General features: G+C 41.8%; 8 protein-coding genes across 16 annotated transcripts; 4 read left to right on the top strand and 4 right to left on the bottom strand.

Annotated features, from left to right (window-relative positions):
* Positions 1-1820: 1820 nt before the first annotated feature.
* On the bottom strand, positions 1821-15976 carry stimate (STIM activating enhance). 2 transcript variants are annotated; one of them, XM_084349571.1, is made up of 9 exons: positions 14965-15976; positions 12806-12854; positions 12607-12702; positions 12365-12486; positions 11986-12098; positions 8877-8954; positions 8445-8588; positions 3660-3809; positions 1821-2826 (listed from the first exon to the last, which is right to left on the bottom strand). In XM_084349571.1, exons 1-8 carry the CDS (start codon positions 15188-15190, stop codon positions 3696-3698), a joined length of 942 nt encoding a protein of 313 aa, XP_084205697.1. In that variant the 5' UTR covers positions 15191-15976; the 3' UTR covers positions 1821-2826; positions 3660-3695. The 2 variants fall into 2 exon arrangements, with proteins under 2 accessions (XP_084205697.1, XP_084205696.1); XM_084349570.1 differs by having other exon boundaries at positions 1821-3809.
* A 106-nt stretch (positions 15977-16082) lies between these two features.
* On the bottom strand, positions 16083-35041 carry sfmbt1 (Scm like with four mbt domains 1). The gene is made up of 21 exons (XM_084349569.1): positions 34892-35041; positions 29202-29259; positions 29006-29100; positions 28366-28609; positions 27280-27368; positions 26217-26469; positions 24978-25075; positions 24735-24836; positions 24258-24411; positions 24029-24111; positions 23105-23231; positions 22419-22532; positions 22225-22267; positions 22069-22130; positions 21807-21946; positions 21023-21132; positions 20446-20621; positions 19555-19733; positions 19205-19429; positions 17979-18107; positions 16083-17825 (listed from the first exon to the last, which is right to left on the bottom strand). Exons 2-21 carry the CDS (start codon positions 29224-29226, stop codon positions 17685-17687), a joined length of 2589 nt encoding a protein of 862 aa, XP_084205695.1. The 5' UTR covers positions 29227-29259; positions 34892-35041; the 3' UTR covers positions 16083-17684.
* Positions 35042-36939: 1898 nt separating this feature from the next.
* Positions 36940-57179, bottom strand: LOC311254496 (protein kinase C delta type-like). Of its 2 annotated transcripts, none has more exons than XM_084348282.1 (17): positions 56840-57179; positions 46253-46383; positions 45712-45984; positions 43532-43712; positions 42058-42089; positions 41863-41948; positions 41388-41517; positions 41157-41257; positions 40988-41069; positions 40630-40757; positions 40114-40287; positions 39803-39894; positions 39601-39663; positions 39308-39446; positions 38822-39010; positions 38516-38644; positions 36940-38396 (listed from the first exon to the last, which is right to left on the bottom strand). In XM_084348282.1, exons 2-17 carry the CDS (start codon positions 46359-46361, stop codon positions 38238-38240), a joined length of 2067 nt encoding a protein of 688 aa, XP_084204408.1. In that variant the 5' UTR covers positions 46362-46383; positions 56840-57179; the 3' UTR covers positions 36940-38237. The 2 variants fall into 2 exon arrangements, with proteins under 2 accessions (XP_084204408.1, XP_084204407.1); XM_084348281.1 differs by having other exon boundaries at positions 43532-43715; positions 56840-57178.
* A 6931-nt stretch (positions 57180-64110) lies between these two features.
* fgd5a (FYVE, RhoGEF and PH domain containing 5a) lies at positions 64111-98765 on the bottom strand. Of its 2 annotated transcripts, none has more exons than XM_084346594.1 (21): positions 98511-98765; positions 93947-96665; positions 86637-86754; positions 85264-85322; positions 84855-84885; positions 82013-82164; positions 81078-81234; positions 75817-75907; positions 75277-75327; positions 75007-75065; positions 74201-74272; positions 73952-74020; positions 71058-71141; positions 70858-70937; positions 70615-70711; positions 69672-69809; positions 69257-69359; positions 68878-69014; positions 67723-67851; positions 67212-67366; positions 64111-65694 (listed from the first exon to the last, which is right to left on the bottom strand). In XM_084346594.1, the coding sequence occupies exons 1-21, from the start codon at positions 98518-98520 to the stop codon at positions 65658-65660; spliced, it is 4548 nt and encodes a 1515-aa protein (XP_084202720.1). In that variant the 5' UTR covers positions 98521-98765; the 3' UTR covers positions 64111-65657. The 2 variants fall into 2 exon arrangements, with proteins under 2 accessions (XP_084202720.1, XP_084202721.1); XM_084346595.1 differs by having other exon boundaries at positions 67750-67851.
* A 24464-nt stretch (positions 98766-123229) lies between these two features.
* Positions 123230-128768, top strand: uba3 (ubiquitin-like modifier activating enzyme 3). 4 transcript variants are annotated; one of them, XM_084346852.1, is made up of 18 exons: positions 123252-123334; positions 123457-123495; positions 124170-124290; positions 124393-124473; positions 124575-124657; positions 124759-124839; positions 125040-125083; positions 125905-125969; positions 126134-126289; positions 126403-126505; positions 126625-126738; positions 127058-127111; positions 127286-127322; positions 127416-127497; positions 127588-127688; positions 127836-127899; positions 128051-128105; positions 128203-128768. In XM_084346852.1, exons 1-18 carry the CDS (start codon positions 123315-123317, stop codon positions 128289-128291), a joined length of 1389 nt encoding a protein of 462 aa, XP_084202978.1. In that variant the 5' UTR covers positions 123252-123314; the 3' UTR covers positions 128292-128768. The 4 variants fall into 4 exon arrangements, with proteins under 4 accessions (XP_084202979.1, XP_084202978.1, XP_084202977.1 ...); XM_084346853.1 differs by lacking the exon at positions 123457-123495 and having other exon boundaries at positions 123230-123334; XM_084346851.1 differs by lacking the exon at positions 123252-123334 and having other exon boundaries at positions 123358-123495.
* Positions 128769-129655: 887 nt separating this feature from the next.
* tmf1 (TATA element modulatory factor 1) lies at positions 129656-140964 on the top strand. Its single transcript, XM_084348174.1, has 17 exons — positions 129656-130270; positions 130363-131786; positions 132856-132959; positions 133365-133491; positions 133636-133741; positions 134358-134500; positions 135660-135826; positions 136321-136477; positions 137260-137352; positions 137452-137608; positions 137726-137918; positions 138872-138941; positions 139022-139114; positions 139255-139377; positions 139472-139630; positions 139867-139992; positions 140097-140964. Exons 1-17 carry the CDS (start codon positions 130135-130137, stop codon positions 140235-140237), a joined length of 3519 nt encoding a protein of 1172 aa, XP_084204300.1. The 5' UTR covers positions 129656-130134; the 3' UTR covers positions 140238-140964.
* Positions 140965-141266: 302 nt separating this feature from the next.
* Positions 141267-167263, top strand: eogt (EGF domain-specific O-linked N-acetylglucosamine (GlcNAc) transferase). 3 transcript variants are annotated; one of them, XM_084349281.1, is made up of 16 exons: positions 141267-141351; positions 142642-142894; positions 144002-144102; positions 144406-144514; positions 144759-144853; positions 144947-145051; positions 150541-150647; positions 150872-150975; positions 151971-152063; positions 152811-152882; positions 153654-153740; positions 164433-164501; positions 164851-164912; positions 165095-165214; positions 165580-165682; positions 165868-167263. In XM_084349281.1, the coding sequence occupies exons 2-16, from the start codon at positions 142691-142693 to the stop codon at positions 166012-166014; spliced, it is 1578 nt and encodes a 525-aa protein (XP_084205407.1). In that variant the 5' UTR covers positions 141267-141351; positions 142642-142690; the 3' UTR covers positions 166015-167263. The 3 variants fall into 3 exon arrangements, 2 of the variants coding, with proteins under 2 accessions (XP_084205407.1, XP_084205408.1); XR_014622318.1 differs by lacking the exon at positions 165868-167263 and having other exon boundaries at positions 164823-164912; positions 165580-165672; XM_084349282.1 differs by lacking the exons at positions 164433-164501; positions 164851-164912; positions 165095-165214; positions 165580-165682; positions 165868-167263 and adding an exon at positions 156834-157330.
* Positions 167264-170863: 3600 nt separating this feature from the next.
* On the top strand, positions 170864-215053 carry tafa4b (TAFA chemokine like family member 4b). The gene is made up of 6 exons (XM_084347313.1): positions 170864-171348; positions 187501-187658; positions 188805-188920; positions 197558-197713; positions 211944-212068; positions 214054-215053. Exons 3-6 carry the CDS (start codon positions 188806-188808, stop codon positions 214063-214065), a joined length of 408 nt encoding a protein of 135 aa, XP_084203439.1. The 5' UTR covers positions 170864-171348; positions 187501-187658; position 188805; the 3' UTR covers positions 214066-215053.
* Positions 215054-229414: the final 14361 nt, after the last annotated feature.

Raw genomic sequence — 229414 nt, 5'->3', positions numbered from 1 at the left:
GAGCCATGGGCAACAAGGAGTCAAGTTGGGTCAAATCTGGTCCTACACAACATGAGCCCCATTAGATTGTTGTTAACTGGGTAGCTATAATAAATAATGAACCTAAATCTACAGCTTCAGTAGCAGTACTTAGTTGCTTGGCAAATACAAATAAATAACAAAACTGGTACTGGAAACCATCTGAAATCAATAAAAATTGGCCAATTTCCTAGTGTGTTTAATTTCATTTTTGATACATGTATAAATTAATATTGTCTTATTTGTTTATTTGAAACAGACATATTATGCTAATTTTCAGGTTCATAATTTTATATCGGGTTAGTACTTAAACAGTTTTACATGCCTTACTCCTCAAACACAACCCCCCCCCCCCCCTTCTGAATACCCAGTCTCCCCTGATTGGTCAGCTCACACATGCCTGTGTCAGCACCGCTTACCATGTCTCATGTGTCATGTTTTTAGCTTCCAGTTAGCTTCACTTCTGCCGTGAATATAGACATCAATCATGCAAATGTGTGACATTGTGAGATAGTGTGATGTCAAGAAGTCACAGAATTTAAGGTGGGAAGGCTTCAGGAGCAGTGTTTTCTGTGGTAGAGAGGAGCTTGGGCTTTTTAACTTTCAAGACCTTTTACATGCACAAGAACCTCCATAACATACTGAAGTAAAGGAAAAAATGGAAAAGCATAAAGGTCTTCTTTAATGTAGGATGTGATGTGACACTCAATTTCAGATTGTCTTTTACTTAAATGGGCTTTTTGTCTCTTTCATTTAGGCTGGAACAAGTCAGCACACAGTTAAGGAAATAGTGATGAGTCTTGGCATCATACTCTGAATCTGAGGAGTTAACTGTGGGATGATGGACAAACTGACTCACTATTTTAAAATGACAAACTCAGAGAACCTTTGAACTGGCTTCAGTCACATCATAGTACGAGTATAATCTTACAATCTGAGAGAATAGCCTCTGTCCTGGTTTACAGGTTTATTTATAAAGGAATGACAAATGCAAAGATCCACAATCTGACTCCTCACGTACATGATTGGTCCCACTGAGTCTTGTCAGTGTCAACGTTGGTATATTAGCCACCTGCTTAAAATAAAAACACGTGTGTACAGCTGCTTATTAGGCCCTTCCAAGGGCTTGACTGAAGTTAATGAGCATCTCTTTGTGCATGTGTGCATGTTTACCTACTCTGACCAGTTAATCATCCCTCCTCACCTCCTCAACAACTTCATGGTATCACAAACTGTACTTGGGGCTCCACCAGTGGCTTTTAAAATCTAATTGGTGTGCGTGGGGATGGAGGAGAAAAACAACAAGGCGAAGAAATGAGATGCTTGTGTCAGGGTGAAATCACGGCAAACAGTCAAGGTAATAGATGGAAAATTTGCGTTTGTGTGTTAATTAAAGCTGATGAGACAGTATGTAATGTATTTTTTCAAGAGCTACTGGAGGGTGACCATGAATCTAGAGCTTCATGTGTGTCTTCCCTGGGGGTATTTGTGGTGCTGGATCTATTTTAGGACACACAATCATGAGTCTACCTCGGGTGGCGTTAATGGCGACGTCACCTCTCCCCAAATCTGCGTCTTGTGGTAAACATTTCATGTCAACAATTCACTCTACTCACAAGATATTTAGGGAAAGTGTGCTTCAACCATGTTGTGTCTGGTCACGAATGACGACGACGTCACAGTCCCTGGTGGTCTAGTGGTTAGGATTCGGCGCTCTCACCGCCGCGGCCCGGGTTCGATTCCCGGTCAGGGAACACTGTTTTGACATTCGGTCACAATCTATAATAGAAATGAGGCGGCTATCAAGATAGTATATCACATCCTTTATTGGAAAAGCATTTGTAATGATAATTTACCGCCATCTTCGCCTTTGTGACCATCTAGTAGTTTTACTTTGCAAAATACTAAAAGCCCTCTTTGTCCTGGTTGAGCTGAGAGTTCCCATAACTGCTGCGAGATGCTGAACTTTATTCCTTTAAAATGCACAGTCATTTATTCCTTGCCAACATGCCAAAAACATCATAATGAGATCATCAACTTTACCATAATCATCACAGTCACAGTTTATGTCACTCTCCATTTACTTTAAAGAGGACCAGCAGTCACACCAATGATGCGTACTTGACACATGCAACACGCCAGTACATACGTTAATATTGTGTATATACACTGGCGCACACACACAAACACACTCACACACACACACACACACACACACACCCTTTCTCCCGACTGTCTGGTCCACAGTCACTTAACAGTTTAGAGGTCTATGCATGTCACATTCTTAACATCAGAGCCCGCTGAATGCTGCTTCTTGCCTGAAGATCTAGAGCTCTGGATAAAACCGTCAAAGGAAAAAAAAAAAAAAAAAAGAATGAATCAAACTGACAAAAAACAAAAACACCTGCTGGTAATTTCACTCAGGCACATTATAGTAACAAAAACATAATGAATCACACAAACGGAAAAATGAAAATTGTGATAAATGGGAAATTGTGCAAGAAATGGTTCCCATATCTACTCTCCCCACTGGATCGAAGGAATAAAGAACACTTTTGGAACAAGCATAGTCACCTTTTTGGCCCGAAAACAACACTCAAAACTCATAAAAAACCCCATAACTTAAAATTAGACAAAAGACATTCAAAGACAAAGAACACACAGTCAGTATCACATCAGTAAAACAGTCACAAACAAACTGAGACTGCAGTCTTGTGTCTACAGACAGACAACAATGGCTGAGCTGATATTAGAGGGATGTTGCAGTGTGCTGCTTGCAGTCCTGTAGGTTCAACGGTTGAGAGGACTCTGTCAAAAGATAAAAATGGAAGGTTGCTGCAAGCATTAATGTGCTCCTTTTGACACGAGTAACACTACATACAAGATATGCAGTAGTAAAGTGGGTAACTGTGCTGGAAAGTGTTAAGAGTTGCATCGATACAGTGATCCAAACACTCTCACATAATGTTCCCCTCAGTGTGTCCAGTTTGTACACACCCTCACATACACACACATACACACACATCACAGGCCATGGTGGTACGGCTACATAAGAAAACAAAGGACAAAGTTTACATGGAATCTACATCAGGAATACAATCACTTTAGAGGACATGTTAGACTAACAAAGGAAACCAACTCCTTGAACAGTTTTGCTTGCATGACTTTTGGTCTGCTGAGGCTGTTTAGATTTGTCCAACAAACCTGATCCTGAACAACTGCCCCCATACACACTGCCACTAAAGTCCAAACTGTATAAAACCAGTGTTACTGTTTTCCTGTTATACGTGCATAAAGGATTTAATATGTCCATTCATGGTGAGGACTCTTTTTTTCCCAAAGCGTGTCTTTGTCTTTGAACACTCACCCCAAGAGTGCCATATTGAAATGCAACAGTGATCCGCAGCACCTGGTTAACTGCACAAATGTCTCCCAGTGTGTTTCATTGAATCCCAGGTTAGACACAGTTTACAAAAAAGTCCTCCAGGAGTTGACAGTAAAGGGAATTAAATTTACAGTATATTCTTCTGTCATCAGAGGGCATCCTATGTTTGAAAAGATCGTGTCAACTCCTAAGGCTGATACAGAGTCTGTGGAGGCATGGGGGAATGTATTTGTGGGCCTGTGAGGTGAACAGCTACCAGAGGAAGTTGTAGCAGTTAAGCTAGGCACGCAGGTCAAACAGGGATCCCCATGCGAAGCTTCTTCTTTTTCACCGTCTTCATCCCAGTGAGTCGACGAACATCATCCTCATCAGACTCATCCATTTCATCATCTGCTGAGAAAAGGATCTAAAAATGTAGGACAGAGAGGCAGACAGACAACTATTAGGCCGAATCGCAGGTATGTACATCCTAAATTCTCAGATACTGGATTAGAGTACAGTCCAAAGCAAAACCACAGAAAATGTCCTATTTCTAGAGGTGCAGAGAAGCTGCACAGAGGAGTTCCTGTTCTTCTGCTAATTTTCTGAAAGACTTTACATCATCTGATTTCATTCACTTCCATCGAGGGTACGATGTAGAACTCCAGGAATTTGCTGTGACTAATAAAAGGGTCAAGCTCTTTGAACCTCTTTGAAGCTGCAGGTCTCAAGAGACAGATTTGATAAATACATGGAAAATGCCCAGATATCCCAACATTTAGTCTGCCTACCTGGAAAATGCCCATGTCTTTCAAACCCATTCCCTTTAGTTCATAAGGCATTGGCAAGTCTCAACCTAAGCCAAAATAACCCTGATGACATCATCAAGGTTATTTCCAGGCTTCAGAAAGCTCCCTCCAGAGACACAGTATACGTAACACAGCTATTACATGTTACACTGAATGAAATTTCTCAGAAATTAAAAGCCACAATTCTTCTTGCATACACTTAACTAATCCTTACAAGTCAATTGAAGTTTATTTTAATTTTGTAGTATTACTCAGCTGTCTTGCTTCTTGACAGCCCTTACCTCACCCTGCTGAAGGAGAAAACCATTAAATGTAAAAGTCTTTGACACACAAATTCCTACATTTTTGGCTTCAAATACTCAATAATAATTCAGTAATACTCCATTACTAATCCCCAAACAAATAACAAATATGTATTAAAACATATAGATTAATGGTGATAGTATGTCTTGTGTTGTGTCTTTGTATATAAAGTAATGCTGTGCCTTCATCAAGGAAGTCTGTAAGTGAAACTTCTATTGCCTGTAAGACTCCTCTCAACAAAGCCTGACAGAGTGAATGAAACCGCTGTATTTCATTTTGATAATCTGCTGTATTTCAGATCTGATGAAAACAGGATCACATGGAAAAGAATCACGAGCCAGCCAGGAGTCGAACCTAGAATCTTCTGATCCGTAGTCAGACGCGTTATCCATTGCGCCACTGGCCCGCTGTGCATATTTGATGCAGCTGAAAGCATTACATGTTTCAGTACGGCTCAGCCCATCCCCCACAGTTCAGTGCTCTGCTGAAAGCATGCTCTGTGAGGCCAGCTGCAGCTCGCACAGAAGTAGTGAAACAAACCGTGGCGCTGGCTTTTGTCTGCACTGCTTTGAACATTCAGATGTTAAAATGGCTTTAGAAGTAGCTTTACATTTCTGTTAGTGAAAACATTGACAAGAAATGCAAATTATACTTGTAACAGAATCAAGACCTGATCTGAGAAAGAAATAGAGTCAAAATGGCCGTTATATTTTTGTTATCTGTTAGCAAAATGAAAATGAAACATGGGTTTCATGGGTAAAGGCCACGTCCTGCTTTACTTTTGTTCCCTCTAAGCCGGAGAGTCACTGTACTTCCTCAGACACAAAGTGGTCTTGATGCAGTTTGACCTTCAAGCTGAATGTGCCCAAAATAGGATTATTGTAAATCCACTATTTTTGGAAAGACTGCAGGAACATGTCCAAAGAATATAATCTGGCTTTGATTGTGGCAATCATTGAGTAATCTCAACAAAGCCAAGATCAACAATTTTGCTAAATCTCATCATGGATGGTGTTTTGCTTCTGTCTGCTTCACCCACTTTAGACCAACTCAGTAATTCGGGTCAGCAGATGGACAAAAAAAGTTATTCACGATCCAGCCAGGTGGCACAGCCAGGATCTTCTGATTCAGTCAGATGTTTTATCCATTGCACCACTGGCCCACTGTGTTGTACCACCGTCTGAAACCAGAGATCAGTAGCCAAAACCCAAAACTGCATACCTGATTACTTCCTCTTGACTTCTGTCTCACCTTTACTTCTCATCTATGCCTCATTATCCGACAACAGGAAGAAAGATATCACATGTCGAACAGCTTGTTCAACAGCAGTTAAAAGGGAAGTGAAGCCTGTTTGAGTTACAAATCAACATCACTGGTAACACATCTATTACCAGCTGCCGCCAACTCCAGCAACTACAGTAGGTGATGACTGGCTCTTTTTATATCTGTATTTTTAACCTTTCTTTAAACTACAAAACTTTTTCCCACCTTAAGGACTATCTTTTTATTATTTACAGTTATGTTGTACTTCCCCCTAACAGTTTTTGGGGGTTTCCTCATTGCTTTGATATTTAAAAAATTTCACCACATCCTAGTGCAGAAAATAAAAGACAGTAATTAATTTTATCACCACATCTCCTCAATGCATACAATCTTCACTTGAAGCACTCCAATATAAACTCTAGGGCATTCTGAGAGTTGGCAGCCTGAGATCTGATTTCATTAAACTTGCCAGCTCTTCCCCCAGACATAAACATGTTTAAACTGATATGAGAAAAGGCCTGGCTGGAACTGACTGCCTTGGCGATTAATCTTGGAATCAATTGTTTTTCATTCACAGAACATTTCACAGTAAAAGTACTCTGTGTGTTGGTGAGACACATCAGACTGCTTCACTGTTGCTAATTATAAACATGCTTTTATGCGTACTACTTAAGCCAGTGTCACACATAAAGCTGCAAATCCCACCTTCTTTCTCAAATGAATTACATCTGATTCAGTTGGTGGACCTGCTCCAACTGATTTCTTTGATTTGCCAAGTGGTGAAAATCGTGGTAAATTTTCTCCTCATGCAAGTATTTCCAGAGGATCATTTATGTCTTTTCGCCCCAAACAGCCCTAACCCTATACTACTAGGACAAATCAGTGGCCTGCTTTATACTGGCTTTTTTGTCTGATAAAAACAACAAAAAACAAACCCATGACAATGATGATGACAAGTTTACGACTGAAACATCGACTGAAAACATGAGAAAATGTTTAATTCAATCAGTGTGATGGTGCCCTTCTACCTATGCCTTTCATTTCTGATTCCAGAGAAAATCCCTTCACAACACAGACAGATGTGACTAAGACATTCAAAACTTTGTTGTGTCCTTTGCCTGTTGTTGATTCAATTGGAAAGTATTTCTGCAAGTTGCTGAACTCCTCTGTAACAACAATGATCTTTTGTGACAACTGTGATATCACAGTTTCAGAGATCAGAGAGTCACAGGGACACAACAAGTGTGTCTGTGCACCACCACTAGAGGCAGTATGTGGAAAACATCGCCACTGTCTTGTTCTAAGGACATAAATTCGAGACTACATGCGTTTACCCCACTGACAGTGGTCCCTGGTGGTCTAGTGGTTAGGATTCGGCGCTCTCACCGCCGCGGCCCGGGTTCGATTCCCGGTCAGGGAACGTGTTCTTATGCGCCAAGAAATGGATCCTAAGTAGCGGTGGTTCAAGCACACACAGTGGCAGTCAAAAGTTTACATACATTTGTAAAGAGCATGTATTCTAAGTGCTGTATTGTAGACAACTGGGCTTGTTTCAGTTTCTTGAAGACGTTTCACATCTTGTCCGAGAGGCTTCTTCAGTTCTAACTACCTGGAGGGGAGTTGCAGGTTTTTAAACCCTGTGTGGGAGTGTCCTTACAGAGTCGTTAAGGACACGTGACCATCCTGGCCAATTTTCTCAGCAGCAGGTGATAGTTCACATTTTCTTCCTGATTGTGGCAGTGACACAACTGTGCCATGCACTTACAAACAGTTGTTTGTACAATTGATTTTGGGACCTGTAACTGCTTTGAAATGGCTAGACTTCAAATCAATGATGGGCTGTTCCAGATCAATGCTGAGCTCTTTAGACTTTCGCATTGTAGTGTTTGTGACTGAGTCTAGTGGGTGTATCAAACAAACCTATTAAAATGGATCCAGAAAAGTCACCAGCTGTTATCAATTGGAATCACTCAGAAGAAGTTAAGAGGCCAACATTTGATTTTGATTTTCAACTTTCCAAATCACCAAAATTGATTGTTCAACTGACTGTATATATTTTGGAGCCAGTAGATTTGGTCACATTTTCAGAAGACCTATTATAAATTCAGATTTGAAGCAAACTTCATGAATGTTTTTTGTGATAAAGTAGTTTGTGTGCCTCAAATTCCATCACAGAAAAATGAGAGCTGTAGATATCATTTCACATATCATCATGTAGATATACATTTTCTTCACAAGTGTATGTAAACTTTTGACCGAGACTGTATGTGAACAAAACTAATCAAATTATGGAGAGAAATCAAGGGCCTCTTAAGATGATTGTGCTGTCAAACATTTGTGAAAATGCATCTATACCAGACTGGAGTTATGACTTTGTGCGTTGTGGGCGTGTGAATTGTGTTTGTGTGTAGCAGAGCTGCATTAGGCTCATCTGCTTTACAAGCTTATAAAAGAAACTCGGAACAATGATCTAGGCAACTATAACAGCTCTTGGACATGTTCCTCCTCAGACTGAGGGTATGCTGAATTAGTACCAAGTCAGTTTGTCCATACCAGGGTGCCAATTATTGCTGGATACCAGGAACGGATGACAGTCAGAGCATGTCATACAGAGACAAAGTTTCAGAAGCGCAGAAGAGGTGTTTTGAGGTAAAGAAAGAGAGGCTGAGTGCAATGACTTGACTTACCTCTGACTCCGAGTCATCATGGGACAGAGCTCGTCTGTAGCGCACTTTGCTGTTCCCCCGTGAGTCCTCCTCTCTTTCTTCCAGCTTTGCTTTTGTCCTGTGCTTTTTCATTAGGAAGTTATCTACCACCCAGAACATGAGGGCCTAAAGGGGAAACAGAAAAAACTGTTGTGAATGATGTTTCCACATGAGGAAGAGGAGGTGATTTTTATTTATATATATATATATATATATATATATATATATATATATTTTTTTTTTTTTTTTTCACACACACACACACACACACACACACACACACGAGTCAAGTGAAAATGGCCATGGTATGAACATACAGAACCAGAAACCAATGACAGAATGTCACTAAACACATGTAGTATTAGTGGTGTAGGACCTGTAAAGTAAGTGTACAAAGAAAAACAGAAGACTTACGTTGACGAAGAATGGAACGATGAGCATGACGATGGCCAGTTCCAGGTCAGGGTTCTCTATGGGGTTGAGGAGGGCCAGCTGTGATACACACAAACACATACGATACACACGTAAACATACACAGCAACACAGACAGCACACCTAGCCTTAGGCTAGAACGTAGTAGTAGTAAGATCAGTAGGGGCAATAATAAATGGTCTTCATCTATCAAGGATCATCCCCTGGAGCACCACAACTTGAAATCTGCCAGAAGCTAGGAAACATTATTAGAAAGGGTTAGCGTTAGGGTATACCTGCTTTGTAAATCTAAACAAATTTGTTGAAGGGAATTTGAAGGTTTAAAACCAAAATGAGCTGGTTCATTCCTACTGAGATTCTAATTGCTGTATTGTAGGCAACTCGACCTGTTTCAGTTTCTTTAAGAGGTTTCACCTCTCATCCAAGAGGCTTCTTCAGTTCTAACTAACTGGAGGGGAGTTGCAGGTTTTTAAACCATGTGTGGGAGTGTCCTTACAGAGTCGTTAAGGACACCTGTGAGCTCTGACTTCAGAGTCGTTAGGGCCACTTGTGGGTCGTTGACCCAAATGGCCTTCATGGGGGTTGCTAGGGCTAGGTGAGCCCAGGTGTGAATGGTTGTTAAGCTGTCTGGGGAGGGACCTCAGTACTGCATTGTAGGTGGGTGATAAGTAATGTCTGCAACTCCCCTCCAGTTAGTTAGAACTGAAAAAGCCTCTTGGATGAGAAGTGAAACCTCTTCAAGAAACTATACCGGTCCAGTTGCCTACAATACAGCACTTAGAATTACCATGACCTGGATGACTGAGTTTATATTCTGATCACAAGAAGGAACAAGATGAAACGTAAAAGCATTAACTGAAAACAAAAAAAATGGTTGGTTAATGAAGAAAGATAATGAATGAATGATAAAACATGCATACCTAGACATGCACTTGAAAACAGGAAGGACTCACTGATTATGTTAGCCTCAAATATGCAAACCGATTAATCTCTTGACAGCTTGTGTTAACAATTCTTACAATTTTGACTCTCATGAACATAAAATAGCTCTTAAACCATTTGATAAAATTTAAATGATAAAAGATGAAGATGTATCAGTGTGATAATGTCCTTCCACCTTTATAAAAGAAAATCTGAACACGTAACAGGCTACATAACTTGTGAATCAAAAAGCAACTTAATAACTCTGAAGAATGCTGCAGCACCTTTTTAATATTGAGAATTTGTCAAGAAAAAAAATCAGTATGGCATTAAATGGTACTAATTTCACCTGCTGTCCCTCAAATATTTTTTTCTGACCTTCTTCCACTGACCTTATATTTTATATATATAATATACTAGTTTTTCAGAATTCCTGATGTGTGTGGTTTGTCTGAATTAACTACAGTAATATCAAATCTATAGCTAGTGGTACTGTGTCTTGTAGGGTTTCTTTGGACCACTACTAGGCTGGTTGTGAACAGAGATAACCCTGACACAAGTGTCCCTGGTGGTCTAGTGGTTAGGATTCGGCGCTCTCACCGCCGCGGCCCGGGTTCGATTCCCGGTCAGGGAACACCTTTTCATGTCACTTTCTGTACCTTTGACAGCAAACACTCACCTCTCATCCAAGAAGCTATCTAATGAACTGTAGGGGAGTTGCAGGTATTTAAACCATGTGTGGGAGTGTCCTTACAGAGTTGTTAAGAACCCGTGTGAGCTCTGAGTTTCAGAGTCGTTAGGGCCAGTCTCACACTTGCATGCCTGTGCGCACAAGTGTCCGCTTGCCACCATCCTGCCAGTCGAGAATAGTCAATCCCCGAGTACTCTCCTCCATGTTACGTCGCACTCGGCGATTGACTCTTCTCGACTGGCAGGACAGCTAGTGCTATTGCTAACGTGAGTTGTTCAAAAACCTTCTTTTTAGTTAACTCTGTGTACACAAACAATGTTCTCAATGCTCGTGTTCATGTGTAGAGACCATGGTGATACTATGAGCAAAGTTTCATGTTGTGTCGAGTCTTCTTAGTGTTTTAAAAATAGCGATTTTGATGCTACTGTAATGTTGCCCCTAGCACGCAATTGAAAATGATTTTGACCCGAAAACGAATCTTAAATCTTAAAAGTGGCTTTTTCTTTGTAATTATGCTTTTACATGAAGGTTGGACTCGGGTTCCTTCACAAAAAAAGGCTAGGTTACATTTTGGCGAGAGTTTCACTTTAACATTGATGTAAACAATGCTGGGTTTAAAATACTACTTTAAAAAAATTCAAAAAATATCTCTGTTTGTGGGATTAATAAAGGAATTCTGATATACTGTACATAACTTTTGTACATTTACATAAAAACTCCCATGGGCAGTTTGAAAGGAATGCATTTGTACTTGAACAATCAAGGGCCTGTCTTGTAAAGATTGATAAGTGGGTTTGCTTTGCTGGCTAGTGTTGTGTTTAATCCTGCCTGTACCATCACATAAAAGTGAATTGCATTTTAGTGATCCCCTGTCATAGTGATTAGACTGTAAACAAAATATACTTCCCTGTTTTTTATTTAGTGTGGTGGATAAAAACCTGCACAATATTCGGAAAAAAGTACAACAGGAGGACTCTCAAGCCCGGTTTTTTACTTGAAAACTTCTAGGATTTCTGAATGATACTGCCACCACTAGAGGCAATTTGTGGGACTGCAACCACTGTCCTTTTTAAAGTCCACAGATTCCAGAAGACATGCTATTTGTGACCTGACAGCTGTCCCTGGTGGTCTAGTGGTTAGGATTCGGCGCTCTCACCGCCGCGGCCCGGGTTCGATTCCCGGTCAGGGAACATATTTTTATGCGTCTCTAATATGTTGTATTGTACACAGTGTAGAAGTACTTCCGGTGTTTTAGGCTTTAAGGACTACCCATGAAACCAGCTTACTGTGTGAAATCAGGCATCAAAACACAAAGGTATTTTTCCTTGACTAATCCTGATGTGGTCAAAAAGCAACTTTATAACTCTGAAAAATGCTGCAGCACCTTTTTAATATTGAGAATTTGTCTAGGAAAAAAAATCAGTATGGCATCAAATGGTACTTATTTCACCTGCTATCACTCAAATAATTGATTCTGACCTTCTTCCACTGGGGGATGAGGAGAACCAACATGATAAGGACTTTCTCAAACATCATGATGAGGATGTAGAGGATACACTGGCCCAACCAGGCTGTGCACTGCACTGGCTCTCCTAAACACACACACACACACGGAAAGAGAGACAGATTACAGTGAGAAAAATCTGCTTTGGTTTTCAGATACAGCTCGGATCATTATTAGATTTCACTGCTTCAGAGGTACAGGAGCGGTCATTGGGACAAAAGAAGGCATTGGCAAGGTTAGAAATGACATTGCAGCGCTGCAGTACTGATGGCAGCTACTGCCCTCCATTGGGCATTGCAGGCATTTTAGGGATGTGCTACAGCTCCCACCTTATCACTCACACACGGTCCTCACCATATTCTCCAAAACGCAGAGACTCCCACTGCCTCCACTCCACAATAGCACTGACGGCTCTCACCCCAGCATAGATCAGCAACATGCCCAGAGAAGCATCCAACAGGAAGTTAATGAGGTATCTGGGAGAGACAGAAAATAAATGTTAACTAAACTGCAGGGAGAGCTTTCCAACATTTTAACACAGTTTCTTGGAAATTAGGAAGCTCTCTGGAGGAAGGTCAAATGCAGGATTGACTCACAGTGAGCAGGGATCCTCCTCTGTGAGGTCTGACAAGTACACATTAGCGAAGTGAATAAAGAGCATCCCGATGGCCTGTTTAGAGGTGTCCAGGAACCTGCAGAGAGACAGGATAGTTGATATCCTTCTGAGGCTCTCCCAGCGGGATTCATTTGATGCCGTTGCAGAGAAATGAATTTAAGCTGGCTCAGCTGCCTTACCAGATCCTCCAGGGCCTCCTCTCATGTTTTGGCTCCCTGAAGCGTTTCACTGTGGAGCAGAGAGTGTGTCATAAAGATAGTGGGATTTTACAACATATCATTCATACATACACAAATTAACACAGATTCAATTTAACAGAATCTTCTTTGTTTCATTTAACCAAGTTACAACCCTGATGTGAGCTGTCAAAGGTCCAATAAGCATTTTAATGGTTTGATTCATGAGTCAAACTAAAAATCATGTCTTGTACTGACATATTTATGATTTGGAAAACGAGAGCTGACATCCATTTTTGTGCAGTTAAACCATTGCACGAGCGAGACTTCAAACAGTTTGTTGTTGAAGAACCGGAACTGAACAAGGGCGACATGCTGTTGGTCACAGAGGAAGCAGAACTAATGGTCAAGAACATGACCTAAAATCTCCTAATTCCACATGCAGCAGCTGTAAAATTATTAATGTGATACCCTTATTTTCAGCTCACTGCTAAATTAACAGGAAACAGAGAAATGTTTCTCTTAAGATGGCAAACGTGGGAGAAGTAGACCAGATGCTATATTCCTCAGTGTTTGGTAATTCTGCCAGACCAAGTCAAGAAACATAGCAGTAATAAAGTGATAAGATTAGGCTATTTATATCGAATCAAACTGATCTTCAGTGTGTGCAAAACAAACACTATAACTCCTGTATGTGTCTATATGATTGCTACTCTGGGTCCTCACTTTAATTATTCACTCGGTGTAATACAGTCATGGGGTTTTGTGCAAGACGGCTGGACATTGAAAGCAGTGACATGTCCAACACAAATAAAGCTCTTGCTGTTCTTCACAATAGTGACTTGTTTTCCAGGACACCCCCACGACCCTCTTCTTTTAACTGCTGTGATACAGAGCTGCATAAGAGGAGAGCCTCCACATGTTATATCACCAATTTACTTTCCTAACATCAAACAAGGCTTCTAAATGTATTGTTCAAAGCTATGATGCCTCAGCTGGGCTATTATCTTCAACACAAGCCCCTCAATTCATTCAAAGAGAAAACACATCAAACACTTCTCAAAACTTGCACTAAGTACTTAAGTGCTGCCTGAGCATCTACTCGAGGCTTCTTGTGTTTTCATGCAGGAAAGTTATACTGTGAGCAGTGACCTCAGTTTCTGCTCTATGCACAAGTGTGACTTCAGACCTAACACACCCTGCGTGCAGCTGGGCGAGATGTCAACATAGGCGGAGGCCTACTCTTTCTGCCTCCAGCACAAAAGTAAAACAGCACAAAAAAAAAAAAAAAAGAAGCACTAAAACGCTGATGATTCCAAGCTGCTGCAAAGCTGCTGGGACGCACAAAAGTGAGACTGCTCTCATTAGGTCATGCAGCCGTCAGTGCTGTGCCAGACACTGACTGAATGGAACCATGGCCAAACCCTAAGTGTGAATATTCTTTCCATGCCATGTGTCCCTGCTATCTAAATATAAGCTTTTGAAATACACACATACTAGCTCCTACAAAATACTGTCAGTAAAGAGAAATTAGCATGAATATTACCAGGAAGCAGCTGCAGGTTTATATTGAAGAACAGTCCCTTTAACTAGTCTACCTAACTGAGCAGAAGTTGTCTGTTGTTTTGTTGCCTGCAAAGCAGTTGAGAATCTCCAACACACATATTGAAGGTAAGAAATAGTCTATCGCCCTGTCGTTGCTCCCTTTACTTGATGATTTTTTAAAATAAAGAACAGAAGACTCCTGCAAAGCAAAAACATTTTGTGAAAACCTCAGCAGTTTCCTGTTAGGACTTTTCATGATTAAGTTTTAAGCTGAGAGGGGCAGAATAGCAGGAAAGATCAAACATGTGCCAGCAAGTGTAGAGTGTAGGCAGCTTTTATCATAACCACAGCCAACAAGTTCAACAAGAGAAGAAGTCACCAACAGTAGTGTTGTAGAGAAGAGAAACCTCTGCATTTATTCTTTACAAGATACACAAAGCCTCTCTATCTTATTATTGGTCGCCTTTTGCTGTTACAGACTTGGGCATAAGCCTCCCAGCTGAGATCAATAGCGCATCTGATTAACTGAGGGAGGCTATTGGATAATTGTCCAGTTCAATCAGCAGCTGGAGTCAGATATCTGACACACAACACGGCAGACCTCGGGTCATACTCACACATCAGCGTGCTGAAAGCCACCATAGCGAGGAGTCCTTGCAGGAAAATCCCAAACGAGTCCATCAGGGCGCCATTCTCGCACCCCCGGTTATCTGTACCTGGCGTCGGGCTGGAGGACACCGACGTGTTTGTAAAGGACACAGCGGGCAGCCCTTCTCGTCCTGGAGCCGCCAGTGCCACGTCTCCGAGCTGGGGCAGCATATTGACACCACTAACAACATCCATGGGACAGAGGAGCTGGACGAAACAATTTTTTAAAAAGTCGACAGAGGAGCTTCTCACACAGACTCCTTGTGCTTCCCGGTCCTCTCCAGTAGTTGTTGGTCAGCTAATCGATATGTTAAGCTGGACAGTCTTCCGTGAAAGATGGTGGCATCGTCTCCCTTCCAAGCGCACACTCATTCTCCTTCAGGCATCCATACAGCCATTGCTGTTGGTGTCATGAGAGAAGTAAAGCCGTCGCTCAAAAAGGTTACTAGAAGTTGCAGTAGCGTCCTACGCAGCTGTGTCTGGCTCCTCTGCACTCTTTAGAAGCCGAACTGCAACATTATAAATCAATATCTGGTTTGGGGGGTCGGTGCAGCGGTGAAAACCTTTTCTGACTTGACCTGGACTCTGCGAGCTAACATTACTAACAAACACCACAGCTAACTAAACCTGTGTCATGTAGCTCGAATAGTCAAAACCACTGTTATAATTGATTTTAAAATGTGTTGTATAGCGTCAGTCAGTCGGTGAGAAGTGAAATTTTACCGACGGTCAAACGTCCATAGCAAACAAGAGATGCAGCGGTTGAGATGCTATCACCCACCTAGCTAGCACCCAAGCTAACTACTTACTTGCATTAAGCTAACGCTAAGCTAGCAAACTTGTATTTCCTCTCGGACGTTAAAAACAGCGCGTATACCGTCTACTCATAACTTCAACGCCAGTAAAAACGGCTTGTCTGTATATTAAAAACTGAATATGAATAATTGCAGGTCACGGTTAGCGTTCATCCAGCTGCTTCCCTGCCCGGCAGTGCCCACTCATGTTGACAGACGTAAGGTCATGTGACCTGCGTAGCCACGAAATGCACGCTGGGAAATGTAGTACAAAGACCAAGGGCCGTCTAGAATCATTGTTTACCGTTTTAATTGCAGTCTCCTCATTAAATAACAGTTATATCTTGAAACATGAGAAAAAGCTGTTCCATTGCTTCGAATACAGCGAAAAATACAAGCAAGTGAGGGAACAAAGAACCCACAGAGGTTTTACTCGCACAAAATGAAGCACATTACAGTAAATCACACTACAGGACCAAGTAAAAGAGGAAAAATGATTTACAAAAGCCTTTTAAGAATTTCTTAATTCAAAACTGCCCATTTATCAAGTTAGTTGTTAAAAATAATTACTATTCAATGATATGACATGGCTCAAATAATCATGTGAATTTGTTTAAACCATACACCTTGAGAAATTGTAGGCCTATTCTGTGCAAATATACTGTATATTTAGGGCATTTTCACAAGTCAGTTGATCAATAGATTTTTTTTTCACCCTGTTGCACTAGAAGGTATTTGACTATATACACTATATACAAACATGCACTGTCATATTTTCTTACCACAATACAGTACAGTTTTGCTTGTGCTTGCATTACAGAATCCTTGCACTGTAAACTGAACAATGAAAAGAGATGAGATGAAACCCCCCCCCCCTTTACATATGACGTTGAATAGATTGTATCGTAATTCAGCTGGATAGCGTTAGCACAGTATCTGGTGTGTACACTAAAATAAAATTCCTTGTCTTTCAAACAATTGTTTATATCTTTACTGAACCAATGTGCCAAGTTATCTCTCTGAGAATTTGAAGAAACCATAAGACAAAGGTTCCAGGTCTAAATCAGTCTCTACTCCAAGAAACAGCTGTATTGTGAAAACCAATGTTTGTTTTTAAGTGCTTCAGTTTAAGTGGGCAGTCATGTGTACCCTCATCCACACCAAAAATGTTGGACATCTTTTCAGTGAAATCTGACTTCAGTGTGAAATCACCAGATCAGGACGCAAGGCCACCTCATTTCTTAACTCCAGCAAGCTGACAACAGATGTAGACTAGTAGACTCCAAATATTCTCATATGAAAAGCGAAAGCTATGATTCAGTGGTGCTCCCTTTTAGGGACAGCAAGAGAGGCTGGAAATCATGAATGTACACAACAGACCAATGGAGTTATAACACAGGTGCTCATTCACTCTGCCTCATGAAGAAAGAGGAAATAAGAGTCTGCGGCACTCTGAAGACACAACTAAGTTAAAAGCCTTTATTAAAGCATGGCTAGAACCCCAACTGTTTCAATGTAAAAGCAAGACCTTGATGATGGCTTGCATTTTTATATTTTTTCTCCCCTGCAAAACATGCTGGAATTAATAAAGGCTTTTACGCTTATTTTTGGGATTAAAGTGCCTTGAAACCTTTCGTTTTTCAGTCCTCGTCTGTGCCTTCCTTAAAAGCACCTGAACTATTTTGGACCTTTTGTAGCTCTTCTTTGTCCTTTTTTCAATTTTCAGAAAATGTTTCTTATGTCCATCTTATGTCCATGCTCGTCTTACACAACATGGTATATGCAGGATTCTAAAGGATATCCAGTGTAAGAAAAGTCAGAATGGGAAAATACAGTGTTTTTCACAGGATTAATACACAGAACAGGATGTAGTCATGTCCATCGTTCCCCGTCAACTACGTGGCAAACTGTTGGTAAAACGCCAGCTTGACCCTCTCAATGTGGTGGCATAACTTAATGGCTGGTCCCAGCTTCAGGTCCATACACTCTTGCACTGTTGGGAGGTTCAGCAGCAGCAGCGCCTGTCCGTCAATCTCCTATAAAAACATAACATTCATATGAGATGCATTTTCTAAAATTGGTTTTGGCTGAACTATCTGTGAAAGTGATGTTTTGTATTTGTGACCGTGGATACAAGACAAGCTTATAATGCACTTATTGCAGTAGAGTTAAGCCTGAGCTTTTCTTACCTGATCCAGGAAAATCCTTGCAAGAGGTGCACAGTCAGTGGTCCTGATGAATCGAACCACATCCGTAACGCTCCACTCCAGCGGGCTGGTGTCCAAACACAACTTCTGAGGAGGCTCAGTCTTTGAGGTCTGTAAACACACAGACAGAACGAGTCAGACAGAGATCTCCTGGCTGAAGTGGAAAGTCTCACGGCTCATTTTAACCCTTATGATTGATGCTGAGAATAAAGACTATCAGACCTGAACATTTTGTAAAAGAAACACTCATTTCTCATGAGCTGCTAAGAGCAAGTTTGGGTCACAGTGAAAACATTATTCAAAGTGCTACTGAGAAGGAGGAGGTACACGAAGAAAGGATGGAAGGGGCAGAAAGGTGGGATTGTGCAAAAGGAGATTTTTTTTTCTTACAGATATCAGACACTTAAATCGAATGCTTTTTAAGACCTTTCTAAGATCGATTTTTAACTAAATTTAAGACAGGTTTTTGTGGTTATTGGAGTGAGTTGGGTAATGTTTACTACATTTTGCAAGTGCAAGTATAAAGCAAAAAGACTAAAAAAAGTATTAGGTTCAAGGTAGGTTTAAAGATTTGTACCACCAGAATTGTGGATTAAGTAGTTTGACTCATTTTGACAAAAAGAAATTAAAAGATGGAAAATTAAAACATAAAATGACCCCATAAATTACAAATTAAGAGTACTGACTTTTATAAACTTATAAAATTGAATTTAAGACATTTTATTTGAATAGGGCCAATTCACAACAAAAGTCATCTCATGATACTTTCCAAATTGAGCAGGGCTTAACCATACTCCTTGATCAATTAATTTACAGAGACCCAACATTTCCCCCATGAGCAAGCACTTGGTGACAGTGGCAATAAAAAACTGCCTTTTAACAGGCAGAAACTTCGGAGCAGAACTGGACTTCACCGAAAAGTGGGTGGTCATCTGCCTCAACCATGTATGTATGTTGTGAGAGCATACAGTATGTTTTCTATAATTTCATAATGTTCGTAAAATTACATGTTCGGCGTGACACAATTTGATTGGGCCCTGGCTACTATCTGAGTTTCTCATGTGCCCCTTAGGAAAAATAATCGTCCACCCCTGCATGAGAGTATTCATTAAAAATACACTGTCTGGATATATATAATATAAATACCATAAGATAAATACTTTCAAAATGCTTCAGTATTCATTGGTCCTTTTTTTGACCTTTATTACCTTTGGTGAGGGAGGGCGGTTCTCATCATCAGAGAATGAGGGGGAGCGGGGCTTCCGGCGCCGGCGTGTGGGCCTGGGTGTCGCTGGCGGGGAGGGGGATGGCGTGGTGGGCTGAGACTTCCCAAACGATTGTTCTGAATCATCCTGGAGATCGTCCTGCAGCTCTGAGCCGGAGTCTTCACTAAGGGAGTCATCTTCATCCAGATCTTCTTCCTCTCCGCTGCCCTGTGAGCCAAAGATGAGGACAACAGTCCATTAGCACAGATTCACATGAAGTGCGAGGAGGAATAAAAGCTAACACAGTGATAAATCCTTTCATAAAATGCATAATGAAGACAACGTGTGGGTACCTGTGGAGACCCAGCAGGGGTGTTGTCCACTGAAGCTGACGAGCGTCTCTTCTTATGGACAAAGAGCTGCTTCCTCCTCTTCCTCCTTCTTCCTCTTCTCTTCACTCCACCCTCCAGGTTGGTGTGGCCGCCGGGTGGACGGCCAACACGTTTGCTCTTCTTCTTTCCATAGTAATATGCTGTTGATAAGACAGCAGGCTTATTGTGTAATGTCGCATTTGACACATCGGAAAGATTTTATTACATCATAGAGAGGGAAATAAATCAATCAGAAATACTTGTATTTCCTAATGATATTTATTCTCCACAGAAATAGCATGTCTGTGATAGATATGTACTGTCTGGAGTGATATGAAAGCAGAAGAGACCAAAGAGAATGTGTAATCATCTGTCTGTTGCTATCAAATTGCATCAGTTTCTTTACCAACACTGCAGTGCAGCAGCAAGTAAACATATCAACAAATCAGTGACTTTGGTTCATTCAGCTGCAGATGAAAGAAGCCAATTCTGACACATACTTTCAGCAAACTGCACCTGCTCATTCAGTGCCTGTAGAAGGTTATTGCAATTTCTAAAATCACAAACTCTATCCATCTGCTTCACAGAAAGTCTGTATTCATCTGGGTTGGCATTTATGTATTCAATGATGATCTCTATTCACAAGGAACACAAATGAAAAGTGAAGGTTTCTGAAAAAGGTGAAGTGAATGACTTTGCATTGAATTAAAGTAGGTTTGAATGACAAGCGAGTAAACTGTTTTCTGAGCTCTAATAAATCAATCACAGCAATCAGAGATTATGTTCATTGTCTTTTTTGATAAGAAAGCAGCTGACCCAGATCAGCCAATAAGTCTCGACAGTCAGCGGTCTCTACTTCTGCAAATCACCTACTGTATTTGGTCTTTGTGAGGACAGAGCAGTTCTCAGAGCAGTGGTCCAGAACCATGCGAGGTCCAAACAGGTTCGGGCAGCACTCTAGCTTGATGCAGGTTTTCCTGCAGAAGTCTGCCACACGGTCCGCAGTGCGGACTATTTCAACCGTGGCACGGTAACTCTTTCCCTTGTACCTAACATTTAAAGAAGAAGAGAAAATAAATTGTAAAAAAACAGACATATTTAGGTTGAAAAAACTACAGGCAAACACAAGTCAAAACATATCCAACTCCTCTCGATCACTAAAGCTTATTATTTCATGTTTGATTTCACAAAGTGGTTACAACTAGCAAGGTATCTCTTAAAAGCAACCCAGAAGCCGATGGCTAACCGCTGCTTTAATGAAGTATCTCGGCCTGGAGCTTGTACTGTGATTCCAGTGTGCAGATATTTATTTCCACTGGTGCATTCAAGTACACGGTTAATCCAGCATGTGTCCTAAAATAGGCCAGCTGTGAACACTTGTACTACTCCTGCAGGTTTTCTACAGAGCGTAGAATGTCGAGCGGAGGATTTAAACAGCGTTTCCCCTCACTTGGCTTTGAGTGTCTCTCCATGGCCTTGCCAGCGGCTCTCCTGGTCCAGCTGCAGCTCTCTCAGCACACGGCTAGGCTTGTATGCCGAGTTTATCAGCAGAGTCAATACCTGGGTACAAGACAAGCATAGAATTGCAACACTTACATGTTATCCGAAGGTTGGAGAGTTGGACAGCATTTTAACATCAAACAGTCACCATACTCATTTTGGGACAAGGCTTTCAATACCATTAATGTGCAGTTGTTGATTGGCAGTAGATTATTGATTACATAATTCGTAAGGTTGCTTTATGGTAAAATGAGACTGCCTTACCACACAAAGTAGAGGCAGTGCTCTTCTTTTAATGCAAATGACACGTCACATGACAGAATGAGCGAAACACTGATAGACAATGAAGTTACTGAGAAGGATGAAGGAGCACAAGTAACCTTCCTGTTTCTCTTTCTATCCATGCAACAGGACTTAAATGTTTCATTTGCTTCAAGTAAATATTCAAAGGACTTGCAACTTGTGGAACAATTAAAGGTGCAATATGCAAGAACTTTATTTTAAATAATTTGTTTTGTATATTTGTGTTCATAAAGGAAGAGTGAAATAGTAAAAGTAGTGCATTTTAATAATAATTAAATGTTACAACCAAAGTTTAGCCTCATTAATTCTGCACATCAAATAAATAGCTGAACATATCACCAGCAACCTTCATGTATGTGTTTAAGGCTTGAGGTATGCCAGTTGTTTTTTTGGTTACTCACACAGTAAACAGTTGGAATAGCCCCTCTCACCTCTTTAAGCACAAGGACACAGTTTCCAGGGCCAATGAACTGAGGCAACTCTGCAATGCGTCCCTTGTTAAGGTAAGGCCCAGAGAAGCAACGGTGGTTGAAGTAGATCTTGGGACAGCAGTATTTCCCATTCCCCTGTCCTGCACATCACACAAAATGAGACAGAAGTGATGAAACAGCCACATCCTACACAGACAGTCAGGTGATGGGACATATATCACAGTGTGGAATCCTTTAATGAGCCCTGAGACACACCACTCACCTGTCTCTGACTGGCTGCCCATCTGCTGCTTGATAGTGTCAGGTGACTTAGGTGGAGTTCGGCTGTAAAGTGATGAAAATCGAGTCAAATGTTGAATGCAAACCGACCTGATCCATTCAAACCAGTCAACCCCCCCACCCTTCCTCTTATACTCACTGTTTCTCAGGCTGCACCACAGCAATCTTTCTCTCCTTTTCAACTGAAAAACAAAGGAAAGACTAATGTGTTCCCAGTCACACTATTACATTATGCCGCTAATGCTGAAACCGACTGCATTATTGTTTGTTATAGCATTAGTAACAGTCTTGTTAAGGCAGATGAGAGTCTACTGTGGTGACTCATGCTCATACCTGAGGGTTTGATGGGATAGACGAGTGGATAGCCATTTGTCTCACACCAGCTGACAGGGAAAATGTCTAGCGAGTCCACATGAACAATCAGCTCTGGCATGGGCTGCTTCAGTCCTACACACACATACACACACACACACATACACACACAGAGGCTATTAGCTATTAGAAAATCACTTAGAATTGTGGATTGTGGATGCCAAATTTAGCTACAGCAAATGGAAGTCACAGATTCCCCTCATTATACCATCATATTATGTTGTATTTTAAAAAAATTTAACTTTGGTTAGAGCTATAACTCAAATCCAACACATTTCACACAACCGTAAATCTTACCTAATTCATCTACTTGTTTTAACTGCACACATTTTGTGCATACTCTTACTTTTTATAATAAATGAAAACATTGTGTCTGCAGAATACAGACATCCAAATGTACATAAAGGCCCCCGAAAACGTATTGTTTAAACAGCTTCTTACTAGCAACACTAGTTTCTGCCTCCGTATAATCTCCAGAGCAGTGATCTTGTGTAAAAAACTGATGTAAAGTAAACATTACCACGTCCTCTCGAAAAAACAGAAGCTCTACATGACATGGCTGTTAATGGGCTGCGGGACTGCACAGAAGTTATAATTGTTTTAATTTACCTCTCAAATAAATACATTCTTTCAGTAGCCTATCTCACCTTCCAGGCTGAGCCAAACGTACTGCCCTTTGACCCTGGTGACAGTCGCCACGTGAATGTTCTCAGGTGACAGGGGGTTGACGGCCTCCAGTTTCATGGCTTCTTTGAAGCTGTGGTCACTCTGCTCCTGGCAGGTAAACAAAGAGGGAAAAAACTCATGTGAGAGCTATTTCAAAGGAAAAGGATGGTTGTTTTTCTTTTGTATATATACACATTATAAATAAATATAGGCATGAAAAGTCACAGTGAGCCACCTCATCAAACTGGTTTCATCACTGGCACTCAATTATGCTGTCTGTCAAATGGGTAAAATCTCATTTCCCACATTCTGTCACATGACATGTTACAATAAAAACATTTCTGATTGTATGGGTGGCAGAATATAAAATCCACAAAATTATTTTAAAATAACAGCTACAAGAGTGCAAACAGAATTAACCTTTGCTCACATGCATGTTGTGGAGAAACTATGTGTTGATGCGTTTAACCTCTCTTAGCATTGAACCGTTTAACCTCTCTTCCTGCATCAAACCCATCCATGTGACAAGCCATTTACACAAGAGATGGCCATGAGATACAGAAGGTATCACACTTTACAGGCTGCTATAGTACAAATCTTTCAGAGGAATACTGTCTTATTTATCTCCTGTCTATGCCATGAAATTAAACATAAACTGAACCTCTATACAGTTAAGGGTTTTATTTTACCTCAGTAAAAAAAACCTCTTTAGTAGCCTCAATTGCTTCTTGGTTAATGCAACCCAAGTAATAGGAAAGAAGGCTTTAGATCTGACCGCTTGCTAATTGTAATTTCACTGAACGACCATGTATTTTTATCAAGTCACTGGACATGAGACAGCCCTTTACACTGAAGCCTGACCAGTGTGAACTTGGTGTGAAAGGGTAAAACAGAGGTCGACTTACAGTCGGGAAGGAATGCTGAGGAGCTGCCTCGGCCTCGCACTGTTTCAGGTAATCTGCCCAATCAAAATCTGGACCCTGGTATCCTGTATGTGATTAAACGAAGACATAGTGGACAGAAAGAGAGAAGCAAAGCATGATTGATCAAATGACGGCCATTCCTTAAGTTCTGATATCACTGATAGCTGATAAAGTAAGTAGCTATGAAGAGACAAGGTTTGACAGAACAGACCTGGTGGGGGGCTGAGAGCGAGCCCATTTTTGAGGCTCCACTGAGTAGGGAAGATCCCTGGACTGTCTCTGTGACACAGAAAGGACCTTCCAGCACCCTCCGACTCCTCGATGAGGTTGTCCATCGTCACCAGGAAGTACTGCTCACTGAACACCTGAAGACAAGAGGAGGTCAATTTAGGAAACTAACAGACGGTCTAAGTTGACAGCTGTACAGTTTTAACCATCCATTTTGTTTCACCAAGTCACACTAATGTAAAGATGATCAATTAGACTGTGCCATTAAACAGCAAAGATAAGAGCTGAAAAGGATATAGTTTCAGCTATGTTTGTGTCCTTTCAAGAGGAGATATTTTTTTCACTAAAGAATGATCTAAATAAAGACAGCGTGGTAATGAACATAAACAAGTCCAATAAACAGCAAAGGAGAGAAATACTGCAGCACAGGAGAGATAGATTTGATAGGAAAGTCTGTTACCTTGGTGACAGTTGCAGGCCTGATGGAAATAGGAGCAGCAGGGTCAACAGCCTCCAGTTTCATTCCTTCCTTGAAACAATGAGCAGCGATGGCAGGCTGATCCTGAGACACACAGCAAACACACCGAGTCATTTCAAAGGCTCAGCTCTTAGAATTTTTTTGAATGTAACAAGTCTGTCTCCATTACAGAATGATCAAATAGAGCGGATAAACTGTGAGAAGTAAGAGCACGGCTGGCAGTACCTTACTGAACTCTGCAGTCAGAGCTTCATCCTGAGGCAGGTCGCTGATGCGCTGTCTCACCTCCTCCCACTCTTCCTCTGTCCGCAGGGCCAACAGGTCTGCAACAAACACACGCAAATCAGAAGAGCCAAACCTGACTTACTGATGACTGCCGTACAATCTGATTACCAAGACATTGTAATGAAAATAACAAATGTACATGTGATTTAATTTTACTCTTTGCGCTCTCTTATTGGAATAACTAAACCTAGACGCCTGGACTTGGCAAACCACAGTGTGTGTGTGTCAGTTTATTTTTTGGTCTGCACCTCAGAATAGGTCACCACAATTAATTAAACAAGCAAATAAAAAAAAAAGTTCTCCTAATCAATTCTGTAACCACAAAACACATTAACTACTACTTATCAGAGGGCGCTAGGTTCCAGACTGCCTTAAAAACAAGATGATGTGCAGAATTAATGAGGCTGAACTTTGGTTGTTACCTTTCATTACTTGCAAAAAAACCCCATTACTTTTATTACTTCCCCCTTGCAAAAATACAAGTAACATAAAAGGCTGTGATAATGATCATTTAAATGCTACAACACCGCTCACTTTGTTTGGTTATTAACTTGCAAAAGCACAGTATCAAGGTACATAACCCCCTGACATACACACGCACAATTTTTACAGATATAAGCCTGGCATTAAATATCAATAAGCCTTTTCCCTCTAGCACTACCACAAGGTAGATCGGTTTTGTCAGGAGAGAGATTTAGCCTCCAGTGCTTCTTACATCTTGCATATTAACAAACTTTATTCACTTGAAGGGCATCAGCAAATGGCCCTGAAAAAAACAATGATCCGTCTAATCCTGCATGGAAATCAATTTCGAGGCTGAGTGGGATACCATCACACTTTGAATATTGGTTGCTTGTGTTCCATCACTAAGAACATGTCAAAGTAGTGGAAAATGCTAATATAACTCACACATTGTGTCAAAAATGAAGAAAAATGGCAGCTCCCATTGAGCAAATAGGAGCGAGCATTAGATATGATTTATACTATTATATATTGGAATAACTATTAATAAAATATAAAGTTGGAAATGCATCTATGAATGTTAATTCTTCATGTGTCCTCCCATCAGAAACTATTACTCATGCATGCTTTGGCAGTAAACCTCAAGATCTAGACATCATCTTCCCTTTCTTCCTTGTTTCTAAATATAAAAACCTGACCCTTGCCAGTAGCACTGACCTGACGGAGGCCTGAGGGTGCAGCCATGCTCTTTGGCCCAGCCGGGTGGGTGGAGGCGTGGGTGGAGGTAAAAGAGCCAGAGGATTGTGGGTGTGTCTGGCAGGCCCTCAGTGCCTACCAGGCGCAGCTTCAGCCTTCCTCCGACATTCTCCTCCACCTCGGCGGCCCAGGCCAGCCCCGGGTCATTATTGTCCTGGAGCTCCACGTAGCAGCCCGCACACAGGAGCTCCACAGGGTCTCTTCCACGCTGGGGCTGCGGGGGAAGGTGGGTGAGGGGTGGTGAGTTGTGAAGCTAATAGCACACACACTTACACAAACACAAACGAACACACGCCTAGGCAAGGAGAGGAATTTGTAACTGGGAGAGAATGCAGTGCATGACTAAGTGGCAGAACTGAAGCACAGTCACTGAAAGCTAACTGATGGCTCCAAAGAATTTCACAGGCTGCTCCTACAGCCAATTTGCTTTCAGCCGCGCAGCCTCGGAGCCGTTAAGAACAGCTCAGAGCCTTGTGTATGGTAGACTCGGGACTTCACGCTGGGTACGCATGCACTCCTTAATAGATATAAAAATCATATTTAGTTCAAGTTCATGTTTATTCCAACGGACATTTTAGGCGAGTCTTTTTGCCATTTCAAAACATACACACCAAGCATTTGGAGATTTTAATCTTCACTAAGACAATATATACACGTAGAAAACAGTAGAACAAAACATGACAGATGTACAGCATGTGTGTGTGTGATTGTGTCAACACTGCAGAGTTACTGTTGACAATTCTGATCACCTGAGGGTGAAAACTGTCAACTTGTTGCCGACAATGTGAGTTGTATTTACCGAATATGCCTCACTACCTGAGCAGTAGCAGGGGAGGTCTGACTTTTATCATGACAACCTCAACAGTTTTATTTACTGCATTATATGTCTTTGAAGTTGTCAAATGAATCAAATCAGGAATGATAGAGTAGACTGTTCTTGGCACAGACAGACAGAGAGAAAGCTTACGCCCCTCCCTGGGTGTGAGAAGTTTCTAAGGACAGCTGCTCTGTTCTCCTGCCTTACCAATTCCAGCAGATTGGCAGGCGCGCTGCACTCCTCAGCCAAGGCCTTTTCCAGCAGAGCCTCCCAGTCCTGGTGCTTCTCACGCACACCTGAGTTGAATCATACACACACACATACAGTGTTTATTTTATTAACTGAACAACCAGGTGGGCCTCAGGATCACACACGCACTGCTCTGCCTGGCCTCTGTTCATCACCCTTAATCACAGTGAAAAAATAAGAATAACTACTGGAATTTGTAGAAAGCTAACAGATTATTACATCTAATGACTTTCATGCTTCATTTCAATTTCCCTAGTATTTGATTTCACAATATTTCTTTGTTTTAACACATATACTGTACATATTTAGGTGTCAAGTGCTAATTAAGCAAAAATAAACAGAATAAAACCAGAGAAATTGCTCCCGGACTTTGAGTCAAAAACTGTGAGGCTCTTGTCTATTTCCAAGAACTATTTCTAATACAACTACAACATCAGAAGGGTAACACAAGTGTTTTATCTGAGACTACAGTGGCACCAGTGTATCAAGAGAACAGAAATATTCATTACTCCTTGCTACGCTGAACAAAAGTGCAATTACTTAGTTGAGTTCCACTTTTGAATAGAATTTTGAGAACAAGTACACGATACAAAAAACTGAGCCATCTCCACTGCACAGCCTGTCAGTCCATGGGTGCACAGAGAGAAGGTAAAAAAGAAATCCTCAAGTGGAAGAAACATCTGCAATTCTTCATCAAAACTGGGTGGCAATTTCATTTGCAAAATAAAATTATTCATATTTGGCATCAGGTCAATATGGCTGAAGTTTGTTGACTCTCTGCACATCAGCCATGTTTTATATAATAACTATCCAGGAAAAACAGGCACCATGCAACTTTTCTAGCACGCACAGGTGAATTACAACATTCACTACACCTCTCACAGCTTAACAAAACAAAAAACAAAACAAAAACCCAAACAAACAAAAATGAAGAAACAACATCAAAAAACCCAAAACATACAACCCCAAACAAACAATAAACAAAAGACAAAAAACCCCAAACAAACAAAAAACAACAACATTCCAGCACCAGCCACTCCTCACCCTCAGGGGCCCTCATGGTCTTCCCATGCTGCCGGCTCCAGCCCAGCGGGTGGAGATCCGCCGTCATGATGTCACACCAGAAGTCGGCACGGCGGTCGTCCTGGTATCCCTCGTAGCGTAGCAGCAGCAGCTGGCCACATGTGGTGATGATATTGGCCACCCAGTAAGGACTGTCAGCCTCTGAGCGCACGCACACCTCCAGCTTCATGCCTGGGGAGAGTCCTGTCTGCAGGCCCTGGTCCACCTGAGACAAAGACAGAAGAACGGAGACTTGATTGGCACAAAGAAAATACGACTTACAAAACTGCACAGTGAAATTATTATTCTATGCCATTATTGGCTCTTACTCAAGTTAAATCCACCTGGCAGTTCCCAGCTGAATATCATGTAAAACTAAATCTATAGACGTTTTATAACTGGGGATGTTACAGTGACGTCTGTGTTTATACTTTATGACTGGATGCTTTCATAGCTGTACCCATTACTCGCGGCTTTACTAGCTGACTCATTCCATAAATTTGAGTCATGCTTTCAGATTTAATACATGGCTTGAAAGGACTTTAAACAGATGTTTAGTAATTGATAGAAATGGATTATAAACAGCTGCTGTGTGTAAGCTGTGCAGGTTGTCAGCACCCACATGTTTGAATGCGTGATGGGGCACAGACAGCGCCCCAGTCTCCTCCAGGTAGTCGTCCCAGTTGAAGTCGGAGACATCCTGAGCAGAGTCTCCATCTGGAACACACACACACAAAATACATTTGTCCTTTCCAACCTGCTTTCCAAAACATTTGATCTTATTCATTTCATGCAGCTGTCCACAGAGTAGCTCTTACCAGACTCCAGTGACTCCTGACTCATGCTGGTGCCCCCTCAAGGCCGACACTAGGAGCTCTGAGGAGGAACAGAGGAGGAGGATTATTATCCAGCCAGAGTAAATTAACGAATGAGCGCTGGTCCAAAACACAGACGTGTCTCGCTGAGCTGCCCTCCTCAGGATGCTGTGACCATCACCCTCCCTAGATCTCATCATGAATCAATAATCTCTGAACTCGCTGTTTTCAACAACTGCTAGATGAATAAGACAGGCGATTCCTCTGTTTTGCAACAGCCCACTCAGCAGTTCACAAGCCAAACCATACCAGCCAAAAGTGACAAAAAGAGTGGGACACAGCAATCTAGACTTCCTCTAACTGCAGTATGCCAAACATGACATCTGACAGCCAACAGCTATGCAGCTGGTTAAGTAACCCAAGCAGCCACCTTTAGATCAAGCTGCAGAGTCCAGAAAAACAAATTCAACAGCCTTAATTTACAAACTCCGCATCAAGGCCAAAATGAAGCTAGTTTGCATTTATTTGGATGTTTTTTACAGCCAGTCTAAAATCAAGGACTCCTCAGCCTTGATAAAAGTGTTGTTCAGAAAATCCTTGGTGCTGCTATCCAAGTGCTCCTACATGGCCCTGGACTCGATCAATTACCAAACACGACAAGTGGTGAATGAAATAACAAATTAAATGCTGCATTTTTTGCCATTCATTTGGGGTGGCACAGGCTACCACCTACGTTACACACCAGATGGTACGCAATTGGTGGGAAAGATATTAAACTATGCAAATGTCATCCAGCTCCATCTCGACTTGCGAAAGTAATTTGGGCTTGTCTCTTTTTTTAAAGCGTGATACCTTTTCTTGCCCTGATGTTAAGATTTCAAACAGCGCCTTGACATGAATGTGGACACGCACATCAAGCTCTGACACATCAAACTGACCTTCAGCATCGTGACGAGCAGATGAAATAAGTTAATACAACAAGAGAGAAGGCATGAATGAGAAAGAAGGGAGCGCCGGGCGTGACGACAGTGGAGAGATCGCTATATGGGATGCTGCGGATAGCTGCTCTGTCACCGCAGCTGCATTCAGCCGGCCTGTCAGGCCCGTCTTTGTCACGTCTGACGTCTCTATTAAAACCAGGGCCACCACCAGAAACCACCCCCTCCCGACGACCGGACTGCCACCGCGACCCCAGTGCTCCGCTGGGATCAGCGCTACCTTTCACCCGCGACCCTGCCCCAGACTCCTTCTGTCTTTCTCCCCCTCCCCTCGGACACATTACATACACACCAGAAGGCCGTATTGTCTGCGGGGGTCACACTCCAAACATAAGAGTGGAAAAAAAGAGAGCAGTGGAGCTGCTAGATGCTGAACTTAGATATTAGATTATAAATTAATTCATGAAGGGATTTGAAGTTGATTCTGTTTTGATGTGCCTGAGTACAAACTCTTGGGAGCCTCTTTCTGATTTGATTCATTCTTTAATCTTTAAAAGGATTAAGTGCTGCAACTAATGATCATGCCATTTCTACTGTTGATTAATCTGTTGATTATTTTCTTGATTAATTCATTCAAATGTTCGGTCATGTCAGAAAATTGCGAAAATTGTTGTTAGTGTTTCCCAAATCCCAAGATGATGATCTCGAATGACTTGTTTTGCCACAACCCAAAGATATTCAGTTTACTGTCATAGAGGAGGAAAGAAACTGAAAATATTCACATTTAAGAAGCTCGAAACAGAGAATTTGGACTTTTTTCTTTAAAATTACACAAACCTATAAATCAATTATTACAAAACAAATAATTGTGGAGCTCTAATAGGATACTCCTTAGTTTCCACTGAATAGTTGCTAATATTCCTGTTGTTCTAAACACTAGGGATAGACTGATTATGGCCCTGGCCGATTATCGGGGACGCTATTCTGCATTTTTCTGATTACCGGTGTTTATTGTGTCCAGTTGCCGATAAAATAAATTAATTCAGAAATGCGCTACTTCGGCTCTGATGCAGCATCCTTTCACCAACTGTACTCACTGCTTAATATCCTGCTCACAACACTATCTGACTGGTTTCAAGTCATAAGTGAAAGCCTAGCAACATTGAATAATAGAAATCTGTAAAGTAACTTGTAACTCAAATTAACGTCGCGGAGAGGAAGTATAAAGTAGCAGAAAATGGAAATACTGACGTAAAGTACCTCAAAATTGTACTTAAGTACATTACTTGAGTATATTGTAGTTAGCAACATTTCTTCACTGGTTCTTCTAAATTATGACAACAAGATTTTTTACTTTCACTGCAAATATATATCGGTTCCAAATAACAGTTATAGGTCTCCTCGATTACTAATAATTGGTATGGGCCCTGAAAACATCAAATTGGTCGATCTCTACTTAACACATTAACCACAACAAATACGACTTAAAATCACACAGTACCAATGAGACAGGACAATGGAATAATAGCCAAACGACTCTATACGTGAAACAACAAAATACAGACTCTATAATATAAAAAACATTTCTGATGCAATTTACCCAGAATGACCCTGAATCAGTCTTCAACAAAAGAACGTCTGTACGCCACCGCTAAAAGGTATATTGATCTCTTCTGGGAGCTATCATTCACAATTTCTACAGACGAGTTTTTATTCTACGACTTGTTCGACTGCCTGTATGTTTGTACAACACCTTACTTCATTGAACAGCATGGCCTCTGCTCGTACAGCCAGACAGGAAGAAATGCAACTTCCCCTGTTTCACACACAGCCAGTGGTCTGTGTGGACCACAGCTAGCAGCAGTCTGCCTGAATCTTTCTGCACCACCCGAGACTCTGACTGAACCTGAAAGAGAAAGAGCACGCACACACATCCACGCGCACACACACACACACAGCCATGCAAACACACACACACACACACACACACACACAAACAAACAAGCACTCACACACAACCGAGAACCACCCTACATCCTCTTTACAAACGCTTACTGAATCATATTCTGATCAGCACTTAGCACAAGATTGAGTATTTCTAAACAGGCCTTCCTGAACCTCTGGTCCCTGGGCGGGAAATGAAATCTGACAAAGTCCACATTCACACAAAGTACAGCTTCTCCAGGAAATAAAATCAAATCCAACTTTCAATAAAACGCAACTGAAACACTTCCCCAAACACTATTTAATGGTGTCTGCCGATTACCAGTAGATGACATTTCATTATAAGCCTTAATGTAGCAGAAAATAAGGCAATTAGTATGTCTTCCTGTTAGTGTCCATTTTCCAACATAAAGAAACACGTTTTCAAAAGAGCAATTATTTGCTTTTTTAAAAACTATTACTTGGATTGATTTCACACCATGTGTTACAAATCTGTGTCAAGAAAAACTTAAAGGTTCATTTCAACCAATGTACAGAGACATTTGTTCTCACTTAGTTTTGGTTTCAAAGCATCAAAAAAAAATTACATTTATAAATCCGACAACTATGTGCAATGTCCACCGAACTCCTGTTAATCAGCAGCTGTTGGTTTTTTTAGTTTTCATAGAAACTATTTCTTTGGTAGAAAGCAGTTCCAATAAAACTGGGTCGCAGTGAAGTCACTGAACATCTTGTTTGACAGGAACATAATTTCTGGAGAGAGATGCTGCTCTCAAATATTTCTTTCTTTGTAATCAATCCTGTGAGCACCACAAATATAATCCCATTCACCTCTTCTGTATTGTGGATTTTGCCGAAACCTCATTGACTGATGTCTGAAGACTCGGCACCATAAAACCAAAACCATTTGGCTGATGTGTCAATAATGCAACAATTACTCAATTAATTGATTAGTCCATCGAAGAAAATGAATCACCAATTTTTTTGTAGAGCCCGACCAATACTCATATTAGGAAGTCAAAAACGGGATTGAGAAATTCTGATGTCAATATGCCGGCCGATATACACACATCTTTTGCAATGATGCCTCAAATGTGGTTATCAAACACTTGCGACAAAGATATGTTACAGACGCGGTATTAGCAGTTGAACAATAAACTTTATTGACTAAAATGACATCAAGAGTAAACTTACTGGGAATCTAATCATTAGAAATCTGATATATCTGTGACAGGCGAGTGTCTGCAGATTACATCAGCCAACCAATAAATCGGTTTGGGCTCTACTGTTCTGATAATCGATTCATCATTTCAGTCTTTTTCAAGCAGAAATGTCAAAATATTTGCTGGTTCCAGCTTCTTAAATATAAGTATGTGCTGCTTTTCTTTGTCACTGATGACAGTAAATGAAGAGTCTTTGGGTTTTGGACAGTCGGTTGAACAGAAGAACCAAAGTGAAGATGTCACTTGGAAATTGTAACGCGTATGTTTCATATTTTCTTTGACATTTTACCGTCACTAAATGATTAAAAGTGAAAATAGGGTTAAAATCATTAGTAGCAGCCATAGTCAATGGCACTAAAGGTAAGTGAGAAAATAAAAGGGATTGTTTTTCCTTTCAAAGAGGCTGGTAAACAAAGTGGAGCTAGGTTTTCACTCCATTGGCAGCCCTTGACAATATTATGATACATTTGAGAACCAAATTACTGTGCAGCCCTGTGGAGGATCCTATCAGGTTTCTATGATGCCGTACGCTTACCAAAGCTATTTAAATAACTTTAAATCCCCAAATGTCATTTATATGGACATTATGGTCACCAACAAAGGGCTGCACCGAAGACCAAACAATGAGTTGGCCTGCTCTGTGGATGTCAAACTAGTTCTGTCTGCTGGCCGACCTGCCATATAACTTAAGTCCAAACAGGGTGCTGAAAACAACAAATCCACCTTTCCTCCACACAGCACTCGTAAATAACAACACCGTGTCATCCAGTTGCATTTTTGCTGCTCGTTTCATTGCATAGCGGCACGTCAGCCGGAGCAGCGCTGCCTGCCAGCGGGTCACTCAAGTTGCACAATGGGGAAGTTAAGAGCCAGGAGGAAAATAAGATACAATAACTCAACGTGGAATGTGACACAAAATGACAAGCTCCTGAGCATCCCCCCGTTCACCAGCTGGTGAAAGCAGCAGACTAAAGCGAGTATAAGCCAAAACGCTTTAGCTGTTTGTGGAGAGCTACACAGAAACACACATCGGCTGAGGTCGTGCAACCTTCATTATGTAAGACTTCGACATTATAAATATACGGAGTTATTCAAGGGCATATCACTGGAAATTTCCACACAATCCTTGAACTGAAACTAGCTTAAGGGTTGCACTGCTTGTACGGACTAACCGCAGCATTCAAGAAACAGAGATGGGCCATTAACGCAACGGCTTTGCAGAGAGAGACTACGGCGCCGACGGTCTAACTTTCACTGTGAGGGGAACAGGGCAAATACCGATTGAGAAAATTATCAAATTGCTATCTTATTAATAAACATGCGGTCCTAAATGGATAACGACCGTGTGGGACTCATTGGACACATGGTAAAATCGTCTGTGTCCGAGTCAAGTTACTGAACGTCACAGCTTGAGCAATAAGAGCAGGCTGACGAGCAATAAGGGCGCTTACACTCGACCGAACCCGACTCATCTTTTTGAGAGACGGGAAAAAAGACGAATGCGCCACCATAATGCAAAACACCGCTAGCAATTTGTAACTAACAACACAGAGTATGTGAATATTTAGTCCTAAAATTCGCCCCTTACCGCTAAGTAGTTTTTCCAAGTCGGTTTTTAGATGCCGTTCCTCTCCGCCTGCTCGCTCGCAGCAACGTGAAGCTAACGCGAGTGAAAACCGGGAGTCCCGGTTGAACGTTTCAAAATAAAAGGCTCGACACAAGCGCGGGAGTTACGCCCGTCGCCCGAGCAACGGCGAGACTTTCTGCGTTGAGGAGTAAATCGCGAGACTTCCGGTGTCGCCCCGGCAGCGCTGCGCTAACTTGACGCAGTTCTCGTTCACGACCTCATTCCAATATGGCACAAACGGCCACTGCGCATGTTCTGCCGCCTATATGCCTCTGAGCCCGGCTACATCACGCTGACTTCCATCTTCACACACACAATAAAATATCACACAACCCTGAATCGAGAGCAAAATCTACAACGCGTAGAAAATAAAAGGGAAAAAAGCGAAAGAGTTTTCGTTTGCGTTCATTCCTCACAAGGACACGAGGCTTAGCGTGAGCAGTCCTTCAAGGGTTTTTATCCCCAGCGGAATCAACACTTAGTTATTGGCTGAGCTGGAATTAATTGCACATATGATCGACCCACTTTTGATAAGTGGGCTGTTTTTCTTGCCACAAAAAAGCAATTCGTTCTATAAAGAAGTAGCCTGTGAATTGTGTTATTGAAGATGACCTCGAGTTGCTTTATTTCCTTTCAATATAATATCTGTTAAGTAAATAAAAATGCACAATTAAAAAGGCTGAATGGGCAACTACTTTTTAATTCAATTACAGTAACGCCCTATCATACATGCTGAATGTAATTCTATATGTCACTGCTGGTACAGTACTTCTGCTGCACAAGTCGGGTTTTTGGAGGAGAGGGTGGGGGAAACTGCTGGAAATATGCCTTGATACTGTGAGTGCAATGCTCAAAGTCCATATATATCGTATTAAAAATGCGCTTTCTTTATCAAATAAGCGTATTTATCGTTTGCGAATGCGTCTCTAGGAGCCTCCAAGCCTGCCTAAAAAAGGTTTTGCCGCTCATTTGGACCATATATAGGCTACTGCCTCACTTAATCCCCCACAAAAGACCAACCCTTCACATGCCTATTACAACAAAAGAAAAAAATATCCGCGTTTTGCATGCGTTGAGGTGGAAACAGCGCAAGAACTGCGGGCTTTTTCCACAGAAAAGCGATCGGATCTTGTCTGAACAGTCGAAACATTCGTAGAGCCATCAATAAATGAAAAGGGAGCAGGCATTTACTACCAAATTCATTTTATTTAAGAGTGGAGCTGCTCTCTCTAAAAGCCTTCCAATAGAGGACTGCAGCCTACAACTCATATAAGGAAATTAGGTATGGAGGGGAAACAAACCATGCATTTGTTATTTTGGGATTTTTATTTTTAATCTGACGATTGTGAGGGGTCATTTTATTTTTTTAAAGGTCTACAACTTTAATGCTGCATTGCTTTAATGCTGTTTGCATAAAGGCAAATTTCCCATCAACTTGAATAGGTTTATTTGCTCAGTGGATGTCACTGTGTTCATGTTCATATCTGGTATTTGTTCACTGTCCACACACTGCAGCAGGCAGCGGATTACTGCTGGGGACAGAGGACGAGGACAGGTCATGAGCCGTGCGCACTGCAGGAATGTGTCCTCGTCTTTCCTGCACACAACGAAACACGGGGAGGTGCAATTATAACACCTGACCGGTAGATGGCAGCAAACCCTGACAGGTCTCTCTCTCTCTCATACTGAAAAACCTCTGTGGTACTTGGACATGTTTTGGTCCCCTGACAAAAGATTTTTTCTGAGGTGAGGTACTGCAGAAGCTATGCCATAGTGTCCAATATACAGGATCCCTAAAATATAGCAACATAATCAATGTGAAGCAGCAGCGACCAGAGGACCAGACCACAACAGCAGGAATGCAATGATTAGTAGTGGAATTTCTATGGTATGCAAGTCTTTACAAAAGGATTTCTGTTTTTCTAAGAGCTTCTACATATGAAGCCTTGTGACATTCAAGTCTACAACAAGTGTACTTGAATTTAAAAATGAATCCAAGTGACACTGGCTGAGTTTACAATGTATTTATTCATAATCAGATGTAAAAGATGAGGAGAGTAAAAAAAGTACACCCATTGCTCACAGACAGCTCACGTTTCCATACATAATCTTTTTCCATATACAACACTATTATTTTATGTTAAAATTCCTACATTCAAGTAATATAACACATAATACCCTATGTTTACAGTAAAATGCCCATCCCTCCCACACAAAATGACACATCCTTCAACACATGTACAGAGATGTACCATTGTTGCAACTTTACAGTAAATCTGATGGCTGCCCAGAAAATGAATATTACGTATGAAATAACTGTTTGTGCATTATGCTTCAGTTTGATGTACAACAAGAGGTTGGCAAACAAAAGACTCGAAGACTGCCATTTTGTGCTAATCTTAAAAAAAGAAAAAGAAAAAAAGATTCATTCTTTAGGAGGTATTTGAGACTCTGGGGTGTCCTGAGAGCCCCTCCAGTTTCTCAAGACAGTGCAGTCAGTGAGGGAGGACACTACTCAGTTCTGCAACAACATCATTTCAATTCAGAGGGATTCAACAACTTTGTAGCACAATTCTTTCTACGATGCTTATATCTGTCTGCAAGATACAGGCATCACACAATCAGAGATCAACTGCAGAGTTATTCAACAACAATGTTACTGACTAAAATTGCATCAATTGCTTGTAAAAAATACCATCACAAACCCACACACTTGTATGCATGTGGTAATGCAGAAACATAGCTGGAGTGTAATAGGAGGCAAATACAGTAGGCAAAGCACACAGGATGAGAAAGAATATGGTATGTACCACTCAATTTTCCTGACTTGCATATGCAATGCCGATGTATACATTTGTACAACGGATTAAGGGTGTCGGGCCTTTTCCTGTGATGAATTTAATTATTAAATTTTTAGATACAGTACATTAAATGAATTGTATTGATTTAAATTCAGATCACAAAAAATAATAACAGAAATATAGGAATAGACATCATTGACTTTCTCCCACTGCATTGATTAGTTTCTAAAAATCTCCCTTAATTTCCTGGAGCTTTATACTATTTTATACACCTCTATAGTTTGATAGTTGAAACAGTATTATTGCTTTCAATGCCAGCATCCATCTGTGTTTCATCTTCTCTGATCCTCTGACAGAAAAACTAAAAAAGTCATAGTCCAGCCCAAATCTTTTTCCTGTTCTTGTTATCCATCCAGTGGAGCTTAGACCATATGAAGACAAAGGGAGGAGCCTATTTTATAAGTGCTGGGCCAAGGTCGTGTTTACAGGATAGCCATTTTGCTTTTTTATTTGCTGATCATGTTTTCCAGTCTGGGGTTGACGAAAGAAAAGCCAGCAAAAGCTGCCTGGTCCATGGAGTCGATGAGGTTCTTGTCTGCGTGGGAGAGCCGCGGCTTCTCGCTCAGGAACTCTCGGTCAAAGTTGCTGCAGTCACTGGGGGATTTCTGTGGGTGGCAGGTCAGGGTTAATGAAACAAAGCTTACACTGGAATAAATGGTATCCTAGATGCATGCAATCATATTTATACAAATGGATTTCAGATACCAAAAGCACAGGCTCATACCACTTTGGGCTTAAAAGGAGGGTCCACTTCTCTCTTCTCCAGTGCCGGCCAGTTAATGGTTTTAAAGAACGCGTGTGTACGTATGTCTCCCACCACACCCAACCTGCGACTGGGATCACGCTCGAACAACTGGAATAATGAAGAAAGACATTTTGATTACAGAAACAACACAAAACAACGCCCTGTAATACTATGTCGTGATAGGGAGGAATGTATTCAAAGCCATTCGTGTGGATGATGTAAACGCTGTCTCTGCCTATGTGGAACAAAGTGTGCCTAATAACACATATGTATCCTGATAGTTACCAGCTCAAGCAGGCTCTTCGCCTCCTTGGTGATCCACCGAGGGTAGTGAGGGGTGTCTGACCTGATGGACTCAAACAGCTCGTCCTCATCATCACCTTGGAAAGGTGACTGACCGATCAGCATCTCATACACCAGCACACCGAAAGACCACCAATCTACTGAGAAGGTGTACTTCTGTCCTAGCAGGATCTGAGATAAGAGATCAGAAGTTAGCAATGAGAAGGACACACACTGTCTAAATGGAAGCACTCTGCTGTTGTTCACCAGTACTGCAGAGGCCAAGTGAAAAACTCTAATTTAGTGACGTGCAGACACAGCCAAGCCTCCTGATGACCACTAGGGGGCATATAGACTGAATAAATGTAGGGATGCATGGTAAGGTGAGAATGGGGCTTCACATTTAAAAAATAATATTCTTGACAAAATTGCTGAATAAATATGTTCTCAGAATTTTCATGGAAATATAGTCAGGTCCCTGAAGCTAACCTCTGGTGCGATGTAGTCTGGCGTCCCACAAAATGTAGTGGCTCTGGCCTCTCCAAACACTTTCTCTTTGCACATGCCAAAGTCTGCTATCTTTATGTGTCCGTCCTTGTCCAGCATTACATTGTCCAGCTTCAGATCTCTGAGGGAAGACACAGGAAGAGATATCAAACAATGTACAACCAGGTCCACTAGGTTATAGTTGGTTTGAAGTGAAATCAAAAAAGGGATTCAGTTCCAGTAATGGGTTGAATATAGTCTGCAGACACCAGTACAGAGTGGCTGTTGGGTCTTACCTGTAGATAATGCCTTTTGAGTGGAGGAACTGCAGTCCCACTATTATCTCAGCAGCATAGAACCTGAGGGTTGAAATGTGCAAAACAACCATTAAACACAGTTTTACTGTGATTAAGAGCTAAAGTCACAGGCCCTCCACTGTGGAAAGTGACAGTTGCTGTATTACTCATAGTTCTCTACACAGTCTCCCAGTGTACTTACGTGGCTCTGTTGAGATCGAAGCGGCCTTTGTCTTGGATGTGGAACATCAAGTCGCCTCCATTCAGGTACTCCATTACAAAGAAGAGGTGCTCCTGTGCAAACAACACATTATTGTCATCTCACTGACGCAGACAAATGAGACATGAAGAGTGTGTCAGAGAGAAGGGATTCAGATAAGGGGGCTGGGAGAGCGGGTCTTTATCAATTGGGAGTTGTCGCTCTTACCGCTGTAGCCCACGTTGATTCTCTATCAGGGAACATGCTTTTAAATGTTTTACGAGTAGATATGTTCAGTAAGTGTGAGTGCTTACTTTAGACTGGAATGTGGAGTAGAGGTGTGTGAGGAAGGGGTTCTCCCAGGCGAGGGCCAGGACTCTCTTCTCCACCATGGTGCACTCCACATCATCATCCATGAGGACGACATCCTTCTTCAGAACCTTCACAGCAAAGAACTGTCCCTTCCCCTTCAGCTCTGCCAGCAGCACCTGAGGTGTCAAAGCCACTTAGTGAGGACTCCATCAGTGTGATCACTCCAGTTTCATGGAGCACAATCATGGCATATTACAATCAAAATGAGGAGGGTATTTATATCTCTTCCTCTTTTTGGTGTTCTTTAATGCCACTTTAATGGCTATATTTGGTAAGCGCTGTTAATCTACAAAGCATCGTTCACATGTGGACAATGTCAGCATTTGTTTGCCATATACAGTATTTGCCACATCCATGACATAACAAGTTAGCAAAAAGTTAAATTTTACAGTGTCTTCCATTCTGTGTCGCATAATCATTTCAGGAAAGGTTTGAAAGATGGGGACTACGGTTCCTACCTTGCCAAAGCTGCCTTTTCCCAGCACCTTGTGGAATACCATGTGGTTGAGGGTGAGGCGTGCACGGGAAACTGTAGGTGCGGCTGGGGCTGGGCTCAAGCCTTCATGTGCCTTTCCATTGCCATCTGCTATAAATACACATTTGCAACGATGGAGTTAATACATATGCAAACCTGAATGCAAAGATGCATGCAAACTCAACAAACATACAACAAAGAATAAAGATTTGAGAATGTAAATAAAGGTAAACAGATTATCAGTGACAATATGACATCTATTTTAGCTCTAAAGATAAAACTTGATTTTGAACAAACCGTTTTGTATTACTATGGTTTGTGCTACAATGAACACATCTTACCACTAGGGTCTGTTACATTACGGATGTCCTGGTAGACCCCAATATCTGCTGCATTGGAGTCATCAGACTTCTTCATAGATTTCTATAGATGAAAAATGTTGGGTGAAACATTATTGACATTTTACACCAACAATTAATCATTTGCTCTATTTAAAAAAACTATGCAAACCTGGGAGACTTGGGACAGAGCCTCTGCCAGTAGTTTCTGGTTGATTCCACAAAGATTGGCCACTTTCTTCTGACAGTAACTATGTACATTCATGCCACAGTCTGGTCAGAAGTGTGAAAAATGGATCGGCCACGTAGAGAAGAGGAATACAATGAAAGAGAAAAATGTTAAAATGAGCAAGGCAGATATAACATTGGAGATAAAGTGAAAGAAAGAACACATTAGACTAACCTTCACATTTAAGGCCCTGCTTGTATAGACCCCACAGCAGACTACCACAATGGTCGCAGAATGTGGGGCTCTTGTAGTTATAGCACTTGAAGCGATGAGGCATATCGATCTTGAAGCGCTCTTTCTGGAACTACAAACACACAAATCCATTAAACCCACAGAAAACTGATATCTGATTATTACAAACAGCTACAAATGGGATTATGTGTGTTGCCAGTTTTAATTGCATTTAAGTGGCAGGTAAAAGTCAAAGCCATGTCTTTATCAATTTACATATTAAATCTAACATTGATGACTTAAGGATGAATTAAATGCTTCAAACAGTAAATAGGTCATAAGTCATAAAGCAGGAGATTATTGAAATATAGCTGGGAAAAGTGATTAAAGCTAATGATGTGAAAGAAAATGCAGTTCATAGTCTGTTCCAGATCTAAAAGCTTTTGCATTGATGTAGGAGAACATTAACTTTGCTCACCACAGTGTCGCGACTGTTGGCCGCTGTTCCAGTGCACCTGGCAATGATTATTTCGATGCATTTCTTGTGGATTGCCGCATTGCATTCTGGATGAAATAAAAGACCAAATATTGTGTTCAAGTGTTGTTGTTGAGTGTTCAAGATTTTGGAAAGATAACGTGAAAAATTAAAGATAGCAGTCAATGAAACACTCACGTCTGCACTTGTAACCTTGCTTGTTGAGCCCCCTGTATGGAAGAAAGGAATATGATGAACTATATTATATGATTCCTGCTGGTAATATATTCAGAATGGCTTTCATAACTAGGATTGTGTTTATGACATTGATGTACTGTATTTAGCATGCAGATAATTAGCAGCATTACATCCAAGTTTACCGTTTCCTTCATGCAACAGCTACCAAACTACATCTGTATTGTCTGCAAATCTTTCTCCAAGGTAATAAGCAAGCACAAAAAGCATAGGAAAAGCATGAGACCTGCTATTACAGTTAGCACATCAATGACTTGTTTGTTAACAGCATAACTGAAAGATATGCAGTATGTTTCACATATTAGACCATGAGATTGAACATAAGGCTGCCCAATAATTCAAAATATTATTGAAATTGCAATATGGCCAAGTGCAATGTCCAAATTGCAAAAGTCACTATTTCTTGAAAGAGGTTAAATGTGACAAAACAGCATTATAATGCAGTACTGTAGTGCTGCAGAGATGCCCTGGCTTACAAATCTTGTTTGTCAGACGTAAGAAACATGTTTGTTGGGTACAGACCCCTATAAATGTCACATCATCATGATTTCAATGTTTTTCAGTAAAAATGATCATTCTCACTAATTGAAAATCACATCACAAATGTAATATTTTTTTTTTAAAATTTGCCACATCGCGCAGCCCTTATATATACAGAAAAAGAGAATTTCCCCATTGTGGGATTAGAAGGGAATTAAAAAAAAAATAAAAAAATTATGTCAAATGCTCAGATGAATGGCGCCAGTGTCCCACACATGCACACAGACTTCAGCAAATGTTACATTTCCTCCATCCTGCCTCTAAAGGGTATGGATAGTACCGTAGTTTGGGAGACAGGGGAAGAGCTTGGCTCACAGGTTATTGCTGCTGACATAGTTGGAACACAACATGACGGCCATGTGGGATTTCCCAAGACAGTGACTCATTCTCACAATAGCAGCCCTGCTGTTGTTTCTACCATTACGAACCCCCCACAGACTGCTCCATTTAGGAAATAGAACCGCTACTAATTGGTCTTTTGAGAAACACCCTTGGGGGGATGGACTTTTCTTATTGGACAACGGTTATTTTTTTCTCATTTTGTATCCAGAAAACATACAGTAGGTGACAGCACAAATGGTCTGGCATTATAAAAGCTATGCCAGTAGCATCTTAATAAAAACAACGGTGATAGTAATAATAATGCAGAGAAAAACAAGTTGACAGGCAAATTGGCAGGCAAATTGGCTGCTTCTGGATAATTCCTGCCCAGACAGAGCAGTACTTGAAATTACTACAATAGTCTCTGTCTGGAATTCAAAAGATAGTCAAAACATACTAAAGGTCAAATTGAAATAAGTATTTGATATGCTGATCAGCTACAGCACACAAACATAATATTCACATCACTTAACAAAGTCAGAACATGGCATCTCACCATAGGAATTCTCTGCAGACAGAGCAGAAGGTGGGCTGGCCGAAGAAGGTGGCTGTGAACTCATGGTTCTTGATGCAGTGAACCTTGGGCTGCTTGAAAGCTCCTCTCCTCCTGTTGAGGGTTGTGACTCCATCCTCCGGCATAACCTTCACTGTTGTCTTAGACACCGATGGCTTAGACGCTGCTGTGAGGAGCGATCAATTTACAAATCAGTTTATTATCTATTCAAAACATGCGCTGTTTGTCAAATAGCTTTAAAGTGAAAAATACACCTTTCATTAATTTGACAAATAAAAATGATATCAGAAATGCAGTGTGGTGGGAGTCTTGTTAATTATTTATTTAACTGACCAACTGGGTCTTACAATCTCACTGATGAGGTTTACTGATGTTCCTTAAATGACGTCACAGTGGGCATTCTCATTAAGTAGTCATCAGCTATAATGGCCATGGGGTATTTAGTCAGAAAGTCCTATTAGCTAAAGAAGGCGGACACAGTCACTGCTGCTAGATGGAGGGTAAACACAGAAGAATGCCATTTTGGATAAGTGGCTCCAACTGATGCAAGCCAGCGGGGTGAGGTCAAAAGTCACCGAGAGAAGACGGCGAAAGAAGCGTGAGAGAGGTAAACAAAGCAGGCAGAAACAGTGGAGGAGATAGAGAGGGTAAGTGGGTGGATGGGAGAGAGGGACGGGCAATTCAAAAAAGGAGTAGCCCCTAAAGAGACAATTGATAGACAAGGAAGAGTGGGAAGAGTGATGAGGTGAGGGAGATAAACTAATTTCCTCTCTGCCATTCTAGTGACAGATGTTTATGTTTGGACAGCGCCTCAGTGAGCTGTGCCAAGAAAGTGGGAGTGAGAGAGAGGGCAAGAGAAATAAGACAGACAGCGTTGAGGGCTGTTCACACATGCCTAAAAATACCCCAGGCTGCTTTTCAGGAAACCTGTGGAGTGTGTAGGAGGGAGCCGATGGAGTAATGGAGCTCTTTCATAACAGTAGACACACTCCCCTCTCATGACCCTCTCCAACACTGAGCCCCCGACTGTGCAACTCCTACGCAGAAACTCCCCCTGAATGGATCCGGTTTGTAAATCTCACAGTCGTAGACTGGGTTCCCCGTCTGGGGAGCCGAGCTGGAAGCTGAATACAGCACTGTCAGCCACTACTGCTCTCCCTCACTTGACTGACTCTTCAAACAGCTGAAGTGAAACTAAAACAGGTTTTTGAAAGCAGATGATGAAAGCAATATGATTTTGAACTCAAGCTGCTAATGCTGTTTTGTGTGTTTAAGTGGCTTTATCATGTCAGAATAAACCAACGATTCAAAATTTCCCCTTCATTCTTGACAGGATAGTCCACAATGATATAAAATAATTGTAATACATATTAAAAAAAAGCATGAAATAAATAAATTAAAACAAGTACAATGTATTAAGAGAAATAGGCATTAACACGTCTCCTTACATATGTTGAGCCATGTAGAGTACATACATGTTTATTATTGTGGTCAGTATCTTGGCTACTTATTCAAAGTACAGCGAGTCCTGGGGCCAGATTTCTGTGCGACCTTGACAGATTGTAACACTGCATTTGCTACACGGCCACACCTGTAGTCAGCTGACGCGCTCAGTGACAGATATTTCCCTGGCATGATACTTTATTGCTGGGCAGTTGGCCCAGAAAACTGCACTGTAATTAACATGTTAAGCTGTGGTTCTTTGTAGGTGAAGGGAAATCAACATCCTTCTTGCCAGCAGAGGGCCTTATTATCAACACTGACAGAACATGAATTTCTGTTATATGAGACCAGCGGGTAAAGGGAGGGGGGCGAGGTTATCCATGACACTAAGGCATTGCACCACTCCCTGGTAGTCTAGTGGTTAGGATTCGGCGCTCTCACCGCCGCGGCCCGGGTTCGATTCCCGGTCAGGGAACGCTGTTTTAAAGGCTGTGTATACATAACTGATGGGTCCAACAACACACAATTGTCTGCCAAAGTTGGAATGGTTTGAGTTATATGACATGACAGAATTCTGTGTTTACCTCTAAACAGATATCTTGAGAATGAAAAGAATGTTTTTTCCCTGAACTCTTTAGTCATGCACATCTAATGTTATAGAAAAAATAGTAAACATTTGAAACCAGGTTTTCAGGAGCTTTAGGACGCAGCAGTTTTACCTGCATCACTGTCCTCCAGGAAGAACTGTACAGCCATGTGGACCCTTCCTGAAGGATGAAGGTCCACCCAGAACTCGGCGCAACCATTAGTCTTGGACTTCTTACAGCGTTCTGCCAGTACAGATACACCCACGGTGGCCTTGGCCAGTGGTTCCTCAGTGCTCTGCATGAGGACCACTTCGAGGACACGGCCCTCATAGATGTGAGCATCAAAAGTGGACTTCCAGGCTGGATACATGGTGGGCTTCCTCTGGACCAAGGTCTTTCCTCGCTCTGAGAAAGAAGATTGCGATAATTATTGACAACAACAGCTTCTTTTACTTTTCATTTCTTGGTAAAGTCACAGCAAAGTAATGGCTACAGCACAAAGCGCCTGGAGTGAGTACAAAGTCAGTTGGATCCTCATGGATTTTTGAGCTCACCAGATGGTGGCTGTTTAGGCAATTCAATTCTGGAAAGTCTGGTCTCCCCACTTATTGTGCCACTCCACTGTCTAGATAAAATGACGACCGCATACATGTTTGTGTGCGTCTGTACATACCTGTGCTGACAGACTCCTTCATCTTGATGGCACAGATGAGAGAGTCAGACTGAGGAGCCAGTGCGCCCACGTCATAAGCAGTGAAGGCGATACGCAGGAAGGGTGCCATGGTTACTGCTCACCTCAGCCTCCTGAAGACAGACTCACAGTTAGAACATCTCACACAAACATACATACATCTTGTACTTGGATTGCTTAAGACTTAAAACAAGAAGGAAGAGAGTTGGTGGCTAATAGTGTCCTCAGATGGGAGCTACAGAGGAAGAAGGAAGTTTCCAACTCAAGTCAACTTTGGAAACTACCTGCCAGTAATGAGGAAAGAAGACACAGAGTCTGTGCACACGAGAGGGAATGACAGAAAATCCATAGGTTCATGTTTCCAAGACAAATAGAGAGTCCCAGTGTTAGGTGGAACGACAAAGTTGAAAGATGAGTCCCTTTGCTACGTAACTGTTATTGCATTGGTTTGGTGGAAGTTTTGTCAAAACCAATTATACTGTTTAATCCTGGATGTTTATTGCCAGCCGTCTCTACTTAGTTGGCTGTATATATCTGTGTCTGTGGCCATTCTTTAAAAGACTTGTGAAGCACCAATTCATAGAGAACTGCTGACGTCATATCAGTTTTGCTGATTTTCTATCTAGTACTGTTAGACGTGCCAGAGTCAGTCTATCTGAAGGCCACATTTAAAATTAGCAGTGTTTGATCTATAATGCAGACAAGAGATAAATGTCCTACTTATTACTAAGGAGAATAAGAATTCTACCCACATCATTTTGAAAGTACAAAACTGAAACAGAAAATACAGCTTGCAGAAGTGTCCACCGGCTTGCTTCATTCAAGCTGAATTGCTCCACTGACTGATTTGTTCATCACTATATTGCATGTGTTTCATACACTTCCTCTTAAAAGTGTATGAACGCAGTCTTTCCAGAGTCATTCCTAATCAGCCCACTAGACCTGGTCTCTTCTATACGTCATGTGGGGTAGAGTTTTAATGAATGTTTCCTCAAAGATACAATTATCTAAATGTATTGTTTGATAACATGACAGCAGGCAACATTGCTGCCTTATGTATCCTGAAAATATTTTTCTTGGAAAGGGAGTCATTTTTATTTATCTGCTCTTTTATAAGTTATATGTGTGTGCGTACTTTAAATTACAATATTTATAAATTTAATCTACTGCTAGCATGACTAATTCCTTAAGACCATTTGAAAGGAAAATATTTATTCTGAGGGAGCAGTCAGTATCAGTATGACACAACAAAGCCAAAAATAATGTGTCAGGAGGACAAACAGTTTTCCTGTGTTTTCAGCTTTAGGACACAGCTCACTAGGACCAGTGTTCCCTAATGCTTAACTTTCCTGCCGTAAAAACATTAGCTGAAGGGGACTTGTTATAACAGATTATAAAGGGTGACATTTTCTAAATTAAGGGGGCAGCCAGTTGAAACTAAACTAACAAATACTTGAAGCTTCCATGTTATCAAGGCTGCTGAGTCACACACGCTATGTCACAAACTAGCAGGACCCAGAGGGCATATTAGTCCACATCCTAATTCCTAAAGCGGCAATAAAATCCCACAGAATTCGCCCACACAGCACTTTTTGTGAGCTCTGAAATTCCTTTATTTGATCTCTTGTAGCTTTAGTCTCTTGGCCCTTTAACACAATCTTGACTTAATAGTTATGCATGGCATGCATGTTTCGATTTGAGGCAAACAGAATCTAATTCTAACTACACAATGATGTTTAGCTGTATAGTAATGTCTCAGCAAAATGCACAGAGACTTGCCCCTCTCTTAAGTGAGTATGAATATATACATTAAAGTACTGGACAGAAACATACTGTAACCCCTCTGTTTGTGTTCATGTTTCTTTTCACATTGCTGATTGTCATACATTATGCTTGCTGTGATAGATGTACAGGTATGCTTCACAGCTTACAAAAGGTAGAGCAGATGCTATTTTGAGCTCTGGCTGCATCCGGATCAGTTTTAACTAGTCTGCTGAGTGACACCCTGAATACAGAATTTTGGAAAGACGAGATGAGATGTTTCTAACGAATTCTGACTGCAGCTTTTTCTAATCATCATGTGGAGCTGCTTAGCAGTACAAGATGCTACTGTTCCTGCACTGAACAGGTTTCAGGTGTAACTACACACAATTCTTGATAATCTGGCTCCCTCAGGATCTATAGTGTATAGTAGACAGTGGCGACCCGACAGAGGCAGGCTTGTTATCTGGAGGTAGCTGGTTTGATATCTCTGAGAAGCAAGAAACATCTGGATGGGGAAGTTAATGACCAACACTGACATCTCAGTAGCCATCACAAAGTTGCCCTTTGAGCAAACCTCTTAAAGGATAACTACCGTTTTTTACAACCTGGACCTTATTTCTAGCAAAATATATTATCATTTACTCACCCAGATAACTTTGGTGTCATTTGGCGTCGTTCGAAAAAAATGAGCGCCGCGTATATCCATATAATGCCAGTGATCCGGGCACCGAAGCGCAGCCTCTATGAGCATTATCTGCCACGAAACTAGTTCATTTCACCAATATTTTGTTACGATACGCTAGTGCTATTCCCCTCTGAGTCCGGACTCGTCTGTTGTCAACATCCGGGGTCTGTAGGTTGACCTACTACCTCTGACCTGGAAGATGTCATCTCTGAGCTGCGCACGCACCCGTGACAGCCCGGCTTGTTTACCTGTAGCTGCTACTGCTAGTTTGACCAGGATGTGTTTCAGTGCCCCGTCACTCGCATTATATGGATATACCGGCGCTACACTGGATCTAATTTCGTCCGAACAACTTCAAATGACACCAAAGTTATCTGGGTGAGTAAATGATCATATATTTTGCTAGAAATAAGGTCCAGGTTGTAAAAAACGGTAGTTATCCTTTAAAGCCCAATGGCTGCAAAAGTCAGAAGTAACTTAATGGCAAGCACACACCCAAAATGTCACTTTAACCTTTGACTTACTTTTTGGGACAAAGTATTAGTAACTGCTGTTTTCAGCTTAGAAGTACAGCAGGCATTTTCAAACGTCAGTGAATAAAATCAAAAGCCAATTTCAGAATGAGACTTAACATGTGCCATAGAGTTACATGTGCATTCTGTAGTCCATCGATTTCTTTCTTTTCTACACCTTAGACAGGTCTCCACACAGCCCAGGCACCAACATCCTCACACAAAAAGTCCTTCACATAAAAACAGTATAAAAACAAAACAACAAAAAATTAAGTAGCAAAGAATTAAAAAATGATAAATATACACAAAATAAATGCATATAACGATAATGTATTATAACGATAATGTATATATCTAAGATACAAGTCTAGACCCAAATGTATTCATTGACACTAGACAGTGTCTCGACATGTGAATGTGTTTACACCGTTTGGCTTATTATATTTTGTAAGTTGTGCTTTTCCAGCTGTCCTACACATCTCTGTTGTTGCTGCTGAAGGCTTTGACTGACTCTGCAAGCTTGTTTGGGATCAAAAGACTCCTAAACAAGCAACTGTCTCTGAGCAAGGTCAGCTGGGTCGAGCAACTTTTAGAGCTCTAATGAAACTGCCCACGCATGTACACACAAAAACAATATTTATCAAAGTTATGCTCTTAGTCACATGTAAAATACAAACAAAGACATACTTTTTGAGTCCAATTCCAATTTTCTCCCCACTTCACACACACACACACACACACACACACACACACACACACACACACACACACACACACACACACACACACACACACATTCTCTTATGTACACATACACAGGCTTTGGTACATAGAAAAGACTGCCTTGTTTCCCCAGAGAGAGTGGAAAAAATGAGTACATGTAATTGGGGAAGGGGTGGGTAGAGGAAAAGACCAAAAGAGAGAGAGAGAAAAAAGACAGATGAAACACTGGAAGGCAGGCCAGTGGACAGAAGTCCGACTCAATGATAGTACCAGATTTGCCTTCCTAGCTCCAGCCACAATGAGGTTGACTTCCACTGAGATGAATATGTTTCATTTTTGTGTTCATGTGTGTTTAAATCTTTAGCTTTTGTCCTAGACCAAATTGAATGCACAGACTATCTGTCTGTGGTGCTCATGTTAACTTTGCATAAAATAATTTATCAATTATAGACTAACTGGAAGAAGGCACAGTATGTGGAAACATGACAACGAGATTTAAGTAACTGAGAAAAGCCATTAAATGTCACTTGACAAGGAAAATATTGTCACCTGACATATAAGCTCTGAGGAAGTGCTCCTATTCCCATAACTACAGTACACGTTTGAGTGTAATTAATTTTAGAATCAGCATCTGCAACTACAAAAGCTCATAAATGTAGCAGGTAATCCTGTGACGAAAAGAACAAGCAGAACAAGCAGAACCACACATTTCAGGTGGCAGCCAACAAAATAAGTAGATTAGTATTAGGCCTGCAACTAACAATTATTTTCATTATCAATTAATCTGCAGATTATTTTCATGATTAGTTTTTAGACTATAAAATGCTAAGAAAATGACTGAAATTATTAGTCAATACTCAAAATCGATCAACTAATTGATTGATCGACCAATTGTTGCAGCTCTGATTAGAACATCAAAAGAAAAATAATCTTTAATTATAATGACATCAAACCTTGATCTTCCATTACGGTGCATGCTTTTAACAAAACACAATAATGGCGCCTGAGATGCGTGTGTCTGCAATAGATAAGACTGTCATCAGATTCAAGCTCAGTGATGTGCCACAAACTAGTCAAAGGTTTGGTATGTGCTGAATTAGTTGAGATGTTAATGACTGGAAGAAGTGATCAAGCAGGTCTAGCAGGTCGGGGAGGTTGTGTGTGTTAATGTTTCATCTGCGGGGCTGAACAAAGACAGGTATTATTACACAAGGAGAAACAACAGAGTTTCCTCCACACAATACACAAGAATTGTTCCATTACGTTAGCCTTTTGTGTTATGAATAACAGCACTCTGAATTTGGCTACCAGCAAAATCCACAAATCAATGATAGCGACATATCATTAACATAGATTATTTTTTCTCTTCAGGGAAATTCTTCTTATATTTCTGCCATAAAGCCACCTGCAGAACAGCTAAAAGGAATTCAGAGTCTTGTTCAAACATACATTAATTCTACATTGTGAATGTTTGACAGCGCAGCAGCATTTATAAACGGTTAACCCTTACCCAAACTAGGCCACCCTTTTGCTACAAGGAAGGTTTGTTTACACCAAAAGAAGCATGGGTGTTTACATCCTGCAGTTTAGAGCTTGTAGCCTTTTTTAAACTAGACATAGCCCCTCAATTTCAGGACATTCCAGCAGGACAACAACTTTGAACATGTTGACAGGCAACCAAATAGTTTTTTGGGGGCAGAAAGTGGAATGTTCTTGTCCTCCGAACAGTGAAGTCAGTTACCTGACCTTGATCCAACTAAGTATGTGTTTCACTTGACAGTCTCAAGGCATGACACCCCTGAAACAAGCAAAAAGTGAATATGACCGCAGTACAGACCTGCTAGACAATCACGAGGAGGGGTGATTCTGGTCAGTCAAAATTGGCAGGGGAATCTGTTTAGATGATGCATGTTTAATGAAAATATTGATATTTGCAGTGTAGCATATCTCAAGAGGAGGAAGTAATATGCTATTTTGTCATATTGATATTTTGTCCTACTGTGTGCCATGTAGAAGTATTAAGTCAAAGGCAATGGTGCTTGTTACTCTTTCTATAAAAGACATTCAGGACTAAAGACACTTTCCAAAGCAGACATTTCTACATGTCATAGAAGGAAATGCATAACCGCAAACGATAATCATAGCTCAGATCCAGTAAGTGTCAGTATATCGCCCAGTAAGTCATTCCACCTGCAGAACACCAGGACCTTGAAACTGTCTCACCTAAATGAAATGCAGCCATTATTAATGTTGTAAATGACACCTGTGCTTTCCCTACTGTGACATGTCCAAGTGTAGCGAAACAATTCTATTTAAACCTAGGTCTAAATGTCCAGGTTTAAATTCTGCTGACTCAAAACCTGCAGGTCTTTTCCACAAAAGACAATTGAACATGTCACAGCAAGAAAAATAGATGAAGCTGAATTCCATTTGGCTGCTTTGGTTTCAATGTCCTAGTATTATGCATGCTTTCTCGCTGTCATGCTGATTTACGATGACAGTTGAATAGAACATAGTAACATTTGTGATCTTCCTACAGTAGAACTGATTGAACCCAATGATCCAGTACTTTGATATATTTTGACCTGATTGAATATCCTCACAGAATAGCTCATATATCCTAATATCTTCTTTTCAATCCAGGTATGTCAGCTGGTGTTTTCCTACTAAGACAGAGCGCAAAATGAGGCAGTGAGAGAGTTCTGTATAAGTTGGAAATTATGTCTCCTCCTTATGTAGATCTGAACTAAATACAAGTCATAGCAATGACAGAGTTAAACTACTGTGAGAATATGTCAGGTTTTGTGCTCTCAGGCAAAACCAGGAAGTCTTTTGACACATTCCCATAGTGTATGGTTTAATGTTATCGGTAATCATTACCAGGACCTTTGGAGAAATGTGAGGGAAGAAAATGAAGAAAATGCACAGTGTGCCTGCAGCCTTCATGATCATCAGAAAATGACAAAATGACAGAGTAAGAGAGGGGGCGTACAAGGCTGAGTGACCGACACAAAGTTCCACAACAGACCCAGAACAGCCCAGGTCGCAGGATGTAGCTGGGATGGTCAAGGGCTGAACAAACACTGACAAACACGCTGCACACGGTTAAAATGAACATGAACACGCGTGATCAGACTCAGCAAAGCAACACTCACGACTACAGCCAATAGCCTGTGTAGTTGTATGTCTAAACATCTATTTAATTATGATACTAGTCCTTATGATAGCTTACAGAAAAACAATCAATCCACATTGGAAATTAAGCATTGATAAAAGTTAAGTTTTTTTTCCAATGATTGCACTGTTGATTGTAGGCATATGCTGAAATATTGCTTTCCAAGCTTCCACATACATAAACTAAAAAGCACTGAGAGTACATACTGTACTCTGTCAATTGTTTACATTTACCATTTAAAATGATTTTCACAGCTTTATCTAGATTCAGATCTGCATTAAAATACACATGATGTTTTCATGCCCAGTTTGACAGAAAATTCATGCAAGCAAAACAACACCATTCTCACAAAACTTTCCTTAATCCACAAGTCTTTCACTGAGGAAACGTGGCATGTATTATTATTACCGCATTAACGCAGTCCCCAAAGCACATAAGTGTATTTGTGCGCTCACACACACTAATAACCTTGAACAAAGCAGCCTTTAATGAATTTCAGTGGAGACTGGCTTGAAATAATCAACGCCTTCCTTTCTTTCACTAACCAAGGTTAATGTCTAACACCCCCTCCCCTCCACATACACACAGACACACAGGTTATGTCAACAGCCAGTATATTACAGATGCTGTCTAGGGAAGACAAAAACGCCTACAGGCTAAAAAAAATGCATGAAAATATGCTTTTACTGCCTTTCTGTGATGTTGAATTCTCTCCCACGTGTGAACCCACACAGACACACACCCAGCGATCAGGTCAAAGGAGGACAGGAAAGGAAAGTGAGCAAAGAAGAATGAGACCAGAGCTGAGATTGCTGGTTCAAGGTCACAGTCAGATGAATAGTGGCTGTTGTGATACATTTATTCCAGTGATCTCAACTGCTAAAATTTCACGTTTTGCCTTAAATTGGGCTAAGACCGGATTAAAGCTAACTGCCTATTGGATGTTTAAACTGACAGTACACATTGACACAAACTTCAGTGTAACTATTGTGGAGTGATAACCTTTTCTGAGTTTCTCTCCCTTCGTCCTGAGTATCACTGAAGTCTTTGGCAAGGTGTCAAACCTGCTATACCACCATGGAATGAATCCTGCCACTGTGGGTGTGTGTGGTTGTGTGTGTGTGGTTGTATGAGAAAGAGAGAAAGAGAGAGAGAGAAAGAAAGAGAGAGACTTCTCTCCACATGCATTAAGAGCGGTGTCCATTTCTGCCACGCTGACAGTTCACAAAGCCTTGGTTAAGACAGACAAAATAGCATTCGAGCAAGAAGCATGGGATAGAATGATGTAGAGTGTGTGTGTGTGTGTGTGTGTCGGGGGGGGTGCACAGAGAGAGAGAGAGAGAGAGAGAGAGAGAGAGAGAGAGAAAGACAAGAAGCCAAGGGCAAGTAATGAGCCAGACTATCATCACCCAGTGCTGATTTAGCAAGTCAGGTAAATCACTGGTGTTTGTGTGTCCGCCTGTTTGTGGAGTTATGCTCTTTTAACTAGACTCACGTACGTCATGACTTAAGTGTTGCAGTGGAGAGACTGTACCTTTCATATTTTATGGCACATCAAACAAATTGTACCCTCAGTTTTGGTTATACTGTGGTGAAATATTGATGTAGATTTTTTGATAGTATTGGCAAAATAATGCCTGAGTTTCACTTAGATACCAAAATGAGATCACTTTGTTGAGTATAAACAAGCCCTTTCCAGTTCATAAAATTAATCAAATTTCTCAACTGCATTAGTGTTTAATGTTGCCTCACCACAAACAGACGTTCAACCTTGCCTAATAAAGTACAAAATCAACTAAATGATGACTTTAATCTGTAAATATTTCAATAAAATAATAAACCTGACTAATTGCTGATGTGATTGTTCTTGACTTTTCATTCCCTGTACTTATTGAAGCTTACCCAACTCTGCCGGCTCAAATTAAATCATCAATTATTCATACAGTCCAATATCCATCCAAACATTGTCTAAATTATATGAGTCAGTGATGTGTTTATGTGTATGTTGTACTATCGAGGGATCAGTGCTGCATGGGCAAATCCTCACTGAGCAGATGTCCCAACCGTGTCCTCCGAGCAGCATATGAAGCCACAAGCCAATATTGACACACCGGTACCTGCAGGCAGACGCAGGCATATTGTGTTACCTGCGCTCACAAAGCTGCATTCCCTCCAGAAGATAAAAGCAGGATACAGGGTCTTGCTACAAACCCAACAATTGTGTTGTAGTGTGTGACACAAGACTTTCGCAAGTGATGGAAGGAATATTTCAAAATAAGATAATGTGTGGGGGAGCCGACAAGTCATGCCAGCTGCTGTGGATTCAGAGGGCTGAGTTATTTACAGCCACAATAATGCAGGCTAATCTTCACACAGATACTTCTTTTTGCCACCATAGATACACTGTTCTCATGTGGCCTGTTTACTCAATCGCTGACTTCACCCAGAAAAGTCAATGAAGGATGGTATGGGAGTTGCGTGATGGTAATTCTTCTTACTTAATGAGGGACGGACCTTTGACATTTGAAGGCTCATGGACTTTAGTCTCAGCTGAACTACGCAAACCGGCTCCAGTACGAGTTAGACCACATGTGCCAAGTGCTTTGTTTTGTCTTTGTAATGACCGTGACACCGGCAGCTTTCTGTCAAACCTTACCAGAAGCCAAAGCATGAAACCTGGAAAGTACGATGTACATTTGAACTTAAAGTAATTAGAGTTGTATATACATTTTGTGAATGCACACATAGTTAATCATTATAATATGAATTAGATAGTCAGTATTGTATCAATCCGTGGGACTCAATAGTAGGTCATTATTAATAAAGCATATCTTCTCCTTCTTCTATTGTCAGTGCCCCCCTTGTTTTGACAGTGTAACTGTAGTAGGATCACTAAGAGGACCCCTTTTCCGTATACCTTAAAACACCATGGATTACATTTATTTATGGATTGAATTTGAGCATAGATAAACAATAATTCAATAATTAATAATTCATTTGTCTGCTGTCTCAAATTAACTATTAAGTGGTTTAACTACTTTGAGGCATAAAATGTAGGTGTTTCAATGGGTAGCTTATCCCATAATATACGATGAGGGCAGAACGACTGTAAATGGGATAAATGGCTTAAGTTAAAGGTTTTGTTTGTCGGCTTTGGGTTCATCTTTTCATCTTGGTGGTTGTTAGCATAATGAACGCTACCGTTTACCCCTCACTTTTATTTAAGTTAGCTAACTTAACGCTAGCTACATCACAGGGGCAGACTCCTCTGTTACCATAGGATACAACACTTGGCCCGAGGAATTCATGAAGCACACAGACTGACTTCCCGGTGCTGTATTGAATGTTGTTGCCGCAGTATTTGTCGGTTTTGCAACATTAACCAGACCTGCAAGCACTGAAACATGGCTTAACTAGACTTATGTAACTTCAACTGTAACACGGCGAGAGAGGGAGACATTCCGCGACAGCAACTCCAGAGAAGTCCCACCACCACTGCTCCTACTACTACTGATGTCAACCGAGGTTTGCTCCTCTGTGACACAAAACATCAACCAGAGCCAGGTCGAAGCAAAGACAGGCGACTCTTGACACCATTAATCATGCAAGAAAGCCGGGAGACAAGTGCTGTTGTCCCGACTGTCAAACACCGAGCTCAAGTTTTCCAACCGCTAACAAGTTTAACCGCCTCACAACATACTGTGACTTACCTCCTCCGCCGAGCTGGAAAGTGTTTTTGCTCGAGACTTTGTACCGGGTTTGGTTGTTGAAGCACACTTCTCCCGGAGGTTTCGACTTCAGACTCTTCTATGCTGTTTTTGAGGAAGTGTTCAAGTGGGGGCTGCCGTTGGTTGTGGCTCTGTTCCTCTGTGTCTGGCTCCGTACGACTGCTGCTCTGTGGCAGCGCGCGGTGCAGAGGAGTGACCGTGTGACGTCAACCAGGTGAATTCCCAAAGACACACACATGCAGAGAGGTGAGACCAGGCCTGGACAGCTTCAGATGCTTTGCAATGAAGATTTTGCACCAGAAACATCAAAATATGTACAAGTGAAGCTGAAACATTTAATAAAATGATAAACTGACAGGAAATGTCTTGGCATTTTGAATATGGTTTAAGTTATTTTTCATGCAAAAATATGGATTCCGTCTATTTTCCAATCAATTAATCCATAATGGAAAATAATCAGCAGTTGTAGTCCCATGCAACATAGCTCATAATCAGCACCAGCTACAACAGTAGATCCTGCTTTTACATTAATACATGAATAAGAATAATCAATTTATTTAATATGTAATAGTTTAACACTCACAGGGGACATTTCCCTTGATTTTTCTGATTATACCTATGTAAGTAAGTAAGTAACTTAAGTCAGGGCTTTTACTTTTACTTTTAAAAGATTCATTTTACAGTATGTAATTAGTACTCTTAAGAAAAGGATTTAAATACTTCCTCCACCACTGTGAAAACAAAATAAAAGAGGATTATTTTTTTAATACTCTGCATTTACTTAATCATTTTTGATGTCCTACACTGGCAGGACTGGACTGACAACAGTGGAAACCCAATGACGTGTCATCCTAGTAGTCAGTTTGTCTTGTAACACCTTGCCCTGAACCTGACATTGTTTCGCACATCAACCCAGTTTTGAAAACTGTGAAGCTCTGCAGTTGCATGTTGAGTGAAACACTTTTTTCCCTTGAGTAAAAAATGTGAATTTGGCAGGGGGACCAGCAAACCAGGAAATCAATGCAATGTGTATGCTGGTGACACAAAACACAGGTTTAGAGTGAGTACAGTTTGTGGGCTGATCCATACTGGCCCTGCCCATAGCACCTCCACATTCCCACTTGTCCTCTCCGTCACAAAGCACAGAGATCCACGTGGTGCTGAGTCATCAGCCCCCACCCACCAAAACTGTATAAGAGAGAATGGAGCGGTAAATTTAGACTGTCTGTCTCAGCTCCTAAAGGGCTATTTATAGCTCAAAAAACGATATAACAATGACGTATAGAATAGGTGACCAGGGTTGAATGCTGATAGAGATCACTGAGTAAGACTGTAGAGTGACTCATCATGCCCACAAACTTTTGGAACATGCAACAACAACTCAAGGACGAGAGATTTTACCACAAAAATCTGTCCACACACAGAAAGCTGTGGCAACATGACCACAAATTTGCAGTCAAGCATATAATTTAATTTGTTAGCCAGGTATCCAGTATTTTAAAGGGCACTATGTAGTTTTGGAGAAGAAATTCAAACTCAGAATTTTTATTTTTGCAATACTAATGAGGTAATGATATTATATTTTTTTCCATAACTGAATTAACAAGCTGCTCTCAGAGGAAAACAAGGTCCCCAGAACACTGTTTGAAGCTAGAGATGTGGCAGGGTCCGCCAAATATAAACAAAGTTAAACAGTATAAAATTGCGTTGCCCTTTAAGGTCAGTTTGTTTATTCAGTTCATTCAGTCGTGAAAAACAAAGTTGTTTATTTAGTCTGTTTAGGCATAAAAAAACAGTCACAATGAAGATCTAATCTAATCATTTCTTCCCCAAAACCACATATTGCACCTTTAACACAGGCAAGCATAAAAGACTTTCAGTCATATGGCAGGAAAGACATTACTTTTTCCATTACTTCCACTTCCTGGAAAACTGTCACTGTTCTTGAATGATGACCTCATGTGACACGAGTGGTTGTAAATAAAATTCAACCCAATAAAACTATTATGGACTTTTGATCTTTCCTGCCCCTCCCATCAAATAAACCAGCATCTTGGTTTGTCAACTGATAGCCGGTGGAATTGCACTTGAGTAACCCCTTCCTGTGCTTCTTTGTCCCGCCCCGAGCATTCTGGTTTGACAGGAACTTCATCGAATTGGGGAAGCAAGATTTTCTCCTCAACACGAGAAAGCAAACAAGACTTCCTCACCATCACCACCATCTCAAGGAAGAAAAGTAGGACAGAGGGCTGCATGGTTATGTTACGTGATGACATTCAGGTTCATTTCTCGTTAGCACTTAGTAAGAGGAATCGTTATCTGCTGTAAAAATTCCAGCTTGAGATAGTTCACACACTGACACAACATAATTTTATATAAAACCACTGGCTTCATATTTTCTGTGTGAATTCCATTTGTATCTGGGCAGGGGACCGAGACGGTTCCTGTTGTGATGGCCATTTCTGCCATCCCAGCAGTGCCAGGGCAAACATCACAGTGAGTAATGAGAGGAACAGGCAGACGGAGAGAGGGAGGGAAGGGAGGGAGAGATGAAAAAACAATCCCTAAATAAGGAGAGAAATGGTCCTTTCATCAAGAGACATGCCACAGACTAAATCTGCCTTTCTCTATCTGTCCTCATTTCCCGCTCCCACTCTCTTTCACATATTTGCCTTTCTTCCACCATCTCTCGGCCCTTCTTCTTTCCTCTGCGCCATTTCCTCGTTTGCAGACAAAGAGAAATGTGCAACAGGTTCTCCATTCAAATGACCATGAGGTAAACCAGACCAGTTTGCAAGACAGACTTGGTGGCTACATGACGTCGGTAATAGATTTCGCTGGAGTGTGGGTTATCTCTAAAGGCAGCTTAACCTCACTTTCCTCTTTTAGACTCTGTCAAAGTGGTGATAAAGCTGCCAAGAAACACATCTACAAGTGTTCGTCTCTGGTTTAAAATGTTTAGCAGATAACACACGACTGGAATATCAGCAGGCTTTTTGTGCTCAGCTGCTGTCTTTCATGCTTATCCTTTATTGTGCGACATATTCCACATTAATGCTCTGTTGAAAAGGAGCAGTAGACAAGAACAAAGATCTGATGGAACACTTGCCGTTCAAAAAAGCCTCAGCTTAAAGTTAGGCCAGGTGCGTGTTCAATGCGCTGTAAACCAACAGCATTGCATTGGAGAAGTATTTTGTGATTACGGCACGGAAAGTTGCTCACCTGTTTACACCGGTGTTATGCAGAGGGAAAATCCCCAGCACACATTGGTTATGACTGTCTGATCGTGAAGCTCATTTAAAATGTTCTCTCTGTTCTATTCTGAACCGGTTTTCCTGCATAGGTTGGTGTTTTGACAGTGAAATGAAGGCCAGGTATTACATTTCTGACTTATTATTGGCCTCCTGGATGTGGATTTGGAACTTTTCAAGTGTGTGCAAGGAGAAAACTATCCTTTTTCTATCTTTAGAGGTCCTTTTCTTATGATTTGCAGAGACTGCAGAAATAAAAGGCTATTGATTCAAACATGCAGGTGGTTATCTAATCACTCCTGCAGCTCTGGTTCCCTGGCTACTGATGTTCACGCTCGGTGGAACAAGGTGTCTTTAACTTTCAGGTGCTTGGAGGAAATGAATAACTTTCCCATGCTTTCGATGCCTTTCTCACTTCTCTTTCTCTCTCTCCTTTGTTACTTCAAGTAAGTATTGGGTCATTGACACTCCTGGGATCATGTATCTAGAGCAACCCCAATCTTCCTATTTTCTGTTCTGCCTACTTTCTGACTGACATGCAATCACTTCATCTTCACTTGTCTAATTGGAAATGATCTGCTGGTCTTGATCTCTGTATCCAGTGACAGTGTCCTCACCAACACTCTCCCCTGCTCTCTTCCTTCCTTATTATCTGTATAGACGGGCCTTTAAAATTATTCATGAGCAAATTAAATCCTTGTTTTCAATTATCAAAGGATCTGTACTGGCCGATAAATTAAAGCCACATCCTTTTTCTTCTCTTTAGCTCGCTCTCAAATCAGGCTTGCTCTCGTTAACTCGCGGTCATTAATATTGCAGACGTTGAAAAAGAAATAGGCCAAAATGTTTTGTGCTGTTTCTTTGTCTTTAAATATTTATGGAAGCCACTGCTTTCCTGGTCGTGGTCCACCGCTGTCTGACTTGGTTGTCTTGGCTGTGTGAAAGTCTTTGGTATGACTAATTAACTTATCTGAGATGGCTAGTGTTACCCAGCAGTGTGGCTGAGCTGGGAAGTGAAAAGCCTGAAGAAAAGAAGGGCTGATTATGGTCTTTTTTATTTGGCTGAATTAAATCTGCAACAAGGCAATGCTTAATAGTAATTATTTATAATCTCTCTGGTGATACAAATATGTGACCTTAATTTGACCTTAAATTGCAGTGCCTCTCTTGGTTCAATCATTGTAGTTACAATTAATGGAATGCAGTGTTGTTAAATTCTGAATATCCAGTTAATTTCAGGCTTTATCTCGATACACAATATATGTCTTGATATTTTGAAATCTCCTCAACAGCACTTCAAAAGTGGTAGGACTGGGCGACAGAATCAGATATTAGGATATTTTTTACCAAATACCTCGATATTGATATGCAAACGATATTGTAGGGATGACTATTGGTACAACAAAATATTAACAGTGAGACGTTTTATAAATAACCATCAGTAATGCGGATATAATGAATGAAGTAGATAAAGGCAAGAGAACAAGTCTGGTTAGTTCAGAAAATGACATCACTTTACTGTAATGCAGCTTTTAAAACCGGGAAATGACAACACTTATGCTGTTTTGTGATATAAAGATATCCAAAATCTAAGATGATTATATAGTTTCACATTGTTATAACGATATAATAATTCATATGTTGCCCAGCCAGACATCATAGTCCTTTAAAATAGTATATGTTTAAGTGCAGACAAAAGACCCTAACCCTAACCCTAAACCTCAGGACATCACAGTAGGACACATGACTGTTAATGGACACAACACACTGATTGTTGTCGGATGTAAATCAGGGCTTTCTAATTGAATGTGGAGTCACGCTCTCCTCCCTAATTTTTCCATTACATAACACCATAGCAACAAGATACTAAAGATAATAAAAAAAAAAAACCAAAACAACACATGATGTCCAGAATGAAGTTAATTTATATCAGTTGTAATTTTTGATTATAACTCCAGAAGTTATGCCAGGACAGTTAGTTTACTGTCGCTCATTGAATTAGAGCTGTAAAGCTTTCTGTTTCCCCTCTCCGTGCCACTCTTTTCATGAATTGATTCAAAAAACTATTTTGAATACACACGTTATTGATTGGATATTAAACGGTGCCATTATTTTATTTACCAATTTTATTCCCAGGCAAAGTTATAGCAGTATGAGGAGAAAATTAACTTAAATTTCTAAAATATCTCATACACCTTTGTTTGTGTAGAGAGATTTGGTGTACCTGCAGCATAAAGGGGGGTGCCCAGCTGAGAAGACATGTTTGATTACTTCACATATAATAATACTCTTTCTCTTCCTTCCACCCTCTTGTTTTCTGCAACAAAGATTTATACTTCAAGTTTCTATTAATTCACTCTTTACACTGACAAAACAACTGCTTGAACTTTAAGTTAATGGCACCAAGACCAAGTGTATACTCTTGGACAAATAGATTCTTAAAGGAGGAACTCTTCCAGTCATCAGCATGTCTGATACGGTTCAGTTGAGATCTGTTTGGCATTGTTTACTGCTGCCCTCTGCTGGATGAAAGATACATTTAACTAGACTGTGACTGTGTTAGCCAATAACACAAACAATGGAAACACACCGGTACAGTACAGTATGTACTTATTTCAGCATCAGCCCAGTATTTATCTCGAACAGGGGCTGAACATTACATGAACACCTGTACAAACAAATTCAATGCATAGCAACAACCCTTCAAAGAGTACAGCTTTTGCGAGGCTCATAATTATAGCTGCTAGGATTGTGTCACAATAGATTGAACCGCTGTGTATGGCCAGTTTGAGTGTGTAGTGTTTTTGTACTAAATTGTATGATTTTCTAATATTCTTAGGTCTTTCTCTCTCCTCATATAATCATAGATATAGAGGCAGATTAGAAAGATTATATGAATTAAATTTTTAAGGCTATTTTTTCCATGATGTGTCTTCTGTCAGACTTGGTGAAAGAAAATGTTCAAAATACACATTCATGTATTTAATTGAGTTTTTCTGTCCTGGATGTAAATGTAAATAAGCTCATTTTAATCAGATAATCTCACTTGCAAACATAAAACATAAAATATCAGAAAACTTGTAATGTGAAGTTTTATGGTGATCTATTAGTTATTTTACCCTATTCACCATTTTTATCTAAAAATATCTTGTGTTTATCTAAGTGTTTTTCTTAAAATGAGTTTTTTTCTCATACTCTGAGCCAAAAATCTCCACTTTCCAGTGTTACTGCTGTCCATTTCATGAAGGCTTATGCTCAGGGGTTTGTTTATATATCAGTAATAGCCTGATTAAATAATGTTTTGTTCCTAAACATTGGCAAAAGTAGAGTTCTTCATTCTTTCATTTTTGTTGACAGTATTTCCTGATTTATGGATTGATAAAATGAAAAGAAACCCCCCTCCGGAAAAATCTTTGAACATGTGTTATCCAGTGTACAGATATTTGCTCTGGAAATGTATGCAAATTAGTACATTTTAACCAGATAATGTCCCGTATGCACATTCAAAGCAACCCTATGTAACTTTGTTACTCTAAAATATCAGCTTCAAAATCATGTTGATGGTACAGTGTCTTATAACAGGGTGGATGGTGTCTCAGCCACTCTGCTCCCCCATCACTTGTTTCTGCACTATGTAACTTCAGTGGGAGGGTAGGATCACAGCGTTACATACATGTTTACTTCAACATACATTACATCTGGCAAATTGTTACAGACCTGGGATTTTTATTTACGACTGTGGTGTTGCACTCAGAAACTGTGGGGGGAGGGCAGATTGCACAAATGCCAATTTGTACATGTTTCTTTAAACACAAAATTTCAGAAAATGTGTAATACTTGTCAATTGTCTTAATGTGAGTAGTCAACTGTGGAAGTTCGACAGTGATGTCTATTATTTTAGAAAATGATCCTATTCACCTGTAGTGTCTCCCCTAGCGGTAAAGAAACACATTCACATGCAAGAACTGGCAGCACTGCACTACATTGCGAAAGGACATTAAGTGCACTTTTTAAAGGAGTTTATTTTAATATGTATCTATATACATAAACATTTACAATGCACTATATGCAAGAAGTACAATCCATAATAACACTATAGGTATGGCACGTAGGAAAAGCTGAACAGCACTGAACAAATGTGTGCTTTAGAAACAATGTAGTGTGATGGAAAGATGAAAGATCACATGTGGTACGTCTACATTCTGACTGGAGTGGATAATGCCTTTAGGTAAGTTAGTTAAAACTATGCATGTGTGAGTAGAGAAGAGTGAAACTCCAGCGAAGACATGAGCGGCTCAGATGACACTAACACTGACAGTTTTCAGGTAGTATGACAATGGCTTTTTTCAGCAGTTTCCATTAAAGTCCAAGTGGTTGCAGTGTGATTTTATCCAGCAGTGTATATACAGCATGACAGATGTATTAATAAAAGTGGCACAATAGTATATTCTTATGTTACTGGACTGTAACCGAGCTTGTCAAAATACTATAAGATTAAAGTATATAAGAGTAGATAAAAAGCAAATGTTATCAAGGTCTCTTCTGGAGACATGACAGTGGTACAGTACTGTGATAACAAAACAAGGAGTACAATTCCATTTCAGGCACATTCATCATCAGTTGCAAATTGCACTGCATTCAACTGGAAGAAATCAATTGGCACTTAAGAACTGTATGACAAACCTACAGAATCAAATACAAAGGGAAAGTTGTAGAAATGCTGTTGAGTGGTTATCATGCCCAAGGTCATTCCATAGCTTTGCAGCTTCAATACAAGACTCCACGAGAAATATAACGTACACACACCATGATGCTTAAAATGACCTCTTAATCAGAACATTGTGTCACAACATTTCTACAAACAAGCCATATAATTCACTTAAATTTCTGCAGTGTATACTTCACAATATATATTCAGAATACCAGATATCTCTCTAAAACGGTGACCAATATTTTCCCCTTTTTTCTAGCTGCGAATACTACTGTGGAGCAAAGTTTGTTTTGGATATTCTTTGCAAAGTGATGTTTCATCCATCACAGAACACAGGCTGTCACTGTGTCACATGTATAAAAAAAATGAAGGATGTGACGTTCGCCTGCAGAACCGAAAGAGTGGTTTAATAATCCAGTGGAACCTCATAAAAAAGACATCAAAATACAGCAACGTTAAAAAAGTTGACGCAGTGAAGACTCTTTTGTGGGGTGGTCCTTGTAAAAAGTAAAAAACAGAGGGAATTAAATGTTTCTTAAAGGGTTCCTGTGAACTCGGCTGGATCAGCCGAAAACCTGAGGAACCTTCAATCATTCTCCATCAAGAGGTTTCCACATCTCCTCTCCACGTAGCAGCACCCCTCCCACTTTTTACTCCCCACCATTGGGTGGCAGGCTTGTCTAAGATTCCACCCGGGGATTAAATTGTGACATGATGTTCCACAACAGGTCAGACGTGATGAATCCTTACTGATAGTGTGAGTTCAGATGCAGCAGGTAGCTATGTTGTGCTCCACAGAGGAGTTCTAGCAGGGCGTGTTCGTTGAACTGAGCAGGTGCTATAAAACAGTAGCCTCCTCCATGGCATTGACCCATCTGAAACACAAGAAGAGGAAACATGAGACCTTTTAAGTGTTTGCTTAAAAACACACTCCACTGATTTTACACAGCATTGTCACTTTGCGAGTCACGGACAGTACTGTTAAGCCAAAGAAAGCCGTGACATTATGTCCTCTTTGTTCAACCAGATCATGGGGACTATATACTTGTAGCAAGGGGTAAGTTTGAACCATGTTTGCTTTTATCATGCAGCGACAGTCTCACAAAAAGATACTACTGGCTGCATTACTGTAATTGAAGGATCCAGTGTTTTGGGGATTTTGACAGAGGTGGATTGTTACTAAGTACTGTACTTAAGTACAAATTTGAAGTATATGTTTTGTGGTTTATAATGTGTCTCCTCTGTCCCTTTTACATCCTGTAAAGAACTCTTTCTGCTTTGGAAACAGCTACGTATATACATTATTTACTGAAAATCATAGTCTGACTGACACTGGGCTTTGAGTACTAATGGTGATATTTGGTTTCAGAATTAAAATGATATGTTGATCGATTATAAACAAACAGCCTTGATATGGACCCCTTCAATTAAAAACTAAACATAAAATATTGAAAACTATCTACTTTTCAGTGGTGAAGAAACTGTTTCTACATACCATTAAGCCTAGTTTGTGATTTCTCTTCTGCAATTTCTTGTTGCTTATTGGCCGACATGCCACTACTAATATATCTGCAATAAGCCAAAACTGGCTGATATATCAACCAGGCTGAATTCTCAGTCTACTGCTCTACTGTCAATAACATTTTCTTGTTACTGTGCATATGTATAAGAATATGCACTTAACACTCTGAACCCCTTTTCCAAGGAAAACCTTGAGACATTATGTTAATTGGTGCCTTTTGTGCAGGTCAGATTAAGCTGGAAGAGATAAACAAAGCTAATGCCCTTTAATAAACACGTTCTGTCAACTTGAATTGTAAACCGCAGCATAACAATGCCACATATTAATCCAAACAGTTGTAATGCCTAAGCCAGTTGTCGTCTTTCAGAGATACTGACTTTAAACTTTTTTTTTATCAAAGTATCTGAAGAACACATTTATGGATAAAATCAGCAAGTGAAAATAAGCAAATACAAGAGCAGACATGAGATCACCTAAATAAATCATAACAGCATTTTAGGTTGAGATGAACCAAAACGCCAAGTTGGATAATAAACCTCCATATGGAGGCCCTATCACTGTCACTTAGGACAGCAATTCTCCATAAGATAAACAGGTCATATAAGGGTGTTAATATAGTGCACTATGGAGGCACAGTGCTGAATACCCCATATACAGTTCTGACAGTTCACCAACCGACTATCCAGAAATGTCAGCCATGATACAGTTTATATCTCCCTGGTGGTCTAGTGGTTAGGATTCGGCGCTCTCACCGCCGCGGCCCGGGTTCGATTCCCGGTCAGGGAACATACTTTTCAAAGACACCTCAACTCAGTTACAAAGATAAAACACAGCTGCATCTCGTCTTATATAAACAGCTCCAGTGCTGACCTGCGTGCCATGTGTTGATCATCGGCCCTGAAGGTGTAGTACAGGGTTTTCTTGTGGTAGAGATGGAACACGTTGCTGCTTTCCTCTCCCTCCGGCCTCTCAGTCAGCTTGACAGTGAAGCCCTGCAGAGGTAGACTCTCTGAAGCCACTTTGTCCTGAGGAAACCAGAACGAAGACATCAAGCACAGGCACACAAGTTAAAACATCAATCTTGCTGTCAGCAGTATAACAAGAATTTCATGCTTCGAGAAGAACAAAGTGAAACTCAGATGTGTACTTGTCAAAAGAAACAGAGAGAGCACAGAGAATCCCTTCATTAGTCACGTAAAGTGTTGTGCCCAGGAGGAAAGGTTGAGCAGTGAGAAATGTGAGTGTTAAACAGCTCTTTGCTGCACTGGCCCGACATGAAGAAGAAAAGGGATAGGCAAAGGCTGTGGGGAAATGCCTTTGAGTGATCATGACAGTGTGTGAGAGTTTCGGGGCTGGTGTGGGAGACTCTGTGCCCCCTCACCTCACGGGCTGTGAAGGTGTAGAGCACCTTGTCTTTGAGGAGGAACCACAGCCGCTTCCACTTCCTCTTGCTCTTCTTTCTGCGCTGCAGGCTGCCACTCATGGTGGAGCCCTCCACGGCAAGCGCCACCTGATGAAATGCGAGCCACGTTAGATGCACATACACCTACAGTAATACATGTACACACAGAGCGGGGGGCTGGATAGTATAGCTGGAGTTTTTTGCAACATAATGTAACCCAGAAAACTAAAAACTAAACTAACAAATGACCATCTCCACCTTTTGTGACAGTTTCGACAAGAATTGATAAAATGGGAAACAATTCTGGGTTCTGGGGTTATTTCAGGAATATGTTCCTGTTATTTTGTCCAAGAAGGGTCAAAAGTCAATAGTGAACCCTGCTGGCAGCTGTTTTGCACTACACATGAGTCTGCAGCTGATCAGCTTTAACAAATGCCAGACATTCCAAAACACATGGTTGCAACCAGTGTGAACATCTCCCTGGTGGTCTAGTGGTTAGGATTCGGCGCTCTCACCGCCGCGGCCCGGGTTCGATTCCCGGTCAGGGAACTGACTTTTGATTGCTGGATAATAAATAACCATAGATTTAAATGCTACATATGGATATGTAGTATTGCAGTAAGCAATTATGTGCTAAAAGTGAGTGTGTTTTCATTCGAACAAAATACTGAACTCAAATCAAACGTCACTGGCTAATCATGTCCATATTTACAAGCTATTTTCTCAACTGATCGATTAGTTATTCGGCCTATAAAATGTCAGAAAATGGTAAAAAATGTTGATCAGTGCCTCCTAAAGCCCAAGATGATGCCCTTAAATGTCTTGTTTTGTCTGCGACCCACAGATATTTAGTTTATTGTCATAGAGGAGGAAAGACACCATAAAATATTCACATTTAAGAAGCTGGAATCAGATAACTTTGACTTGTTTCAGCAAACAAACTGATTAAAAGATTATAAGTAATCAATCAAAACAGTTGAGGTTTCATTTAATAGTTGACAACTGATTGGTTTATAGATTCATTGTTGCAGCTCTGATAATTTCAATAAAAAGGTGAACTGTGTGATGTATTGAGATAAAAAATTGGGCCTGTTAGATGTAGAGGTACAGATGGCAAACAAAGGTGTAGTCCACCTGGTTGAGAGGGGAGGTGCTCTTCCTGCTCTTCCACAAACTTGGAGGCTGCAGGCTCTGGAAGACAGCAGAGAGGGGACGGCTGGCCCGGTGAGTCCGAGGGCTGGAGTTACCGCACGCCCCCGACACGCTGCCACCTACACACACACAGACAGTACAGTTACTACCATATCAAAGAGGAAGAAACAGGAGGGGTACTGAAAAAAACGGGATGGAATAGAGTAGTTCCCGTGATACCATTCACACATTTTTTATAATGGAAATGCAAAATGTTCTGATGTGTAACAAACTGAAGTGGAAATGAGGCTTAACATATTTTTTATTTCCCTTGTTCTCCACCACAGTTAGACAATTTTACATACAGAAAGCTGAGATTCACCTCTTTTCCTGAGCTCGGCATAGCAGTGGTCACACACTTTGGCCACCCTGTCTTTGAGGTACTTCAGTGGGTATCTGTTCCTGGAACAAGCACGGCACACCACCTGCTCAGAGAGACGGAGTGCAAAGATTTACAAACAGCAGAGAGAAACCATACAGTTTTAGCTTTTCAATTTATGGTGACAGACATTAAAGCTCTTTAATTCAATACTTCATGGAGATTAAAGGAATAACATGAACTGAATAACTCGATTGAATACTGGTTTTACTGGATACATGGCAATTTTCTTTTCAGTAAGTACTCCTAGTGCAGGTCAGTAATCTAAAACTTTGTATCCAGTACAGTGAAACAAAACTGGAGTAAAGACTGATCACAAACAAGCCAAAACAAGTTTGTGTAGGTCTGTGTATCTGACCTTGCCACAGGCGTTGCAGTGGTGTCGTCTCAGCGTGAGGCTGAAGTCAGACGTACAGTTCATGCACATCATCACATGAGAAACTGGCACCAGTACAGGAGCAGCCTCTCCCAGGGCCATCCACAGCTTCTCTCTGGCCTGGGAACACATACAACACATCAGACAAGGTGAGAAGGATGAAATTTTAGACAGCAGATGTAACTGTATGTAAGCATCTGGGAAAATTACAACGCACATCTAATTTTTAGTCTTAAATATAGGAATATAACTGATTATTGCAACAATCATTTCAGCAGTAAATTATTATTTTAACTAATCGTACAAGAACTATTGCTAGCTGTCTTTCCAGTTATGCTTCAAGTGAACTTGTAGCAAGCATTTGAAATGCTGCCAAAAAATATGAAAATAAATGTGAATCAAGCTTCTTTTAATCAACTGGTTTAAATTGGAGCAAAAAAACGTATATAGTTTCATCAGAAGTTGGTAGTACAGGCTATGCTATGCATTGCTGCGATAAAAAGATTAGAAGAAGTAAAGACCTGGAAACAAATCCAGGTGTTTGTCAAGCAACAATCGACCCCAAAGAGGAAAAAGAAGAAAAGGAAAGTGAGTCGTCTTGGTCTTGTATGGGAGACAAATTTAGAGAAGTCTTCAGGATTTCTTTTCAATTGGGCAAACTGTAATTATTATTTCATGTCTGCAAGTATCAGACATGTTTCATGCTGTCTGGAGGCAAAGGAGTGGAAACAGTTGATCAGTCATGTGAATTAAATGATCACCAGGTCAGAACTTGTTTGGGAAAGGTGCATTATCTGGCAAAAACCACCTCAAGCAAGCTCAATTCTTTTTTCTTCTTCCTAATTTTGCCGTTCCCATCAACGTTTTGTGCATGAAAATACATTGATGGACACGCAGCTACTGTTACTCTTTTAACTTTTCCTACCTCACTGCAGGGTCCACCAAACGTACAGAGTCCTGCTGCATGGTCTGCTATGGCTCGACTCAACGTGTGGAACCAGTCCTCCCTCTCTCCGACTGAACTGAAGACAGAAGCAGACAAACAATCACACCTGGTTCTAAAGCTTTAGACCAAAAGTCTAGAGTCAGATAAGAGGAAGTGAGTCTTGTGCCAGTCATCATCAAATTCACACGGTTCATTTCAAGGTTTTGGCCGTCAGAAGCTCACCTGGCTGAGAGCGTAATAGTGATGTCAGACACCTCGATCCTCAGACAGTTCAGCACATTGTCCAAGACAGGTTTGCTCACCTGTGTGTGTGTGTGTGTGTGTGTGTTTGTGAGGGGCAAAAACACATCAGAGTTCAGCCAAAAAACATTCAAGTTGAAGATAAGCTAAGATTTTGTCAGAGATGGGTAGAGTTTATGTACCTTCATCCCAGACAGAGAAAGTGTGTTCTTCAGCCTGTATTTTCCATCCTGCTGAGGGTAGGTGTACAGCATAATATCGTTCATCTGATAAAGAGAAAAATTAGAAGTTATTAGGTTGAATTTATTTGTTTATCATGCTCCTCAAAATATAAACATTAGATAAATGAGAATCTTAGTTGTGGGTTGCAAAACTCAGCTTCAATCCCCAGCTATTCACAATACAATGCCACCTAATGACCACAAGGTGGGGATGTTGCAATGAGAGAAATATCTAAAATTGCAGCACACACCTCTTTGTTTATTCTTTCTTTCTTGAAAGCAACTCAACTCAGAGCTCAACTACTTACATTATGTTTCCTTTCTCAGCATTCACACATGTCTGTGCAACAAATTCCCATGTATGCACAAAACAAAATAAGGCATTAAAAGTGTTTATTTGCTTGTTCGACCTAAAGTATTGTGATCCCCAGACCACACTGAGAGCCCATTGTGTTATGAGAGGTATTTCATTTTTTCCCAGACAAAAGAGGTGACATCATTGGTCACACCTAATGTGTGCTCTAAACATCCGCTGTGGCCGTAAAGGCAGCATCCAGGAATTCTCCACCCTGCTCCGGGGCTCCAGGCCTCCCCTCGCCCTCCCGACCTTCTCAGGCTACGCTGAGAACCAGGACTGGGTGGAACCGGCCACCTTCACCACAACAACAATAACAACACAAACAGTCGCAGTTACGGGTTCGCTGGCTGGAGACAAAACAGTGCATGATAGCCAAGCCTGAGGCCTGCCTCCGACCTCTGGGCTGCAGCCACCGCAGTTCGTCTGCTCCACCCTGCGCTGCTCGTTTACTCAAAGATTCCTTCCACAGAAACCAGAGCAAGTTCCAAGTTAACGACTTTCCCAGATGAGACACAACATGCACCTACTTGACCCCTTTGGCACATAAGACATTTTACTTTTTCAACAGTTGCATTTCATCTCATCTCATCAGCTGCCTCTTTTCACTCACACTTTCTTCCCTCTGGCAGCTCTTCGATCTCCATCCTCCTCCTAATCCCTTCTCTCACTCATTCACCCCATCTCTCTTTCTTCTCTGAGCTAGGCTTGTGACACGGTTGTAGCTTCTCTGTGTCGCTGAGGTGAGTGATGGCTTTCATCTTCACTGTTGTTTGGTTTCTCTTTCCTTAAAAGCCCATAAATAAGAGCTGACCCACTGAAGCTGTCCACTTCAAGGGAGCGAATGGCTATATAACCCTAAGAATCACCTCTCTCCTGTTTGGAAAGATGGGCAGAATGATGGAATAGAGCAAAATAAATGATAAAGGACAAATAAATCCACACCGCTACGTTATCTTTAATGCGGATCAACTAGAATGAGCCAAAATCATAAATGCTGCTCCTGCGGATATGCAGCTCGAGCATAACTCACAACATGAGACAGCACTGATTGCTCATGGAACAATAGAGTGGGCTTCACTATTTCACGTTATGTGTTTGTGCAGCACCGCCACCCCCTCCTCCTCCACCACCTCCTCCTCCACCACCTCCTCCTCCTCCCCGCATTCTACAGGGTGTCTGGCCTTCACTTTGCTGTCAGTCCCCTCCCAATACACAGGAAGCCAGCATCCAGTGACCCACACCAAACATCCTGTGAGGAAGTGGGGCCCTGGAAAACAAGTCCTGAGAGGGGAGGAGAGGAGAAGAGCGGAGAGGGAGGCCCTTTCTTGATGGGTGTGGTGCCAAGTGGAGGTCTTGGAGCCTTGGCCTCGCGCCCTCCCCTTCTAACCTCACCTACCTTGCAGACCGACCTCCGCCCAACATTCCCCCATATTTTCACTGCTAACTTCGTTTTCACCACTGCTTTAATAATATGGCAGGTGTTTTCTACTAAAGTGCATGACGTTGAATCACTGATGTGGCAGTGATTTAATCTCATTGTCATTACAAGATAATGTTAAACATCCAATAATTCTTCAAACCCACAGAACTTCCAAAGATACCAAATATGTGAGGGCGTAAAATGAAACGTAATTGGAACCTTGTTTTTGAATATGTCACTCTGTAAATATCAAATAGCTTCAAGTTGAATAGTCCAGAGTTCATCTCTGGAGCTTCACAGCAAAACAGTGTTGCAGCGTTCTCCTAAACAACTGAAGCAGATGGAGACTTGTTTGAATACGCAAAATCATACCTTTTCACATCATTTTGAGATCTCTGGTCTTCCAGAGACATGGATTACACCGTACAAGCTGTGTGGAGCCGCTTCATGTTTTCTTTCAGTTGTTCTTTTATGTTTTAAAACAAGTCCCCATCTACTTCAGATGTTTAGGAGAAGGCTGCAACGCTGTTTTGCTGTGAAGCTCCAGAGATGTTCTGAAACTTCACCTGACTTTCCATCAGCATGTGGGAGAGTAGATAATGACTGAATTTTCATTTTTAGGTAAACTTTTCCTTTAAGGAGCTTATCTTTGCAGAGAGGCTGGAAACAGGGAGAACCAGCCAGTCTGGCTTTTTTCAAAAAGTTATATCTCCCAACACCTCTGACTCTCATTAACACATTATACTTCATTTGATTATGATGTGAGGTTGCCAAGAAAACTACAGACTCCAGGAAGTAACTGAGACCTGCCAAGAAATGGCCTGCGTACAACTTGTGAAACCAAATTTTACACAGATGAAATATAAGGTGTTAATGAGTGAACTTGCTAGTGGCTGAATTTTTTAAAGTTAATTATCAGACAGAGCCAGGCTTGCTGTTTCCCTCTGCTTTATATCCAACTAGTATGGATCTTCTTATCAAAGTCTCACCAAGGGCGATAACAAGCATTTTTCACTAGCTTCACAGCCTAAATATGTGTCTGAAAGTTAGAGTTATGGGAAAAAAATGAAATATTACCAGAAACAAGTGTCTGGGCTGCCTGCTTTTCTTCGAGACCTTCATGAGTGTGCCTTCTTTGACAAACATCTGCCAACGGAAAGAAGAAAGAAGAAAAACACAGAGAAACGGCATGAGAAAGACATGTTAGGCCATCAAATTGCTGCTCACATTAACTGTGTTTTAGACCCTGCTAAAGCCTTCAAATCTAAAGACTGTCATTAAAGAGCGATGTGTTGCTGTGTTTTGATAGTGGAACATGCTGCTCACCCTTCCAGGCTTCAGGAGGTCCCTCTTTCCCTTCACGCTGTACTCTATGTGGACCAGACGCAGCAGGTTCTCCTGAAGGAGGCAGAGAGATGGAGGGAGATTATCCAGTGATGGACGGAAGAGAAGACAGAGAATGAAACTGTCCCTGTTTGTTTGTGAATGAAAGGGAGGGAAAGCGGAAAAGGATGCGATACTGAAAACTGAATCGGGGAGGGGGGCAGAGATAGAGGGACCCTGTGTTTCCACTGTCTGTCAGCCTGTGTGTGTGTGTGTGTGTGTGTGTGTGTGTGTGTGTCAGTCAGTGCATGTGCTGTGAGAAAGAGAAAAGAAAGCGAGTGTGATAAACTGAGGAGGCAAGCCAGAGTGGGGCTTGACAGTGAGAGGCGAGAGAGACAGTGGGGGGAGGGTGAATTATCTCCATGTACTGCTCATGTTGGAGGGGGAGTGTAAGTAATGTCCACCCTCACACTGTTCCCTTTGTGATGATACACCTGGGACTTTCTGATGACATCATCTTTCCTCGCCCCTTGCGTTAATCAACAAGCTGCGGAGGCTGGCGCCAAAGAGGGATAGACCTCTCCTTCACTACAGCATTTGATTTAGAAGAGGGGTGTACACACAGGAAAACCTCAGCTGTCTGACTTCTTCACGCTTCATCTCCATCAGAAAATTGCTCTTTCATTGCCAGGCGGAATATAAAGACGTGTCTCAATGACGGCACGCTGGGCTGTGAATATGTCCGACTCAACAGGAGCGAAGCGGTCTGAATGGCATAAACACGTGGAGTGTATGCAGAGTAAACTCACCCCCTGTTTCAGATTGTCATTGGCCTGGTCTGCCACCTCAGACACGATCACCAAGGCAGCTGCAACACAAACAGAGACAGAAAGAGAGAAAGAGAGAGATTTATGCACAAGTGGATTCAATAAAGACACTCAGTGACTGTTGCTCAACAACTATGGCCTGATACAAGTCGAGCAGCTGCACCGTGTATGTGTCAGTATGTGTCTTTGACTACTGAAAAGACATCATTGTCGTGGTTATGAATATCACAGAGCTCCATTCTGCAAGTTTACCTTGTGTGTCCTCGTATTCTTTAGAATCAGGAGAGAGGTTGTTCAGGTAATCTGGAGAAGACGCGAAAAATGAGTCAAAACATGACAATAAAGACATGGCACTCAAACTGATGCTCAGTAAGAAAAATGGGGCCAATCTTTTAACTGGCTGTAAAGTGCAGCTTGTTCAATACACAAGTCCAATCTTCTTTAGCATTTGTGAATTTAAAAGTGAGTGTATGTCACTATAATGAGAGAAAATAACATATTCTACCTCATACATCTGAAAACACATGTTTGTTAGCAATGAAACACATTCTTGCTCACCTGAATACATTTGCTGCCACAGCTTTACTTGGTTAGGTAGGCTACGTGAGCAGTAGGCTGTATGGAAAGTAGCTAACGGTGGCTACTGTTAGTCAGTGCGCTGACTTCTCTCTATCTTTTATACTGTTTCACTGTGCTTTAGCAGCTATTATTATCCTATAATTGTTACTACTGGCCGCTATGGCTGCTATTCAGCAAAAATGACTAGCCTACGTATGTGTGTTTGAGTGTTACCTGTGAGCAGCATTCGATATTGAAGCACTCTCACTATAACCTGCAGCAGCTGGTGCTTCAGTGGGACTTCAGCTTCCTCGGGGCTTCTTTTCTGCACACACACACACACACACACACACACACACACACACACACACAAAGCCACATGAATTAGATTTTTATGAGGTAAATATACAGATGTTATAATCAAAAAATGTTTGACATGTCAATTCAGATTCACTCAAAGTCAAAAGCTTGAACTATGAAACATTTTTTTATTGAATTGTTTGAGTGTATTAAGAGGCAAAGTCCCTCATCGGACCTTATTTCAGAAAAAGTAAGTATGCTCTTTAATGGCAAGAGACAAATTATATTTTGATCTTGTTCCTTGATGCATGTATGATGTTATCCAATTTAAAAAGTTATTTTGGAAGGCATGAAAGTTGCAGAACTACATCGTCTCGCACAATACGCGTCACCAACACCAACGTGGCCGTCACTTCGGCAAAGAAATAACATGAAAAAAGGTGAAAATCACAAGTCTGGCTAAGTAAGATTATGGCTATATTGACAGCTGTCATTATTTGAAAGGACAGTCAGTCAGTTTGTGAGCTAGCTGATATGTAGAACAGGCTCTAAGAGGTTTGGGTCGTGAGTTTTGGAGCGTTAAACGAGAAGGCGTCATGTATGCAACTGTTTCATGTGTAGTCTTTCTAATGACATATTTTCATTGTCTTATTCTTCAACTGTTTAATGACAAATTGAAACTGTCTCGAGTTGAAAATGTATCTTTTGAATTGACAAACATCATATGTGAAATTTATGGAACAATTTTAAACATTCTGTATCTCTCGCCATTCACTACTGTACAATGGTGGGACTTTGCCTCTCTGTACACCACTAGACCACCTTGGTAGCAAAATGGTTATAATGCCGCAATCGTCAGCAATTCAGCTCTAGCCGCAAATCATTTTTTGCATTTTATACCCCTCTTTTATTCCTGTTTCCTGTCTATCTCATCACAGTCACTTTACATTAAAGGCAAAAATGTCCCCCCAAATGACTCATCTAAAAACTGAATACACTACTGCTACCTGATCTGAGTGAAATCAAAACCTCCCCCGAAGTGTTATCCCACCAACGGACCCCACAGTTTCCCTGAACTGCCCCCGCAAACCACAACTCTATGTGTTCCAATGAAGGTAACCTCTTTCATACGATGCTGCAAGTCAAGGTCACAAGTGACCAAGGCAACAGTGTCGAACCAGCTGACCTTCACACGACTTTCCAGCACACAAAAAACCTGAACAACTCCCATTCTTCTTCTCAGGCGAGTCATTTGCAGGTGAAAGGGGACAGAAATTGGCACAATCAAAGAGAGCTTTGGAAAATCAATCAGGATCTAATTGTCTCTGACAGGTATTTATGCCCTGAGCGGGAGAGGAGCAACGGGGGACTGGGTGCACGCACACACACACACACACACACACACACACACACACACACACACACACACGCGAGCAGTCTTTTCTAATCCAATGAAGTCCTATCCTACATTAGAGAGGCACAGATAGCACCCTGCGGGAAGCAGCATCTTCATCTTATTTACACTGCACACACATACACACACGAACGCACACTCAAGGACCCACGCAGACACACACTTTACTCATCTCAGATTCATTCACAAACACGAGCGATGTATTATTGATGCCGCCCTCCACACACAGGCACAGACAGACCTTGGGCTGGTGATGAGATAGCGGCGATTAGGCCTGTAAAGGGGAGGGATGGGATGTGGGTTAAACACACCACTCTTTGTCTTCATTACCACAGTCTGGAGTGCAGGAGTCAAGAAGTAAAAGAGAGAGTTTGTGCCTCTTTTAATGAGGAGGCCTTCACGAATACTCACTTTCTCTTTTTGTTTCTTTTTCTGTTTTTCTCTCCTTAACTTCAGTCCCCAGCAACTCACTTTTCTGTCCTCCTCCTCTCCCCTGATCTGATCTCATGATGCATAGAGTACAATAATAACCCGCTCTCCATTATTAAACCCACTTGGCTTCCAAACATCCGCTTCTCCTCGAGTGTGGCTTGCAAATTGTCATCCAATTCACACTTGTTCGGAAGAAGTGGCTTTTCCAGAGATGGTAATTAGCGTGTGGTTTGTTTGGGTGAGCGAGCCAAATGGAGGAGGAGAGAAGAGGGAGCATGCGACGCCTCGTGCTGGGAGATAAACACATACACACACACGCGCGGATAAAAAAAACCACACCTTTCACACTTTGTCACGGCCAGCTGATTTGCTGCCTGCACACACACAACTGATCTAATTGGGGAGTTGTAAAGGAGGCTGCTTCTCTAATTAGCTTCTGTCTGCCTCATTGCCCAGCTGCCTTTACAAGGAATTCACTCCATCGCTCTCTTCCTCTATCGCTCTCTGTCCACCTGCTGCACAGCCTCCTCCACTCCCCTCCTGGGCTTCTCGCACATGAGAAAACGCACACAGGCTGTACACAAACACAGGCTATGACATGAATATAAATCCAAGCTGGAGTGCTTTGGAAACAGATTTCATAACCAGTTTCGCAAGATCCACTCAATTTGTGTATGCACATGCCCCTGCAAAATCACACACAAATACGCAGAGGCCAAAACGCTACCCAGAAAAAGAGGGGACGCACACATGTACACACACACACACTCATACACACCTCACTGTGTCGGCCAATGTTTATAGATGGTGTGGTAAACAGGCAACGGGCTGTGGAGAGGAGGCTTTAATCCTGTAAGGGTCTAGCTCTGATCTGATCAGGGTCTGAGGCTACTTCATCACTGTCACCACCACATCCACAATGAAATTACTACCACTTAAACTGCTGGACTTTGGCTTGTAGCAATAAAGAAGGAGGAGCAGGAAGGTTGAGGAGAAAGAGGTGTTGAGGGAGGTAAAAATGGCAGCTATTCTTGGAGATTAAACTGTTTTAAAGGAGACGTATAATGCAAATTTTCAGGTACATGATTTCATTTTGTGTTACTACTAGAATAGATTTACACGCTTTAGTGCTCAAAAACACACCAGTTATCTCATACACACAGCACTGTATCCTCCCTCTGTCTGAAATGCTCTGTTTTAGCCCCTGTCTCTTTAAGGCCCTCTGATTGGTCAGCTCACACATGCCTGACCCAGCACCTGTGCTAAATCAATTCTTACATGCCAAACTAGCAACTAGACATAAATCATGCAAACGAGTAACACTGTGATGTAGAATTAAAGGTGAGACTACTGACAAGGTGTTTCAGGGGCAGTGTTTTCTGTGGGAGATAGGAACTTCTGTTGGTGCAGACTTTGACCTTTTTAAACTATTAAGATCTTTTACATACACACAAACCTATAAAACACTGATGGAAAGGAAAAAAACCAAAAAGCAAATACGTGTCACACCAGTATGCAGTCCTGTGAAGTATAATGACTTGTGAAGTGTCACACAGCCAACAGATAAATGACCTCAGTAGTAGGTACAGTGCATCCCCTGACCCGCATGATCCTCCTTGCGCTCCCTCGGCCCTCCTTCTCCCTCATTACAGCAGGGTCTCACACACCGTGCAATTCCCATGGCAGTCCTCTGATTCAACACAGCATCCATCATACACACACAATGCCCCTGACGTGAGAGGGTGAGTTGGACAGGCCCCATATTACAGCCTTATATGCAATATGGGAAACATAGATACATTATGGAGTGTGTATAAGCAGTGGCAGGTGGGGTGAATCTGCCAGTGGACTGAGAAAAGGTTACTGAATATGCCTCTGGGTGTTAATTTGAGAGGTGTAAGATGAATCACACGGACACAACAAGCTGAGTTTTACTCTGACCAACCTCTCTATGGAGAAAGCGATATGTGTCCTTTCATATAATTATCCTTCTTTGCAGATTAATCCATTTATGGCTACTTCAGATAGCAATTAGTGGTTTATGATGTGAGAAAGGTGTCTAATATCTACTTCATGATGTTAAAATGAAGTGGCAAATTATTGACTTTGATCAAGGTTATCAGGGGCTAAATTATTAGCTGGCATCGACCGAGTGTGAAAACACGCTGTAATATACTAGAGGTCAGTGTTTGCTGAACACGGTGACGGTTTACGGTCCTCGTCTCTCACCTCCACTCCCTTCTGTTTACATTAACTCCAGTGGAGTCTGGCAGAGCCAAAGTTTTTCTGGAAAGGGGCAGCTGCTGTTGAATATTCATGAGCGGAGACAGTTGGTGCCTTGTCCGTTCGCTTTTCTTATCAAACGAGAAACGCCTGGAACCACTCACGGTCAACCAGAGTACAGCATGGAACTAGTAAGGTGTACATGTGGGGAGAAAGCTGAGCTGAATAGGTAACTTTGTGAAATCCAAACTTGGACATAAACTCTTTTTAATAACTCAACAAAGTCTAAATTAGAATGAATCATTGCAATATTTTATTTATGGTGACCTATGTGCTGCTACACAGCAGTTTTAATTTTGTAAAATGTGAATCAATTTTATAGATCAGGACACAGCTGCACGAAAAAGACAAATCATTTTCTGTATCTCAGTGGTCTTATATATAGGCTCCTTAATACCCCTTCTTTTTGTTTAAAATAACTAATTGTACTGTTGCCAGCTGGGACTATACCCTCCCCTATTCAACATAAGGATATGGTGTTGATTAAGTGGACTTAAAGGGCACAATCTGTGAACCACTATGGCGGATTTAGAATGGGCTTTTGCTGAATCCTGATCCCGTCACCCAAATCCCAGTTCTCTGACCTCCAGGGAGGATAAAGGATGAAGAGATCAACGCTGGACAAAGAATGAGTATTTGGTGTTGAGTGGGAATAAAATATGCGAGCATGACAGTGGAAAGGTCAGTCCTAGCGAGAGGAGCGGGATAGAGAGGGTTTAGAAAGGCCATTATCTCCCTGTGGAAGCTGGGTGACAAAATCTAAGTCGAGAGCCGCTGAGTGGGTGCCGAGGGAAATACACAGTTCGATCTCTGCTCCCTGCAAACACCCACAAGGCTTCACTTTCACTCCGCAAACATGGAACCTGAGATTTGAATATGTGACTGTCAAAATACTTCTACCAGTTCCGCTTTGAAGGGGATCTTTTGGTACTGGACAGTGCAGTCATTGGAATAATAAACACATACAGACAAATGGGAACAGACAATGAGACTACTGTTGGCAGGGGACGCAATTAAGAGCTGCCTTCATCTGCTCAGGTTCACGTCTGTCAGTTCAGTGGTTTACCTCAAACTTCTTGACGATGCTGGCGAAGGCTGGGTTGTTCCTGCAGCTCTCCTCCAGTAAGGACATACTGCGATCATACTCTGAGATATATGTGTCAAACACCCTGAAGTCCTCCCGACGTGACAGGATCACATCCACCACCCTTTGGCTCTCCTCCCTACACACACACACACAAAAATCAGAGATTAAGACATCTACAGAAAACGTGACATTATTATGATCTCTGAGAGATGATCATTTGTTCCTTTTATGATAGTGAAACATCTTAAAATCTTGAGTCTAGAAATAAGTCATTGCCGAGGGTCTCTACAACTACAACTGTTTTGGTTTAAAGACAATAGTTTGACATTTCCATCTATTATGTGACGCAGGCAGAAATGCTCAGGGACGACGTGTTGTTTTAAGGTTTTATTCATGTGATGTTTAGTCTTGTTCGCTGACTTCCTTCTTTCTCACTCTAACTCTCTTTCAGTTATGGCGACAGGTGACCTTTAACCAAATTACGGATTTCTCCGGGTTTAATGTAAGCACACAACAACACATATAAACAAAGGTCTAGCCGTTTCTTAAAAAGTTGCATATCCTTAAGAATGAGAAAAGTACACCAACCGCTTTAAAGGACAGAGGAGTTTATTAATATTACAAACTCCTGGAAAAGCACGTCTGTGCAGCGGGGCTACTGTAGCTGCCACGCGAGGCCTCTTGGTTGAAGAATGACCTCTCAAATTATTATATGCATTTTAAAGCAGGGCTAGGACAGTGTGGAATAATTATTTTGACCTCAGCAGAGAATGAATTATGACCATGGTGCAAGTCACTTTACTCTACATCCATACTGCATTAGTCTGTTTCAGCTCTGTGCGTGGCTACATTTGTGAGACACACCAAAATGAAAGCTGAGCATCAACAGCAGTAATCTCTGTCATGTTTCTTACCACTGACTGATGCGTTCCTCCAGCTCAGTAAGGATGCTGCTGTGGAGGGTGTAGACCTGTGGGAGTACGCCCAATATCTCTCCTAACCTCTGCTCCTCCAGCACAGGCTCCCCTTCCTCACCCTCCGCCTCTGTCACTGCCGACCTAAAGTCCTGCACGAGAGAGAGGGGAAACAGGAGAGGAGAGATTTTCAGTAAGACAAAAGAGTGGGGTAGAAAAAGAACGTAAAAGAGAGAGGAATGTGAGAGGAAGGGAGGGTGAGCAGGAGAAATGAAAGGCATGGAGGAATGAGGAATGAAGAGGGGGGGGGAGAAAAATGGAAGGAAGGAAGGTCAGATCCTCCTAAACATCCTTCCTGCCACCCTCCCTTCAAATCACCTCAGCGCCTTCCCACCACTTTGGGCTCTGTCCAGGCATTCAGGAAAGGCGGCGTTGCTTGCACAAGAGTTACACACCAGGTGTTGTTGCATAATGACCTTGGTGCTCAATGACACAATGCTGTTTGTATAGTCCCCACTTTTCATGTCTACACTCAAAATTCCCTGATATACAATGAATTCCAGTCCATTCAGCGCACATAAAACATAAGCAACAGGCATTAATAGCTGTAGTCCCAGAGACTAAGAGGACTACCATGAGGAGTTATGGCACATGGGAGCGAAAAAGCAGGAGAGAGGTTATTTATCTACTCAGCAAACGAAGACGAAAAATAGAGGAAAGTGGGTGAATCGATAGGAGGTGTCATCGCGCTTTAAAAAAGAAAACCTCAGCTTTCTCTGCCCGGCAGAATAACGTCATATATATATACTGTATAAAGCCTTGGTGTGTGTGTAAGGGATAAGTGTCGGGCACCCATCTATTCCAGTTCTGTGTAAAGCACAGACATAAAACAAATAGAGTTGTCCCAGTCGGCTGTGAGATAATGTGGTGACACCGGGCGCTCCAGAACATGCCGTTGATCATGCACAATCGATTGCGTACGAGTTAACATTCATCACATCTGCCGGGCAGAAGAACAGCTACTTTAACAGCTCTGGTTGACTTGGCCGGACACACGCACACACGCACAATCACACACACTCAGATCCATGAATGAGAGGAGCTTTGCTCTCCATTTCGCCGCTCCACTCTCCACCTTATCCCTGCTTTCCTCACGTAAGGCAGGTCAAGAAGCAACGTTAAGCAGTTGGCTGAGCGGCCAGTCATGCTCGGTCATAACTCAGCACAGAGAATCTGCTCAGAGGTCGCGTGTTACCGCCAACAAGAAAAAAATAATAAGCCTGAGCCTCATATGTTAGAGGGAAAGTCCTTTAGAAGAGGAGCAGGGCCTCCCTTCCTATGTGGAGACAGGCTCTGGAAATTCTTTGTATTCTTGTTATTCCTTATCAAACAATGGAACAATAGCTCATGTGCGCCTCTCACTTAACGCTGCTCCTGTTTTTTCCCCCCAAAACTGTGTGTTTGTGTTGCTGGAGTGTTCCCCAGCTGAATTACTTGGTTTCATGCTAATTATGTCATCATTCTGCATCAAACGCTAACTAACATCTCGACGCATCGCTGTTAGAAAGTTTAAGGAACAATAAGACACCTTAGCGCTTATGCATTATGCAACAGCGTGATGAAAAAGCCCTCAATGTCACCTCTGAAAGGTGGCAAAAAGATTCAATTAAATGGTGTGGTAACACAGAAGAGGAGTGCAAGCCAAGGTTACTCCGTATGCATGAAGAAGGATCATTTACGTAGAATAATAGATTGGATAGTTCAGGCTATATAAGTGACAAAATGTCACGTCTGACGCACTGATGCTCATATTGACTTGCAGCATATGTTTCTGTCTGTACTTTGGCATGCAGCAGCTAATTAGTATAATTGAGCATCATGATGAGATTGCAGATTTATGATTATTAGAGGGCTCCATTGCATAATATTTGCATTAGTTGCAGTTTAATGGCATCAGATTATACATTACACAAATCTGCTGCTTTTGTACTCACGGCAGGCTTTCATAAATCACGCTGAGGGGACGCACGTCACAAATCCAGGTTATGACCTTACTCAAGGTTATAAGGTACGGTCTGACTGATGGGCTTCTCTGGGTTCAATGAGTCTAGCTGTCAGATTTGTACAGGCAACCATCAACTTAATAGCAACCGTTCTTTAAGAGGTGCGACCTCTCCTGTGTCAATTGAATTGTTTTAGCTGTTTCAGTATCAGTTCTGTGGTATTTTTTGGTAAACATTTTTCTTTGTTCCTCGTTCTGCAGGGATGTGCTCTTATTTTGACAGGCAGTGAGTGAGAAGTGATGGAAACAGATGACAACAGTTGGCTGTGATGCATGGCTGACCTCGAGAGGCTTACCACAGCTCACCTTTCAATCCTCTGCCCTGCATTAACAACACCCGTAACTATTGAGAGGCGAATTCTCAATTACATGTTCAACCTGGTCATACGGAGCTCATACGTTACATCCAACAAAGCCAGTATGAAAGCCCTCTTTGTGACCTTTAGGTGGCAGATTGCCAGCTGAATTGCTTGCGTATCAGTGGAGTAACGGTACAAGGACAGCACCAGCGAGAGCGCCTGGCGGACGCACGCTGCGTCATCTTGCAACTGACCACACCAGAGGACAACACGTCAACTTTGTTAAGACCAGGAAGTAGATCTTGCTGCAACAACACTGATAAACCTGAGCAGAGCATTGCAACGGGGGGGGAGGGGGAGGAGGAGAGGAGGGAGACAGAGACTGGGGAGCAGACACACAAGATGTGATGTTATCAGTGGGTTTTCAAGAACGTTTCATCGGAATTGAAGCCACTCACAGCTGACGTGACAGCTTTCTTACCTCTTGAAGGTGCTTGAGGGCGCTGACATGTCTGGAACAACAAGAAGAGAGAAACATATGATTGAATTAAACCGTGGACATGACAACCTTCTTCACAACTGTGTTCATCTTTCTACAACACCTATTAAATTACTTATATTATGCATGATGAGAAAAGTACATCAGAAGAATGGCTGAGTGTGTAGCAGGGCAAGGGCAAGGCTGAAGTATTTATAAGCTACACAGGACACGTGTAATTGGGTGTCAGCTTCTCTGCATGCAGCTCGATGAATCAGTGTACAAGCAGGAGAGATACAGTTGGAAGGAATAGGAGAGTAGGGCCACAAGAAGACAAAATTTGGATGTCTCAGTGTGATGACAAGCGGGAGAAGTGTGCAAATGGGGGAAATCCACGAGCGCAGATGCTCACATTCTCTCGGAGTCGACGAGCTCTTTGGCGACGTAGAAGGCTCGGGATCGTCCATCAATCTGTGTGACAGGGAGGGAGATGAATGAGCACAGCTAATGTTGAAAGGCTCTCTGTAGGCACTTATTCCTCTCAAACATTAATAGGAACAGCAAGGAGAGTGGCGAAAAAAGAAAATTTTCTCTTTTGGTCAAATTTCTGCTGTCAAAATAAGACTGATTATTTCATTACAGTGCAGCGTCGGCGCGAAGGCTTTCTCAGACTTTTAAATTTGGATGCATTATGTATGAGAGGCTGCGTGTGGTGACAACAATGCTGCCCATTGATTTAAAGGCTAATCACTGGGTCTCAAAACATCCGAGCCAAAACATAACATTGAAGCCATTTAGGGGGTTTACCGGCAGAGCTCCTGCGCTTTATCAGTGTTATTTTTTCCTATGTGGGGCATTTCACAAATACTACATTAAAGGCACACTGATCCTCATTTCCTAGAAATAAAACCAAAACACGCTTCCATTAGATGAAACTGTTCCCAAGTCTCTCTGGTCCCCTTCCTCTTTGTTTTTCCTTTAATTCATTGTATTTTCTTTTTTTGAAGAAGAAGAAAACAAGGAAATGTGTGCCACATGATGGGAGCAGGGACCTGAAATTATTGTCATAGCAGCAGGAAGGGCGTGGTCCATCTCTGAGCTACTGTAAAATGGCTGCCTTTTACTGTACGGAAGTTTGGGTGATACATTTTAACTGCTATGCCACAGCAGTGAATCTGTAATATGTAAGCCCCACAATCAAGTGGATCATTCTGTCCCACACAACATCTGATTCTGTCCTATTTTTATGCTAGGATGTCATTTCTTTTATCCAAATCGTCCATTAGTTAATAAAGAACTATTAATACGATAAAGCAGACTCAGAATCAAGTCAAGACATGAAGTGACAAGGTATTATTCCTGTCAAAATAATATTACTTTCTAATAATAGTACTTTTTTACAAAACTGTTTATTTCTTTTCAATCAAAAATAGAAATCCCTACCTTTCACTTTTAAATGTAACAAGCTGACAAAACCTTAAAAAAAAAAACCTCAACTGAAAACCTAAAATTAAGTCATGACTCTTAAACTTCCAAGTCCAAGTTAAGCCTCAAGTCATGTATTTCCTGCCAAGTTAAGTTGCAAGTTATCAAAACAGTGACTTCGACTCGAGTCCAAGTCACAATGACTGACATGAGTCCACATCTCTGCAATAAAGCATTCAGTGGGCCCCTTGCAGCATTATTTACTCATCTAGTTGATTTGCTGGCCTGGTCGATAGCTCAAAGCATTGAATTAACCACTTTCTTCCCTGCCTCCATTTGTCTCAGTATCCTATATCTCACCTGTCGGTCATAACTTTGCTCCGCCACCCCCTCTTCCTCCTCTGAGGTACGCCCGTGGTCCTCATCTGCTGACAGCCCAGCAGAGACAGGGTTCATGGGGAAAGGCTCCGTGTAGGCACTGTCAGGGGGAAGAAAAGACAGAATGAATACAGCAAATATGAATATCAAAACTATTATAGCATCTACACTGCATGATAAGTGGATCAGCATCGTTTAAACCGTAAATACACGCCAAATATTTTCAACTGGGAATGCAATGAGGCATTAAGGATGCACTTTCACAGTCAAAAGCTGCTGTTTTATCTTTGCACCAGCATATTCTCAGAACACTGAGCAATACTCCATTTCCCCTGTAAATACATGTTTTTCCTTTCCTGTGTGTGTCTCTGAACATTTCCACTCCTCATATAGAGTCCTCCAGTGGCACGCTGTAATCCCCTTTCATGATTCATTCTTCTCACAGATGGCGCGGCTGTGTCCGTACACTGGTAATCCTTTTGTGTGCCGCTGTGCCTGAGGGGGCCACGCTTTAGGTCATTTCACATGTAATCCTTTTAAATGCTACCTGTGGTAATTATTAATGTCCTCTGGCCCATTAAGACCCATAAACTGTAGGATATTTGACCAAATTGACATCGCCAGGATGATAACGGGATAACAGGCACTCTCAAAGCAGCTATGTGACCACTACAGGACAGCTTGTTCTACTGGAACATGCTTGTATTGTACATGTTGGATACAAAGTTCACCAGCAGTTCAATCTTAGGAGATGAACCTTCGTGCAGCATGTCACATAACATGGAACAGACTTACAGCGAGATGCAGAGTGAAGCAGATAGAAAATGAATAGAAATGTGCCTCTACAAGGACACTCAGACTTCTTATCCAGACTTCATAGAAAAAATCTTGCTCTTTCCTTCTAACGGACTGATTGATATAATTGATGACAACAAAAAAAAGATTTTGCTGTCACAGGTTGTCTCATTTCTTACGTTTTTGCCTGATTATCCACAGGAATATGAGGAAAACACAACAATTGTATCAGAAATGGAAAGGATTTTAGAAGGATTTTCCCTTATTGTGGTGGAACACAACCTGAAATGATTAGTTGACTAATTGATTAGTTGACAGAAAAAATGTCAACTATTTTAATAAGCAATTAATCATTTCACTTTCAATCAAAAATGACAAACATTCTCTGCTGCCAGCTCCTCAATTTTAAGCTTTTGCTCCTTTTCTTTATTTTATATGATAGTAGACTGAATATATTTCGCCTTTGTACCTGTTGGACAACAAGACAGACGTTTGGGCTTTAGGAAATTGTGAAAAATTGTGATTTTTTTCTTTTTTGTCTAGCATTTTATAAATTATAATGAATGTTGGTCCTGATGTCTTTAACAGCCCCCTGTGTGTGCAGAGAGTAGACGGCTATTAGAAGACCAAAGGTTAACAGAGTTACCCGCTGGACTTCATCTCCATTCAGACATACTCACACTTCATGAGGTTCACACTAAACCACACACACACACACACACACACACACACACACACACACACACACACACACACACACACACACACACACACACACACACACACACGTCAGCCCTATTGGGTGGGCTGAAGAGAGCACCTACAGGCCATTACTCATGGTTGACCTCCGAGTAGACAGGTCAGCCTGGTGTGGGCTCCTGGGTGATGTTGGAGAGGAAAGGGAACAGGAGTGATGGGTTTTCTTTTAACTTGTTCTTAAGCTCTGATTTATTCTACGAGTGAGGGGAATACCTTTATTCCAGTATGAATGCACCGCAGGCTCTCACCTTCACCTTTTCACCCTCCACGATCAACAGCACATTGCCTGAAAAAACACTGTCTGCGCTGTAATTTAATATTTTGTCCAATTTATAATAATGTCTCCCAGAAAAGCCCAACAGACAACTGAAAAAACATGACTATAAGTAGTTACATTTGAGTAATTTCTTCTTTTTAAATTGCCACTCAATTTTCTTGGACAGAAAACATTTACATAGATATTCTAATTTCTTCTATACCAGCACATTTCTTCAACATAAAATCCCCAAAATGGCTTAGTTTGGCTCCAGTCAGCTCATATTAGGCTTCAATATTTAAACATGCCGATATGTGATATTGTAATATGGTAATGCATGAAGCTCTTTAACAAGACCATTAAGGCGATGCTATTATGCCAGCAGAATGCAATGTCTCTTATAACACGGCAAAGTTAAATCTACTGTGTCAAATTCAGGACACAATGACTCTGAGAAAAAAAACCTGTATTTCGCCAATCTCCTGTGGATTTGATGATGCTTGTAATATGTAATTCAATTGAGCTAAACACTGAGTATTAAGATATATATTGGCCACAATCCGACAGGCTTTTTATCCATTTCTAATGGCACTATTATAGGAAACAGGAGCAGCTGAAGAGGTTCATTAGCCTGCTAACAATAGCAGATTGGGATACTGATGGAGGTGGATTAAGAGAATGGGAGAAGTTTGAAGTTGATTGCTGCTTTAACTGATGATGATGCCATGTAGCCTGTGGCTGTTGTGCTGCTGCTGTTGTGACATGTGTGATGAAGTGATTTAGGAAGATTTGGGCACTCTGACTGCTGCTGCCTCACCTGTGATGCTGTGATGCTTGAATGCTAGGATAATGTCATGCTGCTGTTTTCAAACAACATATTTGATGACCCATTAGCTAACATTAGCATTCAACCACTTCCGAGCTAACATTACCATTGGATTACGTCCAGTGCGTTTTACTTCCAGGCTTAAATAGATGTGTCCAAGACGTGTGTTGATTTTATAGTTAATTTAAGCCTTTCCTATCATAGCGTAGCAATTTCCATCTGTTTTTTGTCTTTTTAGTTGCTGATCAATCAGGAAATGTGAAATGACGACAATTTGTCTTATTCCCAACGTTTATAGGACTTGCAACCTGAAACAAAGCCGTACGACATTTGAGCTTCCCACCCTGAGCATCATGTCAGGGGAAAATGGCCGCCATGTGAATATGGTCTATGAACACGTACTGCCTGTCTACACAGACATCCACTGCCTAGTTTGCTGCAAGCTCTCTTAACTTGGTAAGTCTAATAAACACATGAATAAATAACTGTAAAAATGCCACAATCATGTAAACACAAGCAAACTAGCCATAATGGACGCACCTCAGTCTGAAAAGGCTACCCGATGTGACAGTTACTCATTACTGCTGAAGGTGTGTGTTTTGTGCTAACTGGGTTAGCTTTGCTCGGGGACTAATGTTAGCCACTGAAGGAGGCAATTGCTGTCACCGCGGCTGTGTTCTTCGGCTTCGGGGCTGTGTGCTTAGTGCTACTGAGTTAGCTAGCTGATGAACAACAGGCTCACAGGCTATGTACTGTGAGCGCAGCACATCGTTGTCATAGCTAATCTAATGCTTGCTCACATGTAAGAAAACACCTACCATTTTCATCATGAACGTAAACAACGAACATGGCTATTGTAAGTACTCACTGATGTCAACTAGCATGTTAGCACTGGGAAACTTTGGCTGCACTTTCTCTGCCATTCTTGTACCACTAGCTCGCTTATAGCTTTAGCAATACATCTGCCTTGCCTTGTGGAATAATGTGAATAACCTACCAACCCAAGCTTTGATTCTGGACCACATATGCAAGTGTTATAATCCCTGCCCACTTGTTTTCCGTTGATTTATCCTCTGTGTCACAAGAGTACTTTGGGGTGTATCCATTGAAAGACTGGAGGCATTCCTGAAAAACTGGAGCAACAATAACAGCAGACCTGGCATTCCTGAAGGGACCACACCTCATCTTGTTGTTCAAGGGAGAGTCTGGGAACCTCCACCCCACCACGGTGACCCCCTTCTCCTCCTCCTCCCATCAACCTATCTGTCCTCTCCTGCCTCCGACGCCCTGCCTCCCGCCAGAGCCCCGCCCTTGTCCTGCATTTCCTGTAAACAGGCGGGTGGGAAGCTCCTAGGCTGGGCGCTTCCTCCCCGGGGATGACCTGGCAATGACCTCAGAGCGCCTGGCACCAGACCTGGCGGGCCAACGACACACCCTGTCCACCACCTCGCCACACAGCACACAGCCACCACCCAGTACAACAATGCACTTAAGATGGCTCCCTCATCACTACTAACACTAACATAACAGTGGGTGGAGGAGCTGTTTTAGAGGCCATGGCAGAGCTTTGTCATCACTCTGAGGAGGTTCATGTCGAACTGCTTGGAGTGAAAATGATGCCAAAGGGTGAGCTAGAGATGTGCAATTTTGCATACATTAGCAAGATCTTACGAACCATATCACTATAGCTCACTTTAGTTAACTATGTGCAAAGGGACTGAAACATATCTGCATCACTGCTTAAAGTTGACATAAGGAACACTTAATGGGCACTAAGTTGAGCACAATCACAAATCCTGGGCTTTTTTCTTTTTGCTAAAAATGCCTTTTTCAACACTCATTTGTTGCAACACAGCTACTTGGCAAGGACAATTCTGCTGAGACGACATTCTCAGCTGGAACCTCATCTTTGATAAAGCAGCACTGAGTTGTAACTTAGTGTGCATGCACAAACACCTACAAACAAACACCTTGGTAAGCATTGCGATGAATCATTAGCATGCATTTTCTTTTTCCATTGTACATTACACGATCGTGCTAATGAACATGTCTCTCTGCTTAGCCTGGACGCTTTTGCTGAAGTAGTGTCTGAATGGTGCTATACATTAATCACACAAGTGGAAACGAGCCAAGCCTGTGGCACAGCAGCTTTGTGAGCACCCCTTAAAATGCGTGTCTGCTACTGTAGGCACGGTCCTTTTGTGTGCAGTGCTCTGGGGCCATTCGGTCATTTTCCTCACCACAAAAATCCACTTTTTCCACTGTGGGTCTGAAACCACGTTGACTGTTGAATGTGTTCTCAATAAATCACTGCCATCGTCGGCTAGGCAGCCCGGGACGGCGGCAATGTCAGGCTTTGAACAGAGTTTAGAGTAAGATGTACACACAAAGGCAGGGACAAACATCTACACTGACTACACATGACTTATATTGTGGGCACACTTGTATATACACTCACACTCAAATAAACATAGGTCTGTATAGTGTCCCCAGCAACTGAAGCATCTCTAAGGGGAATGCGGCGAAGGCTGGGTGACAGGACAGATAGGTTATTTGCATCATTGTGAGTGGTGTGAGACCTCCAACACACAATGAGCCACATCGATAGTATCACTGGGAGAAAAAGAGCCCTCACTGAGGGACCATTGTATGGGAGATGGACGCGTTTCAAATGTTGAGATATCTTTAGAGTGTAAGTTCACTGGAAATCATGGTATAGTGTCTGCTGCTGCACAGAATGTCTGGAGGAAAAGAAAAACTCTAAATAGGGAAAATAGTTATGAAAGACAGTAGCTGCACATCATGAATAATAAAACATAGCGCACTAAAAGAAGCATCCCCAAGATTATTCAATGCCTTAAGCTCTTGGTCATGGCCTGTCTCTTTGACTACACGCAGGTCATCAAACACAACTATTTTATTAAGACTGGGGAAAGACTGTGGCCCACAGTGGCTGAAGCTGTGGCACAGGCCTGGGTAATTTGGTACAGTCTGACCACGGTGATTCCTCACTCTATCACATGCTGCAGTAAATCCTGTGGCCCCTCAAGGGTCCAATGAAAGAGAAGCACTCGGGAGAGAGCTACTTTAATAAAAGCCCTCCTAAACTTAACCGTAAGTGTCAGGTACAGGAGAGCAATTACACCAGAGCTGCTCTGGCTCCCTTTCTCCTGTTCTTACTCCTCCTCCTCCTCCTCCTCCTCCTCTCTATCACGTTATCGCTATATACTCTTTGTTTCTTGTCTCTTCTACACCCTCTATTAACACATCCCCTCCCCTCGTTGTCACCTTTTTCCTCATCCATCTCAACTTCCTTGTGTGAAAAGAACTCCCCCACACTTTTTACCACTTTTAATTGCAGCCCATAATGACTATCTCTAATGTGAATAACCTGAGCTCAGTGAGCTACCCAATTGCCATTACCTGTTCTATCACCTCAGACTGCAGAGGAAGCAGCGGCGCCAGATGTGACCTCTAAATCCACCAAATGAAAAACAGGAGTAAGCTCTCCCACAAGCATTGTCCATCTTCCCAAAGCCAGCGATGCCTGACAGAGCAGGCTGCTCATCTCTCACTGAACACTTCCCGACAAGAGGGAGATCCCATTCTACTCATCCAGGTGCCCTCTGCTCATCTGAGATACAGTGTAAGAATATTTGTTAGGTGTTCAGGGGCCAAGATTGTCTTTCAGTGCAGATATGTCCGGGTCTCACAACTCAGCTGACTATTTTAAGAGTGGTGACAGAGATGAACAGTCTTATATGTTCTAAAGACTGCAAAATGAACATAGAGGATATGCATAGTTTCTAGACTTTAATATTAAGAAGATTAGCAAAAACACCTGTGATCATACATAAACACATTTTGGTTTGTTGTTGAAGACATCTAATCTAAGGCTACACAAACTACTGTGCATATCGGACAACATATATGCCGATACTAATATATCTGTGATCAGTCATATCCACTATCAGTGTATTGGTCAGGCTTTAATCCCAATTTCCACTCAAAGGTGATGTCTTCAGATAGCTCGTTTTGTCTGTCCAGTCCAAACCCCAAATATGTTCAAATTTCCATCATCAACAACTAAGAAAACACGCAAATATTCACATTTGAGGAGTCGGAACCAGGAAACATGCAACATTTTTGCTGAAAACTTTGTTTAAATAATGAAACCAATATCAAAAATAGTTACTGATTTTTCTATCAACCAACCTATTCAACCAATCTATCATTTGATGAATTATGTAAGTTGTAACCGCAGTCATGGATGATGTTGGTGGATAATACTTAATACACTAATGGATGAGTAGACATCCAAGTCTGTGCCGTCTAGCCATGCTGAAAACCATCTGCATGGCTAGACGGTTTTATCTGCCCAGATTTTGTGATATCTGCTTCAAAAATTTCTACTTCAACCACAATACTGTGGAGGTGAATCAGTCTTTTGGGTTCACTGAAGTTATTTGGCAACAGAAATTTCATCTCAAAATCTGGGCCTATAAAAACAAAAGTATCTGTACAGCTAAATATCACTAGAGGTAAGGTACATGTCAAGCAAGGTAAGATATGTTTTTTATAACTGTGCTGAATCACCCCGTTGAAGTGTGCTTGAGATGATATGAATCAATTTGACTTTATTGAACTTTACTGTACCTTTCAGTGTCCTCTTTTGATGTCTGGGGTTTGCTGTCAATCCCAGGGAAACTGTTCATATCCACATAACCGTCATTGTCATTGCAGGTAACTGTATTGCGGTTTCGGTCCTCAAAAAACTCAGTCACAGTGTGGGACCTGGTGGGTCTGCCTGGGATCTGGATATTCTCATAGTCTGAGCTCATGGCTGGGATGTTTTCATAGTCTGAGGTGTCCGCACTCGGAAAGGAGATGGAGCGGGGTTTGGTCAAAGGCAGCGGCATGGGGGAGCGCCGAGAACACTCCTCGAAGGACTCCACTCTTGAAACGCCTCTGCCGTAAGATTTCCTCCTCTGTTGGTGGATAAAGGAGGATGGCAGGTCTAAAGGACGCTGCTGGGGGTTCACTATGTGGGACTGAAGCTGAGGAGAACTGCCGGTGCTTCTGCGATCAAGCTCTATGACTCTTACTGGGCCGTGGTGGCTGGACTCGGAGGAAGAACGTGAAGAGCGGACACTTCCATCACTGAAACCCTTTGAGTCTGTCTTCTTTTTGAACTTGAGGGCCAGAAAGCGCTTAAAGGAGGACGTCTTCTTCTTAGGTATGTCATTGGGTTCATGGTGGATCAGTAGGGATGGGGAACTCTTGGTGACTGGTCTTTTAGTTATGTACGCCAGCTCAAAGGGTGGTGGGATGTCTACAAGAGAGGTTGGCGTGGAGACACCACTGGATGATTGATGGCTACGCTGAGAGAAGCTTCCAGAAGAGGTTATGACACATGGGAGTGAAAGGTTATCATCTTTCCTCCTAATCCTGAAGTCATCCTTTAGAGATTGGCTGATCTCTGTGGGCGAGGTCAAGGACAATTCTGGACCCTCTACAGATCGGGAATATAACATGAAGCGACGGGACTTCATAGACGGGACCAAACAGTTGATCGCAGGCTGTTGTGAATGGCTAAGAGGTTCATTGGTTTTATCCAAGCCCACCGTGCAGTAGTCATGAGTCTGGTACTCCGTCCCTGTCTCCTCTGGTACAGTTTCTGGGACGTAACCTGGAACTTTCCCAGAATAAGAGCGTGATCGCGTGACAATGGTCTTCCGATCAAGTGTCAAAAAGTTTTCCCCTTCTGAGTCAAACCCTGCCTCTTCGTATATATGTTCTTCACTGTCCGAGTCTGTGTCTTCATAATAAGGCACGATATGGCAGTCCAGTTCTTCAATGTCTTCCTCAAAGGCCTCAGTGGTGTGGGCAAACACCACCCTGTTGGTGAGCTCTGGGGTGCGGCCCAAGTCTAGGTCTGTTGGCACTGTGATGTTGCACAACCTAAGGCGAGGCTGGCAGCTTGCTCGCTGACTGTTGAAAGCCTGCTCACGTTTGGCTGTTCTCTCTTTTGCACTTTTTCCTTTGATATGCTTCTTTTCCGTTTCCTCCTCTTCATCGTCATCGCCTATCTCGACATAATCCTCGGATGAGACACACTGATCAAAGTCATCTGCTTTAGTGCAGAGCGAGTCGTCAATGTCTGCATACTCATCTGCTGACTCACTGTCCTTTGCTTTGTTATTGTGCTGATTCGACTGATCTGTGCCCTCCTCGGTCTCACCCTGTTCCAAGAGGGCTTGCTTATTCTCTAGCTTGTCCACATCATCTGATGACACATAGTAAGGTTCCTGGTTGGAAGCACCTGCTGTTTGCATTTCATTTGAAGGTTTGTCATCAGTATCATCCTGACTCCACTCTGGGTCAGCAGTGTCAGACATATCTCCTGGAAGAGCTTCAATGACTGAATAAGGCCCAAACACATCCTCAGTGCTGGAGGTAAATCGGAAACAACCAGAGGGGTCCTTGGTGGCCCGTTCTGGTTGCCATACCTCTGTTTCAGCTTGGTCACATGACTCACATGTATCACTAGCATCATCTGTGGGACCAATCACATCGTAGGGATACTCCTCAGTCACTGTTGGAAGCACGCTGAATCCAAATGCAAATCCTCCAGCTTCCAGCTCATCAGGACAGTGCACACAGTCCTCACTTTGTCCACCGTCCTCTTCAATAATTCCAGTATCATTGTCCTTATCACCCTGACTGAGTGATTGTGTTTGATCAAGGTTTTCATCCTCTACATGTTCATCTGAATGTCCTGTAGAGGCACAAAGCATTTCAATCTTTTCACTACAGTTCTGTTCCTCTTCTTCTGCCTCCTCTCCTGCTTCATCCTCCATGTCAGCAGGAGGTGAGGGTGTTGATGTATTCTCATCATCAGTGTGATTGCCACCTTCGGGCTGGTTCAAGTCATTATCAGTGTCCTCAGTAGTGTCAACAGTCAAATCATCATCTGCTTTGACTGTGTCCTCAGAGCAAATGCTGTCGCCATCATTATCTAATATGTCCACTTCTTTTTCTGTTTCCTCCTCAGTTTTTCCTTCTGCTACGTCTTCTTTGTCATTAACCGCATCCTCTGGCTCACTTTCCTCCTCTTTGTCCTGATTCTCCTCAGCCATTTCATGGAGATCTTCTGTCTCTCCATCTGAGTGAGCCAGGTCTCCGTTACTCAGGCTCTGTGGGGGGCAGGGCTCCCCCTGTTTGTGAAGCTTATAAAGGGGTCTGGGCTTGGGGGCGACAGGAGGTTTTGGACCGTGGACAGGGGGACCAGGCCTCGACATCAGTTTGGACTGCACTTTGATCGTCAGATGACTTCGGACCTTTGGTCGAGGCACTTGCAGTGGATTTTGAAAATCTGTACAAAGAGAGTAAAAGTTAATAAAAACTGCTTAATAACACATTTATTTCTTTTCTTTTTACTGCTAATATCTAAGCTTACATAATGATAAATATGGTGGTACAGAATGCTAAGAGGAAGTTGAGTCACATACAATAGTCAGTGACATGCAGAAGGCTGCAGGGGACATTATCAGCAGGAAAAACAACAGAGCCACAGGGTACTTAGAGGAGGAACAATAACATCTCCCTGTCTGGGAAATGACACATGCAGGTTGGATGCTTATAGCCGAATCAGATTTAACAAATTATTGGCTCATTTTCATTAAAAACTTTGAAGATGATTTTAAATGGCAACATGAGGGATGATCAGGCAGCTTAAATCTGAAATCACAACATCCTTATTTGGATTCAGATCTTGACTTTACTTGTAGTAAAGTGTTAAAATTGTAAAGTCATTAAAGAGGACTGCTTGTGAATTGTCATGAAACACACCCGTACCTAACAAAGTGTGTACACCCCTTGTCTCTTCCTGTTATTTAGTACCTGCCCTGACGCACATCCTATTAAACCCTGTGTGCACTTTTGGTATCTCTGAGTGCTTTCTCTCTCTCTGACTGTCATTGTCTCCCTCTCTATATGTCAGTCCAACATGTTTTTTTTTGTTGAAGAAAGTACCCTTCATTGCCATATTTCGCTTTCTGTCCCCACTTATACATATTTTTTCTCGATAAATGTCACCACGCTCTATCTTTTAAGAATTCCAGGTTCATTAGCTTTTCAGCAGAGCCTCCTTGAAGGTCTCCACACAGGATGTCCATGGGGGGAAAGGCATTAACAGCACGGCCCCCCATCACTCCTCCATGAGCCTCTCTAGGAGTACAGATTTTCACAACATAAATGGACTTCCTTCTCGTCATTCTTCCCCGATTCTCACGAAACTTACTCACACTGAAATGTGCACACACACAACCACACACTTTTTTTTTTTTTGCCTAAAAGGTCCTTTGAGTGCGTCAAAGAACAATAAAACAGGGAGAGAAAACAAGGGTCCCAGTCTGACAAAGCACCCGACTGCAAACAACAGGATATGAATTATGCAACAAGAATTCAATTACAACAAATGTTTGAAAAACAAAGGAAGAGATAGACACTGGGACCTTGGTTGTGCCAACTCACAGGATATGATTTCAGTCTGTGTTCTCATCATGAAATGAAGTCTAAACTCCAAAGAGTGAAGTCTATAGAAGATAGGCATCATTTTTAAATGAAAGATTTCCTTTAACAGATTTACAAAAATACTATACAACTTCTTGTGTGTAATAAATTCACAGGACACTGCACTTACACGACAGATGACCTGACCACAGAACAATAGGCTAGCTTTGTCTATTTTCACAACCATGGATTATAATCTAATCTTATTTTATTACTAATCCCGGAACAGAGCGTTTTTCTGAGTGGAGACTTTCATCGAAAGCAAATTTATCCATGGCTATTGATTTAAACTCAACATTTCTGTATACAGAATTGACCCCACTTGTATTGTTCATTTATGGGGAACAAATCAGTTGCTGTATGATTAATCTATAACTCTGATGATATCTCATTTAACCTATAGATGATATCTCATTTCATGCACTAAAGCTGTAAAAATCACTTTGCAGATCAATTTGTAGGTCAAATATATGAAAATGTTTTCTGATAGAATAAACCAATTGCATCAATTAACACTGCCTCCATCCTTCACACATAAACACACTCACGCTGCCATCACTTTTTTTTTTTTTTTTTTTTTTTTTTTGCTGTAAAACATTTAAACTTTGGTCTCTGGACTCTTGAACAGAAAACACGAAGAACCAACCTGCGTTCATTGTGGGACATCATCATCCACGGCGCCCGACAGTTATCCTCATGTTTCCCCGCGCACCGACCGCGTCCCTCGAAATGACGTGGAAACTTAATCCAAATGCAAACACGTTGCGGGAAAATCAAGTTGCAGAGGGAGAGCTGCAGAACATGTTGTCTCGTTTCTTTTTCTCCAGTGGAAGATCAACTTGTGGAAGACGCCTGTGCTCGCAGAGTCGCAGCTGAGCTTTCAGCCGGCGTGCATCTCCAGTGCTGCTGCCACAGTGAAGTGGTGCGCTCTGGTGTGGAGACGGGAGGTGCTGCTCGGCGCTTCCTGAGGCAGGACTACAGCAGCGCGCGGACACAGTGCGCGAACCAAACCCACTCTCTGTATGTTTCATGTATGCAATGCACATCATTATACCTGTGCTACTTTAGTTTTTGGAGCATCATGGGGCTATTATACTCACATCTGGTCATGTTTTGTTGCAGGGCTGCTCCACAGATGTGTGGACTGGTGCCATGAACCAAAGGCAGCAGGCTAGACTGGAGTTGGGAACGACCAAATCCACTCAGAATGAGAGATTTGAACTATAGAGATGTAAGCCACGTTTCATCTCCAATCTTTCATTGTGCTGACAGACAGCTTTAAAGCTACAGCTACTGTTTTTGCACGGAGAATATTCAAAATCAAATCAAATCTGCACACATCACACGTCCTTTGACTTTAGACAGCTGATAACAGTTGGAAAGACAAGACCCTCAGTTTCATGAGCTGCTCAAATATGACACACTGTTCACTTTTTGAATGATGAAAATCAGAGAGGATTAAATAGTGTAGGTCTATGAGATACTCCAGCATCGACTCTTCCTTGTGTTTTCTCCAGCATGTTTGCTCATGTATTGTTTCCTGAACCAGAGCAGCACATAGAGAGGTTCCTAAAAGCAGTTTCCAAATACAGTTTCTCTAGGACACCAAAGCTTTTGCTTTTGGCCAGGCTTCCTGGCCCGGCATCTGTTGCATGATTGAATGAATGCAACCCCTTTAAAAACCTCTCTTCATAACAGGAAACGGCTCTCCCTGTTTCCTGCACAACAGGCAACACTTCCTTAGCAACAGATGGGAAAGGTTGGCGATGTTAACCCCTTAGGTAACCTCTCACAGAGCTGATTGAGTGGTGCTGTGTGGAGCCTGATGGTTCGAGGAACAGACAAACTTTGAGCAGCTTCAGTGAGGGACTCGTGGCGGGCTTTCAAGGACGGAGGCACCTTGTGCAACACAGGGGGAGGCTGGGATCGTCGCCCACTTGGGGTCTTTGATTTGACAGCTCCCAATGCTGGTTTAACACCCACACATTGAAGGTCAAACAATGGAGAATACTTGTGGGATTTTTTACTGCAGAGTTGAAGCAGATAATGAAAGAACAATAAAAGAATTAGCAGTGCTGTCTCACCGCAGGGCTCCGGTCCTGACTGCTGCAGCGGCATACAGACCCATATATTATACACACAGCAAAATTCCCATTCCAGATGGTTTGGTGCAGGAAGGATTAAGCTCTGCTGCAGGTGCAAAGCTCTATCAGACTCACAGAGCGTGTTCATGTCATGATCACCACATGTTATCTCTGCACTTGCATGAGGGTCATCTCATGAAACAATAAATATTTTGGTGTGTGCAAAGAGACAATTTCTAAATTATTAAGCAAGTCACTAAAGAGGATATTAAATATGAAGTTATTTCTGCTGAATATGCGACTATTGTCTTTGCTGCAGTAATTAAGCTGCTTATTTGTGTTAAAAGGATGCTGAGTAATGTATTTTGCAGTACGCTACAACATCACCAAAACAATTAAATCACTCTGACTCAGTTGTTTTCTATCCCCTTGTTACAATGTGATACTGTAATAACTATTATGGAGTGCTGAAGCCAAGACAGTTTTTAATGTGTTAGTAGTAGCACATTTATAGCCGCCATAAAGTAACCTTTTGTTTTTGAATTGGATGGCTAAAGATAGCTCCCCTCCGGTCGTTTGGCAGTGCCAAATTGCCTCTCTCGAGAGCATTCCGCTTACAATCGCTTCATATGACCTTTTTTTTCCTGGTTTCATTTGTGCAAAATATGTTTTGCTTTTGCATGGTGTGCAAATAGAACCTGTCAAGAGTATTGTGTCATGTGGCCGCGGAGAAGAATGGCTTTAGGAGTAAATATCCCTCCAGATGTGGCACAGACGGTCAAAACATGTTTTTGGACGGAGGACACAAATTTCCTGGACCGCCTGTAGCTGCGTGCTGTGCTCTGTCACCCCACCTGGAACATGACTTGACTGGAAGAGTAGAGGGGAATGGAGATTATTAGGAAAAACATGCCGTACTAGCGGGGAACAAACCAACTCTATCTCCCCTCACCTCGCCTGCACACACAACGCCAAACAGGAAAGGGATCAGGGAAAGGGGTCAGCAACTTGTTCCCAGAGCTGAGACAAACCATAACACCTGCTTTGCCAGCGACTGGACGCTGGACTGAATGGATATGCTGATTGTTTTTACTCCCCTCTGAGACTACAGCTCTGTGACATCACACTTTAAAGCAGCTGATTACTGCAAAGCATGTGTTTTAATTTTTGCCTCATTATGGCACAGTGTTCTTTAATGTATGACAGTGGCAGCTTTGCTACAGAATTCATTTATAAGAAAAAAGAAGGCACTTAATCATGCCGTTATGCAAACTAGCTGTAATGTATGAAGTTCAATTATTGATTTATGTGGTAATCAAGTACAATCAGGACTTACGTCTTTCACCCCTTAAAGTGACCTAAACGCCTTTGTAATTGGATGGCAAAGCGGTTGACTGCTGTAATGGATCGAGTCATTATTGACATGTTTTATTGATTCCCAGCTGTGCACAACCACAGCGCTCTTCAGAGATTTGTGTATTTGCCCTGAGCTTTAGATTCTGATTAAGGGACTTCAGAGCAGAGGATATGTATATAAAACAGGACAACAGACTTTATTAAAATGTCAGAAAACTGAAGCGTGCAGACATTATTTTAGGATTAATAGAGTTTAGTTGTTTTTGACAAAGAACTGTGGCAAGAGAGATAATGCATTATTAATAAACAGAACCACATAAACTGCAGAATGCATACAATTACTTTTGTGTAACCCGAGTGAAATAAGAAAACCCTGTTGTCAGCAGTGTGTGCTCCACTCTCCCAACAATATGAAGCCAGGACCCTCTCCCTCCAGCCCCCAGTGACTGCCTTTACATTCACACACATACACGCAAACACAGCATGTAAACAGGTGGACCATGGAAGTCAGCACTTCATCAAAAAGCAGCAAATACAGGTTTAATTCCCCACAGGGCCTTCAGAACTCCACAGCAGATCAATGAATCTGGCCTGTATCATTGTTGTCATTTAAATAACAAAGACAAAACAATACAGAAAAAAACGTTATAATCCTGCAGTAAGCACTTTTTCTAAAAATTATACACAACTTATTCAAACAGTGATTGAGCGGTGTCATTAGGTCACATTAAAATGTAATTTCAGAGGTTCTGTTTGTTTTAAGTCTAGCCTACTCTGAGATGATGTGTCAGCACTGCTCCCTTCGCAAAAACAAAGTATTATTGCCCTGTAGGCCTGGCTCTGAAGGCCACGGCTACGGCACAATAGCTGTCACATTGCCGTTAATTAGCCTGAAGCCAAGAGAGTAGGTCAGACTCTGATAACAGATGAATTTGTTATTCTTTTTCTCTATTGCTGCACAGACAATCCTCCGAGCTGCACTGTAAAAACAATGATTTACTGGTCCCAAATTAAATTCTCAGGGAGCCCTATATAAAAAGAAGCATTTATGTCCTCTCCGAATAAAGCACAATAGCACAGTCAAAACAGTAAACACTGGCTTTTTGCGTCACAGATTAACGAACACTGTCGAGGCCTGTCATTGTAAGAGATTGTTGAGTTTGTCTCTGTAGGTTTCATTGCGTTATATATTTCCTCAATCTCTGCTGCAGGTTTTTGTTTGTCATTTTAATAGCCTTGAACACTCAGCTCCCATGTAGTAATATAACATGAATTCCCTGCTCTGAGCATGTAAGGTGTTTGTGTTTATGCAGGTGTGTAGTGTGCATGCCTAAATGTGAGTTTACATAAAGCGAGTGTGTGTGCTGTCCTGTACTACCGCCGTTCTGTTTGTGCACAGCACTACAGGATCTGGAGGGAAAACAATAGGATCATGAGGAAAAAGCCCCGCAGCCAGAGTCGACTGTGAGTGTTTTCACATTTCTCAGCCAAAGGAGAGCGGGAGGATGCAGATACTCTGCTAGTGAAACACACGTCTTTGGCAGAGCTTTTGTATAGTCTCACGCAAGTCTAGCTGAGTAGGTGTAGGCACAAGTTATGACTTATGTAACAACATGCAAGAGAAGAAACATTGTCATACAAACCTATATACAAGGCTTAAAGGGACACTTCACCCCAAAATCCAAAATACATATTTTCATTCTTGCCTGTAGTGCTATTTATTCATCTAGGTTGTTTTTGTGTGGGTTGCAGAATTTTGGAGAAATTGGCAGTGGAGATGTTTGTTCTCTCCAAAATAATGGAACTAGATGGCATTCGGCTCGTGCTGCTCAAAGAGCCAAAAATATCGTGATATCGAAAAAACTCAACAGCAATGTCTCTTTCCAGAAATCATGACCCGGTTACTCAAGATAGTGTGTAGACTTTGTTGTGAGCAGCTTCAGAGTAACTATTTTCTTTCCAACAATCTACACCTACCAACCATACAACCCAATTGCAAGAAAAAATTGTTTGCAATGTAAACCAAACCATGGATGTTGCACCTTTTCTTTATGTTGCAACTTTACATTTTTTTTTAGGTAAAATGTTCTATTTTATGTTGTGATGATGCTTGTGCTTATGGTCTTGTTAGGTTTAGGCACCAAAATCACATGGTTAGGGTTGGGAAAAGTTCCCACCTCCCCAAAAAAATGTGTTTTTTGTTACCACAAACATGGCTGGAAATATTTCCAAGGTCGTCGTAAAACATCCAGTGCTGTCAGATTTACAAATGTCACAACGCAGTCTGGATCTGTAGTCATTGGCTAGGCAGCCTTGTTGCCTATCCTGTGGTTGTGATATGACAGAGTTGTAAAATAAATATCGCTCTTGAAGGTTTGTCACATGAATAAAAAAACATTCTGCACAATGCCAGCACAAACCATCAGTCAAGCCTCTGATAAATCAGTACTATTCATTCTGGAATAGCATGTACATAAATTGTGTACGTTACAAAAACAATGATACTCCTACACACACATTACAACAAGGAAAACATATCTGGGGGCTTTCCAACTTCTTCTGACAATGCATCTTTCATCATACGGCCCGCGTGCGTAGATATGAGTGAGCAATGTGATGCCCGTGTGCATGTGTGTGTTCGCTCAGCCAGGCTCTCGGTGGTCGAGATAGCTGCACCAGAGTGTGGAAAACACAGATGGTTGTTGCTTTTGCTTCTTCCGCCAGACCTATGTGACCTTTTACACAAAGATAACAGGGCGGTCTCTTATCCCCAGGACCCCCCCGCCCAAAAAACAGCCAGGCCTGGCAGCTCAGACAGAGCACTTCCTCCCTTCGAGCTGTCTGATAGAACAATATCAACAGCCAGCATTACGACCTCCCCTTTGTGTCTCCACCAGGCTTTTGTTTTGGAATAATTAAGTCCTTTATAATCAAGACGTTGTCCCTGACAGACAGGAAATGAGAGATGTGCATTCGAATAAGAAGAGGTTTTTGGTGGTCTTTGAAACAACGTGACCCCGTCTAACTCACTGGTCATGTATATTTAGCTCTCAGATGAGACACATTGCAAAACACACGAGACAGTCGAATCATAAGTCTGAGCCTCTTTTGAAATTGAAATCAGAAAAATTCAATTTGTGTTTATGAAAAATCGTTCAGTCAAGTTTTTAAAATGACACAAAGTTTTCAAGGCTTCCACTTCGGATCATTGTGTTGTTTTGTGCACTGTTATATTTAAATGTTTATTTACACAGTGCATGTCTGTACCCGGTAGCGATTGTGGATAATGTAGATACGTTTCTTGAGTTTTCAAACTCTGAAGATAAAACCGTTCAATTACATTTCTTAGAGGATAAGGAGAGGATTAGACTGGCATTATTGTATATTTATGTTACCATCAACAAATCAGACGAAAAGACCAAAACCAACAGTGTGTTAGTCTTTTAACATGGGTCTCCACTGTTCACATTCATTTTCTAAAATTTCTAAATACATTTTTATAACAGCTGGGCACTGTAGTTTTTTGCAAATGTTATACAGCAGCAGTACATAAGGGATTTGTTGGGGACTATTTTCAGCTGTGGATGTATACACATTTTCAGCATCATGACAGTATGAGTTGATCTGACTCTTAATAAACTACAGTGTCCATATTGATGGCAGAGGAAATGTCGCCCAGTGCAACAGAGTGGCTCACTGCTGTGTTTTTAACAGGTTTTGGACCACAACAGAGTTCTGAAAAAAAAAGGTGATACATGTCATTAATCATTAACAGTATGAAGTCATTGTTGTTGGGTTTTTTTTTTTGAGGGATTTTCTGAAAAACAAGAAAAATATACAACATCACCAGACATACATACTCTTTGTTAATTTAAAGGTCAGGTCCACGCATCTTTAACTTCACTCCTGTCAAGTGATTTTGGTCTCCATATCCAATGCATGTCTGTTATGTATGCACTGTATGTCGTGCCAACTGATGATGCTCAGGTTTGCTTCAGGTCATTGTGAATTTTCCTTTGGCAGGTCAATTTTTCCCCGGACATTGATGTCTGTTCTGTAAACACAAGGTGACCCTATCGAAGGCTGTTGGTGCAGGAATTACAGGCTTATTTGAATTTAATTGACTGCAAACATCTATGTCTTCTCTCTCTTTCATTCTTAGTAACATCCTCATTCACGTTATGGTTTTCCTTTCTTTTATTTCTCTTTATCTCTCTTTAGCACACACCCAGAGTGAAACACACTCAAGAGACATGAGCGGTCCAGCTGTCCTGTCTCTGGTCAGATATTTTGCTGAGGTGGTTTAAGCCTGGCTCTGGTGTATTCTCACGCGCAGTGAGCCTCGGGGGATGACGGTTGTGGCGGTGGGGGGCAGATGCTTCATGTACAAACTGGGGGGCTTTTCTACCAACATCAGCAGAAACAGCACGGTCAATTTTCATTTATGGAAGCAGCAAAACCACTAAAGTGTGGAATACGCTGCAGTATGTATATTCGATCATACGATGTAGCAGGACAACAATGCATAGGTCACAACATTGCTACAGCCTGAAGTTGTGATAATGAAAAAGACGTTGACCTGTGAAGACCTTCAGCGTGCGTGCTCGTCTGTCTCTCAAGAGGCAGAGGACACTTATAATTACATTATCTATAAGCAATATCTGCCCCGGGTGATGGGTGTCCATCTCAACACCCCGTCAGCTGATGCCAATAGACAGCTATCACTCCGACAGAGATGAAGCGTTTCCATGGCAACCTAGAGGTCAAAAGGGTCAGCTTTGATACAATGAACCACAATCGATCGTTACTGTCGTCGCCACACATCGGCAGGGCAATATTGCCTGAGTTGTCATTATTTGGCGCAGTGAAAATCCCTCTCGCTGCGTCTCCTGGGACTCACTTTCTCTACTCACCCCTCATTGACCCAGTGGCCATTGTCTGTAATACCCGCACTTGTTATCGCGAGCCGGGTCCTGGCTCTGCTGTGTCGCGTTGGTTTATGAATCCAGCACTGTGGCGCCAGTGCAATAACCAAGATTTAAATGTCAGGTGATGGAGCCACTTGGAGCTTAAGTAGGTAATAAAGACATATTGCTGTAGAGAAAGTGTCTTTTTAAGTGTTAAGTGCGTAAAGGTTGAAATATTTGTTTATATTTCATGTGTGCAAGGGTAGACGACTTTTGTGTGTTTTTTTCATTTTCCTCTAATGAGGTTAAGCTGCACCTGGAGGTCATAGCTGGACCACCAGACAAAATAATTTGGAGCATTCATTTTTGTTATGTTTTATTCAATTGGGTTTGGTTCCTCTGTAGTGAAGCCAAATTCAACCTGTAGTACTGAGTCATAGCAAAACATATCTGACTGTTATTGAGAAATAAATGTTGCAATAGAAGCAACAATTCAGACTAAGCTAATGAAATGTGGCTGATTAGATTAACTAGATGTATTCAAATGGCATCGCTGTCAGTGAACTCAGCCGACTGTCATGAAACACAACCGTCATTATGGTCGTTATAGTCTCGCCGGCTCTCTCTGCATCCCACGCTAAACCGATTTAACCTTGGAACAAGTCGTGTAGGATGTCAACGTTATGAGGCCAGAATGGTTTCAATGCTTTTATTGTCTCATTTCAAAATGTAGCTGTGAAAGCCTCACTTTCAAAAATAATTCTATTTTGCGACTGTGTTGCAGACTATATGAAGATGAAAGAGATAAAAATAACATTCAGAGAGCACGAGCACCAGCGCTCTTGCCAGTGTAGCAGCAATAGGTCCCCACTGTGACAAAATCTGTACCTTCAAGCAGTATGCACATTTTATGAGCTCCATTACAAAGTTTGTGCTAACACCGACATAAACAGGCAATAAAACAGGAGATATCATCCTTGGGGCAAACCTAGCTATTGGATTCCTGTTCTCCTCAGGATGGACACATGCTTATTGTGCTAAACAAATCCCCGCTCTCTTCTGCAACATCACCTTTCAGCAGTTTCCCTTTCAGCCTTTGGGATGTGTGAATGTATGTGTGCACACATGGAGCTGGTCTAAATAAATCCACAGCCGCACTTTTCATTACTCTCATAAGGTGAGGTCAAGGGGTAAGGTCTGCTTGGGTCTCACAGCTATAGGTGCACAACTAGTGTCAGTGAAATGAGATGTAATATGAGGCGGAGAGGTTTTTATCAAACGGTGCGTCCTCGCGGCAGACAGTGAGCCGGGCAGGCGGTGACAGGCAGGGAAATGAAGCTTTAGGTGGCCGTTGAGATGGAACAGGAGATGTCTCAGTCAGATAGATAGCAGCGAGCTAACAGCGGAGACACTGAGCTCCCTGCAGAGACTGTCAGCCGAGCACAATGTAAATGATAAGACGGACACATTTGCACTCGTCTACAACTTTACACTAAAGGCGTGCCCATAAACAAACATTTTCATCAGCAACATGCATGTTTTGTATCAAATTTGATGAGATTAAAGCACATTTATTTATTTCAAATTTTGTTTTATGCTTCTGTGACCAGTGTCCTCACCTGCAGAGGACAAGGCTGTCACAATCTCATCTCCGGTGTGCATCCATTACTGTGTGGAATGATAATGGGACAGAGCCACTACAAGGGCAGAGCCAAACACTAACATGATTATGGTAATGACTGCCAACAGCTACTCCTCTAAGCGCCGGGGAGATGTGCACCGAAAAGGCAATTCCTAACAATTAATCAAAACACATAAATAGACATAATGTCATTGACTTTCACTTCTGGCAGACAAGCGATTGGTGAATGTTGTTGATACCTCCAAAGCTATTCAATCACTGTGATGCACGGGGTTGGGGGTGGGGGGATTTGGCAGGCTATAATACATCATGCCAACATTCAGTTTACACTTTGTCAGCAAATGTAATTAGCCAGAATCACAGTTTTATATGTGAGAGACCTGTGGCAGAGATTTCTAGCATCCATCTCTGTAATTGGGCTATGGAAATTGTGAAGAGGCTGTATTTCATATTAAACAGGCCCAAAGGGTTCCTATTTTGATGACAACCCGCACGGAGCAAAACTACGATCTTTCCTCTGGCTTGATATGAAAAATATATTGAAAATAGTAATAATGCTTTTAATTATGTAAGGTGGTGATAAGTCTGAGCATGAATTGTAATTAAACAAGACAAAGACTTGACAGTCATGCTAGTAGCTGTGTGAGGATTCACTTAAAGGGGCTCTATGTGACAACTCTATGTAGCAATTTACATGCATGAGTCACTTTTTTATTGGCCATATGTGAGGGGTTTGTAAGGTGATGTGAAAAACGAGACCTTCCCCATCTCTGTGGTTTTTTTAAAGTCGTTTTTAGCTTCCAGCACAAGTTCCACAGAGCCCCTTTAAGCAAAGCGCAAGCATACATTGACAATGCTAACATGCATATGCTAAGCGCGCATAATGTTCACCATGTTCATCATCTTTGTGTAGATTGTTAGCATTCTAACATTTGCTACTTAGCACTAGCACATAGGCCTAGTACATCTGAAGTTGATTTGAATTGAAATATTTTTTTTACAAGTTTTGGTCTTTTGGTCTGTTTATTTCGGGGGACCTTGCAACTGGCATTAAAATGGCAAAGTCCCAGATAAAAAGAGAAAAGGCAATAGCTGCTAGCTTGTTCATGTTCTTACGGAGCAGGTAAGGGTTAGGGTAACTTACTGTTTTCAGCACGTAGGTTGCTAGATGGAGGTTGTTGTTGTGTCCCATAGAGACAGGGATTTAACGCTAACATGTAGATAACGGAAGGGAGGAGAATGCCGACTGAAATAGTCAGGCAATGGCAGGCTCATATCCACAGTCTACACTCTGTGAGTAAGACTAAAGGATTACCAATATATTCCAAGAGAAAGAGAGCAACATCGATATCTCTCCTCAGTCCCCTTTCTTCTTTTAGTGCTCTCCACTTTGGCAAGGCAATACCAATACAAACTCTGGTTCTTCCTCGCTGAGGGTCGCTTTCCTTTAAAGACCGTTTGCCTTCTTCTGAACAACTAGTTGCTTTCTCTTTCTATGGAGTTGCACCTTTTTTAAAGTTTCATCATCCGTTGTAATCGGTCTTTTCTTTCGTTTGTTCGGCCATGACCGTTCAACGCTAGCAGAGACCAGGACAAACAATTTGTTATGTCGCGTGCTAACCATCTCTTCTCTCTGGTCGATCAACCACTGCTCACTGCTGGATGAACGCGTCACTAAATGTGCGCTGCTTGTGATTTTTTCTGGGAAAGTCGCCACCGTGATCAGTGTGCATCTTTGCTATCCAAGGGCTTTCATCAGTGGGCCATAGGCTCAATCATCATTGTGTTACCTCATTTGGTGATAGTGACTTAACAGATATTTATTTTCATGAAAATCTTCGAGATTATTACCCTAAGGACTGAGCAGATGGCATCCATAGAGTCATTGTGCTACTCAAGATAAGTAATTGACATTCTGTTTTTATCTAGAAAGATGAAGAGGAAGAAAATTCCCTCATCTATACATTTGATCACATTAATATCATATGAACACATGCACTGATCACAGGATGAGCTGTATTTTAATCAGATAACATTAGATGGATTGGAATTACATGTGCAACACAGCAAGTCTATGCTAATTTCCGTGGCTAATCAGAGTCAGTGTGAGTTTTTAAAGCGCATTATAACAATGCTCTATCTGCTTGACATCCTACTGATTGGATCTTCCAATCTTCTGCTGAGGGGAGCAGCAGTCACCCACACCGTGTAAATCCTGTGAGCCACCAGCATTTCACAGGAACATCCCACCTCAGCACATTCGCTTCGTGATCTCATGTATGTGTGATCAGTCGAGCATGTGCTTTAATGCAAGTTGAGTCCTACTTTGTCCACAGACAGATGGTTACCCCCCTCTTCCAACACCACCTTTCATTGCCTCCTTTTTCAAAAATGCATGCGTTTGATTCACGTTGGCGACTTTCTCTTTTGCTCCTCCTGTCTTCTTTTAATTGCTACACTTTCTTCCGTCTCTCACCTTCTCCTCTCTACACACAAAGGCTTTTGCTGAGGATAAGAGAAGGTGCTGCTTCTTTGTGGGGTTGGAGTAGAAATGTAGTATATGGCTGTCGGCTTTGAATCAAGAGACAAAGCCAATCTTGTGCTGATCAACCTGAGGCTGGCCCAACAGGCAGCTCTGGCCTCCCACCTGAGAGGACTTTGTTGTTTCATCTAAACTACCCTGCAATCTCCGGGGGCTATCTCTGTTTATGTTCCCGGTTTCAGGCAATATGAAAATTTCAAAACCACAATAAACAATGATCTTTTCCTTTTTACCCCATTTATGTTTTTATTGCTTTCCCTGTAACACATGGGGGGATTTTTCAACCTCAGTATCACCATGGGAAGAATATAACCAAGACAAATATATGGCTCTTATCTAACAGTAGCTTAAGGGTCCCCGTATTTCAGCAAGGGCCTGCACTCAAAAGATATACACCTTGCATTATCACGTTACGAAAAATATGCCACTCGAGCACCTGCTCTTATTTGATTTCTCACCATCCATATCAAGGCATGTACAGTATTGTTCTTCTCATATGGCAGCAGAGGATGCATCAGTTCAACACTCACTGAATTCATGGCAGTGATATGGAGCTGATAATAGCTGCAGGCAAGGCATCAAATATTGGAGATATTTTAAGGCAGACAAAAAACACAAGATGAGCAACTGTGAAGTGTGTGATCACATACCAAGTGTACAAAACAGAAGCACCCCTCTGAGTTGGATCCACGTGTTGTATTTAGTCTGTCTGCGAACATCACAAAGTGGTGAATGGTTTGTGTTTATTAGCAGTGAGAGGATGGCTCAGCCATGATGGAGCTGTATTGATCCTCCATCAACATCTCACATGCTAAATCCTCATCTTGGCACAGTGATTGAACACTTCACAGATATTTGCCTGTGGGTTGTGTGTGATAAAGAGCAAATTGTCAGCAGTGGGATTGGCTTTAAAATAAAAAGGCCACTTTCTTCAAAAATGCCACATGCATGAGCAAAAACTGTCAACGTGCTTGAATAATGCAAATTTAGAATTACAATATGTATTTATTAAGTTCAGCTGCAGCAGCGTGGGTACTGAAGCACAGATGTGGACCAGTTAATATGAAGAAGCAGTGCATCAGTTTGTTGACAAGGCAATTAGCTGAAATTTGCAGATGGGTTGTTTTAGACCAGAAGCTTTCCATTTTTGACAGCTGTTGCCTTTACTGTAGTCATATGTTTAAAGGACACATATAATGCTCATTTTCAGATGCATAATTTTATTTAGGATTATCACTAGAATAGGTGTACATGCTTTAGTGCTCAAAAAACACATCAGTTTTCTCATACTGCCCAGTGCAGCAGCACTGTATTCCCCATCTGTCTGAACGCTCTGTTTTAGCTTCTGTCTCTTTAAGGCCCCTCCTCCCGAATACCCAGTCTCTGCTGATTGGTCAGCTCACAAATGCCTGATCCAGCACTGCTAATGACAACACAGCAGCTGTGCTAAATCAATTCTCAGGTGCCAAACTAGCTGATAGGCATTAATTATCCAAATATGTGCTCTGTGACGTAGTGTGATGTCACAAAGTCACAGAAATAAAGGTGGGACTACTGACAAGGCTTTTCCGGAGCAGTGTTTTCTGTGGGAGAGAGGAGCTTCTGTTGATTCAGACTTTTACCTTTTTAACTTTTAAGATCTTTTTCATGCACAAGAACATATATAAAACACACAAAGAAGAATAATAGGTCTCCTTTAAAAAGAAAGTACAGTTCCCAAAGTTAAGACCAAGAGTGAATTTCCATCTTCTCAGGTAAATTCATTTGTTCAAAATATAGCTTGATGCTAATGACAACCATTTGTCCCCTGCTGTGCCAATAGATTACTTCACTCTGAAATCAGCCAGGTTGATCGACTGTAGGAGGACAATGTGTAAAAACGCAAATTTACTAAGTGTTATGTGTTTGCAGGGACATTAAAGCAGTTGTGTGTGTAAGAAGTGCCAATTCTATTTAACATATCTGTGCGCACACACACTTTGTTGTGGAAATGGGGTGGGTAGACACCTGGCAGGAGACCTTTACAGTCTTTGAGTGTCAGTCAGTGGGCTGAGCTGCATTTCGTGGGGTGGTGATGTTACGAAGCACATGAACTGCACATACAGACACAAAGAAGAAAGCCATTTACATCCTTTCAAATATAATTATTAGGAGTTATCTACTATTTATGTATTCTTGTCATATCTTAGTGGCAGATTTATCGAATTATGCCTTTAACTTTTGAGAAGATCTTGTTTACTATTTCCCCTTTAAGAGACAAACATCTGTTGGTGACAAACTGACTTTACACTTCAATAAAACAAAGTTTTCCAGCCCCAGTGGCGTAAGATTTCAAGGACTTCATTTATAATCAAACATTCTGGTGACTTTGTGGCAACATTATGATCACTGGCAGAATCATTATCTACTTCTACGGAGAGTTATAAACTTAATGACTCAGCATAATCTCATTTTCTACTTCATTATTAATCTGTTCCTCGGCAGCTGTTATCAGGAGGGAAAATCTGTTCAAAATGAACAGTTTTATCATGTTCGTTGCAGTAGCCGTGCAAGCTGTTCATACTGCCTCACTAGTACTAATACTAATACTTAACCGACAGTGATATGATGACTATGTGAAAATTATATAACTATTCCGAAACCGGACACAAAAAATCCATACCTGCATTTTTCAAGCTTGGTACACTATTATAGGAGAAAGACACATTTTAGACATCACATATGATTCAAATGAGCATTAATGCTGTGAACAGGCTGCTCCTTCTCATATCCACAGAACCCACTCACAGATAAAGCCAACATGCCTTTTGAGTGTTGCAATGTAGCAGGGCTTTAACCAAATCTTTAACAATTTGCAATAAAATGTATGAAACCATCTCCAGAAATTATGACTCTGAATATCTGTGCTCAAATGACACACGACCCACACACAGCAGAGGCTAAAACGACAGCTGTAGGCAAGCTGTTTTTGGAAAAGCAGTAAATCCCCACTAGATGAGGTGTAATGAGGGAGTGCTGGGCTGTGATCCCGTCTGCCCCGGGCTTAATATGGTAATACCTGGCCCCCACAACACCCCGGCCATCAGCACAGAACACAACCAGGATTTACTCTCTTTATTACCTCGGTGGAGCATTTAATTTCCCGGGCATTCGGGTGGGTTAGCGGTACAAGCAGGTGGGTGTCAGGACTGGCAATCACTCAGGGTGATGCTGGGAGACAGTGACATACGACGGAGTCATCACTTCAGGCAGGGGGGAGAGAGAGAGGTGGAAAAACAAAGGGAGAGTGAGAGAGAGCGTAAGCCTTTGTGGATAAAGAGGATGTGTGGATATGAATTTGTTGGTTTCTATGTGTATAATACATACAGTGTACTGAGTCATGTGACGGCCATTACTTCGCTGAGTGGCCCACAGGAGCAGATAAACACCACTTGGCCAGCACCTTAATAAATAAGTAAGCACCCAAATTGTTTTTAATCAAGATCTCATTTTAGTTGCGCTCTAATGAATTCATTATGGTGGTTTGGGGAGAACACTGAGCCCAGCGCTGGCTCACAAGCTGCTTGCATCCGCTTAAGGGAACGCACTGTAGCGTCACCAAACACAGCTTAATCTGTGATCATCACAAATTGCACTTTTGTAATAAATTTTCCTGATGGTTCAATGATAATATATATTTTTCTTTTCAAAAATTTCAATTACTTTCTATGGTATTTAGCATTTTTCTACTACTTATGATATCATTGCACCATCAGTCAGAGCATGAAAAATAAGCAGCCAGATTTCCAGATAGGATTTATACAGACTTAGCCATATTATCTCCAACAGTAGTAGCCAGCAGTATTGGCAATAAGTTATTAACAACTAGCAAACAGTTGACCGATATCAGCCTTCATTTGGAGTTGTGTCCACCTGTCTTAGACTCACTGTCCTTTCAACTCTGTTTTAGTTTGTCACTAACTTTTTCTTTGCGCCATTTAATGCTGGCCAGGGTGCATCAAGAGTGGAGTATGCGTTATGCATGTTGCTTCATCAGATTTGCTCGATGTTTAATTGCGAACACGTGTTTCTTTAAATAATCAGATGATGATTAGTGGAGAATCCAACAAGGTCACATTCCCCACTACAAATAAGTTAAATAAGTCAACAACAAAAGGTCAATAGCCACTGAAATTCCACTTTACATACAATTCCATTTAACATGTGATAATGAGATACAAAAAATATATGTCAGACTACAAAGTCTGCCTAATCCATCTACAATACTACAGAGGACGACCAGATACCGAATACATACAGTTCCATAGGACACCATGAAAAATATCAGGGTACAAAGTACATAAATATCCTCATAATAGATACAATTTAATTCAATGTTCTTCAACCCTGGTTCTCAGGCACCCCTGCCCTCCATGTTTTAGATGTCTCCCTGCACACCTCATCCAAAGGGAAACATCTCAAACATGCTTGACAGGAGTCCCGGAGGACCAGGATTGAAGAACCCTGACCGTGATAAGCAGAGAAAAGTAGCAAAATATACTTGGAGCAAGAGGTTACGATACAAAAGTGATAATACATTCCAATACATTGCTAAACTTTACCTACATATGTCACCTGTAGGCACAAAGAGACAATATGAGTAAGGCATACAGGTATACATACTTGATACATTACAAAAATGGACTTAAGTCTAATGTCTCATTAAGCCCATTTGGCTACAAGGAGTTGACAGCGTATATCCAATATGCTTCTTGCCACCACTGGGGTTAGGAGTGAATCTCCCTATGAATTTAGGGAAGCAGCATAATTTTCTTTCCTTGTGCCTCGCAATCCTCCGCTGATCAGCTCCTGATCATTTAAAGAAACACCTGTTGGCAATTAAAGCGAATTTGATGTAGCAACACGCGGAACACGTAGTTTGCTCCTTGTTGTTTTCAATGTAATTGTTACTTAAATAGTGTCAATCATATCCTTGTGTGCGCTGGAATATTGATATTTTTGGTCCACTGGGGTTTACCATGTAGCAGCACACATGAGAGAAGCACTGCTGTGCATGGGGTATCTTCAGTTTTTTGCATAGAGAGTGGATTTGATGAGAGCGTCAACAGTGAACCAAAACAGTAAAGCTGTGGCCGTAAATCCAAAACAATGAGCAAAAAGACGCTAAAACAGTGTTCTTCAATCCTCTTCCTAGGGGACTCCTGTCAAGCATGTTTGAGATGTTTCCCTGCCCCAACACGCCTCAAACGGGTGATACTCAGAGTATCACCTTTCACATCAATGTCATTTGATCCTTTTTTTAATATACGAATATTGATTACAGCTCTCAACACTAATGGATGTTTGTGAATAGTTTTCTGACATTATTTGCCTAACTTGGGGGTTTCTTTAAAAGCTGTATGATTGTCAGACTACTCATATTTTTGGCCCTATCATACATCTCTATGCTCCCACGTCGTAACAGGAATTAACAGGAATGATTACTAAAACAGCAAAAATAAGATCCAAGTTATAATAAACTAGGAATCATCTTTTAAACTGCACTACTCTTGTCGTGGTATTCATTTGTGAGAGGAATTAAAATTAAAACAGCCTTGAGCGTCCCCGACACTCAGAAATGTTAACAAGCAAACGGTCACATCATATTGTCATTACGGTTGTTTAATGTGGTGCAAGTGTATTCATGAATTAAATGACGACTCGTAATGCAGACTGCATGCAGCTCTACAGCCAGCATAAAGATTAAAAGTCAACAATAAAACACAGATGAATAGTCTTATGATTCATTAATGTACGTGATATGTCAACATGAGTGATATTGTGCAGATTGTTCTTACAGCCAACTGTCTGTGCAGTTACAATTATGGTTGGACTATGTATAAGTCAAAGTGAAATATGAATAAAAATGTTGCTCTTTTCATTATGTCATATAGTTGATCTTAAATACCACATGTGCATATAAAAATGACTTATGGTTTGAGTGGTTTGGACATTTAAATCTTGCCAGAGAGAATTGCAATAACACAAGGCTGTAACAGATTTCGAAACATATTGCTGCAATGAAGTCGCTGTGACAGAGGAGCCTGTTTTCTTTTAGTTGTCACTTTTTACAATACAAATCTCACAGGCAATTTAACTCTGAGGGCTGCCGAGCTGTCAGGTGCACTGCTGTTTATTACTTGAGTGGGGATAGTGAAAGACATCAGGATGCTTTATCTCCTGTGACTGTTTCATATGCATATTACTTGTAAACATCTGAGTCCGCTGACACAGGAGATAAACTGTAAGTTTCTAGTGGTATCTGTAGTCCTATCACAGGTTCGGAGACAGAGCCATCCTGGCCTGTAGCCTCTCTCCTCAGTCATGTTCTCGGTGGAGAGGAAGGATATACCCCACTTCCTAAAGCTCCACCCTGCCCCATGCTCTGCAGAGGAAAGAGGAGAACATAAAATGCAGGGCGAAGGAACTCCCTGGGGGTTAAACCTGAGGGTGGGAACGACATAGACAGCTTCTCTATCGTAAATCAAGGCAGTTTATATGGTATGGTATGATGTGGGGCTTGTCTTAACGTGAGCTTGAGTTTGATTTTGTTGCTTCGACTTAACTGCGACAAATTAAAAAATCAGAGGAAAATTCTGAAGCAATGTTCAATGTGTGCACAGTGTTGACCAAATGAGATCAGCAGTGAGTCATTGCTCTACTTTGTCACGCCAAAATTTACTGGATCAATGGGAGGTTTGAAATTTTGATGGGAAAGGAAAATCACAGGCTATCATGTGCAGGGACAGGAATGATAATTGGACAGCTGGGTTATGGTTTAGGTCATTTTTGCACGAAGCTGACATGACAGTGGCACTTGAGGTGGCTGTAGGGGTATTCAGGCTGACAAAGTGCTGCTGGCCAAGCAGGCCTGCCACAGAAATGGCTGGGCCCCAAGAAAAGGTCCAGTGAATGGGCCCCTTCCTAAAATCTGCTTGTCTCATATCAAAGAATGTATGTGCTCTCTTCTCCTACATAAACCGATGCAGAGCGTCTTCCCTTTCATCAACATGATGCTCTTTCTCACAGGTGGTGGTGGTTGCCTCACTGACCTCTTGGCCAGGAACTTTAGCCTCCTATTTTAACGTTTGCCTAATGACACACCTAATTACATTATAATTAGAGGCTAAAGCTCTTGCCAGCTCCATCTTTTTCTTCTCCTTTGTTTTCTGACATCCGGCTTTATTTGCAGACACTGGCATAACAAGGGAATTCACTGCATTAACATTAGCACCCAAGATTGCCTAGTAGTTCGTTAGTTAGCAATTTTGACCAGGCATGTGCGATAATATTGGCATGTCATCTGTATCGGTGGATAAAGACTTTAAAATGACATATCAGCATAGGCCTTAAATGAACATCTCTGATGACATGACAGCCTGATAATATGATGCTTTGTTATGCAAACTGTCGACAAGGTAGTTTTTTTTATTTCAAAACATTGTATGACTGCATCTGCCAGTGGGCCATCATGATAGGAGAAGGTATAATGACTCAAAAACAGACTCAAACTGACTGCATTTTCTGGACAGAAGGTTTTCATTTTGAAGCAGGCTGCATTTTATTAAAGCAACAATAAATTTAAGAAATTATATAGTGAGTCATTTGGTTTCAAAACAAAATTTGGTTGTGCGGTTGAACTTGATTCTTGCGAGCCTCCATTGGCCCCCTAGTGGCTGGGCCTCAGAAAGCTTTCCCCTTCTCACCCTGTTGGGGACGCAAGTGCACTTCTGCATTGTACTTGCATTGTGCTTTAATCAACTGATGTGACTGGATAAAAACTCACTACACCAACTTTAGGAAAAAGGGAATGTACCTTCTCTGTCAGGTTTGGCATCCTGCTTAGGTGGAAAATCTGAACCTACTCTTATCTGTTGTTTGCCATTTCACTACTAGGTGTTTTTCACTCCTGTGAGGAAATTCTTGGGTGCTTGCTGACGGACTGGATGTTGTCTCCATAATGCACAATGTCTCTTTTTAGCAAGAAGGGGACAATAGTGATGGAGGAACAGTAGGAATGGCAGAGCAGGAAGCGTGCTGAGGAGGACAGGAAATAGGAAGCGCAAGCAGGAATAAACGCTGTTGAAATAGCCAGAGGGAAATTTCCGTTGCGCTGTCTTAAGGCTCTCCTGCAAGTAACTCCCCTGCTGTCCTTGAAAGACACAGAGAGCGAGCCTCTCCCAAAGATGATAGGTCTGAAAGGAGGAGCATATACCAAAGCTGATATTCCCACTGATACGTATCAGCATAATGGAGACATGCGTCCGTGCACTTGTTTTTCCTGTGACATTTGACACATCTGAGCAATATATGTAATCAACAGGCCCACTTGTTGTGATGTTCAGACTGTACAAGCTGCTACAAGAACAAATCCAGTGGTGTGTCTTTCAGAACTTAAAGGTATAGATTGACATTTTATTTTTTCTTGCCTATAGTTAGAAGGATGGCAATGTCATGTCAATGTCATGTACTAAGACTGGAAAAAAGGGGGAAACAGGTAGCTTGGGTCTGTTCAGAGGTAAAAAATATCTGCCTACCAACACCTAAAAGCTCACTAATTCACATATTGTCTCTTGTTTGATAGCTGTTTCCCCCTGTTGCCAGCCTTTTATGCTAAGCTAATTACCTGCTGGCTGTTGCTTCATAGGCTTTTTACCATGGAGACACGAGAGTGGTAACAATTTTCTCATCCAACTTCCCGCAAGAAAGCAAATGAGCCTTCTTCCCCCAAAAGAATGAATTATAGCTTCAATCTTGACAACAGATGATGGAAATTAAAATCAGATGTGTATTTTTATGAGTCTTTGTTGGCACTGTGTTTTGGCATCTTACTGTAGTTTATTGTTTTTCTCTTACTCAGCTTTTTGCCCTGCGTGCATCCATGTGTATCTCTCCGTCTCCTGACAGCAAGTCCCGCCTGAGAACCTAACAAACGTTTGCTGGAAGATATTAGTTTTGTCACTGTAATTGTTTGCAAGGTTTGCGTTCTAAGTTGTAATCTGTAACTAATATGAGTTCACATATAAACAGAAAATGTGGCAAGTGTACGTTTTTGTTACTTCATACAGAACTATAGTGACAGTGAGAACTATCTGTTTAAAGCTATATTGCCTTTAAAGGTCCAGTTTGTAGGATTTAGCTAGAGGGGACTATGGGCAGAAATGTAATATAATATTAAGAATTATGCTTTCATTTGTGTATAATTACACAAAAATAAGAATCATTATTTTTTTGTTACCTTGTAAGCCTTTATATCCACAGAGGGAGTGGGTCCTCATTCAATGGAGTCTGCCATGTTGTGCTGCCATGTTTCTACAGTAGCCCAGCACAGACAAGCTAAACACTGGCTCAAGAGAGGGCCTTTCACATTAGTAGTTTCTCCTACAAGGTTGGAAGGGGATAGTGAGACGAGGGGTAATCAGTTGGTCACAATCTTAAACCTCACCAAATCCTCCACACCAGACCTTTAAAGTTTAATCAAACTATAGTCAGAAAGTAATGAAAATGTATTCATGTGAAATATAACTGCAGGGTGAGGATCAACCTTGAAGCTATAAGACACACTTATCAATGCAGTGTCTGCATTTAATAACCTGACTACTTTGGGTCACATATCACTCAGTGTACTGGGACCAGTTGCTTCAAAGTCAACACGTGATCAAAACTCTCTGGTCCAATTCTTCAGCTTTAACTTCATTGTAGAAATAACTCTTAGGAACCAATCAGTGGGGAAAAAAAAACTATGTGTAGCAAGATCATGAAGTCCTCCACCCCTGTAGGCAGGAAGTGCTGCGCACAAATCGTCTGTGGGGCTCTGCCCATCAGAAACAGGAAGAACAAAGTGCAAACCAGCAATGACGGCACACCCGATCATGCTTGGAAGATGGATTGTGTTGTTGAGCACCTTGGTGATATTGCAACGACCCCATGAAAGATCTGGTCCAGCCCAAAAAAAAAAAAGCCTGGTTTTCCGCAAATTTCAGTGGTTGTTTTTGACTTGAAATAAACACACTTTAGATTGACACGCTGGCCCTCATCTGCTACTTTTTCCTCTTCTTCAGTCAAACTAAAGAGACCAAAACCAAAACCCAGGGCCATGAACCTTTAAACAAAGCATGGGCTCATTTTTACTGCAAATAAGATCTATTCATAGAGCTTCTTGGCAATAGTGAAGTGAATACACTCCGGGCAATTTCAGCTAAAGGTAAACACATCCATCACATGTTATATAATTTAAAAAATACCTCACGTGCAATGCGTTTCCTGCTTTAATACACAAAAAGTGAACAGAGGGGTGTGTTTTTTTTCCTTGGAATCTACTCAGACAGACTTGGGAAGCATTTAGTTGAGCACCATCACAATATAATGTAATAATATATGAAGATAACCCAGGAGTGTGAGCACAAACACACACACACTCACACATATTGGGATCATATAGCAAGACAACGCTGTTTTGTTGAGTGTATATAGAGAGTCTAATTACATTGTGAGCAATGGCGATAAATCACTGGAGTCTTAATCAAAGCACTACAACAGAGAGAGTCATCAATCACTTACTACAGCACAGCACAGCACAACACAACATCAGCCTGTAGCTTCTGCTTGTCTCCTGGCTGGCAGCCCCGCTCCGTGCCTAACATGGGACATATTGCTGTGACACATTATCATTAGCACAATCAACACCACTTTGGACGTCCTGACGGAAAGCCATCAGATGGCAAATGGATATGAAGATGTATGGGGCCGTAAAGCTGACAATCCCTGATTGTCATGTCAATGCACGTAAAGGAAATCTGAGAAGGAAAAAAAAACTTTCCTCCTCTGCTTTCTGGAGAGCTGGATGAGGAGAGACATGAAACATCAGCAGCACCTCTTGAGGTTTTTCTTCCGAGCAAAGTGTCACGTTACTGACGGGCTGCTATGATCAAGTACTTCAAGTAACATTCTATTCAACTCTTCAATCTCTGCGTGGATGTGTTAACTGTAGTTGGCTGTGATGGATGGCAGAGAGCTGGGTCACCTCAAAGGCACAGCGGTGACATTCAGAACGTCCCTGCTTAAGGTGGGGGAATGACAGATGGCATTTCAATGGAATCCATAAAAATGTGTCACCACTGGAAGATGTTTTGACTTGTGGTCCTCGGCTGCCCTACTTTAGATCCAGTGCGCCTTCAACATCACTCAATGCTTTAAAGACCTTCACAATAACGCTGGAGGTAAAACCAATGGAGGAGACATGCTTCAACCTGAAGGGCACAATTAACTCAAGTGCCCATGAGCAATACTCCCACAGCAATGGTCCTCATTCATAATATGACCAATTTTTAAGTGTCTTCTGGGCTTCCATCTTTCATTGTTTTCGTGGAAATTCCATCACATTTCCCTGCTGTTTAACGCAAAGAGCATCGCCGAGGTTAAATGAAAGAGGACAGAACAAATAGAAAAAGAGAGAGAGGAGGGCTGAGATGGCAGGCAGTCAGCTATGAAGGACATGGCCGCAGCAGTTATTTTTAGTTATCAGTTTTCGGAGGCTGTCATTCGGAACATCTCATTAAAAATCAGAAAAAAAATAAAAATCTTGATGCTCCATCAAACCATTCAAATCACTGAAAGTCAGAGGAAAAAAAACCCTCTACGTCCTGCTGTGCATGCTCCCTCTCCCTCTCACACACACAAGCATACACACAAAACAGTATCCTATATCAGCTTTGAGTGCCAGGCTTTCAGTGTATACATTAGGCGGATCTTCGGTGACCTCTGCAAAAGGTATCTACACCACATTTCCTTCAGGGGCTTGCGGACAGATGGATTAATTATGTTTCTGTGCCCACAGGCATGTCTCTTAACATGCAAAGAAGTCCATCCAAGGTTTATTAATCATTCTATAATGAGAGATTAAACACCAGGATTCATTAGTACAATGTGGACACAGTAAATCAGATACGTGAGGGAAATGTCCTCACTATTAAAGTCGTTAAGCTTAATAACAGGATCTCAGTTTAATGTCTTATTCATGCTAAGTGCCTCATGCAGCAATTCACAATAAAAGCAAGTCAAATCAATAAATCTGTAACATATTTTCATGCTGTTTCAGCACAGTTGTTTTGTTGTGATTTTTGTTGCAAGGACGTAATAATAGCATGAGAGGAAATGCTGCAAATAAATTTAGATATTGAATTATAGATCCAGCTACAGATCAGGCCAATCAGCACAATTTGACCAATTTCAACTCTGGAAACAGGTTTATTTAACTCAAATGGGCAATTTCTCTCTTCCTGTCTCTCTTTGACTGTTAACTGTTTTTTATAGATCATTGCAAAAGTTATAGGGCTGTACCACACAGAGCAAAGCAATTACCGAGTAATTACTAGTGGAGTCAATTATTTAACTCTCTTTGCCATTGTTAAAGCTATTGCTCCAGTTCCCTACATTTTTTGAGAGAGCCCAAACTCATGTTGCATGAAAAAGCGCCAACACTTGGACAACTGTGCTAAATACACCCTTTGATCATTAACAGTTGTGACAGAAACACAGTTTGACATTATCTGCAGTGAGTTTTCACAGTGGTGGATGCACTGTAGGACATTTGAGCCTTACAAATGTGTAAATGCTGCCACCTGTTGGATGTGTGGTGCGTAGTGACCAAGCTGCCTTCAAAACTATCGGAAATACGACGAGTCAACTAAAACTACATCGCTAATGCTACGTTCTTTTAATCTTCTTCAGACCCTCGCTGCACGGCACAATAGCACTGTTGTTCTCGAATTAAACAGTTTGTAGATCTTTTTTCATAAGGGGCATTTTGATATTATCGCCGGAGAGTTTTTGTATTTACTACCGCAGACTTGGGCATTTGAAGGCAAATAAGTGGCCAAACATGGCGGACGCGGATGAGCCGTAAGTAGCTGCCGAAGAAAACAAGCAAGAAACAGTCATTAACTGCTCGAAAGATGCTTTCAAATCTCATTAACCTACGGAAGCACAGCATGAATGAACCTTCTTTTATTCTCTCTTTTTAGGGAGAAGAAAAGAAGGAGAGTAGTGGAGCTGACTGAGAAGTTAGTGATGAATTGGTAGAACTGGCGGAAGGTTTGAGGTTACAGGAGGAAGGTTAACGTTAGCTAGCTGAAGGAGCTAACCTAATATTGATAATCAACGAATTACACTGACAGCTAGGCTACAGACAGAAATAATGACTCGTTGGTCGTCAGTAGCTTACACGTCTGTACAGTAAAAGTGATGTAGTATCATTCACCTCTGTAAAGTTAGAGGTCTTTACTGTACCTTCTCACTGATGACATGCTAGCTGATCACTTAGCCTAGCTGCCGGTGGCTGTTAAGGCAAGGGAGTGAGACGAGAGGGTCAGAAACGCCCACCTGTCAGAAATATGCAGTTTTACTCTATTTTGATGGAGTGGCTGAACAACAAGACGTTACACATGTTAGAGCAGCCGCAGACACAGGGCAGACATCAGAACACAAGTGAATCTGAATACACTAATCCTAGTTAGTTTCTTAGACCTCTGAGATTGTTGCATGAGCTGCTGTGAATTGTAAATAGCACCTTCACTATGTGACAGTTAATCGCAGTTGGAGTTGAGGTCTGAATTGTTTTGTTTTTTAGTTTTGTTGCATGGTCTTTTCTTGTATAATATCAAACCATCCAGTTATGTTTGCCAGCTATATTGTCAGATATGCTGCTGATTATAAATGTGTATGTTGTTGCTTTCAGGATGGTGGTTGATGGAGGACATGGACATAATTGTGAGTGGGAGGGTCGATGGAACCACGTCAAAAAGTTCCTGGAAAGATCGGGACCCTTCACGCATCCTGACTTTGAACCCAGCACAGAGGTAACACTTACCAGCAGTGAAATGATGCAAGCTTTTTTGTTGCATCTGTCGTCTGCCATCTTGTATTGCTGTAATGTATAATATCTTTATCACTTCTCACAGTCATTGCAGTTTATGTTAGATACCTGCAAAATCCTGGTCATTGGTGCTGGTGGCCTGGGATGTGAGCTTCTGAAAGACCTGGTATGATTATTAACTACTATTAAGAATATTTGTAAGGTCTATTTTGTGCTTCAGTGAATGGCCAACACTTTGTTTGTTTTTGTTGTTTGTTTGTGGCTCAGGCTTTATCTGGCTTTCGCAACATACATGTTGTTGACATGGACACCATTGACATTTCAAACCTGAATCGACAGTTCCTCTTTAGGTCAGTAGAACATTGTGATGAATTTGGACCTGTTTTATCGGTTAATGTTATGTTTGAAGCAAGGAGATGTGTTCTTCTGATGTGTGTGTAATGTTGAACAGGGGAAAAGATGTAGGTCGGCCCAAGGCAGACGTTGCAGCTGATTTCATCAACAGCCGCATACCTGGATGCTGTGTAGTCCCGTATCCTTTGGATTGAACTACTATTGCAAGATTTCAGATGCTTGATATAAATGCAGTTGTTTAAAGCACCCACACCACAATTTGCATGATTTAAACACGAAGAATATTATTTTAGGAATATAGACAGACACCATACAGTTTGTGAATGTACACAGTCAACATTCTGTCCAAACATAACTTTTCCTAAATGCCTTGTGCAGACATTTTAAGAAAATTCAAGACTTAGATGAAACATTCTACAGACGTAAGTATCATAAGGACTATTCTTTCAACTTTCTTGATGTCTGGTTTTTAAGGGGTATAACATTTCAGTCAGTCAGTAAAATTCAGTCAGATTATGTTGTGGCAGACATAAAACCTGTTGCATCTAGTTAGGGTGAGATGAAGAGCAATTAAAGATACTGAAGAAAAAAAAGAGACTGCCCATGAGACTGAAGAGAAACTGTTTTCTTTACAGCTCATACGTGATAATTTGAACATCACTCTTGTCACAAACAAGTGCATTGAAAATGTCAGAACACAGGCTATCTGTACTTTACTTCTCCTCCTTGCTCTGTGTGAGCAAGGCCACTCTCTTCCTCCCCGCCATGGTCGCAGTCCTTACCTGGCAACATTTGTCATGCACTTGATATACAAATTGGGTACTTTTACATAAACACACAGAGGAGTTGTCTAATTCTCATATACACACAGAGACACAGAGAGAAGCCTGATGTATCTCAAGGCTTTGATCTTTATATAATATCACTAGTCGGTCACTCTCAGATGTACTTCATTATGCATAGACTTCATAATGTTTTGGCAACCCATAACAGGTACACTCACAATACTTGAACTACTTGTGACCAGAAGACACAAATTAAAATGCTGTTAACAGCAGTTAACAAGAGCCAAAAATTCTTTACGGCGCTCCATTCCCACTCTGTACCCTTTTCCATTTTTCTGCTCTATAAGGCATATCAGCAGGTTTTCGCGTCATGGCATTTTATAACACCTCCACTGCTTGAACTGTGTCATTATCAGACATTAGATTTAAATTCATTCATCTTTTCTGTTTTCATGTAGAGTTCCATATAATTGTGTGTGGACTAGACTCTGTAGTTGCCAGGAGGTGGATGAATGGTATGCTGGTAAGTTATTCTTCTTCACTGCGATCTTTGTCACAGTCCTTTTATCTCACTACTATGGCCAACTGTTTTTGCTCAATTTTATGTGTATTGCATAAAAAAAAGGTGAAGCTGCGAGATTGTTGTACTAAAAGGAACATGTTTCCCTTTTCTGTCTTTCTGTGCAGCTGTCTTTGCTGGTGTATGAGGATGGTGTGTTGGACCCAGGTTCCATCATTCCTCTGATTGATGGTGGGACCGAAGGCTTTAAAGGCAACGCCAGAGTCATTCTCCCTGGTATGACCGCCTGCATCGACTGTACCCTTGAGCTTTATCCTCCTCAGGTGAGATTGCATTTTTAAATTTTATAAAATAATTCCTGCAACCATTACTTTGTGGTTTTACAGTAAGAGTATCTGGTCAGTTTGTTGTTGCTAAAATACAACTGTCTCTGTAGGTCAACTTCCCCATGTGCACAATCGCCTCCATGCCTCGTTTGCCGGAACATTGCATTGAGTATGTCCGGATGCTGCTGTGGCCCAAGGAGAAACCCTTTGGAGGTATGAAATCACACTGCAGTTACTATTGTTTCTGTAGAATGGTCTTTGTGTGACTTGAGGCCTGCAGACTGACTTAAACCCTGCAGATGTAAACTTAAGCCCTTGTGTGTGTGGATTAGATGGTGTTGTCCTGGATGGAGATGACCCAGAGCACATCCAGTGGGTGTACCAGAGATCTCTGGAGAGGGCAGCAGAGTTCAACATAACAGGAGTCACATACAGACTAACCCAGGGTGAGCACACACAGCACATCTATCTGTCAACGCCAGAACGCAGCTACTTTTCTCGCAGCTCTGCTGGGAGATGAGCCAAAGTACATAAAACGCAGCAAGCTGTTACTGTCCGGATCATGATGATAGAAGCTTGTTACTAAGCCAGAGTCTGTGAAACACTTTCTCTTTGTGTAAGACAGATGGTAAAACAGCACTGCAAGCATATCTTATTGATGTTCCTTCTGATCCGCAGACTTTTATAGCTTTTATGTCTTTGATTGTCTAATTTTAGAAGTAAGCATTAAACATTTACTTTTTGGATCCTCTGTAAACGTTGCAGGTGTCGTTAAGAGGATAATTCCAGCCGTAGCGTCTACGAATGCTGTCATAGCTGGTGAGTGGCTAAGACTAAATAAGTGTACCATCAGATCCATGTTTTTTATGAGAGATTGCATGCCCTGCAATATAAGTGTTAATCATTTCCAAACAGTACTCAGTATATTGACTTTATGTAAACAGTAATGTGTTCCTGGACATCAACAGTTTTTTTTCTGATTTATTGACCCAGCTGCTTGCGCAACCGAGGTCTTCAAAATAGCATCAAGGTGAGTCAGTGTGCTTGGCAGCCATATGCTCAAAGTGAAGCTCTATCTAAACAACACAGGCCTTTCTCATGACATTATCTTTTGCATCTGCAGTGCCTTCATACCTCTTAATAACTACATGGTCTTTAATGACGTTGAAGGCCTGTACACCTACACTTTTGAAGCAGAACGGAAGGTTTGTCCCTGAATTTCATCCATCAGTTTGTTTGCTACAGTGATAAAATTGCCTTTTTGTTAAATTTGTTTTTATTCACTTGTGATGCAGGAAAACTGTTCAGCCTGCAGCCAAGTACCTCTGGACTTGCACTTTTCTCCATCTTCCAAACTCCAGGAGCTGTTGGACTACCTGACTGAGAGTGCCTCTCTGTAGGTTTACTATGATATATGGTTAATTACTACACTCTGCCATCCTACTCAAGTTCTGCTCATGGTTATATATTATTTACTAAATGTTTGATTTTTAGTAGTGCATTACGCATCAACTTTAACAACCAACTATAATGTATTTTTCAGACAAATGAAATCACCGGCTATAACAGCAACAGTGGAAGGAAAGAACAAAACATTATATTTACAGGTGATCAACCTCTGGTTTCCCACGTTTTTTGTGTTTGCAGTTCAGTCTCTTAGTAATGCAAGTCTGAGGCGTGTCCCTATAAAACTGGGACATTGTGTAATTGTGCAAGTTTTGGTTTGAACTGAGGTTTACTTGGTATTTTGTTTTACAGTCTGTTGCATCAATTGAGCAGAGGACGCGGCCAAATCTGTCAAAAACGCTGAAGGGTGAGACGCTTTATCATCTGAATATGTCTCCTAGAAATGGCAATGTCTACACAGTTAATATACTGACTCACTTATGTTATTAATGCGTTTTTTCCAGAGCTGGGGCTGGCTGACGGGCAAGAGCTGGCTGTAGCTGATGTCACCACACCCCAGACCATGTTGTTCAGACTCTGCTTTACCTCATAGGATGAACTCAAGCACTCCCACAACCAGTCGATGTCATTCTTGTTTCTTGGCCAACCCTGACTTGATGCAGATACAGAATATTTAAAATGGCCTACAAACTAGAACAGTTTACAGTGTATTTAGTCACAGTGTAAATTTCATTGTTTTAATGTACTTTCTGACGAAAGTTAATGTTTTGCACTGAAAAGCCAAATCATAGTTCAAAACCTGTCATGTTTTGGTGATACATTGTCTGCTAACATGAAAGATTTCTGCATTAATGTGTTATCTGCACTACAACCTTATGTGTGCTCTGTGCAAAAAAAGACAAGCATTTGTTACTTTGGAAAAGATTATTCTGTACTTGTTGCGGTTTTGAATATTTTGAATATTTATTTATTCCGACACAGTTTTTTAGTTGCATTAACCACTGAAGTGGTAATCAGCAGACACTGATAATGATGAGTGAACTGGAATAAAACATTTTTTTCTTACAAAGTTTCTGTTTTCTCAATGTACCTTCATGCAATATGTTCAAGCAAAATAATATTTACTCACAAGTCTAGAACCTGGGATTGAGAGGCCTTGTTGAGTAAGACTCACTTTGCTTTAGAGGCTGTCTGTATACAGACAACAGGGCAGTTAGGGTTAGGGTAACTTTAAAACACATTAAGGTGTGTTTACAGGTCTTGGGGAGTTCTACTGCATATGTGAAGAAAGTAATATAAAGCTTTTTGTGGCACCAGAGGAAGCTGGATGTAATTTGAAAGTCTACTGATGGTCCGAGTTGCATTGTGGGTAAGGCTGATACCAGTTTTGAAAAGCAGTCCACTGGTCTAACATCGCACTCCTATAGGACTCATTATGGACAGTCTCAGAACAAAAGATCAAAATAAATACAGCAGAACCAAAGATATTGCCTTTTTTATTCCACACATGCTTCCTTTTCAAAACCTGGCACCTACATTAGCCAAAATGCAACATGGCACTGAGTGACATCACTGGAGGCAATATCAGATATAATATTATTGTTATATATTTTATTTTTTTATTTATTAAATAACATACTGCTTCCTCTGAAGCCACAAAAGGCTTCATACTACTTTTTTGACAAGTTTTCCCCGAGACCTATAAAAACACTTTAATGTGTAAAATTGGTGGAGTTACCCTTTAATGAAATGAAGGTATCAGTGTGCCCAAACATCATGTGGCTAATGGTATATAATTATTGCAATTCCATATAAATCCATACTCTTATAATCAGGACGTTAAATACTTAAAGGATTAAAAGTGCAGGTTTGTGTATTTTGGAGGTCCTCCCTCTGCTGACTGGACTGGCAGCACAGCAACCCAGTCAGACCGGATCATGACGTCATGGTGCTACGTGGAAAGGAAGTAGCGAGCGGGCTAATGCTAGTCGGGCTGCAAGTTGAGAGCGACCAAAACAAACGATGACGGCCGAGCAAAGGAGCCTCAAACAGCTTGGATTAACCATGGGAACGCGTTTGCTTTGATGGTTGTAGAGTTGTAGATACAGTATTAGATATGCCTGTATGTCTACATGACTGACTCAGCCGAAATTATGTGATTTTTCTAGTGCTAGCCAGGTTGAGCTGTAACTGTATCTGGATGCTGTATGTGTACACTAACGTTATGCTTTGCTAACTAGCTAAGCGGTCGCTAGCCGTCCAGAAAGCTCTCATGGACAGAAGGATATTTGACATTGCGGGGTGTTGTTTCGTTGATAACTAAACATGCATGGACGGTCAAAGTAACTGAGCTTTGTGTGGTAACGCCGAATTCCCTTTAACATCCGCGTAACAGTCTATGAACTTGATGATAGCTAGCTAGCATAATAGTCAAAATGAGTTGGTTCAACGCATCTCACCTGTCCAGCTTCGCTAAACAAGCTTTAACATCAGCTCAGAAGTCAATCGACCGAGTTCTGGACATCAAAGATGAGGACCAATGGAGTGACACAGTTGTAATGCCCTATGATGGTGAGTAATGTCACGTACTGAACAGTTAGCTAATGTTGTCATGTGCAAACATCGGATAGCTGCTACAGTTTGTTCTATTCCTTCTCTCCCAGATGTCACCTTACCTGGAAAGCTGTCATTAAGTGGAGGTTGGGGTTTGACACAGTGGGAAGCACCACCTGAAGAAAAGACCACCACTCCTCCTCCTTCCTCTGAGGCCATTACTACTCCTGTCACCCGCACAGTTGTGGATGAATCAGAAAACTTTTTCAGTGCCTTTCTGTCACCTGGAGACGTACAAGGTGTCACCAAATCCCAGGTAGTGTCTGTGCCCCCTGCTAAGTCTCAAAGGCGGCCTCAGGAGAAGGAAAATATAAACAATGAGGACGTGGTCCTAAATGAAGTGGAGACTCTGAAGTCAGCACCTGCTGATACAAGTCATGAGAGTCAGACGGTTGCTGAGAGCCAGCCAGCTGAGCTGGAGTCCTCACCGGCAGCACCTTATGCAGACACTATCCTCCTGGAGCCAGTTTCTCCTGTCGATTCTCCTTCCAGTGATCTTCCTAGTAACTCTGACAGCAAAATAAGCATTGTAAAACCAGATGTTGGTTCCACAGATGCTGTGGACTCAAAAACAGAGGAGTCACAGACTCCATCTGAGAACCAGGCTGAGCAGGATACTACAGATTCCTCTGAACGTTCTGCCGTCACTTCTGAACCCAAGAGCTCCACCCCTTCTGATCCTTCACCCTCCCCATCCTCTAAGGAAGCACTCACAGAGCATAAAGACTCAAAGGTAGAGGACCGTCAAAGTGATACCCCCTCTCCTCCAGTCAGCGCTTTCTCCTCAGGAACCTCCACTACCAGTGACATTGAAGTGCTGGACCATGAGTCTGTTTTAAGTGAGAGCTCAGCTAGCTCCAGACAAGAAACAGGTGAGGGCAAGGCTGGCCTTCACCTGATGCAGGGCTCCTTCCAGCTCCTCACAGCCTCCACCTGTGGAGATTTCCCACGTCTGGAGGACTATTCTAAACTCACAGAGAGCTGCGGCTCCTCCTCGGACGCATTTGAGCGCATAGATTCATTCAGTGTGCAGTCACTGGACAGCCGGAGTGTCAGCGAGGTTAACTCAGATGATGAGATCCCCGGCAGTCGGACGCTTGCATCTGTCACTGCAGGCCCTGCTCCTTTAACAGTGTCATCAGTGTGTCAGAAGCAGGAAGATGGAGTGGTGGGGAAGGTTGGAGAAGAGGAGGAGGAGGAAGAGGAGGAGGAGGAGGAGGAGGAGGAGGAGGAGGAGGAAGAGGGCTTTACTGAAACAATGAGGGAGCAGTCGATGGATGAGATGGAGGAGAGTGGACGGAGTGCAACGCCTGTTAATAGCGAGCAGCCTGAAGAGTTGTCAGAGCAGGAACAGGGTTCTGAGGCTAACATCACACTGTGTGATCCCACCTCCACAGCTGAAGAACGCATCACTCCACCAATCACAGAAGAGATGAAAGGTTTCTCAACAGTTCAGATTTTGGAGCTTCAAAAGGTAGCAATTATATTTCTGTTAGGGCTCCATGGTATTGTAAAAACATCACATTGAGATTATTTTGACAGATATTGCGATATGATTCACAGTTACTGGGAATGATCATTTTTGCATCACAATTGTAATTTTTAGTGAAAAAACTTACTAAACTTGTTTTCTTACATCTGGAGAACAAGATTTGTAGGCAAGGGCATCTCTGCAGCACAATATATAATTTACCTTTACAGAAGATATTGTAGCTTCTGTGATTTGGATATTGCACTTTGCCCATATTGCGATTTCGATAATATTTAGATTAACTGTGCAGTCCTTATTGCTATGGAGCTGGTAGTATCAATTGCAAAGATTTGTTTTATGTACATATTGAGTTTGGTGTTCAACTTTAAAACACCCTCCCTCCAGTATTTACTGAACGTCTTTGCCAGAACACTTTGCTAAACAAATATGAGGGATACTTGTTGTGAATTAGTTGTGAATGTAGTGCCATGCAAAAGTCTTACACTCCTCTGAAAAGTAGATAAAAGCTGCATATCTGAGCAAGTAAGTAATTGAAAAATAACTTTTATAGCTCTGCAGAAATCACAAAGTAACATTTGTACATTTAAAAAGGAAAAACAAATACGTTTAAATAAACTTAGTACTTTGCATAGCCTTCCTTGGTAGGCAAAATTGAACTAGATAGCTTTGTGAGACTGTCACGTCATATTTTCATATTGTCATGTAAATCCTTCCAAGGTTGTAGTCCAGAGAAACCATTTGTGTTCTTCTTGTCTAATAGCTTTAGTCCCAGCTCTGCTATGCTTTTGAAGACCATTGGACACTAGTGTATTTTAAAATATCTGCCAATATTTGGTAAGAAGTTTCATTCAAAAATGAATGAAATGAAGAGTTTGGTCAAATATCAGTATTTCCCCCATGACTCCCAGAATTTGTTATACTAATGTTATATGAGGGAGGAAACCAGTATCTGTAAACACTCCCACACTGTTTTCCGTATGAGTAACTTTCTTATTTTTAGGCTTTTTGCAACAGGTCTTATTAACACTTAAATGTTGTGGGCTCCTTGTAGGTCATTGATGAGCTGTCAGGCCGCCTTGAGAAGAGAGAGTCTCAGCTGCTAACAGTCAGCAAAGACAAGGCCAGGCTGGAGGAGGAGTGTGACAATCTCAAAGAGTGAGTATATGGTGCACACACACCTTTCTCACAGTCGCACTGTCAATAATCTTGATAAGAAACTTGTGTTGACCAAGAGACTGATTGTCTCTTGTTGTTTTCCTGATCAGACAAGGCAACATTGTACTACTGTAACATGATGTTTATGAAACTAGTAAATGCCACGAATTTGTGGACATCTGTGTTTGTTTAAACTAGTCTTTTTTTTCTCCTTTTTTTTTTTAAGCCCAGCCTTTTAAATACCTGTGTGTATTTGTGTAATTTTCTAACTCCAATATAGGAATACTGATTGGCTGGACTCTGATTGGTGAATGCTTAAAATAATGTACTTGAGCTGTCTTGGCCTTGAGGCTGTATAGATTTTGACAATGAGCTCTCACAGTAATGAGTCTGTTCATCCTCCAGTGAAGTGGTAAGCCTGAAGGAGGAGAGCTCCACTGTTCAGTCCCTAAAGGATGAGTTCACCCAGCGCATAGCAGATGCAGAGAGGAAGGCTCAGCTTGCCTGCAAAGAAAGAGACATAGCTAAGAAGGTAACTCGCATGTTTATGATCTGAGTCTCTACTTATACCGTTAGGCATATATTTATATTACAACTAACCATTTATCTGCTTTGATAGTAAAATGTGACATGTCCAAAGTGTGTGCGTCAAAGACAACATTTTTCTTTGCCACAGGAAATAAAGGGCTTGCGAGAAGAGCTTTCTACTAGACTTAACTCCAGTGATACATTGGAGATCATCAGAGAGAAGGAAGAGCAGATCCGAGGCCTGCTAGAAGAAGGTAAGACTAGTTGAGGTAGCAGACAATTGTTCTCCACCTCTAACAACCCACATAAGTCACCTCTAAAAAGGCTGTGCGATCAAGAACGTGTTTAACATGGAGCCAGTTGTTAGACTAGGTCTCAAGTAGAACTACAGCTGCTTTTACATTGTGCAACTTTGCAAAAAGTAGCACATGAGATGTTCAGTGAAGAGTTAGCATGAGTTTGGGTGGTTGCTCCTAAAAAATCATTATAAGACAGGTCATTTACCAACAGGATGTATACATGTCATGACAACTAAGAAAATCCGCGTATTTGCAAACTGATTGAAATTGAGAAAAAAACACAAAATGTAAGCTGGAGATCCTTTAAAATATTGAAAAGTAATGTTTTGACTAATGCAATTAATGGATGAAAAAGTGTCACCACCATATTTTTCAACGTGATAGCAAAGGATTTATTAGGGCTCAAGAAATCATCCATTCATCAGTCTCGATGGAGTAGAGTGTGCATATTTCAAACAGCCCGTGACTTTGTACAATGTTACCGAAGTATTGCTCAGATGTACTGGGTATTGTCTCAGCATCTGTTTGTATCTTTAAGTTGTCTGAGTAGGTTTATTCCTACCACTTATAGGTGAAAAGCTGTCTAAGCAGCAGCTGCAACACAGCAACATCATCAAGAAACTGCGTGTGAAGGAGAAGGAGAGCGACACCAAGATCACCAAGCTACAGAAGAAAGTCAAGGAGCAGGACGAGGAGCTCAGGCAGTTGCAGCAGGTCAGATTGTACTACATACATCATTCAAAATGTCAATTTAACAACAGTAAATTTTTACCCTGCTATTTTTAATGGACTGCCTTATGAGAGGTTCTTCGATCTGGAGAATCTAGGTAGTAGGAACTATTCTCTAAGTTTAAGTTTTCAACCTAGTTTGATATTTTTAGTGTTGTTGGACTTAAGTTTTGTGTTTAATTTTAAATTCAGTTTGTTAATGTTCTTAGAATGATAAGCAATTTGTAGTGGAGACTTAAACATTGGTTTGAGGGGTTAGATCTTAAGTTAACAGCTCATTCTTTCTTCCAAGCAATTTAGGGCTGACTCAAGTCAGCATATTTAAACTGAAATTAGATTGTTTGAGTCGGCAACATTTGAGTTCTCAAGTCTCTACTCAGGAGGGTAAAATTAGAGGACGTGAGGCTGACCAGTCAGGGTTTGGTTTTGTTAGGAGGTGCAATAAAATGACTTTGAAGTCAGTTTATTGGTCCGTTGTTTGACATGGTTTCGGCTTTTCATTGGAAAAGGCAGGATGTAATGTCACCAGATGGGACTTCATTTAAAATTTTGACGTAATCCAAAAACTGTTCTTCACACCGTGTAAAGTTGCCACCTTCTGAAATGAATCAACCATTTTAACCATACTCATGACAAATAAGTATATGAAAACAAGCGTTTGCAATTTGACACACAAATACAGACCTAAGACGAATATTATTGCTGCTAGTGCTAGATTTCTAAAGGATTATGGTAGATTTACAGGTTTAAAGTGAAGCTGGGTGGAGTAGGATAAGTCATTTCAAAGTCCATAGTTTATAATACCAATGTATTAAAGTTAAAAGTTGGTCACAAAAACAAACAGTGTCTTAATAACACCTCTTAAACAAACATGATGAAACACCTTGTTCTCTTTCTGTGTCATACTGTATATTGTCAGGGAAGCTATATAATACAGGGCCTTTAAATGTTTTGTATGCGTGCCGTTGTTATTGTTTTACCGCAAGTCATGACTGTTATCTCCTTATCTTCAATCCTAAATCTATTGAAACATGATCCTTCCCCTTCCTTTGTTACTTTTCATGATTATAGTGTTATAATGAACTGAAACCACTATGTAAAGTAAACTCATGGCAACAGTTCTGTCCATGTTTCATGTGTTTAGGTTCTAGATGGGAAGGAGGAGGTGGAGAAACAGCACAGGGAGAACATCAAGAAGCTGAACGCTGTGGTGGAACGGCAGGAGAAGGAGCTGAGCAGGCTGCAGACTGACTCTGAGGAGCTGCAGGAGAAGAACAGGAGCCTGCAGGCTGCTCTAGACAACTCTTACAAGTAAACACTGACACACCCTGCTAACGAATTCTCCCGACCAGTGCACTTACTTAAAATGTCACAATCTCACAAGCCAGACTTTGTTTTGTATTGTACTTAACTTTCATTTCATCATATTAATTAATGGTTAAGGAAGCATATGGCGCAGACCAAGTGTTTAAGAAGTTGCATATTTATTGTGTAATACACCAGCTAATTGGATTTGAAGTGATGCAATCAAAGTGAGGTAATTTGAGGGTGTTCACATCTACATTGGGTAAACAGCGATTTTATACATAGTCCACCAGTTTTAAGGGACAAAAAGCACAAACGAACATAATAAAATACTTAAAAAAACAAATATGTAAATACCTGTCGTCATTGTTTCATTTTAGATCCATTGTGCTGAAGTACAAATCCAAACAACAACAAATACATCACTGTTTTTACAAATAGGAGCAGCACTGTAATAGGGTCATGATGTTGATGCTCTGCTTCTACATATCTGTTTTCAGGGAGCTGGGAGAACTTCACAAGGTGAACGCCAGCAGAGCCAGTGAGGCTGAAGAAGCAGCTCTTAGCAGGGACACACAGGCCAAGGAACAGCTGAGCCTGGCTCTTGAAAAGGCCCAGGAGGAGGCCAGGCTTCAACAGGAGGCCTTGGCTGATCAGGTAACACAGGCTCAGACATGCACCATGGAACAATTTGTTTGCTATGCTTGTAAGTGAAGCGCTGAAATTCCATCGGTCCTACCGGGTTTAAGCACCTGCTTATATTCACATCACGATCCATGGGATACGACCAGGAATAGCCGTGTAGTGAATGTTTACAGCATATTCTTAAAAGTTTTGTTGGAAATGCAACATGAGCCAGATAGAGTCAGTTAGTGACTCTTTTAGACACTTATTTAATTTTACACACACAGCCAATTTCAGTCAGCCAATTTCTGATTCATTGCTCCACCCTTAATTTTCTACACTAGACATTAATTTAATAACTGCCAGGTTTAACATATATCTTGTATGATATGTTTCAGCAGGCATCTCTAACAGTGAGACACGATATGTGTTGGTTTGTAATTGTTTACAGAGCCCTTGGTGGTAACATGCATACCACCATACATCTTCCATATTACATTGCTCCCACCGCTCAAGTGACTGGCTAATGCTTGAAGTCCTGTGTGCAAACGACTTACAGTTTTGTACTGCACACATGTAAACCATTTTACAATATGCATTAAAAGTTAACACAATTGTACGTAAACGTGAACTCAAAGTGTTGATTACAGACTACTCCGCTCTTGAATGTAAATGCTTAAACTTTGTTTAAATCTGTGTATTCTCTGTTTTAAGTGTAGTCTTGAAAATGAGTGTGTGCCCTCAATGATTCTTTGAGATGTAAGTAAAGGTTGAATGAATTAATTCAATTGAACCCTTTCTAATGTTGTGTACAGGTGGCTGACCTGAGACTGGCTCTACAGAGGGCTGAGCAACAGCAAGCGAGGAAAGAAGATTATTTGAGGGAGGAGATTAGTGAGCTGCAGCAGGTAACATAATATGCTGGTTTGAGTAGAGGCAGAAATAATCTTGGGATTGGGGATGAGATTTATTTAATGCATGCCATTTTTTCTTGACATCTTCCACAGAGGCTTCAGGAGGCAGAGACAAGGAACCAGGAACTCAGTCAGAGTGTTACCTCGGCAACACGTCCCTTACTGCGACAGATTGAGAACCTACAGGCTTCGTTGGGTGGACAGACGGCATCCTGGGAAAAACTGGAGAAGAACATCTCTGATAGGCTAGGTAAGAGGCAGGAGTTTAACTGGATGTTTAAAACAATCACATAAACACATAAACTCTGAATTGGGCAAAGTGATCATAAAAATCTTTACATCTGTTCTCCTTTTAATCTTTCATCAGCGGACGCTCAGACACAGCTGGCGGTTGCTGTGGAGAAGGAACGGTCAGCGACAGAAGAACTGCTCTCTATCAGGTCCCAGCTGACCTCTCTGGAGTCCCAGAATTCCCTGGTCCGCCAGGAGAAAGCTCGACTGGTGGCACAGCTGGAGGCTGAGAAGAACAAGAAAGAGAAACTGGAGGATGAGAGCAACAGGTAACAAATTACAACTTTATATCAGTCTATCCAGCTGTCATCATCACCACCTTCACTGTCTGTTCTCAATTATATATTCTTTGTGACTAACTCGTGTGGGGTGAGTTAGTTTAATTTGGACTATGACATGACTTTTAATTTCTTTGGCAAATAAAAGTCATGTCATGCTACTAAATTGTACTTTAACCACTAGACCATTCACAAAGTGTGTTGCAGTACAGAAGGGATGAACATCAATAATTACTCTATAGCAAACAGATATGCATTTTTCCCAAATAGCATTTTATTTGTTTTGTCTACAGTTGTTTATATTTTTTAGTGTTTCGAGAAGCCTTACTTTAAAACATTAGTAGACAACTTTGTTAATTTTATGCTACATTCAATTTCCTCCTTCTGCCTAGATTTTCACCCTAAATATCTAACTTTATATACATATACGTGTGTGTGAGTGAAAATTAGTGGCATAGTTTTTCTGGGTAAGATAAAACAGGAGAGTTTGTAACCACATCCTCCCTTGTAATGCTAATGCTTCCTGGAGAGGGTGTCAACAAATGCATTTGCGGTATTGAAGCAGAGGCCAGGGGAGTCCCCCTAACCCCCAACAAAAGCAGTCATGCATGTGCACATGGCCTTTTGTGGGATGGTTTGATCTTTTGTGAGAAGGCTCAGTGCTGTCAACGGGCCAGTGGCGCAATGGATAACGCGTCTGACTACGGATCAGAAGATTCTAGGTTCGACTCCTGGCTGGCTCGGAATGTTTTTAGGTCAAGCTGAAAGGTGTAAATAATGTATAATGTATAATGTATGGTGTACTGTGCCTACGTTTTGAAACACAAGAGAAGAAAATACATCTCAGTAATACAATAACAAGCCTCTTGACTCTCTGATTTCACTCATCTTGAGTGTTTGATACTGTTCATTGTAAAGACTTAATGCCTGTTCTCTCAATGTAGGGAGCACGTTGAGCTGGAAAATCTGCGAGGAGAACACAACCGGATGCTAGAGGATGCAAAGAAAGAAAAGGTACAATAATGCTCTTTCCTACTGTTTTTATCTCCTACGAAACAGCTTCCTCATGTGCATCCATTTGCTTTTATCTCCAGCTGCTGCTGACCAATCAATTAGAGATGGAGAAGATGAAGGTGGAGCAGGAGAAGAAGAAGTGCTACTTAGCACAAGAGGCACTCAAGGAGAAGGTTTGGGAGGATTTAGAGATTATTAACACCAAGTTTTATATATTTAGTCTGTTTGGTCAAATCAAAATGTCTTAATTCAAACAGTTCAGATGTTTTAAATGTGTGTGTTCCCTAATCGTTGTGAAATCTTTTCCTCACAGGAGCGGAAGGCCATGACCTACTCTGTAGGCGATCCCCCAGCCTCCTCCACACCCTCCCTGTCTCGCTCCAGCTCCATCAGTGGGGCAGATAATGCTGGTCTGCACACTTCTATTCTTTCCCAGGTACACACTCAGGAAAATATTTAAATCTAAAGATGAAATTAGCTGGTTCATGCATGGATATGTGTTGCTTGACTTGAGTTTTTTTTGTCCACAGGATGACTCTTTAGACCATTCACTCAGCACCATGACCATGTCTGTGTCGATGAGCGGGACCAACCTGTACGAGGCCGCCAGGCTGTCTGGAGGCTCCAACATCATAGAGAATCTCCAGTCTCAGCTCAAACTCAGAGAAGGAGAGATAGCACAGCTGCAGGTAGGAATTCAGGACAAACCCACATAAAACTACTTTCTTATATATGTTAGCCCTACTTGTGTACAGACAGAAGGCTGGTCAAATCTACAATCTTATGTCAAATAAATTATATGATAATTAATGAAAAAAACAGCATGCCTCCAAAGCCAAATCAACATTTTCTCAGAAAAAATGAATCATCTCCTGCTCCGAGAGGCAGCTATGTACAAATTCTTTTGTTCCTCTTGCTGTTGCAGCTCGAGATCTCCAGCCTCGAGAGGAGTCGTTCAGTGATGGCAGAAGAGCTGGTCCGACTCACCAATCAAAACGATGATATGGAGGAGAAGGTGAAGGAGATCCCCAAGTTGAAAGTTCAACTCAAGGTAAGGGCTATTTAAGGAAGTAGAGGATGTTCATTGAAAAGGTTATTTCTGAAAGTTCCTATGTTTGCAGAGGTTCCTCTAATTGGTGTGTCTGTGCATTTCAGGATCTGGAGCAGAGGCACAACACCATCCTGCAGATGTATGGAGAAAAGGCTGAAGAGGCCGAGGAGCTGAGACTGGATCTCGAAGATGTGAAGAACATGTACAAAACCCAGATAGATGAACTGCTGCAGAACCAGAAATAAACAGTTTTTTATTACACTGTGTTACTTCTAGGACATTCACAAACCAATCATGTGATCATCTTGGGCACACATGCATTCACAAGGAAATATAGGGCAAAGAATCCGAGCTTAATCACTGTGTCAAAAGAAAATTCATTTATCTTTATCTGTTATGTTATTTTAAATGATTTTTACATAATATATTTAAGTGGGGGAGTTGGGGTTATGCTTAACAAACGTTTAATTATTATTGAAGCAGTATGAAGGATAGCCACGGTCGTGATTTGGGTGTCCACTTGAAATCTTTGGGATTTAGTACCAACTTTAGACATTACTTCTCATGACTAAACCTTTCACATAGTATTGTATAGACAGTATAACTGTAGGAGATGGTGAAGGTTATTTGCACTATACAAATTCACCCTTGTTTATTTCTTAATGCGTTACAGAATTTAAGAAATATATAAAAATATTGTACAGAAAAATGTATGTATTGTTCTTAACTCTTTACAAATCACAGACCTGTGAGTAGTTTGTGATTAAAGTCCTATGATCGGATTTTAAACCATATACATATGTACATTAATAAACATTTATTTGGGTGGTGAAAATTATGGTCATTCTTAATTTAACTTCTGTGGAATCAGAGGATCAGGATCAGGAGTTTCATTGCATTCACACAAAATACTACATTATCTTATCAATGCACAAAACTCTTCAAATAAATCTCATTTTCTGAACAATTTCATATTGTTGTCCAATCTATGTTTTTATGAAAGAGTAGATCTGATTGGTATAATTTTATTAATATTGACAAACATTTTATATGTGAAACATACACTACATAGCCTGCGCAGGAACAGGTGTTTTCCAAGCATTACATTTGGATAAAAATATATAAAAATGTTGTAAAACGTTCTGATAATTTAAAAGTTAGTGTAAAACGATCCTTAGAAAAGTGTCCAGAATACCCACAGTGTCTGGCGGTGAGTGTAATCTAAAGAAAAAGAGTGGTGCACGGCGCCATCTTGTGCCTGCAGCTACATATTACACACCGGTATAAGGTTTCCGGTGTTATGGCGACCACCGGCAACATCTTCGCTACATTGTGGAGGACAGCAAGCTGTGCATTCAGGTGAACTGCCTCTCACACAAACTCATCTTCATATCCGTTAGACCACTAGTGATAGCGAGTTTACTGTCCGTCCGAAGTTTTTGCACCGTGGAAATGTTAAATATTTCCTCTCTGTCAAGCCTTTTGCGGCCACATTGGTACAGTTGAAGTGACCGTTAAGGGGCTTTGGCTTTGTGAAGAACTGACGCTACATGTTAGCCACCACATCAGTATATATCACACATTAGCCTACAGTGAAACATTCTCATATTTTACCCCCTGAGAAAGAAAAGAGCAGCTAAGTAAGGCGTTATTACCACCACGTACCCTCAATGTTAAGGTTCATTTCACATGTCTAGGTCACCGAGTGTGTCTGCAACGTTATCTTAACGCTTATCAAGTTAACTAACCGCTAGCTAAGTTGATTGTCGCTAGCTTAAAGTTAACTAGTTACACATTAGAGTTAATTTGCTGGCTAACAGGAAATTTGCTTCTTCTGCGAGAGCTCGGGTGCGACAAAACGATGAATGTACAACGGTATGGCTCGTCAAAACAAGAACAATTAAGTCAAGTAATGAGTAAGTAAGTAACAATCAAAGCAACCCGTATTATGATAATTTACGCTAGCTACAACTAGCTAATTCAATCAAAATACATTACGAAGCTTGTTTAGTGTTTTTCACCGTTATTTAACCCCCTTGAAATAGCTCCTTGAGAACACGTGTAATTCATGATTTGTGATAACTGTCACCAAACCCACTGAAGAAAGTTTTATGATTTTGTAATACACAGCAACATCAGTCCTTCTCAGCTCCTTTAGATGTGCAGACATTTAGGAGCCATTGCTACACAACGCAGGAGCACAGTGCATTAACAGCAGTCACACTGATATCCTATGATCATTGATTTTTGCGTGTGAAGAATGCCAGTGGCTTTGGGCTGTGCAAGCACACACAAAGCTCAGACTTCACAAACTCACATGGCTCATGGAAAAATGACTGTCTGTGCTGTGTGTAAATAATGGTTTGGCCACCTGGAGCTGCATAGGTCACATTGTTGCCAACCAGCAGTTTACACTTACCCCTCAGCCTCAGTTATGATTGCTCAGACAACAGGCGGAAAAAGGGTCAGTAATACTTCCTGCGACAGGACCTTTCCATATGTGGCGCTCAGATCCGCCTGCTGCTTAGTTCCCACACACTTGCTTGTGCCCACATGCTTGTATACTGTGGTGTCAGGCTTTCAACCAAGATTACAGAGTGCAAGTCTGAGTCTGTGTCTCTGTCTCTCCTCCCTTCTCTTTTTCCTCAGGGTGCTGTGAAGAGAGGCGACTATCTCACATGTCTGTGTGATTCTGACTATGCTGCTCTTGGTAGCACTGGGTATCGTTTTTTCTTTCACTGTGGTCAACACTGAGAGGGTTGAGAACACCAACCACAAACCACCATCACCGCTGCTCAACTACAGCTGGATCTCCCTGCCACCAGAACACATACCCTACTTCCTCTACAACAACAAGAAGGTCGCCAAGCAATGCCGCCTGGACCCACTTTGCCCTTTTAAAGTAAGATATGCACTCTGTCAACTTACTGTTCAAATATGTTTTCAGTGTGTTCCGAGTGGGAGCACGTAAGCGTGTTCCTTTAAGTTTTGCTGCACTGTAAGGAAAGCTCGAACAAAACTTTTTTTTAATTGACTGTCAAGTGCCTTAAAGTTTAAATCATGACTAACAACATCATGAAAGTTGTTGAATTGTATTGTCGGTTAAGTGTTATAGGATGGTTATAATGATTTTGATTTGTCATTAAGGTTGCACTCAGATGCATTTTAAGATGTTATTTCTGTACATGTAAACAGTCACTGCTGTCCTGTGGATAGTAAGAAAACAAGAAAGGTTGTCCTGGCCCTTTGTCTGCGGCATCACACTGATGCCGCACACAGATGGATTTTGAAAAGTTAGAAAATGGCCATTTTTTAAATATCAGGATTATTTTTTGACTTTTCATTTCTTTTCTTTGTTTTTTAAATTTTTTTTTTACCATAACTATGATCATTATATGTCCGTTCTTCTTTATTGTAAAGCGCTTTGGGCTGAATCTCTAAAAGGTGCTATAAAAATATTATATATTATAATCATTATTTATAACTGTTAGCACTCATGTAACTAGCATTTTGTTTTACACAATTGAGTGGGGTTTACTTTATAGTTGCAATTACTACAATGGCATTAGAGAGAAGAATGATTTAGATACTTACTGTTGTGTAAATTTTATTTTTATCCTATATTGCAAGTCCATCATTTAGGTAGCTCAGTAACTGGATTTGAGAATATTCCTGATCTTGTGTCGGTCTGACTTGGCTTTCTTAGCATATGGAAATGATTGCATGTCCACAGAATCTGTGTACTGGTCATAGTCACACAATGAACCCACTCCCACCATTTTAACTTTTATTTTGCATGTCAGCGTTTAGTTTTGTAGTTTTTAATTGCTCTTAGTCATCAGCTTCTTTTAAAAAGTTAAAATCTGATAGTAAACTTCTTCCTTTTCTTCTGTCTGTCTGTCTCTCTCTCTCTCTCACGCACGCACACACACACACACACACACACGTACATATGCATATATATATATATATATATATATATATATATAAACACTTGTCTTGACAACAGGATGCACTGCAGGATCTGTCTGCCTGTTGGGGTTATGAGAAGAACTGTGATCCAGGGAAGCGCTTCAGCTATCCTGTGTGTACCAAAGCTGACTCTGGATGGTACTGTTGCTTACACCCCTTACCTTTAACACACTTTATGTTCTCACTTTGGCCTTCACAGAAGTATAATGCAGTTTGCATAATTTATGCCATCGTGCATTTAGGCCGTGCGTGATGTGTCAGGTGCTCAGTAATCTTAAGTATAACAAATGGTAGTAATCTTTTATTCATGGTTTTTGTATTTACCGAACCACAGTCTCCATGATTTTTACAAAGTAAAAGTGTACTCCTTCAAAGCATGCATCATTGATGAAGCTTTATGGTTTTGGCTGGGCTGATCTGCCTGAATCTCTGACCTGTCAGGACCCGTTCACTGGAGGCAGCCCGGGAGCTTTTCTGGAAGCAGGCTGACTTTGGCTACGTCAAGGATCGTCTCTCTGAGCTCAAAACACTCTGCAAGGCCAGCAAGCCAGTAAGTCTGCTCATTTCCTTTGTTCCCACGGGCCTGCTGAGTCAACAGGAAAAAAACAACAGGTAGAAAAAGAAACGGCAGTAAACAAAAGAGTCCACAGACAATAGGCCTGAACATAATTTGAATTTCCAAAACAGTAGTATATGAAGAGTATTGTATAGAGACCACCCTCATGATATCTAAGGTACAGGGTTTATTAATATCAATTTTATACTAAATGTTTCTGCTTATAAAATTTTTCCAGGGGGACTCATCATTAAAATGTAGCAGCCACACTCGCTTCTGTAAGGCAACCAACCTTTATCTGGACCTGCGTAAGCCACGTAGAAGCCATGAGAGGTCAGTACATTTGAAAGGGACATGTACATAAAAAAAAGCACAAGAGTTATATAGATAAGAGCATCTTAAATCTCATCCATGTTTATGCTGCAGATACAGGGAAGACTTCATTCAGAATGGGGAGATTGGTGGTCTTTGCAGACTGAACAAGCAAGCACTCGCTGCTGAAGGAGAGCACAAGAGCCCCTTACAATCCTGGTGAGACGGGACACACACATTCACACATTCACTTACAGAGCTTTAGTCCATGACTGACTATTGGGAATTGGAGAAAACATAGGTTTATGGCTACTGAAAGGGGCTAAAAATATGTTCCCTGACCGGGAATCGAACCCGGGCCGCGGCGGTGAGAGCGCCGAATCCTAACCACTAGACCACCAGGGAGTGAAAGATGGGAATTTGAGCACAGTTTTGAAATGAATGATATGCATCCATAGGTGACACAGGAATACTTTATGCATTCCAATGAGGTAGATTGTACATTACTCATTAATGGTCTTATGTGAAGGCACGAATGACTCTGAATGATCTGCACGTCCACCCTGTGTGTTGCTGGATTTTGTGAAATTTTCTGCAAACTGATATGATTTAAGCATGACTTTAGAGTGCAGTGTTCGTAACATCCCCATCATGCAGTTTGTGTCTCACCTCTTTGTTACCTCCGCCAAGGAGGTTATGTTTTCCGTTTGTTTGTTGGTTGCTCGGTTTGTTGGCAGGATTACCCAAAACTACTGCATGGATTTCCATGAAACTTGAATGGAGGATTGATCTTGGCCCAGAATAGACCCCATTAACTTAGGGTGTGGTTCTGGATCAAGGGATCCAGGAATTTTTTTCTCACTTTCTTTAATATTGTGTTGCATTTTTTGGACATTTTTGTAAATTTCTCTGGGAATAATGCATGGATCTGGAGGAAAAAAAATAAGGTTACTGGTATAATTTGATGCAGATCTTAGATCAGCTGATCTGAAATTATGGTTGAACAAAGGATGGTTTTGAATTTAGAGTGATACAGGGCTATCCAGTTTGACACTGGATTAGGCCTGACTGAATTAAAGGGGACTGTTTTGCCTTGGTATGCGCTTTACTGAGTGCCATTTTAGTTTAGATCTTGTTTTAGTTACTAAACAGGCTCAAAATTAAGTTCCCTGACCAGGAATCACTTTCAGGAATGTGGGGGGTAGAGTTGCTCTCCATGCATGCCTCTTATTCAAAGCAAGGTGTGGCACAGTGGGCCAGTGGCGCAATGGATAACGCGTCTGACTACGGATCAGAAGATTCTAGGTTCGACTCCTGGCTGGCTCGTGTTTCTTTTTCCCTCTTTTGAGGAGAGAGTTGTTGCTGCATAGACTTAGAAAAGTGTGAACAAATTTAGCTGCATGTGTAAATCTTGCTACGATACACTCAGCTCACAAGACGTGATGTTAAACGATATTGAGTTCACAAGACGAGACGATATTTAAACAATATTTTTAAGAAAACTTCAATGACAAAATATATGACTGGAAAAATAGTCTTTTATTTGATCTAAAGTCACTAAATGCAAAACAATGCAGGTCCATTTTGAAATGTTTTAACTAGTATGAATTATCATGTGCAGTAAAAGACACAAGCAATATGTGGGCACATACAGTATATTGCAATATGTAAGGTTTTGCCACAACCTCAACGGACTGGCTTCTCTCTTGAATGATTCTCAATAGTCTCTCCAGACCATATAACTGCATGAACTATGTATGAGCTTCTTACTTCTAATTGAAGCTGAACTCCTCTCCAAGAAGTGAAAATAAAAAATAAAACAGTGCAAAAAACAAACAAAGTTTTTCTTAGTCCTAATTGTGGTTAACAATATGTGCAAACCATAATCAAAGTAGTACTCTCTCAAAACTAAAAGTGCAAACTGACCAAATTTTTCTTCAAGCATGATACAGAGCTGAGAGCTGGCTACTACTACACTGCCCAGCCAAGATATTCTAGGCTATTATGCGCATTGTCAGTCACAATAGTAATGCCATGGTTTGGCCTTTTAAGCTCCCAGTCAGTGACAGCTGCTTGTAAAATTTCAGTTTTGTTTGCCCCTGTGTGGGACTTGAAAAGTGGGCGAGTCTGCAGTACAACATTTACCATTTCCCAGGCTTTTGTCAGCGTCGTCTGGCCTTTCAGTGTTTTCTTCACAGGCGCGGTTGATTTTTAGTAGAGAGCAGTGGTGGTTCTGTAGGTGTCTTTGGATAGTGCTGGTGTTAGCTGCAGTGTGCGGCACTTTTTTCTTACAGTGCTTACATATTGTTTGTGTCTTGTCTGTCACTGTGTCTACGTTTATTGTTTCCATCGGGTACCCAAAATGCTGCCATACAAGCGATTTCAAAGGGGTGGGGGCATCTTCTATGCTATTTCGAGTTCAATGTATGGATGTTATATTACATTGGTTCAACATCAGACTCCGTCATGCTGGTTGCTGCTCTGTTATGTACTGATATTGCGAGACAGCTTTTCACCTCAACGAGAAATATTGTCATGTTTTAATATTGCGAGATCTCGTCACACCCCTAGAACCTAATAAAGCAATTTAATAATCTGTTCTTTCATCCTGTTTTAGTTGTTATATTTAATGTAATTGCATTTGTTAAAATATAACCCTTAAGTGAAAAACACGTTCCCTGACCGGGAATCGAACCCGGGCCGCGGCGGTGAGAGCGCCGAATCCTAACCACTAGACCACCAGGGAGTGAGAGATGGGAATTTGAGTACAGTTTAGCCTCCCAATGAGGTTAATTGTACATATCTCGTTAATAGTCTTATGTGGAGGCACTAATAACTGAATGATCTGCATGTCCACCCTGTGTGTTCCTGGATTTGTGAATAAACCTGAGAATGTTGAAAACTGACATGATTTGAGCATGTTAATAACATCCCCATCATGTAGAACATGTCTCACCTTTTTATTTCCACCAAACTTGAAAGGAGGATGGGTCCAGAAAAGACCCCATAAACTTTGGGTGTGTTTTTTCTCGCTTTTTTAACATTGCGAGATATGGGTTTTCTCGACACTTTTGTAAACTTCTCAGGGAATAGTACATGGATCTTGATTAAAAAAACAACAAAAACAAAAAACAGGTGTATGTATGTGGCTGCTAGCTATGAGTGAATACAACTTGATGCAGATCCTAAATCTGGTGAGCTCAAATTATGGTTATCGATGGTTTTAAAGTCAGTGATACAGGGCTATCGTATTTGATATTGGTTTAGTTGACTGAATTAAAGGGGACTGTTTGGCCTCGATGGAAGGAATGCACTCTACTGTGTGCCATTTTAGCTTAGATCTTGTTTTAGTTACTAAACAGGCCCAAAATTAAGATCCCTGACCAGGAATCGAACCCAGGCCACAATGAGCACCAAATCCTAACCACTAGACCACCAGGGAATGGGATATGGACTTTTGAACACCATTTTCCAAATGAATGACAGCCACTTGGTCTGTCGGCAGAATTACAAAGAAACTACTGAACAGATTTCCATGAAATTTGTATGGAGGATGGGTTTTGGCCCAGAATAGATCCCATTAACTTGGTGTGTGGATTTGGATAAAGGGATGCATCTAGGAATTTCCTTTTATCATTGTGTTGTATTGAAATATTTGTAAATTTCTCAGCCAATAAATCATGGATCTGGAGGAAAAAAATCAGGTGGCTGGCATAATTTGATGCATATCCTAGATCTGGTGATCAGAAATTTGGGTTAAGCAGTTATGGATGGTTTAAAATTTAGAGTAATATAGGGCTATTGTGTTGATATTGGATTAGGCTCGTTTGAATTAAAGGGGACTGTTGGGCTTTGGTGGAGGTATACACTCTACTGAGTGCTATTGTAGTTTTGATATTGTTCTATCTACTGAATTGTCCTCGATGAAATTAATTTGTACATTCCTCAATATGTGGAGGCACTAATGACTGAACAGACTGCACATTAGCCCCCCCTGTGTGTTCATTAATTTGTGAATATAACTGAGAGTGAAAGACTGTAAATTGTAGGCCCCTTATAGGTTTGACATCGTTTTAGTTATGAAGTCAGACCAAAAGCAAGTTCCCTGACCGGGAATCGAACCCGGGCCGCGGCGGTGAGAGCGCCGAATCCTAACCACTAGACCACCAGGGAAACAATTACAGCTGTTAAAGCACATGTTATACTCTATTTTATAGCACATGTGACAACTGGCAGGACTTGCCTCTTGGATGTAACAACACAGACCATCACTAGGTGGTGCTTTTCACTCCAAGATTTTTGCTGACCAGGCATCTGCAGGCATTAATCTTCTGTACCGCTTAGGAGCGGGAAGGAACAATTACAGTATGTGTCATGTTACTGAGTCAGATCAGCTTCTTCTCCATTACAGGGGGAACAGTGTAGGATAAAATCTAAAAAGTGCAAAGTTCTTCACAGACAGCTGTTAACAGACACAAATGCATGTGGAGTTATTGTGAAGAACAACAGGCAGCCAACATGAGTAGTAGCTTCCTCTCTTCCCCTTCCTTGTTGACCGAATGAATCAAAGAAACTGCCTCCCATTGCTATTTCAAAAGATCAAAAACACAGCTGGAGCTTTGAAATATTAGACAGAACTAATGAAGTCACTTTTCAACTCACTTTATAAATAAAATGTATATCCTATCCTAGGACGTATTGTTTGACTACGGCTTTCCTTTTCCCTCATTTATGGAGAGGCTTGTTGATGCATAGACTTAGAAAAGTGTGAACAAATTTGGCTGTATAAATCTTGCTCATATTGGGCGCCTAATACAGCAATTCAATAATCTGTTCTCTCATCCTGTTTGAATTGTTAAATTAACCGTAATTGCATTTGTTAAAATTGAACCCTTTCTGCGCACTTTAAGTGTCCATAAGCTAGGTTCAGACCAACATGAACCCTGTGTGGAAAAGATGTTGTCTGTGAATGCAGATGACAACTGGACCTTTATGATCTTCTGGATATGGCTCACCACTCATAACAATTCAAACAATCCTCTCCATCAGACCTGTGTATTATAGCATTGAAACTGGAAAACATCAACTGTGCACCTGGTGTAGTATAAAACCAACCATACCAAAAGGATGCATTACTTTCAGGTGTTCTTAAGGTTTGAATGATGAAATGGCTAAACGTTGGCTATGATAGCCAAGTCACTTTGTTTTCTTCTTGGAGACCATCACATTATCAATCAATATCAAGCCTAATGACCTAGTCCTCTCCAAATGATGAGCTTGGTAAAGCACAAGACTTAACAGTGGCTCAGTGGAGCAATGAATAACATGTTTGACTTAAGATTAGAAGATTTTCTGTTCGGCTCCTGGCTGCCTCGGTTTGCATTTTCTTCATTTGTGAACAGAGGGCTGCTGCGGTGACCTAGGACAGCTTGCACCTGATATTTGAATAAAGATCTGAAAAATCTGTATTGGGACCAGCTTACTTTGTCTTGAATGATGCATTTTATTAAGAGCTAAAATTTTCAGTGACCTTTTGTATGAAATCATCTATAGTCACACCCAAAATACCACATTATTATCAGGCCTTATGTACCATCAGTTTCCATGGTGTGCTTTCTGTGCCATGTCAATGCAGAATGTATGCAATTATATTTACAATACCGTAATGATGTGCTGTGCTGTTTTATTTATTTATTTATTTTTTTTAGGTATGCTGAGCTGCAGGCCTACACAGAGCTAGACTTTGATCCCATAGAGGATGGACACTGTGACATCATCATTGAAAAACCCACAGTTTTCATGAAACTAGATGCTGGTAAGTAACTAATTTATGTGACAACTGAACCAAGTAACAAAAGCTTTTATGTTTATTACAGCTTAATATTGCACAGAACACACTGTCTTTCCTGCACATTGACACTGAATGAAGATATTTCTGCAGTAAAGTCATGTGATAATATATAGAATTGTTGATAGAATATTTGATAGCAAGAATTGTGACATGATGACAAAGATAATAACTGTGTGTTTTTATGATAGGGGTGAACATGTACCACCACTTCTGTGACTTTGTCAACCTCTACATCTCCCAGCACATCAACAACTCCTTCAGTTCAGATATCAACATCATCATGTGGGATACGGTGAGTACCTGATGCCTCCTGCCTCAGCTTCAGTGACGGTGAGGGTGAAGATATTTCTGCATATGATGTTTCTATGTAAGCTTAACCAGTACATAGTGTACAGTTGTGTCTGAAGCCTGATTGTTCTTTACAATAATTCATTACATGATTTCAATCAGGTAGGCGAACTAATTAAATTATGCAATAATTAATATCAGTGTATATGATGGGATAGTAGCAGCAGAATGTGCCAGGTTTCTGCAGCCCAAACTTTCCTCCAGACATCCTTAGCTGGCTACTTTTCCCCTTTTGGCTGGCTACTCCATATCCTGGTAGAAAATCTTGATAAGAATATTTTGATGAACATTGTTTTGACAGATGCTTCAGCTCTCTGTCTCTATAAAATACCCAACAAAAAAAACAGACAGATATACAAATATTTAAAGAGATATGCGTAGACAGAAAAATGAAGAAAGTATCTGAAAAACAGAGACTGGATTTTGGACACCACAACCAGGATGCTAGAAAGCCAAGCATTAGTTTGTCAGCAGTGCACTATGGCCAAAGTTTTTGTTTAACAAGCTAGTGGCATATGTGCCTCATGAAGACATCAAGGGGAAACACCAGTTGAAAAACAGAGTGCATTTACGGACAGCCTTATCCGCCCATTGTTCCCTCCGCTGTGCACAGAGGTAAGGAGGAAAAGGGAAAGAGAGAAAGAGAAATGGGAGGGAGAGAAAACTGTCAGGGGGAGGAAAACAGTGACCTTTCAGCTTTCAGCACAATCTGCACTCTGCAATCCAAACAGCAGCAGGCTGTCACATAGTAGTGTGATAACAGACTTTGTACAAAACCAAAACTTCAGAAAAATACAACCAGCAGTTTGAAAACAGATGGCTGACTCTGGCACTGCTAAAGGCTATAGTTGATTCTAATTTTACAGCTTTGTTTTTCATTTAAGGTGTAACATTAATTGAATTAACATTTGTTCCCTTCTTTTTTATGGCTTTTCCCAGAGTTTTTATGGTTATGGAGATCTGTTCAGTGAAACATGGCAAGCCTTCTCACAGTATGACATCATCCACCTGAAGACCTATGACTCAAAAAGAGTAGGTTTAATGTCACGTATTGGGTGTTCATTGTGTTTGATTGTAAAGGTGTCTAATTAATCCATTACTCAAATATGTTTGTTTTGAAATTAGAGCTTCTATACTTAGTGAATCAATTGATATGTCGATTGAAAGACAATTGGCTATTTTGATTCATTTTTCAAGCAAACATGTTTCTAAACGAGCTTCTTAAATGTAAAATATTTGCTGCTTTTCTTTGTCCTTTATGATAGTAAATGAAGAGTCTTTGGGTTTTGGACTGATGGATGGACAAAAGAAGCTATTGAAGACATCACTTTTGGTTCTGGAAAATTATGATGAGCTATTTTCCCAATTTTTTTTTTGACAGTGATCAGTGATTAATCGATTAATCATGAAAGTAATCAGCAGATCATTCATTGATGAAAGTAATCGTTAGTGACAGCCTTCTTAGAAATATCAACCAAATTGGTTGTTTTGTCTATGGAAATAATTCTAATACTGGGTTGTTTTTTTAAGGAATGATCCTCTGGCACACAAGACATTTTGTGTTGGGTGTATCGAGAAACAGCAACAATAGTCTTAATTAATTGCACTTGGGTGATTCCTGAGAATAGCATGTTGCCCAATTGTTCATCTACATCCAATCATCTTTCCAAGTCACTTGCAGATGTCAAATAAGTATGCATACAGTACCACATGACATATACACAAACTGATATCTGTGCCATACTGTAGCTTACATTATTTATTCACACTTGTCCATAGGTGTGTTTCAAAGACGCCTTCTTCTCCCTCCTCCCGAGAATGAGATATGGCCTCTTTTACAACACTCCACTCGTAAGTTACCCTCATGTATATGTGTGTATGTTACTGTGTGCAGCCACTAACCTGACATGCTTTACATATCTATGTGCTCTGAGCAAATTGCAGTGTCTCATACATACTTTCAATGCTGCCTTGTTTGTATTTTCATTTATATGTTTTTATCTCACATGTTGAGGTAGATTTTTTTTTCATCATTTACTGCCATTTTCTCCCCACATGCACCGTGATATCCGGTTTAATCATAAAGATGCAGTTCAGGTCAAATATTTATGTGATGTATTCAAATGCTCAGCAAGTGCTTTTCGTTATTTAAATGATAATTCCAAGGAGATTACTATAAAGATGATACCATGTAAATATGTGTTGTCCCGCTGTTCCAGCCTTGAGGTGTGAAATATTGATAGGTCAGCCTCAAGCTGATGCTTTTGATTGCCCCTGCAGCACATGTCATGTTTATATTCATGTGCTCACATTTACAGCTGCATAGCAGCGACGTATGTGTGAGAAATGCATAGACTCATATGATATTCATTCCAGGGAGATCAGGAGATATGTTTACAACTGTCTGATTCCCTGTGTGTTACATATTTTTCATCATATCCCGGTCCAGTGTGACCAGATTTAATTTGAGAGTAGATTTTCTAAAAAATACAAATATTGTTCAACTTTATGTATAGCCTGTAATGAAATAATAGTTTTAACATAATATTTTGAATTGAGCAAATCTAAAATAAAAAGCTTATGGGAGTGAAATTGACACTTTCTGTGGTGTGTTGATGGCAGATTTCGGACTGCTACAGTGAAGGGATGTTTAGGGCATTCTCCCAGCATGCCCTCCACCGACTGAACATCCCGCAAGATGGGCCTAAGGTAGGAAGATTGCTAATGTTACCATATAGAAATTATACTACACACACACACACACATATATGTCTTACCTATATGCCTTATTATAACCTTATTAATGAAATTGTGCTCACAAGGTGCAGTTTTCTTATCTTACTTTTAGACAAGTGGCCTAGTCTCTTAAGTTTAAACTTCAGTTGAAACGTCAGTGAAGTTAGTTGCTTGGTATATCCCTAATAGTAACAAACTTAGTGAAGCTTGAAATGTAAATTGCTTGAAGAAACTTTCACAGAGATGATGAATCATGTGGTAATATTTTGTGGGCATCTTGCTGTGCATCTCTGAGTCAGTGGCAATGTTTACATTGACAATATTTCTTCATACCCATTGACTATTTCACGTCAACTGTTTACATGAAATGGTATTAATAGGGTCTGGTGTAAACATGCAATAAGGAATTTAAGCAGCTTCATAACAGCTGTGTGACATGCACAAAAGAGATGTTGCATCATGCATTCCTCATCCTTCTTTTTTCAGTTTGGGCTTATTCATTCAGATTGAGGTGTTTTTATGGAGCGCTTTTATTATGTTTGGGCTCTTAATCTGACTACAATCAGAATGTTACACTCTATGTAAATTAAGTTTGTGGCAACATTTCCTCTCTACCAAAGCAGTTTGTGCATGTTTTAATCACATTCTCAAATGCTGGTGCACTGGCCAGAGCTTCAGATTCAGCTGTCACATTTGTAGACACACATAAAGTCAGCATTCCCTGACCGGGAATCGAACCCGGGCCGCGGCGGTGAGAGCGCCGAATCCTAACCACTAGACCACCAGGGAGCTGAATAGTGCGATATTTGATAAATAATAATCAGTGATAGGGATATAATGACTTAGTGGGTAAAGCCAGGTATCAGAACAACTAGAACAGTCTAATAAGTTCTAGCCATGTCGTGATATGATGATACCAAAATCTAAGACAGTATGTAGTCTCATATAATGATAACATTAATATATTGCATAGCCATAAATCTTACCATATACATTTTATGCAGAAACTGTCATAGAGATGATGAGAGCACCAAAACTTAACCACTAGGCCATATGGGAGCTGCACTATTTGTACCTTGTGTTAGAACGTGTTGATTCCCACCATTCCATTTCCACAGAAGGCCTTTTTGGTTAATGAGGTTGAGTCGGGGTCTTGTTGATGCCTGTTACTAATGTTAGCAACAATTGTTATTATTGTTCTGGCAACTGATCAGCAGTCACTTTCACAGAATCACTTCTTTCAAGACACACATAAATTGAGCATTCCCTGACCGGGAATCAAACCTGGGTCGTGAGAGCACTGAATCCTAACCACTAGACCACCAGGGAGCTGGATACATGATCTGGATTGCAAATAGTAGACCACCAGCTGTGGTTTTGATTGGGATTGTAAATACTACCCGAACAAGTTCAGTCCCATCTGCTTGTGCCAAAATTACTGTTTGGATAACACATAAAAGGGTCACCTCTATTACTCGCAGCCATAGAAACAGTGGGAACATCATCACCTTTTATCATGGTTATGTTTATTCTTTGTTTATTGGAAAAAGAAAAAGAAAGAGAAACCCAGAATTCATTAAATCTATCTGATGTGAATGCATTGAAACTGACTATTATTGAATTGAAGCCTCTCCAAGGTGCCTCCCTGCCCTCTGCCTAGTACGTACTGGTATAAGTTCTAGCACCAGACTAAACAGGAGTAAGTCCTTATGGGTAATACATGGATAAATTATTGAAGGCAAATTTGTGCCTTGAACACAAAACATGTTCTGTGGGTATCATGTTCACCTGAGGAGGAATTTAATTTTGGCCAACACCCCAACCTTTCCCCGAGTGTCACTTTTGGAATGAAATTTCCTCTTGAAAACCTGAAATATCAAAAATGTAATAGGCAGATTGAAATGAAATGTACTATTTTACATCCATCTTGTAAAGCTCTCACTGACAATGAGGAAGAAAAGGTGGGTGACCATATGTCTGTACCTTGCCTGCTTTTGTAGAAATGTGTGTCTGATAGGCACAGGCATGTGATACTGAACAGATACAGTCTTAATGGGAAAAAGCCTTAATACACTGGATGTCATCCTTCCTGCCATTGTCTTGGCCCTTAGCAAAACATGAGCTACTTTCTACCACAGACACATAAACAGATCTGACATGAGTGGAACAAAAAGACAGACTCCTCAATGAAGGAGTTTTTTAGGCTGCAGTTTTTGGTGCTAAGTGGGCATCTTATTGAGCAACTCTGAGTCAGTGTTGGTTACATTAAAAAAAACAAGCTTCTGTTACAGCACTGGTTTATTGTTGCCAGTAAGATGTAATATACACAATTTTATTTCAGCGTCAGGAACATCTCTAGTACTAACATCCTTAGTGAATATTACCATATACATTTTCTGCAGAAACTATCACAGAGATGATAGATAGATAGATAGATAGATCTTTATTGTCATTGTACTTATACAACGAAATTGAGATGCAACTCCTTTTAGTGCAAATCAAAGATAAAAGACATAAAAACATTAGGATAAAATACAAATAAAATAAATAAGAAAAAACATAAATACCAAGCACACACCTCACATACACCATGTCATACTCATTGCACAGTCATCAGATTATTGCACTGTCAGACACATTCTTTTATGCTTTGATTGCTCTCGGGTAAAAACTGTTCTTGAACCTGTTAGTCCGGCATTTTATTGTCCTGTACCTTCTGCCAGAGGGCAGCAGTTCAAAGAGTTCATGTCCGGGGTGTGATGGGTCCCTAATGATGTTTTGAGCTTTTTTAAGGCACCTTGCACTGTACAGTTCATCTAGGGAGAGGAGAGAGCCGCCAGTGATCTTCATGGCAGTGTTGATGACCCTCTGGAGTGCTTTCCTCTCTGCTGCTGTGCAGCTGGCATACCACACACACATGCAGTATGTCAACACACTCTCTATTGGGCATCGATAGAATGACACCAGCAGTTTTTGTGACAGGTGGTTCTTTCTGAGGAGTCTCAGAAAGTAAAGTCTCTGCTGTGCCTTCCTGATGGTCACTGAGGTGTTTGCACTCCACGACAGGTCCTCCTCGATCTGGATGCCCAAGAACCTGAAGTCAGAGACCCTCTCCACATAGTCCCCGCTGATGCACAGTGGTTGGATACTTTCCGTTTTCTTCCTCCGGAAGTCCACGATCAGCTCCTTCGTCTTGGTGGTATTAAGGATCAGGTTATTTTCCCTGCACCACCCAGTCAGTTGCTCCACCTCAGTCCTGTAGGCGGACTCATCCCCCTCAGAAATGAGGCCCACTACTGTGGTGTCGTCTGCAAACTTAATAGTGATGTTGCTGGAGTGGGCAGGGGTGTAGTCATGAGTGTAAAGGGTGTAGAGTAGGGAGATGAAGATGAATCATTTCAACGTTAGTTTTTCAGGCTGCAGTTCTTGATGTTGTTAAGTGGGCGGGTCTCAGAGTGCATCTGAGTTGCAACATTTCTTCTCTAATACTGTTGTATGTTTTCATGACATTGTCAAAGACAGGCCAGGAATCGTAATTGTTCAAGCAATTACTCTGACAGAAACATAAGGTGAAAGTTCCCTGACCGGGAATCGTACCCGGGCCGCGGTGGTGAGAGCACCGAATCCTAACCACTAGACCACCTGTTTGTGCAGGAATGCCTCTTGGTTTTCATTGAACTTCCTTCTGTTGAGATAATCGATCCTACCTGGAAAGGTCTTGTTGGTTTCTGGTAAATTTATGCTCGTCCTCAAATTCTCAGGCTATCGAACAGATGTGATTAAATGACTATACTACTCTCTAGAGTTGCTGGTGCTGTGAAATGGAAAATGGCTCTCTGGTGGTCTAGTAGTTAGTATTGTTTTTCGTTGGGTCTGTTTTTTGAAACTTAGTGGAAGTCTGTAGCATGGGCCAAGGAAGAACCCTCTACATTTTAGAGAGGGTCCAAATCACAGGGCAGATCCACATTTTTTTTTGTTCCATTCATTCCATCACAGACAAAATGAGTTGTAGAAAACTGTTGGAACTCAAGACTGCCATGATATACATGTTCTTTACTGTATGTATGTAACAATGACCACAATTACAATTATACTCCTACTCACATCCAAATGTGAATTTTCTGGAATACACTCTCCCAGAGACGATAAGGAAAATGTTTGAACTTTATGCTTCACGAGAGCAAAGCAATAATATAGACTTGCATTTGTATTCTATTGGTTGTGGTAGTGTACTTTTTTATGGGTTACATTAACAGCATAATACTTGTTCTGTTCTTATCTAATGGCAAGTAATGGATTTGTGTCCTCTGATTGGTCTTTAGCTGGTAAAAGTTACAGTCCTCTTCTGGTTTTGATAAACAATGACAGTTTTCATTAAACAAGCTTGGGTGAATTTAGCTGTTTTTAGAATGAAAATGCGAAAAAGGTTAATGTTATTTGATTACAAATCAAGATATAATTAAAAGGTAAAAGCCAATTGAGCACTTTTACTTTCAAGTTCCGGTTTGCCTGCCAAGTGGAAAATTAAAAAAGGAAAGTCAACTTCACATTAATTTTCATTATAATTATGGCAGAGTTAGGTTTTGAAATGCACTGATAACTATTTGTCAGTAAATAAGTCATGTCAATCTGAATTTTGGAAATCAATAATGCATTATCGAACACAGGAAGTGGGGTTGTATTTGTAAAATAAAGGTGTTTCTTAAAAATGATGATATGGATTAATGGTTACATTTTGCATCGATTACATTGGATCATTGATCATTGAATAGATATAAAAATCCTGATTGGTGGATCTGTGCAGAGTACAGACCATATTTGGTGATGAAATTCCCTCTGGTGGTCTAGTGGCTAGGATCCACGCTTTCACTGCAGTAGCCTGGGTTTGATTCCCGTTCAGGGAATTCTTGCTTTATGTAAGTAAACTTGATTTATATAGCTATTTTTAATCCACAGTGCTTTACATCAATAACATAATAAAGTAAAATAATGTACAGGAGAATTACCAATTTCGGAGTACCTGGCACAGAGTGCATTCAATTCAAAACATAGTCAGGTACATACAAAAACAGCAAACGCACATTCAAATCATACAGAGATCTATTAGCACATAGAGCAAGCCTTATGATCAAGGGAAAGTCTAGGTGCCAGGACTGCAAAAGAGAGGTCTCCTTTTTTTTTTTTTTAAGTGAAGCACGTGGATAACCAAGAGGTTCTGGTTAGCTGACCTAAGAGGCCGGTCAGTGGTGTATGGGGTCAATAAGTCATAAATATAAGCTGGAGCTAAGCCATGTAGTGCCTTGTAAGCAATTAAAAGAATCTAATAATCAATTCTAGACTTGACTGGCAACCAGTGCAAAGAGGCTAAAATTGCAGTGATGTGGGATCTCTTACCATCCTGATTAAGAGCCTAGCTGCTGCATTATGAATGAGCTGAAGAAGAGTTTAGGTAGTGTGACTGAGGCAAGTAAAAAGCGAGTTGCAGTAGTCAAGACCAGAAAAAAAAAAAAAATTCTAAATCTGACTTTTGCAATGTTTCTTAGCTAAAAGACACAAGACTGAATCAGTTTATTGATGTGGTATTCAAACTTCATATGGGGATCAAATATAATGCCAATATGTGGAGAATTGTTGTGGCTGATAATACAATCTCAGTTTTGTCATTAGAGGAAATTATGTGACATCAAATAATTTACAGTGGTTAAACAGTTGCAAAGAGTGTCTAGCTTGGAGTAATCATTAGGTTTTACTGGGACAGAGCTGAGTGTCTTCCACTCTATTAAGTGTGGGAACACTTACCCAGGAATTCCACTGATTGCATGTGCGTTTTTGGAACCGCTCCGCTACGGTTTTGCTCTGTGCTCCCTCATCTGTCAACACCTACTGGCTTTGTTTTGAGTGCAGCGCAGTGCATCACTGCCGGACAGCTGGAGTGGGAAGAAGAAAGAAAGAGGAGTTCTCATGGTAATTACAAAATCATGCGTGATCGCAATTATACATGTATGTTAACAGACAAAAGGTTTGTGTTCCCAACTGAAGGATTAGAAGAAGAGTGGACTTGCTTGGATTTGTCTCTTTTTTGAGTGTTTTATTATGAAAATTAACCAGATGTTATGATGTTGTTTTGGTGTCTGACTTCCTTTCTGCTTTGTGCTGAATTCGGCTGAATTGACGTGCCGTGCTCCGGCATCTGGCAAAATTAGAAGCCTTGTGTATCTGCGATGGAAGGATCTGGACTGCCAGAGCTGCAACGGAGTAGATACGCGACGCGGCGGATCCATTGGAAGTACACACATAGACTAGAGTGAAACCTATCAGCTCTGCTGCTGTGGCGGATCAAAGATGGACTAAACACAGATCTGGTGGAATTTAGGGGTTAGTGCTGAAGCCTTGCCCACACGGGAATTTCTTAAAACAAGGCTTTTTCTATTCGTTTTGGCCTTTCATACACACTTAAATGGCATTTTAAGGCATTAAAATTGGATCTTTTTGAAAACTCCTTCCGGGGTGAAGATATTCAGGAACTCTGTTCTCGATGTTTACATTTGGATGGGCAGAAATGTAGATTTATGGAAATGATGATGTAGACACCCACGTTGACTTCATTGAGTCATATAAGAGTATGAAGCATCATTAGCAAATGTGAACTTGTATGTGTGACGATACTGTGGAATATCAGAGTTTGTACATTGATGGAAAAGAGAGACAAAGATGGTGGTTGACGATGTTTTGATAAAACATCAACAGCTTTATCCAGAAGGATTTTATGAACAGCAGTCATGTTTACTTGTCTCATCATTTTTGTCCTTATATTTTCTGCAACAAAGCACAAAGTTTGTTGTTAAGTTCTCATGAACTTTTCAGACTATAGTTTTTGGTGCTGTTAAGTAGGTAGGCATCTTCTTGACAACATTTCCTCTCTGCCATAATTTCCTGTTGTCGATTGACTTCATGACATTTTCAAGTCTTTGTACAGAGACAAGCAGTCATTTCTTAACCACTTACACAGTTTGTAAGATGCACATAAAGGGAGAGTTCCCTGACCGGGAATCGAACCCGGGCCGCGGCGGTGAGAGCGCCGAATCCTAACCACTAGACCACCAGGGAGCTGTGCATGTTGACAAGTACTATAGTCACTAGATTGGAATATGATTAGTTTATTGTCATAGTACATTCAGATTCAGTGTGCCGTACCAAGCTACAAAAAGGAAGAGATGTAAATTGTAGAACATGTTCAGTCCTGCTTGTGCAGGAATGCCTCTCGGTTTACATTGCATTTCCTTATGTCGAGATGATGGATCCTACAGGAAGGTCTTATAGATTACTTGTAAATTAATTTACAAAAGAGGCTGCACTTCTCATTATCATGTTGACCTAAACAATTCCACATACTGGTTCTCAGTATGAGAATATTATTATGTTATGTAGAAGCACCAAAACCTAAGCGCTAGCACAGCAGAGACTGTCTGCAAGTTTTCTAACCGTGTGTCCTTCAGCACATGTACCAAAATAGCAAGATTGAAAAGAGCAACTGGCACAGAGTGCAGCTGGCCTCATCAACAAGGCCTGAGACCCACACTGACACTTCACTGACACTCCAATCCCCCACATAGACATTACACATAAGGTTAACGTACAGTCTCCACATCTCACTTCACATTACATTAAGACACATCTGTTGTGTTATTATATCCGCACATATTCTCTGTCTAAAATCAGACATATTGTTGTATACAAAATTTATTTTTAGAATTTTCTAGATTAGATTTCACTGTACATTTGTCTATTTTCTATTTATTTTTTGTGACTTATTCAGTACACTGACAAACAAGGCAGTGGACTGTTTCTGTACAGATTTGCTGTCTGAAGATACAAATCTTTGTGAGCTCCAATCACTGCATTTGAAAAGGGTCAGAAGTTATGTAGATGAACGTTGTACTTTCTGGCTAATTATGGCTTTATTCCTGACATACAATCTATATGCTCACTTTTTTCAGTGATGTCGGATAGATGTCCAGCTCCCTGGTGGTCTAGTGGTTAGGATTCGGCGCTCTCACCGCCGCGGCCCGGGTTCGATTCCCGGTCAGGGAACACTGTATTTTCTGTCATTCTTCTTCTAATGTAGTACTGCAAACATCTGCTGAGTGTGTGATGAAAAAGGGATTGGTCCTTTCCTCCATTGTCTCTGCCTGCTAACTTTATTTAATCTCCTTAATTTTTATGTCAATCCTTCACTCTGTCTTGCACCGCTTACTTTTACTATGGAGTGTTCTAACATGCACATTAGAGAAACAGGTTTAGGTTGCATAAGGATTTTTTGGGACATTTTATACTGACAGACTGGAACTGTGAGGTTAATTATTGTTGCTCCTACTATTTTGATTACAAAGCTCAAAGTAATTACATTGAGTGTCTTTCAATTCCATTGTTACAGTAAAATCAAGTCTACTATTCTATTCTGGCAGGTATCGTATAAATAACTAGGGTAGTGCTTAGTCCTTAGTCACCGGAAAAAAAAAATCCTTGATCCTTGTACAATTGATATATTTACCATTACCACCACATGTTTGTGTTTTGTGTGGTGCATTCACACGGGATAAGCAATGTCTGTATTTTACCCGTATTTACTGACATTATCTCCAGGAAATGATCAAGGCTCTGACTAGAAGCGGAGCGTCTGTTCTTCAGCAGCCACATTATTAGTATAGTTTTGCCCACTTTCTGCATATGTTACAAGCATAGATGCATAGATTGCAGCTCATTCAGATCAAGTAACAGATGCTTTGTGGCTGCACTTGAATATGACAAACTTTTGTTGCTCTTAACTTTCTGTCACTCATTTTAAACATCAATATAGCCGATCTCACAGCACATCTGCTGACTGCTGTTCAACATATTAAGAACCATGATCAAAATTCCTACATGTTCAGTTGTTTAACAACAGAAAACACATAAAAATAAATACAACCCAAAATCACCAACATGCCAATTCGCACAGGACTTATATTATCACATGACATATTTATCACAGGTAGTACTACCACTCCACCAATACAACCAATCCTTCCTTTTGAGGCTTAAATCAAATGCTTACTGGATCCATCTTTTGTTGTTAAGGTTGTTAAGTTGTCGGGTACACTCTGGTCCAGGGGGCCCAGGGGAAGCCATTTTGATGTTGTATAGTCAGTTAATCCCTGTTCAGCCACCCAGTAAAGTTTTAGTCCTTTGATCCCACTCCCATCAGGAAAGGCCCCGAAACCGTTTTGTATCAAAGTCTGATCCACTTGAAATCTGGCATGTGTTAGAACACAGAAGGAGTTCAATTACATTGCTGTTTTTGAAGGAGCTGTCTGATAATGCATTACCCAGTTGAATAGTGTCTACTTTGGTATATTTCAACAGACTTAACATATTGTAGTGCTCTCATCATAACGGAGTTTTAAAGACTGATTTCCTAAATAATAAAAACAAGAACTATCATTTTCTAATCCTGTATTTCGGATGTGGATTTGAGTTTGGAAACTTGTTCACTTCTTTTACTGGCTTTCCCTGCATTTCTATTAAGCAAAGATCAGGTGGTTACAGTTTGTTTTATATTGAACAGCAGAATAAGCAACCATGTTCAGCCTGACTTTACTGGGGATCTCATTACTACCATAAATTCGGAGAAAGGGCTCCTCACTGATATGAGTAGCCTTCTAGTTTTTGACAGAGTACATGAATAAGCACTGTTCGCGCACTCACACTTTCACATACTGTCACTGCCATGCTCTTGCCTCCTCATTCATCTCCTACACCTATAACTCAGCGGCGCTCCTCACAGGTGTTTTACACTCCAGGGTTTCAAGTACTTGACTGTATCTTTATGAGCAGCAAAGGCCGATAACTTTCTTTCGTCCTGCGGAGCAGCTCATCTGGTATTCATGGCCTTCACTGGAAATATGCTAAGAGGCTTTCAGCAAGACATGGGGCTGCTAGCGATAGCAGGGCGGCGTCTGAATGAGAGGTCTTCTCGGCCCTGACCCTCTCTCCAGCTCCTCCTTTCATCCCTAGATTAATGGCACAGCCAGAGACTGACACTGCTGCTCTCCTCTATTGTGTCCTATTCATCCGCCTCTACCGCCCCTCTCCTCCTATCTCCCCCTTGTCATAATTGGCTCCGGTCTGGTCTTTTTTAATACTTGTTTAAAATGTTTTGAAGTAGAAGAGAAGAAATTAGGCCTGTGTTGAATACTTATATGTCCAGTGCTAACAGTAAGGTGCCTAGCTGTAGTTTGGCAGGTTTATTGCGTCCGGGTTGTAAGTTGCTGAGTTGCTGTTAGTGTCATTACTTTGATTTCAGGATGGTGAGGTTATGATCATTATTGTTTATTCCCATATGTTACAGAAGTCTAAATTCTCCTTCAAAACACAAGGTGGCAGTAGGAGAACATAGAAAAAGAAGGATCTGTGTACTGTGCTAAGAGCAGAGAGGAAAACCTTTTGTTCCCCTCAAAAATATTTTTCTAATGTGATTTAAACTAATGTGTCCTCTCCTCTGTGCAGTTTAAAAGAGACATTATAAGTGGAGCCTTTTTAGTTAGTTTGAATGAGCATCATGTTTTCCCAGCCGCCTATCTTTTCTGTCCTTGGCTGATTGATTATTGGGTGCATTGCTGTTTTCAGGAGGGGCGTGTTCGTGTCACCCTGCTGGCTCGCAGCACAGAATACAGAAGGATATTAAACCAAGTGGAGGTGAGTCTAGCAGCACCACCCTCCCTCCTTCCTTCCTTCCTCCCTCCCTCCCTCTCTTCTTTTTTGCCTCTTACTTTCTTGCACCTGCTTTCTTTCCCCTCCATCCACCTGTCATCCTTTGTCTTTCTCTTTCCCTCTCCGTCTCTCCCCTCACTCTGTACGGCTCTGCCACTCCTGCAGCTCCTCCTTTCCACCATTGATTTACTGCCCACATCTGTTAAGTGCCTATTTAAAATCTTATTCGCTATAAACAGTACAAGTAAAAAAGCCTTGTGATTTATATGGTCACTGCCGATATTTGTTTGCTCTCTCATTGATCAGAGAACACGCACCTCTGTTGTTGTTACAGCTGGTAAATGCCCTCAAGACTGTGCCTTCCCTGGAGGTCAATGTGGTGGACTACAAATACAAGTGAGTTATAGGAGCACTTGCCACATTACTACAGGAGCTATTCAGTGCTGCTTAGCACTGGTTAAGGATGTAACATTGCTGTATGAGCACAAAGAAAGTGTTTAGCCTTTTAAATTGTGTAATAGTGACAGTGTTCAGACAATGAAGATGACTGATGTGTGACTCCCTGTGCGTCTTTCAAGGGATGTTCCCTTCCTGGTGCAGCTGGGGATCACCCACAACTCTGACATCTTTATAGGGATGCACGGGGCTGGTCTCACACACCTCCTCTTCCTCCCTGACTGGGCTGTCATCTTTGAGCTGTGAGTGACACTTTTTGTCTGCCTATGTGAGTGTGTGTGGAGAGTGACAGACAGAAGAAGACAGAGAGGGAAGCAGGGAGAGCGATGGGTTTGGCAGGGCGCTGAGCCCAAAGTGCCCCTCAGACACTTGGTGTATGACTGTGAAATACTGTCTAATTAACCAGGCATTCATCACGGCCGCTACCCTGGGCCGAGGAGGTGATTGGAAAGTGTTTCTGTGTGTAAGAGTGATTTTTTGTGAGTGACACAGAGCGAGAGCCACAGTGTCTATACAGCGAAAGAGCGAGAAAGATGAAGAAAGAAAGGGTGTAAGTGAGGCGGTCGAGGAGAGCAGGAGATAAAGTGTCTGCATCTGTCCCTCCCAGATATAATTGTCAGGATGAGAGCTGCTATCGAGATTTGGCTCGGCTGCGGGGCATTCGATACGTGACTTGGCAGAAAATGGACAAAGTGCTCCCACAGGACAAGGTAGGGGAAACTCCCGTACCAGCCATTAGCTCTCCGGCACCTCGGTGTGAGCTTTTTCAATCCATCTCGCCTATCCTACATATGCACGCACACACTTATGCTCTCATGCACGCATTTGATTAAATGTCATTTGTCTTATGTCATCTAATCTAAATGTGTACACTGTTCTCTATCACTTCTCCCAGGGTCACCATCCAACCCTCGGGGACCATCCCAAGTTTACCAACTACTCCTTTGATGTGGGGGAGTTCATGCGCCTCGTGCTGGAAGCAGCTGATTACGTCACGCACCATCCCAAATGGCAGCGTAGGGCTCTTCATGATGAACTCTAGAGTCTCTGTGAATGTGGGACACACACGTCAGGCTGCTGAGGAACTCTTAACACGAACCTGCCGTTGTTTTTAAAGTTACCTCATCCACCAGTGGATATCAGTGGTCTGGTAGAGTCACCTCCTGTCCGCTGCTTTGATAGGTCAGGATGGGCAAAATGAGTATGGTGGACAAGTCGGAGGTTAGCTCCCACCAGCTCCATTAGTGTCAAATCAGTTAAAGGACGAGACGCGTGCAGTTGAAGCATCTGGAGAGCAATGAGATGTGTCCTATGTTTCTTCATTACCTCTGCTGCGTCTTCTTCATTCCACACTGACAAAGTTAGCTAATGAGCAGCTGTTACGGCGTCCCTTCACATGCGACATCTTGTCACATTTGATCAGAGTCACCTTGATGCGAGCCTCTTCAGAGCTGTTGACAATCACAACGCCAGAGTTTTTGAGCACATCCAGCATACGGCAGTGTAATATTATGAGTGCAGTACTCACATGCTGGATTCACAACTTTAAACGCAGACTTAGACACTAATAACTCTAAAAATAAGAGACAGAAAGCAAAACTACCAAGAGGAATTTTCTATTCTATCAGTATTAGCATGCTTGTGTGTGAAAGTTCAGGAACATTAAATAATTTGATACTAAGTACTGTGAAACACATGTACAAGTATTTGTCAAAAAAAAAATTCAGCACTCCATTGTTTCATACAACATGATGAAAGTCATGTAAATATAAAAATTATCTGGCAGCTTTTTATATGTACCTTTAATATTTGCGTCTGTATTTACAGTTTACATTGCTAACATTTGCTATTTAAACATACAGTATGTATTTGTCTTATTGGTTTGATGCTGTCCATACTGATGTCTATTTTTATTATTCATTCCTTTGCATTTTACCAAAGGAACTGCTTTGTTATTATGGTCAAATTATGAGCTACTGCTGATGTACAGTACTTTTCCTGAAGCCTTTTGAATACTGTAAGTTTGATATTTTACAGTAATTACTAGTATAACTAGTCTGAAAAGGAATGAGCACAATATGCATGCTGCCTGGTGCAATGCACAAGAATATCTGGAGCACTGAAAAGATAATTATCTTATTTCTTGGCCTCAGTGAGCTTGATGTTTTATTTATAGTTGAAACCATGTTGAACTCGGCCGGGCCTTTTTGGTCAGGGCTGTGCTAGACTTGTAGGCAATTTCATATTCAAAAGCTGTGTAATATTTTGAAATAAATAATTCTTAAAAATGCTGAAGCATGTCTTCTTGTCTGCGCTGGCCACATTAAACATCAGAGATTTAATTCATCTTAATTTAATCAATCATCTTTTGAAGTCTGACCTTGGAGGGGAAAAAACTGAAGCGTCCGTGTTGCCAGTTCTTGCTGATTCCAGACAGCTCTTTGCTGTGGCTTTCATTATTTTAGTGAGTTCAGGTCTAAGGAGGGAAAGGGCTCTTCGCAAAAGGGCACTGGTTCAGTTTTTTACTGTCACGATAATAAATCTGGATGACCTCAAAAGCTGGCCAAGTTAACAGTGACGCGTCATGGCCACATGGGGGCAGTGCAAGACCACACATGAGGGCAAATCGTCACCCTGCGCGGTGTGATCGTCCCTGACAGACTTATTCCAAACAGTGCAGAGAGTGAGAACAATTTATTCACAAATATATCAAATGGGTCACAAGAAGACAGTGTTTGTTTAAATGCATTCGCTCCAATATCACAAGTTTGATGTCAGCAGCCGCGCGCCTCCTGCCCGCTCTTTGCGGATGTTGTGTCTGAACTTTCTGAGTATTGACAGACACCGGGCCTGTCTGGGATGGACACTATTTATGGCCCTGCTCGGGTTACTGCCAGTGACCTCGTAAAGAAATGAAGAATCTCTATGCAGGGGGGGATCAAAAGCAGAGGAACCAAGATGTCTGTTCTCATTAACCTTCATGGCGGCTCCAAATCGATGACCAAGGCTTGTTTTTTTTGTTTTGTGTTTTTTTTGCGCAAAGCTGCCTGGCTGCTGGATGTGTCCGAAATGGAAGACGTCAGAAACCCATCGGATCACACCACACACCTTTCGATTTAAAGTATGAAGCGTGAAGAAATCACAGTGCACAAAGTCTTAAGTGCAAACGCATCTCCTGTGTGTGGCTTGGTCGTTTTTTTGCGCACGGTACCACCTTTACCTTGCCTCGTTGGCCGCCAGAGCGCAGCGTTATGTGCACTCGTGTAATTAGTGGAGTCGCGGGCACACTTCCTCTCACCTATCATTCCCGAGCAGGCTCCACATTTACCGCCTCAGGCTGCTGGAAGTTTACCACACACACACGTCCTCAGCAGCCGTGTTTGGGTGGCCTTATTTTGTCGCGCCTTAAGTAATCGTGTGTTTTCCTCCAGAAATGTTAAATGACTTATCTCCGTCGCCCTTAATGCGGGCCTGGCGGAGAGAAGAAATGGGCTTGAGAGGCATCAGGACAGGAGAGCTGATTGCGAGGTTTAATCACTGAGGCGGAAGCTGCGAGTGAAGTCATTAGATCGCGTCTGAGCCGAGATTCACACTTAACAATCAGGTTTTTACGCGTTTGCTTTTCAAGCGTGAGAAACCTCACTAGCTGCTTTGTTTGACTGTTAGCGTCCCGTTTTAGTTTGTCAGACATTTCCACTGGAGCAACAGTATCGGCAGATATATTCTGAACTTTCCGCTCCATTATTTACACAACTGCGCGCCCCGGAGCAGCGCATATCGGCCTGATTTCTCCAGTTGTTGCCTAAAGCTGACCGTGCAACCGTTTATCTTTGTGTTTTACAAAGCGATCATTAGCATAATCTCATTCATCTCACAAAGACAAACATTTTCTCGCCACTGAACTCAGACAAATCAATCAGAAACCCGCTCGTTTTACCTTTTCCAGGCCAGGGGAAACCATGTCTTTCATGGGGATTAAAGCAGGAATATCGATTCAGGGGAAAGAAATATTCCTCGAGTTATGAGCAGATACTTCCTTAATGTTTTTCTTTCCCTGGGCGATGATTATTGGAGGGATAATCCCAGAGGAGATCCTATAACCCCGCTCCTGTGACACACGACACGCCGAGACGACCTCAGCCTATATACTCTTACAATATATCAGGATGATTCTGCAGTGAATTAAACATGTTGAGAAAAAACCGGTGACTCTGTAACAACAACTAATGGGAAGCATGAATGAAGAACATTACCTTTCACAGCGCTCAGCCTCACTCTGAAGCTGGTGTTTACGTCACATGATGTGTTTCCTCTGATACTATCTGCCCCTCTGAGCAGGGATAGATGAAATAAGTGCTATGGGCTGTTGCATCCATTAGCTGCCTCACTTTAAGATAAAAGGCCTCCTATCCCCACTGCGACACGCAGGTGTTCGTACTGTAGACGTACTGCAGACAGGATATATTGGGTTTGAACAACTTTCTGGTGTTCGCTTACACTTTACGCAGGTAAGCTACTTTGTCTGATTTGTCTGCGACCTGGCAGCAAAGAAAAGCGCAATGACAGGAGAGTTTGGAGCTGTGCAGCGTCCTGGATTCATGTGTGACGCAATGACTCTGTCCATGGTGCTGAAATTAGGATTTCTTTCTTTCTTTCTTTCTTTCTTTCTTTCTTTCTTTCCTTCCTTCCATTTCTTTCTCTTGGCGAACCCTCATCAGTGACTAATCTGCTCTCAGTCCAAAGTCAGACAGATCGATTTGCAATAGATTCGAGGCTTAATTAATTAATCGGTTGAAAATAACATGCAGCACTCTCTCCCTCCTGCACAGGTAACAAAACGGTCACGAGGGGCGGAGGAGTCTGCCAGACAAGGACTCTTGAGATTGCTGCAAAGATAAACGTCTAAAAGGCCTGAGATCCACCACATTTCATTGCGCGGGGCTCTTTTGTTTTTTGGCTTAGATAAGTAAAAAAAAAAAAAAGACAGAAAAGAGAAAAAAGAGCGCGGATCTTAATGCCTCCACCGACAGAGAGCTCGCCGCAAGGAAGACATCTGAATGTATCGGATACTCCTCAACTTGGGTCGTTAGCAGACATCGACCTCCTCTAAGTCTTAACGACTGCAAATACAGCGCAAGGCAATCAATCGCCATCAACACACTAGAATATTCTAGGGATGGAATAATTGATAGGCTGTCTCCTGGTGCGTAACGGAGAGGCGGCGGTGATTAAATTCTGTTTAACATCTCGCTGAGGGTGGGGGCTGGGAGTGTGGGGGGGTATACAGCCGGCTATAAGTATTGATACACCATCTGTAACGTGATCGAAGTGTAGAGGATGGGTGGACTGTGATGTGATGAGGAGGAGTTCATCGACTCGCGCACCTGTCAGTCACTCGGGGGCCATGGAGTCAGCAGAGCCCCTCCTGAGGTGGCCTCCAGTTTGCGATCACTATGAACTACTGCCAGTCTGAACAAGAAATCTTAGGAACTTAGGAAGAATGTGTCCACCCCTGAGGTCTGTTTCTCTTATTTGTCGTGCCAAAACGTAAAAAGTGAAAATGTCACGTGTCCCAAAAGGAAGAAAAAACGACACTGAGCGACTTGTTAACATGAACTCCTTGCAGTCGTACCAGTGGTCGTCATGTTCCCCATCTCTCCTTGGACGAACACATAATCTCACCCCCCTCCACCCTCCTCCTCCATCACCCCAACAGTCCAGGCACACTTGTAAACTACATGACATCAGTGAGGAAAAAGAGGGGGTGTACTTGGGAGCTGGTGAACTGGGCGGGCGCTGTTGCACGTGTTCTGAATGGGGAAGACGGGCTCGCATCGCATTTCTCATGTCCAATCGATCCCTGCTCGGGAGGAGCGACGGGAGCGCAACTATCACTCCTGCATCACTATACCATCACTCTCATCAGCATCTCTCCGGCGACTATAACGCCTTTTGTGTGACAGCCGCGGCGCAGGGGGGATGAACTTGTTTGGAGTGTTCGCCAGAAACATCAGCCCGGCGTCTCTTTGGGGGAATTACGCACTTTTTATGACTTTCTCCTCAGTGTGGTTTTGAGATGGGACGCGGGGAGATCATGGCACGTTGGGCCACGTCGCCACTGCGCGAGAGCTGCTGTCTCACCCGGCTCCGGAGGGCTGGTGCTCCGGCGTGGCTGTAGCACCTCCTCACCCCTGCCTGCCTCGGCGCGTTTGTGCGCGGGGCTCCGGGAGCTGGACGGGAGGCTCAAAAAGGGATTGCCCAGTTTAGTGGGAAGCAACATCAGTGGAGTTGAAGCGGAAAGTGGCAAAGCGCTCTACTACTTCGCCTGGATCCTTTACAGTTCCCTGCGATCATGCCATCGAGTTTGTAGATTTGGGTAAGGTGGTGTTTCTTTTTATTTAATTAACATACATTCACATGTCAATTCCCTGTGTGTTTCCGTGGCGCACGGTCAATAGGCTAATGAAACGAGGATGGGGTCAGAGGGGGACTTTGGCTGTGGAGATGTGGAACATTTTCTCCACGGGCAGCAGGGAGAGAAGGGGTGGCGACTGGCTGACTGACTCACTGAATGACTGTCGAGGTGAAAGCAACTTTGATGTTCTTGGCTCGGAGCGCGGCGAACGCAGGATTTCCTCTGAAAACCTCCCTGGTCTCCAGGTGACTCCGCTCCCTCTCGGCGAGTGATGCGTAAAAATGAAACACATGATGATGAGCCGATTCATTGGCTACCAATTCCGCTGACCGTGTGTAGCGCGGGCTGTCCGGGGGAGATTGAGGTGAGATTGATGCAGCGTTTCGCCGCTGTGGGGTTAAATAAGCCATCGGTCGGGAGCTCGCCGCTGCTTAGTACCTATTGAGTGATCTGCGAGGCTGATCCGCTGACCGGGCTCTTTTCACGCGCCTTTCTAATCGCTTTGCATGGCTCGTGCTCGGCTGGGAATAGAGGAGAGGACAGGAGAGGAGAGGAGAGCGCACGGAGCTCAGACATATGGGGGGAGAAATGAGGTGCCGCCGGGTTCTCCAGGCAGATTGCGCACAGGAGGCAGGGAGGTGTGTTGCAGAACCTAATGGGCACACTCTATTGGGTGCGCGCACTCAAGACGCACACACACACACACACACACACACACACACACACACCCTCTCTCTCTCTCTCTCTCTCTCTTGCGCACACGCACAAACTGAGAGGGGAAAATTACTTGCTGCATGTTAATGGGCGCAGTAATGAGACCCAGCCCCTATCGTGTTGTAATTGTTAGTCATCCTTGTCTCCACCCCTCCCTCTCTCTCCCACCCCCTCCCCTCCTCCCCATCCCTCTCCCCGTTTGCTGATATCTCTCGCTGTCCCGCTGCTCAGGTCTGCAATTTGTACTGTATTGAGAGAGTGTAATTATTTCCCCATTGTTTTTAGCGCGCCGGCACCGGCACTCCACAAGAAGAGTGGTGTCATTAGTGTGACAGGGGCGGACAGGAGAGGAGGGAGAGAGGCAGAGGAGGGCCCGCTGGAGAGGATCGGTCCAGGGACTTAATTCTCATTGACAGTCACATTAACACAGGAGCGGCACTCTTAATCCTGGGGAGATTACTCTCTCCTACCTGACCCCCTGTCACCCAGCCGTCCTCCACACACACACGCACACACACACACACACACACACACACACACACACACACACACACACACACACACACACACACACCTGTGTGAGGGTGGCACTCCGCTAACGTCTGGCTGTGCTGCTTTTCCTGTCCGCAGTGGATGACTTCTCCTCTGTCTTTGTCACCCCTTTCCATCTCCTCACACCCACCCTCCCTCCCTCGCTCCCACTGCACTTTTCACAGATACACACACACACACACACACACATACTCACACACACATTCCCACACTTAGCAATTACTCCTCTCTCCAGGCTCTCTCTCATCTGGACCCTTCCTCTTCAACCCCCTCCTATAGCAGCTCCCAGCGGTGGGACAGCCGGCATCCTCAGAGGGCCGTTCTGGCTCTGCATGTCTCAACAGCCTCCTATCTACTTACCCCACAGAGGGCTGTTCAGGATGACTGGCTGGGAATGAGGGGGAATGGATTGTGTGCATTTGTGATTGTGCATGAGGACACAGCCAAGCGGTGAAGCGGCGGACGGCGGCGAGGAGCGGGGAGAGCGAAGGAGGCGAGAGAAATGAGCTGGAGAGACAGAAAAAATATTTGCGAGAGATGAGGCGAGGGAAGGAGATAGTAGCGTGTGAGTGTGAGTGTGAGTGTGTGTGTGTGTGTGTGTGGGGGGGGGGGGAGAGAGAGGAAGAGGCAGCCTATATGTGAAATGACCTGTGTGTGTGTCTGTGTGTAAGTAATCAGAGGAACTCTGCACAATAGGATCTTGTGCATCTGTGTGTGCTTGTTCATGTGTGATGGTGAGGAGACACTGTGAGATGATGATGGTGATGGTGATGATGTGTGTGTGAGTGTGTGTGTGTGTGCACAAGATGAATAAGCAGGGATCAGGCATGTAGGACTGGTGAGGTGACAGCAGCACGACAGATTGGAGATCACCTCCACACACACACACACATACACACACACTGGCATTAACAGATTGACTGTGATGAATGGATACTTCCCGACTGAGAGGAGGAGGAGGAGGAGGAGAGGAGAAAGGAGAAGAGAGGAGGAGAGGCATTTTTTCATGTCACGGGCAGAAAGATGGAGAGAGGCCTCTCATTTGTAAACGACAGCATCCTGGACAGCTTTTCATCTCGGGGCAGTTTCTGGGTGTATTGAGTCGGAGAACATGAATGGGCCTGATGCAGAAGCAGTGGACAATAACGCCTTCACTCATCCTCATGAAATGAAGTTCAGAGGAAATACACTTGGGGAGTGACGTGTCTCCTCAAACAGGAGATCCATGACTCTAATGGAGGACAGAGAGATATTAGATCAGTGAGTGTGAGCGCGGCGTGTATCTGTTTCTTGTCTTCAACCACAAGACCACAGCTGGACAGAGGTCACGACCCCTGGTTAAATAAAAAGGGTAAAGTTCAGATGTTGCTGACAGACCGGAGTGGAAACATGTGATACCTCATTAACAGTGTGGTGGCTCGGGCTACATCCAATGCATTTAGGCCTTCATTAGTAGTTCTCAGTTACCACAAGGTAAAAATGCGATTGGATTAAAGAATAACCTTTAATGGCTTTAGATTAATATCCGACTGTTGCATGATACACAGTATATGTCCTGATATTTTGAAATCTCCTCAAAAGCACTTCATAAACGCTCGGACCAGGGGACAAATTCAAATATCACAATATTTTTGACTAGATTTTGGTATTGCAACAATATTGTAGGGGTTTCTATCAGTAGTTCAATACTAGCACAATGAGATTTTTGATGAATACTCATCAGTAATGTGGATATAATGACCAAGTGCATAGAGGCAATTATTAGAACAAGTAGGACTGTCTGGTAAGTTAAAAAAACATGCAGCCTTTTAAACCAGGAAAAGACGACAGTTATGCTTTGTCAAAATATAATGATATCCAAAATCTAAGATGATATATAGTCTCATGTCACAGTATTTTTTTGAATAATTTTCATAGGCGCCCCAGTAGCACAGTTGTGCCCTGTGTACAGAGGCTGTGTCCTCGCTGCAGTTGCCTAGGGTTCAGATGTAACCTGTGGCCCTGCTGCATGTCATCCCCGCTCTTTCCCCCCCTCTCCTGTCAACTCTCCAGCAATCCTATCAAATAAAGGCACAAAAAGCCCAAAAGAAATAATAATAAAAAAAATGAATATATCTAATTCTCAGCCCTAATTAAACACTGGTTCAAAAGGAGATAAAGCAGATGACACTAATGTCTTAAAATGAAAGCTAGGCCGATAAATCCCTCGTTATCAGCTTATTGCAGCCACAGAAGTATCAATGTACACGCTGGCTGCTAATTAACAACCTGAAGTACAGAGATGCCAATTTAGGTTTGAGGTAATTTAGCTAGAGTGTCTTCATTACATAGTGTTTCCGCCAAAGATTATTTTTAAAGTGTGAAATGTTCCACTTAATATGTGTCTTGAAAAAACAAAATTGATTAAGATGGATTGTTTCCCTTTCAAAATACTATTTGCTGACATGTCATGATCAGATTTTTTAAACCCTTAAATATCGAAAATGGCATCAAAAATCCAGTCAGTCATGCTATTATTTAAAATTCCCTTGTAATTGATATTTTCTCTTTTATTTTAGTAGTTTGTACTCCTTTTCCTTAATTTGAGAAACACTGAAAGTGTTAAACAGCTCTGTATTCCATCTGCAATCACGGTTGTAGAGTGTTTGGCCAAGAAACTACATTTTCTGGTATCCCTGCCCACTTTATCCAATCATTACAAAAGACTTCATACAAAGATGGTCCTGTCCTCTGGCAGAGAGCAGGATCCCCCTGTTCTTGTACCTACACCGGCAATGGCGGAACAGGAACAGGGATGTTAGCTAAAACAAAGACATTTCATTTAAAATCTTTATCCAATCATAGTTTGCCCACATCAACGTACCTATCCACAAAAATGAACTAAATACACAGCTGATCCGCTCTTTAAAGTGTCTCTGCTCTCACACAGCAGTCATTTTGTAAGAGCAGCCTCCACCTGCTCTAACAGCAGTGGAGGTCTCGTGTTGGAGCTCCACAGCTGTGTGTGTCTTCCATTCTCCCCTCTGTCAGTCACTCGGTGACAGCAAGGCCTCGCTCTCTTGTGTGGCACCATCACACCCTCCAGACTCCCTCTAATTCCATCTAACAGGCCCCGCTTTGACTGACAGCTCGCCCTGCCACGTGTCCTCCCCCTCGTCCAACCCAGAGAAGACAGTCAAAGGCACAGCAGACACGTCCAAACTTGCTGCTCTCATCATGGCTTGAAAGTAGTTGACAGATTGCAGGTTAGTGGATTATCGGTGTTCATGTGCCAAGTGCTTTACGGAGTCAGTCGTGTCCCTTTGAGGGATTATTTTTTAAACATCTGTTAGAAATTTTGGAGTAATTAATTTATGATTAATTTCAGTCATTTCCAATCGGGGAAGAGTTTTGAGGACGTCGTGACCATTTTGTGAGAACTCAAAAATAACGTCACTTCACAGACCTCAAGGTGATTTCTCCACAGCGCCGACTCACTTTGACCATGACAAATCTCCCAAAGTGATTGTAATGATTGTAATTGAACAGGCTCAGTCCCTTCCCACAGTGCTCTATCTATCACCTTGGATACAATCTGCTGCTTCCACCCGTGTGTGTGTGCTTGTATGTATTCATGTGTGCGTCCCTGCGCGAGACAGTGCGTCCCTGTTCGCTCCCCTCTGGCAGCTGGCAGATGTGCTGGTATCTGTGAGCGACAGTGTGAGTGTGTGGGAGGGTTAGTGTGTTTGCGGGATTATGAAAAGCTCCCAGCATGCTCTGCAGCGTGCGTCCACTGTAAAGCCGCGGCGAGGAGGCGGTGTGGTGGTGGCGTATCCCAGGGCGGTCATCACAGCAGCCCTCAAACAACACTGCGCCTCGCGAGGGGGGAAGAGGGCTCAACCCCGTGGGATGCAGAGGATGAAAGCGGAGTGGGTGCAGGGGTGGAGGGGTGGTGGCGGAGGAAGAGATAGAAAACAGCAGAGAGGGAAGAGAGGACGCCAGGGCCCAATGTGGAGGTTCACTGGACGGAAGAGTTGGATTGAATGGATGTGTAAGAGAAAGGCTTCAACAGAGAGGAGTACGGGTAGTCAGGACTGAGGGGAGATCTGTCAGCGGAGGGAGAGAGTGTGTGTAAATGTGTATGCCTGTGCACAGCTCAAGTGTGTGTGTGTGTGTGAGCTTGAGGTGATGGCTTTGTAATGAAAACAGCAGGCAGCCAGCGGTCGAGGGCCCCTCTCTGTGGCTGACTGATGTCAGTCACCAGCGGACAATAGCCTCCCTTAGGGATGATTGTTCAGACGAGGGTGAATCATTATTTCTGTTGGACTGTGTGTGTGTGTGTGTGTGTGTGTGTGTGTGAGTGTGTGTGTGTGTGTGTGTGTGTGTACATATCTAGAGTAAATTCAACTTTGCTGTAAATCATCCAGGAAGAGATTTTAACATTTTAATACATATTCTATCCACAATGAAATTTGATGGTTTGCCAACAAGCAGCATCTTTTACTTAGACTTGAATTCAGGTGAACTGGTTCCTGTATTAGTAACACTGTAGGAATCTAGAAGAGTCTGGAAGAAGGGAAAGAAGAAGAATCTTTATTCATCACACACGATCATACAATGTAGTGAAACTGGTTTTCTGTATTTAAGCCAGAAATGTACAACGCCCGGGAATAATCTTCTTCTTCTTAACCTAACCCTAACATGACATGAAATGCATGCATTATATTTGAATCATCCACGGTCCATTTCAATACATTTCCAATTACCTATATTCAATACACTGGACAGTTACTCCGTCGATCTGTGCCCCTCGATCGAGCATCTATCAGGTTAGGAATGACAAGTTGTCGAAAGCTTCTGGTTGCATGGCAACTAACTACCTCAGCAGTGTTACGGGAATTACCTCTAAATCTGTCATCGATGCTAGTCCTGTTAGTTAAAGCAAGCGATTTTGGTGAAGAACTTTGCAGTTTAATGCGGAAGTGAGAAGAATGGTCGAGGAGAGAAGGAGGCTGCAGGAAAAATGGATCAGCTCTTACTTTGTCGGACTTTGGGGGACCGTTTAGGCAATCTGCCAAATCTGCAAGCAAGTGAACTGCTCAAGGAATTTGATGATAAGAGCCATTTTGAGACCAATCAAGTTCATGGCTTCTCCTGTGCAGCCCTCAATCATACGCTGGCTCCCTAAATTGGCACTCATCAAAACTTAGAATGCTGGTTTAGGATGCATGTGGAGGTTAAGCTGAAGGTTTGCGTAAGTCACTGCAACGTCCTCTCAAATGATAAAAAAAACAAAGACTTGTGTGTGTGTGCTGAGAATATGCATCTACAAGCATGAGACCATTTATATGAAAAAGGTTTTTGTGTCAGCATATCTGTTCTCTGATATCCGTGGATGATCCTTGTATGGAATTGCTTTATAAGACTGTGCGAGTGTGTGTGTGTGTGTGTGTGTGTGTGTGTCTGTATGTGTTAGAGAGCGGGTTAGAGGCCCTGCTTGTCTCGGGGGAGCAGAGTGATATGGTGTCATGCTCCAGAGACCCACAGACAAATTAATTCACTTATTGACACTGCTGACACGTCTCAGTGACTTTGTAAAATGAACAATTGATCAGGCTTCCTCTCTCTCCCCGCTCTGTGTCTTTCTCTCTCTCTCTCTCCCTCTCTTTCTCTCTCTCACTCCATTTTCTTGACCTCTCCCTCTCTCCTTTCCTCCCTCCTTCTCTGCCATTTCCCACTCCGACCACTCTCCAACTCCTTCGTTTGTAGGTTTCTCACTTTCGCTCTTTTTCTCTCCGTTCTGTTAGTATCAAGCTCTCCCTTTGCTTTGGCTCGCCAATTGACAGGCGTTGCACGTACGGTAATTAATATAATTACGCGCAAGCTGGTCATTAGCAGCTGAGGGGACTGATAAAATCAAGATGTCGGTTTGTCTGCATATATGAGTTTCCGTGCGTATATGGATGTGCAGAGATAGCAAAAGAGAGAGAGAGAGAGAGTGTGTGTGTGTGTGTGTGTGTGTGTGTGTAAGAGAGAGAGACAGACGGGGAGGTTGTGAAAGCAGCTTCTTCATCTGTGAGTCCATTGATTTAAAGCTGTTGTGTGAGAGTGCCATGAGGCCCAGAGTTGAGCTCCACTGAGCGTTCGTCCGGCGCTTTTCTCTTGGTCGGAGTAGCTACAACTAGAGCCGAGGCCGAGGCTCACAGGAAAATCAAAGCGGGCTCCACATCAAGGTTGTTTATTTTCCATTAATCATAATTTGGGCACAAAGCACAATGAACGGCCGCTGCTCTCCGGAGACTCGCTGTCAGGGCTTCGGCCTGCTTTTGTTTGGCTGCGGGCCGCCATTCGATACCAGCAGCCACAGAGGAAGGGCCCAGCCACACACACACACACACACACACACCTCTTTCTTATCCTTTGTAGGCCTCCAAAAAGGAGCAAGGATCAGTGACTGGATGTGTGGAAACCATGTTTTTTTTTTTTTTACTTGGCTCGGTTGCGCTGTCTCCCTCTCGCTCGTCTTGCTGTGGTTCACCGCTTCTCTCATCTGAACGACTGCTCCTTTGGATCCATCTACAGGTTGGGAAGGGAAGAAAAGCTTAGGGACAGAATGAAAACTGGTGAGGACAGATGCTTGCTGTGAAACAATGAAGAGTGGGTAGATAAAGAAGGCAAGAAAATAAACATACAGTGGGAAAAAGAGGCGGTTTCCCATTATCGGAAGATTTTCCCTCCTAAAACTTAAATGAAAGAGACCTATTATGTTCTTTTGTCTCCCTTTTTCTTCAAGTTCTTGTGCATGTAAAAGATCTTGAAGGTTAAAAAGGCCAAAGTCCGCACCAACAGAAGCTCCCCTCTCCCACAGATGACACTGCTCCTGAAGTGCCTGAAACACCTTGTCAGTAGTCCCACCTATATTTCCGTGACTTTGTGACATCACACTACGCCAGCATGTCACACATTTGCAAAATTTACCCCTAGAGTCTAGTTTGGCATGTACGAATTGATTTAGCATGGCTGCTTCGGTGTTGTTGTTAGTGTAGCTATCTCAGTCGTGTTTGAGCTGACCAGTCGGAGCAGACTGGGGCCTTAAAGAGACAGGAGCAAAAAGAGAGCGTTTCAGACGGAGAGAGATAACAGTGCTGCAGCACTGGACAGTATGAGAAGACTTATCTTTTTGAGCATTAAAGCATGTAAACCTATTCCAGTAGTGCCCAAAATAAACTGATTAACCTGAAAATTAGCATAACATGTCTACTTTAAGTAATCCCAGCCCCGATAAGAAAGTCTGGAGTGGCCACTTCAGAATCTGTAACAAATGGTGAAGACAGAGTGTGAGAAGCATCTTAACATTTGCATTTGTGCGTGACAGTGTGAGTAAAATCTGTAAGTCTGTGTTCATGCGCTTGTATGAACACAGGCTGGTACGTGAAATCATCATAGTGGGGAAACTTTGCAGTAGACCTCGCAGGGGAGGAGGGAAGATCAGTGGCGGAGACAGAAAGCTTACTCTGTGAACAGAGCAGTACATAAAGATCGTACTTCGCCATGCTAAATCACAGTGTTTACTTTTTTCCCCGTCACCAAAAGCGAGCTGCAGCCAGCAGAAGATAAAAGCGGAGTAACGGCAGGAAAAAGGCATCAATATTGCAGATACCTACTGTAGTTTGTCTGGAGCGGAGAAGGGAAACAAACCTGCCAAAACGTGTGTGGGTGTGTGCAACCATCTAAAAGTGTCTCCTTTGCTTTCCACCTTTCCATCCATCTTGCAGCGCTGAGGGACACTGACTTTTAACGGCCTTTTATTGCTTTATTAGAGTGTGCCGGATTTACGGCCTGGGCCCTCTGTCTGTCAGCGGCTCTGAGGAGGCTCACTCTGATCTTCACATGCTGGCAGACTTGTAAAGAGGGAACAGGGACTGGGCTGTGGCCGCAGACTTGTCGTGTTAGCGAGCTAATGTTTATTAGCCTTTTAGCGTCTGCTTTTTTCCTTCTCCATAAAACAAGTAACAGCCTACATCTACCTCTCCACCTCCTCTGCTTTAGTGGGGGAGGCTGTTCAGAGACTTTAATGAGACTTGCTCGCAATGTGCGAATGTGACAGGTACATCCAGCAAAGGTCGCCTGTTAAACAAACGCTCCTGTTCATTCTGTGAAAAGACGAGTGATCTGTATAGGCGTGTGAGTTAAGGTGACAATGTTTGTATTAGTCAGTGCGTAGGTGCATGAGATGTGATGTGTGATATTTGTGCAAATGCAGCATGAGCCTGCGATTGTTTTTATGTATGCACCAGCTGGAAAGGTGGTCCAGACACCATGCTTTGACACTGGGACTCATTTCTGACTTTTATCCATGAAGGTGGGGGAGGGGAAAGAGAAAGTGAAAGAGAGAGGGACAGAGGGAGGAAGTGAGAAAGAAAATGTGTTGGTAGAGAGAGGATGAGGAGATGGGGGATGCAACCTTGGAAAATGCCACAAAACTAGAGACAAACATTTTCTGAGCACTTCCACGTCCACACACACGCCAAGCCCCACACGAATAAACACACACACACACCGTGGTCACCGGATCCTGAGACGCCGGCTTGTGCAACAAGGTGGGATTTGGACTTAAGTGCAGGCCGATCAATTGAGCTGTAATGGTACCTTAGTGTCAAGGCCATTCTCTGAACGCTGCAGTCAATACCAGAGCCAGGTAATGGTCCTGAATTCAGACTTTCACTCACAAACTCTCTCTCCTCTCTTTCTCCCCACCTGGCCATTTCACCAAACAGAGGATCCTCCACTTTATTGCTTGTTGGTTTATTGGAGGAAACAATACAGTGGAGGAGATGTGGGGGTGCAGATGGATGGCAGTAAACAGGTGCAGTGTTATTGTGTGTCCCTCAGATGACTTCTGACCTTTTCTTCAATAAAAAACCCTAAAAGTATCACATGTTATATGATGATATAAATGTACGATTGCTGTCGACTTTGTAGAGGAACACAATGTAGTTTTATCACAGTCTAACACTACATCATACTGATTCAATTAAGATTATACCTACATATTTGTTCATGCTCATGGAAGAATATATATTTGTGGCATGTATATCACAAACATTACCATTGTTCAACTCAACTAGCAAATGCAAAATATCATTATTTGCATTATCAATTAATCGGCCGATTATTTTAATGATTAATCAACTGAAAGATCTTCATTGAAATAAAAATAAAAAACTCTTCGTTTTCATGACTGAATAAACAAACAGACCTTAAAGGACAACACAATATCATATTGTTTTGATTTGTTTGTATGTGGCGGACCCTGCCACCTGTCTAGCTTCAAACAGTGTTCTGGGGACATTTTTTTCCTCTGAGAGCAGCTTGTTAATTCAGTTATGGAAAAAAATTATATTTCTGAGTTTGTATTTTTACCTCATTAATATTATAAATATTTTGAATCTTTTCTCCAAACCTTCACAGTGCCCCATTATTATTTTAGTCTATAAAATGTAAAAAAAAAAAAAAAAGCCCAAGAGCCCAAAAGAATGTTTTCAAATCGCGTCGTTTGTCCAGCCAACAATCCAAACCCCCATAACTCTTCATTTACAATCATAAATAACAAATAAAAACAGCAAAAGTGGAGGCAGCAAATGTTTGGCATTTTTGCTTGAAAAATAGACGGAAACAATCAATTGATTATCAAAACGGTTGGCCGTTAATTTCCTTTTGATCAATTAAAAATTAATGATTAAATTAATCAACTAATTGTTGCGGCTTTAGTTAGAACTATTAGTTTTATATCATTTAGTGTGTCAAATCACACTAAAACAGATAATTTTTATACAATTTAAACATATGAAGTCTGTATCAGAGTTTATATTTTACAACTTTTTTTATTAAAATAGTCTAAATTCACATGGATTTCTACTTCAGCTCCTCTGCCTGATGCCACAGTCAAAGGAACTGTTATGAACATCTCTCACACACATGCACAGTGTCACAAACAAACATGTGCGGTGATGTGTTTATTTATAAGATGGTGGGATATGATTAGACCTCGCAATGAGGCGTATTGACTTTGTGCGTGGGAGAGGAGAAGCTCATCTGCACACTGATAAAGGGAGGAATGATACATGTACAGTACGGTACTGTAGAGAGTGATAGTGAGGGAATCAAGTAGGAACAAACAAGAACCAGGACAATTGGGGGGATAGAAAGATGTGCAACGGGCGTCTGGCTTCTGAATACATACTGTGTGTTAATTTAAGTTTGTGAGTGTCTGTGTGTGTGTGTGTGTGTGTGTGTGTGAGGGCACACACCCGCTCTATCTGCCCGGCGACCCAGAGGAAATGGTGAGGAGCAGAATGCTGTAATGGTTTTGAGTCGGAGGCAGACAAATATATAGAAGCAGAACATTACACACCCTAACTGAATGTTAATACTCTGCATATCGGCAGAAATCTGAAACGCTTCACATAAGATTCCATCGGGCTTTGTGCTCTCGCCCGTTTCATTTTCAATATCTCTCCGCCTTAGGGAGATGCGCTTTGTTTTACACTGATATGCTTTTTGTCTGCTTGGGCTGTGTCTGGGCACAGAAAATCAGCATACTGAGAGACTGGTGAGATGCTTGTGTGGCCTTCAATCTCGCCGCCTTTCTGTTTTTTCACACAGGCACACTGCAGCTGAGCAAAACTCATACTGACATTTGTGTTCCTATATCTTGGATCCATACATTTTTTTCACTTTTGTGCCTTGTTTCATTGATTTCATTTAATGTGAATAGATTTAAATTCAAAATACACCCATTAGTATTCAGGAAAACTTTTCTCGTAAGTGTAAAGTCAAAAACAAAATTTAGACTTGTTTTAGCAGTAAGCTGCTGTTATGGTAGATGATCCACTGTAACTGTGTTGTGGGAGTAGAAGAACATTTGATACATTCAAGGTACAGACACAATTAAATCGCAGTTTGGCTCCTTTTATGTAACTGTGGTCAGGTAGAAGCCACAGCTGGCAGCATATGACGTTTAACATATCTGATGTGTAATTAAAGGCCAATATTGGTCCATTAAATCAGCCAGCCCACATGTCACAGTAACAGAATGAGTGTGTTTGAGAGAGACAAGTTAAAAAACTAGGACTAGAGGACTGGGGTGTCAGTTTTACTTTACAATGCTTTTCTCCTTTCTGTACCTGTAATGGAACGAGATACCTTAAACCCTGGGGGTCTTACAGAGATACCAGAGGGGGACTGTTGGGCCTTGACGGGGGGGTGCGCTCTACTGAATGCCATTCTAGTTTAATAATAATTTTAAAACACATTTTATTTCTTCAAAAACTTAAATGTGTCTGAAAATGCACATTCATATAAATCCTAGGCAAAGAACTATTATTGAAACATATTGGCCACTAAGCTGTAATATTTTCCCAACCTTACAGACTTTCCTCTGAGCCACAATGGAGCAACAGACTCTGACTTACCCTCCACCTCAGGAAGCACCTGAGAAACTGCAGAGGGAGAGGCTACCACTACAGCTGCTGCTGGTGTGTGTACTCACACATTATCGCAGGCCCAGTTTAATATTAAACAGAATTTTATGTGATATTTGTAGTACCTGCTCTGACTCTCCATCCGCCATGGGATCCTTGGCCTGAGGAGGCAGGGAACAGGGTCATTCTTATTTAAAAGAGTCGATCATGGTGTGAGTATAAATATGCTCAGTTATTTCTCATGCTCATTTCATCCTGGTCATTTTGTTTTAGTTATTTCTTGCCCACCTCAATGACATGTTGAAAACAATAAAAAAGCTCAAGAAGTGACAAAAATGTTTTTTGTCATGTATCATACGAAGAACTCTTCGTTTTCAGGCCATAGTTCTTTTTTTGTCCAAATTCTGGCCGACTCATGTGCTGGACAAAAGGTCAAAGGTCACCAAAACTGAAGCTCATGAATGACCTTCGGAAATATGGCACTTTGGTCAGCAGTTGTTAATAAATCTTGCTCTGGACCAAAGTGTTAAACGGATCATCCTAAGCTGATGACCGACGTCATCGTCCACCGGTGACTGTCTTTGTCATCAATGTCTGATATGCAGCAATTTAGGAGGTGCGATTACTCCAATGAGAGATAACAAATAAAAAAGACAAACTAGAAATATTCACAAAAACCCCACAGCAGAGTACTTTTACATACCAAACAGGGGGAACAGGCATTATCAGGTAATGCTGCAGTTTTTATTCTTTGCAGGAGCTACGTTCTGTTGAACTTCCTGTCCTGTCCTGACAAATGATACAATCTCCGTCACTGACAGTGTCAAAGTGTCAGTTACATCCCCATCATGCACACCGTGTCTCACCTTTCCATTTCTATTCCCTGTCATACATGTTTCCTGACGTGTCAGATAAGGTCACTTAGATTTTATACATGAATCATTTGGCGGATTCATCTGCGTGTGTTTGTGCGCGTGTGCTCTGGCTGATGATGTTGTTTGGATGCAGGGCACACTGATATATTTGTGGCCGAGGTGGGATTGTCTCATTGCATGTCAATGAGCCGCCGTGTCACTCCTGTGTGATTACTTCAAGAAATGACACGAATCAGCCCTTCAGCCCGCTGAGACCGACGGAGAAGGAGAGGAGGAGGTGGAGAGGGTGATATAGGAGGAGGGATCGCTTTAGAGTCGTGATGTTCTCAGATAATCTTGAGCATGTTTGTTCACGTGTATGTGTGTGTGTGTCCTTACTCCTGCCGGATCCAACATCTCACAGCTGATGACCAGCTGAGCCCCCCCCCCCACGACACACACACACACACACATACACACACACACACACCTCTGCTTCCTTTAACCTAATGTCCTCAGGGACCCTTGAGACTTTTTCGTCAAATGAATTTTTTGTGTAAAAATGTGTGTGCGTGAAATTGTGTCTTCATGCACATCAGCACGGATTTATTTTCATCTATTTATTGCTCTGTTATAAGGCCGCAATCTGTGTGTACGACCCAGTAGAGGTGACAACATCGCTGTGACTGATGGGACGTTTTGTCCCTGAAGTCCCAATGAGACTCAGCTGCAGCTGGAGACCACACATACATACACACACACACACACACACACACACACACACACACACACACACATACACACACACACGTATTCACACACCGGTATGCACTATTGTGCTCTTTTAATGAGTGTATCAGAGAACAAAGCTGATAAAAATGCGTGCCATAGCCCAGCCTTTAAAAAGAGAATAAGAAATGGGCTACAGTGCTGCCATGCAGCATGCCTAATCACACTGCACACAGCACATGAACCTCACATACTTCCACATACTGTACTGAATACACACACACACACACACACACACACACACACACACACACACACACACACACACACACACACTAATTCATGGACACATTATAGATGCGGCACACAAACAAATAAACACACAAATGCAAATTTAAAAATGCACAATTATATAAATCCTGTACATGTCAGTGTGGGTTCAACACTCTGCTGTACAGGATGGCTTTGACATCTGCATTTGCATTCCACTTTCTCTGCAGGAGAGCAAGAGGCACTCAGTAAACACAACACATCAGTACATGGTATGTGTAGTATGTGTGTGTGACATTCTGCAAACATAATATACTATCTATAATTTTCCCCACTGCTTCTAAAATTGTTTTTTCTTCTGTTCCTTGCCTTCTCATTATTTCACTCTGTCCTTTGCCCTCTTTCTGATCTTTTACTCTCTGACCTGTGTCACAGTTCTTGATGTTGTTCTGAAAAGTTATCCCTCTTTGTGAATAATCACAAACAGCTCCTGTGAACTTTGGCTCACTGTCATTGCCCTGCCGGTTCCTGACCTGTAGAAACAGGCTTTTGTTCCTGAAGTATCTCCTCTCGATCTATGGCTCATTCGTGGCCGCTGCTGTTGGTTTGTTCCCCACCAGGGGGCAGTGGCACTACACTGATGGCTGAGCGGAGAGGTATCAGGACTGGTTGGAGCTGACACATTCCCAGGAAGTTCCTGATCATAACAGTGAACTGAGCTGCATATCAATGAGTCCTGATGAATAATGAAGGTTCGAGGAGGGGAGAACATTTTGTTATTAATGTGAATCTGTTGTCTTTCATTTAGTTTGTGGAGTTAGTCCCTTTGTCAAGAGAGGTGTGTTGACACACTATTACAGCGAGATGTTAATTTACTCTGTGTGTGTATGTGTGTGTGTGTGTGTGTGCAGAGAGAGAAGGAGAGTGTGTGTAGAGGTGCAAACGCATCGGAAGCTGTCACTCAGTTGTAATTAGGGAGAGTCTCTGCTGCCGTACTCTGACAGTGTTTGAATTTACCTTGCAAACACTGTATAGATGTACTGTGTGTGTGTGTGTGTGTGTGTGTTTGTGTTTGGCTTGTTTGGCCATCTGCTGGTGAATGTTTTAGCTATGAGACTATTCTGCAGGTTTTTTCTTTTGTACACCCATTTTGGAATCAATCCTGAAGTTTGACTGTTATGTACATGGTTTTAGCGTGTCCATCTGTGTGTGTATGCTCATGATGCATGAGGGAGTGTGTGTATGTGTGTGTGTTTGTGAGAGAGAGAAAGAGGGAGAGCTGTGTGTGATGTCTAGAGTGGGGATCACATTCAGCCCGGGGGTAGGTGAACCTATTGTAAACAATGGATCTGACAGAATCTAGGCCTTCACATCTCCACCCCTGTGTGTGTGTGTGTGTGTGTGTCTCTGTCTGTGTGCGTGGGCGTGTATATGTGTGTGTAGACCTTCATACAAGGCCATAGGAGGCCACTGAAGAACCCCTGGGCAGGCTGGCCTCTCTGACCGAGTGTCTTTGTACCTCCTCTCTTCAGGGGCTTCTTCTGTTTGAGGTGAGGAAGAGGAGAAGCAGGAGGAAGAGGAAGAAGAAGAAGAGGAGGAGGGCTGAGGTGTGCGTGAATGCAGCCATGGCCTGTACACTCTGTCCATAGAGGAGCTACCGAGTGGAAGAGAGATCAAAGACGAGCGTCAGGTGAGACGACATCCTGATGGCAGGAAAGATAAAGCCAAGAAAAAAACCCCTTGTGCTGCAACTATCGATTATTATCATCATCCATCTTTTATTTAATTAAATGATTCATTGTTTAGTCTATAAATGCTCATCGCAGGTTCCCAGAAGTCAAGCTGGCATCTTTAAATAGCTTGTTTTGTCCAAAAAACAGTTTCAAACCCACAGATATAGGACTTGTGTGGATATAAAACAGAGAAAAGCAGCACATTTTCACATTATAAGACCTGAAACCTGTTGATAAAATTTATATTCATGTGAACTCGTATTTAATGAAGCTCGATCGAGGAAAACAGGCTCAACAGTCCATGTAGTAACACAGTGTAATGTCATGCCAGTTCTGACACTTCCCCAAATAAATCACACCCACTAAATTGTGCTTGAAAATGTAACTTAAACAATGAATTCATTATAACAGCTATTGTCTATTAGTTTTCTGGTTGATTGATTAAATCCAGTAAGCAGCTAGTGGTCCCAACAACATCAACCTCCTTACTGCAATGGAGCTGGACCAATGAGCCGATCAGTAGAGAATTAGTCAGCAACTATTATGATAATTTATCGTTTTGTTATTTTTCTGACAAAAAGGCTGAAATGTGATAATTCACTGCTGGTCCTGGATATCTGTTAGTTTTGAACTGTTGGTCAGACAAAAATTATTTCCTAAAACAGCTGAATAATGATTTATCAACTAATCAAGACTATAATCTACAGAATGATCACTTATTAAAATAATGGTAAATTGCAGTCCCAATCTACAAGTGATTATTCCTGGGCTCATGTTTCCATGTAACCTGTCATTGCTCGTGAAGTCTCTTTTGTAATTGACTGCTGCCAGAAGAAAATTGGAAGAGTTAATCCTAATGAGATACTAATACCCATTAAAGGATGCTGGCAGCATAGTTGCACCGCTGTTGCGTTTGCTGTGTCTCTGTGCTGGAAGAATATTTTCCACCGGTCTATTCTGCTCTCGAGCTTGTCATTTTTTCCTTTGACCTTCGCCGACTCACCTCTCACATTGCAATATTTTCTGTTTGCTGTGCGGTTCTAACCTGTCCTAACTATCCTGTCCCCCTCTTTGGCCTTCTCTCTCCTCCTTCCCCCTCTCAGGATGAAACTGTGGGGGAGGTCATCTTGGCCTTTGCAGGCGGCCTTCCTTGTTGCCTTGGTGATGCTGTGCGTCGACTCGGTGTCAGCCGGCAGCCGTAACCATCGGGGACCGACAGGTACACCAGGTCTTGCTCTGAACCCCCCTTCCAACACCATGAGAGGTTAATTACACTGTCACTGCAGAGGTACAACACATGCTCCCTGAGCCTGTCGCTGCCTGAGTCATCCCGGTACAGGAGGAGCGGCTGTGCAGGGTCTCTGTCCCTCAGTGTGACATAATGTAATGTAGACGAGACCTCGTTTTGGGCTTGGATGCAAACACACACCCCTGTTTGAGTGATCAAGTCTGTACAGATACAAATGGCACTTAAGCTGTCAGGAGCTGTCAACACAAATAGATCAGTGTGGGTGTGATCCGATCTATCCAACAGTTCAGGCCTGATGCTTTTGTTCTCAAGCGGGTTTAGGGTTGCTATAGAGTAGGGCGGAGAAGACTTAATCCTTAGGCTCATAATGCTTACATTAATATGCATAGCTCTGCAGTGCCCCCTTCAACCACTTCACTTGTTCCCTGAGCAATCCATGAAAGAAGATAGAAACCATTGTCAACTCTGACTTAATTGAGGCCCACAAGCTAAATCTATTCTCTGCGTTTAATTTCCGTAAGTCGTGAAGACACAACCCCCCCTCTCCGAACAAAAAATGACCAACACAGTGTTATTAATACTTCACTGGGAACGCGGTGCTGAGTCACAGCATCTTGCGCCTCAACTTTCCCAGAGACGACCTCCCAAGTCACCTCATCCTCTCACTTAATTATGACAATTTCCTTAATTATCTCTTGGTTTCTACATTGTGTTTTGCAAGGTGACCTTTATGTGCCACAGAAATGCTACCAGCATCCAGCCTGTGTGCTGAGTGATTGTATTAGTTTCCTTTTGATGGAGAGGAGGCAGCCTGCTTACGGCGGGGACACTGCTAATTGCCGGCCTTGTGTATTGTGAAGGTCAGCGTGGGTGCCCGCCCCTTTCTTATTCCGCTGGAACAAGATGAGTCGCTCCCAAACTGACTGGTGCTTTTTATTAGAGGGCTTACTCTTAATTGGTGGAAGTTTAGGACTTGTTGGCTCTGAATACCAACATGACACACACACACACACACACGCACACACACACACACACACACACACACACACACACACACACACACACACACACACACACACACACACACACACACACACACACACACGCACACACACACAGCAGATTAAGGCTGAAAAATAATTGGCTGTATGCTATGACTGTTAGATGTGTTTTCCATGTTTTCTACTAAAATGCTGTTTTGCTGGCAGGTCAGTGAGGCATTTGTTTGATCCATGCTGCTGCGGATGTACCGGTTGCTGCCACATGGTGGCTCTAGAGGTCAAAAAATGCTCCTCTAGAAGTATGTGGTTCTTCTTTTTTTTTTTTAATCTTACTCTCATTTGCTGAGTGTTATTCTATAATTTTTTACAGAAACTCGCCTCAAAAACAACTCAAAATCTATAATGGGAAAGGATGAATTGAATGTCAACTACCCAAGCAGAGCTTAGATGACTGACAGTTGTCACTTCAAATAAGTGTGGGAAAAAAACCCCTTTCTGTTTATTTCCTGGCAGCACTCCTGTGGGAATACAAGATATAGAATGAGCCACTAAATGTGTTTCTGCTTGTGTCTATATTTTCAACGCATGACCACCTGGCAGGTGCCGCATAAGGCATAAGGTGCTGGGAAACAAACAATTATTGTTTCATTTCTTCTGACCTGCAGATGGCAATCACTGGATGCATCCTTAAAAACACACTGGGAGAAATCTCACAGACAGAAAAGAGCTTTATCCTCTCCAGGTCCGCATCTCAACGCTAAAACATTCAGCAAATAAAAATGATCAGCCAGTATATTCATTACTCTTGCTGCCTTTTTCACAGATGGCCCTTTCACAAATAAATCAGTGCTGCGGAGAAAATTATGAAATCTGATGCCAAACAGGCAGAAACAAATACTGCATTTCATAACAATCACACGGAGCAATTCATAAACAGTCACACAATCAATTGCATGCGAGAGTTGAGCAACACTCTCCTGTATTTTGACAATTATATTTTAGGCACTGAGATTCTCATAAAGCCCTTTCCTCGTCTTGTTTGAAGGCTTGAAATTTGTTTCTAGGACCAACCGATAAATCCCTGAATGTACTGATTTATATAAAAATTTCCGCATAGATACATTTCTTTGGAGTGCTACTTATTGAGGACCTTGTGTGTCCTCCTCAGCTCTGCACGAAGAAGGCCACTGTCACACTCATGCACTTGAAATATAAGCAAGCTTATTGTGGAAACACCTGCATGCATGTGCGCTCATGCTCATATTTGAGCATTCTGAACAACAGTCTGCGTGTCCTCATCTGAGGCCGCTTATAAAAGACAGCCCCTTAATAAACAGCACTGTCGAGGTCTCAGAGAGCAGGTTTTATTGGGGGATAGATTTGTTGCGCAGGAACGCTCAGCCGTACCGGCGACCTGTTAACGATAATTAGCATAAAGCCTGTGGGCCTGTTAAACACTGATAATGTCAGGAGGATTGATGGGCGCTGTAGGATCAGGGTGAGGAGGAGATGGAGCAAAGTGGAGGAGGGGTATGAAGGGCAGCGAGTGATCTAAGAGGGCAAATGAAGAGAGGAAGGAGAAAGGGTATGAAATAAATAAAAATCAGTGTGTAATATGTAAATATGTTGATTTGTGTTAGAGAGGCTAACATGTTTGACATGCTATCTCACCTTGTTCCACTTCGTGCTGTCTTGAAACTATGTTCCTGATACATACAGTATGTCCCCTCCACATTGACTTTGCCGTCTCAGACAGATCTGCCAGATATCTAGCCTTTCATAGCGGTGGACATGCTTGTCAGGTATTGACAGGGAGAAGACACAGCTTTTTGATAAATTGCACAATGCTCCTGCTTGCCTGTGTCTGTCAGACTACATCAATCGCCTGACTAACCCATCAGTTCAAGGTAGCTTGGTTTGTTGGCTGCCCAGCTACTGTTGCCACCCCCCATCTCCCACCCCACCTCCCTTTGCCTGCCGTGGGAATAGAAGCATTTAGCCATGCTTGAGAAGTCTTTTCATCTCAGTGTGCGCTAGGCTCTATTACATTGAGATGGCCATAACAGAATGGTTTAAAGGCAACATTGAGACATTAGATACACTGTTATTATGTGTATAAAGCTGGAGGCTGACTGCTCAACACATGAATCTTAAGCAGATGAGGGGTGAGAGGCAGCAGCACTCTTAGGTGGAGGAAAGACAAAACTAAGCAGTCAAGTTGTAGTACTTCAGTCGGCACTCTGGACCACGTTTTTAATGTCAGGAACTTGTACTAGTTGTATTTCGATTCAGACCTCTGCTAGATATTGACCCAACTTTACTCCTGGAACTCTAAACATGTTCTGAAAAGTCACTTCCCAGTGATGTTTCACTGCAGAATATCATACAATGTATCCGACAGCATTTACATACAGTATACAGCTGCACTTTTGCATTTGTGAAAAATGTTCTGAATGAAATACATCAAATTTGTGCAGCACCTTGAAAACGGAGACTCTTTTGACCAGGACAGGCTAAACATGTGTTAGCATGCTGACATTTTCTATGAAATATTTAGTCTATTTCCACTTTCACACTGGACAAAAACCCAATAAAACCTGGCTGTTGTCTTTAATGGGAAAGGGCATTCATTCCCAGGTGAAATGACTCTATTGATCGGCTCCAACTCTGATTGGCAGTGATAGAAACATAATACAAATGTCATGACGCACACTGAAGTTAAGGACAATCTAAAAAAGAGATGATTGTAGCGCCGTCGATGAACGCATGTTACTTGAAACAACCCAGTGGCCAGAATAAGTGTTGGCAATGAACGTGTCTGCAAATGACAACTCAACTCACGTTTGAAATGTTTATTAGAGCAGCAAAACATATTTAGAGTTTGGCGTGTAGGCTCCGACCTCACTCCCCGCAGATATGTTTACATAGACATATTGGGGAGAGATGAGAAAAACATCGTGAACCCCCCAGGTGGATGCTGGTCTGGTGGGGCTCAAAGAACAAGCAGCAATATTGACGCAGGGCAGTGGTGGCATTGGCAGGCAGAGGGAGAGATGGGAGATTTATGCAGTTTAACTAGACTGCCAAATTGACAGGGTGCGGTTGGTAGATGAGTGTGGAGAGTGGGGAATGTCATGTGTATATCAGTGCAGCTCTAGTTGTCTGCCTGAACTAGCTCGCAGGTGTCTCTCCATAAATGTTGAAAGTTAAAATTTCTTTATGTTGCAACTTTACGTTTCAGCTCGTTGAGGGTCAGGAAATCATCATGTTTTAGCTTAAAATATCTATTTTAGTTTGGCACAAATGCAGCTGGAGATGTCTTGACTTTCCATAAGAAATATCAAGTTTTTGTCACCACAAACGCAGCTGGATATATTCCGGGGTCTTGAACGGTGGTCACTGGCTTGCTGGCCTTGTCGCCTACATCAGCACCTGTGTCATGGAGTAAGTGTGCTGAATATAAAAAAGTTCCAGCCACATCTGTGATCTCTACTTTACCACAACCACAACACAGGAATATGTTTATTATGCACTAGAAATGATCAGCATTGCATTTGAGAGTCTTGCCAGATTGTTTGCTATAAAGACGAGAACTTGCTGCGAACCTCTTGTTTCTGAGCAACAAGAGTGGGAGGTTTTGAGTTCATTTCTCCCACATTAAATAGATTTTGGCTGTAAACTCTGTATGTCTCTAACCTCTATTGATTGATTACATACCTTGGATGCTCAAGGGCACAATTCATAGCTACGCTGCTCCTTCAAAGATGTGCAGCTCTGCTTACAAACAGGCCCCAGTTACAAACTCGAACATATCACTTAAACTTACTGACGGCCTAAATTCATGCACATACGGTATTGACATATCCACCTTCTTTTACTGCATATTTCAGACACGAGTTTAGCGTTTTGATCTCAAGCACATTATTATTGGTGCATTATGATAAAACTTTTCTCTGCACGGGAGAAAATGCCAGCGGTCAGGATTTTATATAAAAAACACTAATGGTTTCTTTTTTTACTCAGTTTTTCACAGTCCAGCAGTTTGACTTTTCCTCTTTATTCAGACGAGCAAAACCCAAAACTAATGAGACTTTTATGTATTCTTCAGTAGTAACATGGAGGTTAAAGAAATCAGTAGTGTGAGATACAGTATGATGTGATATACTCAGGTAGTGTGCTCACACATTAGAACGCAACTGGCCTCACGCACAGGAAGGTGGAGAATAAAACACTGTCTTTAAAGCCTTAAAGCTGCAAATGATTGACTTTAAAGGATAAGTTTACCAGAAAATAAAAATTCTGTCATTATCTTTACAGCCGACATGTTGATGGAGTGCAGGTGAAGTTTCATAATCCACAAAACATTTCTGGAGATTCACAGCAAAACAGAATTGCGGTATTCTCCTAAACACCTGAAGACGATGGGGACTTAACGTAAATAAAACAACTGAAAGAAAACACAGAATGGTTCCATTCAGCTTGTCTGTTGTAATCCAAGTCTCCAGGAGCCCATATTGATTGGAAAAGACGTTATTTACACCCACTTCAGACAAGGCGCACGCTAACACTTTTAGCTTAGCGGCTACAATGAAGATTTTGGCTTTACAATCAGTTTTGGGATATCAGGACTTCCTGAGACTTGGATTAGAGACTGTATGGAGCCATTTTAGGGTTTTTTTGTGTGTGTTTTTTTCACATTTTAAAACAAGTTCCCATCTACTTCAGTTGTTTAGGAGAATGCTGCAAAGCTGTTTTGCTGTGAAGCTCCAGAAATGTTTAATGTCATATTTGTCAAACTTCATTCATTTTACTCCAGCTACAAGGCAACAAATTGTCATCAGTGTGAAAAGTGTGTTTTCTGCATGCAGTTTGTTGTGCTGCTCCCCGATGAAGGCCGCACCGGCAACATCTGAAACACACTGAAGTTGTTTTGAGTGTCCCTTTGAACGGGCCATGAAAGACAGGCTTCTAAAGTATTTGCTTGAAGAGCACCTTGGACTCTCTTATTCCATTAAGCTGCGACTGTAAACCACATGAAAACCCAGTGGAGGCCCTCCAACCTCTCTTCTTTAAACAATCTTTAGACAACCATGTAGCCTTTTTCATGTATACTTTACTTCACCTCAAACTAATATGCACTTCCTTTCAGATTTCAAATTAGCCTACGGAGCTGGACAGACACATAAAAGGAGCATAATTGAAGTTCGGGCGGGTTTATCCTCCACTGCTCGCACCAACGTCCTCAAAGCTTTAAGATACAAACAGCCCCAGTGCAGGTCTGATGTCGGCAATTAAGAGAGGAGACCTGTGAACCTTCTGACCTCATTATGTCGGCAGGAGGAGATCTGCTCTTTGTTCTCTCTGCTGCCTGTGACACCACTTCTCCTCCTCCTGTATGACTCCCTCCCTACCTCCCTTTCTTTCTTTCTTTCTTTCTTTCTTTCTCACTAACAAGCTGCCTGTTTCTGGGATGAGGGCAGCCCATTGACCAGTCACCGCTCTGCACTAACAGAGGAATTAATTCTGAGTACAGAGTAATGATAATGAGGGCACGCTTCCCATTAAAACAAAGGCAATTTGATTGTGTTTGAATTAGGCTTTCATTTGATTTTTTTTTTTAAACATCGTTACTCGTTGATTTCACTGTGATTATTACTCTTATAATTACAGCTGCACTGACAGCTCTTTTTCCATTGAGTTCTCCCCTATTTCATTATATCCTGGACCTTTTATCAATAGATATAGGCGATATGTGTTTGCGAGTACACGCGTGCACGCGCAGGCGTAATCCGGCAGCTGCTCCAGCCTCAGGAGAGCCCGAGACAGAAGAGTGAGGGAAATGAAAGTGGAGGGATGATAGCGGAGGGGCGCCCTCAGAGAGCCGGGGATCATTGATGGGGCTCTCTGGAGAAGAGAACAAACAAACTTTAAATCAGAAAGGATGAGAGGGGCCATGGCCTGCAGAAATGGAAGCCTCAACAGAGTGTGTGTGTGCTCCTCGTCCGCGCTTGTGTTTGTGTGTTTGCAGCTCTGTGTGTGTGTGTGCACTTTTGTGTCTGCCTGCAAAGCTCATTGAGCTGAGCATGAAAAGTTTTGGAGTCTGGGTAAAGTCACGTACATAAATGAAATCTGGGCTTATAGTACAGTATAACCAAGGTTTTTCCAGGGCTGTAAAGAGGCTTATAGGTAGTAATGTCGCCAGGAGGGTTTGCTGCGCTCAGGAAACGGTGCCAGAGACTCTCAGGAGTGCACGACAAGCTTTGAGAGCGACGATAAGGTGTCTGGAATCTGTTCAGAAGCCATAAGCAAAGATTAGATATAGTAAACATTTTACCCAACATTTGTGGTCGGCGCATTTTCCTTTAGGAGGCAACAAAAACCTGCTCCAAAGAGATTCACGGGTTTAATGTGCTGAGTGAAATGTGACATTATGCAGGACACACTTATAAACATAAGCCTTTTCACAGCATCCTCTTGCTGTTGTGAACAGACCGTACACAAACACATGTCTGAGACTGCCCCTGCATGTTCTTTATATGGTAATAAAACTACATTTATCTTCATGCATGTGGAGACAAGTCTGTATGATAAAACATATTTACATTAGGAGACGCCTGGAAGATAAAGAACTTTTTAATAGAACAGAAAATAATTTATTAAAAGCATTTTGTTCCTGTAACATCACACACACACACACACACACACACACACACATACATACACGCACACACATAAAAACACATTTCCCCACCTGGCAGAGAGCTTTGTGTTGAAACTTACTTTAAGTTAAGCGTGCCCTTCTGTCCCATTACTGTCAAGACAATGTTATAATTAACCAGACCAAGGTCCCCAGGGAAGTGCGGAGATAATCAAGGGAGATTAGACGCTGTTTGTGTGTTGGAGGTTTCAGGTGAAAAGCAATTATCCTCGTATGAGTTACGACTTTCAGGATCACACAGGCAGACGCACGAATGCGGGGAGGACAACGCATACACACAGGGCTAAAAAAAAAAAAAAAAAAAAAATGCAGTGTGAATACAGGTGCAGTCATCCATACACACCCACACATACACAAAGATACACTTAACAGCAATGAGTTCAGGCCGGAAGGATTTAAGTGTATCCTTTTGCTGCTCTACCGCACGACTCCCTCATAAAATGTGCATGTCTGTTCTTTGCTCAGATCAAACGGTTTATTGTGACTGAAAGGAGCCCAAAGAAATTATTATTTTTTCAACATTTCCCGCTTGTCGTGTTTTTCTCCCCTGCACACTATGGCAGCAGCAGAGCCGCCTCTGTGTCTAAGTTAATGAGGGCACTGGGCTGAGAATAAAAGCAAAGTATCACTAAAGAGTGTTTACTTATGAATCAAAGAGTATGAGACTAGAATAAACTGAGGAGTTTATACAAAAGTAAATAATTCAGCAGATTTGTTTAATCCTCAGAGAAGCCGTCGTGGTGTATATTTGATTGTTATTTGCAGCAAACATTCACTCCAATTTGAACTTTAACGTTTTTGAGCAAGAAACCGTCACTATAAGTCATTTTAAAAGTCTATTTGAAATAATCCCCCGTCTCAATTTTTTTCCTTCTCTGTCTCTCTCAGTCTCATACCAGGTGAAGCAGGGGACGTGCGAGGTGGTGGCCATCCATCGCTGCTGTAATAAGAATAAGATTGAGGAGCGCTCTCAAACCGTCAAGTGTTCCTGTTTCCCTGGGCAGGTGGCAGGCACCACCAGAGCCAGACCCTCCTGTGTGGAAGGTAAAAACACCACAACCCTGTGTCTTTGTGTGTGTATGTGAATGTAGACATCCATATATCCTACTGAAGGATTGCATTGCAGCCCCATATTACAGACCATTCGTCGTAGGTAGAAATGTATCCACGCAGTAAGAATAGGTGCCAACATTGTTCATTTTTTGTAGAAATATCAATATTTATACGTGTGAGGAAAAAAATGCTTCAGCAGATATTGAAACTAAGTTGTATTTCAAAGGAGAACTGTTTCCTTCAGCATATCACCCACATGACACTGATTCTTGATGAGCTGCTCACTGACCAACAGTCAAACTCAGCAAAGAGTCTGTGGAGCCGTTGCACCGCCTACTTCAACTGCAGCGGCGTCAACCTCTTGTAACCTTCATATTTTGTTAACTTTTAGGAAAATGTAATGTACATGGACGGAGCTCTCAGATCTGAAAAGTGAAGCGAATGCATTCTTTCAAATAGCGACTGGTTTCAAAAAGAAGTCCGATTGTATATAAGCCTATGAGAAAATGAAACATTTTCCTCATGATTTTATGGTTTTTAACGTTAGTTTCAAGTCTTCTCTAATACAACATGCTGCTCGTATTGCGAATTATGTTTTTGTTTCGAATAAAATAGAGGATCTATCTATCTATCTATCTATCTATCTATCTATCTATCTATCTAAAGCTGCATATGATTAAGGGTGTGGCTACCTTGTGATTGACAAGTCGCTACCATTGCATGTCATTGGATTGACAATCAGATCCAATCAGGATATCCTCCCTAGATTCACCCTTTCATCACTTCTAGCTCCAAAAAACCAAGATGGCGGTGGCCAAAATGCCAAACTTGAGGCTTCTAAACGAAAGTCCACAAACAAATGGCTGACATCACAGTGGGTTTACACACACAGCACACTGCAGCTATATAACACATACAGTCAGGAACATATTCAAACCCAAAATGCTGCACAACAAATCAAACAGAAACATTCAAGCTGTCTTGTGCAACATTCTTTACCGTTTTCCCACAACTCTGCAGCAAGGCCTCTGCAACTCTGTCAAACCCTGGAAACATGACCAGAATACAAAATTATGTTGTGTAGTTTTGGACAGTGCTCGGATGAACATGTTTTTGTAATATTTGACAGACGACTGAATCCGACAGTGTCTTGTTTTTAAGCATTTTGCATCATTAAAGTTGCTCCATGCAACCCCTCACATAAAAACAAATCATCAGCAGATTCATTTTGGAGACATTAGTCACATAAATAAAGTCCACTGCAGGAGAGATTAATCGGTTGCACTTTAAACTGCTGCCGGCTGGATTCTGTGTGAAAGTTGTTTTTTTTTCATGGCACAAAAGGGGTATCTGCTCTTTCTCTAACACAAACAGAGCTAAACCTTTTAAGGTGGCTGAAAACATGAAAAGCTAAAGTAAAAGTGGCACACAGCCTTTCAATCTGTCGGAGCAAAGCCACACAAGAAAGAAACACAGGCAGAGGAGGAACAAATATCAAAAGAAAGAAACAAAACGTGTGGAGGTGAAATTCACACCATGAAATATGTCCTGTGATGCCTCTTTTGTTCATGATAATCACACCAATAAGTCAGTTTTATTTTTATTTTAATGCACTAGAGCACTTTTAAGGTGCACTATGTAGTTTGGGGGAGGACATTTTAATCAGAAGAGACGGCTCTTCATTGACTGATTTTTATGTTTAAACAAACTAAATAAACAAACTCCCTTACTGCAACTGCATAAACTGAATAAACAAACTGACCTTAAAGGACGCGACGACTTTGTACTGTTTTACTTTGTTTATATTTGGCAGACCCTGCCACCTTTCTAGCTTCAAACAGTGTTCTGGGGACCTCATTTTCCTCAGAGAACAGCTTGTTTATTCAGTAATTTAAAGATAAATATGTCTGACTTTGTAGTATCACCTCATTGATATTGTGAATATTAAAATTCCGAGTTTAATTTCTTCTCCAAAACTACATAGTGCCCCTTTGATACACATACACTGGAGCACTTTTGAAAAGTGGTTAAATATGCATATTCTTTCAGTGTATACTGTATACTAGATCATGTAACATGAAAGATTAAAGCCACTAATGCAGGTACTGGTGGGCCAATCACCAGTGCCTCCTTATTCCCCCTGTGCTGTATGAAAGGAGAAGCAAATATACGACAGCTGTCGGCCAACAGTGCCTCAGCCTCAAGACTGGAAATTCAAACCGCAGTTTAAAAGGCACGATTTTATTTGGGACAGCATTCAATTTCATAACTAGTCGTGCCACTGGAGTACACGACAGATGGTGATAAAGAAAGTGTTTTCCCATAAAAAATTATAAAGAATAAAGAACAAGCATAAGCAAGAGGAAAGTTTGGGGACAACGATGGGTAAAATCGTAACATCAAACCACGATGCTGTTCTCAATTTTGAGCAAATTAATTATCCAAGGATTTCTGCTTGCATACTCAGCAAGCATATACATGTAAGTGTGTTTGTGCCTGTTAATGCCAGCTGTGTATGAGGGAGCGCAGTGATGATGGACAGATGAAAGCTGTGGGTCGTTTTCGTCGACCTTTGTTCCACCCGTTCGAGCTCCCGCCCAGCAAGAAACAAGCAGTGTCACTGACCCCTATCATCCACAGACGCTCCGCTGAGATCGCAAACACACACACAGTGCCAGCCAACCCCATCCAATCACGCTGTATTAGCCCCCTACCAGAGGAAAATACATAGTTGTCTCATATGTGAGAAGAGCCAGTAAATCTCCGAAGTACACGGGTTATTCAAACTGTTAAGGTCAGCCAGGGGGTGGAAGCTGAATCCAAACACTCGCAGGCCTGAATAACACAATAAAACAATGCAAATACAGACTTTGATGAGGTGTGTGGGCAGAAGATGAACTGATGTATTTTCTCAGACTCTGAACTTGATCAGATTTACAGTTTTTGGTTTATTTATGATGTAGATTAATAATACGGTAATTATCAAGGGGGAGGCAAATAAAACAAACAAACTTGTTCACCTGCCCTAGTTTTAATTAGTTCATTTTTACTGCCAGACAGAATATAGAACTGTAAAAAGAGAAAATTAAAGAGGCTTTATGTAACAATTTGTAGCAATTTACATGTACAAATCACCACATGTGATTAGATTGTAACGTGACGTGAATATGAGACCTTCCGTGTCTCTCTTGGTCGAGAAGGACGCCTGAGTACCTCATCTCAGTGCCTCTCTCCGTAATGTTTAGAAATCCTTTAGTTTAGATAAGAAGTCCACTGACATAAACAACCGGCTTCCATCACAACAGAAGTTCCACAGAGCCCCTTTAAACTTATTTAGCTTGGTAACAACATACAACAACTTTTTCCCTTGGAGGACCAAAACTGAAAAACTAAAGCAAAGACCTATGGTGTTGGATTGTTGAGGTGAAAGTTGATCCCAAGTTCCCTTAATTGGCTGACTTACTGTGCAAAGTGTCACTCTGTCCACTGTGTTTTAGTTATGAAATAAATACAAAAATTGAGATCATACATATTTAAAGAGACTTTATACCTCCCAAAAAAAACAACATAAATATTCATTTACATTTTACATTTTTTAAATTCATCTGCTGGGCTTTGGGCAGCCCTGTTCTGAGTATTTAACTGTTGTGTTTTGTTGACAAGGGCTTTACTTCTCTTTGTTTCGGGTCCCACAGATCCTTCTGTTGGCTGAGAAAAATTGCAAGTTTATAATTGCAGCATTTTTTTCTTTTTCTTTTGAATTCATCATAATCAAATACTTATATTATTAATATTTGACTTTCTAATCCTTCTCTTTGCCAAAAACTGCATAACAAAGATCAGAAATCAACATGCATATATATATATATATATATATATATATATATATATACACACACACATTAATGACAAAAAGTCATTCACATGCAAAGACTTTTATATTTTATTATCTACATATTGACGTTAATGTTATCCTCCAGAGACGTCAAGCTGTTGAGCCTTTTATGAACAAACTGTTATAAAAACTCTTAAGTAGAGAAATCCAAGTAGACCTATTTGAGAAGTGCTGAATAAAAAGCACTGTCAACACCACTCACAGATGTGGAGAATTTAAAATCTATTGTATTTAACCGTGTTTTACCGCTGAGCTCTCTGAGACCCCGAACAGAATTAATGCATCATTTTCTGTAGCATTTTGTGGACTTCATTAGTTGCAAGCAAACTCCCACACACAGTCTAACTTGCAAAAATACATTCATTTGGAGTGTTTCGCTACTAGATTCAGTTAAGGGTGGCTTCTTTTTTTGCCACCATGAAGGTCTAGCATGTTGCAAATAAACATATTTTTGCAGGTTTGACAATGTGTGGGAGTTTGCTTACAACTTCTGGTCTACTCATCCCTCACCTACACACATGGCTCATGAAAAAGATGTGTATTTTTTCTGTTTTGGACTTCATTAGTAAAAAAGTAGTTTGTAAGTAATTCTCATAAATTCAGGAAAAATAAAGCTGATAAAACAATAGTAAATGTGTTGTTTTGCTGTTAATGAGGGCCCACATTTGGGTTTTTTACTATCCACCTGCACCCTAATCTGTCCAATTTTCACGTGCTTCTGAGTTTTTAAGTGACTGACTTCATTCCTTTGAAATCAAACAAGCAAACCTCACATGTTTAACTTCCTGTGCTGTGCTCAAGTGTTCACTATGCACAGTGCACCCATCCAGCTTGTTGTTATTACCGTGTGTGGCCAGTAGACGGTGCTTTTCCCATTCAAATGACTCAGTCACCAACATACCTGCCAGGTCATTTCAGCACTATTTTCACCCAATAAGAAAAAGTAGATTTGTTGTTTAACCTCTTTGATGAGTTCCTCGATGGGAACAATTGCTTGATAATGATGAAATCAGGCAACCATGGCAAAGATGATTGCCCTCGTAATGAAAGTTGGGATAAATAAGGAATCATGAGAAACTTCGCTAACCTCTCAGAATAGGCACTGCCCCAACACTTTTGTTTGTTCTCTTCTCTTAAAGACTCGGCGTAGTCTGCTAAGAGTGAGGAATGACACTGATGAGAAGCTAATAGACTCACAGGTATTGCTGTGTTACTGAAAGTCGATCAGTGATAAACTCTTTTTCATTGTCTTAATCACTTTTTTATTGCTTTCTTCTTTTTCTCCCTCACATCACGCGCACACATGCGGACAAACAGCTTCGTTTCTCCATCACACCAGTCATGAGGTTTTTCTAATTTCCTATTCAGATCTCACCTCTGTGTCTCATCACCTCTCACTTCTAAATCCTGTGCTCAGCAGCACTTATCTCATGAGTCACGCTTGACCTCTGAGTTCCCAGTTACAAAAGATCTCACCTCATCACACACCGCACAAGGCACACAAACACACATCCACGCATGCTGCTTTCACCTTTTTAGGCTGGAGCACTGATGGAAGGAGACAAAACCCTTCTCAGTAGCCAGCCTTTGTAGAGAAGCCATAGTGTAAATGGAGTTACATTATTGATGCTGGCTGAAAGAGGAGTAAATGGCAGCAGGTCCCATTACTGCTGCACGGTGGGGCCCATTACTGTCAGACTAACTTTTTCAAGTGAACTCCATGCGTCAAATATTCTTTTTCTTGATTTTTTTTTCATTAATCTTGAAACATGCTCTTTCTGTATCGATTTTTATACAAGAATGAGTGCCGTGTGTGAATGAAGAGTAAGTATTTGTCGTAGGGTGATTTGAAAAAGTCTAAATCAGACTGTGAAGACTTTCTAGAGGTGTAATTAATAATATCTAATAAATAGAAGTAATTTTTTAAAAAGAATACTCTGTGGGAGAACTGTACTGGGTCCACTTGTGTGTCCGCATGTTGTGGATTTTAAATTTGGAGAGCAAACTAGCTTGTCGAAGTGAACACAAAATGTGTGTCCACTGTTTGGTTTTACTGCAGTAGCATTCAGGATAAATAAAATGTTTTTTTTGTCTCAATTTGGGCTCTGCCAAGTTTAGTTAAGCTCACGGGGTTAGTTAGGAATGTGCTGGTTTTGGCTCGAGCTTGTGTGCACCTCAAGGGAATGAATGTAAGACTGTGCAATGTAAAAAAAGAAAGGCTATCCTCGCATAAACTATGTGGTTATTACTCCTTGCTCAACTGTTAAAATGCTCATATGTTTTACTTATGTAAATGTCACTATCAATACAACAGTGTATAAAATCCTCTATTACAACACTGGCATTCAAAATTGTAAGTGTTAGCACCAGAATATACTAGAGTATGGAGAGTCAAATGTGTATGTAAAGGAAGAATGAATGCTTTCAGTACCACATTATCTATGAAGTAATGTGCAGAACTGATTGGAACCACTGTATATAGTGCAACTACATGTCATAAGTACCTCCAAATTGTACTTAAGGGGACAGTGTGTAGGATTTAGGGTGATTTTGGGGCAGAAATTGAATATAATATTCATAATTATGTTTTCATTAGTGTTTAATCACCTGGAAATGAGAATTGTTGTGTTTTTGTTAGCCTAGAATGAGTCTTATATTTTTACAGAGGGAGTTGGTCCTCTTCCTTAGGGTCTGCCATGTTTCTACGGTAGCCCAGAAGTGACAAACCAAAGATGGCCTTTAGCATTTTTGGGCATTTTCAGTGGCCGCTGTGTGTCGGGGGTGTTCAGTTGGTTGTAATCTGCAACCTCACCGCTAGATACCACCAAATCCCACACACACTCACTGAGTTGCCAGCAGTAAGAAGGACTTTTTAATCTTTTCACAGACGCTCTGTCATTAAAGTGTGTTTGGTGGTGGGGAAAGACAGACAACACCTTGATAAAAACTGGGGCTGAGTGGATTTAGTTCGGTGTGTGATTTGGAGAAACTCAGCGACAGACAAACTGTGTTTCATTACTGGGCAAAGAAATCAAGTTTAGCGTTCCGGCGCACATCAGCCTGCTGTTGTTTACTGTTATATCGGCTCCATAGTGTCACGCTTTTGTCATTTTGTCATCCCGCTCCTGTGTATGTGTGTCACCGTTCGCTGTGTATAATCTATTTTTCTGACCGTTTTTCCACTGCACTTTTGCACTTGTGTTTTCTCGTCATGCATACCTGGGTGTGCTGGCACTGCTGTGTGAGCCTCGGCAACAGAGATACAGTGTGTTAGTAAATCACTGTAGAAAGAGATGGATGCCTCTCTCCAACTGCCTCTGCACTCCAGGATCACTGAGTGGAACAGTTACAATGCCTCAGGGTATCCATACCTCTGGGTCCATCTCCAACTCTGTGTGTGTGTGTGTGTGTGTGTGTGTGTGTGTGTGAAGGTACATCATATTTCCTCTAAATATTAATGACCTGGGAGCAAGGGCACGGGACTGCTTGTGATTGTGCTTTTACGTCCGGCACTTGGGGCCGCATATACAGTATGTACGCACACAAAACACACAAAGGCGCTGTATGTGCACAGCAGCCACGTGTGCACATGCTAACGCACATAGGCACAGATGCAAAGTGAAAGTAAACTCCCTGTTGCAGTTTGTGTTGCTCCGTTGAGTGAGTTCAGCTGGTGCCTTTGTAAAGTATTAATGGGCAAACACTCTAACAGATACACGCCTCAGTGCACATATTGTATTAGTATGCTCTGCCTTACATCAAACAGGCTATATTCCAATGATACAATTGCATATGTAGTCATCGAATGAGGTCTTTTCATATCAAAGGCTAATGTATTATTCTTTATCAAGTCACATGATATAGGATGACTTGAGATGAAACAGTGAGAGGTGAGAGCAGAGTCCCTTTGAACTTACATATAATTAGTGACGTATTCAATTTCACCGCATAAAATACGTTTTCACGTATTTGCCGGATATTAGTTTACTGTTCTGATGTTACATTTCCTGCTTAGGTGTGTTATAAAAAGAGTGCAAGTATATTCACAGATGAAATATCCTCATTACTATCAGTGTTGGAGTGTAACTAACTACATTTACTCAAGTACTGTACTTAATGACAAATTCATGGCACTTGTGCGTTCCATTTTATGCAACTCTATACTTCTACTTCACAACATCTCAGAGGCAAGTGTACTTTCTACTCGTCTGACAGCAGCTTTAATAACTAGTTACACTTTATATTTCAATTTTTTATACATTTCCATGTGTCCAAATTTTGTAATTTTGAATTTTTCTGATGAACTGAAGGCTTAAATGTTGCTCTCTTCCTTATCAACCACTGTTTAATCAGGGAAAATTGATCATTAACCTCTTTTACAGGTTAATGCCCAGAAAGCACATTCATACTGGCTGGAAAGGACAAATACATGGTAACAACCATTGTAATGACAATAAAGAAATTAGCAAGCCCAAACAAGAGCAAATAGTTCAATAAAAGCAAGAATTAGCAAACATGTCTAATGGTACAACAATAAAAACAGTACACTGAGGGAAAAGAAAAGTTAACAACAACAAAGAAATCTGAAATTAGTCTGCGAGTGGGAAGGATAGAGAAAACAACAGCAATAAAAAACAACGAAGTAGACTATCAACTAAAATCTATAAATAATAGACATGTGTCTGAATTAACCAAAGCAGTAACACTGCACAACAACCACTTAATCTAATAAACCCTTAATAGGATCAACCAACACGTACCTGCCTAATTTTAATACCTCTTGTAATTTGTTCCATTTATTTAGTGCGAAAAACTTAAAGCTAATTGACCGAGCTCAGTATTTATCTGAGGAATTTCAAGGGATAAAAGATCTTGTGAGCATGTTTGATGACAAGTGGGTTCAACTTTTAAAAGAGTAGTGAGGTAGTAGGGTAACTCGTCCAGCAGCGGCTCATAAATAAAGAGGAGGCAATTTCCTTCCTATCACTAATAAGAGAAGACCCACTCACACTCTGATGCAGCTCACAGTGGTGAGTTCTGAAACCATCAGCGGTGATAAAATGTTGATTTTTTAGATTCACCTATTGACACATACACATTCATAAACTGATGACAGAGGCTGCCATGCAAATGTGCCGACCTGCTCATAGGTAGCCATGCAACGACTCCTATCCAAAGCATCCAACAATATTTCCACGCTCAGCCATTCACACACACACACACACACTGATGGAACAGCCAGAAGGAGCAAGTTGGGGTTCAGTATCTCGCCTTGAGGTGCAGCCGGGCCACAGGCCTCCCAATCAGTGGGTGACCTGCTCTACCTCCTGAGCCACAGCTGCCCCATTGTCAAAAAAAAGCTGAAGAAACATGTGATGGTCTTATAGAATATGATGCATTGCTGGAGATTAATACTTTATCACCAACATTTTTTCTGTTTTGTATAAGTACTTTTACTCCTGTAAAGGATCTATATACTTCTTCCACCACTGATTAATCTAGTGTGGGTTTAATTTACACCTGTTTTTTGTCTTCCTAGGTGAGCAACGTGTGTCAACTTGTTTATTGTGTTTAATTTTAAAGCAATTTTCTTCCACTGTACAACATGCTATGTACTGTATCAAGTTTGCCCTTTTTCCCTGGGAGGTCTTGTGTTCTTCATTAACACTTGTTATATACCTGCGGCAACATTCTCTAAGTGTTAATTGGCCAATAACAAGGCATTATACACAATTTACAGGCTTATATTTAGTCTCAAGAGTCTGAGCAATACATCAATTATGTGTTCATGTAAAGTCACAGAATTAACATGTGGATGAGGGGACCTGCAGTTTCAACTTTGTCCACTTGATGTCACAAACATTACAATGACAATGCAGGCGGCATTGCAGGAAGAAACAAACAGAAGGTGCTCACACACACCAACAAACACACACACACACACAGAAATGAAAAGCTGTACCCACAACAGGCATATGGATGAGTGACATTTATTGGGTGTGTGTTAGATTGACATGTTGTGATCAGCAGGAGGAGAGACAGAGCTGTAGGCAGCCTTGTAGTGTCAAACCTCTGCACACCTTATTTAGAGCACCCCAGAGACTAGGCGGGAACCTGGGGAATAACATAGCCTCAGTCCCCCGCGTTGCCTAATCACCTGCACCTTAAGCAAAGCAATGTCTAGACGTTTGCCCTCAGCCGAGACCGCGCTGAAAGTTTGAGAGAGAACTTAAAAGGGAGCCATTTTGGGTGAAAACTCCGTCGTAATGAGCTGATGGTAACTGTGATGAAATGTATGCCTGAGCTGCAAACCTGTTTTAATTAGCATATGCACCTTTTGTGAATATGAATGTAGACTCTTAATGAGTCTGATCCAATTAGAGTAGGTAGCCTGAGAGATACTTCGTGTTATACACATTTTTTTCCTGGAGAATATGCATCCGCTTTCTATTTCAAGTGCTTGGCAGGGATTCATTTTCACACTTACTCATTGAATGCTCAACTGAAATAATGTATAGGGAGGTTATTGCAGAGAAAATAAAGCCATTATCATCAAATTAGCTCAATCCTTTTAAAAGCAACTGAGCTAATACTGCTTTTCAAGTATTTCTGCTTGTCGACTGTGGACAATGTGTTGATGAGATAGCTCAACATTATATACTTATTTTCTTTCTTTCTGACAGTTATGGTACCACAGTCAAGACTTTCTGGTTCATTGAAAGCTACAGCCAGCAGCTGGTTAGCATTATATACCTTAGCATAAACACTGGAAACAACTAGCCTGGCTCTGAGTTAACGAGAGCCACCTGCTACCAGTGTTGGAGAAGTCACTTTGAAGCTACTTGAGACTGACAACTAAAAAACTGATCAAATTGTCTATTTACATGTGGAATGAAATTATACAAAACACAATATTTAAGAACAACAAAACAACAAAATAGAATACTAAAAGCTAAAACAAACATCCAGAAAGCTAGAATCTAGGTGGGAGTATTGCATCAAGCAGGACTACTCAGTTAGGTCACTTTTGAAATAAAAACTATAAAACTATAAATAGAAATAATAGAAAGTGATGACTAAATGACCCCTAATACAAGTGTCCCTTTCTTTTTGTGGCCTAAAATTGTTTGGAGTTTCACTAGTTACCTACACAAATTAAACTACTTGAATCAATATGCAAATATAAATGTACTTGAACTAGCAGCAAGCTACTAGTTTAATTATATCACTTCTCCACAGCAGTGCTAGGACTCCATGTAAAAATGAAAATGTCCCTTTAAAGAAAAGGTATCGACCTTTTCTTTAAAGGGACAGTTCACCCCAAAATCAAAGCTCCTTCTAGTGACCGCACAGGATGTAAACATTAATGGCATCCCCCTTGGCTGTGCTGTAATGTTAGCAGGCTTAGTTAGCTGGCCTCTCGTCCATAGTGCAGTAGCAAAAAAATAGTCCCTCCATGAAACTGCTCACAACAAGGTCTGTGAATTATTTTGAAAGAGCCCTATTGTTTAGTTTTTCAAATGTTCTTATTCTTTTTGTCACTTTGAGCACCACAAGCCGAGTGCCATCTAGTTCCATTATATTGGAGAGAAAGCAGACATCTCTACGGCTAGTATCTCCAAAAGCTGGCAACACACACCAAAACAATCTAGATAAAAAAGCACTACAGGTAAGGGTGAACAGTCTCTTTGAACAAGTTTAACTATATAACTATTTCTTTAAAGTAGAATTGAAAGACGTCCATTCAGACTTGAAATCAAATACTTTTACTTCAGATGAAGTCTCGTAAAAAGAGACCTTTGTTCGCCATCTGCACAGAAACAGACCTTGAAGGCATCACAGCTATAAGGTGAATCCAAACAGCGCCCACCACCAGCGTCTACACATTTACTTTTAGTAGGGCTCAGAAGAACATATGGTCCCAGAGGTGATGAGCTCAGAATGAACTACTGCACACACTAAGTACCTCTGTAATCTTTTTATCATTGACCTGTTGAGACCTGTCTGTGAGTGCTGTCTAACATCTGAACCATCCATGACATCACAGGCCTTGTACTGGCTGCCGTTCATTCTGTGACTTGACAGGCAGGTGCTTATGTGTCACTCCTGCCGCGCCCTCCCAGTATAGCATGAGATAAGCTGCGGGGAACGCTAACTCCATAATAGCACTCAGAGGCCATGCCCATTAGCTCTAAATAACAGTCTTGCAGTGCAAAGCGCCGTCGTCGACACCATAATGGCCACATTAACGAGCATTACACAGCCATTGGTTTTTAGAACCGCTTACTGCCACTGAGCTCATGCATCATAACAGTGTGTTCAACATTACGCCCCGTGAAAGCTGTGACTTTTTTTTTGTGACTTGGCAACTTGGCTTTCCTTGTTTCCCTACATGTCTTTCTGTGTCTGTAACTGCACTTGTGCTGTCTGTTTCCCACTCTGCTTCAGTTCGTTACGAGCAGCACCGCAGAAAGGAGCCGATTAAACAAAGGTCTCTCTGTTCCCTTTGTTTAATCGGCTCCTCTCTCTGCTAGACTCAGTGATAGCCATCCTCAAACAGCCTCTTTCCACCCCCAGTTCTCTCTCTGCCTCTCCCAGTCCCCCTCGCCGCTCATTTCCACACTAAAGACGTTTTTCTCTGTGAACACCTTTTATTTAGCCTCCCTCTCCCCCTTCTTTTCCCTCCCTTTCTTTCAGTGTTTTCTTCCAACATGATGCTCGAGACTATTTGTCCATGGTCTTTTGCATTATGCAGTTGAAAGCCCATTTTCTTCCCAATAGCTCCTCATCATCTCCCTTTGTTGGAAACAATAGTCACTAGAGATCCAAATTTCTTTCTGAAAACCATCAATCCACGAGTTTTAATGAAGTTGGAGAAATGCGTGAACTCTTTTATGCCTCCCTGCCTCCACACTTGAGACAGAAGGACGGATGGATGATGAGTTAGGAGAGAGGGAATTGAGTTATTCTCAGCTGTCGGGCTGTCTCCTGTCTAGACAGTGGGTCAGATGATCTGGAAGATTTGAGTGTCAGCTGCTAAAACCTGAGAAAACTTTGGCTTTTGACACGGGATTAACTGTAGATCAGGTCGAGTTCTCAAGCTGTGTGTGAATACCCATTTTCTAGCACATACACAGCACATCATTACTTCATTTTTTAATAATTCGATACAATTAGGGAAATTTGATTTCAGTCAATCTCTGAAGGCCCTTTTCATATATTTGTTTTTCACAACATGAAATGTGCAGGAATGAACAGAGATATTATATTCCTGCATCACAAAAAACAAATCACACAATAGATCATAAACACGAGTGTCAACAATGAGAGCACACTGTTTTAATTGATGGCATTGCTTCATCATAATCCAGGAACAATTCTCATTGGCTTGCTGATCATACCAGAAACAATAGGGAAGTTAGGTGATTCATTTAAAATTAAAGTGGTGACTCATACATCTGCACAAAAGCAAAAATAGATACAAATTCACATGGTAGCCACGCGTCATTGGTTATATGCAGTAAAAGACTTTGTTTGATGCTGAAATCTTGTGTCATATTTCCCCTGTCATGTCTACTTTATTATTTTTTCATCCTGCGGATGCCAGATTTACCCAATGCTGTACAGGCTTTAGGATCCCATGTTGAGGGATTACATTAATCTAATCACATTTTTTATTCTTTTAAAAAAGGTAACTGCTATACATTTAAGCTCCTGTGAATCTCACAGTAATCACATTACAGATGGAGAAACACATGACTGCTGAGAGACACAGGAGGCTTTAACAGAGCCACAGTCATAAGCGCTGTTCATGGTGCTGATCATCCCAGCCCTGGGATCAGCACCATGGACAGCGCTCGTCGCATTTACAATAAAAATATGCTGCAGGAGCTACTGTTATTTGGTGTCCTTCCAGGGAACCAAAACGTGCCCTCAAGGGTGCTCTTCCAGTGGAGAAAACATGATGAAGTGCCCTCGAGGGTGCCCTTCCAGTGGAGAAAACATGATGAAGTGCCCTCAAGGGTGCCCTTCCAGTGGAGAAAATGTGGTAAAGTGTCCTCTAGAGTGCCCTTCCAGTTCACCATAAATGTATCCCGACTTTCTGCAAACAGGTGCCCCCCGCATACAGCTGGTGCCCCTTTTCTTTTTGCCTCTGCCCCTCAAACATCCTGAGTCTGCCACTGAGTGTGACTGAGTTATCGTGTGGGTTATGGTTGTCCGTTTATGTTGTACTTGTCATTAATTCAGGGCTCTTCCTCACATCCTTGTGACCCTTTAGTAACCTGCTGTCTTTCTTTTCCTCCAAACCTCCGTTTGCTGCTCCAGCCTCCATTGTAGCCCAGAAGTGGTGGTGCCAAATGCAGCCGTGTATGGACGGAGAGGAGTGTAAGGTCCTGCCTGACCTGACCGGCTGGTCCTGCAGCACTGGCAACAAAGTCAAGACCACCAAGGTGAGAAGAATAGCCTACATGTACATCTAGCCAACTGGAATTATCATAGTCTAGTTCTAATTTCTAAATAATAAGAAGGCATGTAATCATATCAGTGTTCGCATTAAAGAGTCTCCTGAGAAATAAATGATGTCCAGAAATAATAAATAAACGTGTTACCGAGCAGCTTCCAGCTTGACGAACATTTGATGTAGCTACAAATGACCATGATCTTCACTTGAATAGATTTCCTTTTCTATGATACATCTTACCTCAATTAGTGTCTGGTGTTTTTTATATTATATATGACTGCATGTGAGAAGAAAGATCTTAGAAGAACTGACTGCAAGCAAATTAAAAAATAATCTTATGAACAAAGGTTGTTTGGATCTTCAAGACACCCACAGATGAGAGTAGTCAAAGGAGCAATTTCAAACATCAATAAAAAAGTTGCAAAGAAAATACAGAGCTAATCAACATACCAACACCTCTGTGAGCCTTGTTTGTTAATCTGCCGCGACTGTATCTTCTCAGGCAAGTTTAAAAACAACTGATGGTGAAAACACAAGACCTCTGTACGCCGCACACCCCACACAACCGCCGTGTGACGGCGCGTAAACTGAGGCTGTTCGGATGAGATAAATTGATTTAAATGAGGGTCCTTCATGGCCCTTTGTAAGCTGTTGAAGTGTGAAAGTTAATTTGCGGGACTGACGACCGGGGTGTGTGTATGTATGCGCCAGAGTGCATGTTGTAGGATGCAGCAGGTGCAGTTTATTTACAGGTGCGGTGTAAAAAACGAAACAGTTGCGAGGGAAGCGGTGCAGGTGCCATAAGAGTAATTGCTTGAGAGATGGCATAACAGCACAACATCTGTCGCATTCATTAGAATGCATTATGGCTGGGGCCTTCCACTGAGGCTTTACAATTAAGAGTCATAATTAAATTGGTGAGTGGGATAGACTGAACAACTGAGGCACTGCTGCGCTCAGTTGCAGGCAGTGGAATTAATGACCCTGGGCCAAACACAAACTCTGGGACTGATAGGTGCAATTATACCCATTCTGTTGCATGTTTCCATCTCTTCTTCCTCTTCTCTCCTCTTCTCTTTGTTGTGTCTCGTCCGCCCTTGTCTGACTCGCCGATCAGCTGAGAGAGCAATGAGGAGCTGCTGGCTGACTACATCAGTGGACATTAATTGTGTCTTTGCGAGGTGCTTTGGGAGCGGCGAGCAGTTACTTGGAGACTTGGTGGCAGATGTCACTGAAGACAGCTGCAGTGAGACATCGATTCCCTGGCAACTGCTCGAACGGCCCTGCACTCTCGCTCCCCCCATGTCTCTCTTTCTTTCTCCTGCGTCTCTCTTTTTCTACCCATGACCTCCTTTCTCCACCTCAGCGTCTCATTCACCATGATGATCTGTATCTGTCCATCTGTTTCACTCCCACACAGCGTAGGTGTGCTGTAGAGAGATGCATAGACTGCCTTACAGAGCCACCGGAACACTGTTTAACAAGGGAGAGCAAAGACGCCGCACCATAAGATACATATTTTCATATATCCCATTTCATACGTCTGGCTTTATGGGTAAACATTTACAGCATATTCAGGGGTTTTTATGAGCATATCTGTTCATTATAAGTGCACATGGGATGGAGTTTGTTGATGGAAAACAAGCTCTATACATATACGCTTTCAACTCGCTGCCAAAGTGTAAACAAACCATTACGGCTCTGAGACGTGCGAAGACACTGCTGGTCCCTGCAATCAGTCAGTCAGCCAGCTAGACTGCAAACACACATTTTGAAGCCAATGAAAGAGTCGAGAAACAGAGTAAATGATTTGATTTGGTTTGGAATATTCGTCTCTGACCTCTGATTGGCTCTTTCAAATGGAAACGATTCACTCAGCGAGTGTGAACCGGGACACAGAGGTCGCGGCGTGTAATTACATGTCTCCATGACGCTGATTGTCTTCTCTTATCTGTGATATTGTTTCTTCTTTAGGTCACACGATAGCGAGGGAGCCACCGAGCCACGAGGAAACCTGAAACTCTCCATGTGGAAAGGATGGATGACTCACACATATTTACCGTTCAAAGGGGAAATTATCAAGGAAAGGACCGCTGTCGGGCTATCCATCACAAAACAATGGGATAAAATGTACTCATCACAAACTATGTACACTTGTCTACATGGAGCCACACGTAAAGCATATACAGTGTGCTGGTTGTTGAGACCAATGGCCTACAATGATGGACGCCCAGGGTACATCTGGACACAAATGGACTCTTATTTTCCAACAATGGACAAAGTGTGGATTGATCAAAAAACGGTCAATTTCATTTACCGATTAAGCATTTCAAAGTATATATTTCAACAAAGCATTTGTGGATGAGTGTGAGATGTGAACTAAAAGCTGTTATTAGAGTGCTGCTGACCTGCTGTCAATATGTAGAGCTTATACTGGAGACAGTTACAGATGATTTGGGAGAAATGAAAGGGGTAGCAAGCTCAGAACTAGCAAATAGCAAATTAGCATCAAATTGCTCTTGTGGGTCAAGTCACTACCATGACGACTGTTTTGCGGGAGTCATTTTGCAGTTCTAATTAGGAATTGCAGTGTAGGATCATAACAACATATTAAAAATTCATGTAAGATATTTGCACTAGCTGAAACCGTTTGGGAATGTTTTGTTTTTCTAGATATCTCCCATCTTTTGCTGTGGATGTCACATGAAATTGAAGGTGAGCATTTTGTAAAATGTCTGACACTTGAAGTAGATAAATATATATATCATGCCCCATTACTCCCGAGTAGTTATTGGTAAAAACGGCTCAGACTGTTGAGCCTCGCTTACATACAGCTTGGTACAATATCAACTAGCAAAGCGTGATTCATTCATCTCATTTTTGCCCAGAAACATTTCCAAGCTCAGCCTTCAAAGTTATATATCTTTGATCTATTATATTCAGTCTGTGACATCTCTTATGTTAACTGTTAAAAGGAGGCCCATAAAATGTTCTAACAAGGAGGTTGAGTTGTCTTTATGTTGTTATTTCACTTTATTCTATCTAAACTTTCAGGTTCCTAGTCGATGAGTACACTGTAAATGCAAGAAAACCTTATGAATAGGAGTCTTTTTAACTACCCTAAGCAAGAGATAAAGTATGCTTTTGTGCACACATCGCCCATTGATTGCCTCCACAATCCCCCTCAATTCTTCACTGAGATATACTGAAATAATTGCGGCTGATAATGGGAGCTCAACCCTTCGCAAACATGTTTTTTTCTCCTTCAGGGCTCGATCATTACTGCACAGAGTACAACAGCGTAGTGCCCCAAACAACCACCTTACATCTCTCAATTATCTCTGTCCATTCTCCCTCTCACACTCCCCTTTACTTTGAATCTCTCTGGCCCTCTCTCGCATTGTCTTCTTCACATTGCGCCTATCATACATAAGAATGCACAGTTAAACTAGTTTTCACACACTCTGTCCCACACTATATCTTTATTTCCCAGCTGTTTGGACGAGTGTGCTGCCTTTTTGCTCTCATGCTTTCCAATTCCATTTTCTCCCACATCCAAGTGTGAGTCTTTCTCAAACTGTATCTGTCTGCCCCTCTGATATGTGAGTGTGTTGGGTCAGTGTGCCCAGGGGTTAGCCCGCCGGGGGGCTGCTCCTCTGTGAACGAGAGCCTCCGCTTTCAGACATGCTGCTTTGTGAGCTATGATAAATCTGCGGGAGCTGAGCTGCTGCCTCTCCAGCGCTGAGCGCTGAGCCAGAGGGAGCTGGGGGACAGCAGGGCTACCAGTGGCAGGCAGCTCCACTCTCTCATTACTGAGAGGCCTGGATAGCACTGGGCTTCTCTCGGGACCGCTGACATGGAATATTTTTAGGCCTACAGTGCAGCGCTGCAGTTAGGCCAGTCACACCACAATGCCCTCTTTCCTTGAGCAGCGTCTCAGCAACAATAGTCCATTTAGAGTGGGGATACGATGACATTCAGCAGCTGCATTCGCACATAAGCAAACACACCTACATGAACACACATTTAACTTTGAGCAGCCTCCCACCGGCCCACTCACACTCACGTGCACACACTGGTATCAGCAGAGAAAGTGAAAATCTTAATTACAGCCAACGTGAAGCTGAATCTCTCCAGAGCTGTGCACCATCAAACCATAGGAGGGATCTGTTTCCTTTCCTCGCCCTCTCTCCTCCCCTCCTTCCTTCCCTCCAACTCCTCCCCTCTCTCTCTCTCTCTCTCTCTCTCTCTCTCTCTCTCTCTCTCTCTCTCTCCCCCCAGAGGTTTGGTGTTCTGCAGATGAGCCTGGCGCCTCACTCCCTCCGTCCTACATCACTCTCTGCAGCAGAATCAATATTTGAGGACAATTTGCGCTGCGCTGCTCCCTGGTGGCCGGGGTTTGACGCTGCAGCTCCACCTTCAGTTCCAAACACAGTTAGACCTGCCAGGGACAGATTCACAGCTCATCTCAGTGTGCCACTATTCAAGAAGAAAATCTGCAAAGTGCACCGCACATACATTTACCACTGCTGTGCAGGCTGGCCAGCCCTGCAGCAGAGCAGACACACACTCCTCTGCCTTTGCCAATTTATGAGAGGGAAGACGGCTGAACTAGCCTAGAGGCCTCAAGGTATCTTGGAGGGATTTTGAATTACCATTTTCACCTTTAATGAGATGTTACGTAGCATGCAAATTTAGCAGGCATAAATGCCTATCCACGGGTTATTACATTCTCAATTCTTGGCATGAAAAACCTCTCAAAACCACTTCAACGTCCTGTTTACCAGCTGCCTTCAAGGATAATGAAGGATATCTATTCGCTGTATGAAACATTGTTCAGTGTAAAAAATAATCTTCTCTCTAACTGGAAGCGGATGTGTCTGTAGTGTGTCAACAGGGCTCTAACCTCCCAAACGTCCCATGGAGACTGGCTGCTTTGATCTCCATGGGTTAGCAACTGGTGGGACCCGGAGGGCAGGAAGCAAACAAACAGCATGCAGGACATGACTGCAGAACAACATGCTAATGAGACCGGGTAGGCAGTTTGAGTGAGAGCAGAAAACAGAAGAACAATGAACTACCTTTAAGAAAAAACAGAGATAAGGAGGTATGGCTATAGCATTTGAGAGAGGGGGCGTGTGTGAAGAGTATTTTAAGTATGTCTTTGTTTATGCGCCAGGCCCGGGTGGCTCCCGAGAGGCCACTTGCATCGTCAAACCAAACGCCTCCAATAGTCCATCATCGCGCTCGTCGGCAATTTACACAGTCGGTACCTGGAGAGGGAGAAATAAAGGGATGAAACACCGTTGTCTTGGCTTATGCATCATCTTTTGTCAAGTCCAATTTGTATTAGCCTCCAGCCATATTCAGGAAATATGGGTTCAGGATTCATGTTCAGTGAAAACGGTAATCTTCAGATGAAGTGAGTCTGTCAGAGGCAGAGAGATGTGTGACAACTTGAGTCAGCTCTAGGAAAAGAGAGCTTTGCCATTGTAGAGGAAACGGGCTCCAAGTCCTGCTGTCTGGGACTGACATTGATTTAATATACGTCAGAGGGAGATTAGCTGATGAAGAAGATCTGATCGGGTTATCGGCGCCACATGGCAGTCACCGGTCTTGTCACTGTCACTTCACAGGAAACGAATCAACTCGAGCCAAAATGTTTCCTTTAATAGATCAAATCTTTCGCCTGACAACTGTGACATGTAATTACACAAATGGGATCAGATGTGCAAAAATGCTCTCGAAAAATACCTCATCCAAACTCCGTCTAATTGTACTCAGGCGTTTTATCATCACTCAAGAACACAATGAAGTCGGCCCCCTTCATTTAGTATTCTGGTGCAGCGCAATGGATTAGTGAAACACGGTCACGTGAATTTATTGGCTACCACAGCTGGTTAGCCGTCAGGTGATGGTGTGGGGATTAATTGCATTAGCTCCACTCTCTTACCCAGCATAGAATATGTGACAAAAACACCACAACACAGCCCATTAAAATTCAATGAAACCGACGGGAAAAAAAGGGCAAATAATCAAAAGTGTCTTTAATATTCATTTTGCGGCAGGCCTGCGACGGGCCGATATTGATGGTGGAGTGAACAGGGGATTCATTAACATCTTCTCCCTCACTGCTTCCTTTTGCTGAGCCGTTCCTTGCTGCGTCGTCAAACTCACTTATCTCTCTGAAGCAATTAGCCACTGGAGGCTCCATTGACCTGAGCCTTTGTTAGACTAACGGGCTACATTAGCATGGCCGTAGCCTGGCAGTCTTGGCAATGCATGTGTCGGTGCCAATGTGAGCGGTGCTGATAAAGAGGAGCCCTGCGGTGTGTATGTGCACGTGTGTGCGTGTGTGTTTGGGAGGGTACAGGACCTACATACATGCATATTAACTGACAGCTACCATTGAACCATTTGTATTGAGCATTTCCATACTTTTGTATTTGTGTGCAAGAGCAAGTGTGTGTGTGTGTGTGTGTGTGTGTGTGTGCTGTATTCCTGTTTGCACAAGGGGGGTGTGAATAACTGAACAGTCAATGTAAGCAATTCATATTTGTATGTAAATGCAATTTTGTCTGCCTTTATGCAGCGACATGCAAAAAAATCGAGAGCTGAACTCACCATAACACTGATGTTGTAATGCAGCTATCAGACATCAGAAATATACGTCTCGACACACAACATCTCCATTACATTAGGCGGCATGTGATGCACATGCGTGACAGAGGTGACAGATTTAATTTTGCCTACTGAAGCTATGAGATTACACACACACTCACATGACAGTATGATGAGTCGCCATGCTTACAGGGACAAAGCGTTGCTCGCTGTCACTGCTGAAGATATAACTATAGAGACCATAGTGTGGTGCGTGGCCTGTGGCTCTCAGCTAGCGAATATGGTATGGGAGCAGTGCTATTTAAAGCCTGTTTCTAATCTGAAGAAATTGCATTTACTTGACTGTCACACTGTATTACCGCCAACAATGTGGTGAGCCCCCCCCCCCATGTAAGAAAACACGAGCACAGACACATTTAGATGACACATATGAATTTCACTGTCAAACAGGCCCCATTTATGCTAATTGGTAAAATGGCCTAGTAAGTGTTTCAGTGTTTATGCCAATGACAACAGCAGCTAAGTTTGCATGCATTATTCACAATTAATTATCCAAATGTGCTACTCCTTCCTTATTTACCAAATTAATGGTTTGTTTGCCTGAGAAATATCGCTTGTCTGGTACATTGGGTGGAGAAACAGCGTCCTCATAAATTTCCCTGGCAGGTGAGGTATGGAGAGAGTGATGAGACATAACAAGGGAGGATCAAACACACAGCAACCATTAGTTCCGCTGCGTCCGTGGCCCGCTGCTACGAGTTTAAAATCTTTACAAGCAGGGACCCCACAAGTTCTACACTGTTGAGGTACTTGTAGCATAAAAACCCTCCCCCCTCTGCTAGCAAGCCTCTGTTCCCGCTCGCACTCGCACTCGCACTCGCACTCAGTTTTTCTTTCATTCATCTTTCTGCAGACCAGAAACATCTATCAGTGGTTTTCTGTTCACATTCTAAGCTTAACAGGCATCAGCTAGTGTACTGGATAGTGAAACTTGAGTGCATTGTTATTTTTGAATCATAAAATACTGCCTAAGGCTTTTCCTGCAACTGCTAGCTTTCAAGAGCTTGTTTTACTTAAACCTGAACCCAACGTTGCCCAAACCCTATAAGAGTGCATCAGGAATGAGTCTTAAAACGCAGAATTTAGTTAGCATTTTTGCTCCACTGCTCCTGGTCTCAATGTCATTGGGTTTTTGCCGAAGCAGAGATTTTCAAGTTTTGTTGTACGACATAAAATACATGAGTAAGTAGTCCACAGGTTGAAGTTAAGTGTTTATGTGTCTTTTAAAAGGTGGTTGCTAACAAGTGGCTAAATGAGACTGCAGAGCCAGCTGAACAGTGACAGCATATGCGAAAGGGGGGAGGGTGACATGCAGCAAAGGGCCACCCTGGGCCGCTGCGGCGAGGACACAGTCTCTTCACATGGGGGGGCACACTCCACCAAATGAGCTACTGGGGCGTCTGAAAGTGGTGTTCATTTGTGAAGATTATCTTGTCGAACAAAACGCCTAACTATCATAATCTTGTGTTTGCCACAGACCTTATTCTTATTCTATTCTTGCAATCCAGAATCAAATCAAAAAATCGCAAAGGCTTTATTTCGAGGGAACAAGGACAGTGCTAACATCCGGGCAAGACTACAAAAATCAAACATCATCCCTGCAACACTCTATTGCTTTTCTCTGTTACCCCCTTGGAGACGCTATAACTATAACCTAAGACCAAACATCCAAATATTAATGGAAGCGAAACACTATTTGAGGGAAAACCTGACTTTCACAGAAGACAGCAACATCTGGGTTTGTTTCCACAAGTGGAAAACCTCATTGAAATTAACACTGACATTTGTAAAAATGCAAATGAGAAGAAGTCTGGCACTGGAAAATGACTTGTTCAACACTGCAACACTGTATTATGTTGAATTTGTCTAGACGGGGCTGGTTAATTTTTGAAAAATAATGAAATGTGTGTTTAAGATTTCAGTTTTCAGTGACCTTTAATAAAAAGAGTGAAGCCAGTCAAGTGATGAGATATGAGAACGGACAAGGCTGGAAGGTCAAAGCTCTCGGTTCACCGGGTCTCATTTTTTAGTAATTTGATTAACTGCAAATTTGTTTCAGAATTTGCTTCACTTTAGTAAAAATTCACCGGGGTCTTGTGTAAGTAGATGTTCTGCCCCGTAGAGAATCCTGTTTATATCGTGCCCACATGATGAATTTTCATAAATAACGAAGGGTTTCATTATAAAACCACAACTGGCATACAGAAAACCTGAGGCTAAGTAGCGTATCAGTACAGGAGTGCTGGTTGGTGTCTGAGTCTCTGCGCAAAAATATAATGAAGCTGCCATCCATGGTTTAATTCAGCCATGGACAGGACCGCTGGCGGTTTTTGAAGGCAGCAGAAATTACCGTGAAGAAGCTGGAAAAATGACACGAGGATGTTTGTAGATATGGCGGAAAGAAATCCTCGCAACCACGCTGGAAATTTCTCATGGCAGCTGTAGTTTTTATATGCTCTCAAAAGTAATTATTGTTTTTGTTAAATTACAAAAGGGTTCTAATTCTAATAGCAAGTCCTGCATAGAAGATATGATTTAATCAGAAAATGGATATTTAAGAAACACTCAATAAAAAAGACAGCAGTACACAGCCATTACGGAGGCAAGGGGAAATGACAACATGACTTCAGCTCTCTTTGATGGTTTCTCACTGTGCCACTGTGGATTTTGGATATGTTGCAAACAAAACAATACGTGAGCGATGGAAATAATAGATGCTCAAAATTAACTCTCAAGGATAGTAGTAGGTACCCATTTAGCTTAGAATATGAACAGAAAGCCTGAGGAACGTTTCAACTTTTCAAAAAGACTAACAACACAACTCAGGAGCTCTGTGGACAACTTCGTCTCTTTACGCATTCAAGGCATTCTTTAGAAATGGCACTATTTTCTGTCCACCAGCTATATTGCGGGTGCTGTAGACCAGACACATTTTTTCAGAGCCTCCTGAGCGTGGCTGCACATCTGCTGGGCCTGGCAGCCAGATGCCATGCCCTCAGCCAGACCCCAGCCCAGACGACAAGCTCCACAGGCGGTGACTGGCGTCTCTCGTGCCGCTCTACCCTACTTGCCCTCAGCGCTCGGGGCTAGCCGCCTCTACGGCTGCCACTGTGCCAGCCTGACAGATGCGCCGTCAGCACAGATGTGAGTGGCGAGGGGGTGGCGGGGGATGGCAGAGTCGAGCTAAATCACTGTGTAATCAACGTGTGTGGCTGGGAGGTGATGGGGGCTCAGCGGGCACACAAACATTTACAATTGGCCAGGCAGTCCTTGTAAACAGGAGTGGTTGTACAAAAGAGGCAGGTTGAATAATTGATAGGATGTAAGAGGATCTGGCTTTGGGGGATTTTGGAGCATTGATTCTGGCTGAGAGGGAGTGAGAGCACAGGGGGGGGTGAGAGAAAGCCTTTCCCGGTGCTAACCTTTATTAATGCTTTTCTCTTTCCTTTAGTCCTCACCTCGGCCTGCCATGGCGATTCAACCCTTGCCAGGTATAGTTTTTTTTCCGGCTGGCCTCCATTCCTTTTCAGACACTCTCTATGTTTTCCTGTTGTAATGCTTTTTCTGTGTGAAATGGAGGGTAAGCCATCATGCCAGTGTACGGCAACAACACAGCCAGAGAGGAACAAAAGAGCAGATGGCTGGAGAGAGCAAGAGAGAGACATAAAAGAAAGAAAAGATGAAATAAGAAGCATGCAGGACAAACTTCACAAGGAAAAGAAGAAGGCAACAAAACAGATAAACAGAGAGAGGATGGAGGGATAGAGAGGAGAAATGTGTGTCAGAAAAAAGGGTAGAGAGAGGAACACTGTCACAGCAAAACATTTCATTCTGTCTCCCTCTGGCACAGAATGTCAGAAAACGGCAACTATAAGTGTGTGAGATTTCCTCACGTTACCTGGATGAAAGTCATTAATAATCCGCTCTCACACGCACCAATCATACATACATGCACACACACAGACACACACATCATCTATACTGAGGTAACCCTTTCATCTTGCCAGCTGCAGGGCTAAAAAAACGTGCTGATATAAATAAATGCACCAGCCTGGTTTCAAGCCTCAGTCTGCCAACAAACACGCACACGCGCTACGCAGACGCGCAGACACACACACTCACACACGCACCCAAACACAGACACAAGCACGCACTGTTCCGCAGCCTCTTTTGACTTTGCACACTTCACATTCCCATCATGTCCGCAGACGGAGAAACAAGCTTATCTGTGGTTGTTTCACTTGAGCCGTACTTTGCAGAAGTGGGAGAAAATGTCTTGAAGTCTCATTCTCGTCTTATCTAACAGAAAAGGTATCAAGATGTGACATTTCTCTACACTGGTCACTGGTAAAAGCGCTGCTGCCTTGTTATTGTTGTGGAAGTGACGAGCACTCGCTCTATTCAAATGCAAATGTTCTCTTTGAAGGGAGCTGTACAGCTGTACCATCAGGTGCTTTGACGATATATTGCCTGTTTTTATATCAGAATACATCACAAACATTGCGCTTGCATTTTGTACAGTAGGACACCAGAATCATTTCCACTTCAAAGTCAAACATATTCACATTCTTCGTTATACCCAACTGACTGCAGTTGCTGCAGTAATCCTCGTCTTGCCTTACCGTAACACTTTGCAATTAGCCATGATGGCTATGCTAATGCTTTCTCTCCTCTTGGCATCTCTCTTTGGTTTCCTACAGAGCTCATCTGTCTGGGGAAAGTGAAAAAAGACGAGGCCTTTTTTTGGACTTTTTCTTGCTCCGGGATTTGCTTTATCTTTACTTCAAATGAGGCCCATTTTTGTGCATGAAGTAACTGAGAACAGTGGGTGGCTTCTGCCAGACAAGAGACGTGTGTTTGTTTGGCATTGGGTGGGTGGGTTACATCATCTAGCTGTCCGCCTCATGGCCATGCGCTCCTCTGTGCCGACACAAAGACAACGCGCTAAGACCATCATCAGAGGAAATTAGCTCAGTAGCGTTGAAAGCGCTCGCTTCTCACAATAGCCAGTGGCCATGCTAAATCATTAGCCTGTCACTTCGTTGGGGTTGAGTCCAATTATTCTCTCAATCCGCCTCCAAACCAAATTGCATTATTACAATTATATCCATTGCATGACATATTGTCGTGGTGAGGGTGTATGAGATGGGGAACGGAGGAGAGGGGCTGAAAAAAAAAAGGGAAACGGAGGGGGGAAATAATTTTGGTGGCATTATCAAGCCGCTGTTTGCTAGCTTGCTCTATGAGACATATAGATTATGCTCTCTGCTGTAATGAACGCTCGTGTTTACCACCCAAACATCTCCCTCAATCACTCTTCCTCTCACTTTTTCTCATTAATTAAGATGCTTCCATGTCCGACTTTGTTAAAGGACCTATTCTTGTTACTTGTTACAGACTTCTTCCACTCCTCCCCCTCTTTCTTATCACTCTCCCTCTGTGTGTCTACCTAACTCTCTGTCTCTCACCAACACTTTAGCTGTCGCAGCGATCTTGTCATCAGGCTGTCAGTGCTAATCATGGTGCTGCTAATCACTGTGCATCAGATCATTATCCGGACCTTTCACTCTGATGAAGTCTGAGGTGTAATACAGGGCGGTCCTGTCAAAGCCTGCCCCCGGTTCTGTTGGCATCACCCGCTTGAACTGGAGATCATAGTTGCTGCCAAGAGAGTCGGCGCTGCAAGTGGGATGTGAGAGCATCATGCTGAGGTGTTACACCAACTGAATTCATTCTGCTGCACTCCGATCTCTAGCTCGAAACGCATATTGGCTCCCAGTTGCAACATCGGACTCCAAATGATGTCAGAAAATAATGTATCTGCTTTCTCACTATAAGATTAGAACCAGCAGTCCAAATGTAAGAAAAGTTCATATTTGCAGCAGCTTTCAATTCCCCAGCAGCCAAGTTTACCGTTTTTTAAAACATTGTTTCAGTGCCGTGCTGTTTTCTGCCTCTTCTCACCCTGTTTCTTGCCCTGGACAACTGTGTGTATGTGTTTATAAGCGTGCCCTTGTATGAGTGCCTGTGTCTGTCTGCAGAGAGACCTAGGACCCAAATGTAATTAGACTTGGTAATGATGTGGCCTGTTTACAGCCTAAGCCCTCTGCTAATGATAAATGCACTTGACATATGTAGTCCAGAGCACACTTCAAAATAAGAGTGTGGGACGAGCTCCATGTCAGTTAGTAAGCCAACGCTAATGTATCATCCATTTACATCCTGGACCTTCTGCACAGAGACCCATGTCCTTGGAGAGTTTCTGAGTTGACCACCGTTTTGACAGCTGACTAATCACTCTGGGAATACTCAAACGGAAGAAAACCCAAACCTTAATGAGGAACATTTTCTTAATGATGCATGATTTACACTACATATTCATGCCATGACAGATGTGCTTCACAGTTGTTACTTTTTTGCTATGTTCCTTAGAAATTACAAAGAAGTTAGAAAGTTCATGAGAAGATGTTTTACTGTGCTGGACATTGTACTTGTCCAGTGTTGAAGCATTTTAAGTTTTTAGTTTCAAGCAGCTACAAAGTACTGTCATTTTGTGTTGATCCTGGTGGTCCCTGTGGACAAAAACACAACAGGGCCTCTTGTCTAAAGATACAGCTATTTACAGGATGCATAGGGATGAGCTAATGTATCTATGTGTAGTGATTTGATATTAATAACTGTAATATAATGAAAGTTAAACAAAGTAAATTCTGTTTTACTGCCTAACGTACAACCAGGCGACAAAGCCGTCGCTCAGCTGCTCAGAGCCGGCTACAGGGTCGGGCGCCGAGCCAGACCTTCTGGAGAAAGAAAATACCCAGAGTCATATTTGCCTCTGCTCTGATCCAGTTCAGAACCATTTTTCTGACGGGAGGAGAGGTCAGAGATTACTTATTCACTTTCTGAATTAGAAAGTCGATTTGTCCTCACTCCTATTTATCAACCTGACTGCAGCAATGATCTGTGGAGCTGACCTCCACTGTCGAGTGTCAACCCTCTGTGATCTTGACTGCTGACTGGGCCTGGAGGGGAAAAGTGCTTTACTTCATCAACGTAACGTTACAGAGAAGAGTGGAGAGAAAAATAGACAGAGCTGGAGTCTCTGGTGAGTCCATTCACTGAGCGTTTACCTGAGTTTAAACACAGATATACACACCCTTGGTGTGTGTCGTTGCTCGCTAACGTTAGCTTACAATAAAGTATTCTGGCTATCAAATTTTTGGGAATAATTCTCTTTATTATATAAGAATAGCCAATCTTCACACTGATGGTCTTGTTTGCTGATGCAGGTCATATAGAGGCATCTTTATTAAACTGAAACTGTTACATAACCAGTTAAGTTCCTTGTAGAACGTTTAAATTGTAACAAACAAAATGTTTCTTTTTGTCACACAGAAATGTCCTGAAGACAGGTGTAGTAATGGACTTTGCATTTAACACTGGAAGAGAGCCAGAGGAGTGACATTATGAGAGAGAGAGAGAGAGAGAGCAAGAGAGACCATGCTATCCAGAGCCCCGACCACCTGCTCTCCCCTCCTTGCTTGCCATCCTGCCTGGGGGTCACTGTGGACTCTCAGCAGACCTCCACTTAAACTCCTTGGAATCTGACTGAAGTGCACGTTCACCCTCATTAATCCACTCAGCAAGTGTGTGCGGCACTGTGCGCATTCACATGTGGTAGTGTGTAGCTATCAGTGCATGTATGGTCCTGCGTGTCCTTGTGTGTGCATGAAAAAGTTGGCCTGGCCCCCCAGGGGGTGGAATGGTGGGATAGTCGGGGCTAGGCGCGTGGTGATGTGACAGCGCTGGGGCAGGGCAGGGCCAGTCGGTGCAGCTCCATCTGTGGCCCTTCTGTTCCTTCACTACCTGACCTTTGACTGTCTTTAGGTGTTACATGACAAGGATATCTGAGCCATGGCCGTTTAGGGCTGCTCGTGCTGCAGACTCAGTATACACAGAGGTTAGCTTGGTAGTAGGAATCTGCATGAAAGGGCTCACACCTCCAGCCAAAGGTCAAATGACACACAATCCCTGTGTGTGTGTGTGTGTGGGTAGGTGTTTCTGGATAAAACTGAGAGAAGGGTTTGTAGAGGCTTTGTTTCACACTTGACACAGAGCTAATGAGAGAAAAAAAACTGTCACTTCACAGCGCTAATTTGGGTGTAATATCCCAAAGTCAGCCAATCCACTGAGGAGAGGAGAAAGAGAAAATTAAGCATCTGTTTCATTTCCCTAACTGGCCGTAGCCAGACTCATTAACAAGAACTATGCTCATACAGAGAGGCTCCATCAAAGCTGAGGTCCTCACAGAAACATGCGCACACAGTTAAGGACGTAACGCACGTAGCAGACGAGAAAGTCTTCATCACACCTCACCTTCATTTGCAGAGTCACCGAATCAATCGGTCCCTGTGAAATCATTGTGTCATTTCACAAGGAAATCACACAATGGCAGCAAATTAGTGACAACCAATAACATTAACGTGAAGGAAGCCCTCACAATATCAAAGGGACTGATGTTTCACACATTGCTGCTGACGTGTTTCCGATGAGTATGAACATCCTTTATTAACCTCTGTGGTGATGATGGGGAGCTGCAAGGTCGGCTTAAAAAAAGCTGTCGCTCAGGCCGTCGAGCTGCCTGGAAACATTTCTGGGTCACTGAAAGTGAAAGCTGAGCTCATAACAAAATGGAGGCTGCTGTCACTGTAGAGCCGCAGAGACAGAGGGGTTTGGAGAATGTTTTCAGCTGCGGCAAAGGCAACGTTTTCAGTTAAAGAGGTTAGTGAGAGTCAGAGGAATCAATTAGCTCTGGATTGGGTGAAGTTCTTAAAATTCATTAGTGACAGCTTAATTACAGTGGAACAATAGGCTGATAATTACATCTGCAATAATTAATACACTTATTGTAACAAAAGGAGCGTTGAGAACACAGTCATCAGCTAATAGCTTATTACTGAGTTGATACAATCAGCAATTCTGTAATGGGAGACGACAGAGCTGGAAAACTTGGGCCATGTGCGAGGTAGAGCAGGGTCTGGTGTTACTGGTGATGTTAGTGGTTGTGAATGAAAAATAACAATAACTTCATAAGCTGAATGTATTTTATGATATCTACCATAATTATTTTGTCTTAGTCTGTGCCTGCAAAGTATTTTATCAGTTCAAGACCTTTACTGATGACGTTAGATCCCTTGTGGATGTCATACAAGGCTTGGGCAGAAGACAAGGTCATCCTTGGCTTCAGGTAAGTCATCTTAGTTGTTGCGTTGCTCTTTCAGCTGAAAAAAAAATCCCATCTGTAGGTGTAACAGATGTTTATACAGCTGGTAGGGGCGGGGATTTGGTGGGTTTGTTCTGATGGCCAAACGAGTACATGCAAATTTCAGTGGACTGCGGCACAGTAAAGAGTGGGTGAGTGTTTAGAGAACAAAAGAGAATGAAGCCTGTGGCAAAAAGGACAGTAATTACTGAGTTAGTTTAGTCTCAGTGTGTGTGTTAACCAAACTGTCAAATTTGAATTGGTGGTGGGTCTATGTTTACATTTGGATCACAGGCTGTGCCTTTAAAGGTGCAATATGTGAGAATTTTAGATTAAAACATTAAAAATAACTTACGTAAAGAATGTGAAGAAATAACAGTTTTTACAATACGTCAAAGACATCCATGTATTGTGTTGCAGAGATATCTACTGAAGTTTGTATGCTAACCAGCTAGCCTGGAGCTACTTTGTACCTCAAGAGGCGATAATCCGATAGCAAATAACAGACACACACACATTACATTGGACCAACTGGCTAATGGCAGATACAGTTAGCAGTTAGCTCTGATGATATGCTCCCCCCTATTTGTTTAGAGTATGAATAAATATATTTGTATATAAGATCAAGTAAATACCAAAATGTACTGAATTGCTAATTACTTTAAAATTCTCGCCTTATTTTTCAATACCGTAGTAAGTAATAGTATTATGTATCTGATCTGTTGACTGTGCAGTGGCAGCACACAGTCTTTTTGTCTGCCTGGAGATTGAGACAAGGATCTTCTTTCACAAGTTTGTTGAGAGTTCTGTGAATGACAGACTTGGTTCTTCATATTGTGCATGCAGCTCAGTGTAAGTCCAGTTTTGCTATAGTTTAAAGTTAAGTGTTATTTGTATTAATTAAGGAGTTTTTCATGAGAGATGCAGATGTTAAACAATACATTTAATTGCAGTTACATTACCAAGTATTTGCATTTGGTTTACTGGGTGTTTGTGTATTTATCTGCTGCATACACCTGTTTCTCCTCATTTAAGTTCATCAAAGGTACCAATAGCAGTTACAGCAATTTGCCTCGTTTATCGTTGTTGCAGTGGAAGTGATTTTTTTCCTCTTATGTATTTTTTCTGCTTTAGAACTACATTCATGTACATATACACACTCACAAGTGTACAGGAAAACTTGTTTGGAATAAAGATTCATCGGTGGAGTTAAAGCCAAGTCCATGTGTTTATTTTACAGATGCCCCACAGCGATCACAATCTCATTAACAAGCAGTCCCAGGCAAGATGTTAAAGCCCACACAACAGCATGACAGGAAGCCATATTGATGTCTCTATATGAAGTGGCAAAAATGAATCCTATAATAGATACCACTAATTATCTTTGTAATT

This window comes from Pagrus pagrus (genome assembly GCF_965226575.1).
Source record: "Pagrus pagrus genome assembly, chromosome: 3".
Taxonomy (NCBI): Eukaryota; Metazoa; Chordata; class Actinopteri; order Spariformes; family Sparidae; genus Pagrus; species Pagrus pagrus.
The sequence above is the reverse complement of the archived record's forward strand: the minus strand, read 5'-3'. Positions and strand labels throughout refer to the sequence as shown.

Bases quoted from the DNA above. Each gene is read 5' to 3' on its own strand.
- tafa4b (XM_084347313.1), top strand. From the start codon at position 188,806: ATGAAACTGTGGGGGAGGTCATCTTGGCCTTTGCAGGCGGCCTTCCTT. The intron at 188,921-197,557 runs GTACACCAGGTC...TGTCTCTCTCAG, and splicing joins TAACCATCGGGGACCGACAG to TCTCATACCAGGTGAAGCAG. The intron at 197,714-211,943 runs GTAAAAACACCA...TTGCTGCTCCAG, and splicing joins CAGACCCTCCTGTGTGGAAG to CCTCCATTGTAGCCCAGAAG.
- LOC311254496 (XM_084348281.1), bottom strand. From the start codon at position 46,361: ATGGCACCCTTCCTGCGTATCGCCTTCACTGCTTATGACGTGGGCGCA. The intron at 39,895-40,113 runs GTAAGCACTCAC...TTGTTTGCACAG, and splicing joins ACTCCACATTCCAGTCTAAA to GAGCACCTCTTCTTTGTAAT. The intron at 38,645-38,821 runs GTAACTATCAGG...TCATTATTCCAG, and splicing joins CGAAGAGCCTGCTTGAGCTG to TTGTTCGAGCGTGATCCCAG.
- fgd5a (XM_084346594.1), bottom strand. The intron at 86,755-93,946 runs GTACAGTAAAGT...TCCCCCTGACAG, and splicing joins TCAAAAGAGGACACTGAAAG to TGCCTACACGGAGCCTTTCC. The intron at 81,235-82,012 runs GTAAGAAACATG...GTGTGTGTGTAG, and splicing joins GAGGAACGCATCAGTCAGTG to GGAGGAGAGCCAAAGGGTGG.
- uba3 (XM_084346851.1), top strand. From the start codon at position 123,428: ATGAACCTTCTTTTATTCTCTCTTTTTAGGGAGAAGAAAAGAAGGAGA. The intron at 124,474-124,574 runs GTATGATTATTA...TTTGTGGCTCAG, and splicing joins GTGAGCTTCTGAAAGACCTG to GCTTTATCTGGCTTTCGCAA. The intron at 126,506-126,624 runs GTATGAAATCAC...TGTGTGGATTAG, and splicing joins CAAGGAGAAACCCTTTGGAG to ATGGTGTTGTCCTGGATGGA.
- tmf1 (XM_084348174.1), top strand. From the start codon at position 130,135: ATGAGTTGGTTCAACGCATCTCACCTGTCCAGCTTCGCTAAACAAGCT. The intron at 137,919-138,871 runs GTAACAAATTAC...CTCTCAATGTAG, and splicing joins CTGGAGGATGAGAGCAACAG to GGAGCACGTTGAGCTGGAAA. The intron at 139,115-139,254 runs GTTTGGGAGGAT...TTTTCCTCACAG, and splicing joins AAGAGGCACTCAAGGAGAAG to GAGCGGAAGGCCATGACCTA.
- stimate (XM_084349570.1), bottom strand. From the start codon at position 15,190: ATGGATGTTGTTAGTGGTGTCAATATGCTGCCCCAGCTCGGAGACGTG. The intron at 12,487-12,606 runs GTGAGTCAATCC...TGTCTCTCCCAG, and splicing joins GAGGAGGATCCCTGCTCACT to ATACCTCATTAACTTCCTGT. The intron at 8,589-8,876 runs GTAAGTCTTCTG...TTTCCCCTTTAG, and splicing joins TCGTTCCATTCTTCGTCAAC to GCCCTCATGTTCTGGGTGGT.
- eogt (XM_084349281.1), top strand. From the start codon at position 142,691: ATGCTGCTCTTGGTAGCACTGGGTATCGTTTTTTCTTTCACTGTGGTC. The intron at 142,895-144,001 runs GTAAGATATGCA...TCTTGACAACAG, and splicing joins ACCCACTTTGCCCTTTTAAA to GATGCACTGCAGGATCTGTC. The intron at 152,064-152,810 runs GTAGGTTTAATG...ACTTGTCCATAG, and splicing joins AGACCTATGACTCAAAAAGA to GTGTGTTTCAAAGACGCCTT.
- sfmbt1 (XM_084349569.1), bottom strand. From the start codon at position 29,226: ATGAGTCAGGAGTCACTGGAGTCTG. The intron at 21,947-22,068 runs GTGAGTGGTGTG...TGTGATGTGCAG, and splicing joins GGGCAGCCAGTCAGAGACAG to GACAGGGGAATGGGAAATAC. The intron at 20,622-21,022 runs GTGAGGGGAAAC...TTTAAATGTTAG, and splicing joins GGAGAGACACTCAAAGCCAA to GTACAAGGGAAAGAGTTACC.